The sequence below is a fragment of the Tiliqua scincoides genome, chromosome 4 (genome assembly GCF_035046505.1).
Source record: "Tiliqua scincoides isolate rTilSci1 chromosome 4, rTilSci1.hap2, whole genome shotgun sequence".
In the NCBI taxonomy this organism is placed as follows: domain Eukaryota; kingdom Metazoa; phylum Chordata; class Lepidosauria; order Squamata; family Scincidae; genus Tiliqua; species Tiliqua scincoides.
This window is the reverse complement of record NC_089824.1, coordinates 81,808,142-82,071,965: the sequence shown is the minus strand read 5'-3', so window position 1 is coordinate 82,071,965 and position 263,824 is coordinate 81,808,142. Positions and strand designations below refer to the sequence as shown.

The window sequence follows — 263,824 nt, the reverse complement described above, 5'->3', positions numbered from 1 at the left end:
GTGGCCCCAGGGTATGATCTGAAAACATATGACAAAGTAACTATGCTGCAACTAATCAGGGCAAGGTCTGATCAGTGTCTGGAGATTCTCTGGGAACCTTAGTATGCCACCTTAATACCTGGCCCACAGGTATACACATTTGGTCCCTGTTGTGTATATGCAATTTGAGTGGAAATGGCTAAAAAAAGCTCTGTGAAAGAAGGTGGGATGAAACTCTATAAATAACCAGACTTGAGAAAAGAGGCTTGGTCCTCATATTTTCACAAGGATTTATTGGCACTGGTGTGCTTCTTAAGAGGAACAGCAAATTACTTGGAGTGCTGAAAAAAATGTTATTTCCTTGGTTGTGTTAAGAGTTGTTAGCTGAAGGGAAAAACATCTGAAATGGTCCACAATAACTTGCTAGCTACTGCAGATTCCCTATGCCAGGGGTGTCCAAACATAATCTCTCTGCCACTGAGTTGGGGGCCAGGAAAAAGAAGAATTAATTTACATTTAAAATTTGAATAAATTTACATAAATGAATTTATTAGAGATGCAACTTATATGAATGAATGAAGGTCTTGCATTAGCTCAAGGCCTATAAAAGGCCTTGCACAAAGCAAGACCAGCCTTTCCTTCACTGCCACTGCTGCATCACAGACGTGAAACAGCAAGTAGTGGAGGAAGCCCTTATCCCACAGCTCAGGTGAGAGGTCAAACAGTTGTCCTCATGCTGAGAGCAGTTGCATCGGGCCAGCATGGGCTCCAGCAAGTCTCTGGAGGGGCCAGAGGTTCATTGGAGACTGGGGCTTCCCAAGGGCCTGATTGGGAGCCCCTGAGGTCCACAAGTGGCCCCTAGGCCAGGGTTTGGGCACCCCTGCCCTAAGCAGTTGAACAGTTGTTGGGGAAATTGGTGACAATCTGCCTTCTCTTTCATGCAAGAGATAAACTGTAAGCTGATTCCTAGAAGGATAAGGTGTGTTCATTTGCTAATATGGCACATATAACAATGTGTCACATTATATTAATATGAAACAAATCACTCTTTGTCGTGATAGTCTTGTTTGAAGCGTAATGTGATAAATACATATTTAGATTTATTTTTCTTTGTGTATTTCTTACTGGACGTTATATATTTGAAATAAAAAATTGTCCACAAAATATATTACCTAGTTAAATGTTTTTTTAATTGTCTCTTAAATGAATTTCTTAAGTAAATTTAGTGTAATGAAGGGGTGAACATGAAAGCAGACTCTTTTGCTTACCTTATAGCCTAGCTCTTTTGATTTCTCAACCTATCAAGCAGATCACTTTGCTCAAAAAGCAGAAAAGCATGATGTCAAATGACTATGCCACTGCCAATGGGGTAGATCTGAATAGAGCATGTTTTCCAATGTGCTCATTCCATTATGTTTTCAATACATCTTCCGACTGGGAAAGAGCCCTATGGTGTCCCTTCTGTGGGAAAGGCATGGAATAAACAGCACTGCCTTCCTCAAGGGATACAAAAGAGTGCTTTTGTCCACCCTCAGACCTAGTGATTCCCCTGGGGGCTGGGGATAAGAATAGGCCCTCAGTTTGGCTGTACTTGTCGTAAGAGGCGACTAAACAGCCACCGGGTAGATGGGACTCGTCAGCCTGGGAAGGCAGCTCATCTGAGAGAAGGAAAACTATGATCCCAAACCTCCACTGCCTTGTGGCTACATCCAGTTATGGAAAAGGCTTCAGGAGTCAACCTCGAGGCAAAATCCGGAGCCGGAGTCCCTGAGGCAGTTCATGGCTGAACACAGTCACGTTCTGGCAACTCCTGCAAGGCCACTGGAACCAACCGTATTGGCTTCTGCCTTTCCATTGGACCATTTCAGCGACATGGTGAGGGGGGATTTGCTGCACGGGTAACAGCCTATCCTCCATAGCTACTTTACCCAGGCTTCGCGCACTGGAGAGGACACTGTTCCAGAACCACCATTCAGAGCGTGACACCATAGTCTTCTGAGACTGAAGAATGCCAACAAGAAGAGAGACCTAGTGAACTTAAAGTGCAATCCTAACCCACTTTCCAGCACCGATGTAAGGGCAATGCAGCTCTGAGGTAAAAGAACAAACATTCCCTGACTTTGTGGAGGCCTCCAGGAGTGACACCCAACTGCAGGATGCAGCACATGCCTCATTGGCACACCTATGCCAGTGCTGGAAAGTTGGTTAGGATCTGGGCCTTAACTGAATTGTGTTCTAGGTGGAATAGTTTCTACATTGGTTTTGTGGCACTTTCATTATATAATTGTTTTTCAAATAATCTATTCTATCCCAAGTCCAAGATAGTACAGCAGGATAAAATGAATGTTAGGAAAATGTTTGTATTGACCACAAGATGTCACCCTTATGCTTCACATTTCCAAAGAAAACAACCCGTTAGTGGAGGTGGGGCAGAAGGAGCACTGAAAATTCAACCTTGTCACCTTATAGGGCCTGAGTGGAGCTTGTGCATGTATCAGAAAAAAAGGGGGGGGCACAGAAGGGGCAAAGTACACAAGGTGCGAGCTCTTTCCCATGCTTGGTTTCTGAAAGTGAAACATTTATATATTTAACATTCATTGACACTCCCATCCTACATATATTTTCTATTTTAAAAGCCTTATAGAACTTGATATAGTTAAAAGTTCTCCCCTCATAGCCTGTTAGTAACAGAGTTGAGCCCTGGAAAACTGCTGTTCTATGCTGTTGTCTGATGAATGATTTGGGAGTTGGACTTACACCTGGAAAATCCAGGTTCAAATCCCCATTCAGTTATAAAGCTTTCTGGGTTATCTTGGACCAGTCAGTATCTCTCAGCCTCACCTACCTCACAGGGTTGTTGTGAGGACAAATTGAAGGAAGGAACTATAAACACCAACCGGAGCTTCTTGGAGGAAGGGTGATATAAAGAAGGGTATGTGCAAAATGCTTTTCCTTCAAGTAACAAATCACAGGGATCTAATAATGGAAGGGGGACTCCTGCGCATATGAATTAGTTTTTGACGAACGGGTTTTTGCCCCATGCTTTTGCTCTGGTGCCATCCATAACGGGAGTTCTAGTTCATCTAGTACAACAGCAAAAGCATGTGCTTGGCTGTCCACCCAATCAAATATATAGATCGGTGGTTCTCACACATTTAGCACCAGGACCCACTTCTTAGAATGAGAATCTGTCAGGACCCACCGGAAGTGATGTCATGACCGGATGTGACATCATCAAGCAGAAAAATTTTAAGCAATCTTAGGCTGCAATCCTACCCACACTTACCCAGGAGTAAGTCCCATTGACTATCATTGTTAAAAGAATATACATAGTAGCTTGTTAAAAGCACAGGTCTGTAACATTTCCCCAAGTGCAGTCACATACCATGGTAGCATCAAGTCAAATATATTAAAAAGATAATATTGAAATGAATGGGGACCCAACTGAAATTAGCTTGCGACCCACCTAATGGGTCCTGACCCACAGTTTGAGAAACACTAGTATAGATAATTAACTGTAGTGTTAATTTCTGTCTTAATTGCACTGTCCAGTCCCATACAAACCAACAGATTCACGAAACTGACTAGATCACAAGTCAAACAACTTCAGAAGTCAGATCATGATGGGTCAGGAACAACAAATGTGTGTACCACTTCTATATTTTTCTCTACACCAGTCTGTGGCTGATCTTAGTATTGTGCTACCTTCTTCTTTTCTTAACTACAATCTCCATGGTCTACCAATGTGTTTTAAATGTATCAAGCTAAAGATTATTCTCAGGATCTCTCAACAGATAAGCATAACTTATCACTCAATGAGTTTCACTAAATTGCTGAACAGTTTTTTAAAACTCTGTATGATTACCTATTTTTATGTTCTAATCATTTCTTTATCAGTTGAGAAATTGATACTGAGTGATTCTGTACTCATCATTCTTGTATTTTTTTTTCTCTCTCAAAATTTTCTGTTTGATGTCATTAACCATGAGGCCCTTCCACACCAGTCATCGTTACCATGCCCAGAATTTCTTGCCAGGATGTGTAATGTATATAACATGATTTGAGGTCAGGCTTCACATATTACAAAATCCATGCAGGGAAAAAAAAATACCTCACACAATGCACATGTGGTGATCTATATTGTACAGAAATATGTTCTTTCCTCCCTCTCAGATTTCAGTGAAGAGTAAAGTTCATCTGTTATTAATACTTCTTGGCAAATTTCATCAAATGCAGAGCAGATTTAGATTTAGAGACCTTTATTGGCATTAACTCATGTTCCAACAAATGTCAATAAAGTAAAAAAAAGAAATGTGAAAAAGGAAAGAAAAAAGTGAAAAGAAATAATGAATTAAAAAATAAAGGTAAAATAAAATAAAATAAAGGTCACACGAATTTTAGGGTTAAAAAGAAATGCAGAGCAGATCCAAGCCTCCCTTGCACCCCAGAAGGCATGCCAAATGCGGTTCCCCCCCTTACCTGATGAACAGCTTGCATGTATTCCTCCCACTCAGAGAGACTGTAGACCACCAGTCCCCTCTTCTTTACACTTCCTTTTTTTCATTCTGTCTCCCTCTTCTTATAATATAATAATAATAATATACAGTATTTATATACCGCCTTTCTTGGTCTTTATTCAAGACTTTATTCAAGGCGGTTTACATAGGCAGGCTTATTAAATCCACGCAGGGATTTTTACAAATTGAAAGAAGGTTCTTTCTTTCAAGAACCACTACATTCAAGGTGTTACACTTCGATCTGGTTTGACATTCTGGCCTCCATCCTCCCACGCTCCGAGCAGATGGAACAGCTCAGCTGCAGCTTGCCAGCTGCTTCAAGGTCGCACGGTGCCGGTGGCCTCGAACTGGCGACCTTGTGGATGTTAATCTTCAGGCAAATGGAGGCTCTGCCCTCTAGACCAGACTTCCTGCCCTTCTTCTTCCAGTCCAGACCATGGAAGGAGGACTTCAGTCGACAGAAGGAGGTGGGCATCCCCACCAAAGCCAGCTTTAGGAGCTTCGGGGGCCCAACTGCAAACATTTTTTGCAGGGCCTCAGGTTCACAGCCAAAGTCTGTAGGATTTTAGAAATATAGGTGGGATGATTATTCATCTGTGGATCTGGCTCAACTTGAGTTCCCAGGACCCGCATTGAGCCAGACTTAGCCCAACCTAAGTCCTCTGATGGAGACTGGAGCTGTGCTCCAGATGCCTCCAGAGAGCTTTCTGAAGTCTGCAGAAGCTGCATGCACCCCCCCCCCCCATGGCCTCTGTGGGATTCTGAATGGTCTCTAGGGTTGAAAAGATGCATGTGGCCTCTGTGGACTTCAGAAAGCCTTCTGAAGGCAACAGGAACATAGCTCCAGTTGCCTTTGGAGTTTTTAAAGAGGTCAGTACCACAAATATCATTATCCACAGTTTTTGGTATCAGCAGAGGGTCCGAGAATTGATCTCTCATGGATACCAAGGCCCCACCTAAATAAATAAAATTTATTATAGGCTTTTAATCTCCATGGTAGAATGAATAGTAATCAAAATAGGGACTTAAAAAGTGCCTGTGAGTTAAAGGACCAAATGGATCTAAGCACATTTTAAGCCTTTTCTGCCCAACATTAAATATGCACAACAGGGATCAAATGTGTACACCTGTAGGTTGGGCAGAAAATTAATATAAAATTGCATACAAGACTCAAGTAGATTACCCTAGTGCAGGGACTCTTTAGGTGTGAGGCCCAATAGGGAGCAATTGGTCCAGCTGGCTTAAAGCAGGCCCTGGTCTCCACTAATCTGCTGCCAGAGGCCACTACATCAGTTGCCCTCATCAATGGGCAAGAACTGATCAAATGGGGAAACTAGTGAGAAGTGCTCCTCTCCTCTCTTCCCCAAACTGCAGAGTGGGACAGGCACTCTGTCAGCCACAATCTCCCCCCAAATAGACTCCTGTGGCACCTAAGAGGCTACCAGATGGACTGTAGCATTTGCTTTTGTGGACAGAGCCCCACTTCTTGGAGGCAAGATTGGAGGCATGTGACGCATGGCTCAGTTGGTAATTAGGCAGGCGTACGCACGTCCAAAATACACACACTCCCAGGTATGGGGCGTGCGTGCGTGTGTGTAAACAGCAGTGTAAGGGTCTTGAAATGCAAGAGGTTCAGATCCCAATCCTATGCATGTCTACTCAGGAATAAGTCCAATGATAGTCTATATAGCAGTGTTTCACAAACTGTGGGTCAGGACCCACTGGGTGGGTCGTGAGCCAATTTCAGGTGGGTCCCCATTCATTCAATATTTTATTTTTAGCATATTAGACTTGATGCTCCCATGGTATGTGACTGCATTTGGGAAAATGTTACAGGTCTATCCTTTGAACAGGCTACTATGTATAAGCTTTTAACAATGATAGTCAGTAGGGCTTACTCCTGGGTAAGTGTGGGAAGGATTTGCAGCCTAGGATTGTTAAACATCTTACTGCTTGATCACATCCAGTCATAACATCACTTTGGGTGGGTCCTGATAGATTCTCATTCTAAAAAGTGGGTCCTGGTGCTAAAAGTTTGAGAGCCACAGGTCTATAGGACTTATTCCCAGATAAGTGTGAGGATTGCAACCTCAGAGCCCAATCCTATGCACGTCTACTCAGAAGGAAATCCCATGATAATCAATGGAGCTTACTCCCAGGTAAGTGTAGCTAGGATTGCAGCCTCAGAGCCCAATCCTAGGCATGTCTACTCAGAAAGAAATCCCATTATAATCAATGGGGCTTACTTCCAAGTAAGTGTGGCTAGGATTGCAGCCTCAGAGCCCAATCCTAGGCATGTCTACTCAGAAAGAAATCCCATGATAATCAATGGAGCTTACTCCCAGGTAAGTGTAGCTAGGATTGCAGCCTCAGAGCCCAATCCTAGGCATGTCTACTCAGAAAGAAATCCCATTATAATCAATGGGGCTTACTTCCAAGTAAGTGTGGCTAGGATTGCAGCCTCAGAGCCCAATCCTAGGCATGTCTACTCAGAAAGAAATCCCATTATAATCAATGGGGCTTACTTCCATTGGCTTCCTTCCTTACTTCCTAAGTGTGGCTAGGATTGCAGCCTCAGAGCCCAATCCTATGCATGTCTACTCAGAAGAAAATCCCATTATAATCAATGAACCTTACTCCCAGGTAAGTGTGGCTAGGATTGCAGCCTCAGAGCGCAATCCTATGCATGTCTACTCAGAAGGAAATCCCGCTCTAAGCAGTGGGGCTTACTCCCAGGTAAGTGTGGCTAGGACTGTCTTTGTGGTTTCACGCGCGACCCACAGGTCTTCCGGAGAAGTGCGCTAGCCATGCCTCCCCCTTCGCCTGAGCGCGCAGCGATCGCGGGCCTGGCTGGGAGCTCTTGCGTGCTCTCGGCTCCCCGGCTAGCTCCGCCCAGGCCAACTTTTCGGCGAAGGAGGAAGCGAAGCGCCCGGCGCGCTCTGGGACCGTCGCGGGCCGTTCCGCCAGCCAGGCGAGCCAGGACTCCGGGGACCACCGGGAGGGGGGCGCAAGGCGGCATCCCCGCTCTGGGGGAGGAACAGGTAAAGGGGAACGGGGTCCTCCTCTCCCCATCGCTTGCTTTCGAGCTGCCCGAGGCTGGCTTTGGCTTTCTGGCCCCCGGGGCGAGTCCTTGCCCCGATCGCGGGACTGCTGGTGGGTCCGACCCTTGGAGACTGTTTCCGAGATGCTCTGTCCAGGGCTGGCTTGCTGGGCTGGGAGCGGCGGAGGGCAGCCGGGCGGGGAGGCGTCTGCGAAAACGAAACTAGCTTCCGCGTTGGCTCAGTCGGGAGTATTTGGGGAGATTCTTCCCCATTGCTGTAGCGGAGCCTGAGGAATGACGACGGGCGCCTCCCTTCCGCAGGCATCTGGAGGCTCCACATGTGGTCTTCGAAGGATGTCCAGGCTCAGGACTGGATCGCTGACCAGTTCTGGCCTTGATCTGACAGCTCTTTCGTCCTGCTCCGTGCCTGCCCATGCACACGTGAGATTAGAGAATCAAGGATGGATGGGTGTGTGTGACCCCATAAATTAGGCCCCAATCCAGTTTTCCAATGCCGGTGCAGCCGTGCCAATGGGGGGTGCACTGCATCCTTTGGTGGGGAGGCAGTCACAGAGGCCTCCTGAAGGCAAGGGAACATTTGTTCCCGTACCTTGGTTGTACCAGCTCTGGAAAGCTGGATAGGTTTGGACCCATAGGGGTAGAGTTACTGGATCTCCAAGGAGAACCAGTGTTGTTTACATACCATTTTTTAAACAAATAAGTTCACAAAGTGGTTTACAGAGAAAATCAGATGACTAAATGGCTCCCCCAGTGTTTCTCAGACTGTAAGTTGGGACCCACTAGGTGGGTCACGAGTCAGTTTCAGGTGGGTCGCATAGTACCTAGCTCAGCTGCCACACAGAGCTGAAAACACCGGGTACAGAGCTGCTGGGCAGGACAGACTCCTGGGGGTAGAGAGGCATGGATGGTGCTTGGCCCTGAATAGGTGAAAGCTGGGACGCTGGAAAGGGGGAGGGAGGGATGTGTGGTTGGAGAAGGATCCAAGACTGCGTTCTGCTTTGACTTCCAAATTGTGCAAAATAACAGCACAAGCGCACTGTGTAATAATAATAATAACTCGGTATTTATATACTGCCTTTCTGGTCATTGGATTACTCCTCTGACTTTATTCAAGGCAGTTTAAATAGGCAGGCATTTCTAAATCCCTCAAGGGGATTTTTACAATCCTCTTTCAAGAACCAACAACATATCTGAATGGATCTTCCTGGTTTGGTCTCACTTCTGGCCTCCAGGTCTCCCATGCAGGCTGACAAGTAGCTCCTTCTTGCTCACACCAAGAGCAGGTGGAATCACTCAGCTGGGCTTGTCAGCTGCTTCAAGGTCTTGCCATTCTCAGCCATTCAGGGAGCTGGCGGTGTCCTCGAACTGGCGACCTTCTGACGTTATCTTCAGGTTAATGGAGACTCTACCCTCTAGACCAGACCTCCTGCCCATTACACCTCCTGGTGTAATGAACCTTTGGCTGTTTGCAGCTTATTGATGGTGTCACTTCTGGCCATGACATCACTTCCAGTTTAATGACATCACTTCTGGTGGATCTCAACAGATTGACATTCTAAAAACTGGGTCCCAGGGCTGAAAAGTTTGAGAACCACTGCTCTATCCAAAGGGCTCACAATCTAAAAAGATGCAAAAGAAACACCAGCAAACAGCCACTAGAAGAGACATTGTGCTGGGGTGAAGAAGAACAGTTACTTTTCCTCTGCAAAATATAAGATGAGCACCATTTGAAAAAGTGCCTCTTTGCCCAGTTAGCAAAGACACAGAGAAGTAACCAACATATGAGCTGTGTAAAGCACTTTGTACATCAAAAAATGCCTCTAGAAATGATGAAAAAGTAATAGCAATGAAAATACCACTTATAATATTAACAGTACAGTACTAATATTATATTATTATTACTAATAAGAATATTTATAAACCGCCTTTCAACATCATCTCCATCAATAGCTACAGGTGTTTGGAAAATTGTATTATTTATTTTACTCAGAAGTCAGTCCACTGTGTTCAGTAAGGCTGTAAACTTACCTTACTCACAGGAACCAAACACCTCTATCAACAGCCATTGTCACTACACAATCAGTGCTTCACCTAGTGTGGCTTTTGTAATTTCATTAACACATTCTTGTCTTTATTTGTCATATTTCTATCTTTCCTTTGTACCTATAGGACCATCACAAGTAGCTTCCAATGATGGTACAATGCATCTAAATAATATAATCAACACATTGATACATAATGATAAAGTCAATAAAAACAAGAACATGTTGAACAAGATCACACATACACAGAGAGAGTGAGAGAGAGTTAAGCATTCCACAAGAAAATGGGAATTAAAACAGACTTATGGAGTTCTAAAACTTCCCTCTTCCAGAATAGTCTAATAGAATAGATTTTGAGATTCTATAATTTTTTTTAGACATTTGTGTTCAGCTCAAGGGGGAAGTGAAATTCTTCATATTGTTTGCTTCAATAAGTTCTTCAAAAGGGATTTGTGTGTGTGTGCGCGCGCGCGTGCGTGCATGAGAGAGAAGAGAATTTTTAAGCATAAGAACAAGGGGGAACGTATATCCAGCCCCTAACAGGAATACTTCTGTTCAAGATACAGGAATACTTTGGAGAGAGTTCCTCCTCTTTGGACAAATCTCCAGAGGAATTAGAATACATATTTTCATGCCTCAGTGCCATTTATATTTCTTTTGCACCAACCCTCTGCAGGAACCTACACAAACCTATATAAGATATGCTATATATCTTGCAATCCACTACCATAAGTTATGGCAGCACAAAAGGTGTACTGCTGTTGTGCGTTCAGAGCTGCTGGCGCAAACAGCGGGAGGCTCTGCACACCTGCCAGTGGATCTTGGATACCCACCAGAGTAGGTATGGTGGTGGTGGTTTAGGAGAGGATCTAGCTGGGGTTCAGGCTGGGTAGGGGGAATAGGGGGAAGATTTTGGCAGCACCAGCACATGTTGAGATACTAAGCCTTCTTCTCGGCCATGACCTGCCCTCTGATCCTCCTTCAGCTTAAACCAACAAAAGAGCTAGCATAGATCCAAGGAGACTCATTGACAGCCAGGTGGCCTATGGAGAGTTAAGTAAAAAGTATTTTTATTTACCTAGCACTGGGCAAATGGGGCAAATGCCCCGGACACTGAGCCCACGTGATACTGGGACTGCGCGGGAAGCCTTACTGAGGCTTCCGACACGATCAGAAACTATACTTCTGGTTTTCTGGAAGTACAGTTTAAGACCGTGGGGAAACTTCAGAAGCTTCCCTGATTGGTCTGAGTGTCGTGAGAGGGTCCGTCATGCTTGGTGAGTGTGTGGGGGGGAGTGACACCGTGCAGGGCGCTGTCATCATGGGGGGCTGCAGACCTTTAACCTGGGCATGGGGCAGGCTAAGTCAGTTACTGTCACCCCACCATTACCACCACCATCACCACCACCATAGGCGCTACTGGTGGGGGATAGGATTGGTCTGCTAAAGCACCTGGAAGCACATAACTTTCTTGTAATTCACAGCTGTATGCACTTCTGTGTATTAGCTAGTCCTCCAGATACGTAGAACCCATCATTTTGAGGTGGGCCTCTTTTGCTTCCAAATTCATAGGCACTCAATCATCTAAGTTGACAGGTATGGTGACAGGGTTGTCCATCTCTGCAGATCCTGAGGAGGTGACATTAGCAAAGAATTGTCATGGACTAATGCCAGGATCATATAGCTTGTTATCTAGAGGTCGTATTAAGATTATGATTGACTGGATTGGCTCCTCCTGCAGTGTTTCCACTCTTAGCTCTCCCTAAAGCAGGAATTCACAAATTGAGTGCCAAGACACATTAATATGCTGGGGAGAAAGGGTGGGGGGAAAGTCAGGTATCCACTCACAGATAAGGTTATGACTACAACAAAGAAACTGCATTATATGGACAGCACTGGAAAGCATTGATATGCAATGATGTCAGTGTTATGCTTTTGCTTCCTCAAATTAATTAAGGAGCACCTTTCTCACCATTTTTGTCCTGTGGGTCAGATGGATGTCTTCACCAGCAGTCAGGGGTGATAATGTTGCTGCTGTCTCCTTTTTTTCTTTTGTAGGCCTGTGAATCCTTTTGGGACAGGGAAACATCTTCTCATTCTTTCTGCTATGTAAAGAACATTGTGAGCTATGTGAGAACATTTTTTTGAGCTGTGCATATGAATTAGCTAGTTCTTGAAGCCATCTGAAGTGACCCTCCTTCAAGTGCGGCTCTGACTAAAGCTAGGTTGGTAGCGACAAGGGGTAGGACCTTTTCCCTAGTGGCACCAATTTTATGGATATCCCTTCTGGCTGAATTGAGAAATATACCCTCTCTGGCTGCCATTCAGTGGAGCCTAAAACTCCTTTCTTTTTTAGTTGACCTTCCCACCTTTGTTCTGCTTTGGATACTGCTGTTTTTAGATGATTTATTATTGTTTTTATTGTTAATTAATAATAGTAGTAGTAATAGTAGTGGTGGTGGTGGTAGTAATTGTTGTATTGCTGCTGCTGTATTTTATGCTTTTTTTGTATTGAGTATGTGTCTTATGACATGGTATATTGGCTTTTTAAAAAACATTTTTACCTTTGTAAGTCATTGTATTTTATTGAACATTGTAAGCCAACCTGGGCACCTCCTTGTTGGGCAGAAGGGTAAGATATGAATTGATTGGTTGCTTGAGCAAGCATGATTACGTTTCTCATTAATAATAACAGTAATAATGATAGATGGATATACAAAACTGCCTTACATTGACTCCAGCAAGCCCTTATAGTGTTGGGTACCTGCAAGACACCACTCTCACAATGACCTGAGATAGCCCATGAGATCTCCATGAGCCCATGAGAATCTGTATGGGTTAAATTACCAGGCCTGAGGAGTGATGTAATGCTGGGGGCGTACTGTCGTCCTCCAGACCAGAAACCGGTAGTGGACCTTGAAATGAGGAAGCAGATCAGGGAGGTGACAAGGAAGGACAGGGTTGTAATCATGGGGGACTTCAATTATCCTCATATTGACTGGGTCAATTTGTGTTCTGGTCATGAAAAGGAGACCGAATTCCTTGACATGCTAAATGACTGTGCCTTACAGCAGCTAGTCTTGGAGCCCACCAGAGGACAGGTGACTCTGGATTTAATATTGTTTGGTACTCAGGACCTGGTTAGAGATGTAAATGTTACTGAGCCACTGGGGAACAGTGATCATGCTGCGATTCGTTTCGACATGCACGTCGGGGGAAGAATACCGGGCAAATCTCTCACAAAAACCCTTGACTTCCGACAAGCGGACTTCCCTCAAATGAGGAGGGCTTGTTAGAAGGAGGTTGAAAGGGAAGGTAAAAAGAGTCCAGTCTCTACAGAGAGCATGGAAGTTGCACAAATCAAGAGTAATAGAGGCCCAGCGGAAGTGTATACCACAAAGGAAGTAGGGCTCGACTAAGTCCAGGAGGGTGCCTGCATGGCTAACCAGCCAAGTTAGAGAGGCCATAAAGGGCAAGGAAGCTTCCTTCTGTAAATGGAAGTCTTGCCCTAATGAGGAGAATAAAAAGGAACATCAACTGCGGCAAAAGAAATGTAAGAAGGTGATACATGAGGCCAAGAGAGTCTATGAGGAACACATGGCCAGCAGCATTAAGGGGAGTAATAAAAGCTTCTTCAAATATGTTAGAAGCAGGAAACCCGCCAGAGAAGCGGTTGGCCCTCTGGATGGTGAGGGAGGGAAAAGGGAAATAAAAGGAGACTTAGAGATGGCAGAGAAATTGAATGAGTTCTTTGTATCTGTCTTCACGGCAGAAGACCTCAGGCAGATACCGCTTCCCGAACGGCCCCTCCTGACCAAGAAATTAAGTCAGATAGAGGTTGAAAGAGAAGATGTTTCAGACCTCATTGATAAATTAAAGATCAATAAGTCACCGGGCCCTGATGGCATCCACCCTAGAATTATTAAGGAATTGAAGAATGAAGTTGCTGATCTCTTGACTAAAATATGCAACTTATCGCTCAAAATGGCCACAGTGCCAGAGGATTGGAGGATAGCAAATGTCACAACAATCTTTAAAAAGGGAAAGAGGGGGGACCCGGGAAACTATAGGCCGGTCAGCCTAACATCTATACTGGGTAAGATGGTGGAATGCTTCATCAAAGATAGAATCTCAAAACACATAGACGAACAGGCCTTGCTGAGGGAGAATCAGCATGGCTTCTGTAAGGGTAAGTCTTGCCTCACAAACCATTTAGAATTCTTTGAAAAGGTCAACAGGCATGTGGATGTGGGAGAACCCATGGACATTATATATCTGGACTTTCAGAAGGCATTCGACACGGTCCCTCACCAGAGGCTACTGAAAAAGCTCCACAGTCAGGGAGTTAGAGGGCAGGTCCTCTCCTGGATTGAGAACTGGTTGAAGACCAGGAAACAGAGAGTGGGTGTCAATGGGCAATTTTCACAATGGAGAGAGGTAAAAAGCGGTGTGCCCCAAGGATCTGTCCTGGAACAGGTACTCTTCAACCTCTTCATAAATGACCTGGAGACAGGGTTGAGCAGTGAGGTGGCTAAGTTTGCAGAGGACACCAAACTTTTCCGAGTGGTGAAGACCAGAAGTGATTGTGAGGAGCTCCAGAAGGATCTCTCCAAACTGGCAGAATGGGCAGCAAAATGACAGATGCGTTTCAATGTAAGTAAGTGTAAAGTCATGAACATTGGGGCAAAAAATCAAAACTTTAGATATAGGCTAATGGGTTCTGAGCTGTCTGTGACAGATCAGGAGAGAGATCTTGGGGTGGTGGTGGACAAGTCAATGAAAGTGTCGACCCAATGTGCGGCAGCAGTAAAGAAGGCCAATTCTATGCTTGGGATCATTAGAAAAGGTAGTGAGAACAAAACAGCTAATATTATAATCCTGTTGTACAAATCGATGGTAAGGCCACACCTGGACTATTGTGTCCAGTTCTGGTCGCCGCATCTCCAAAAGGATATAGTGGAAATGGAAACTATGCAAAAGAGGGCAACTAAGATGATTTCTGGGCTGGGACACCTTCCTTATGAGGAAAGGCTATGGCGTTTGGGCCTTTTCAGCCTAGAAAAGAGACGCCTGAGGGGGAACATGATTGAGACATACAAAATAATGCATGGGAAGGATAAAGTGGATAGAGAGATGCTCTTTATACTCTCACATAACACCAGAACCAGGGGACATCCACTCAAATTGAGTGTTGCGAGAGTTAGGACAGACAAAAGAAAATATTTCTTTACTCAGCGTGTGGTTGGTCTGTGGAACACCTTGCCACAGGATGTGGTGATGGCATCTGGCCTGGATACTTTTAAAAGGGGATTGGACAAATTTCTGGAGGAAAAATCCATTATGGGTTACAAACCATAATGTGTATGTGCAACCTCCTGATTTTAGAAATGGGCTATGTCAGATGCAAGGGAGGACACCAGGATGCAGGTCTCTTGTTATCAGATATGCTCCCTGGGGCATTTGGTGGGCCACTGTGAGATACAGGAAGCTGGACTAGATGGGCCTATGGCCTGATCCAGTGGGGCTGTTCTATATTCTTATGTTCTCCATGGTGACCTGGAGTCCTCCAGGTTGACTTGTCCTTTCCTTATGCAAGGGGTGCCTGCCAGATTATTCAGCCTAAGGGAACCTGCTTACTTCAGCCTTACTTCTGGCTGGGATGGGGAAGAGGGAAGAGTCTAGACTCCAATGCAGAAGTTGGCCTTGCTGTTTGAGATTGAAAGTGGCCACAGCCCCTTGAGGATAGTCTGAATGCTTCCTTTTCATTAAGAATAGGAAATTCCTGGTCATTCACATGGGACTTAAATGACATAGGAAACATGAAACGTGATTGGAGAGCCACTTTGCAGCAAGGGCCTCAAGCAAATGCAAAGTGTTCTCTAGCATGAGCTATGCTACATTCCAGATTCAAATGCTATGAGGGAAGGGGAAAGGCATTCCTAATGCCACTTGTGAACAATCTTCTTTCTGTTTCTAGTGCACTGCTTTGACCATTTCATACCATGGTAGCAGTGGACAATGAACCTTAACATCTTGCCATTTGTGTTCCTCTTACAGATCCAGGATTTTACCTTTATGAATTGCTGAACCACTGCAGGAACTGCAAACATGGCGCTGATTGACATCCAGATGAATTCAAAGGACTTTGTGCAAAAAGAGCAGCTAGATGCCGGTGGATTTGGAATGGTTTCCTTAGGATACCACAAGAGACATGGACTGGTGGTCTTAAAAACAGTATACACGGGGCCTCAACACACACAGTAAGTTGGGGAAAGGATGTTCCTTCACAGCCAGGAGAGGGCAGGCTAAAACTGCTCACCATCAAATTCCATGTGGTTTTCCTGATGGATTGGCTCCTCCCCCAAAGGTTCTAGATTTAGCTTCTCCTAAGGCTAATTCACGAGTGCCAAGACACATTAATATGCTGGGGAGAAAGGAAAAAGAAAACCTCGGGTTTCCACCTGCAGAGGAGGTGGCCTGCTTTTTCTCTCTGAATAACTCACCTTTCTGATCTTGGCACCTTCTGGCTTGATCCCATGCAGGGTGAAAGCATGAATAATTTTGCCTTGTCTCAGCACCAGGTGCAATCAGAGCCTTTGGTCACTCCCAGTAGAGGCATGGCAGCATAGCTGGCTCCAGGTTTTGAGGGAGCCCTAATCACAAAGCTATCTGGCGTCCTTCCTCCTGCATTAGTGAGCTGTGTTGGCAGTGAGCAGCAATAGCAGTGCTTCTCCTAGTTCTGAATACAAGTATTTGCTGCATAGCGTTCTGGTGAACAACCAACCACGTATATGATGGTGGTCTCGCCGAACTCACCGGCTAGCTTCCTTCCCAGCTCAAGCAACTAACTGGCACTTTATTTACTTTCCATGTGCGCTTTTGCTAGCTAGCTGCCTTCTTCCTGGTTTCCGGGTCTGGCAAGGCATTGTAGGGTGTTACAGGGCTTCCGCAAGGCATTCTGGGGCATGATCTGACTGCCATTAGTGGTTGTTTAGGCAATGACAGCTGCATCTAATGGGGGGTTTGCAGAACATATCCCTGTTGTTAAGCGGTGCATGCCTGTAGTTGGCAGCTATCATGTTCATTTCCCATAATGGCCCCAAACCTGCTGCACTCTGGGGCATTACGGTGGGAGGGAGAGGGGAAAAGCGCAGGTGCCTGGTACTGCGAAGAGCACTGGAGAAAAAAAATTTAATGGGCTCAGACTTCAACAGCTACCTGTGCCATCAGGCCCTCGTGGCAAAATTACTTATCGGTTCTCATTCTGCATACTCTAAAAGTAAATCTTTTTAGGTGTAAGAGTGAACTGAGCCTCTAAGAAAAAGGTGCCACAGTTGTCACAAATTTGGGAAATGAAAAAAAGAGAGAAAACCTCAAAACAGATGCAGAAAAAAAAACAGATTGTCAAACGCTATTGAAAGCGCAACGTCTTGGTGTATTACCTGCTTTGCAGATATAAACTATAAAGGTAAAGGTTCCCCCCAGCGTTAAGCCTAGTTGTTTCCGACTCTAGGGGTGGTACTCATCTCTGTTTCTAAGCCGAAGAGCCAGCGTTGTCCGTAGACAGTTTCCGTAGTCAAATGGCTGGCATGACTAAGCTCACAGAATGCCGTTACTGTCCCACCAAGGTGGTACCTTTTTACTTACTTGCATTTTTACATGCTTTCGAGCTGCTAGGTTGGCAGGAGCTAGGACAAGCAACGGGAGCTCACCCTGCTGCGCTGATTCGAACTGCCAACCTTGCAGTCAACAGGCCTGTCAACTCAGCGGTTTAACCCTCTGAGCCACCGCGTCCCACAAAAATAACCATTATACATACCCTTAAATCTGTGAGTTGAAATAAGTAATCATAGAAACTAAACAATATTAGTAATTATACAAGAATAAGCAAAGTTATGCCACAATAATTTATAATGAAGATTCAGAAAGACTTTTGTGGCAGAATTTTGCTTAAATATTATTATCATTTTGCAACCAATTTTTTTTCTGCGTCATTTTGGAGACTTTCTATTGTTTTCCTTCCTCCTGTTTGAATGTTGTCCTCGTTTTTGCTGCAGAAATTTGGGAAAAACTGAACTTAGATCAGCAGCCATGGTTAGCCTTCTACTATGCATGACAAATGAGTCTCACTGCATTCAGTGGAGCTTACCAAGGGCAGATGGGATTCCAATCTCTGAGTGGTATGGAAATGATGAATAAATAATTTGTAGTAACACAAGTAATGAATCAGCCAAAGCAAGCCAGCATTTCACCCAGTGCTACTGTTGCAACACCATTAAAAGATTATGCTGTGACTTGAGCTTGGCCAGTTCCAGCCATTGGCCTGGCCAATGGCTTTCAGTAAATAGTTCAAAGGAATAGCAGCACAATCCTATGCATTGCCACATAGAAGTGAGTCCCACTGTGTTAAGGGGCTTACACCCAGAAAAATGTGAAGACTATTGCAGCCTAAGGGCCCAAGGGTTGCCAGAATACACATTCCAGTGGTACAGTGTGTTTTATGGTGGTCATAAAATGCAGCTTGCTATTCTGTGCAGCCGGGGTGCCTTTGCAAGCAATGAGCAGTGGTGGCCACATAATAGTGGCCTCTGGAGAAGCCCTTGTGACAGTAAATTGGCATGGAGAAGGGTAGGGGTCAGGCAGAAGGAGGAGAGGAGGGGGAGGAACAAGACAGAGAGAAGGGTGGAGAGGGTTGTGTGTCGAGGCTGGGAAGTAGTGTTGGTGGTTGCAGGATCAGTGGTAGCAACTCTGCAGATATCTGATCTTCCTTCCCAAACCCGATCCCCTAACCTGAGTCCACATGGACTTGCACCAGCAAAATTGCTGTTGGATATCCACATAGACCCATCAGGGCAATGCAGGCTTGCTCTGGGCAAGGGAAAAAATGTTCCTTTATCTTGAAGAGGCCTGTGGGATGTAATGCGCATCCCGTTGGTGCTGCTCGGCTGCCCACTACTATTTCTGCCCATCTCCTTAGAAATTAATTATTGGGATCATAAAATGCCTGTGTTCCTCCCTTCTTGGCACCCATGCACAATGGGAATCCTGGAGTATTTGTTTTTCAGGTGTAACACGTCCCTTCTAGAAGAGGGCGAGATCATGTACAAACTCAATCATAACCGTGTGGTGAAGCTACTGGGTGTCATTTTGGAAGATGGGAACTACTCCTTGGTGATGGAATATGTGCGCAAGGGGAACCTGATGTCTGTACTCAAGGCAGTGAGTAAAGAGCATGATTGATTACCCACAGAGAAAACAGCTGGTAATTTTTGTATTGTGCCTAAAAATGGTCAAGTAATTAAAATGTTAATTTACCTCTTATTCTTGTTTTCATTGATGTCTTAGCATCACTGACCTTCCACATGCAGAGCCATTGACCTCCCATTGACCTTCCATATGCAGAGCAATTCCCACCTTCATGCCACATCCCCAGTCTGGATTGGGACTGCTTTTGAAGAAAAAACTGCCTTACAGCAGAGGTTCCCAAACTGGGGGTGATATGATGCCCCAGCCAGGGAACCTCTGTTGCTGCCCCCCTTAAGAGCCAGGGCGACAGTGACAGTGGTGACGGTGACATGATTGCCATGATCACGCTGCTGCCTGGGACAAAAGGTGTTTTTTTTTAAACTTACCTGAGGGTTGCTATGGCTCTCCAGAGGATTCGGTGACCTCACAACCCTCTCTGCAGGCCTCCCTATGCCTCCAAACTGCCGTAAGCAGCTAACAAAGGCAGCTTCTGGTTTCACGATTAAAACTAGAAGTGGTCTTTTTTGCTGTTTTCAATAGTTTGGAGGTGCAGGGAGGCCCCATTGGGGGTTGTGTGCTCTCCAGACCCTACGGAGAGCCATACCAACCCTCAAGTAAGTAAAAAATACCCTTTTATCCCCAGCAGCGGCTGTGTCGCCACCCCCTCCCCCAAAAGCATTCACAGCATCCCAAAACCTCCCTGAGAGTTTGGGAATTGCTGCCTTACAGAGTTGAAGTCATGGTGGAACAACCTAGTGGAGCATGTACTATGGCTCCATTCTAGTCCCTGTAAAGAACATTGGGCCTTGAACTGTCCCTGACTGATGCTCATCCTGTACAGAGCTGAATAAAGTGGTACTTTTCTTGCTTCCTTTTTTTAAACCAAGAAGAACATTTTCTTTCTACTTGCAACTCAATATGCACGGTAGACAGGGTTGGCCCATTGATGAGGCCAAATAAAGCTGTTGTCGCAGGCAGCAGATTTGTGGTAGGTGATCCCTTCTGTCTGCCTACTTGCTTCCATTCCTCCTCCTTCCACTCCCTGGATCAGAAAAGGAGGAGGGGCATAGAGAAGAAGGGGAAATATGGAGGGGACAAAAGTGCTGCCAACAGAGTGGTACCAGTAGAGGCAGCTATATCATCAGTTAAGGGGGTACAGCATTTGGCATGCCACCTCAGACATCAGGACGTTTTGGGCTAGCTCTAATAATAGATCAAGTAGCCTATTGTTTCTTTATTACAGACGCCTATTCCTTTGTCCGTGAAAGGGCGGTTTATCTTGGAGATCATTGAAGGAATGCTGTATTTAACAGAACAGGGCTTAGTTCACAAAGATCTAAAACCTGAAAATATCCTTGTAGATGAGGACTTCCATATCAAGGTATGGTACTGTTGATTTATGTTATTATATTTGTATTTCACTTTTCTGCCCTGGTAGAACTCAACCCAAGGTTCCCAAGCACTTTCCCAACAAGGTATTGACCTGACCCAAACCTGCTTAGCTTCAACAAGATAGCGGCATCATGAACCCTCAGGCCATGTCCTGTGAACCATTATCACAAATGGTCACAAATCTTAGCTTGGCCTATAAATGCATGATATATCAATCTTGTGCGCTAGTATAAGTTGAGAGATGGTCTTACAAAACAAGTTGCACCTGAATATCCTGCAGTGATCCTGTGATGAGGCCTCCTGAAAGTGGAAATATATTTCCTTGTGATAACAAGATCTACCATACTAATCATTTGATCTGGATACTGACAAATTAGAATTTCCCAATAGGAATGACTGAACTTTCCAGGATTGATGAGGAATAGATGTAAATGTGAGAGGAAAACAAGTACATTGTGATGTAAATTTCACATATGTATGTATAAAACAAAGGCACATGATGCCCAATCTACCTGGAGTCACAAAATTGGATTTTATGCTAAAATTTGTGGGGATTTTTTTGAGAGCCAGGATGGTGTACTGTAGTAGTTCAGGAGTTGGACTTAGACCTGGAAGAGCCAGGTTCAAATCCACGCTCAGTCTTGAAGTTTCTGAGTGACCTTGGGCCAGTCACTCTCTCCTAGGGCCCAATCCTATCCAATTTTCCAGCGCTGGTGCAGACATGCCAATGGGGCATGCACTGCATCCTGTGGTGGAAAGGCAGTCACAGAGGCTTCCTCAAGGTATGGGAACATTTGTTCTGCAACCATGGGGCTGCATTGCGACTGCACCGGTGCTGGAAAGTTGGATAGGATTGGGACCCCAGCTACTCCTACCTCACAGGGCTGTTGTGGGAATAAACATAGGGGAGAAACTATGTATACCACCCTGAGCTCCTTGGAAGAAGGGCGGTGTAAAAATGTGAAAAACAAAAATAAATAAAAGAGCAGCTGCAGCAAGAAGCATAAACCATGACCTCATTTGCCTCTGACATCTAAGAATGGAGTATTCAAGCATGAAATTTTTCCACCTGCCGTGTTGCAGTTCAGGAAAGATAGTAATGCATGTTTTTTCTGCATTTTTGAATTGGTGCACTGCATTGACTGTGGGGCCAGTCCTAACCAACTTTCCAACCATGCCAACAGGTGCACTGCATCCTGTGGTGATGGTGGAGGCCTCCTCAAGGTAAGGGAACATTTGTTGCCTTACTTCAGGACTGCATTGCGGCTGCTTTGGTGCTAGAAAGTTTAATAGGATTGGGCCCTCAATCAAGTTAAATATACTGTCAGATTCTGAAGTGCTCAGGTAAAGGGCAAAGAAGCCTCACGTTGTACAGAGCACTCCAAGTGTTGAGCCTTTGTGAAATATTCACCACCACCAAAGAGGCCAGCTGAAGCAGGCAGCAGGTTGATGTGGGATGTCCACTTCTGTCCATCTTCTTGCCTCCACTGCTCCTTCCCCTCCTTTTACAACCTGGATTGAGATTATCTAGCCCAGTGGTTGCCAAACTTGCAACTGTTCCACTGGGTCTCCACATGACTTCTACTGAAATCAGGGAACAGTGACGCTCTGGTTAGTCGCGTCTGCTGCCCGGCATCCCAGCAGGCTGTGCAACAGGACTTCCGGGCAGATGTGACTGCCCAGAGCGTCCCTGTCCCCCAATCTCAGTAGAAGTCATGTGGTGACCCAGCGGAACAGTAAGTGCCTGTCATGGGGTGGGTTACTCCAAACCCCAAATCCAGCCCCCTGGCCGGGATTTGAAAGGCCCTGGTCTAGCCCACTATTCTCTTCCACACTTTCTTTTCTGCTCTATCCCCCTTTCTTTCCCAATCCAGGGAGTAAGGGGCTGGCACATCACCAGGTAGAGGGGGCCACATTTGGCATGCTGCCTTGGTCTTGGATTGGCCCCGGTGCTAAGTATGCAGTCTGCAGGTCGTTCTCTCCTGGCTCCTGCTCATCTCTCACCTCTACTCCCACTCTAACTTCCAATCTGTCATGCAGATAGCAGATCTGGGCGTGGCCTGTTTCAAAAACTGGAGCAAGCTAACCAAAGAGGAGACTAGGCGGCAGAAGAAAATCAAGTACAATTCCAAGAGCAACGCAGGCACACTTTCCTACATGGCCCCGGAGCACTTGAAATGCATAAATACGATAGCTGTGGAAAAATCAGATGTGTACAGCTTTGGCATTGTATTGTGGGCCATCTTTGCCAACAAAGAGCCTTACGAGAGTAAGTGCTTTGGTATCTGTTTACTAAAATATTTTTGCTGCATAGTGTCATACCATTAAATCATGTTCCATTCCCACCGTGCTCGTCTCTCCCACCAGATGCTCTGAATGACACCCAAGTACAGTGCTGTGTCTTGCTTGGGAACCGGCCACTTCGAAGCGAAATTGAGGGAAGTTGCCCGGAAGAGATTATGGCTTTAATGGAACATTGCTGGAAGCAAGAGGCAGAAGACAGGCCAACTTTTGCAGGTAGGAAGAGGTTCTTTTGCAGAAACAAGTTCAGCCTTTTTTTAAGCTAGAGCAAGGTAAACTGTATAATAGGGGAAGGTAGCCTATCATCATGCAGAACATTCCAAGTGTTGAGGCTTTGGCTGGATCTAGACACATAGCGAAATGAAGGAGAGTGAGGTGGTAGAAGCAGGGCATATCAGACTGAGGTGTGGGATGCCATTTTTGGATGCTTTCCTGTGTAGAAAGTAGGTGGCAGTGAATATCTATCAATGAATATCTCTAGACCAGGGGTGTCCAAACTTTTTGGCAGGAGGGCCACATCATCTCTCTTACACTGTGTCGGGGGCCGAATTAATTTACATTTCAAATTTGAATAAATTTACATAAATTAATATATTAGAGATGGAACTTGTATGAATGAATGAAGGTCAAGGCCTATAAAAGTCCTTGCACAAAGCAAGCTTAGCCTTTCCTTTACTGCCACTGCTGCATCACAGACGTGAAACAGCAAGCAGTGGAGGGAACACTTGCCCCACAACTCATGCAAGAGGTCAAACAGTCATCTTCACACTGAGAACAGTTGCTTCAGGCCAGCATGGGCTCCAGCAAGTCTCCAGTGGGCCACATGCTCATTGGAGACTGGGGGATCCCCATGGGCCGGATTGTGAGTCCCTGAGGGCCACAAGTGGCCCCTAGGCCGGGGTTTGGGCACCCCTGCTCTAGACCAATTGATGGGAGAGGAAAATGGGGAGAGCATGGTCTGCCATGGGAGGGTGTGTGGGAAATCTGTCACTAACTGTTAGGTGCAGCACCTGTCTTGCTTCCACTGTGCTTCCTGCACTTGTCCTCTTCCACCACATTCCCATTCCTGTAACTCTATTATTTAAGAGTGTTCTGAAGATAGCAGAAGAACGCAGACACATCTGGCAACATCAGCAGCAGATAGCAGGGTCCCCCCATCGTGCACCGATGGTGCCGACATGGGCACATACCAGCACTTTTCCACCGTCCTGGAAGTCAGATGGGTGCTCTTTTCCCTTAGCACTGCTGAGGAAAAGAAGAGCAGTTGCCCATTCCCTCTTTCACATTACCAATGGCCAAGAACAGTGGCAACACTGAGGGAAGTAAACATCCACCTGCCCGCCAGAGATGCTGACAGAGCAAACTACTCTGTTGACATCAACTCCTGCTCCCCACAACCATCTACAAATGGACATTTTAGAGGAAGTCCATTTGTGGGTAGGGAACGCAGAAGAAGACAATGATGGAGCTACATACTTAATAAAGTGTTGCACTCCACTACTGCTCTATATAAAGTGGTACAGGAATAGTGCAGGAGTTGACTGGGGGCTTCAAGACTTTCAGGCAGTACCAGACCTGGCCAGTCTCTGCCGTCACCCATGACACCTGCTTTTCATCTGTTTTTACTAATTCTTTGATTGATTATAGAAATCCATTTGATGTACAAGCCGTTTTACCAGAAGCACTTTGAAGAATGTGTTGAAGCTGATGTGAAAAAGATAAAAGTAAGTTATCAAGCATAAATGGTCAAAATAAGACAAACATGCCTGCAAGCATACAAAATTATGACATCTTTATTCAGTGACTCTGTTCAGACATAACGGGGAACCAGAACTACAGTATATCATGACTCCACATGACATTTGAACCAAGCCAAAAGGCTGGGTTCCCTAAGCTGCATAGTCGTGAAAGTTAGTCTTTCATTTGATTTCATCAAATATTATTTTTTCCTGTGTAATAGGAAGTGTACCCTGAACCAAATGAACTTGTAAAAAGGATGGAGTCTCTCCAAGTAGATGCTGTGGCAGATCCAGCAAGTGGCACCCCAATAGGTAATCTGTTTAGTGGCTTAATAACTCACCCTTTTATGCTCCTTGTTCTGCAGGGTTGATTATTAGCATTTGAAAAATTTACATTTTCTTTTAATTAAAAGAATATTTGCACATGCAAATCCAAAAGACTCAAGACCACTGAATGATAAGATTACAATTTCAGTTTCTATTGCAAAGTCCATCAAATCAAAACTAGATCCTTAGGCCCAGTACATGTGATCAAACTGTGGTTTCATTGATCATAAACAAGCCTGCCCAGGCCTTAAAACTCATATCCTCTGTTCCCTCTCTTCTTCCTTCACATATGAGAGAAGATCAAAAACTTCTTCTTTAGCTTTTGAATTACCCACAGTTTTCTGTTATGTCCCTGTTTGGAGGGTTGTGGTTTATTTTCAAACTAGGATATCAAACCATAGTTTGATTCTTGCTTAATAAATCCCAGTTGAAACAAATCACCGCCTAAGTTCAGGTGCAATATTAACCTATGAATAGTTCAAAAGCAAATGTAGGAGATTTTAATCTTCTGCTTTTGTGTGAAAGAGAGATGAGAGAAGGAAGTGTGTGAATTTAGAGCTTGGTCAGACGCATTTGCAAAAATCTAGACAAGGGGTTCTCAAACTTCCCCCTCCCCCATTGCAACCCAACTGTTACTATGGCAGAGGGCACCACAACCCACTTTCTTCTCCAGCGTCAGGCCTCAGCAGGCCTCTGGAATCAACTGGAAGTCGCTTTCACTAACCCAGAAGCAAAAGTCACTTTCCAGCTGCTTCTGGAGAACTGCAGAGGCCTTCTGAGGCCCGGTGTGGCCTCCATTTGTGTCTGGAGGGCTCCGGTTTGGAGCCAACTGGAAACAAGGGTGAGTTGGGAGGGCCCAAGTCAGGACCCACCAGACATCAGGACATCAAGTGTGTTGTAACCCGCAATTTCAGAAACCCTGATCTAGACAATGGTTTATGACTGTCAAAATCAGGGCAGTGTGCATTGCATGATGCAAACAGGGAAATCAGTATTGAATACAAAACTCAATATCCTGATTATTTCAGTTGTGTTATCTGCACAGATTAACTTCAGAATGAATAGAAAGTATCTGATAAAGTTTTACGAGCCTGGAAGATGGATACAGAAGCTGAGAAAGAATTCCAGTGATAAGAAAGTAGGACTTCAGTGCCCCAGAATCATCTGAGGTTCCTTTTCTCTCCTCAACTATTCTTGGTCCTGATGGGCAGTCAGTCACTCTACCAAGAATGCTAAGAAGCCTCTTTGCTTGCTATGACTGGTAGCATCATTGTCAGTCACTCAGAGGTTCTGTGTGGTTACAACACTACCTCTGTTGCTGCATAGGCTTGGTGCACATGTAATACTATTGGGACCACGATTGACCTTGCACACTTCTGTCTCTTCATCCCTCCTTCTTCTCCTTGCCCACTCTGATTTCTTTCCTGAGTTTCTGTTTTATGGCAATGCAGTTTGCTGTTACATCCAAACTATGGTCTGAACAGGGTTTCCAGTTCTGGGTTACAGGCAAACTTCAGTTTGTGGAAACCACAGTTTGTTTGGTTTGGATACTTACTTACTTACTTTGGTAAACCTTTATTGGCATATAGAAAGTCCAATGATAATAATAAATATAACAAGGCAAAGAGATACAATGGTTTGGATATACTGTAATGGCAACCTGTGGCTTGCTGTGAACCAGGCAATCAAGGAATGACATTAGAGATGTGAAAGGAGGAGGGAGGGGAAACACCTGGGGCATGGCTCCACTGAGCAAACTATGCTTTTTGTTTGTTTTTAAATGAATTTGGTGTTCTGAGATGAAAGTTTTTGCAGGTGAAGCAATCCCAGGAAAACCTCATTTGAGGTAAACCAATTTACCTCAATCCCAGGAAAAACAGTTGTCTGCAGAATTTCTGTGAGTAATTTCTCCTGCTAAAAACAAAGGTGCAGGGCTGGTAAAAAGAAAGGAAGGTGGGTTTCTCGCGATTAATTTTGCATTAATATAGAGCCGGGAAGGAAAGTACTTTTCAGATCTCATTAAAAATCTCAATTCAACCTTTACAAAACAATCTGTCAATATGAGATAACTACCCTTGCTTCTACCCTGCAGATGTGCCTGGTTCCCTGCACAGCTCAGCCAACACCATGAATGAAGACTTGTTTGCAGCTTGTCCTGAAAATGGACCTGTTGAGAGCTGTGAAACTTCCTTCGAACCTCCGATGACCCTTGAGAGAAAGCTGAGGGATGAGCTGAACTATCACATTTATGGCAGCAGGATGGACAAACCAGAAAGCCGTCCAGTGTCCTACAGCGCTGAAATGCAAGAGGAAGAGCGGAGGCGAAAGGTCTCTTATGATCCGTTTGCAAAGGCACCTGCTGCCCGGAGAGTATCAGAGTCATATCAGAGAGCTGCCAATGCCAGATCCAATATCAGTCATGACAGCAGCAGTATGGCCCATCATAGTCCTCTACAGCAACAGACACCACTCGAGGCAACTCCAGAAACAGATTTGGAAAGGAAATTACAGTTGGATCCAAGTATATTATATGGGCCAGGACCTACTCATTTCAGAACATCAGCGAGTGTGGAGCTTGTCTATGGATCAAATTCAGCCAATTCCTTTAGTAAACCACCTGTGCCTGAATCTGGTGTGGATCATCAGTTTAAGCCACCCAGGCCTTATCATTACCTCAAAAGTCCAAGCACAGAAAGTGGTAAGTAAGCAGTCTAGGGAGTTTTTTTTCTCAAGAATAACTACACATGCTCTGTTTTTGCTACATGGCCAATGTCAATTGGCTATTGACAACTGTGGCAGTTACAGCTGTTACCTTACAGTTGAAGAGTGGCTGTAGCTCAGTGGTAGAGCACATGCTTTTCATGCAGGAGCATCTTCTGGTTCCATCTCAACATCTCCAGGTAGGGCTGAGAAAGATCTTACCTGAAAATATGGAGAGCTGCAGTCAGTCAGTGGAGATAGTACTGAGCTAGATAGACCAATGGGTTGACTTGGAAGGAAATAAAACTTTTTTGGGTGCCTATCTTAATCCTTCAACTCATTCTGCTAATCCTGGGTAGCTCACAAATTCATTGTTTGGTATGTGAGCCTTTAGACTAGTGCAGCAGTTCTCAGACTGTGGAACTGGGACCCATCAGTGAGTCATGACCCAATTTTTGGTGGTTTGTGAAACTGACAGGGCAGATTAGGCTATGTGCATCAAGGGTTCAACAAGCTGCTACTTGGGGGTAGGACAATACTGCTGCCAATCACCATTATAGCCACACTCTTTGACATTTATAAATCAGGCAGCAGCAGCTAGGCTTCTAAAATAAACGTATTTTTTAACACTGGAATAGTACATATACTGAAGAGAAAATCGTAGCATTATTGTCTGGATGGACAAGAAAGATGGACTGCATTAAGCCTCTTGATTCTAGTAACTAGTTAGTTTCAACTGCCCACTTGTCCCCACATATCTATGTCCATCATAGACTAAAATGGACTAAAATAAAGAATGAAAGTGATAGCAAATCCCTGCTTGATCTGTTGGAGGTGATTCTTACTTGTACAGGTGGGAGACTGTGTACGGGCCCAGTGCAGGATGCAACACAAGTTTTCTTTCCTAAGTAATTTGCTGAGAGGACCACTCAGAGCACTTTAGCCCTGTTCAGACATTTGCCTGCATGCACAGAGACAGGACTGCACCCATTCGTACCTGCTGCCCCATCTCCACTCTGTGTGAGCTCTTGGCATAATATCTGAAAGAACCTATAGACAAACTGTTTACACGTAACCCATTGGGAACCCTGCCTGTTTGAAAGTTCCCCATTCACGGAGGTAGGTGGAGCCTGCACACAGTTTGTACTCATGTGATGCTTTCAGACATTACATTGAGTGCATGTAGGGGATAGGGTCAGCAGCTGTTAGTGGGTGCAACCCTGCTCACTATTTTTTGCATGGTGCAGGCAGGTGTCTGAGTGGCAATGTCTAACTGAGGCAAATGTCTCACTGAGGGTGCAATCCTAACTGCTTATGTCAGTGCTTTCCAGCACTGACATAAGGGCAATGCAGCTCTGAGGTAAGGGAACAAACATTCCCTTACTTTGAGGAGGCCTCCATGAGTGACACCCAACTGCAGGATGCAGCACATGTTCCATTGGCACCGCTATGCCTCTACTAAGTACTAAGTACTCTACTTAGTACTAAGTGCTAAGGGGTTAGGATTGCGCCCTGTGCGTCAATCAGTTGTTTTAATGTGTGTTTTGCACTTTTAAAAGTCTTAAGGGTCCAAGAACTGTGACTGTGATGTAATTATGATACCATTTATGGTTTAGATCCTATGGACTCCACCCCTTTTCAGAAGGCAAATTTTGCACAACCTTCTTCTGCACTCCAGAGAAGTACAGGTAAAGAAAAACTGGCATTTTCTTCAGATGAGCAAAATGAATTATCTTAATACGAACAGGATGGGTCTATCCAGAGTCTTAAAGCAACCATATCATTTGATAGTTATGTAAGCCCCAAAGCCTACATCCATAACACAAAGAGTCTTATGACCTTCATGGTCCCCAAATATGGTGCTGAAGAATTGTTAGAGCATTGAAAGCTGTCATCCTAAAAAGAAACACAGTTGTGTGAATCTACCCTTAGAATATAAACTTGAGGAGCAGGAAGCATGCCTGCTTTAGTATATGGAGCATAATAACTTAAATGAAAAATACTCACCATATTAATGCAATACAAAAATAAGAAATTTCTTGTAATATTTTTACTTTAAATTTGAAAATTCAACACGCTGATGAATGAATTCTTCACTCACATTGTCTCCATTCTCAGTTTGTGTGTGGCTATTATTTGCTTTATTTAATATGTTTTTTTTCTTTTTAATGTTCTTGTGCACAGAAGAAACTGCACAGTACAACATATTTAACAGTAGTGGAATTCAAATAGGTTCCTTCAACCGAATGGAAATTAAAGATCAGACTATCCCAATAAGGAGTACACCAGCCAATCCTCACTATAACAATGCAGATTACGAAGAACTCTTTAGTAAGTAGAAAAGCAAATATTTTTATTTCTTAATAGGGTTATCATTGCTTGGAATATTCACATGTTGCTCCCGCAACTCTGTTCCGATCAGAGAGATTTAAGGCTGAATAGAATTGAAAATAATCTACCAAGATATTTCACATTTCCAAACATTTGTGGTAGAGTAAGCCACAGAAATGGATGTGAGTGCTACAAAATGCAGAATTGCTTGTCAGATTTTCATTGCAGATTCTGATCATGGATTCTCAACGCTTTCCAAGTATCATCTTTCATGGGTATGACTCTTGTGAGTACCACCGCTCCCACCAAAGATGGCAGCTGGGCCCAGGACTAATTGGCAGGTCCCATAGATGGGGCTTCACTCTGCTCCCTTCTTCCCCCAACTATGCCTCTTTTGAAGGGCTAGGAAAGTGCACAGCCACATTTTGTCCCCTGGTACACCACTGCCCTGGTACATTGCTACTTCCAACAAGGTTGGACCAGGAGGGGCAATGCTGTGTGGTCACCATGGCCATGGCAACAGGGCAAAGGACCATCTGCCATACTGTAAGTAGTGGTACTAGTAACAACTGGTTACCAGTTGTTAGTAACAGCTCCCCAGTTAGTTGAAAACAACTGCTCTAGAACAGAGCTCTGGAGACTTCTGCAACTAACAAGAAGGCCCTAGTGCTGCCTTCTAGGCCCTAGTGCTGCTTGCTAGAATCTGAAGGCTCAAGACTCTGTTTTTTGCCTTCACATGGTGAATGGGGCATTCCTGCCTTCTCCCACTTCTTGCACCTTACCAGAGGTGGAATGTGGATGACCAAAAGAGGGTCCATTTGTGATGTAAAAGCTGTTGAGTGAAATGAGCACATTGTCCGCCTGTCTCTCTAGAGCAGGCGCTCTCACATTTTTGCTGCTCAGAAATCTGAGCCTTGCTTCAGCAGGAAGCATTGTGTTGCCAACATTACTTCCCCCCGGTCTAAAAGTTAGGTGCAGCAAAATCATGAGATTCCCAAAATCAGCTTTGCCAGTCTGCAATAGCTTTGCCAGTCTGCTAATAATTAGAAAGAGAGAGCGGGTGGAAGAGAGGCAGGACTGGTGGAGTGAAGCTGGAGTGAACAGGGAGGCTCTTGATTCTATGCCGATCTTTGGGTCGCTGTAGAATCGAATAGCCCCATTGCAGGGCTACTCACTTTACTCAGGGAAAGGGGACGAAAGTCCCTTTCTCCCAAGGAGCTGCCTGCAGCTGCCTGAGTGTGCAGGATGCAGCGGCAGCCATTTTTGGTGCCGCTGCAGCCCTGCGCGCTGGACAGCTCAGGATCGTGCTACCCATGCTTAGTGCTTATCAGGATCCTGAAGTGCAGGAAGAAAGTTGTTCTCCTTTTATGCAGGTACGCTGAACCCTTTCATGATGCCTGAAGAGGGCTTTTGTCTTTTGGGAAAGCACTATATTTAAGAGTGATTATTTATCTTGCTACCTCTGACAAAGAGTTGTCATACTCAGAATGTATTAGGTATAATAAACCTAAAATTGGAATAGATTTGTAGATAAATTGCACTGTTTCCTCACATACGGCACCTTGTGAGGTTTGTCTTTTTTCTTTGACGACAAGAGATTATCCCCATCTATGCCATCCTGTACTCCTTGGAAAAAGAGCAACAGTACAGTGGGCCATCAGTATCTGTGGGGAATCAATTCCTGGACCTCCCGTGGATATCTACTTCTGCAGATGTGAAAAGCCCTCAAAGGACCTCCTGGATGTAGCAGGAAGTGCCTTCAGGTTGCACCTGGGAGGTGTTCTGATGTACAGGGAGGCCATGTGTAGCCTCTTCAGTCCTCAGAAGGCCTCCAAAAGGCACTTCCAGTTTTTGATCAAAACTGGAAGTGACTTTTGGAAGCCTCCAGGAGACCTTCTGAGGCGCAGGGAGGCTGTGCGTGGCCTCCCTGCACCTCAGAACAGCTTCTAGATATGACCAGAAGACCCTGCAGGTACCAAACATCAGGATGAGAAGGGCCAACTGTATATAAGTTGCTTCTGAGAACCGAGGAAGCATATTCTATCACTGACATCCTCTCAACACAATTGCTTGTTTTTTTCTGCCACCAGAGAGCACTACCGTCGTTTCTGATGTGCATCTGAACTGTGTGAGAGACAAACTGGCCAAACAGTGGAAACATTGTGCCCGTAAACTGGGCTTCTCTGACCCAGACCTGGATGAAATTGACCATGACTATGAACGAGATGGACTAAAAGAAAAAGTTTACCAAATGTTTCAGAGGTGGCTAATGAAGGAAGGCAGCAAAGGGGCAACTGTGGGAAAGCTGGCCTTAGCCCTCTATGCTTGCCAGAGGATAGACCTCCTTAACTGCTTTGTAAGAATAAACCAGGATTCTGAAATGGGTAGCAAATGAAAACTAGAACAGCAGGAGAATTCTGCTAACTTGGAAAGCGTTTTTACAGGGAACACGTGGAAGTCTGGTTTTACAATACGTTGATAGATGTCATAAATGTCTTGATGCTGCCAGAATGAAAGCCTGTGGTCCAAGCAGAAGAATGAAGATACAAAGATGGATTTTTGCTAACGACATTTTAATAGCTGCCATGCTCTCCAGAATAATGCTATGAACATTCTATAGCTGACATATATTTTTAGACTAAATTGTCAGATTTTTAATGCATTTGTATAATTTTAATTAAAAAGAACAAGATAAATAGACATCAGACTGGTCTCTTGGGGTCATTATAAGTAATGAAAGTGATCATTTCTTGACCACAGAAATGATAATGCATGTGTATTTCAACAAGTGCATCACCTTCTTTCAGATATATGCAGATAATTAGCAGAGAGAATAAACAAAACAAGGCATGGGTAGTGGGTGAAAATGGTTTTATTTTTTCATGGATTTTGGTGTTTTCCAAAGTTAGAAGTGCAGAAAGCAGTGTTGTTCCAAGGGCACATTTTTGTAAATTATAATTATAAATTATAATCGCTTTAAAAGTGTACTAGATAGGTGATATAGGTAGTATAGTATCAGCAGATTCAGCCACATGCATGTAGAGGTGTTAGACGATATGTAGAGTTGTTAGAGAATGGTTTTATCTTTTCACAGATTTGGGTTTTTAAAAATTTTTTTACAAAAATGAGAAGTGAAGAAAGTGGTGTTATGTGTTATTATTTTGTTATCTCCAAAAAAATAAAAACGACCTCTAGGCATGGAAAGAGTTCTGAATTGTCGTCATGTGCGTTAATGCAAATCATGTTTAGAGAGGGCTGATTGATAGGAAGAGGACTGATTGATTTTTAGAAACATCTTTCACACACTGTGTGTGACTGTTGTTCCCTTTCTCAGAATGTTATTTAATTAACAGTTTTTACACCACCTCCCCCCCACCCCCCCAATGGGCACTCAAAGCAGTTAACAATTCTTAGCATAGCTGGGTTTGGAGGAGTTCTGTTAAGAGTGCTTCGAGGCATGTGGTCATAGAGAAAGGAAATATAATACAGTACTTTATTTACAGCAACTCCATATTTGGATAGTGAAAGAAAGAGAGGTCCTACATGCTTGCTATCTAGCTGGAAGGGGATTCTGGGAAGAGGAGGGAGGGAGGAAGGAAGCCCGAGATTAGTCATCTGCATACCACAAAGAGCTATACTGAAAGAGGGGAAATCAAGTCCCTTCTGGCTAGCTTATTAGTTAAGTTGCCTCCTTCAAGCGTAGGGTGCTTGCATAAGTGTTGTTGCACACTTCTCCACTTCCACCACTCCTCAACAACTTCATTCAAGAGACACCTCATTCACATGTGCAGGTCCACAAGATTTGTCTTCTCTTGTAAAGCTTGCTGACAGCCTCTGGCTTGGTGAACGCAGCAGCAATACTTCATCTCAACAAGCCCTATTTCTTGCATGTCTCTCAACAGGTGGTAGTTAACGTCAATGTGTTTTGCATGCAAGTTGACCTTATGTAGCTTTAGTTGTCTTCCAAGTGTTGTGTGGTTCCTGGCTCAGCAATTCCTAAATCTGCCAGCAACAGATTTGAGCTTGACAGCAGTGACCAAAATTGTGTAAATCTCGGTATATATGAATAATACCATCATGTTACATATCATTGAAAAGGTAATTTAATGCAGAGTGCAATGAAACAAACTGCACTGAAATATCTGTATTCTATCAAAAGGTATGGCCAGTTAATCAGAAAATGAAAACACACCTGTCTTGTGGAACAAAAAGTGGATTTGCTTAACTCCAAACTGACCTATACGGCTGATTGTTCTGAGTGCCAATGAGATTATATTATGATACAGCATGGAACCAATAACTTTTTATTTACTTAATTAAATTTGATTTTATCGTGTGGGGGGGCTACAAAATCTTCTTTGACCCCGGGTAGCAGATAGATACCTTAGCTATGCCACTTGCTGGGGGGAGGCAGCAGAGCAAATGGGTGGTGAGCTGCTGCGGGGAGGAGGTGGGTTCCTCCCAATTGTCACTTTTTAAAAAGCCCGGGCGTGATGTCACTTCCGGTTGTGACATCACTTCCGGGGCAACATTTTGAGCTTGGCACCGAGTTACACAATCATTAACTACGCCACTGCACATAACTTCCTGACATGCTTGGGTGTCTGGTGCATAATCTGCTTCAATCAAGGAGAGCCCATTTGTTGCTAGCTTCCTGCTGGCCCAGCTGATGGTCCCACCTCCATAGTAAAACAGGAGGCCACTGGTGGACTTGTGATCTATCCTGTCTCCAGCCCAATCCGCAGCTGTATATTCCACTAACTGGGGTCTGCTGGTTGATGGCTTTAACTTTAGCTATGCAGTTCCTTTCTGCTATCTTGCCAATCTTTTCATTGCATTCCAGCCCTATTTGTTTGGCAAGCTGGTTTTTCTGCTCAGGATTCCTGCTGCTGCTCCTGTCTGGCCCTGTTATTTCCCCTTATGTACAGGAGTTTCCCAATAGACTCATGGTATTGTTTCTTACCTTGCAGAAGCTCACTGTTTTCATTCTGTTTAAGGTAGTTCATCTCCATTAGAGCTTCCTTTAGGCCCAAGTCCTCCATAAGTTCTAGAATCTTTTATTATTCAGCTTCTGTCAATGTATCTAGATCGTATACAATCTGTTTGTATAAGATCTATTGTATTTAGATTTGTTTGTATCTAGATTCTGATTTTTTGCAGATTTTCACAATTTTTTTTTTTGCAGATTTCACTTTTTCCCAAGGAAGAAAAGTGCAGAAAGTGATGTTATGTGTTTTTATTTCAAGAGCGTGTTTTTATAAATTATAAATTAGAATCACTTTAACAGTCTACTATATAGGTGATATAGTGTTAGCAGATGCAGCCACATTCATTACCCATGCATCCCCCAGCCCAGCCCATTATATATAGGTAATATAGTGTCAGCAGATGCAGCCACAGTCATTATCCATGCACCCCCCAGTCCAGCCCTTTATTTATATTTTACTTTTTTGCAGATTTCACAGTTTATTTTTTTGCAGATTTGGAGGGGGTTTTTGTGTTTTTATTACAAAAATAAGAAGTGCAGAAAGTAGTGTTATGTGTCTTATTTCGTTAACACCAAAAAAATCACACCTCTAGTAATAGATGTCACCCAGTTACTTAACTTCTATTTCCTTGTTTCTTCACTGCTACATTCTCTTCATAGCTCAGGATCAAATCTTCAACACATATCAAACTGTGAGTCTACCTTTGTACCTTGTGTAAGGATCAGCTTTTCTTTGTGTGATACCTTCTCCGATGAGCATTAAAATTACAGAACAATCCTATGCATATCTACTCAGAAGTCAGTCCTATTGTGTTAGGTGGGCTTACTCCCAGGAAAGTGTGGACAGAATTGCAGCCTTATGGCACAATGTACACCCATACTTGGGCCGGTGCAAGTCGTTGCACTGGCCCAAGAGTGTTGCAAAAGTGCCAAAAAGCACTTTTGCGCTATTTGGAACAGAGTTAGGCTGGCGCACAGACATGCGCTGGCCTTTCCGCACTGCTGCAGCCCCCAAAGGATGGAAGAGTTGCATCAGCTGAGCTTGGCTGGTGCAGGGTTCTGGGGGGGCTTGAGGAGGAGGCAGGAGGGAGGTGTTTTGGGGCAGGGGAGGGAGGGCAGGCGGGGAGCAGGGGGGCAGAATCCAGCAGTTATGCTGGATTCTAACCCCGGGTGGCCCAGGGGCAGTCCCGGGCTGCTCAGATTTATGCTACCTCTTGAAGTGGCGCAAATCCAAGTAGCCCCACTGGGGCTGCTGTGGTTATACCTTGGGTAAGGGGAAGAGATACCTCTTGCCCTGGGCTGAGCCGCTTTCAGCCCCAATCCTGCCTTGGATGCAGTACAGGCCTGCAGGCCTGCCTGCTCCAGGCAGTTTAGGATTGGGCTGTTAGTTTCTCATTCCATGCTCTTGCTGCTTGGTTCATCTGCATAAGAAGTACATGTTCTTTTGATGTGTGCCCACAAGTCAATTGTCACTCGATTCTCCAAATCCAGGAGGCTCTTCCATATAGATATCTTCCTTGATGTTACCATGTAGAGAGGCAACTTTGTCATCTAGGTGCTCAAAATACATTTGCTGCTGATACACTCAGGAGCATTCTTATTACTGCAGAGACAAAGGGTTCATCATAGTCTTTGCCAAATTTATCGGAGTATTCCTTGGCAACCAACCAGGCTCTGTATCAATGGATCTCCCCTTCCACATTGTGCTTGAAGGCCCACTGCAGTGGTTCCAAACCTGTGGTCCAACAGGTGGTCCATGAGGTCTCAGAAAAAAAAATATATATGATCGTCTTTGATCACGTCCAGTGTCTTGCCGACACTGGACCCCACAGACCACCAGAGAACAGACCAGAGGGCAGAGAACAGACTGCCCACAGCTGCAGCTGGCATTTCCAGCATTTCATTCAGCACTTCCAAATTTAATTGCATTTTTTGTGTGGTGGGTGGGTTGCATGTGGTTCACAATGATTCCAAGATTTGTTGCAGTGGTCCACGGGCTCCTAAAGGTTGGGAACCACAGGCCTACTAGCATCCCATAGTCTGCCTTCTGGGTAGTAGCTCTGTGAGTGTTGAGATCTTGCTTTGGTATAGACCCTCCATTTCCTCTTGTGCTGCTCTTTCCCATTTCTCTGCTTCTGCCACAAACATCTTTTTTTATTTTTTCCCATGTCAAGGCTTCGGTTACTTCTGCCATTCTTGCAAGGTTAGGAGAGTCATTTAGGTGGGATTCCCTTTGTAGACTGGATTGAGCATGACTGGCATCTCCTCACACCTTCCTTCTTATGTAGGTGTGTCTGCCAACACTGCAGTGTGTCCCTAATCACTGCAGATTCAATATGGAGTGCTCCTGGTTTGGGTCTCCTTCTTTCCCCCCAAGTCCCAACTTGGCCAATTGACCCAGAATGACATCATGGTCAAAAGAGTTTAATGCAGCTGAGAAGTCCAGTAGGGCTGACAGGGACATATTTCCCCTGTCCTGCCCTGGTGTGGGTCATCCACCAAGGCTGTTTCCAACCTGAAGCCAGTTTGAAAGGCATCCAGATAATCTGTTTCAACCAGGACCCTCTGGAGCTGGGATGCCACCACCCACTTGATCACTTAGACCCAATTTTTCTATATATAACAAGCAGAACATGCATGCGGGTATGCTTTACTTGTAAGAACAAATAATGGGGCAGTGCTCCAGACTAGTTTTACCACTAGACAAATGCCTAGGAGAGCACTAGAGAGCTGTGCTTTAGCAGAAGGGAAGGGCTTCTCTTTGACAAATATGTGCTTGAGTTACTCTCAAATGGTAAAGGAACTTTGGAACACCAAGTGTAAAAGAGAGATAAGAAAGGGTCGGGCAACGCACAAGAAATCCCAGCAGAAGCACGGAGTGAATTGATGAATCTAGTGTAAATAACAAGCACCTGATATTTCAGTAGCAGTATGTGTCAAGGCCAGTACTTACAGTACAATGCTATACATGTTCACTCAGAAATAAATCCCACTACATTCAAAGGGCCTTATTCCCTGGTAAGTGTGCATAGGACTGCAGCCTAAAAAGTGAATCATAAACCCAGCAAAGAACAGCTGAATGATAGATGTGAGAATGGAAAAGAGACCCCATAAGGGCAGAAAGCTGACCAAAACAGATGGATGGAACACCAGAATGCTGCATGGAGGACTGGAGTGCACAGCTGCTGAAGGATTGATTGTGAAGACAACATACTGTAATTTCATGACATTTGCCTGAATCAGTAACAGTGGTTCCTCTGCCATTCCTTGAGCCAAAGTGTTCCAGTTACTCCACAACATCCATTTAGCAACCTGTAAACCAGGAAGCCGCCCAGTTCAAATCACACCGCTGCTGTGACCTCAATAGGTGGTTGTAAGTCAATCACTCTCAGCTTTCATGCCCAAATCTATGGGGATCACAGTACTGGCCTATCTTACAGGATTGTAAAGGTTACTGAGATCATGTATGTGACGTGATGCTTCAAAACTCCTAAAGCACTATATCAGTGTTTCTCAACCAGTGGTACTCGTACCACTGGTGGTATTTGACATAGTGTCCAGTGGTATGTGCAGGATCTCCAGAGCCCTGCCACCTGGCAAAGAGACCAGCAACGCAACATGACAAGCAGCAACAGGAGCTTTGCTCAGAGGGCAGAGTTCCAGGATGCACTTTTTTGAGCATTTGAAAAAGCACTCCCATTTGCCCTGAACCTCTTACTGGTGTTTGTTGCATCATGCCTGGCCTCCCAATTCAGAAGTAACTGGTAACAACATCATCACCAGTTACTTCCAGTAGGTGGACCATGCAAAGTGGTACAGCGGGCAACAAACGTTGAGAAATGCTGTACTATTTTTTGACATTGCCAAAGACCGCATATAAGTATGCAGAGAAGAGAGCAGAGGGTACATACTTTGGCATCCCAGGCCCTAAATTGTTGTAAGCCAGGATGTGGCAGGAGGGGCCTTGATGTCCAGGCCTGGTATGAAATGTAATTAAAGGAACAGCAGCAGCACTGTATATGTATGCTGATGCAATCAGCTGCACCTGTTGTGAGGTGGGAGCCATGTGACTTGGGGAGATGTGTGCAGAGTCACGTAGGCTATGGTGGAGTGACGCAATGCACACCTGGACAGCCAATCAGAAAGGGTCACAAGACAGTCTTGTGATGATGAGGTCGCTCTATTCTGATTGGCTGGCCCCGGTATATATGGGGGCAAGAGCAGACACTAAATGTGGGTTTCTGCGTGTCTGTGCTGTTGGTTTGTTCTGTGACTTGGACTGCTTATCGTGACTGTGCCTCTCTGTATCCCTGACTTCTGGACCATTTGACTGACTACTCTGCCTGCTCCTTTTACCAATACATGCTTCTGCTACAAACAAGCCTGTGTCTGCTCCTCCGGCTCTGTTTGGGATCGCCTACTTCTTGCACTGTCTCCCCATGCTCCCGTGCCACTCTGCTATCGGGAAAGCAAGGGCTATTCTCCCCTGCTGCCCTGACAGTGTCCTTCCTCCTGTCGCCCACACTGCCTCTTCCTGCCCCTTGAAAAACAAGCTTGGTGCAGTCAAGCAGCTACTTCAAAGTGCAGCACACCGAGCAGAGATGGAATGAGATGGTGCTGGTGGATGACAGGATGGACAGAGAATGAAAGCATTTGCACGCCTCTGGGTGGGTTACACAGGCTCTGCTTATGCATGAATAGAAGGTGCATTCATATGGATGCATATAGTACATGTTCGGAGGGTGCACGTGTGCAAGAGTCCATGTTGTACCTGTCCATGCTCCCTTCAGCAGCTGTTTTGTTAAATGCACCCATTGTTCCTTCTCAAAACAATCTTCTGAGGTGCACTTCCTGGGGTGCCCACACACTCTGACAGCCCTTATACTACTAGGAAATGTGAAAGGAAATTCTCAGTAAATGTTTGTGTCATCTGCGACTTTTTCCATTAGTTAAGTCCTCACACATGAAAACTGGGAAGGAGAAAGAGCTTGCACACCGGTTTGGACTTGGGCAAGGGAAGGTGAGGCCCCTTTCTGCAGAGCTGGCCACCAAAGCTCATGCGGAATGAATCACATTCCTGCAATTTGCTCCATGAAGCTGCTTCTGTAGGTTGGGATCTTCATCATCAGTCAGTCAAACCATCCCCTCCCCCCCCAGGTCATCTGGAAGCTTCTTTTGCCACCTCCCAGTCTAGACAGAAATGCCTGGAGCTTTGACTATAACATCACTGGCCTGAGATCCAAAGAGAGTGCCATAAACACCTCCAAAATCCTGTCACACCTTGCACTTCTTGTGGATTTTAATTATAAGCCACTTTTGGTTCCAATCTTGGCTGAACATGTGAGACAAAAATAATTACAGCCCAATCCTAACTTGAAGCATGTCTCACTGAAGCTAATAGTGCTTAACCCAAGAAAAGGACTGCATTCTGCTTACCACATTGGATAACAAGATGTCTTCAGGAAACCCCAAAGCAGGACAATAAAAAAGAAGTCTGTCTCTAGCAACTGGTATTCAGGAGTATGAATAGCCTAAAAGGCTAATAATAACCACTGACAACTCTATCATCCATGAATTATCTAACTCTCCTTCCAAGTCATTTCAGTTAGTGGTGGTGAATTCGATAGAATGATAAATGATATGTAAATGAAGGAAAACATTCTTTTGTTCACCCTGGATCTACTTCCGGGATCTACTTCCGGGATCGCCCTGGATCTGACACGTTAAGTCATTTCTGCCCAAAGTTGCACATACGCAACAGGGATCAAATGTGTACACCTGTGTGCTGGGCAGAAAGGGATTAGAGGGCGAACAACATACCTCAATCTATTTTCTCCCCTCCTGAAGAAGAAGACTTGGGGAGGGGTCATCATCCCAACACTAGGTAATACTACCCCATTTGACTTCTATTGATTTTTGTTTTACATTATCTGGTGCACCACCTAAAACTAATCTCCAGTGCCAAGTGCAGATCCAAGTAACCCCCAGATGATCATTTTTCAGAAAAATGTAGAGAAAGACTTCCTGATTACTTTGTCCCAGTAATCCTCATGTTTTGCACCGAGCAGAGAATAAACTAATTAACAGCCCAATCCTATGCATGTCTACTCAGAAGTCCCATTATAATTAATAGGGCTGACTCCCAGGTAAGTGTGGATAGGATTGCTGCCTAAGGCCTAAGGCTAAGCCTAAGGCTACAATTCTATCCACACTTTCCTGGGAGTAAACCCAATTGACTATAATGAGTAGACTTCTGAGTAGACACGCATAGGATTGGGCTGTAAGTCAGCATCGGGGATTCCATCTGAAGAGTGTCACCAGCGGCAGATTTTAGGACTGTCCACCACAACAAATTCTGAGCCCAAGCCTACCCATGTCTACTCGGATGTAAGTTCTATTATAGTCAATGCAGCTTACTCCCAAGTAGGTGTGCACAGGATTACAGCCCCTGGGCCCAATCCTAGCCACACTTACCTGGGAGTAAGCCACATTGACTGCAATGGGACTTACTTCTGAGTAGACATGCATAGGATGGGGCTCTTTCTCTCTGACCCACCCCAGATGCTTTTCCTTAACATATAGCCTGGTGCAGAGCTCTGGATCCCGCGAAATCTGGTTCTCTCTTTCTCCTGCTTTCTTTAATTGGGTCCAAGGAGGCCTCCCGCTAGCTCGGAGCTGTCTTGCCCCCTACTGGATCACCGTGGCTGAGCCGCCGCCTGGCTGCAAGCCACCTGGTTGCGAAACAGGCGACTGGGCAGAGATGCGTCCTCAGCCCCAGCGGCTCCATCTAGAGCAGGGGTACCCAAACCCCGGCCTGGGGGCCCAATCAGGCCCTCGGGGAGCCTCCAGTCTCCAATGAGCCTCTAGCCCTTCAGAGACTTGCTGGAGTCCATGCTGGCCCAACGCAACCATTCTCAGCAAGAGGACGACTGTTTGACCTCTCACCTGAGCTGTGGGATGCGGGCTCCCTCCACTTCTTGCTGTTTCACGTCTGTGATGCAGCAGTGGCAGTGAAGGAAAGGCTGGTCTTGCCTTGTGCAAGGCTTTTTATAGACCTTGAGCTACTGCAACACCTTCATTCATTCATAAAAGTTCCATCTCTAATATATTCAATTATGCAAATTTATTCAAATTTTAAATGGTAAGTTAATTTTTTTCCCCCAGCCCCCAACACAGTGTCAGAGAGATGATGTGGCCCTCCTGCCAAAATGTTTGGACACCCCTTGTCTAGAGGTATAATTTTAGGTATAATTTTAGGTATAATTTTTGGACTGAAACAAAAAGGGTGGGAAGAGAACTGGAAACTGTAGGCCTCTAAGGTGGAGGAAAAACTGAAGAGGTGGAAAAAATGGAACTTGAACCCGTACCAGAGAGCGCGTTACATCAACGTGTATTGCTTTCCGATGGTGTCCAATTTGGCGGCGATCTATCCCCCGCCAAAACAGGTGGTGGACAAGGTTACCCATCAGGTTTTTGTTTTCTTGTGGGGCACTGCCTTCTTCCCTCTTGCCCGAGATGGCATATAAGAAAGTGAAAGAAGGACAACTAGGGGTTTGGGCCCTGGGACCTTTGTTCTTGGCGACCTTTGCCTCCTATAACTTTGGCAACTGGGCAAAATGGAGGCAGAGACTGCAGGAAGGGGGAGCCTTTGCATCTGTATGGGAACACTTGGGAAAAGATGACCTGGGGACAGAAATGGTTTCCAGAGTACATGAGGGAGGCGGTGACTCTGATGAAGGAGATGGGGCTCTAGGCCAAGCCGTATAAAACCAGCGGGCTGGAAGGGAAACAACTCAAGCGTTACGTGTATGAAACGATGGTACAGGAGTTTATCATGAGACCTCACCAAGAGAAACAGCAAAGTAAGACGTACCATGTACCTCTTGCAGGAGGAAGTGGCACACAATGCCTTTAGTGAGAAGAGAATCCCCTTTAGTTTATGGGAATTAAGGTGGGGGGCTTTCCATCAGGTCCTCAGGGTGGGAGCGGCAAACCCATGGTTGCAAGAAGATCAGAAGAGGTGCAAGAGGCTGACCTGTTTGGGGTCGGGACCCTCTAGATTGTTAGGCGCCCCGCCACTGATAGAAACGGTAGCCCATTTTGTCCAAGAGTGTATGCCAGCGAAGGAGTTCTGGAGGGGCATAGTGAGGGCCTTTAAGTGGCCCAAACTGGCCCAACAGGTCTGGGAGACTAGAATCTCTGGGAAGGAGCCGGCGGGAGGTATGAGGGGACCCAAGAGGACAAGTAATGCTGGACAATGGAGGTGAGGAGAAGATAGGTGGGAGGTGCCACGGTCTACGGTAAGATTGATAAATCTGTATGTCCTTTTTGCGCTGGGCATCCAAAGGGGCAAAGAAATAAAGGAGAAAAAGTCCACCAACAGGCAGGGATGGGTTCGCTTTGTGGTCTTCGCGGCTTACGAAAGGGTGAGAATCGTAGAGACAGGTGGAAAAAATGGTGGGAGTGATTAGATGGGGTGAATCCACCTATAACGTGATGTATCTGTCTTCTAGTTAAACAGTTGATGGAATGTGACTGTAGTTGAAAACGTAAAATGTGATTTCTTTCCTTTGCGTTATTTATTGTAGTACGAAACTTTTTAAATAAAAATCTATATCCCACCCCCCATCGAATCTGTATTTCCCAGCGGCTCCGTCCAGCGCTATGGGAGACGGAGAACAGCGCAGCGAGCGCGGCCAGGCCGAAGGCGGAGCCACAGCCGCAGCCAGGCGCCTGCAGACAGCAAAATGGCTCGAGCCGGGGGCGGAGGGGAGCTACTCCGGCGTCTCCTCTCGCAGCTCTACCACTCCGCACGGTGGGCTGCGCTCCGACCCCAGGGAGCCTCCGCCTTCTACAGGTAGATCCCTGCTCCGAGGGGGCGGCCAAGCGTGGCACGGCGGAGGGGAGGCGTCTGCAGTCGAGTGCAGCGTGGGGGGGGGGGGCGCCCGTGCGAAACATTAAAGGGGGCTGGGTGCGTGCCAGCCCAGGGGCTGCCTGTTCAGACGATCGGGGGAGGGGGGGAGTTGTGTAGGCAGTCAGGGGTCCTATGGGAATGCAGGAGCCAGGTTTGAATTTGGTTTTTAGTGGCAACACCCAACAGGCGTGCCAGTTTTCGTTTCCAAAAATGCGAGTACAGTACCTTGGGCAGAGTGCTTCTGAGCATGTGCAGAGTGCCTTTCCTAAACTGAAAGAAGGCCTTTTGGAAAGAATGTGGAGGGAAACCAGCTCATTTCTTGAAAACAAGCAGCTAAGGGCATGCCTCTGGGCGTGTGAGCAGTGCCCACTCCAAGTGCCCACCCCATTTTGTGTTTTAGAGACAAACAATGCAAAGTGAGAAAAGAACAGCAGCCTCACTGAACCTAACAACATATACAGTATAGCTCTTTTCTCTCCCACCCTGTTCTGCCCAGGAGAATGAAATTCTGGCTAAGAAACAACCCTAGTACAGTACCTAACTGTGCCATGCATAAAGTAGAAGACATCACCTTGTTTGTTGGTTTAAAAAAGCAGACTAAAGCTGAAATACAGTACTAGGTACACTTATTTGGGAGTAAGCCCCTGCCCCAAAGACAGTGGAACTTCTTCCAAGTAAATGTACTTAGGATTGCTCTGCAAGGCTGTGAGCTTGCCTAGTTTGGAGTTCCACTAAAATAAAAGACATCTTGCTGAGTCCCATTAACATTCCTTCCTGCACAGCGTGCTGTACTCCGACCTTCGAGATCCACTATCCTTTATTGATCCTTTCCTGTTCACATGGGTAAATATAGGATTGGGCTGCAATTAGTCTTTAACAGCCCAATCCTATCCAACTTTCCAGCACTGGAGCAGCCGTGCCAGTGGGGTGCACGCTGCACCCTGCAGTAGTGGGGCAGTCATGGAAGCCTCCTCAAGGAAAGGGAACATTTGTTTCCTTATTTGGGGGCTGCATTGCAGCTGCACTAGTGCTGGAAAGTTGGATAGGGTTGAACCCCAGGTCACAGCTGTCCACAAACAGGACTCTTGATTTTGCTAAATGACCAACCCATGAACTTTTATTGTACAATGTTTGCAAAATTCTAACATGGCAAAGGACACAAAATATGGCTAACAAAGTGCCTAAGTACTGTAAATTCTGCTTCACAGTTCAGCACTGACATAAATGAACTTTAGTTTATGTTGTCAAATCATTATTCTGCTCTGTGACAAACATGGTGCTGTGAATTCTGCAACAAAATACCACATGAGTTTTCCCAAACACTACATTCATGATGACTCCTCATGATGATTCCTACTGTCTGGGATTAGGTGGGTGGTGAACTAACAGTGTTCTTGGTTGTGGCACTTTGGATAGGGAATGCCTTCCCTGGAGAAATTCTCATGGCACCAACCTTAATGTATATCCCATTGGCCAGTGCTTCTATGGGTCATGACCAAGGCCAGGTGGATCACAAGTTGGGCCCACCTTTGCCTCTGTCTGGCTCCAAACTGAGCCAAACGGATGCAACCAGAGGCTGCTTCTGGGTTGTGACCTACCTCCAGATGCCACCCCTTCATCGCACTGGGACCAGGATGACCTCCAGAGGTTTCCTCAGGCCTCAGAACAACTCTGAAAATGACCTCCAGTGTCACTGCCAGTTTTGCAGACACAGCTTTTGGTTGCAATTGGAGCCATTCCTGAGGCCCATGGTGTGTCATAGCAGCAGCGTTGGAGATGGTTTGCTGGCCAGGTAATTTTAAGAACTGCAGCTATAGGCTATATCAGATGACAGGAGCACTTACAGCCCAGTTCTATGCCTGCTGTTGCCCGGTGGTACAGCAATGCTGAAACGGTTGCCACTGTAACCCGTGAGGCCAAGGAGGCATCCAGGGGTGTCCTCAGATAAGGGAACATCAGTTCCCTTACCCTTTTTCGTCCCCTCACAACCCCTATGGGCGCATTTGGAGACACGTGTAGGTGTCTGGTGTTTGAGGCCTGGATGGTGTGTAGGTATTTGAGGCTTGGAAGGGGAGATAGGATGTGGTGGCTTCTGCTGCTGTCTCTGCCCCCTCCTGGGCTGAACCGCTCCAGATCAACCTCCTCCCACCCAGAAATACCTCCTCCCTGCCACCCTCCCCACACCCCAGAACGCCATCCCACCGACGGGTCCCTGTAGTCAGACAATCGGTGTGGAGGCCCAGCACTGACTGTCACTGGCCTCCCCACCGGACTCCCCACCTTTCCCAGATGCTGTGATATGCCTTGCAGTACGTTTGTGACGGCCATTGCCAGGGCAGCATGTGGGAGATCAGTGTTGCCCTGCAGTAGGATTGGGCCCTTAATACTTCCCTCTGCCCGACCTACAGTACTTCTAGATTAGCTGATCCATGATTGTTTAATAAACCTTGGTTAGCCATTAACTCAGCAGTTGGCCAGCTTATGGTTTTCAAGGATGTGTGTGTGTGTGTGTGTGCGCGCGCTGAAAAAGGAACATATTCTGAACAGGGAATTGTGAAGAAGATGGCGAAAATATGTTGAGAGTGATATTGCAAGCTCAGCAGAATATATAGTTGTGTTTTTCTTCAATTAATCAAATATTTTGTAAGACCAAGTTTCAAATAGTCAAGGCAGCTAAGTAGGCTCAAAAGACAACGGTGGTCAGACCTGCTGTGCTGTGGAAGGGAGTGTGACTTCTCTCGCCAACACAACTCTGCTCTCCCTGCACTTTGGAGACAACCCAGGTTAACCCAGGGTTAACCCCAGACAAGCCTCTTTGGAGACAACCCAGACAAGCCTCTTTGGAGACAACCCAGGTTAACAGGGTCAGGCTCAGCCACACCTGAGGAAGGACAGCTTTTTTTGACATGAGGCTGCCTCTTCCTTTGTGCCTTGGGCAGCAGCAGGCACTTTGGTCAGTAGTGTAGCTGGAAGGGTCCAAACGGTAAGTACTGCAGGTTTTGCAACATGTAAGCAGCTCCTCCCACTTGCCTTCAGAGCCATTCCAGGCAGCGAGGTCAAGGCACAGGAGAGGCCATTTGGTTCAGCGAGCACATGCTCATTGTCGTCATTGCTCATAATGGCTCCAACAGCTAGTGGGAGGGGCTGTCTGCATGGTTGTGGTGCCTGCAGAACTTACCATTTTGCCCCCTCTAGCTGTGCTACTGACTTTGATGATTCTCCAAATGAAATATGTCTGTGGGATCAGAGGAATCAAATTTGTTTTTCTTTGCTGCGGTATGTCACAAATAAATGAATAAATAAATAAATAAATACAGATTGACATAATCATGTATGCAAATGTGTTATAATGCACACCCAAAGGGTAGCTATCACCTAATCCTGTAGCAGTGTCATTCAGGCACACAGGTCATCAGAGTTGTGAAAGGAAATGCAATGCAACAACAACAAAAAAATAAAAGTAGTCAATAGTTGAACAAATGAAGCACCTAAGATAGTCCTCACCTAGGGTGCTATTTGGTCATTTATATAAAAAATTATTTATAATCTCAAAACATGATTTTGTTCAGCTACTGCAGGAGCATCAAATTTCAGTGCATCATTTTCTTTAAGTTTCTACATGTATACAGTACCAAGATTAATCAGTGGTATTGCTTTATTAACAAACAAAATGTAATTGATCATTCTGAATGTGTACTATAGTGTAAATAGATGCCTGTGGGAGAAAAATTTGTCTCAAGTAGGCTGAAGCATTCAATTTAGCCCATGTTGTAATAATTGTGCTGCTGCTTTTCTGCTCTTTTGTGTTACGCTGTAGGCAATTTAATTTTGACCTAATAAAAAGTGGAGCTCAAACTGTCCAATTATATTGTTAAGACATTTAGTGAAAGGGAGACAGACCTGTTGGCAATCAAGGTATGAGAAGAATGAACTCTCGCCTGTGTTTTGTATAACAGCAGTGAACTTGCCAAAATGAAGCTACTGTTGTCGCTTTTTGAAAGAAGGCTTTAGGGCACAATCCTAACCAACTTTCCAGTTCCAAGGTAAGGGCAATGCAGCTCCGAGGTAAGGGAGCAAAGATTTCCTGACCCTGAGGAGGCCTCTTCGATTGCCCCCCAACTGTAGGACGCAGCACATGCCACAATGGTACAGCTATGTCAGTGCTAGAACGTTGGTTAGGATTTGGGCCTTAAGTCAATTTAGGAAGAACAGTCTGCTTTGCTTTAGCTTCTATGCCTTTATGTCATGTGCAATAAACTCAGAATCCAGCAGGCAAAGCTTTTCCACTGCATGGAATTACTGCAGTGTTCTGCAAGACTCCTTCAGCAAACATAAGCTCAGCACACTAATTCACATTTGCACTAAACTCTAATAATGCGTAATCGTTCCTAAAACACAAGGGTTTTTTTCCCCCTTAACTGCAGTTGAGTCAAATCAGAATTTTGACTTGCAGCCCAGTCCTAAGCTTCTCCGACACCTAGGGGTACAGTGGCACTGAAATGGCTGCTGCCATATCCTGTGGGGCCAGGGAAGCTGCCAGAGGTGTCTTCAGGAAAAGGGAACCTTGGTTCCTTTACCCCGTGTTGAGCCTGACTGACCCCAGTGGGTCTACTCTGACCTGTGCCAGTCCTTGAACTGGCATAGAACTGAGGAAACTGTTTTGGGCTCTGTGGCTCTGGAGAGTAAATAGGATCTGGCGGTAGCCTCTGCCACCATCGCCGCCCCTCCACCCAGGCTCGATCTGCCCATTGGTCCACCCCGTTGCCCACCTGCCCCTGCCGCTCAGCAGGGATGCTCACCACCAGGTGGACCTTCTGACACTGGCCTCTCTACTGGCAGTGGGTCTTCCCCACCAGCAATACCCAACACTGGCACTGTGAGCGCAGCACTGGAACTGGTCAGCACAGGATTGGGCTGTTAATCAAGATTTCAAACTTAAGTTTGAAACTTGTTTCAGATCTGGTTAAGAAGGAAACCTAATAAAGCTTTAAGACTGGTAGATGTAAATGTCGGGGGGAATTGCCACCTGAGAGGAAAAAGGAGGGAACATGTGATCTCATTGCTTGCTTTCTTAATTGTGGTTAGGAGATTGATCATCTCTATAGCTGAGGTTTCCAATAAGGTGGTGTGACTAAATATAACCACAAATCTGCCGAATGAAGAGCCAGGCACCCCATAATCACAAAGGCCATTTAGTGTAGCTTTATGTGCACAGTTCTCCCGTGCACTAGCATATCATTTCTTTGGATTGTAGCTGACATCTGCAACAAATAATTACAGTATATGTTTTATTAAGTGACAACCATAATTAAGCTAAAATGTTGAATGTTTATTGGGGGGATATTCCTTCTAGCACAGCAATAACCTCAGCTAAAGTTGAAGTGAATGGCATCCACCTGCATTATCAGCAAACAGGGAACGGCAACCATGTAGTCCTGCTACTTCCTGGCATGTTAGGTTTGGATCTTTTGTCTTATTTATAACTCATTCTTAGCTTTCTTTCATTGAACTAGAATGCATAAAAAAGCTACAAGTCTCTTATAATGTGGCTGCATTTTTAAGTAGCATTGTGGGGAGCACATTTTATTGGTTTCAGGAATGCTAATAGACTTTTATGTTTTGTCTATTTATTTAGGCTAAGGAAATAAACACTTTCCATACTATAGGCCCATTTTACAGATAATGCATGCTGAAAAATGGGTGCTGACATGATTATGGTCCTTGCTTCTTTAGGACAGAAATTAGTTTATAGCAGTGGTTCCCAAACTGTGAGCCGTGGCTCCCTGGTGAGCCACGGAAACCAGCCTGGGGAGTTGCAAAATCTTCACAAAAACCTGCCACCTCGTACAATGTATAGGATTGTAGCCCTAATGGAGGGCTGTAACCAATGACCTCCCATAGGTCAAGGAAGCAGCCAGTTGAAAAAGTTTGGGAGCCACTGGTTTACAAGATTATTCTGGAATAAACAAATGTTCCTATACCCAGAAGAGGCCTTTGGGACTGGCTCCTCTGCAGGATGCAGCATGCACACTGGTGGTGTGGCTGCATAATTGGGGAGTGGGATTTAGGTAAGAGTGGGCTGTAAATTATATACATGGCATTTCTGAACAGACTAGACCATTAATTGGCATTGTAATATCACCAGCGGTTGCTCTGGGCATGTATTTTATCATACTTTTTTCTATATGTATCTGGTGCATATTTTGCTCCGTGCATAATTTGCTCAGTGCTTTTTTTGTATATGTGGAACTTATACCAAGTTTGAAATGAATGCTTCCACACTTATACAAGTGCACATCCAAAATATGAGTTTCAAATAATTGGTCTTAACAAACTTAAAGGTAATACTAAAGTTAGCCACTACTTTTCAGGTTTGTGTTGTTTTTAAGTATGGTAACATAAATGACCGAAACACCTTTACATCCCTTTATAATAAATCACCATTGAAAGAAGGTTTGCTTGGCCGACCACATCGGGTAGAATTCCTATGGTACATGAGAGACTGTTTTCTTTATCTCTGCTGCTATTTACTCTGCTGGTGGGATTATCTTACTATCACTTTTTTAGGGAGTTGCCAGACCGATTTTGGGCCACAGCTGAAGTCTATGAATAAGCAGCTTTTCACAATCATAGCATGGGACCCGCGGGGATATGGAAAATCTATCCCCCCAGATCGAGATTTTCCTCCAGATTTTTTTGAAAGAGATGCAAAAGATGCTGTTGACTTGATGCAGGTAAATCTGTTCTATCTTCATAGTAATTTGTCCTTTGAAACACTATTCTGACAACTATTTACCTATTATTCCCAGCCGCTGACTTCCGCAGCAAAGCTCCATGATGGCACCCACCCCCGCAGCTATTGCCACCCTCCCGCACAGATATCTGCTCCCCCTACTCACCAGAGGCTTACAGAGCCTTGTACAACCTCTGTGAGGTTCCCCGGTGCTATAAACTATGCTTCCGGCAAACTGGAAGCACAGTTTCTGCCCTCCGTCAGGAGCTCAGAGAGGCTTCTGTGGGGTCCCAGCCGGTGCCTGGGGCTTTTGCCCCATCTCACCCTGTGGTAGGCACGCAACTGATTATTCCCTCTTAGATTTTTAGGCATTTGTTATGGAAATAAGAAATTAGCACTTCGTCACTAGGAATTTGTGGCTTGAAAACTGTCTGAGAATCATATAGTCTACTCACAGAGATCCACAACTTAAAATGTAAGGGGAGTAGTTTTAAAGAGATGCAAAGGGGGATTCTCCCCCCCCCCATTTCCAGCCATGCAGTCTTCTAGTATTGAAACCTGTCTAGGAGAAAATTGCTTAGAAGGAGAGACCGTGAAGACAAGAGGAGAGGCCCACAAGCTCCTTTTAAATTGCACCTGCACCTCCCACTTTACATGGAAATGAAGTCAGACCAGCATGCCACAGTATGTTTAGATTTATTATCTTGACCTAGATCTAAAGAATGCTGCAAGAATTACTGTTTTAAGCGGGGGGGGGGTCTTTGTGCCTGCCACTCTGGTAAATTCAATGGGCACAGTTTAGCTAAATTTGAAAAATATAGCTCAAGTTGTTGCTTCCTGTGGTGAAAAGCAGGTATTTTCATTCTGTTTCCCTATGCAAAACAAGGCACTGAAGTTTAAGAAGTTCTCTTTGCTGGGGTGGAGCGATGGTGGAATAACAGCACTTATTGCTGCTGCAAGATATCCAAATCTGATCCACAAAATGGTGGTTTGGGGAGCCAATTCCAGTGTTACAGAAGAGGACGTGAAGCTTTACAATGGTGTGTATAAGAAGAATGAAGTGTCATTCCTAGCTTGGTCTTTAGTTTTATTTTCTGAATAACTTTAATAAAAATGATTAAAGGAATGTGAGCCACACAATCACTGTTTAGTACACATCAGGAAAAATGTGCTTGTACTCAGTCATATTCTTTAAAACATGATAGTTTCCACAGAACCACAAGAAGTGTTTTGCTCATGAAACAGGACTTCCTGTCTTCTTCCTCCCCACTGTAGCCTTCAATACTTTCTGAAAATCCTGAAGGTTGGGGAATCTTAGGACATCTGTAGGACATGGTTTGGTGTGCTTTTACTAGAGGGCATAGTCAGTGTAAATTGCCCTCTGAATCATGAGGTCCTTTGAGCAGAGGTGTTTGCTCAAGCAAGGATCATTCAGGGCTAATCCATCCCACATAGACTATGGGAAAGAATGTTCAGTTTCTAAGTATGTAGCCAAAATACCAAGTATGAGTGCTAACTCCACTGACTTTGTCAAGCTTTGTGTCTAGCAATATTATGAATAATCCTAATTCTGTGCTTTTAGATAGAAGGACATTGCTTCAGTTCAGGGACAGGATAGGGCTAACACTGACAATATATGCCACCTCCTATGTTCTTATCATTAACAGAGGCCTTGGTCTGGTTGCCAAAGGTACATAGGGACAACCACTAGGAGAAAAAACCCTTTTGGTGGTGGCATCAAGCTTATGGAACTCTCTTTTGTCACAGGCCCATAAACTCCTTTCAGTGCATTTGAGCAGATGGGTTGGCATCATGGCCCAGGGATCCTGGGCCAAGAACCATGAGAGCACCATAATAGGTTCTATTGCTCCTGCTTCCAAGTAATATAAAATAATGTGCAAAGTATGGAATGCCTGTGTTATGGTTTGAAAATGTTCAGATAGGTGTTCTATAATACTGTTTCAAGTCATATAGGGAATTTTGGAACTATTGGAAAAGGTGTTAATGCTCCCATACAATTGCATTGTATGCAGCTATCCGTGATGTTTCTAAATGGAGTGAAAAAGCCAGAAAACCAATGGAGGAAATGTATGGACATGAATACTTCAGCAAAACCTGTGAGGCCTGGGTGGATGGAATCTCCCAATTTTTACACAAGCCAGATGGTAAGGAATCCTGCTGAGCAAAATGAGCAATGAGTTTGAGACTGTGTGTGCTTCTGTACCCAAACTTCTGTTACATCTCATTTCTTCTCTCCATCACTGTCATTTAAATAATATTTTCCTTATACACTTACATTTTCTCCTCATGGAATTGCCAGAGGATTTGTTTATTAGTTTAATACTAAATGTATGCAACTGCATCCATGCTGACATCCAGCACATTTGATGTAAGGTAGTGGTAAGCGCTATGACCTTAGAGAAAGGTCTGTGAATTAGTTGGTACCTGGGGTAAGAATATAACATCTGAGCTGCTGTGCTGGATCAGTCCAAATCTACATGTAGTCAAAGTGTTGCCTTCAGCACTGGGCAGCCAGATGCCCCTGTTGGTTCACAAGTAAGGCGTAACATTGGTAGAACTCCCCCCCCACCCCATTTGTTCTCTTTGCTCCTGTTTGCCCTAGTGAGGATGGAGTTAGGCATCAATAGATCTACACCCAAAGTGTAGCTAAGGTAGCTTATGAAAAGCTTTGCTAAAAAGCAGAATGAATTGGAAAAGGGAAAAAGCAATGCCTTGGGCTGCAATCCTATGCAGACTTTTTGGGTGCAAGCCAAACTTAACACAGTGGGGCTTACTTCTAAGTACACATGCATAAGATTGTGCTGTTAATTTTTTAAAAAGTTATAATCTTCACATCAGATTTGAATAACGCCTCAACTTTAGGACTCCTGTACCTGCCTTTTATAGCTGTGCAACTGAAGGTTGGCAGTCTAGTTTTTCTTGCCCCTTTAGCAGCTCTGTGGCATTCCACTCTGCTGAACTTCTCTCTTCTATGCAACTATAAAAGGAACCCAAGCCTTGATGTTGACAGGTGGATTGTCTTTGGTGTTTACAAGAGTGGCATGTTAGTGTTGGACAGACTGGGGAGAAACACCTGCTGTTCATTCTTGAAGCATCCTGGGTGGCCTTGGGTCTGGCATCCTCTCTCAACCTAACCTGTTCCACAGATTTATTGGAGGATGGTGAAGGGGGATAATTTCCACATGCAACACTTTGGGCCCACTGGAAGGAAGATGCAATGAGGTCCCAGGGTAAAGTGCTGGCTTTAAGCTTTAAAACCCTCAACAAAGGCTAAAATCCTATATACATTTTCCTAGGAGTAAGCCCCACTGAACACCGTGCAAGTTGCTTCTGAGTAGACATGCATAGGATTGTGCTGCAAGACAACTTAAGAACTGGCTTTTCCCATAGGATCCTGCCCAAGCATTAGGAATGGCATTGAAGACATCCTCCGTAGGGGATACTAGAGGCAGGGCTTCTTGGTGTTGCAACACCTGGATTTTGTAACACTCTCCCAGCAGCTCTCTGTCTAACTCCATCTTTGGTTGCCTTCCAGAGGCATGGTATGATAGGCAAACTATGATAGGCAGAGACTGTGGCTGGTTTTTGCTATATTTAAATATGTTTGCTAATGCTTTTAATACCTTTTATATTTTATTCTTGGTTTGTTGATGGAGATTGTTGTTAACTAGGTTGACTATTTTATATAGAAAAGCAGGGTATATGTATATTGAAATAATTATGACCATACTCCAACAAATATTGGACCATTTTTTGCCTGGCCCACAGGTGTACACATTTGGTCCCTGTTGGGCAGAAATGGCATATACACAGCTGAGGCTGTCTCTTTTATTGACTATGAATCAGCTTTTATTCAGTTCTTTTTCTTTTACAACAGACAGTAGGACCCAGCTGCATAAACATTTGCTCTGGACTGCAGCCTCTTTTGTGAGTTGACATTTGCCTTCATAAGAACGTAAGGGAAGCCCTACTGAATCAGGCCAAAGTCCAGTCCAGCATCCTGTTTCCCACAATGGCCCACCAGCTGTGGGCCTGGGAAGCCCACAAGCAGGAGATAAAAGCATATCTCACTCCCCTTATTGCTCCCTTGCAGCTGGTGTTCAGAAACATACAGCCACTAGATCTGGAGGTAGCACATAGTCATCGTGACTAGTAGCCATGGATAGACTTGTCGTCCGTGAATTTTGTCCAATCCCCCTTTTGTCCAATTCCCTCCCCCCCAATCTAAGCTACCTCAGTGAGGATCTATATCTCAGAAGGTGCTGGAAAAAGCACCCTGCTCCTTGCTTTTGAACTTTTACTAGGAATTTGGAGTGGGCCCTCCTCCTTCATTGCCTTCCTTCCTGGATCAGCTAATAAGAACGAACAACATTAAACTGAACTTGGTTTCTAGTTTCAAGTTCTGTATTTGTCATTCAAAGCCCTTTTTTTAGTACAGAGATGAGGAGAGTCACTGACAATGCACCAGTAATATTAAAATGTGGAAGAAAACAGTAGCCAAAAAGAAAATGTGGTTTAGCTACCCGTGTATCCCAACACAAATTGAGCCACCCCAACAAATGCAACTGTATCACCATTCTAGTTTTCTGAGATGTCCCTCACCCTTATTTAGCTCACATTGTCCTTAAGCATCATGTCTCTAAGCATCTCACTTACAATTCACATACAAATAAGATGTGACTAACCAGAATGAGCTACCCCAGTTATGTATAGCTGTTAAGAGACTGAACCCTACAAGCTACCCAAGCTTCATATTAAACTTTGGGCCTGGTGCACATTCCTGATTTCGTAACCATGGTTGGAAGACTGGGAGCATCCCATAGCTACCCTTTCCAGGATGAATACCTCTTCACTTTCATGGTTTGCTTTAACTCTGGTATAGCATTATGTATGCTAACCAGAGCTTGAAACTAAACATTTGAATAGGTCTGTGAACTCCAGTAATGAGGGGATCTGGTTTGTACTAATGCAGGCTTAACCAGATTATGAAACCAAACCACAGGAGATTCTTTATGGGAGGGACAGGGAACACAAACACAATGCACAAACCTGCAGCCTGCTTCTAGTCTCCTAACAATACTCATGAGATTAGGAACACTATACTTTGCACCAAGCAAAATGTCTCCAGGCATTCTGCTGAAGGCAATCCACCTGCTAATAAAAAACTGGAATTTGAACAGCTCTGAACCCCAGAACAGCCTTTAGGCTCCCCTCCCCAGATCTGCACACGTCTCAGTCATTGTGCTTTTAAGAAAGCAGGTTTGTTAAAAATTCTAGTTGTACATGAAATGTTTCTCCTTTCCAGTTTGCTGCTTCCACCTCAAATCCAGATTAATGTTTTCTACTTACAGTTGTCCTGCAAGTCAATCATTGCCAGTTGTAGTTAAAAGGCAATAATAGTTCAATCTAAATTTCCACATTGATGGAGCTGTTGATCCAACAACACAAAAAATGACTTCTGAACAGTAGGTTACTCAGTATACCAAGGACACAGAGGTTAAATCTCTTAAAAGAATACAGAATTGGCAGCAAAGCTAGGAAATTAACTTGGCAGGCATGAGGACTACATTTTCTCATTACGATCAGGAAGTTCTTTCAAAAACTCTTTGGCGTTAGTACCATTCTTGAACTTCCTAAATAAGTCTACGGTGGTTTTGAAATTTTGAGAAATTTGTTTGCCCAAAAACTTTGCATTACACTAATGGTTCATATAATAGTTAGTTGGCATCCTTCAGTCTCGGAAGACTATGGTATCGCGCTCTGAATAGTGGTTCCAGAACAGTGTCATCTCCAGTGCGCGAAGCCTGGGTAAGGTAGATGTTATATAGTGGGTCTCACGCATCAGTAGACTTGAATAAAAGTTCCATCATAGTTTATTCCTACTCCAAATGAGTTAAAATCACACACCCACATACACAAATACCCCAGATATATATACAACTCCAACAAGCCTACATCCCTCTTGATTGGACAGCCAATCACATATAACCTGTTGCTTTTCCCACAGGTGAGAATTTTGTATTGGCAACCTTCAGTCTCGAAAGACTATGGTATCGCGCTCTGAAAGGTGGTTCTGGCACAGCGTCTAGTGTGGCTGAAAAGGCCAATCCGGGAGTGACAATCCCTTCCACACCGGGAGCAAGTGCAGTCTGTCCCTGGTCTGTCTCGCTGGCTATGGGCCTTCCTTCTTTGCCTCTTAGCCTCAGACTGTTGGCAAAGTGTCTCTTCAAACTGGGAAAGGCCATGCTGCACAGCCTGCCTCCAAGCGGGCCGCTCAGAGGCCAGGGTTTCCCACTTGTTGAGGTCCATCCCTAAGGCCTTCAGATCCCTCTTGCAGATGTCCTTGTATCGCAGCTGTGGTCTACCTGTAGGGCGCTTTCCTTGCACGAGTTCTCCATAGAGGAGATCCTTTGAGAATACTCACATACATAACAGTAGATATGGAGGATAGACTGTTACCCATGCAGCAAATCCCCCATCTCCATGTTGCTGAAATGGTCCAATGGAAAGGCAGAAGCCAGTACGGTTGATTTCAGCAGTGTCGCAGGAGTTGCTAGAACGTGACTGTGTTCAGCCATGAACTGCCTCAGGGACTCCAGCTCTGGATTTTGCCTCAAGGTTGGCTCCTGAAGCCTTTTCCATAACTGGATGTAGCCACAAGGCAGTGGAGGTTTGGGATCAGAGTTTTCCTTCTCTCAGATGAGCTACCTTCCCAGGCTAATGAGTCCCATCTACCCGGTGGCTGTTTAGTTGCCTCTTACGACAAGTACAGCCAAACTGAGGGCCTATTCTTATCCCCAGCCCCCAAGGGATAATGTATAATAATATGATTTTTTAAAATCCCATCCAGTGATTAAAAAATCCAATCCAGATTTGCATTTTTAATCCTTCCTCACTGTAGTATAATGCATTGAAATCAATAACCCCTTGTCTTATGCAGGGGTTACAGTCAGACCGTAAAGCTAAAATCACGTACACTCAAAATTAATCTGAAAATCTTTCATTGACAAAATAGTATAATACTGTCTCTTTACAAATTACAAGACACAGGTGGGAACCAAGACTGACTGAGGGAACAGCAGCTTCATTCTCCAAACTCAGCTTTCTCTCAGGCATGTATTTAATAAGTGGAATTGCTTTCACTGTTTTTTTCTGATTGTTCGCCTAGCATGAATAGTTGAATTCATGCAAGTCAACTGCACCTAAAATGAGGGGCAACTATCTTTATCTTCTGCTTTTATTTAAAATTCATAAGAACCTATGTTGGTCCTTTATGGAAAAAAACCCCAAAGCAGAGTGATATCTTTATTAGGACCCACTAATAAACTAAAATATTGCCATCAAGCCCAACTTTGTCTCTTCGCTTAACAGTCAGACCAAACAGTGCTGGCATACTCAAGCTCTCTTTCCCTGTTAGTCCTAATAAAATTGTTGTCCTACTTTGGCTCTCTTCAGCCTAGAAAAGAGGTACGTCAGGGGGGACATGATTGAGACATACAAAATTATGCAGGGGATGGACAGAGTGGATAGAGAGATGCTCTTTACACTGTCACATAACACCAGAACCAGGGGACAGCCGCTAAAATAGAGTGTTGGGAGAGTTAGAACAGACAAAAGAAAATATTTCTTTACTCAGCATGTGGTTGGTCTGTGGAACTCCTTGCCACAGGATGTGGTGATGGCGTCTGGCCTGGGCGCCTTTAAAAGGGGACTGGACAAGTTTCTGGAGGAAAAATCCATTACGGGTTACAAGCCATGATGTGCATGTACAAGCTCCTGATTATAGAAATGGGCTATGTCAGAATGCCAGATGCAAGGGAGGGCACCAGGATGAGGTCTCTTGTTATCTGGTGTGCTCCCTGGGGCATTTGGTGGGCCGCTGTGAGATACAGGAAGCTGGACTAGATGGGCCTATGGCCTGATCCAGTGGGGCTGTTCTTATGTTCTTATGGCTGTAGATTCTTTCCATTTAAGATTGTCTTGTTTGCAGCTATTTGAATTTTCAGGCCTCTGTATTTTTACTACTTTCTTTGAAGCCAGTGGTCTCCAAACAGCAGCCATCTGTCTGGGCAAGGCACTTTCCTTTCCATGCCAATGCCTCCTTTCTTCTTGCCCAATCTTCCCAGCCTTGCACCAGGCAGCCGTTTCTGCTACTTGCCACCCCAGAAGGGTCTGTGCCTCCAGGTTCTCCAGGGGAAGTGGTTGCCCAGCGCAAGGCTGTGGGAAAATTGGGCCAGGATTTGGAGGCCCATTTTAAGCTAGTTGGTGAAGGCATTTTCAGCTTTAAAGGTTATGTGAGATGAATGGCAATATATATAGTGCAATATATACACTGGTTTTAAAAAAAAAAAAAATCTCTCCACTAAGGTTTTCACTGCATCCATATTTATAAAGGGTGTGGGCACATTTTATATCCCATATATAGAGTGGGGGAATTGGAGGGCAGGGGGAGAGAAAGAATTTGAATGCTCAAAACAGCTTACAACAATTGTAGTAAGCATCCTTGAAGGCAAAAGGAGAAGGAGACAGCAGAGGGTGAGATGGTTAGATAGTGTCATGGAGGCAATGAATATGAATTTGGGCATACTCCAGAAGTGGTAGACAGGGGGCCTGCCTGTGGTTCATGGGGGCACAAAGAGTTGGACACCACTTAACAATTGAAAAACAACAAAGTATCCTAGAAAGGGAGAGGAAACATTGGGCGGGTGTGAGCCATGAGTTTCTTCTTTAAATGAGTCTGCCAACTTGTAGACATGGCTATTTCAGAGAACAAGACTTTTTCCTGTTTGACAAAATACTCCCTTCCAACACAGCTTGCTTGTACCTCTGAATACCAAATGCTGACAGGAAGACTGCTTGCTCATAGATATTCTGAGGGGCTCCTGTTGGAAACAAGATGCTACTAAGACTTTCATGGGGTGCATTGGTCTAAAAAAATCTATGCTGTCCAAAGAGCTATTCTGTCAACCAACATTCTGACCAAACAATATTTAGAATATGGCTGTCTTTTCAGACAATGGACTGCCCTTGCCTTTTGACCACCCTTTTGGTTGCTAAGTGCCAACCAGTAACAATTCTTGCCTAATTTATCTTCCTTTTCTCTTCTAGGTAGTATCTGTCAGTCTTCACTACCTCATATTAAGTGCCCAACGTTAATAATACATGGTGAAAAAGACCCACTGGTGCCACGCTTTCACCCAGAATATCTTCACAAGCATATCATAGGCTCACAGTAAGTCCAGCACGTTTTTCCCCCCCTCTTTAAACACACACACTCACTCCCCACCACTCCCTTTTGGAATTCAAGTACATGCTCTGAAGAGATTAAGCACTCTGTGTGATCCATAAGCAGCCATCTTGTGAACTGTTTTTCACATAAAGCAATCATAGGAATGCTTCCACCTATTGATGGGTTTACAAATGCTCACAAGCAGGCATGTAAATTCTTTCTATTGTACAGTAGGAAAAAGGCAGTTCTATTTAGGGGGAATATAAGCTGCCTTATGGCAGCCAAGCATTATAAGCTGCCAAGCATTGAGCCATTAGTTTTCTACATTGACTGGCAGTAGCTATCCCAAGTTTCAACCAGGATTGCCAACACTGCACTGCCTATAGATGCCAGGCTATGTCACTGAATTAGAGAATCACTGCAGCAGCATCCATTCCTTTTCGGTTCCAGTTGCCACTACTTCTAGCAATTTGGAGTTGGCCGTATAGGATGAAACCTCTGAGTACCTTTTTCCTGTGTTGGGCACAAGCATCCAAGTTAATTTTGAAAACCTAAATGTTATGAATGTGAGCAAGTGCCATAGAGGCAAATTCTGCACTGCCCCATTTTAAATATTAAGGTTCTTACTTACCAAGTTGAGTGTTGGCATTGTATAGCATAGCCAATACATTATAATTTTCTTTGATGCTTTTTAAAATGGAATAGCCAAGCTGCTATTAGGACCAAAAATCACAATCCTGTGCAAGCTTACTAGAGAATACAAAGTCCTATTAAGATCAGCTCACTCCTATACTAGAGCTTTTTTATGCTGCTGAAGCATTATTCTTCAGTTACCAGGAAGGAAATTTAGAACTGTGGTTCCACAAAACAGTTTAATATCCAAGCAATACCCTTTGTCAAGGCCAGGATTCTTCCATAATATTTATGCACCTGTCAGTCCTGTTCAAAAGATCCCCACCACTGAAAATTAAGAGCTTTATCCTAGCATTTTCAGCACTAGACGATTAGGAGATTCTCCCACCCACTGTAGCAAGACTGCATTACAAAGAAAACAAGTAATTAGAGCTCTCCTACCTCCATGGTGAAAAAGCAGACTAAGAGGCAGTTCATCACTAATCCCAACCACACAGAACTAGTAACAATAAGACAGACTGAATCTGCAACGAGAGTGTTTGTTTAAAGACATGGTTGCCCTTAAGAGCCTCAGCAGCTCACTGGTGCTGCAGACTATTTTACTGCAAGCAAATTGGCTCTCTCTCACATGCACACACACAAAGACATTAATGCAACAGTATGGCAAGAACATCAGCCTAAATGAACAAAGGGTGGCAATGGCACACTTCCAGACGTGGAACCCTAGTGGAACAAACTGATTTCTGAGTAACCATGCAGAGGATTGCACTATTGCACATAAGCAGTTCTACATAAGCACACTTAGCCAGAGAAGTGTCACTGAACACAGCAAGACCAACTCCCAGATAAACATGCACAGGGCTGGGATATACCGCAGACACCCGCCTATAAGTCGATCTCACAGATAAGTCGAGGGCAGGTTTTGGGCCCCAAATCATGGCATTTTCTATGACCCTCGGATAAGTCAGGGGTTAAACTTGGGGGGGGGGTCTGACTATAATTTTGTCTGATTGTACCCGAGGCCAGATTCTGAAAAATAACCTTCCAGTAATTGTTACCTAAAAACTGTACAGTTTCTAATTTATTAAAAATACAATAAAAGATCATAAGATGCATTTTTGTTAACTTTTAAAATTCTGGTCTTCACAACATTTGTGTAAACACTGTCAGAGTAAGTGCCTGTAAACAACATACCAGTAGAACCATCAGTCAAATCCTTCTTTAAGGTGCCTGCTGTGTGAAGCCAGAGGCTCTACATATAACATGCAACATAAAACATGCAGTTGGGAGTGTGCAGTTCAGTTCACAGCAGGGAGACAAGCAACAAGGACTAAGCTGCACACAGTTGCAACCCTCTTTACTCGGAAGCAGACCCACTGCTTTCCATGGGTGTTATTCTTAAGTACTGGTGCACTGCAGCCTGGGACCTTGAGGGGAGGATCCCATCCTGGGCTTTAAAAACTAGACCCCTAAATGGGGGGGGGGGGTGAAATTCTTTGCAAATGACTTACCAGGAATGTTCTGAGCGGCAGGAAGAAAAGGAGGCATTTCCCTTCTTCTCCAAACTGGAAGGGAAACAAAGGGGCTTCTGGGAACTGTGGGGAGGCTTTGTGGGAGCATATGCTGCATTCCATAGCAGCAGCCATACAGACTACAGTTCCCAGAAATGCCTTCTCTTCCTGTCTGGAGAAGAGGCTAAAGTGGCTGCCTCTGAATACTGTAATTACTGGTAAAAATTCTCCTTTTTCTCCACGTACTTCCTGCTTTTCAGCCCATTTCCAGGCCCATTCCTTCACCAGACAGCTGTTGAGCTTCCATAAGCTTCCCAGAAGCTCCCAGAGGACTCTGCTCCACCCACTGCATTGACCCGGGTAGTCGACCCCAGATCGACCCAAGTCGACCCAGGATCTCAGGCTCCATTTTTTTAGGCATAAATTTTTCAACCTATAGGCGGGTATATGCGGTAAATCCATTTGCTTTTGAAAGGGATCAAAGACTGAGGATTGCAGCTCATGTCACTATGCATGGGGCTTCCTGCATTAACCAACTGCCTTTCTTGCCTGCCGTTTTGCAAAACGTCAAGGAATGTTCTTGTCCTTTTGCAAAAGATAACCTTGAAAAGTATTCATTTTAGCCTGCTCCATGACAACCGTTGCCATCCACTCCCTAGGAATAGCAACAAAGTACCTCAGACAGTGGAACAGAAGCCTTGATGGATTTTATTTCAGTTACAACAGAAATGTGTAGCCCATTGTATCATGTGAGAATGGTTTAATCATCAAGCTAACCTCAGATCACACTTGAGTAACAGTTTTGCGAGTGTGCAGGATACCCAACACCAGAAATTTATTCAGCACTTGTCTTTTCAGGTTGCATTTCATGCCCGAAGGAAAACACAATTTACATCTACGCTTTGCAGAGGAATTTAACAGAATGGTGGAAAAGTTTCTTTTATAGAATATAAAAAAGGCTTGTTCAGATACTAGCTTCTCTACTCTTCATAGTCATGAGATTGGAATGCCCATTAGTTTTACATGTTACTGGGAACTAGGTGGAGGGAGAAGAGCAATCTTTCTGTCTTTAATTTGTTTCCATGAGATATGCAACTTTCAAATGCTAGAAGTTTTGCTACTGTATAAAGCCCTTGTTTTTCACTTTGACTAAATCATTAAAATCTACCCTTGACTAATCAGGGATGTTGTGTTTAAGTAACTAGTTTAAAAGAATGTCAAAGCGACCAATTTCAATGTATACTGTGTGTCAAAATCTACCCTAAAGAAAACACAAGCCGGAAGCAGTTATTGAGAACACATGCCTTTATATAGAGTCAACATTAACACCACACAAAAGCCATCTGAATAAGTTTGATTTCATGACTGTTACAGAGATCCTTGATGAGTTTACACAATGCACAAAGAATGCCAAAACACACTGCCACGGAAAGCATGCTTCATCACAGCTATTGGGATCCATGCCTGCTCTATTAGCATTCTACTTTTAATCACTTCCCTCCCACCCCCATCAGTCTTAAGCTTTTTCATCCTCTTAGCAGGTTAGACTTAAGCTAGTACCAGTGTACATTCCTTTGTGGAATACTGGCAGCCATGACTGTGAACACAAATGTTTGAGATCTGACATCTTCCAGAAATATATTATAGCTACTGGACTAAAAGAAGCAAAGTTCCAAACAGCAAAGCCCAGTGGCATGGTTCCTTTCAGCAGATGAAATCCTAGGTCTAACTCTAAGAAGTCATCTGATTGAAGAGGTGCTCTTGGAAAAACCTGTAGGACAGGTTCTCATTTTGCAAGGTTGAAGTACCTGCATCAGTGGAGGAACCCACACCAGCAAATGCAAGTGTTCAGCATAAAAAGGTAATTAAAAACATAGGTTGCAAACACTTCTACACTGTGCATTGTCAGAACACACGATGAAGGAAAATAGCCAAAATTCACACACATCTGTGCAGTTTGAGCATAATCTATTTTTTTACATTTGCAAGAAAAGTGTTAAGGTGCAGGGGAGTTCTCTGGAAAACCCACCAAGGAGCGACAAAATGAGTTATTTTTGCCTTTGACAAAGGGCCAAAGCGACCACTTACCGCACTTGTTTATGGAGAAACAGACTTTTTACTCAGATAAACTATTAAATCACCTCTTCGACAAAGCTTTCAGGCCTGCAATACAGAATTACCGTGAACAAGCTTCTGTACCAGGAAGGTTGCAGGAACTGCAATTGCCTCCACAAAAAGCAGATGTATTCTTGGGATTAAATATTTTATTCATCGTTCAGCCCCTTCTATGCCACCAACTTATTATCTTAAGCACAGAGGCTCATTTCTGTTGCTCAGTTTTTATTATGACAATTTGTATTATGACAATTTATCTGTAAAGCTTCTTACTAAATTTTAAACTGTTTTCCCAATAAAGTATTTTTAAATATTTAAGAGTAGAGGTCATAAAACTGCCAACAGAGGCAACAGTGAAAAGCACCAAGTAAAACCAAAACATGCACCCATATAACTGATCTGCTCTCCCTAAACACTGGCCCAGTTGCACTAAACCTCCTTAAACTTAAGCCTCATCCTCCTCTCCTTCCTCTTCAAACTCCCCTTGCTCATCTGCAGTGGCATCTTGGTATTGCTGGTATTCAGAGACCAGGTCATTCATATTGCTCTCTGCTTCCGTGAACTCCATCTCATCCATGCCCTCACCAGTGTACCAGTGCAAGAAGGCCTTGCGCCGGAACATGGCCGTGAACTGCTCCGAGATTCTCTTGAACAACTCTTGGATGGCAGTGCTGTTGCCGATGAAGGTGGCGGACATTTTGAGGCCACGGGGAGGAATGTCACACACCGCCGTCTTCACATTGTTGGGGATCCATTCCACAAAGTAGCTGCTGTTTTTGTTCTGGACATTGAGCATCTGCTCATCCACTTCCTTCATGGACATTCTGCCCCGGAAAATGGCTGCCACCGTCAGATAGCGGCCATGGCGTGGGTCACAGGCCGCCATCATGTTTTTGGAATCAAACATCTGTTGGGTGAGCTCTGGCACTGTCAGGGCACGGTACTGCTGGCTGCCACGGCTTGTGAGGGGAGCAAATCCCGGCATGAAGAAGTGCAAGCGGGGAAAAGGCACCATGTTGACCGCCAGCTTGCGAAGGTCAGCATTCAGTTGCCCAGGGAAGCGGAGGCAGGTGGTCACCCCGCTCATGGTGGCAGAGACCAAATGGTTCAGATCTCCATAGGTCGGTGTTGTGAGTTTCAGTGTGCGGAAGCAGATGTCATACAAGGCCTCATTGTCAATACTGTATGTTTCATCTGTATTCTCCACCAGCTGGTGGACAGAGAGGGTGGCATTGTATGGCTCAACCACTGTGTCCGACACTTTGGGGGAAGGCATCACGCTGAATGTGTTCATGATCCTGTCTGGGTATTCCTCCCTAATCTTGCTGATGAGGAGGGTTCCCATGCCAGACCCAGTGCCACCACCCAAGGAATGGGTCAGCTGGAAGCCCTGCAAGCAGTCACAGCTCTCAGATTCCTTCCTTACCACATCCAGCACAGAGTCCACTAGCTCAGCTCCCTCTGTGTAGTGACCCTTGGCCCAGTTGTTCCCAGCACCACTCTGGCCTAGAGAAAAGCAAGGTACATATGATAAAATCAGTAAGATATAAAAAGGTTTCTCCCTCCCTGGGTAATGGCACTAAAATCGTTGCACTGGAACTATAGGCATGCCCCATACCTGTGAGCAATCCATTCCAAGGACTCTGCAGATACAGAAACTACGGATATAGGGAACCCTGTCTCTGCTCACCCCACGTGCCCATTAACATTATTTAAATGCTTACCCCAACAAAAGTGTTCTTGCTTTACAGGGTCTCTATAAGCATACAAGTTTATAGCAATGCACAGACTCCCTGCCTGAAGGCTTGAAAAGACTAGATTGAGGTTAACAGGAAGCAATTAACTTCCACTTCCTGTTAAGCTTGATCTAGTCTTTTCAAGCATTCAGGCTGCCAGTCGGGAATCTGTGCATCTCTGTAAGCTTGTGTGCTTATAACAACCCTGTAAAGCAAGAACATTTTTTATTGGGGTAAGCACTTAATGTTAATGGGCAGGTGGGCCCCTCTCCCCAGATCCACAGGTAACTGAATCTGTGCATACTGGATCCAGGGATATGGGGGCCCACCTGTACTGTCATGTGAGCCATGTCCCAACACACCTTACACATACTATACATCATTTTATCTGTCCTGTTAGCAAGTAAGGTGTTCCACCTCTACATACAATTATTGGATATAGTGCCAAGGACAAAGCAAAGCTGTTGTAGCCTTGAAACAATAGGTGGATTGAGCCAAGCAGCAATGCACATGGGGACAACCAAGATAATTGGGGTGGGGTGGGGGTCACAAAGCTGGCTCAGAGGAAATGCGATCTTTGTCTCTGATCCCTGAATACCTCTTTACTGTATGACATTTCTGCTCTCTGACAAGGGTTGAAAAACCTGGACTGCTCTTACTTCAGTGTCAATAGATGCTAACAGCCCATGTGACAAGGAAGCAACATTAATTTGACAGGATATAGAAAATGATCCCAATATAGTTGAATACAGCATAAAGAAAGGAGTGATGATTTGCTATATTTCATGCCAAGCAGCCAGATGACTAGGACATTTGGAATGGGTGGGTGTAGGTAGCAGCTGTGGGCAGTGTAGGGGGGGGATGTTCTGCAGCAGCTACTTACGATACATTTAACTCAAGGCAAGAACAAAGCTACCACAGTTTGAACAGCATTACATACCAAAGACAAAGTTGTCTGGTCTAAAGATCTGACCAAAAGGTCCAGACCTGACAGAGTCCATTGTACCAGGCTCCAAATCGACAAGGATGGCACGGGGAACATACTTGTTACCTGGAGGAAGAACAAAAGCCAGCCTTACAAACACAGCACTCTTGTTGAATCTCTGCCAACGACTATTCTTGGTTACTGCAACACCATTCATCAACAAAGTGTATTAAGTATCTTTTGATACAACAGGAAACTTTTACACCAGCTATCTCATGTCCAACAAAAATGAGATCTGTGAACAGATATTAATTGGCAACTGGAGCAAAACGAAATCAGATTTCTTAAACCAGCTTCAGAACACAGGCATCAGTCACGCTATAGCTTCTGCTGTTATCTTTGGATGGAAGAAAGAAACAGGCAACAATATTGATTTGATCCTTCCCCAGGCAGGGGTGAAGATGAGCTTCTCCTTATTCAAGTCCTCCTGCTGGAGCGAGGGGGAAGGGGCCCTCTTTGCCAAGGCTACCCAAAGCAGCCACTACAAAAGGAGGACAAGTGGACAGGAACAGCTGCTCTTTATGCAGCTTGAAATTGCAAGAGCAGGACCTGAGGCACAGGTGGGGCAGGCAGTCTTGAAGTTTGCTTGCCTCAGCAGAATTCTGACTCACCCAGATGAGTTATAGTGATGAGTGTGAACCAAAGGCCTCTCCTCTTGATAGAGGTAGCATTAGTGGTACAACCAACCAGTTCCAGGCCTAGTTTTCACAACTATGAGGAGAAAATAAGCTGCCTCTGGGCCGTACCACTGAATGCTCCTCTGTGCTAAGGAATTTCCTGCACGTAGCAAACTAGATATGATAGAGATCAGTTTAGTACAGTGATCTTCCTGCCAGGTTTCTACTGAATGAGTTTCCCTCCAAGACCACGCCATCATAAGAGCTCCTGCAGTCCAAAAGGTTATAGTTCAAAAAGCAGAGTTACCTCCTCAGTTGCTTTTTAAGAACTAGGCAGGATAGAACCAGGCAGGATTTTAGGGTACATCTAGGCAGGACAGTATCGGCAGCCAACCAAATGCAACACTGGTCATACCCATCAGAGGGCCCACCTAGGCAGCCTCTGAAACCCTAGTACCTAGTGACAGCAGTGGCCAAGGGATTGAGTGGGCCCATCATCAGCTCTTTGCTCTAGGACCCTGTCAGCCCCATTCTGGGCTCCAGATGTGTGAGCGGGGGCAGCAAGACGTGGCCATGAGCCAAACACTATAGCACTTGATGGTGGCAGTAACACTGACCACCACCTGGCCAGACAGAAGGTAGCAGCTGCACAGGGCAACAAGCTGAGCTTGACACTAGTGGCCAAAATTGTGAAAAAACTGGTACGTATGAATAAAACCATCATGTTATACATCATTAGAAAGGTAATTTAATGCAGAATGCATTGAAACAAACCTCTTTGGAATATTTGTATTCCATCAAAATTTATGGCCAATTAACCAGAAAATGAAAATACAACTGCCTTATGGAACAAAAAGTGGACAACTCAAAACTGAGTGGGTGGCAAGCTTCTGGAGCGCTGAGGCAGGTTTTCTGCCAATTTTCACATTTTTAAAAGCTCAGGTGTGACATCACTTCCAGGGCATATTTTTGAGCTCAGCACTGGGCTATACGATCATTAGCTATGCCACTGCAGTGGGGCACTAGCTCTTGGCACTCTTGCTGATGAGGGTGGTATCAGTTGATAAAGGCAGTTTAGGGGATAGTAAGAGGGAGAACAATGGGATGGTACTACCAAGAGCAACAGGATGGAGAGAATCTGAGTAGGCATGACACAAAGATGACATCAAGGAGAAGGCACAAATGGCAGGGGGAAGGAGGGGGAAAGAAAGCAAAAGACAAGGGGAAGAAGGCCAGGAAGGAGACAGCAAGGCAAGCAGCCTTCAGGAGGAAACTGGCCAAAGGGTCTCCACCACAGATGGACAGAAACCTATAGCCATCTAGAATAGTGATTTTCAACCTTTTTCATCTCGCGGCACACTGGCAAGGCACTAAAATGGTCAAGGCACACCATCAGCTCTTTGACAATTGACAAGGAACACTGTGCTGTCAATGGAGGCTCATATCCCCCAATGGTCCTATTGATAAATGACCCTCTCCCAAATTCCCGCGGCACACCTGGGAACCATTTGTGACACAACAGTGTGCCACGGCACAGTGGTTGAAAATGGCTGCTCTAGAAGAACTGGGATGGATCACAATTATCGCCTACAGAGCCAGCACTTGCTCTGTGCCACCAAAGTGGGTGGACCCAAGAGGGGATCCTGACTGGCTCCTGCAAAGGAAAGTGAACTGGGCACTTAAATACATGCACAAACCCCCACCCTGCTGGGAATGTAGAGCATCCATGTAGCCAGCAGTCACAAAAATAGTCCAGAAAAGGAAGCATAGAAGGTGAAGAAGCCTTTCAGAGCTGAGGCCCCACCCTGTTTTCTGTTGTACTGACGCCTCCATTTTCCAATTTTGAACTGCTAATAAAACACAAAGAAAGCACCACCCCTATTTCTGCATGCTCCATATGGCCTTGTGTCTCCACCATATCACACCATAATCTCTTGGAAGAAGAGCTGCCCCATGGTGTGGCAAGGAAGAATTCCCCATAGTTATATGCTCCCAGTAACTTAGCCCCAAGCACTGCATCTGCAGCATGTTCACCAAGTCATATACACCAGTTTATTACTGCTGGCTGGCTTGCAAAGGGGTGATCCACTAAAATGCAGAGTTGGAGGTAACAATTTGTACTTGTCAGGTTTGCTCTTTGGGGGCTTATAACACATGCACACATAAAACCAAGAACTGCCCACAGTAGAAATAGTTTCCAGGAGCAACTAACTCCAACCCAGTCTCTGGCTACCTTAACTGCATTCACCTGCAGTATTGTATACTGTGGACTAGGATAAAAGGCACATGTAAGATCAATACTATTTCCTTAATCCATGTAAGCTGGAATTAATGGGATGCTACACTGTCTGTTCCAAGCTAAAAAGCCCAAATATGGAGGAGGATTCCATGCATTTACTTTTCCAGTAGATAAGTGCACATTTACATCTATAAAAGCCTGGAAAAGGTGAGAAAACATTTACTGCACCAGTCTCACCAAAAAGAAAAAACCACAGTGACTTAGGGAAGAACACAGCTACAGGTACACTTGTATGGGAAGGTTCACTGTAACAAGTCTTGATAGGCTTATTTGCCTTTGGGCACAGAACTATGTCTAAATGAACTTAATCCAGAAGCAACAGTATCTACATATTCTAGTTAGGCAACAAAGAACTAGGTTAACCAAGAAGTTTTAAGTAGGGCATTTAGCCCATCAGTCACTTAAAGCGATTTCACTGATTTTAAAAGATGGCCTTCGTTACTATCAGGATTTTTTTTTTAATCTGCAATTTTTTCCCCTACACATACTGACAAAGACTGGATGGCCAGCCCCTCTTCAGAAGAGGATTCTGCCCACAGCATTCAAGAACACCTCTTCTACATGGGCCCTGATGCAATAGATGTGGATCATTAAAATGTGCTTGCTGTCCATAAGATAAAAAGCGCATATGATTTCTGTATTCATGTGCAATTCTATGACAATAAGCCAGCGAAGGTTTTATTAGTCCAGTGCCAGTATCTTTAAAGGAAACAAGTCATCTTCAGAAGCATAGGGTGTTAACATTACCAGCTGCTTCATTGTAGTAGACGTTGATTCTTTCCAGCTGCAGGTCGCTGTCTCCGTGGTAGCTGCCGGTGGGGTCAATGCCGTGCTCATCGCTGATGACCTCCCAGAACTGGAATGGGATTGTTGGAGAGCTATTAGCAACTGCCTTTCCAAAGCCAAGACAGCTGACCCCACATGCTGCTGCTGCTCCTGCCACGCCTAGCAGCCAGCCTTAGCTGCATTCAGCAGCCATGCTCCCTCCTTGCCACATGGGCCACCAGTGCAAGTTAATCCATCATTAAAATCGCATCCTACTAAAGCAAAAGAAGGCAAACAAGAGGCACCTCCTTATAAGCACTCAGCCCAACAGGTATTGTTAGTGTTACAGCAGAGGCAGTGGCCACAGGGCATCTGGGAACAACTGCAGGGGTCATTTGACAGAAGAATTAAAGCTATGCATACATGGCACACACATACACAGGGTTAAAGCCAAGAATTAAAGCCATGCATGTATAGCACACACATACACAGGGCGATTTTATTTTTAATAAGGGATTATTTGGCATAGTGATCTGTCCACCCACACACGCGCGCACACACACCCCCATCGTGCGTGCTTCTCAAGGCAGGGATACAGCCTCTGCAAAGGGGCGAGGCAACCACCGCCTGCCTTTATAGCTGGACTGCTGTCTCAGCCGGGAGGCGTGTGACGGGGTAGGGAGGAGGGAGAAGGGGGCGAAACCCACCACCGATCAGGGGGATGAAGGCTATTAAAAGGGAGCCACTCGCGTCGAGAAACGAGGCGCTTGATCTTTTCCACCAGAAGGGATTGTGAAAGGGGGGGGAGACGGGAGCCATCATGGGGAGGGAGAGATTCTCAGGTTTTGTTTCTCGAGCTCCACATTACAAGAATGGCTGCTGCTGCTGCAGCTGCCCCCCCCCGCCCTCCTCCAGCTCCACACCCAGGGGACGCCGACGATGCTCCTGGTCCCCACGCCCAGCGCCTCCATTGCAACCAAAGAGGCATCCCTCGCCTCCCCCCTTGGCGCCCCCCCAGTGTCCCCACCTTGGCTCCGATCTGGTTCCCGCACTGGCCGGCTTGGATGTGCACGATCTCACGCATGGCTGCGGCTCGACTCTGCTCCGGGCTCCCTCCCACTGACTGCCTTCAGACGGCAACCTGCCCTGCGCGCACCAGCAGCTGGAATCGCAAGGGCGCGGCTGCCCGCCCGCTCTTTTATGGGGAGATGCGCGGCTCCTCCCCCCGCCGTCCGCTCCCAGCCACTGGCAAGCCCGGCTGGCTGGCGAGGGCGGCGCCGGAGGAGCGCAGCGCTCATTGTCTCTTGCGCCGGGGGAAGGGGAAGGCAGGCAGCTCCTCCCTTCCCGCACACTTTCCCACGTGCAAAGGAGAAAGCGGGCGGTGGCAGCGCCAGGAATGGACTGGCCTCGTCTGCCAGGAAAGTCGTCGCCGTTCATGGCAGACGCTTCTGCATTTGAAGAGGCCGATCTTCCCAGGCCACCCCCGGCATCCTCTGTTCAGGGCGCGCTCCTCTCCTCTTCTGGTGGATGCGCCTGCAACAGAGACCATTTTGGTGCCTCCCCCCCCCCCCCCGACCAGCACTGGAAGGCCTTGCCCACTCAGATCACAAAGCAGCAGTAGCACTAGCTAAGCATCATCCGTAGACAGGCTCTGAGCCCAAGCCTAGGCATGTCTACTCAGAAGTAAATCCTATTGTAGTCAATGTGACTTACTCCCAGTTAAGTGTGGATAGGATTGCAACTGAACAGCCCTATCCACACTTTCCCGGGAGTAAGCCCCATTGACTGTAACGGAACTTACTTCTGAGTAGATATGCATAGGATTGGGCTGCTAGGGCCAATCTTTCCAGCACTGGTGCAACTGCAATGCAGTCACAGAGGCTATGTGATTGCCTCCCCGCCACAGGATGCAGCGCACACCCCATTGGCACGGCTGCGCGGGTACTAGGATTTGGCCTTCAGTCTCCAGATTAGCAATTTTCAACCATTTTCATCTCATCGAACACTGACCAAAATTGTCAAGGCACACCATCAGTTTTTTGGCAAAGGCACATTGTGCTGCTAGTAGGGAGCTCACATCCCCCAACTGCCCGACTAATAGTCCCTCCCCCAAACTCCCATGACACACCTGGGACCATTCATGGCACACCAATGTCCCACTGCACACTGGTTGAAAATTGCAGCTCTAGGTAGCCTCTTTTTATTCTGCTGCAAGCAGAGATCATATAAAACTTGTCTGAGGACACAAGAGGCCGTAACTATACAGCAGAGCATATACTTTGCGCGTTGGTTGGTACAATCCTTGGCAGAACAATATTGGGCAATGGTTGTACTTGGTATTGGTACAGGTCTTATTCATGTGTATTAAAACCAGCTGTAATCCTTATAACAAACGTCATGTGCTGGGTTAGGGCCCAGTCCAATTCAACTTTCCAGCACTGATGCAGCTGTGCCAACAGGGCATGTGCTGCATCCTGCATTGGGGGGGAAGCAGTCATGGAGGCCTTCAGGGAACATTTGTTCTCTTACCTTGGTGCTGTATTGAGGCTGCAATGGCGCTAGAAATTTGGACAGGACTGTGCCCTCAGTTGTGACCAATTCATCCAAAATGCCTAGCTGAAGATACTGAGGAGGGGTATTTAAAAGGTTTTGCAATGGTCATAGTCAAGGCCAACCCAGGACCTCAGCGCCTGAGGCAACATGCCAAATACTTGCTCCTGTGTACCCCTTACTGACATGCCAGCAGGCCCGTAGCCAGAATTCTAGAGGTGGGGGGGGCAACCATTTTTTCGGGGGGGGGGGGCAATTATGTCAGGTATCTATACTGGTGTGCAAAATGTGCAAAATAAGTATGGAGAAACATCAAAGACCCATATCTAACCCAAATTTCATTAGGAGGAAATATTTTGGGTTGTTTTTTTGTTGTTGCTTTTTTTGAAAAATGCATTCATTATCTATAAAGCAATCTAACAATGATCTGCATAGAATACATGTATCTCTGTATGCAATGTAAAATCTCTTTGTCTACATAGAAATAACATGCAACTTGTCCTTTCATTTTGGACACCAGTGCAATACACAGACTTGCAACACCACAAAAGTAAAACATATCACAGGTAGTATTTACTTGTATTGAAAGCCTTTCATTTGCTTAAAAGTAAATTTACTTTACCTAAAAGCAAGAGGAAAGATATTGAAGTAAAATATAGCAATACCATGGAACATTAGTTTTTTTACATTATTCATTACTTTTAAAAAGCAAGGTACAGAAGATTTGAAACTACCTAGTCGAGCTGAATTCTCCTATCTTTCTGCGAATTGAATCTTCTTAGAACCTTTTCCACACTTGGTTCTCTTTAGCTCAAAAGCTAGGTATACTAAATTAGCCATTCTTGAGTGAGACATTGATAGTCTTTGAGGTCTCTTAATTCGTGTAAGCACTGAGAAGGTCGATTCACAAACAGCTGTGCTACATGCAAAAGTTCTTACTGCCGCTAACATACTGTAACAGTCTTCAAAGGCACTCCGGTGTTTGTATATTTCACTGAAGAAATTTGGCTTTTCAATGTTGTTCTTCACAAGGAAATGTTTTACTACTCTCATTTCTTCTTTACTTGCCACAGGCAATTAAGCCTACCATTTTCATCATCTAAATTTTCTGCTGCAATTATTACCTGAAGAATCTCTTCATTGTCGTGGAATCTTCTTTTTATTTCGGCTAGCACTACATCCAGAATTTCAAAAAAAGTCAGAAGCATGCTTACTCTGGGTGTCACTACATGAGGCTCTGTTACCTGTTGTTTCAGACACCACATAATCATCAAGTAAGGAATTAAATTTCCTTTTCCTTGGCATTTTTACTTCTTCCTCTTTAGCCAGTTTTGATGTTTCCTGCAGAATTGATTTCAAAGCCTCACTGTTTCTTAAGTCTTCTAGTGAACTTTCTGTAGCTTGAATTAAGTTATAGGCCTGCTCCAAGGAAATGTCATGACTTTGGAGTCCCATCTACTGGAGAAAGAATTTCCAAAATATTTTTCATTACCACTAGACAAAATCTAAACTCTTGCTTCCGCATTATAAGATGGAGACCAGTGCTAAGAACCACATCTTCCCCAGCAAATCTTTTCCCATTATTTATTGATATTAGTTCAAGAGTTTCTGATATATGTTTGTATTCTTCAAAAATTGTCTTATACACCTGAAGATGTCCTAACCATCTCTGTTCCAGCAGATGAGAAAGAGCTTTGCCTTCATATTCAGCAGCTACTACCCCATGGGATAAAAAGTTGTATAATTCCACACATTGTCCAAAAAATTCCCTTACCATTGGCACAACTTCAACTGCTTTAACTACAACTAAATGCAGCCTATGGTTAAAACAATGGACTTATGGAATTTCTTCAGTTGTTTTTTTTTATTAATGCCTGGACACCACCTTTCTTGCCACTCATAACTGATGCTCCATCGTTACACTGGCTCAACAGATTGTTAGGATTTAAACCATACCTTTGGAACGTATCTAAAGTTGTGTTTGTAAAAGTCTCAGCATCCAAAGCAGTTGTCTCTATGGATAGCATGGATTCGTAAATTTCACCATCTTTAACGAATCTAGTAGCAATTGCTATATTTTCTCTGTGATTTTTGTCTTTTTTTCCATCCTCCAAGACAGAAAAAAATGGGACAGCTGCATTCTTTATGTCATTGGAAACTTCCTCTTGAATGAGATCAGTCATTACTTTAACTATTTCATTTTGAATTTCTGGGGTTTGGTAAGTGGTATTCTTTGGAATAATTTTATAAGATTCATCTAGTTTTGGGTCCCTTTTGAGGGTATATTTGAAAAAGTTTTTAAATAAACTTTCCTCCACCTGTTCTTCAATGTAATATATTCCCCTCATTGGAAGCTCATTAGCTACAAGAAACTGAATGATTTCAACAATGCTCGAAATGCAATACCTATGTTTTTTAAGCACATTGTTATTAATTAGAGTTGAAATAGATGTGTTTGAATCAGTTCTTAGGTTTCTTTCAGACCACATTAACATAGCCTGCACATGGGTCTCTTGCTTGCCAGACCCTTGCTTTCCTCTCCCCCCCAAAGAGAAAGGCCCTACCAGACCCAAACAGCAGAAATGGCCCATCCAAAATCTCCTGCCTGCTCACCCCCAGATGATGCCAGAGTCACTCAGCAGCAGCCTCCAGGGTCCTGCAAAGTGCCTGCACAGCCACTCAGCTCCCAGGAAGGTGATTGAAGGCACTGAGCACATTCCCTCCAGGCTTTTTCATGCCCACCTCTCTGGTGTCCTGTGACTATCAGCAGGTCGCTATGATTGGCCCCTAAGGTCAAGCATCAGCAGCCTGAGCTGATTGGATGAGTCTGCCTGCAGGGAGGGGCTGAGCTCTCAAGGAACAGGAGCTAAATTGGAGGACATTCAACCATATTTACATGACAAGTGTGGAAAAATGCCAGGGGGGCAAACTGCTGGCTCAGGGGGGCAACCCCCCCCTCCACCCCCCCTAGCTATGGCCCTGCATGCCAGCCTCTGCTCCTCCTCCCTCTCCCCAGACTAGAAAAGGAGGAGGGGAAGGGAGCAGATGAGTGATTGGCTGGTGTGAGGGGAGGAGGTGAAGTAGTGGATGGACACGAGCAGAAATGGGCAAATCCAGTGTGGCTTGACTAGAGTCAAGTCGCAAGTCTCCACAGCCTTTAACTTGACTTGAAAATGAGTCCTAATGGTCAGACTTTTCAAGTCACCCAGAACATTTTTGGGGACTTTAAAAGACCCAGGTTACAAGTCTTTTCTGTAAAAAATAGTCAGCCGCAGCTCTGCGGGAAAAAATGGAGCTGCTGCCAGGCTGTGTGTGTGTCATTCTCTTTATACACTTCCCTGATGTCCACATCCAATCCATCAATAAACAAAACCGATGCTGTTCTTCAAATGAAGGCAGATGTGCAGAATGCGTCCATCGGTTCCTTCCGTATGGTCCCCAGCTTCTACAAAACCCATCCCCCTTCACATCAAGGGTTCGGGTGGATAGTTCGGGGGACAAGAAGAAGTACATCCCTCCCCTGTGTTCTGGACATGTTTAGCACCCAGCTAGTTACTTCTGCAACTCTGCAACCCAATACCCTTAAACCCAAACAAAAAAAATACTAACCATTTCCCTCCACCCCCAGCCCTGGTCTCTGCCTCATGACTGAACATAATATACCTGCTGCTGGTTGCTGCTGCTCAAACAGATCTGAATACCGGCTTCCAGATCACTGTACAAGGTCTTTTGGGTGACATAGAAGAGACACAAGCAGAGTATGCAAGCAGCCCCCCCATGTCGTGTGTGGGCGACTCGAGTCATCCAAATCCATGGTGCTTTCTGAGTCAGTAGCCCCTCTTGAGTGTCTGCCCAAGTCGAGTCCTCACAAGTCAACGAAAAACATGTTTTCATGACTCTGACTCAAGTCACTTAACTCAAGTTCCCATTCCTGGAGGCGTGTGCCCCTCCCCCCCTGCCAATCTGCTACCTTCATGGATGAGCCAATCCTGGTCATACAGGTATGACTTGATTTATCATTTTTACTTTGTCTTATACATTATTATTGTTATTGTTGTTGTTATTGACATTTAGATACCACTTTTCAACAAAAAGTAGTTTATGAAGTAGCTAAATAAGTAAATGTTTCCCTGACCTATAAGATCTCACAGTCTTAAAAAGACACAAAATACCACCAGCAACAGCTACTAGAAAAGACACCATGCAGGACTGAAGAGAGACAGTTGTTCTCCCCTGCTAAGTACGAAGATATCACTTTTAAAGGTGCCTCTTTGCCCAGTTAGCAGGGTTATGCGGAGTAATATTTGCAGAGTTACACCTCGAAACATCCTGTGTTCAGAACTCTACAAAACATCTCATCCCCCCATTTACAAACCCTTCTCACAAACCCAATCAAAAAGACAACCAAATCAAATTTAGAGATAAATCAATCCGAGAGACAACTATCTCCCAAATAAAATGGAAATAGAAAAAGGGACTGGGGAGAAAGAGAGAGGGCAGTGATAGATTTGAGGTTTCAGGGCCTGGCTTGGCTTCTCTCATTATGTTCATTTACAAGTTTTATACAAGGCAGGAGGCCAGCACATGGGATGATCTCAGTCCTGGGCTGGTGAATAAGATGCTGCTGACTAACCTTGTCCAGTCTTTCATCCTCTGCTGCCCCCACCCCTTCTTCTCTGCCTACTGCTTGCCTCACTGGCATAACTGAGCCACATGTGTCATGTACTCACATAGGGCAGGTTTCACTTCATAGGCGGAATCCAGTGGCATGATTTGCTGCCGTCTGTCACCATTCCAAGACAGGAGGATAAATGGAATTAAGATATAAAGCATTACCAAGGATTTAATTTGGATTTGAGCTATTGCTGAGGATCCCCCTCTTGCATTCTAACATTTTAAAGCATACTCTACTAACAACTGAGAAATGATCTATATGGTAAATCAACTCATTTTGTTTTTTTGAGAAATCTACTTCCCCAAAATGAAAACAAGCAAATGCATCAACATGGTCCTCCACCAAAGGCTTCTAAAAGAAACTCCACAGTCAGGGAATTAGAGGGCAGGTCCTCTCATGGATTGAGAACTGGTCTAAGACCAGGAAACAGAGAGTGGGTGTCAATGGGCAATGTTCACAGTGGAGAGAGGTGAAAAGTGGTGTGCCCCAAGGATCTGTCCTGGTTCCGGTGCTTTTCAACTTCTTCGTAAATGACCTGGAGACAGAGTTGAGCAGTGAGGTGGCTAAGTTTGCAGATGACACCAAATTTTCCCGAGTGGTGAAAACCAGAAGTGACTGTGAGGAGCTCCAGAAGGATCTCTCCAGACTGGCAGAAAGCGCAGCAAAATGGCAGATGCGCTTCAATGTCAGTAAGTGTAAAGTCATGCACATTGGGGCAAAAAATCAAAACTTTAGATATAGGCTAATGGGTTCTGAGCTGTCTGTGACAGATCAGGAGAGAGATCTTGGGGTGGTGGTGGACAGCTCGATGAAAGTGTCGACCCAATGTGCGGGGGCAGTAAAGAAGGCCAATTCTATGCTTGGGATCATTAGAAAAGGTATTGAGAACAAAACGGCTAATATTATAATGCCATTGTACAAATCTATGGTAAGGCCACACCTGGAGTAGTGTCCAGTTCTGGTCGCCGCATCTCAAAAAAGACATAGCAGAAATTGAAAAGGTGCAAAAAAAGAGCGACTAAGATGATTACTGGGCTGGGGCACCTGTCTTATGAGGAAAGGCTATGGCATTTGGGCCTCTTCAGCCTAGAAAAGAGGCACCTGAGGGGGGACATGATTGAGACATACAAAATTATGCAGGGGATGGACAGAGTGGATAGAGAGATGCTCTTTACACTCTCACATAACACCAGAACCAGGGAACATCCACTAAAATTGAGTGTTGGGAGAATTAGACAAAAGAAAATATTTCTTTATTCAGTGTGTGGTTGGTCTGTGGAACTCCTTGCCACAGGATGTGGTGACAGCAGCTGGCCTGGACGCCTTTAAAAGGGAACTGCACATGTTTCTGGAGGAAAAATCCATTATGAGTTACAAGCCATGATGTGTATGTGCAACCTCCTGATTTTAGAAATGGGCTATGTCAGAATGTCAGGTGCAAGGGAGGGCACCAGTATGCAGGTCTCTTGTTATCTGGTGTGCTCCCTGGGGCATTTGGTGGGCTGCTGTGAGATACAGGAAGCTGGACTAGATGGGCCTATGGCCTGATCCAGTGGAGCTGTTCTTATGTTAAGTGTGGTGTGCTGAACATACAAAGGGCAATGAGATGCTTATGTGCCTCAGTAAGGGGGGGGGGGATTTGGTGGTTTACACATAACACCAAGGAGAGACATAAAAATACAAGCAGACCTGCAAGGTAGATTCCCTTGTGCAAAAGGTACTGTTGGGTGATCCCTCCAAGGAACATTTCATCTCCTGGCAATTTTAGCAAACAAAAAAGTCTAACAAATCATTAAGGGCAACAGCTCATTAAAGAGAACACTGAACACACACTTAAATAGTTTGTTTTTTAAGCACAGCCTTGGAAAAAAATTCCCGTGTGTGGTGGTGTTCTGGTGGGGGGGGGGGGTGTTGAGAGAAAAAGAATTGTAGGGCTGGGGTTTTCCTCTAGGGCAGGCAGTCCAACTGCTTGTAAGAGAGAACTTCAGTAAAGCAACTTTTGTCATGGTCAACCAGGATCATTTGGCACCTGGTGTGGCATGAAAAATGCTGCCCCTCCCTTACCTGGTGCCAGACCAGCCTCTTCCACCCATATGCCTTTTCTTTCTCCATTGTTTCTAAACGAAGAACAGAGCAGAAAAAGAAAGGTGGAGGCTCTTCAGGTCACCACTTTCCTCTCCTCCACACTTCTTTTTTCCCTGCAAGTCTAGGAGGGAGGAGAAGGGAAAGAAGTGAATAAGACAGAGGCAGGAGGCAGGCAGCGTTCACCAGTCCACCAGTTAAGCAACTGCTTCTGTTGGTTTTATGGCTGGGCCAGTCCTGACCTTGTATGGCTTACTGAGAGTAAGCCCCCTTGAACAAGATAGGACCTGAGTAGACCTGGATAGGATTGTGCCATATATCCCACACAAGCAAGTTACAGGGCAATGGCAAAATGTCCTGTTAACAATTGAGTTTTTATCACTATTATTCAGCTGCTGAAACTTCTTGATATTGGTTGGTGTGTCCTTGATATAGGTTTTATTTTGAATGTTTGAACTATTTCTTGTGTTGTTGACATTGATAAATTACCCTAAGTGTCTACCTACATAGGAAGAAGGGCAATGCACAGATCATTTCATAAATAAAATAAAAATAAAAATGCCTAGGTTCTCCCACCCAGGAGACAATCCATCTGAACCCTTAAAACAGCCATCAGTGCTGCTCTGGGGACATTTTGCAAGTGTTACAAAGAAGTACACCTTATAAATCCTTTCCAGCCTGGGGAGGGGGGGGGAAGCAGGGGCTTAGCAAGGACTGTAAAGTGGCTACTCATTTGTTGCAGTGATTTTGGCTTTGTTCCTTACAATGATGCTTTTGTCAGCTCACATTTTCTGAACATTCTGAACTTTTGTACCTTCGAGAATGTTCTTCTTCCCCCATATTACACAGACATTGCTCTGGTGACCACTACATGGGATGCAACTGGAACATTGCAGCTTCCTACTGTGTACTGCTCAGGACAGAAATGATGACAAGCAACATAGTTCTCCTTCTCTACAACTGTATGCCTTTCTATGATTTTTTTTTAAAGTACTGTACTACGATCCTTGGTAATCTTTTAGAGGCTAAGCACCCACTCACCCTAACTTCCTGTCTTGGGGAGAAGGGGAAAGTAAACATCAGTCAGATCACTCTTCAGCAATGCCTTCCTATTTTTAGGCAAGGAAGATGACTAAAAGCTCTTGGGATGTGCTCTCTCACTGAGGGGTAGTGCTGCCCTCTGCAACAGCTTTTGAAAGGTGATGTTTACTACACATGGGGCAGATGATTGTTGTCCATCAGGTTCAATGAGGAATAAATCGGTCATTTGCCACTACTATTCTTCTGCTGCATATACAAATGCAGGAGCCTCATTAGAATTTCCGAGTCTGCTCCTAAAATACAGTTTATTTGAGTGGAAGCTCTAGTCCTTCAGCTGGAACTGACTCCTCCACAAGGAGTAGATTGGTTCATCTACTTCTTCCCTTGAAATTGCTTCGATAAGCTATGATGATACTTATGCACTGCTTTTTAATTTAAAAAAAAAAAGTTCACAAAGCAAATTACAAAGACAAATCAGTAACTAAATGGCTCCCTGTCCCAAAAGAGCTCACAATAGTAGAACACCAGTGCTAGAAAAGACACTAACCTGGGCTGAAGAGGAACAGTTGCTCTCCCCCTGCTAAGAGGAGCACCACTAGGAAATATGCTCTCAAAACTGTAAGCAGCTTTTCTATTTTGTCACTCCAGATATTTTCCATACCATTTTGTATATTAATATTCCTGACTGTTCATGAAGGTACATATGTTCTGACAAACCCATTTCTGCCCAGCCCACAGGTGTACACATATGATCCCTGTTGCATCTATGAAATGACAGGCAGAAATGACTTAAGAAATTGTTATCACGGAAAATGTAACACTTCAAAAATTAGACATGTCCTCCTTTTGCAATCACAAAAATAGAGCGATGTCCTTCCCTATTTACTGCTTCAATGTAAAGGGAAAACAAGGCACAGTTGATATATGCATGCTTTTCAGACTGACACAATGAGTGAGATCACACGCTACACTAGTTCCACATGCCCACGGAGATGTTGACCTTGCATGTCTCGAATAGCTGGCCCCATGCCACAAAGCAAACCTCTTGAGGAAACAAGGTCAAAACTGGCTCCAGACATGCTCAGTTCAAGCAATATTTGTGTTCAAGTACAAACTAAAACATGAGAGAAAGTCTTCTTAAATGTATCTGGGAAGGGAGCACTAGCATCCATTATAAAACTTCCAAATCACTATCGAGCACAAAAATAAGTACTGCTGAAAAGCATTTCAGTCAATTGACTTAAATGCATTCATTGCTAACACAGAAAGCAAACTCAGCCAAATGAAGAATGTTTTAGCTTTTTAACATTTAGTACTCAATGATATGCTCTGGCCATCTGGTATCTGAAGTGGGGGGGGGGGGTAAGGAGAACATGAGCATGAGAAGCAAATGGTATTTTACTGTTAAAAGGCCATTTGGGGGAGACTTTCAGTAGGAAAAATGACACAGATGTAAGGGACAAATACACTTACAGACCAATCATAACTAAATTCCCGCACGGCAATGAAGTGGTGCTGGCATGGTCTGTGCTGCATCCTATGGGGTAATTTTGGCTGCTGGAGATCTTCTCAGAGTAAGGGGACATTTGTCCCCTTGGCCCAGGGTACGCCAAATGACAGTGGGTCAACTTGGAGCCATGCAAGCGATATTGCTGGCCCAAGTGAAAGTTGATTCAAGCACTGGTGCCACCTACCCTGCCCCCCTCCTGGGCCTGATCCAACCACCTACACCATCTTCTCCCAGTTCCACTGCCTCCCCACCATTTATCTGGTTCGGTCAACCTCCAGATGACCACTTGCATGAGTGGGAACGCTCGTCTTTTTATGACAGTGCATGCCATCAGAATGCATGTTCCGCTGATGCAGAGTTTTAGGATTGGACCATTATGTCTGTACTGCCTAGTCCAGTGTTTCTCAAACTGTGGGTCTGGACCCACTAGGTGGGTCACAAGCCAATTTCAGGTGGGTCCCCATTCATTTCAATGTGTATTTTTAATAGACTTGATGCAACCATGGTATGTGACTGCATTTGAGGAATAGTTACAAACCTGTACCTTAACAGGCAACTATCGTATGTATCTGCTTTGAACAAGATAGTCGATGGGCTTTCTTTTGGGTAAGTATAGATAGGATTGCGGCCTTTGGGATGTTTGGGGAACTTTTTTTAAAATCAGAACAGCAACAGCTTGGAAAGTGTTGGGGGTTTCTTCTTTATTTTAAATAAAAATTTTAAACTTTTATTATAAACATTTAATTTACTTAGGTAATTGATTTTATTGTTTGGGGGGTGTTAAAAACGTTCCTGCTTGATGATGTCACTTTAAGCCATGATGTCACTTGCAGGTTAATGACATTACTTCCAGTGAGGCCCGAAAGACTGTCATTTTAAAAAGTGGGTCGTGGCGCTAACAAGTTTGAGAACCACTGGCCTAAGTCATTTTAAATCATTGCTTTACATTGTTGCTACTTGTGAGCTGCTTTGTTCTATATCTATCTTATTTACTTGCTGTATTTTAAAACACTTTTCTATAAAAATGAAAGCTCTTCTAGAGTATGATATCTAGATTGTAAGCCCCTTGGGGCACAGACCTGTCCTCTCATTCTTTTGCAAAATGCTTTGTTCATGGATGGTGCATCATAATAGCAAATGCAAATCTATAGCTACATGACAATATATTTAATGCCACACATAACATTTGGACCAAACACAAATTGTGTTTTAAGATGAGTGAGGGGAAGTAGCACTTCATAAAAGAGGTAACAAGTTGAGAAGTTAGTGTCAAGAGTTGCTTGCACAGAGCCCTCCCATGGCTGCACATCAGTGCAATGGCATCTTCCTGGAATCAGGTGATGTTGTTATATCATCACCAACATCCAGTTCAACCAAGCGCCGCGTTGCTCAATGGGAACGCTATCCCATGAGCAAAATTTCTGATTCCTGTCTTTCTGGGAAACACAGCCATGGTCAAGCCAAATGTGGATTGGACACCTAGTGCAAGGGAGAGAAATTTAATCCTTGCTCCCACACCAATTCCTCTGCTTAAATCATATTCCCCAAAGCTGCTGCTGGCCCAGACTAGAAACTATGCAGGCATGAAGTATGCCCATAAAATGTTCCAGTCCACAGCTAACAGCAGCTGGAGGGGACAATTTGAATGGGGGCACAGAGAAAGGTTAAACCAACTCCTGCCACCCAGTTATTCCCCCAAGCTGTTTTTCAAAAGAGGTCAGGAGTTTAACTCACAAAACTGCCACAGCATGCTAGTTTGACCCCTCAAACACAGATGAGGATGGGGGGGGGGGAGAAGTTCACATCCAAGATTTAAATATGTTAAAGGTAAACTGAGCACTTGCAGTGCAAGTACAGAGGTTCCTTTGGTTCCCCCCCCCCTTTCAAAATTAAGAGTAAGGGAGGAAAAATTACTTTTCCCTTTTTACTAGCTGACCAACCTAACAGAAAATTGTTCTCTGTGGAAAGGGGAAATGGCAGGATGGCAATGTACTACTGTAGCCATGCCTCACTGACTGCTAGCTGCACAGGAGCAACAGCCCGAGAGAATTATTGCCTTCATTTCCTGCTTGGGAACATCCCAGAAGCATCTGGTGAGCCATTGCGGGAAATGAGAAGCTGGCTAGAAGGCCTTTGGTCTGACTTGGCCGGATACTTATGGCAGGAACTAGATTCTCTTTTCTTAACTTGGACACAACAGCCCAGCACAACATACCCACAGAAAGTGAAGATTCCAAATGCATCATGCTGCTATTACCACTTACCTCTCCCATCGAAAAGTTGATGCTTGAGGGGAAATACGACTGGGCAATTCAACCACTGAAAACCAGCTTCATTTGAACTATTTCATTATAAACGGATCAGGAAGATGACACCTTTCAAAACAGGTTGCTCATTAAGAATGTCTTTCTTTCAGACACCAATAATCCTAAAGGCCCTAAACCCTCAACAACAACTTTGTCCTTGCTAAGTTCATGTAGGAAAACTTGAATTCATTCAGCTCACCCTACAGGATAGCACCTTTGAGAATGAGCCTGTTAATCTGCATTAAGTATGTAATATCACAACTATTATCTTTGAACTGAGAGGAGTATATAGGACAGTGCAATTTTTAAAAAAATTACGTAGTTCGTATTCTATTTACTAGCTTGATGCCCAATAATATTTCAGAGAAAGAACTCACATTATCAGTCTGCAGGCCTTCTTCACCATAGCTGCAGTTCTGCTACGTAGTTTTTATTTGAGAAAGAAAACAATCCAGACACCAAAGTGAAACACAAATGCCTTTTATGTTTGAGTTCAGACATTTAGACAAGACTTTTCAGAACTCTTTTGCAACTACTGCAGCAAAGAGTAAAGTTACAAAACTGCTGACAGATGCAACAGTGAAAAGTACCAAGTATTACTGAAAAAGCATGCATTAGTACAGCTGAACAAATTCCACCCTGAATGCTTGCCCAGTTGCACTAAACCTCCTTAATCTTAAGCCTCATCCTCCTCTCCTTCCTCTTCAAACTCCCCTTGCTCATCTGCAGTGGCATCTTGATATTGCTGGTATTCAGAGACCAGGTCATTCATATTGCTCTCCGCTTCCGTGAACTCCATCTCATCCATGCCCTCACCAGTGTACCAGTGCAAGAAGGCCTTGCGCCGGAACATGGCCGTGAACTGCTCCGAGATTCTCTTGAACAACTCTTGGATGGCAGTGCTGTTGCCGATGAAGGTGGCGGACATTTTGAGGCCACGGGGAGGAATGTCACACACGGCCGTCTTCACGTTGTTGGGGATCCATTCCACAAAGTAGCTGCTGTTTTTGTTCTGGACATTGAGCATCTGCTCATCCACTTCCTTCATGGACATTCTGCCCCGGAAAATGGCTGCCACCGTCAGATAGCGGCCATGGCGTGGGTCACAGGCCGCCATCATGTTTTTGGAATCAAACATCTGTTGGGTGAGCTCTGGCACTGTCAGGGCACGGTACTGCTGGCTGCCACGGCTTGTGAGGGGAGCAAATCCCGGCATGAAGAAGTGCAAGCGGGGAAAAGGCACCATGTTGACCGCCAGCTTGCGAAGGTCAGCATTCAGTTGCCCAGGGAAGCGGAGGCAGGTGGTCACCCCGCTCATGGTGGCCGAGACCAAATGGTTCAGATCTCCATAGGTCGGTGTTGTGAGTTTCAGTGTGCGGAAACAGATGTCATACAAAGCCTCATTGTCAATACAATAGGTTTCATCTGTATTCTCCACCAGCTGGTGGACAGAGAGGGTGGCATTGTACGGCTCAACCACTGTGTCCGACACTTTGGGGGAAGGCATCACGCTGAATGTGTTCATGATCCTGTCTGGGTATTCCTCCCTAATCTTGCTGATGAGAAGGGTTCCCATGCCAGACCCAGTGCCACCACCCAAGGAATGGGTCAGCTGGAAGCCCTGCAAGCAGTCACAGCTCTCAGATTCCTTCCTTACCACATCCAGCACAGAGTCCACTAGCTCAGCTCCCTCTGTGTAGTGACCCTTGGCCCAGTTGTTCCCAGCACCACTCTGGCCTAGAGGAAGAAGCAGAATGAGAAGGGAAAAAATACTTCTAATTCAGTAATAGTTCACATAATGCAGTCAAACTCCAAAGGTGGGTTAGGATGGGGAACATTACTAGCTCTGGGTCTATCTGCAGGCAACCACGAATAGGAATACAAATGTTGGTGAAATGTCTACTATGAGAGCATTTGGGGATGTCACCATTTGTACATACCCTTACAAAGATACCGCAAACTTCTTCGGTGCATCCAGACAGAATGGGAACACTGCTGTTTATATGAAGAATGTACTTGAGGTTGAGATGAAACAGCTGTCAGGCAGATGGGTATCAATGTAGGCAATGCCAAGACACATGCAGGAGCCCATGCTTTAGTCAGCATGGAGACAGGAAGCATGTCACACATGCACTTTTGCCCATCACTTCCATCTGAAGCCATTCTCTGGGTGGTTTTGCAGGACAAAGATGCACCAGCTAGCCAAGCAAGGTGGTCTTCCTGTGTGATGTGGGTGGAGGTGGGGAAGATTCTAGAATGCCTGCGGCAATTATGAATAAGCAGCAGATGCATGGAGAGTTTGTACATCCAAGGGCTGTGGAGTCAATACCAACTTCTCCTCCGCCCCAAAATTGTTTCCAACTCCACAGTCCTGCTCAGTTAGATTCAGAGCTGTGGAGTTGGAAGGAATTTTGGGTGGAGTCAGAGTCAATACGGACTCCACAGCCCTGCAGAAGAAACAGAAAGCTCCCTTCACTCATTTCCCCTGGAATTACAGCTTCCCTGTATCTGCAAGATATGAAGTAAGAATTTACAGTAGCATCTCTTTTCCTTATCTTCCAAGTAAGTAATGGCAAAAGCCCTGAACAGGGAACAAGTTCCAACAATTCTAAGGACACCCATAAGCTAAGTCGTGAACATCTCTTGGATTCCAGTTAATAACATGATTAGGGCTATTTGCAAATTGCAGGGAACACAGGTGCCCAATAGCACTTACATATATCCCTGTGACTATACAAATTCCTAAGAGTCAACATGAAAACTGGACCTTCTAATCATGCAGAACACTACCAATGTGTGTAGTGCTACACATATGCCAGCTGTACATGCATACATATCAATAGTGTGTACATTACAGACACATTGCATGTGCACTAAACTAAATGCATGAATAGGACTTGTGGCATCCACATGCCTCCAAACTGAGGCAGGGAGAACAGTTCACATAGAGACCTGTGAGTTTTGGTTGATAGGGGTGTTTTCCCCGGGGCCTAATGACTTGCACAGGGAAAGGCCAAGGGAACGTCAAAAGCTGCAAGATATTTAAGTGACATTTTAAACAAAAAACCTCCAACAAAAGATTAAGATGAGGGATGAAGTTATTTGGTATGGGCGCCATCAAAACTGATCAGACTTTTTGCTGCAGCTCTGTCTTGAAAAAGTTGCTTCATTCTGAAGTCATGTCCTTAAATGCCTCATGTCTAGCAATAAATGTGAAATGTTTGCTAAATAACTTACAACTCGTTTTTACAGCCTCAAAACTGTAGAACTAGATTTTGCTAGTAAAAGAAAGGAATGGAGTTTTAAAGGGTATTCATCTTTACCAGATTACCTATTTTAGTGCTGATGTTTGCTTTGAATGTGTAAAAGAATGTCCATGTCTTGAAAAACTCTGGTATATGAGTAGGACGAAGAAATGTCGCTCTTTACTTGCACTATGTTCACTGTTTTGCAGGACCAACAAAATCAAATTGGTTAATCAATATTAGTCAAGATATCTTTAGTAGTATATACTTGCATAGAAACACATTCTGTGTTACAGTAAAGAGTTTATCAACCTTTCGGTCCATTTTCAGATATTTGACCCTGATTTTACTGTTGCTAAGGAATCAGTTAGTCCAAGACAATTATACATGGGAAAGATAGAGTGTCTAGAGAGATGCTCTTTTCCCTGTCACACAACACCAGAACCAGGGGACATCCATTAAAATTGAGTGTTGGGAGAGTTAGGACTGACAAAATAATATATTTCTTTACTCAGGGTATAGTTGGTCTGTGGAATTCCTTGCCATAGGATGTGGTGATGGCATCTGCCCTAGATGCATTTAAAAGGGGACTGGACAAATTTCTGGAGGAAAAATCCATCATGGGTTACAAGCCATGATGTGTATGTGCAACCTCCTGATTTTAGAAATGGGCTATGTCAGAATGCCAGATGCAAGGGACCAGGATGCAGGTCTCTTGTTGTCTTGTGTGCTCCCTGGGGCATTTGGTGAGCCACTATGAGATACAGGAAGCTGAACAAGATGGGCCCATGGCCTGATCCAGCAGGGCTGTTCTTATGTAGCATGGCTAAGGGGGATGGTTCTGAAGCCAGGGTTCCCACCATCCCAAGTCTAAGGCTGTATTCACTATTCCATGCTGTCAAGCTAGAATAACCCTATTCAGTGTCTTAGCATTTCAGTTGCAGAGACACCACATTCCAGCCCAAGAGTTATGCCAAGATACATACCAAAGACAAAGTTGTCAGGTCTAAAGATCTGACCAAAAGGGCCAGATCTGACAGAGTCCATTGTACCAGGCTCCAAGTCGACAAGGATTGCACGAGGCACAAACTTGTTACCTGTGGGAGCAACAAAAGCCAGCATCACAGACCTGCCGACAGCAGATTTTTATTTTTATTCTTTTTAAACAAGGCAGCTCCTGTGCTCTGGGCAACCTCATTACTATTCACTGGAGAGAGACAGCTACTCTCCAGACAGATGAAGGAGGGGGGAGGTGCAGATTTAAAGGGGACAGTCTCATGAAACAAGGACCTGAATTTTAAGTAGGCATTAAAGCTTTGCCAAGGATTTAAATAACCCTTTAAAGGGGCTGCCTTTTCAGTGGTTTGCCACACAGTGCTCTCAATGCCTGTACCATCTAGTGTGACTTTTTACAGAATGTTACCAGCTTGCCTCTCCTTTAAAAAAAAGTTACCAGTTGCTTCATTGTAGTAGACGTTGATTCTCTCCAGCTGCAGGTCGCTGTCTCCATGGTAGCTACCGGTGGGGTCAATGCCATGCTCATCGCTGATGACCTCCCAGAACTGGAATGGGATTGTTGGAGAGCTATTAGCAACTGCCTTTTGAATGCCATGACAGCTGACCACACATGCTGCATGCCTTTCTTAAATTCTACTTGTTCAGGAAAATTGCCTTTCTAGTGGAAAGCTGTTGTTGAAGACAGGCAGACACCTTAACAGTGCTGTCAACCTAGGTGGCTCACTCTCCCAACAGCAGCTGCAAGCACAAAGAAAGAGCCCAGCTGCAATTCAATAGTACAGAACAATAGGGGCACAGCCCAGGATGCATATTTTAAAATGCCAATTTGTGTTAAAAAATGTTTCGTATGCACTTGTTCATGCAGTGGGGGAAAGACAGCAGCAATCTTGCCTAGGTGTGGCCAGACGCATGCAGAACTGGGGAAAAGAGAAGGGGCACCACTTACAGAACATCTTCCACCCGGCAACCACTAATCCCCCAAACTGAATTAGAACCATTCTTTGGAGACTGCCATATCTGAAATGGCAGGAGAGTGCCACCTTTTCACCACCTGATTAGTGACATGACACTGCTAAGTGCCAAGAAGCCATCTATAGTCAGGTGCCCCCAACATTCTCTCAAAGGCTTTCAGAACTAGCTGAAGGCTTGACAATCCAGGGTGGGGCAGAGCTTGGGGGCATTGGCACCAACAGTATGCCCTGCAGTAGTGCAGGGCACATTTTCCATTCACCTAGGGTCAGGGGATGCCACAAAACAGCAAGCCTGCGTGTTGCCAACTCAGAACCCTTGGACTGCAATACCCAAGAGAGTTGCCTTACCTGACTGCAATCAAACTGGCCTTGAATGCTTCAAAGCCAAAGGCATGTTCCTGCCTCTTCTCCACCCCAAAGTTCACCCAATACAGCAAGCCCCCAACAGACCAGTTAAGCATAAATACAAAAATCGAGACCCACTTAACCGACTCCAGACAAAAAAAAACTTGAAATGCTACAAGACATTTACTTGGAAGTTAGTTGCTGTTAGTGAAGACTCAGCTCTGATCTGGATATCCATCAGCCTAAACACAGCCACTCCCCTGGTTTACATGGCTTGAAGGACAGCCATTTTGGACTAGCATACATAGGAGGGTGTGACTAAGAATTGAAAAGCTACCTACGTACTAACCTTACGCGATCTATTCTAAATAATTATTTAGAATATTACAATATCTCTAAATATTAAGATATTAATCAATATCTTTTAAAATATATTTCAATATTTCAAATAATAAAATAGGAAATGCCACTCCCTTCCCTTAAAGTGCATTTGGAGAATGCACTTTAAGGTTTGGTTTGGAGAATGACAGCCCGATCCTATGCATGTCTACTCAGAAGACAAAGTCCCATTATGGTTATTGGGTCTTACAAAGTCCCATTATGGATATTGGGTTATTGGGTAAGCATGGTTAGTACTGCAACCTGAGCCTGCTCTTGGGTTTGCTAGCAGGTGATGGTTAATTGACAGTACAGAAGCTGTTCTGCCAAAGGAAACGCCTTTTGCTAGATACTCACCTTGCAAAGCCCCCCCCCCCATACAAAGCCCCCCTTATAACGCTGTGTGGCTCCCACAGCCATCCCCACCCTTGCAAAGGGCCGATTAACAGAGGACGGGGTCTTTCCCTTATAGGACAGCCCTCTAGGGAAGGGGGAAGAGAAATGAAATAGTCTCTATCTAAAAGGGAATCTAATACTGCATTTACAGCCCAATCCTATGCATGTCTACTCAGAGGTCAGTCCCATTAGAGTTAATGGGGCTTACTCCCAGGAAAGTGTGGATAGGATTGGGCGGTAAGGCTGCAATCCTAGCCACACCTTCCTGAGAGTAAGCCCCATTGCGCAAAGAAGGACTTACTTCTGAGTAGACCTGGTTAGGATTGTGCCCTTAGGCTCGTGCAACACTGGGCGCTTGGATGCTGCCTCCCTTTGGCTCTGTGCCCTCGAGATGCGCTGCCAGCCCTCGCACGCCCTTTCCCCACCAGGCACCTGCAACAATAGGGGCGCCTCCTTCTGCACCCCCCTCCCCGGTACCTTGGCTCCGATCTGGTTCCCGCACTGGCCCGCCTGAATGTGCACGATCTCACGCATGGCTGCCGCTCTGCTCCAGGCTCACACCCACTGACTGGCCGCTGCTGATGCTGCCTTTGGCACGCCCGCACGCCAGGTCCCGGCCAGCAAGCTCCCTTCCCGACGACTGGCAACAGCGGGGGCGCCTCCGCGGCACCTGGCTTATAAAGGGGAGGCTCCAAGCCCCGCCCCGCCCCGCCGCCGCCGAAGCCGAGCCCCTTCCACGGACAGCCCGCTCCTCTCCACGGTGATGTAATGCGAGGAGAGGCTGGTGGGAAGGGGTGGTCAGGCTGGCGCCCCCCTTACCCGCCTGCAGGGCGAGCTCGGAGGGCGGGGGGCAGGAGCAGGACATCGAGCGAGGCAGATCGCTGCACGGGGCTGAGCTCGCTCCGAAGCCAGCGGTTCCCACCACGCCTCCCGCCAGCTGCTGTCCAGGGGCAGAGCGCACGGGGTGCCATCCTTTCCAACTAGCCTTGCTCTTCTGCCTTGAATCGCAACCTGGCGCTCTGAAGGCTGGGGGGGAGGGGTCCCCCCATCAAAGATGGAACCCTCTGACGTTCCTTTCAGACCCCACTGCTCACTGCACCTTGTGAATCCCCCCACTCATTTGAACCAACTATGATGTGGCCCGCCCACCCCCGCTTGCACGCTAGGAAAACAGTGCACCTGCTGAATCCCTGTGGCTGCAATTCCATCCACGCTTTCCTGGGAGTAAGCCCCATTGACTACAATGGGTCTTACTTCTGAGTAGACATGCCTAGGCCTGGGCTCTCAGGCTGCAATCCTAACCACACTTTCCCAGGAGTAAGCCCCATTGACTACAATGGGTCTTACTTCTGAGTAGACATGCCTAGGATTGGGCTGTATGTGTGTTAAAGTCAAAGGAAGGGCAGTGGGAATTTGGAAAGCAACCTAGGAAAAGACGTGGCCAGCCACACACACACACACACTGGGGAAAAGCATACAGGCTTTCAAGCCTTTCAAGAACGTCCTCCTTCAACGGTGACATCCCAACATCAGTTTGATTTTCTCCGGGGAGGGTGAGAGGTTTTTGTGCCTAATAGGAACTTGTAGCCACTCCTCCGGGTGCGATTCTGGTGTGTTCTCTCCAAGGGAGCCAGAGGCTGGTGGCGCCACCCCTGCAGGCGTGGCAGCCGGGGTATTTGCCCTCCTTAGGTACGCCACTGATTGCTAGAATGCGGTCCGAAGCCATCGTTTTCTCTCCCCCCCCCCTTCTCTAAGCCTTTCCATTTTTGTTTTACTGCTGGACCCCCTCGAGGAGCGAGTCCCTGGAGCTCTTTCATCCTCAACCAGAAGGCAATCCAGTGATAATCCGGGCGAGAAGGGGCAACCGATCCTTCCCCCCTCCCGTTTTCCCGGGGAGGGATTGGCTCTGTCCTTGCTGCTCCAGACAATTGGACACTTAGGACTCTGAGAGCCCAATCCTATGCCTGTCTACTCAGAAGTGAGTCCCATTGTAGCCAATAGGGCTTACTCTCAGGAAAGTGTGGTTAGGATTGGAGCCTGAAGCGCGCTTCTTCTGCCTCCAGAAGGGTAGCAAAGAAGAGCTTTGTTCTTGGCTCCCACCCGGAAGATTCTAATGAGACGGGGGAGGCAGAGAGGAAGAATCTGCTGCAGTGGGGGTCAGCACGGAGCCGCGCCCCCTGCATGGCCCGCCCCCTTTTGTTTCTGGAGCCGAGCAGCCGCCCCTTTGGCAAGCCGCAGACGCTGCAAGGTGGCACCGGGCTGGGGCGTGGCCCCTGCTGCAGTTCCTTTCTCTGCTGCTTCTTCCCACGTGCTGCTCTCCCCTGGCCAGCTCTGGCACGATCAGGTCTCCTCGAGCCTTAGTGCAGCCCCCCCCCGTCTGTGCAGGTTTACTCCGAAGTAGATCCAGCTGGGCTGGTTGGGGATGGTTTTTTCAGCTGGTGGCTTGGCCTAGAGCCCAGTCCTATGCATGTCTACTCAGAAGTAAGTCAGTGGGGCTTACTCCCAGGAAAGTGTGGCTAGGATTGTAGCCACCATATCTTTGCTGCAAACCCTTGGGTGAGGGAACAGCTCTCGCTGCGACCCGGATCAAACTGTATCTTGCGCCATCTCTAGGTCGGATTCACATTATTTGTGGTTTGGGGGGAATGCGGCTCACACAGCATGTGATCAGAATGATAGTTGAAGGTCATGGGGACGACTAGGGCTGCAATCCTAGCCACACTTGCATAGGAGTAAGCCCCATTGGTTGTAATGGCATTTACTTCTGAGTAGACATGTACAGGATTGGGCTCAAGGGAGAGGATGAAAGGACTGCAAGCCTTCCCACCTAGAGCCCATCTCTACTCAGAAGTAAATTCTATTATAGTCAGTGGGGTTTACTCCCAGGTAAGTGTGGATAGGATTGCAGCCACAATGTGGAAGCAATGACCCTGATGTTCAAGGGTGGCAGCTGAACGTTCTCACTCGTTGGATGCATTGTCTGAAGATTGTGATGGGGGAGGGATTCACCTTCGAGAAATCGGGGGGGGGGAGCTTTCCGAGTGTTCCGTTCACTGAAACGCACATTTGATCAGGGAGCTGTTTCAGGGTTCAAGCCAGCGGATCTCACACAAGTGAACCCCACTGTGTTGAGCGGGCCTTACTCCCAGGGAAGCGCACAGAGGATGAGCCTCAAACGTCCTTAGTTAAAACGAATTAAAGAGCAGAAAGGGCCTTATTTGGATCTTCTTTTCCGAGGCTGGGGGAGGGGCGTGCCTTTCTTTTAAAACCCATTTCTGCCCAGCCCACAGGTGTACACATCTGATCCCTGTTGCGTATATGCAACGTTGGGCAGAAATGGCTTTGAAAGAACTCCGCAGCCCGTTTCTAAGGCGGTTCAAAGCGTTTAGGTTGCAGTTCTGTACATGCAGAATTGAACTGAAACGAGACATCGTTCTGCTTGATGAGCTGCTCAGTCAGCTTTCCCCATTCCAGGCTGAGCTTTATCGCCGCAGCGGGGCCAACAGCTGCTTTCGAGCAATAGAAGAGGGCGTGAGTGACTCAGTGTTGGAGGCTCTTGTTGATGGTGACGGACGTCAGCCAGATCCTACTGTCTGATCATGGGGGGGGGAATGTAAGGGGAGCCTGAAGCCTGTCTTCAGTTGCAGTCTTTCTAGCGTGGAGGAGGGGAGGTGTGACCAGATGATGAGGCTTGAAATGAAGGCTCAGCTTCTTTTGACAACCCCCAGTGGAAGGGGGGGGGGGGAGAGATTCCAACCCTTTCTATCTCAAAGGCGAAGAGCTTAGCAAAGATTCCACAACAAATCTCCAGTTAGCAGCAGCCAAGTAGCAGGGAGTTCCCCAGGCTCTAGATCTGAGGTGGTGGTGTGTTTAGCACAGTCAAAAGAGGAGAAGCTGACAACACAACTTTTGTTTGCCTTCCCATTGCAGTTTCCTGTCTAGTTTTCTCTGTACCGAGACCCAGTTGAATGGAACCGACTCCCAAGTCAAAATATCTTGAATAGATGGGGTGGTTATATACTGATTTAAACTGTATCCTGTTTTTCTCTCTTACAAAAGGAGACTGAAGGCAGCTGACAATTAAAGATCAATAAGTCACCGGGCCCTGATGGCATACACCCAAGGGTTATTAAGGAATTGAAGAATGAAGTTGCAGATCTCTTGACTAAGGTATGCAACTTGTGCCTCAAAACGGCCATGGTACCAGAAGATTGGAGGATAGCAAATGTCACGCCTATTTTTAAAAAGGGAAAGAGGGGGGACCCGGGAAACTATAGGCCCGTCAGCCTAACATCTATACCGGGTAAGATGGTGGAATGCCTCATCAAAGATAGGATCTCAAAACACATAGACGAACAGGCCTTGCTGAGGGAGAGTCAGCATGGCTTCTGTAAGGGTAAGTCTTGCCTCACCAACCTTATAGAATTCTTTGAAAAGGTCAACAGGCATGTGGATGCGGGAGAACCCGTGGACATTATATATCTGGACTTTCAGAAGGCGTTTGACACGGTCCCTCACCAAAGGCTACTGAAAAAACTCCACAGTCAGGGAATTAGAGGACAGGTCCTCTCGTGGATTGAGAACTGGTTGGAGGCCAGGAAGCAGAGAGTGGGTGTCAATGGGCAATTTTCACAATGGAGAGAGGTGAAAAGCGGTGTGCCCCAAGGATCTGTCCTGGGACCGGTGCTTTTCAACCTCTTCATAAATGACCTGGAGACAGGGTTGAGCAGTGAAGTGGCTAAGTTTGCAGACGACACCAAACTTTTCCGAGTGGTAAAGACCAGAAGTGATTGTGAGGAGCTCCAGAAGGATCTCTCCAGACTGGCAGAATGGGCAGCAAAATGGCAGATGCGCTTCAATGTCAGTAAGTGTAAAGTCATGCACATTGGGGCAAAAAATCAAAACTTTAGATATAGGCTGATGGGTTCTGAGCTGTCTGTGACAGATCAGGAGAGAGATCTTGGGGTGGTGGTGGACAGGTCGATGAAAGTGTCGACACAATGTGCGGCAGCAGTGAAGAAGGCCAATTCTATGCTTGGGATCATTAGGAAGGGTATTGAGAACAAAACGGTTAGTATTATAATGCCGTTGTACAAATCTATGGTAAGGCCACACCTGGAGTATTGTGTCCAGTTCTGGTCGCCGCATCTCAAAAAAGACATAGTGGAAATGGAAAAGGTGCAAAAGAGAGCGACTAAGATGATTACGGGGCTGGGGCACCTTCCTTATGAGGAAAGGCTACGGCGTTTGGGCCTCTTCAGCCTAGAAAAGAGACGCTTGAGGGGGGACATGATTGAGACATACAAAATTATGCAGGGGATGGACAGAGTGGATAGGGAGATGCTCTTTACACTCTCACATAATACCAGAACCAGGGGACATCCACTAAAATTGAGTGTTGGGCGGGTTAGGACAGACAAAAGAAAATATTTCTTTACTCAGCGCGTGGTCGGTCTGTGGAATTCCTTGCCACAGGATGTGGTGCTGGCGTCTAGCCTAGACGCCTTTAAAAGGGGATTGGATGAGTTTCTGGAGGAAAAATCCATTATGGGGTACAAGCCATGATGTGTATGCGCAACCTCCTGATTTTAGGAATGGGTTAAGTCAGAATGCCAGATGTAGGGGAGAGCACCAGGATGAGGTCTCTTGTTATCTGGTGTGCTCCCTGGGGCATTTGGTGGGCCGCTGTGAGATACAGGAAGCTGGACTAGATGGGCCTATGGCCTGATCCAGTGGGGCTGTTCTTATGTTCTTATGTTCTTATGAGAAAACAATCCAATGGCAATCATAGAAATCTAATTGAAAATGCAAAGCATCACAATAAAAGCAGCCACCAATCACAGGTAATTATGAAAAGAAGGCCATCAGAAACAGAAAGTCTTAAAACCCTCCCACCTGAAGGCCAATACACGATGGAGATCCATAACTCTGGTGCCACTACAGAGAAGGCTCTTCCCCTTGTTGCTCCCAGCTCAGCTTCAGAAACAGAAGGTATATGTGACACAGAAACAGAAACCTCAGCCTCAGAAACTGATGGTATATGTGAGGGCCCCCCACATGCCCTAAGGAAGTAGGTTGTTTCTTGTGGAAGAAGGCAGTCCTTAAGATACCTCACCTGTAATTCACAAAGAGCTTTAAAGATCAAACCAGCACCTTGAATAGTGCTCAGAACCAATGAGCAGCCCAAGAGAGTTAAACTGCCTTGCCCTCATAAGCACAAGGGCTGCCCTGTTCTGTACCAATTGCAGGACTTCTAAGCTGTTTTTAAGGGCAGTCCCACACAGAGCACATTACAACATTAAGTCTCAATGTCATCAGTGCATGGAGAATTATGATCAGGTTTGAACAACTCAGGTATGGTTGCAGCTGGCATACAAGCCAAAAGTCCCCCTGTCCACCACTGCTTCCTGGACCTCCTGGAGCAGCAGTGAACCCAGGAGGATCCTCCAAGCTGAATTTACCCCATTCTAAATAAATATGACTAGGATCAGTCTGCCTATTGGTTATGGGGGCTGTAAAAGTGCAAGGTGACATTTTCTTGGGAGAAAGTCCCACTGAATGCAGGGGAACGGACCGTCAAGTAGACATTCATAATATTGAGTAATACCACGTGTGAAATGTTTAGCACAATCTTAGGCATGTTTTCTCAGCAGTATGTAGCACTGAGTTCAACGGGATTTATTTACAGGTAAGCGTGTATAGGACTGCCACCTTATAGTACAATCATCTGCACAAGTGTAGCTGGCACCCCCACTATGCAAGTGGGAGGTCTGAACAATGTAATATCCTATAGCCATTCAGCTGTGTGTGTTTCTGGGTTGGGGGAGTAAACATAGGATGCAACCTTGAGACCTGGTAGCAGAGAGGCCATTATTCCCACCCCCACCCCCTGCAAAGTCAGCTGAGATAAGTAACAACTAGGGTGGGAGAAGGGATTCCTATCTGTTAACATAGTAACAAGAATAATCCAATGCTTTTTACTGAACTTTTTAAGTGAGACAGAGTAACTGAAAGAGAAACATACAAGTAGAGTTGCCAACCAGCCCACCCCACCCCACCCCAGCAAGGCTCTTGTGCCTTTCCAGACAGCAAAATAGCAGGTCTCAGGAAGGTCTGGCTGCACCAATTATTCCACTGTTTTGCTATGGAGGTTTCAAAGATTCAGACACCTGTCTGAGACATCAATTAGCAGCTCCACAAAGGAGAAGCTGGAATTACATTTGTCTGCTGCTAGGCATGCTATGGGCTTCTCTTGTGGTCTGCAGGACTGGCCACGTGGAGAGTCCTGTGTCCTCCTGCCCCACTGGAAAACTGCCTGTGGGGAGCAAAGAGCTAGCAAGAAACAGACAACAACATCAATAGCACATAGTCTCTAGAATCTAGATCAATGTGCATACTCAAGTGTGTGTGTGTGTGTGTGTGTGTGTGTGTGTGTGTGTGTGTGTGTGTGTGTGTGTGTGTGTGTGTAAGAGGGGGTATGTCTGCTACCTGGGTGTTCATGCAGCAGTGTCTTGTTGGGTGGGGGTGTGTGTGAGTATACTGCCTAAGGCAGCGATTTTCAATCTTTTTCATCTCATGGCACACTGACAAGGCACTAAAATTGTCAAGGCACGCCATCAGTTTTTTCACCACTCTGATAGCAGGGGCTTGCATTTCTCAGTGGCCCTACTAACAAATGATCCTCCCCCAAACTCCCACAGCACACCTGCAGACCATCCATGGCACACCAGTGTGCCATGGCACACTGGTTGAAAATGGCTGTCCTAAGGCATTATCCTTTCCTCTCTTGTGGGGGGCTGCAGTATAATGCTTTTTATGCTTCATGTGGCAACACTGTTGCAAAAGAAAGGTATGGTTAGGCAACATAGTTTATAGCAAAGGCACATTTGACAGTATTGAGGTGAGGGGTGGACGTGGGGAGGATTCACAGCATCAACACATTACAGCATGAGATTCCTTCCCTTGCTTACTTGTGTAGGGTTCATTGTTCTTGCTCTCCATTGGACTGGATGTTCCACTTGGGTGTTTGTGTGTGTATGGAGACCTCCTGGGACAGACTACTACAATAAGAATTCTGAGAGGGCAAGTGTTAACAAAGAGATCTTGTCCTATATTTTGTGAGGGCAGCAGGCTGTTTGTGCAACTTCTCCATACTTCCCCTGAACCTGTTCTGCTGGCACACCTTTACGAAAGAGCCTTAAAGTGCTTTGTGACAGCACTTCTAGTCGGTGTGCTGGCAGGAAGGCTGAAGTCTTCTCACATGTGCCAGTGGAGAGAAGGACATCTGCTGGACCAGGTAAGACTGATACAGGGGCGGGAGGAGGGCAGGGAGGGGGCAGGTAGTGGGTGGATCGGGCCAAGGAGGGGGACTGAACCAGCAGCACCAGTGTGCACTGTATCCTATCCCCTTTCCTGGGCCCAATTTGCCTGCACAGATCAATTTGGACTTGTGCCAGTGATATCATTGGCACAGGCCTGAGTTGACCTATTGTGACTGTTGCAACTTACCCCATGGCAAGGGGACAAATGTCTCCATGCCCTGAGGAGACCTCCAGCAGCTAAAATTTCCCCAGAGGATACAGTGTAACCCACGCCAGATGGGTGTAATCCACACCAAATGCAGTAGGTTCACCCCCCTATATATACCATTGATAAAGTGACATTAAAAAGACATACAGAAGAAGACCTTTGGTTCTCTGAGGGACAATGGAGTCCCTTGCTTTAAAATACACTGGGGAGGAGGGCAATCAATTTTTCTAATATCTGTGAAATGTGAGGAAAATGTTATTTATCAGAGGAAACAACCTCTGTATATGATGTGAAGAGAACCTATCATGTTGAACAGCAATATTCCCAATGAAACACCCCATATCACTGTTCTCAATGAGACGTACTATTGGACTATTGCTGAGTCTTATTCTGCGTTCGAAACAGAGATGGCTTCTCTAATGCACAGTATAGTTAATATCCTGTTCCTTGTTGGGAAATACATAATATGTTGTTTCCCTTTCCCCATGTTGTTAACTTCTGCAGAGGTTCTCCCTCTCCACCACCCTCCATTGCAACTCTGCCCCCCTCCCGGAGGCTCAGTCTGACCACACAGTCAATGAAATTCCACCTTCAGCAGTTTCCTAGGCAACCAGCCTAGCCGGAGAAACATGCTGTGTTAAAAAAGGATTCCACGCACGCAGCTGCACCCTGTAACATTTTCCGTTTCAACAATAATATCTCATTGCTTAAAAGCCCAGAAATGCAGGGAACAGCATCTGTGTGAAGACAATGGAACTGCACCAGTGCCGATTCTGTAGCTACCGTGCCAAAAAACCCAAACGGATTCACTCCTTGAGCGTCTCCTGAGAAAAGATCCACAGACCACATGCATTCTGCTCTGCTTGCCTTGCCATTCATTTGCCTTGTCTACCATTTTCAAGTAGGGCATGGGGAGGGGTTGCCACTCCAGTGGGAAAGCACATGCTCTGCATATACAAGATCCCAGGTTCATTTCTCAGCATCTTTTCTGCCTGGGAACAATCAGTCCTTGCTGAGTTGCTCAGTCAAGATAATAACACCGGACTAGATCAATGGTACACGTACAGCCTCAAGCTGTATGGTAAGCTAATGGTAAGGCCGTATTTGATCAGTGTCTTCTGGGTGGGTCAAAATTGCCAGGCTTGACTCTTGGCCTCAGTGTTGACAACTGCAATACTAACAGACTGTAATGCTAAGAGTCCTAAACATCCAACTTACTAGGGAGGAAGTCTTAAGGAATGTATTGGGGTTTAATGATGTATCAACATGCAGGGGACCACAATGTTTGTATTCCTAAGCGCTCAAGGTCCTTCCTTTATCTTATCTCTCTAACCCAGGGGTGCCCAAACCCCGGCCCTAGGGCCACTTGTGGCCCTCGAGGACTCCCAATGCAGCTCTCAGGGAGCCCCCAGTCCCCAATGAGCCTCTGGCCCTCCGAAGATTTGTTGGAGCCACACACCAGGCAGCTCAGGGGCTAGGAGAGGGTGAAATGGAGGCAGTATTCTAACTCCCGTCCCTAGGCTGGGTAGCCCTACATGGGACTCCTGGATCTGCATCTGGTGCAGATCTCAGAAGCCCCATAGGGACAGCTGGGGCTTTACTTGGGACAAGGAAAAATGTGTCCCCTTACCCCAAGGAGACCTCCTAGGCCACACTGGATGCAGCACAGGTTGTGTGGCTGCACCAGCACAGTTTAGCATTGGGCTACCTGGTTCTTTCAGAGAAGAGAACAATGGAGACTAACACTTCTAGATTCAACCATCAGAACAGAATGAGATTACTAGCAGCAGTCTCCCTTCTGGTCTGTGAAAAAGGGTGCTGAGGGCTCCCACATCTAGTGCTGCTCCTGCCTCACACATGCACTGCCTAAAGATGATAACCTCTGTCACTTCGGATGGTAGTGATAATCTGTTAGTTGGAAAGAAGGGGAAGCAAGTACTGAGCTGAGAGCAGCCCCCCTTCCCATTTCCTGACCACATAACAGGTGATTGGCATAATGGAGACAACACATGATAATCTGTTGACCAAGTGGGCTCTGCCAGTGTAACAGCAAATGTGTTGCCTCCTGTCATGTTCCTGAGTCTCTGGGTTGAAGACAAAAGTGTTTATGCAATAAAACCTATTTCCAAGAATACTCTTGTAGTAATTCAGTAGCAATAAGGCAGATAATGTCTGAATGCAGAACTGTTCTAAGTTCCCCACATCCAGCAAAGAAAGCTAGGTTGCTCCTCATCTAGATTTTCTTTCAATCAACTAAAATCTAATTCATATTATCTATTAAAATCTACTTTTACTTCTCTATTCCCCACTTCTGAGTCATGAAATGTTTCAGGGTCAGAGCTACAGGGCTTGGTTCCCTTTGGATGAGAGAACAGTGCTTTATTTAGCAAGTGTCCAAGACTGCAGGAGAAACAAATAGATACTACCAGAGTGGATATCCAGATAGAGACGTGTATTTCCCACATGGCTGCACCCCAGTTCCACCTCTCCAGCCATAAAATCTTTTATTTCTCTTTAGTCATTCAAACTGTTTCTTGTTTTTTCTCTTCTGTTTCCAGTCAGGTATAAAGATCACATTCTTCAAGTTCCGATGGGTATCACGTTCCAGGAACTTGATGCTTCCAGTATTGCTGGTCCTAGGTTGCTGGGGACCCTGCAGTAAAGCCCTGCACTGGGACCCCCATGGTACCTCCCCTCATGTACCTGATGGTATCTTGGCTGCTACTACTATCACCAGTTTGGAAAGGGCAGAGACTGGTCTTGCCAGATGGACCCTTTGATGGGCACAGGCTCTTGTCCAGTGCCCAACATGGGCTTATCCCTGATGCCACTCCTTCTCCCAGCTATCAGAAGACCACCTTCCACCATTAGATTACAGGGTGCCCAAACCCCGGCCCAGGGGCCACTTGTGGCCCTCAAGGGCTCCCAATCCGGCCCGCGGGGAGCCCCCAGTCTCCAATGAGCCTCTGGCCCTCCAGAGACTTACTGGAATCCATGCTGGCCAATGCAACTGCTCTCAGCGTGAGGATGACTGTTCAACCTCTCACCTGAGCTGTGGGACGAGGGCTCCCTCTACTACTTGCTATTTCACGTCTGTGATGCAGCAGTGGAAGCAAAGGAAAGGCCGGCCTTGCTTTGTGCAAGGCCTTTATAGGCCTCAAGCTACTGCAAAACCTTCATTCATTCATATAAGTTGCATCTCTAAAATATTCATTTATGTAAATTTATTCAAATTTTAAATGTAATTTAATTCTTTTTTTCCCCTGCGCCCCCCCCCCACACACAGTGTCAGAAAGATTATGTGGCCCTCCTGCCAAAATGTTTGGACACCCCTGCATTACACTGATGAAACATCAAACAGCCATTGATAATGCACTTAAGTGAGGTGAACTATCAACCAACTTGAGTGGGCGCCCATCAAGCCATCGGGTCATACCTTGTTCCTGAGTGATTCCCCCTCCTCCTTGGAACAATTCACACATGCAAGTTCTGCTTGATTTCTCCATGCAGATGTATTTGACCATAGGAAGGTGCTACACAGATCTTTGCAATTCCTATTATCTCATCTAGAGAGTGGCTGATATTGCAGGAATGAAATGGGTCATTTCCAAGTATTGCTTACATTACATTCACATTATTATTTCTCTAAGTGGATTTTCAACATTCACATTCTCCCTTTAAATTCAGCACACTTTGTCCTTAGGACTAGAGTGAGAGCTGAATCAGCAATTCACAGGTATTGACACAGAAGACCTCATTAACATTTACAACAGCCAGACACTCCAGAAAGGAATGAGGGAGTTCCTCCATCTAGTGGGCAGATGAAACACTTTGCCTCTAGGTCTCTTATCAAACACTTTCACCTGGGATGCTTCATAGCAACAATGGATTTTTCTTAGCTAAAAAAAATAGAAGGTCTTGAAAGTTATGCCAGTAACTAGGCAGCTATCAGCACACATCACCCGCATTGACTTTTTTTGGTGGCCCTTTCAGACACACAAGCAAGCCTTTGCCAACCCTATCATGGCAGCAGGAGGGCTAAGAATAGCATTTTCTGAGACACACACACACACACGTCCACTGACACCATAAAGATTTTCAGTCTTTTTTGTCTCATGGCACACTGACAAGGTACTAAAATTGTCAAGGCACACCATACTGTTGGTGGGTAGCTCACATCCCCCAATGGCCCTACTAATAAATGACCCTCCTCCAAATTCCTGTGGCACACCAGTATGCCACACAGCACAATGGTTAAAAATGGCTTCCCTAAACAGCAGAACTGTGTTCTCCAATAATGTGAAAGACATGAATCTATTTTGGAGTTCTTGTAAATAGGGTTACCAGATAAAAACAGGGACAGCGTGCTTCTACCTTTAACCACTGTATAGAAGAGGGAATTTGGGCAGGTGCAGTTCAACATGGAAGGTTTAAAAAGCTGCACCTGCCCAAATTCCCTCTTCTATGCAATGCTTAAAAGTAGAGGCACTCCATCCCCCTTTGTATCTGATAGCCAGGACTGTATTAATCCATGGCTGGACCCCTAGGCTTTCAAGTAATTTGGGCCCCCTCTGCCACTTCAGTGTTGCACTCAGCTGACAGCCTGACCCTGGTATGGTAGTTACTAGACCACAGTACATAGCTGCATATCTATTTTGAGGGACTCCTGATGAATTATGTTTGCATATAGCTGCACAAAAAAGAATCTTAGGGATTCTATAACATTCCACAAGTAAGTGGAGATGTTTAAAACAATAAACATTTCATAGAAATTGATTAAAATAGGTGAAAGAGTATATATGAACTGCAACAAAGCATCTCCCACCTTTGAGTACTCTTGCCTGAATATTGGAGTAGAGATTCAGACAAAAAAGGAACCAGTAAGCAATATCCCCTGGGGGCTGGGGCTAAGAATAGGCCCTCAGTTTGGCTGTACTTGTCGTAAGAGGCGACTAAACAGCCACCGGGTAGTAAGAGGCGACTAAACAGCCACCGGGTAGATGGGACTCGTCAGCCTGGGAAGGCAGCTCATCTGAGAGAAGGAAAACTCTGATCCCAAACCTCCACTGCCTTGTGGCTACATCCAGTTATGGAAAAGGCTTCAGGAGTCAACCTCGAGGCAAAATCCAGAGCCGGAGTCCCTGAGGCAGTTCATGGCTGAGCACAGTCACGTTCTGGCAACTCCTGCGACGCCGCTGGAACCAACCGTATTGGCCTCTGCCTTTCCATTGGACCATTTCAGCGACGTGGAGAGGGGGGATTTGCTGCATCGGTAACAGCCTATCCTTCATACCTACTTTACCCAGGCTTCGCGCACTGGAGAGGACACTCTGTTCCAGAACCACCATTCAGAGCGTGACACCATAGTCTTCCGAGACTGAAGGATGCCAACAAGCAATATGGCATTAAAGCAGTGGTTCCCAAACTTCTTAGCACCAGTACCCACTTTCTATCGGGACCCACCTAGGTTCACGAGTCTTTTAAAAAAAGATCTAGAAATATTTTTCTTTCTAATAGCCAGAAAGACCACAAACATTTTATCTCCCTACATTTACACATGTTGCAAACTGCAGGAGCTCAGCTCTTTGCAGGGTAATTAGAAGCTACAGTATCTGATCTTTGAATAGCCTCAGAACTTGAGGCATCTGATCTTGAGTTATCTGATCTTTCTATCACTTTTTAGTGACCCACCAAAAATCAGGTTGCAACCCACCAGTGGGTTCTGACCCACTGTTTAGGAAGTATTGTGTTAAAGTTGTGTGTGTGTGTGTGCTTATGAGAGTATATATGGATAAATATATATGTACATCTATTGTTACGGTGTGGAGTGCAAAATGCCTTTAATCATTGAAGCCCTAGGCTACAGGTAACAGTGCCGCAGTGAAAAAGGAAAAAAAAAATGATGGGCCCCTAGGTTTCAGCCTAGTCAGCCTTATGAACAGGCCAGAACAGAGGGGGGCCAGTTGGCATGGGCCTACAGTTTTGAAGGGCCTACTCTAAGAGAGAAGGGGCATCTTAGGTCTAAATATTAAAATTTGAAAGATTAATACAGATAAAAATAAAAATAAATAAATGCAGATAACTGAAACCAACTCTGTGCTAAATTTCAGTGACAATTCATGGAAAACAAGGAAGTAGACAAAAATTTTGATGAGATGTTTGGCTGATTCTGCCTTTGATGATGTTTATGAATTGCAAAGTTGGACAATCAGAAAGTCCTTAGGGGGTGGAGATTCCCACAGTATTAAGATGAGTAGATGAGTTTAATACTGGTTAACCACTTGTTGAAATATAATATTTAGAAATAATAGACAACCCAGTTTCCCATCTGGTCCTGGGGTCTATATCCAGCGCTACACGCCCCTGCTTATGAATAATAGGACCTTGCTAGTAACCCTACTCAGGGCCCAATCCTATCCAATTTTCCTGGGTGAGTGCAGCCATGCCAGTGGGGTGTGTGCTGCATCCTTTGGTGGGGAGGCAGTCACAGAGGCCTTCTCAATGTTAGTGAACATTTGTTCCCTTACCTCCAGGCTGCATTGTGGCTGCACCAGTACTGGAAAGTTGGATAGGATTGGGCCCTCAGGCTGCAAAGCTATGCACACTTTCCTGGGAGTAACTCAGTGGGACTTTCTTCTGAGTAGACATGCATAGGATTGGGCTGTTATAAAGGCTTGCAAGAAGTTCCCCCATAGCTGGGAGCAGATAGAGCGGCTAGTGACAATCACAAGTAAAACCTACTGCTGAAAAACCGGGTAGGGGGGGGGGCGGGCGGGAAGCAGGCTTGTGACCTGCAGCAGATGACAAAGGGCAGGAAATGCCCGGGATCAGATAAGCAGCCTCTTGAAATACTGGCTGGCAAGCAGCATTGTGTAACTGATGTCTCTGTTTTTGCAGCGCATGATGCACCTCCTCTGACTTCACGGATCGGAACAGGTCTTTGCAGGAGCGCCTCTGACAGTGACTCACAACCCATCTACTCAGAAGTAAGTCCCATCAGAGTCAATGGGGCTTACTCCCAGGAAAGCATGCATAGGGGTCAAGGGGGTGAGACTGGGAAGCACACCCTGGACCTCTCCCACCCTCCATTGTCTCAGGCAGTGCATAGGCGGGGAGTGCAATGCAATGCAGGGCGGGGAGGGAGGAAGAGGAGGAGGGAGCATTGCCGGGCCTGCAGTCCCGCCTCTTGCAAACTGAAAGCGAAAAGCCTCTGCGCACGCCTGCCGCGCTCGGGGATCGTTTGCTCTCGGCTGCCCTGCGCTTGGAGGGGAGGCCCGCTGGCTGAAGGCCGGCCATGGAGCTGCCTCCGCAGCAGCAGGACGCCGGCGCCGGAGAGCGCATCTCCTTGCACAACTTCTGCGGGTGCCTGGCGGAGCAGCTGGTGCACTTCCACAGCATGCGCCTGCGCGACTCGCTCTTCCTGTGGGTCGGAGGGGACGGCCCCCAGCTGCGCAACCTGGCCGTGGCCATGTGCACCCCGCGCGTGAGTGCCCGCAGCAGCAGCGCCTCCTTTGGTACCGCGAGGTACCTGCTGCCTGAGTCAGCCTGCCTGCTGCTGAGCCCCTCCCCTGGGGTGCTGCCAGCCTCTGCTTCTTAGGGCTGCCAAGAACAGTCTCTGCAGATCGGGGCCAATTTGAGCTACAAAGGGAGCGTGGTGCCCCCCAGGCTTGTCCTTTTAGCCAGGAGTAAGCCCCTTGGAGTTTCAATGGCCACTGAACATTCCTGTCACCCTTCAGTGTGTTGCTGAGGCCATTTGGAAGGAACCAGTGAATGTCAGTGGCCCCCCTCTCCCAGCATGGCTAGTCACAGATCCTTCTGGCCATCTGTCTTGCCTCACTTCCTTGTTTGGTGTTCCTGAGTCTGTTTGGTGAACTGCCTCTAGGGCAGCCATTCTCAACCACTGTGCACACTGGTATGCCGCGAATGGTCTACAGGTGTGCTGCAGGAGTTTGGGGGAGGGTCATTTATGAGTAGGGCATTGAGGGATGTGAGCACCCCACCAACAGCATGGTGTGCCTTGTCAATTGTCAAAAAACCGATGGTGCATCTTGACAATTTTAGTACCTTGTCAGTGTGCCCTGAGATTAAAAAGGTTGAAAATCACTGCTCTAGGGGCTCTGGGGCTGTGCCCTTTCAGATGATCCAGAGGCTTTTGTGGCTAGTGTCTAACATAAATTTGTGTGCTAAGTGCTTTACAGAACACAAATGTGATGTTCCTTGCCCAGAAGGGATATTGTGGCAATCATCACATTTTATGTCAGTCTAACTAGACTCAGTGGAACTAACTCTGGGAAAAGTGTACAATGCTTACTGGTGGATGGCAAGTGACTTTGTGTGGTTGAGAAATGGACACACCCTCACCATGCAGATAATAGTTCTTTAAGCGGAAAAGAGATTCTGTGCAACTGGGAATCTGCATCTGTGCAGTGGAAGGGAGGGGGACATCTCTGTTCTTCCACATGTCTCAGCTGGTCCTATGGTGATGGCTGTTCTATTTTTTTCTTACTAGATTTATTCTTCTTGAACCCATTCCCCATCCAAAGCCCTAACCAAGTCCAGTACTAGTGTAGTTAAGCCATTTCTGCCCAACATTTCATATACACAACGGGGAATCAAATATGCACACCTGTGGGCTTGTCTGAAATAGGTTAAGTAATGCTGCAGTATATGACTCTCTCAAACCATTCATTGAATCTATGCTAAGTAGGAATTCCCTGATTTGATCCCTGGCATGTTTAACTTTGTAGTAAAAATTACCTATACTCAGCATTCAGTGCAGGAGAGCCTGTATTGTTCAGTATGCTAGGGACAGCAGAAATTAGCTGCTGAGGCTCACTTTCTGCATTCCATGCCGCTCATATATAATTTTAGGGGGAATCTTTGCTCATCAAATCTTACCTTTATTTCCAGGACTCCATTCCAGCATCTACCTTACTCTTTGGCGACACCTCTGACAGCACCTCAAATTCTTTAGCCCAAAGATTAGGTAGGTTCCATTAGGTGTATATGTTGCTGTGTGTGTGTGTTTTAAACCCAGATAAAAACAACCTGACAATTGGGTCTTCTTTAATTATGGGCCCTTAGAGCACTGTGTGAATAGTATGCCTTGGACTTACCCATTCCCATTCTCCTTGCCTGTATGCACCTGCTTCTCTTAGTTTTGATTAACCATGTTGGGCTTTTATCTCATTACCTATTTATTTAAAAACATTTGTATCCCCCCTTCCACTTTGCATTCAAGGTGCCCAGGATGGCTTATGGTACAGTATTTAAAACAATACGTTCAATCACTGCTGTACATCAACTCTTTAACTTCTGCCATGTCTTTCCTAGAAAGTGATGGATTGTTTTTGTTTTATGTTATAGCCAGCAAGACTAAAAAACAGATTTTTGTCAGCTATAATATTCAGAATACAGACAGCAGCTTCATACTACTCGTCGAAAACCGAATCAAGGAAGAAATGGCAGCTTTTCCTGAAAAGTTTTAGCTTGGTATCACTGTAAGCAGACGTGTGTTTTTTCTTTAAAAAAAAAAAAAGGATGGATGTTGTGCTTTGTCTTTCATTGAGTGACATATTTTGGAGATCAAGAGGCATTCAGTTCATTTTAACTTATTTGACACTGTCCAACACGCTGTACAACCGGTTTAGTATCATGGAACCTGGAAAAACCATGCTTGGCCAAGATTGCCACCTATTGGATGTGCTCTATACTGCAATTACAGAACTTTTGTCTTTCTCTGTACACCACTTACACCTGCTTTCTCACAACCAGGAAATGAGGCAAACCTGTTACAGGATTGTACCACTTCAGACTGCAAATGGAGTGTAGGATGAATTACAGCTCCTCTATCCAAAAAGAGTCCTTTCCTGCCCACAGAAAATCACATGACAGCCTAGACTAGATGCTGACACGCCAGTTCCCTATGAAGGATTTTTAAAAAATTATTTTAAATAAAATATAATTTAATCATATGAGCCTCCTCTGTAGTCTGAAATTGTACAGTTTGCAAACATGTTTACATCTGCCTAGTCTGAAAACTAGGCCTGAGATTTTCAATCCTGAACTTTTCCTCTTCTATGTAAAAAAAATGATCTGCAAGAGCAAGAGTGTGCAGACCAATCCAATGCTAGAGCCCAGTGGAGTCAACAGCAGTTCTCCTTGCTCTGTTTCTTTTTGTCAGGGGTTGAGCCCTTGTCCAACCCCTGCCTTACCTGGGTGCAGGCCAGGGGCAGAACTGCCTGGTCACAGAGCCACCACTGTCTCTCCAGCTGACCAGGCAAGATGCAGGGCAGCTGGGTGGGAGAGACTGCCCCCCCCCCCCAGAGCTCACCTGACCAGAGCAGTGAGCAGGGCTGGGTCACCATTAACCACCAAAGAGGAGGGAAGCAGGCTAGGGTCAGGGCCCCTTTAAGTCTAGAGAGGGAGGAAGGGGAGGAGCTGAGGGTGTGGCTAGGGAGGATAAAAGCAGGGAAGGCAGGAGGGTGGAGATGTAGCCCCAGCCCAAAGACCAAGGGCCTTAGGTCCTGCCTCCAGGGAGGAGGACAAGGGTGTCATGAACCCCCTCCCCCTGGCTTGGTCTGAGGCTTCCCCTGCAAGGAACCCCAGGGAGGTGGACACCCCACCCAGGGGTCCCAAGAGGCCATCTAGCTGACCCTTGGCACCCCACCGGGTGACCCCCAGAGACCTCCCCTTTTGGAGCACCCCTCCCACTTTTTAAAGTACAACTTTCCAATTATTAGATAATTAGAAATGGGTGAAGGGAGTTGCTGTAGGCTTGCTCCAAGAATAGCACTAATAATTTTTAGTGTATTGTAGAACAGCCTGACCCTCTATGGTTTTTTGATAGGTGTGAAGCCAGCCTAGGTTGTAAGAATAAATCTTCAGCATTATTCAGTGGTGTGTTTGGCAAGATACCTTTTTAAAATGAATGCAATAGTTGCAATCTATCCAGAAGGCCTTTGGCTGAAGGCCCACTGGAATGAATGGGAGCAGTACAAGAGCACTATTATTCACACCAGTATGACTTGTGTGGAAAAAATCTGCAGTGTGCCATGTGTTTCCCATTTCTCACATTTTGTTTTTCTATCACAGCTGATAAACTGCACAGTGATTTCTGCATTTCTATTTTGCATTTCTTTGTCTGGAAGGGATTGAAGTTGCTTCTAGGCTATGGTTTGTTTTCTCAGTTAATCGTGACCAAGGATGTTGAGTCAACGGTCCACTGAAATCAGTGGGTCTTAGTCATCACTTCACTCCCTTAATCAAGACTACAAGCCCTTAATTCTGCAATGGATGGTGAATTAACCTTTCAGTTTTTCCTGGGTATCTAGTGACACAAGTGCATTCTATAGGTACATAAGCAGATGTGCACTGTGACATCAGAAACATCCTGCAATGGGACATGCCCATTTTTTTTGGTATTTGCTCACCTATCCTGGCCTGCTTTAGCTCCATCATATTTAGCCTCTATATTAACAACAATTCCATTCCACATAAGAAAACTCTCTTTTTTTGTTTCCTTTCCCCCGATTTACTTGGTTTTCCAGAATATAATTAAAGGTAGTCCCCTACTTAAACCATTTCTGCCCAACGTTGCATATACGCAACAGGGATCAACTGTGCACACCTGTGGGCTGGGCAGAAATGGGTTAAATACAGGTTAGATTCCAGAAGTCTGTACTTAAGTTGAAACATTATTTAATGTATTATGTGACAAACAAAATTGTGAAATTTCTGTAGTGGTTGAAAAACGGTGTAGAAATATCTTGACAGGGCACAGCAAAGCTTTGGTTTGCTGCCAGTTCAGCAGTGCAAAGTGAAAATGGAACACAAAGTACAACCAGGTAAAGGAGCAGGAGGGGTGTGTGTGTGTGTGTTAATGGATGGCAGAGCAAAGCTGAGATGCTTTTGCAACCTTGATCACAAACGGAAGCCTAGTACAGGAAGTTAGATTGTATGTACATCTTTATGTCAAACTGAGCCCAAGGACAAAAGGCAGCGGCAAAAAATTGTGTACTTTGCCTCTGCGTGGAGATAACTGGAGGAGGGGTTTACAATCATGGCAGTGGCATTCTACAGGGACCTGAAGTGTCTTGTTTCAGCACAGACATGAACTGACAGCATATTTCTGGTGCGATGTGGTCTTGTGTAGTGGGCCTAAAGAAGCTGGGCAAGTGTCAATTCACGCACAGTTGCAACAGTGTGCCACAGGCAAGAAAGACATGCAAGGAACTGGGTGCTAATGGGGCAATGTCTTTTTATTTCTGTACATTTACATACAAAGTTGTTCAGTAGGTACAACAGATGTAACATCATGCAGACATTTAGCTTTTTTTGTTTGTTTTTAAAGACTGTTCTTCAGTAGCTGATTTTTTTTTTAAGCTTGTGCTATGGAGAAGCACCAAACTACTCACCATACAGTAACAACGATTAGTCAAGAAAACTTCATCAGAAACCGAGGGAAGGGGAGGGAACTCTCAACCACTACAGACATAGCACACTACTCCTTTCCAAAAAACGTTTTTACACAATACATTTAAAAATGAGGTTTTGTTTATTCCTTTATTTTTTAATTAAGTGCAGAAGATTCACCACACTTAATCAGTGTCTTTCTGTCCCAGCTACAGATGCAACTTGATAAGACATTCACAGTTCATTTTTAATGGCACTTCTGAATTTGGTGATTTTTTTTTTCTTTTGGGTTTTTTGTCTCATTTTTTGGAACCAGCAACATAAAAGAAATACATCAATTAAAAAAAAAATAGCCAGCAACTAAGAAGAAATGCACCATCACCAAAAATCGGAGCTGATTCCTGCAAGCATCAATACATTTTTACCCCATCTTCATAGTATTTTCGAAACAGAAATGGTTACAGAACACTTAAGAAAAAAGTTCAATCCCAATTTGTCATGATGTAAAAAAAACTAAGAAAATATTTTTCATTCTAAATTAAAAATGAACTAGATAAGCAAATTGGCTTATCTTGGCTCATAGAAAACATTATTCTTTACCAAGGCTGTCCTTTCAGATGAACTTGAGGGCTTGTTTACAATGTTATACTTTTCCAGGATTGACAACCATCTCAGAACCCCCAATTGCAATTATTGGTTGTTTTGGTTCTTCAGCTCCACTCTTGGATTTTTATGGAGGCTGCCATATGTTATGTGACATCTGTCTCAGAGTTATCGAGTAGTGACCAAGACCTCGGGCTCATTCCCACTTCCCCAACTTGTGGCAGCCATTGTTTTCAATCAGCCTGTGCTCAGTTGGTCTTGAAACTGAACTACCTTAATCGAAATTGGCTTCTGACACACATTTAGGGTGGACTCCACCCTGGCCAAGGTTAAGCACAGGGCACGAGCTTGCACACAACTCTCTCGCCATAGCCTGCTATGGCTAAAGGGAGGCACAGATGGCTGTAAACTGTGACTGCCATGGGGTGGAGGCAGTAGTGAGAATGACCATCATTGCCCCACTAAAGAACAACCACTGATCATTTGGGGAGGGGGGATTGGCACTGAATATCTGGTCAATGCCAGTACCAAACTGTTCTTAAACAGAAAAAAGTGAATGCTATTGAAGGGATGAGTTATCCAAACTGGAGAGCAGGCAATACTTTTTCACAGAGCTGAAGGAGACATTGCAGAAGATTGCTGCCTGCAGTATTCGCTTATATCTTTTGTCCCATTGTCATCTCGGGTCAAACTCCTGAAATCCACAGAGCCTGTTTTGTCAGTGAAAATAGGGCATTTCAGAGAGCTTTCTTGTACTGCCAGCTAGTCGTTGCTTTTCTGCATGTAGTCACCTGTAGAACTGCAATATTCCTTTCCTACCATGGCAGATACAGATACACCATGGCATTATGGTGGATGTGTGTGCTTTTCAGAGACAGTAGCCTGACCCTTTCCCCTTATCCCTCTTTTTGCTGTTATATTCTGTTGAATTTGGGCATACATCTCTCAAAAAAAAGATGCAAAAGTAGCCCTGACAACAGCCCAGACTTGGGATCACTGCACTGCTGTACCGCTGATCTCAAAAAAGTCAAGTTTTCTCCATTAAGAAATGTGACAGTTTAAGGCTGGGGGAAATATGGGATGGACAATGGATAGATGGCAATGTCATGAGAACCCATGTAAAGAATGAGTAATCAGAAGGTTTCTAGACAGGTCCAAGGATGAATGTCTAGAAACGTCCAAGGATGAATGTGAACATTCATGACAATGTGAACATGTGACAATGCTGCTATCACAGCACTTACACACTCTGAAATAAATCAAGTGTTTGACTCCACTCCCAGTTTTACTCGTACATTTATGGAGCCTTAGAATAATAAACCTCGCAGAGTGTGGTACCAGCAAGTCCTGTGTGTTATTCTGATAGCAAGCTAGCTGAACTTGCAGTCACCACACTCCATGTGCTTGTCGGTTGCGTACCACAGCCTACTAGGTTCCAGTTACACCTGTGAGCTGCCTGGAGATGTGAACACAGAAGTTTCCAATCAAACAGCTGGCAAGCTGCGATACATGGCTGACAGACCACCAAACACCTAGGGGACAAAAGTCTGACAGGCCTGAGGCATTATAATTATTATTTATTTGATTTGTAGTCCACCATTCTCCCTGAAGGGCACCCAAGGTAGAGTTCAAACTTGGTCTGCCTGGGAGTACAAGTATTGGTACTTGGCAGGCCTCAGTATATTGTGGTGGTTCAGGAGTTGTGCTGGATCGCACATTCAGTAGTGTTCTCCTGCAGAGTGGGTAATGTAATGCCTGTTTCATCCCTTTACTGAAAGCCGTCTTGAATCAGGAATACAACAAGAGGTATTAGACAAGTACTGAGGTAATTTGTTTTTAATAGCCTCAGCAAAAGGACTATTGGGATGGAGAACGACTGATGTTTTTGAACCAAACAACCCATAAGACACACTGAGCATTAATTATCAAGTACTAAATTTCAAAAGTCACTATTTCAGACAATAATTAAAAAAAAATAAAGATAAATTTTATAAAAATTATGTTTTAAAAAAATCACCAAATGCTCCTATCACCTTACATGGTTCTATAAATATGTTGGAACAAATCTCTCTCTCTCTCTCTCTTTTTTTTTTTTTGCTAATTTTGTAGTTTAGGAGCATTGCACCAGAACAGGAGACCAGAAAGCACGGCAGGTGACACAAATGAGCACAACATGGACTTTCATCAGTGTTAAAATGCAATTAGCTCCATAGGCTGGCGAGTGGTCAACATGACTTGTTCTAAGAATATATGCACAGAGAAGGGGAATTAAAAAGCTGTTCCGTAACACACGGATTGCAAAAGTGCTGTGTATTAGCTTGGAGCCTGCGCATGACCTTAACCAATTCTTCTCTCTCTCTCTCTCGAATGCTTTTCTAGGCCCCACTTCATTTAGAAATAAATAAAATTCATACTTCATAGATTTCACTAGAAACCCACCGTTCCTGATATTTAGCTTGTATCAAGCATTATATAAAAGGCAAAAGGCATCACATAAATTTGGCACATGAATACTGCACAATTCAAAAGGCCTTGTTTTTCCAATGTGAGTGGAAGGTTGTAGTCATCTGGACACAAAGAAGAATGGCAGAGAGAGGTGGCCATTTTGATGTCAGGTGGAAAGCCTGACAGGTTACTGGAGAGTGGAAGAAGGATTGAGCTAGCACTTTTTTCAGCAAGTCCCGCTGTAGTGAACACAGCTGTGACACTTCGGGGGGGGGGGGGGGAAACTGTGTATATTTTTATCACTGAACAATCCAGTGTAATGTTTTTTTTTAATCCTTAACGGGGCTTGAGAAAGATTCCCCCAAGCATCTCATTCGCTGTATGGAAATCAGCAGCTTCACAACAGTGTTACTCTTCTCAAGTACATAAACTCTTCTGAAGGCCATTTTGCCCCCTAGCAAGTGGCCAGCATTGAAGGCTGTGCTATTTGCCATATATAGGCTAGCTGCCTTAATGGCTTTGTGCAGATCATAGGAATGCAAGAAGCAACCTGACAGAGGAAGTAAGAAGGAATACAGATAAGTCAAGTCAATAGACAATATATAGAGCATAGAAGGGACACGGCAGGAAGGAAAGCACATAGCCTTTTCCTTTGCCTACTAATGCAAGATGCACATCAAACAGAGTGACAGTCAAATGGGATGGCTCTACACATCACCACATATTTGACTGCTGTGTTCATTTAAATGGTTGCACCACTGGGCAATCACAAATGCATGGTCTGAGTGGAGGGGTAGGGAGTGGGGCAATTCACTATATGCAAAAGACCCATATGAAAGAGTTCAGAAGTTTCTCGTATTAAGCTGGCTCTGTGTGACTCTTGCAAAAGAATCGAAGTTTAAAGAAGCCAATGCTTGCGTAAAGATGGTTTAAATAGCCAGCACAAGGGATTGCTGGTCTCTGGGGAAGAGGAAAGAAGAGCAAAAAGGATTTGTTCCTTGCTTCATTAACACTTCATTAACCCAAACACATTTTAGGCTGAAGCAAGTGCCACTGGGAGTCAGTGGAAGTGACTTTCAAGTGCATTCAGGATCAGGGGGTAAAGTGTCCATTTCAGTCAAATGATCTTCTGGGAAAAATGGGGGGAAATGATAAATCCTACAAAAGCACTTGGGATTTTATTTTGGTGCACTTATGGTAGCCATTTCCTAAAAAATGTTCATGCTGGAAATGGCTGACAATTGCAAACTTGTCCATAAGAAACAGTTTTACAATTGCTCACTAATCTCATAGGGGCATCAATCTGTGGCTTCCACTTGAACATCCAAAGAGCCCATTCATGTGCTTCTTCCCAGTCTCCCTCCTCTTCTCCCTCTAATCTAAGCATTTACTTATTCTGCCAGTTCATTTACATCTTATCACTCCAACATCCACCCATCCAACAGTCTTGAGGGTAGCAAGGGCACAAAGTAGAGCCAACATTGGGATAGTCAGAGTTCCAGCTGAATTGCTTCTGGAACATTTTCATGTTCCAAACCCTTCATTTCCACCTCCCAACTTGAAAATATTTGTCTAGAAAACACTACCTAATAGTTGCTAGAACTCTTTTTAGGTTAAAACCAGTCTTGGTAAAGCCTGAAAGCTTACTGCTGAGTAACATGGTTGACAATCTTTTTTTTCTGTTATTATTAATAAACACTTGCAATTAATTCTCAATAAAGAGACACATTCCTTATTTAATCCACATGACTGCTCTCAACTGGAAACATTTTGCTTGTATTCGTAGTGGTTTGTCTTCGGTTTTGAACTGCAAGTCATATGTAGACTCCTCTACCTTAAAATTTAGAAAACCGCTTTTAAAAAATACACATGGGCTTACTAGCCAAACTCTATTTCTGCTGCCTTGAATGCAGTTACAATTGTGTCAGAGCTTTGTATGCACACTTATACAGTAGATAAACCTGGGGTGAGGTGGTGGGGAGGACTGGATAATCTGGAGAGCCAAAACAATTTGTTGAAGCTAAAAGTGTCAGTAGTCAAAGAATTCATTGTTGCAGCAAGAGAGGCCTCGTTCCTCCGACAAACACAAAGAGACGGTAAAAACAAAACAAAGAGCATGATTTCTGTCTTGGAATGGCTGCACTTCTTGAGAACAACATGGCTTCATGTTTGTGGTCAACGAGAGGAACAGGGAATAAAGTGCTTCTTGGAAAAAAAATCATCAAAATAAATAAAAACGTTTCATGACAGGAAAAAAAAGTTTTGATGGGTGGTGATTTCCAGTCAGTTTGCTTTGAAGATACATTTTCCCCCATAACCATTTCCAAAGCAAATTTCACCCCAATCAACGATTCTGACTAGAAGTGGCCTTAGCAGCAGTCCAATTCCCCTGTGTATCCATCCCTTCTTGCACTGCTGTGTAAACCATATGTGGAAAGTGCTTCCACGCCCAATGCTCGTCCTACATAGCCTTCATCCCATTGGCAGTGACATTCTCACCCACCCCATCGTTCACAGCTGCTGAATCGTGGAGGCCAGAGTAATCCTTGAGTTCAGAGTTCGTCAACAGCAGAGGCTGCTCACCCTTCTTGTGTGGCAGGAGGGGCTGCCTGGTGTAATGTTCTCCATCTGGAATATTCTCTGGCAGGTTCTGGTTTTTGCTCTCTGGCAAGAGGAGGATGCAGATGATGCAGATGAGTGTACAGCAGGCGAAGATCACATGGTGAAGAAAGTAGCCTTTCTGGTTATGAAGCTCCATGATGGGTGCTGTCAACATACCAAAGCCAGCGCTGGCCTGGACAAGTCCAAGTCCGCCGCCCCTGTGGAAAAAAGCACATTCTTACCACTAACTGAGGTGGATCACCAGTGTGTATGAGCTCCATTTGGTTAATATTATCTATTTAATTTCATCACCACACTCCAAGGAGCTCAGGCCTGTGTACACTGTTTCCTGCTCCTGTATCTTGGAGAAGCCTGTGACTTGGGGGTTTTACCCTAAAAATGAAAAGACTCAAATGGACCTGAGTCAAAATGACTTGAAAAATGGTTCTGGATGAGTCAGAACGGCCACCATTATGACTTGTGGACAATGCAAGTTAAGGGGGGGGGGGTGGAGACTTGGAACTCGACTAGTCTCAGTACTGTGGCTCCAGCACATCCTTGCTAGTCACTACATGGCACTGATTTTCCATATTATAGTGCAATCCTATATATTTTCCTATGTATGCTCAGAAGTAAGCGCCATTGTGTTAAATAGGGCATACTTGCAGGTAACTGTGTATAGGGTTGAAGGCTCTTTCATTCTGGAATATGAATAATATCCACACATGGTACAGTCCTCAACACAACACAACACAATCCACACATGGTACAGTCCACAACACAACAGTCCTCAACACAACAATATAGACTACCTTTCATTTGACAAAAACAACAAAAACACACACACACACACAACTTAGTTTACAACTATCCTGATTCAGAATTCAGCTGAACATTTGAAGCTTGTTTACTTATCCAGTGAAATTTGTACCAATCACTATTACACATGACCAAGACAACAGGCTCATTAATGAGTCTTGCTATCATGGGTGAGATCTTTTCTATGTAGCTTAGGTAGTGCGAGTACTTAGGTGTGTGAAATTCTCTGTTGTTATCACTAGGGAGCAGGCTTTCCTCAAATTTATAAAATGAAGCCATACAACTATTTTAAAACAGCAAGGAGCTACAAATGTTGAGAAAGGCATTCTACATATACTACTTCAAAATATAAATTGTGCCTCTCTCTATATTCCTATTTCTCCTCCTCACAGGTATTCAGCCACCATTCAGTCATAAGTTGTTGGTTGGCAACCTTCAGTCTTGAAAGACTATGGTATAAGCCTACAGCACCCGGTATTCCCAAGCGGTCTCCCATCCAAGTACTAACCAGGCCTGACCCTGCTTAGCTTCCAAGATCAGACGAGATTGGGCATGTGCAGGGTAACAAGTAGAGGTATTTGTTTCAGGTAAACAGGATAGGTTTACAGCTTACTGTTTACTGAACGCTTTTGAGTAAGGTAAATAACACCATTTTCAAACACCTCTGGTCATGAGGGTTGCTACCCAATCAAAGAAATCTTCATCAACTAGTCCTATGAGTTTACTGATTTAATCTGAATAAATTTTTATATGAAATGAAAACCACATTTCTGGATTAAAAAACAGCAAACCAGGCTCACTTTGTTTTCTGAAAATGCAAGTACCTTTCTGTCCACCAGAAGCATTGTGCCCTGTGTGTGTGAGAGAAAGGGATGCCCCTTTCTAAGATGTCATTTGCACTACCCTCCCATCTTTGTAAATACTTGTTTTAAAAATAATTTAACATGTTTCAAAGGACTCTGCCCACTTAATCCAAGAGCTGATGTGGTCATAGTAGCCAAGGAACTAACTACAAAATATTGACCTACCTTCTAGGGCAGTTTTGTTTCTCTTGTTCTATGTACTGGTATGTGAAGTACTTTAAAACTCTAAAGCCCTGTATAGATGTTATGTCTAATTATTACTGTTGTTATTGTTAATTAGGGCACTTTTGAATTTATCCAAATAGTTCTAATTCATTTATCTGATCAATTGACTAAATATTGCAGCCATCTCAATTAAAAACATTAACAGCCCAATCTTATGTGGTATTGCCACTGATGGAATGCAGTTTACGGTGCCACAAATAGTGGGGGGGGGGCATGTGTGGAGGCAGGGAGAAGAAGGCCCATCAAACTCATCAAGATGGTGGAGTGGGAGTAAAGGGGAGGAGGGTTGGCAGAATTGGGTGAACAAGTGGAATATGTGTTAGAGGTGGGAGGGGTGGCACATGGTGCGGGCAACTTGTGCCAGATGCTATCCTCTCCAGAGTGAGCCAACGCACCCCCTTTGTCTCTTCTGACTTGCACTTGCACATATTGATGGTCATGGGCTTACAAGGGGGTAATTGAAAATATTTTCTTTCCCCTCCCAAGCAGCCCAATCAGCCCCCCATCACAGCACGTAGCACAGCCAATATTATTGTTGTTCTTTCTATAGTGCCATCAGTGCATATGTAGAGTGCATTGAGTGAAACAGATACCTGCTTCAAAGGCCTTACTGTCTAGAAAGTGACACCAGGGAAACAACAGAGGGAGGAACAGAGGGGTAAATTGGAGAAGCACATGTGATTCTTTCAGCTTTACGTATTTTTACAAAGTCTTTTGGTTTTACTCTAAGTTACAGGAGGGATTGTGGACTAAATAATAATAACTCGGTAGTTATATACCGCCTTTCTGGTCATCAGATTACTCCTCTGAGTATCCGCCTTTATTTAATCCACCTTTATTCAAGGCAGTTTACATAGGTAGGCGTTTCTAAATCCCTCAAGGGGATTTTTACAATCATAGAGGTTGTCTCTTTCAAGAACCAACAACATTTCAGATGGATCTTCCTGGTTTGGTCTCACTTCTGGCCTCCAGTTCTCCCACACAGGCAGACAAGCAGCTCCATCTCTCACATGGAGGGCAGCCAAGACGCTTCTTCTCGCACCAAGAGTAGGTGGAATCACTCAACTGGGCTTGTCAGCTGCTTCAAGGTCTCGCCATTCTCAGCCGTTCAGGGAACTGCCAGTGTCCTCGAACTGGTGACCTTCTGATGTTATCTCCGGGCTAACGGAGGCTCTACCCTCTAGACCAGACCTCCTGCCCAAAGTGTGGTGCAAAAAAATTTCATTTGCTAGCCTCATAAGACTGTTAGTATGGGCTACTAGCTTCACTGCAAATCAATTAAGACAGTAACTGGTACAGGTTGTAGCAGCACTAACACAGATGGATGTGCCAATGCTCCATGAATAGGGTCCATTCCAGTTCCTCAGTCACTGTAGCATTTGGATCCATGAAAAATGAATGATGAGTTCATATAGCTTCCATCCCTTAGCCATCAGTTCATGGTGAAGTGCACCATGCCCCGAAATCCAGTGGTTGATTTTCTGATAAATTCTTCCTTCAGTACTTATTTTTAGAAAAAGTGAATTTTTTCTCAAGGGTCTCTTGGCTCACTCATAAGTCCCTCTATTTTTTAATGGAACTCTGAATGTCACTTATCAAGTCATTTTCTGCTAATGTTCATAGAACCATTTCTTAGGAGGCATGTGAAAGGTGAGTCAAAATGCTTTGTTATTCCTGGGATTTGCCAATTCTCCTTAAACTTCCTTCAGCAGTTCTGATTCACCCCTTGAATAGGTAAGAGGCCAAAGTGAATTCAGGGGTTATTACTACCCTTTTTGTTTGTTGCCTTTTGTTCACCACTGCTAATCTTCTGCAAGTAGACAGTGGGAGGGGCGGTGCCCCAAAGTATGACATAAATGATACCTTCTTCCCCTTTTCCCAGATTAACTTGTTCTATGCATTTTCTTATCCTGTTTAGAATTACACATACACACAGTTGTTATGTCAATGAGTTTACTGCAGGGGGGAATTATATGTTTCATTTAAGGAATTAGAATTATTCCATGTTGCCTGAGCACCTGGCAGCAAAGGATTCACCAGAACAAAGTGATCAGCATACTCAAGATCTCAACAACTAATGTTCTAGCACAGAGTCCCCACTCTACCGTCCTCACGCTACACTCGGGAAACAAAATGGCACTGTGCGCTGAAGGCTGAAGATGTCCATCACCATCTGGCAAGTTTGCCTGGGCACAGTCCAAAGAGGAGGCTTAATGGACAGTACTGAGAAGTAGCAACAGTGGTAGATATTTTTCCACTCCTTCGGGGTCAAGTGAGGTGAGCCCTCGGTAAGAGCCTGATCTAGTCGACCTCTCGCACTAGCTCTGTTGCGGACCAGTGGATTTCAAAGTGTGAGGGAGACAAGTTCTCTTTAAGATCAGTATCCTTTAAGGACAGCCATGACTTCTCAAAATATGCAGCCTGACTGAAGTCTGAAGTCTTGTGCAGATTTTATCAAATCAAGGCAACATGTAGTTGGGGAGGCAATAAGAATATAATGGCAATCTCTGCTCTCTGTTGCAAAGTTTCATCATCCCGCCCCCTGTACAGTGTGGGTCTGGAAAGACAAATGCTGTATGTGGGGAGAGATCCTCCCTGTGATCAGGGATACTGATCAAAGTTCCTAATTCCAGTGAGGATCTTCCCCAGATTGAAGAATTTGTTGCTGCTGGCCAGTTAGCCTCATCACCTCCCTGCAGTCCCTCCCTGATCCTGATATCCCTCCCTGATACTGCAGTCAGGAAAGTGAGGTGCTGATTGGAGTACTGTGGTACCAGTGAACTGCCTTTTGTGAAAATAAAGAACTGCAGAATGTCTCCTCTCCAAAAAGGCAAGCTTTTCATGTTTGTACCTTATTACTGTTGGTGTGATTTCTGCACAGAAGAACACACTTAGACTTCCAACTGCATGTGATGAAAACATCCCTACGATGGAAAACGCAGTAGAGAATTTGTCCTTGACGCTGTCACTCATACCTGGAAGACACAAACAGAAACCTTTGTCTCTATGCCACTAATATTAACTCAACAGAGGCTTGTTTTTGAAACTCTTAACAAATACATTACATTCCTTCTTCACACACTTTTAATTGCCCTTTTGTACAGAATGGCTAACAGGACACTAAAAAGGACTGATATTTTCCCACCATTTAAAATCGTGCTTGTGAGTGAAGGTGATTCATATCTGTCAACGGAAGTTCCCAACGTTCCACTGCACTCTGGTGTGACCAGGATGTGATTATGCAAGTGATGAGGTGGAGCTATTCAGGTCACAGCAGTCTGGATTCTTAGCCAGAGGGCAAAGAACAGGTTTAGTCCTTTCTTCAATGACTTCCTCAAGTGCAACTCCACTTCCTCGTAGATGAATGCTTTCCTTCACTTCTACGGGGAAAAGTGCTATACTTGAGGACACTGGTTGTCTGACGGTTGTAAAGGACACTGGTTGTAATGAGAGGAAAGCTTGTCCGACATCCTTAGTGCCAGATGGTCTCTAGGGTTCCCTCATGGCACACACAATGATAAACCAATGAACAGGGCAGGTGTAATGTCTGAACACCCCTCCTTGGACAACTCCAAAGCACTGCTGTAGACAAGGAGGAACAGCAGCAAGTCATTCTAAAATAGCATTCATGCCCCAATGAGAATAGTCAGTCAGAAAAAATATGGTGATTTGACATCTCCTCTTTGTCTTTTCAAGTTGGAAAATTCTCCCAGCACTGTCACTAAGGAATTTCTCGTGAACAGCATCTAACTTGACAATACAAGAGTCTTACTCATCGGGTACAGACAGAAGGTGATATATTTGTGATTCTTGGATACGAGCACAGAAGGGTAATAATTTTTAAAACACCCCAGACTTTTATCTTAGAATAACTCTGTTCATATTATATTCGGTTTTTCATACCCAGGATCAGCATAAGAAGAACAATACTACAGTACACAGTTGTGTTGGTGGCTGGTTCACACAAGTATGGTGACTTGAGGGCTGTGGTGTCAGCTTGTGGCTTATGCAAGAGAAGACAAAACTTTGACATCATGTTACATCTCTTCAAAACAGAACGTGTTCCAATGGAGCCTATTCACACATTCAGCTGCGGGTTACCAGGTGAAGGGAAATCTAGTAAGGCAGAGTTTCTCAAACTGTGGGTCGGGACCCACTCGGTGGGTCACGAGCCAATTTCAGGTGGGTCCCCATTCATTTCAGTATTTTATTTTTAATATATTAGACTTGATGCGACCATGGTACATGGCTGCATCTAGGGAAATGTTACAGTTTTCTACTTTTAACAGGTTATTATGCATATGCTTTTAACCATGATAGTAAATGGGACTTACTCCTGGTTAAGTGTGGGTAGGATTGTTAAAAATTTACCTGCTTGATGATATCACTTCCAGTCATGACATCACTTCCCAGTGGTAAACATCTGAGAACCACTGTAGTAAGGTATATGTTTGTGTTTATGCCAATAAAGGTCTTACTGAACTGAACTATATGTTTGTGTGAACTAGCCTCAAGTGGAAAATTCCAGACAACTGCTCCACATACACCCAACACCAAATAAGGGCCCAATTCAATGGGCCTCCACCACCAGCACTGAATGTCATGAACGTGCTGTAATGCACATTTATGGCACTCTGTGAGGAAGGAGTCCTGGCGCTGGGCCCGGGAGGAAGATCCTATCCTCCATGCCAGGTTAAAAAGCCCAACATGGAAGTCTTCTCATCTGTGCGGCAAAATAGTTGGTGCAAACTTGAGAAACCCCACTGTGGGGCCTGGGGCTTTCCTCAGGAGAAGGGGATTAAAGTCTCCTTCCCCTGAGGAGACTTCTGGTGGCTTCAGTGGGGCCGCTGGATAGAGCAGCTACCATTTTGGTGCTGCTCCACCTAGCGTTCTTACAGGTTATTCAGGCTTTATTTCAAACAGTTTCAATACCCAGAGTTAGAGAAAATGGAAGATAGAGAAGGGTGGACGTGACGGGGGGAGGAAGGAAGCACACGAACCTGTGGCCTGCTCCCAATCTTGCCACCTATGGAGAGAAGTAATAGGAAAACCATGTGGCTTGTTAAAAATCTGTACCTGAGTCTGGAAGTTGACTGTATTTCCCAATAACTTGATTCAGGACCATAAAAACATGAGAGAAAGAAAATGAACATGTAAGAAAGTATAGCGAGAAATGCAGCAATTCAACACCAATTATTTAAAAAAAATAACTTTCAATAACACAACAAAACGGTCCCCTTTACCCTCCTGATACATTTCCCTGTTCACTGCTACAGTGGAGTGAACGCATTTTCTCTCACCAAACTGCCTGACAGGGCATGCAATTTTCTGCCCTATTCCCAATGGAAGGATAGAATTCTAATGAGACGATGACAATAAAACACACACTGGTGAAGCATTCTAGACCTAGAATTAGTGCAGATACTAAACAAAGGCCTTTATGCTGGTAATGAAGGGAGAACAGTCATGATTAGCCGCAATACCCAGGGGCCAAAGCCAGGATGAGTTTGTTAGAAAGCACAACCCTGAGATTTTTTAATCCTTGCATTGATCTTTGCCAAAACTGAGAGAGCAGACTGAAAAATGATTCACAAGCTGCTTACGAACAATGCATTAAAAAAAAAATTATCCTCCATATGAACAATGACCTGGACAGCCATTCTTACACAGACCCTGCACTTAGGAACCCTGATTAGTATAAAACATTTTTACTTGACAAAGTTTCAGAAATTCCCACTTGAAGAAGAATGGCCTATTGTAAGTTTCAGAACTTGTACCTTGTGATTGTCATAAAGTGGGTTCCTCTTCCCATTTTTTTCTCATCAGTTTTTTCCCACACATTTGTGTACATTCAAGGTATATATAAAAGCAGACCTAACACTTTAAGAGGTGCTTTCTGGGAGATGTTTTCTGCTTCCACCTGTATTTTGCAAAGTAAATATGTCATGTGTCACTCTTAAATATTTTAACACAGATATGCATTGCAGAGACTTTGTCTTGACACAGCTCCATGCAGCATGTAGCCATCCTGGAATCCTTGGGCCATTCAGGGAATCATGTGATCAGACTTCACTTTAAATAGGCATCAAGACATGGAGAGAACTGCCTTGAGATACAGCTGGTCCCAGGGCTGGCCCAAGATCTCCTGAAACCTGAGGTGGCATGTCAAATGCTTCCCTTCCCCAATCCAATGTTGTACCAGTCTCTCCTCCTCCCACTCTCCAATGTATTTGCTCAGCACTCTCTTCCTCTTTATATTTCCGCTTCCAATCTAGGGAGTGGAAGGAGAAGGAGAAGCAGTGGAGGCAAGCTAGTGGACAGAGATGGGCACCGCCACCAAAATGCTGACTGAAGCAACAGTTTCAGTTGGCTTCATGAATGGACTGACCCTGACTGATCCACCATAAGTGGACCAGAATTGCTATACATTCCATGGAATTGTGGCAATGCAGAAACTCCCTGAAATCTATACCTGCAATAAAATCTTTAAGAGTGACACATGACATGTTTATCTCACACAAACCAGATGAAGGATTAAAACATCTCCCGGAAAGGACTCCTTACAGTCTTGGGTTTGCTTTTAAATATTCATGGAATGAAAGCATCTTTGAACTTTTGGAAAAAGGGGTAGAAGGCACCACTGGACTAAAAGCAGAGAGGAAAGCAGAATCAGGACTGGATTAAAGTTGTCCTTGGTGGGTTTTTGATTTATTGCATCCTAGGCATATATCCCCAACACCTGCTCTTTGTGGCTAGGTTCAAATTAACACAGCTGTCACCCCACAACAGCTGATTGGTGATACCTCCACAAAAAGCAGCAGGACTCCTGGGACACAGAAGTGTTCTCTTTGTATCACGGAAGGAAGTCAAACATCAGCCCCAATTCTCTTCTCTATGCAACTCTGCACTTCACTGAATTGGCCAAGCCAGAGTGTGCAGACTTGTGCTAAAACATAAATAAACCTTATAGAGTCAAACTCTGAAGATTCCCCCCCCCCCATTATTATCGGTATAGCATTGTCTAGACTGAGTGACATATGCTATATGCAAGGAGAAATTTTCCCTGTGATCAGATTATAAGTTCTGAATCAAGGGGAACCCGTCACAAGAAGCTTGGCAGTAGCTCATCAATATTGACAGGTGGCCCAATTGTAGTCTGTAATTTTTCTCAGAATGGCTGCTAAGCCCTGGTCTTTGCCACTGAGAAGGTTTGCACAGAATGCAAGCAGAGAAAATGGGAGAATACTAAGAGGAACCATTAGTTTTGTCATCACAGCACCCAGTCTGTACAACATCTGCTCCTCTGAGAGGTGGATTTTCCATCCTTCTGTTGTAAAACCTAGTGCCAATTACTGCATAACTCCTTCCTATCATTTAGATAATTTCTTCAGTGGGACCAGCTATTCTGTCAGGGTTCTGGGACTGATGGGGAAATTCTACGTGCAATGAGGGAACAGGAAAGTCACATGGCAATCAGAGATATAAGTCGAAGTGGAGAGGTGGACAATTAGCTAAACTGAAGTGGCCATGATGTGGACAAAGTAATGTGCAAACTGATCATAAGAAAGAAAAGAATAAAGGGTTAAGATTTATAAATATTTTTTTAAAAAATCATCAGGACTTTATTCTCTTTGAATAAGACCAAAACTGATATTTTTTTCTGGTTCTCTGCAACAGCTGTTTACTACTCAGAGCAGGAAGCAGCAGCTGTTTTGAAGCTTTGTGCAAATCCGAAAGACAGCGCTCTGTGAAGGGCTCACAAGTTAAGACAGTTCAAGGTCCTCACTCACAGTTGAGAAGGCCGAGTTGTAAAAGTGATGCCAAGGCGGTGAGAATCATGAAGAGCAGTAGCCCTCCTCGTCGTCCAAGGAATCCAACCACTGGGCACATGGCCAGACAGGATGCCAGAGTAATCCCTGCCATGGTGTAGTAGTCCGCATAGAAATTGTTGGTGAGTGACTTCTTAACTTCATGACCCATCATGCTCTTGGCAAAGCAATGGTGAATCCCATATCCAGTCAGCCTGTGGGAGGCACACAAATGCACCGTTACTGAGTAGCCAGGTATGCAAGGAGATATAATCCAAGGTTAGAAGACAGGAAAAATGTCACCTAGTCTAGCCACAGGTGACTCACCCTTATGAAAGAGAAATAAAAGTCTGGATTGGACACCAGTGTCTTTCTCCCACTTGTTCCAGATGTCAGGGATAGATTCTAGGACATTCTTCATATAACCATATCCCTGTGCCAGGCCACTTGTAATGAGTGACTCTCACCGCTCTGTTGTAAGGTCTAGTAACTTGCTACGTGGTTTATCCCAACTACATGAGAGCTTCCACGCAAGTAACAAATGCCTTCAAGAACAGTGTAGTGCTGGTAAAGAGATTTTTCATGTAATGTAAAGGATTCCTGTGGTAAATAATGCTGGGGAAAGGACTCACACCACGCTCAGGCACTTTGCCCCAAGAAATGCAACAGGGTCAAATCTGATACAACATTGAGTGTGCATTCATCTAGTTTGTGGATTATTTCACTATGACCAACCATGCAGCAAGGAACTGAACTGGACTGAGATCACACCATGGATATAGTGGCATTTAACCCTGATCTCTCTACACTGTTTTCCTGCCATAAATCTGTCCCAAAGCTGCCATGAAATCCCAAAGGTGCCACTATAGCAAGTGGTACACATGGAGTTAAATAACTGCTACATCAAAGGTAAAAAAATGGTACAACGAAGACAGCCTCAGTCATGGGCATTCTTCCTCTCCCCAAATAAACAAGTGCCCAGGCTTTTAAAATGACACACTAAAAAGTCATTTATTGCTATAAATATTTAGAAATGATGACAGAGCATACGGTTAGTTTTATGGCCTATCTACTAGTGATGATGCACTGTCCCATGGAAATTTTAATTTGTTATTTTATAGAAGGTGAAGTATTTCTTTGCTTTCCTTCCAAAAGCATCTGTTTCATGGAAGAACTTAAAATGGAATAAGTTACTTTATCATAGTTTACAGGTGACAAGGAGTTTTGGCAAATGTGAATGCTTATAGTCAAAGAGAACATTTTCCCACAGAAGTATCCACTTTGACAGAAGCATTTTATACTCCCTCCCTGTACAAAAGCAAGCACATTGTACAGAGGAGTGCCCCCAAGTTCTGCACTGTGCCCAGCTGGCTTTACAGTATCACTTATTAAATACTTTCAAGGAGGTTTAATACATGGTGCTTGCTAGCAAGGTCAAGTTATCAGACAACATGTCTGGAAAAAGCCTTGGAGCAGAACAAAATTATGCCTGTGATGCTTGTAAGAAGAACTTTTTTCTTGCTGCACCTTTTTTCATTATGCAGAGGCAAGGGGAGGGATAATCTGCAGGGGGAGGGGAGCTGCTGGGTTTATTTAAGCAGTACCTTCAAAACCACTTTGCCACAACCACATCTGTAATTCCACTGCAAGCATGGAGTTGGAATCCCAGTTGGGAAAAAGCAGCTGTGTGATTGGGGAGCAAGGGAGAGCTGAAAGGGAAAAGTGGAAGGTACAGAAGGGTTAAAGCACCCTTCTGCCTGTCTGCCACAAGTGACTCTTTTACAGTGAAGAGGTGGGTGCAGAGTCTCCCTGCTCATACTGTGAGTGCAACATTAGCTTCCACTCTGAGTTTGATACAGGGCAACTAGTCCACTTCGGAGGATGGAGAGCAGTCAGATTTCCTATTTACTTACAGAACTTGCATTTAACTAATTGGGTTCCCAATGCTGACAGACGTGCATTCCAATCCTAATTTGAGCTGGAACAGGCAGGCCAAGTGGCCTGTGCTATATCCAGTGCAGGTTAGGCCCTGATTTTGGCACAACTCGGGGTAAGGGTATATTTATCCCCTTACCCGAAGTAATGCCCCAGCCACCCCATGGAACTACTTCGATCTGCGCAAATCAAATTGCTGGTGCAAATCTGAGAGGCCCTGAGGGCTGGGGCCAGGGGTTAGGATATGGTCTACATTCCATTCACCACCCTCTTAGGCCCAGTCAGCATACTGACCCACTTTCCCTCACCCCAAATGCCCCTGATCCACCCTCCCACACCCTCTTCAACCCCCTGTTCCAGTCATCCTTGGATGGCACAAATTTACTCCTGCTGGGCCAAAATCTGGCATGTGAAGGCCAGCGCACATCCTTGCACTGACCTCCTTGACTCCAGAGTAGTTGCGAACATGCTTTATGGCACATTTTTGACACTCCCAGGCTACCAGCATTGCGCTCTAAACCTTCTCCAGTTTCTCATTGTTGGCTATGGATAGCAATACTTAACACACTGGATAGAAGCAACAGCTATACTTACGAATTTATACACAGTACAACAATGTTTTTCCACAAGTTCCTGGTTCCAACCACTTTAACAATGCAGACCTTCTTTGGCCTTCTAGCAAGTTCTTTCTCCAGTTCTGAAATTAAAAAAACAACATTTCCCTTCTGAAAAAGAAACTTATTTGAGAAACCAGAACAGGTAAACAGGTAACATGGATGTTCTAATCTAAACAGAGTCAAGGACTTCTCTGTCCCTTCTTCCAAGGTTCTGTAACACAATGAACTCTGTCCCAAACATAAAGACTCCTAAGGTCTGTTTGCTGTGCAATATAAGAGTTCAATATACCTTCCTTAATCTTGAATCCTTGTATTTCCACTTAATTACATCCTGTTAACCTTCAAGTCTCCCTGGCCACATTCCTTTAGAGCTGGAGATTAGATGTTTCATCTCCTTTCAGTATAGCTACATTGTTTTAGAAATTCATGTGGGTATTGGGAATTTAGCAATGGGCATGGAACTAAGAGCAGCACAGGTTTGCAAACAGTTATTTGGTGAGCAGAACTGCCTTCAAAAAATCATGCAGCAGAGAGTTGGTTGGTTGGCTGGTTCCTTCTTCCTAGATTTCAGTATGGGAAACATCACTAGCCTTGCAGGTTAAACCCACCTGCCCATGCATGTTAAACTAGGATCCTGTTTTTACACAACTGTTGTATGAGATTGCTTAAAACTAACAGTAGTTTTGAAGATGCCCATATGAGTGTCTCTGTTTCTTGCTTATGGAGCAGACAACTCTCCAGGAGCAAGGGAGCACTGAATGGCAAATCGACTATGGCCCTGAATACTTTTTGATAGCTTGGGAGTTTCAGATCCACTGTTTGAAAAGAGGAGGACACAGATGGACATAAGGGCATAGCTCTGTTTGAAGGTGCATGAACTCCAATATCGCCACCAAGATGAAAAGCGCACCCAAAATGCATAAAGAAGGAACATTCATCCCAGGAGATATAGCTAGGACATCACCAGAAGTAGTGCAGCCCTTGCCCCTTCTAGAGACTGCTGAAGGTAAAAACTAGCACAGCCTGATGGGCACTAAGTTATCTACTCAGAACCTAGCAAGATAGGGAGATAAAAAGTTTTATTGATTTTTTTTTACATTTTTGTAATTCCATAACATTACATTCTACTAACTGTCCCAGCATGCCCTTGTATCACTGTGCTCTGCACAGTTCTAATTAATTCACAAGGGCTTTCACCATTTCCATCTAAAGACTGAAGCAAACTACAGGCTGGGTTTAACACCATGTTGTCTCCAAGAAACTCACTTTTCCCATTTATTATTATTTCTTTCTTCCCCAACTATCATCCTGTAGGAAAGCTCTGTGTAAGGTGAAAGCTGGAATGGCTGCACTGTAAATTTTACTAGCCCTGATAAAGATATTGCTTTGTGCCCTTACACATTTTGTACCCTGATCTTTGTGACATTTGGAAACATGAGCTTTCCTTGAGCTCTGAAGTGGCCAAATTCCACCAAACACACCCTGCAAACACAGGACATTCCATGTGTCATTTACCCTTGAAGCAACATGAAAAGTCCAAAAGGAAAAAAAAATGTTTCACTTGTTTCCTTGCACACTTTATTACAGGTTTCCTGTACACCGCAGGCATCATTATTTGTCCTGCCAAACACTCATATACACTGGAGAGAGGGTAAACAGAGGCGCGTATTCTAAAGCAAGCAAATGTACTGAAGCCCAGAGCATGAAACAATGGCAGACACGGTGAAAAATAAAAATAGTTAGGAATTTCTATTTATTTCTATTTATGTCACCTTTGCTTGTACAGTGCAGCTCTCTATCACAAATGTGCATTCCCTAATTGGCTAGTGTAGCTCACCATTTTTCCTTCTGCTGCTTCTTAAAGCAGGGCACTTTTACATAAAAGTTGAATGGGGGAATAGGCTTGGCCTTAGGGCAAATCCCTTGCAGTCAAGACAAAAATGACTTTCTTGAGATTTCATTGGCGACAGCAAGGGCAGTATATCTCCAAGTGCCAGAAGGTACAGACTAAGAAACACGGGAGTGCTGTTGCCCATTTGGAGCTTTCCAAAGATGCTTGGCTGACTGCTGATGAGGCCAGAAAGATGGCCAGCATGGTCTTTTAGTCTGGTGTAGCAGGACTCATTTCAAGGTACATATAAAGTATATTCATTCTGCACAGCCCTGAACCTCTCTGCCTTCCTATCTTCTCTCATCCTTTGAGATGATCTTAGCGGGATCTCTCTGCAGATGATTTCCCCAAAGATGGTATCTCTGCCTGACTGGGCCACCTGGGTTTTGCTGATCTCATCAGCCTTCTCTGTGCTACCTCGCTCAGCCCCGAGTCCACATCTCTCCTTTTCAGTGCTCCGTCAATCTGGCCTTCTCAGGTAAATGAGTGACCTGCAAGTTAGCTGAGTGCAGCTCACCTCCCACCTACTCCCTGCCGTTCCCATGACCCCCCAGACCTTCATGCCAGCTGAGCTCGGCCAACACAACTCATTTGTCTCTAGGGCCCACATCGACACATGGAGGCTGGCACATGACTGTGCACCAGCCTAACTCCTCTTATGACTGTGTGAAAGCACTTTACGGCTCTTTTGCGACAACAATGGGCCAGTGCAAGGAACTTGCGTCGGCCCATCTGCCCCTCAGGACTGTGCCCTCATTTCTTTATCTGTACTCAGCCATGCTGTTGCCTATCCCATCCCAACTATCTTTCTTTTTAAAGTTAGTATACACTTCATTAGCTTTTCTGAAGATTGCTCTGATTCTGATACTGTTCAGTAAGTATTTCCAGTCAGCATCCAGAATGTTGAGAGTGTTTTGCCAGATCAGGTTTTTGTGTGGAGATAAGAACGAACTGACATTGTAAGATCCAACAAGCAAAGAATTTCTATAATGCATCTGTTACTATACACAAACAACAACATGGGTAAGGTGAGTTTCCATGGATGGAAGATTGTCTGAGACTCAGATAACTGCAACGCAAGAGGCATTTCAGGGAACGCAGGTGATAGGGATCTTAAGAGAGGTTACCAAAAGGGAGGCACAGAAGCAAGGTTGTTTTAAAAGTTGACTCTTCCAAACCTTCTGGTGTGTCCAGGACATCAGTATATTAGGCAATTCAGCCACACAGAATGTTGAGATACAAGGGCAGAGGTTTCTATGCGCTTTTACACCTTGTGAGCCAAGCCACAAGATCAGCAACCTCACATGATTTTCTAGAGCTGTGTACACACACACAGCTTCCACCACCCTCATGCATTAGCATGTCAAAAAGGCTTCTGCCTAGCATTAACCCCAACATACTACCAGTAGGTTTAAAATGAATAAACAGATAAATTTGCATTAATTTCTCTTTGTATATGCAGGAAGTTTTGCTCTGTTTTGAAATAGGGAGTATTCAAATATTTGCTTCCCACTGGAATGCCTTCTGAAGTTGTGCCGCCTGTCAACAGATGTGGCAAGTAAGGCCGTTGATCAGGAAGCCTGGCTGAGACTGTGTCAAGCTTTTCTGGAACTTCTGCCTGCTGTAGCCTGGAGGAAATGTGTTTTTGCATTACCTCCAGCCTGACTGCTTGCCTCATTTCCCATCTGGAACTCACTGACAGCAAAGAGATTAGAGTTCTGGAACGGGTCGCTCTTTTCCTCACTTCCTGGCAGAGCTGTGGGGAACCACCTGTGGCCTGTGACAGAAAGCCAAACAGGTAAATGACACTTGACAGATCAACCAGGGGCTAGCTTTCAGGAAAGTGAAGCAATGTTGCCCTACTAGACTTACAGCACACTCCTAGGCATCTCTACTCAGAAGCAAGCCCTACTGAGTTCAACGGGATTTACTCCCAGGTAACAGTGAACAGGATTACAGTTTGTCAGCCCAATCTCACAAGCATGCTATGTGAGCTAGTGAACCACGGCGGAGGGGTAGTATGCCCTAGGTACCAGCCTTGGAGGGCTGACACCACAAGTGACCAAAATAGCTAAAATTGGGTTTTTTAGGAATAATATGAACATGTTATATACCATTCATTGTGGAATTTACAGCAGAATGCAATGAAAAAAGCAGAGCAAAAGGTATGGCCAAAAAAAAAAAAAACAGAAAACAAAAATGCATGGAGCCTTATCACGTGTTTACTCAAGAGTAGGCAAACTTGCCTTAGTCAATCGGAAAGAGCAGGCTGAGAGGAACCCAACAACACCAGAATGGTCCTGATCCAATGAATGCAGCCTCCCAAAATCACCCGAGAAGGAAATCCCCACCTTCCAAGCTGAGCCCTATGGAAAGCAAAACTAAGCCATATGGTCATGTTTGTTCATGAGTAAGCAAATGTGCCTTGGCTCATGATCAGGTCAGGCAAACAGAAATGTGAGGCCACCAGAATGGTCCTGATCTGATGAAAGTGGAGCTATCAAAGGCTCCAGAAGGCAGCCCCCCCCCCCTAAAAAGAATAAAACAGGATTGAGCTGGTAAGGTGAATCTTTCTATTTCAGATTTGTAAGGATAGGTGGTTCCTGATAGTGATTTGCTTGAAATATACGAAACTGAACTGGGCACTGCGTAGAGCTGAAAATCTTACTGATTTGTGAGTTGGGGGGGGGGGCGCTGTTATTACAGGCAGGTTACAGAGAAAAATCCACTTGATGGAACAGGGTTGGCTTTCCCTTATTTAATTATTTGTTTTTCTTTAATTCACTTGTAATTTTAATTTGCTTGATTATGTAACTTCCAGCCATGACATTACTTCTGGTGAGTCCTGGACAGATTGTCATTCTAAAAAGTAGATCCTGGTGCTGAAAGTTTGAGAACCACTGCCTTAACTCAAAACAGACCAATGAGACAACCTCAGGGGGTGGGGTGACACCCTAATGACCAAAATTGTGGAAATTGTGGCTTTTAGGAATAATACTATCATGCTATATACCATCTGATGCAGAATTTAATCCTTTGCTTGCAGGGCAATATTCACTGCATTTATCTTCTGGCCATTATTATTATTCATTTCATGTCATGACTATTACTATCTCTCAGTCTCACCTACCTCACAGGGTTGTTGTGAGGACAAAATAAGGGGAGGAACCATGCACCACCCTTAGCTCCTTAGAGGAAGGGAGGTATAAAGATGTAAAAAATTAATTATGTCGTATGGGGGATGACAAAAATGTCAAATGGGCGCTGGGCGTCAAATGACCTAGCTATGCCACTGGGGTACCCATCCCTTGCAAGGCACAAGGCATCCATGTTTAATCTATACTGACTACCTGGTAATGCTTAGTTTGCAAGCTGAGGCCACCCTTACCTTATTTCCTTTCTCCAAGCATATCCATTTTGGACCTCTCAACAATATTAATGACTAGCAAAATGCCTGTCATAGCAATGGGTGGGATATATATGACTAGTGTGAACGCCTGTGGGAACAGGGAGAAATGTGCACACACCTTTCACACTCCACACCCCCATGGAATCCCTATCAATGAGTCTATCAAGCATTAGGCCAGGAAGGTATGTTTTTCCATTGAGTGTTCCCAGCTGCAATACTAAACTTTTTTTTCCCTAGTAGTGAATTCATTAACACAAGATAAAGTAATGGGGTACCACTGGGAACACCACTGGACACCACTGGACTGGGGACTCTAACAAAAACCCTTGACTTCTGACAGGCGGACTTCCCTCAAATGAGGAGGCTGGTTAGAAGGAGGTTGAAAGGGAGGGTAAAAAGAGTCCAATCTCTCCAGAGTGCATGGAGGCTGCTTAAAACAACAGTAATAGAGGCCCAGCAGAGGTGTATACCGCAAAGAAAGAAGGGTTCCACTAAATCCAGGAGGGTGCCCGCATGGCTAACCAGCCAAGTTAGAGAGGCTGTGAAGGGCAAGGAAGCTTCCTTCCGTAAATGGAAGTCTTGCCCTAATGAGGAGAATAAAAAGGAACATAAACTGTGGCAAAAGAAATGTAAGAAGGTGATATGGGAGGCCAAGCGAGACTATGAGGAACGCATGGCCAGCAACATTAAGGGGAATAATAAAAGCTTCTTCAAGTATGTTAGAAGCAGGAAACCTGCCAGAGAAGCGGTTGGCCCTCTGGATGGTGAGGGAGGGAAAGGGGAGATAAAAGGAGACTTAGAGATGGCAGAGAAATTAAATGAGTTCTTTGCATCTGTCTTCACGGCAGAAGACCTCGGGCAGATACTGCTGCCCGAATGGCCCCTCCTAACCGAGGAGTTAAGTCAGATAGAGGTTAAAAGAGAAGATGTTTCAGACCTCATTGATAAATTAAAGATCAATAAGTCACCGGGCCCTGATGGCATCCACCCAAGGGTTATTAAGGAATTGAAGAATGAAGTTGCAGATCTCTTGACTAAGGTATGCAACTTGTCCCTCAAAACGGCCACGGTGCCAGAAGATTGGAGGATAGCAAATGTCACGCCTATTTTTAAAAAGGGAAAGAGGGGGGACCCGGGAAACTATAGGCCGGTCAGCCTAACATCCATACCGGGTAAGATGGTGGAATGCCTCATCAAAGATAGGATCTCAAAACACATAGACGAACAGGCCTTGCTGAGGGAGAGTCAGCATGGCTTCTGTAAGGGTAAGTCTTGCCTCACGAACCTTATAGAATTCTTTGAAAAGGTCAACAGGCATGTGAATTTGGGAGAACCCGTGGACATTATATATCTGGACTTTCAGAAGGCGTTTGACACGGTCCCTCACCAAAGGCTACTGAAAAAACTCCACAGTCAGGGAATTAGAGGACAGGTCCTGTCGTGGATTGAGAACTGGTTGGAGGCCAGGAAGCAGAGAGTGGGTGTCAATGGGCAATTTTCACAATGGAGAGAGGTGAAAAGCGGTGTGCCCCAAGGATCTGTCCTGGGACCGGTGCTTTTCAACCTCTTCATAAATGACCTGGAGACAGGGTTGAGCAGTGAAGCGGCTAAGTTTGCAGATGACACCAAACTTTTCCGAGTGGTAAAGACCAGAAGTGATTGTGTGGAGCTCCAGAAGGATCTCTCCAGACTGGCAGAATGGGCAGCAAAATGGCAGATGCGCTTCAATGTCAGTAAGTGTAAAGTCATGCACATTGGGGCAAAAAATCAAAACTTTAGATATAGGCTGATGGGTTCTGAGCTGTCTGTGACAGATCAGGAGAGAGATCTTGGGGTGGTGGTAGACAGGTCGATGAAAGTGTCGACCCAATGTGCGGCGGCAGTGAAGAAGGCCAATTCTATGCTTGGGATCATTAGGAAGGGTATTGAGAACAAAACGGCTAGTATTATAATGCCATTGTACAAATCTATGGTAAGGCCACACCTGGAGTATTGTGTCCAGTTCTGGTCGCCGCATCTCAAAAAAGACATAGTGGAAATGGAAAAGGTGCAAAAGAGAGTGACTAAGATGATTACGGGGCTGGGCCACCTTCCTTATGAGGAAAGGCTACGGCGTTTGGGCCTCTTCAGCCTAGAAAAGAGACGCTTGAGGGGGGACATGATTGAGACATACAAAATTATGCAGGGAATGGACAGAGTGGATAGGGAGATGCTCTTTACACTCTCACATAATACCAGAACCAGGGGACATCCACTAAAATTGAGTGTTGGGCGGGTTAGGACAGACAAAAGAAAATATTTCTTTACTCAGCGTGTGGTCGGTCTGTGGAACTCCTTGCCACAGGATGTGGTGCTGGCGTCTAGCCTAGACGCCTTTAAAAGGGGATTGGACAAGTTTCTGGAGGAAAAATCCATTATGGGTTACAAGCCATGATGTGTATGCACAACCTCCTGATTTTAGGAATGGGTTAAGTCAGAATGCCAGATGTAGGGGAGGGCACCAGGATGAGGACTCTTGTTATCTGGTGTGCTCCCTGGGGCATTTGGTGGGCCGCTGTGAGATACAGGAAGCTGGACTAGATGGGCCTATGGCCTGATCCAGTGGGGCTGTTCTTATGTTCTTATGTTGGGACTAAACCTTGTCCCTGATCCTGGAGGCCCTGACCACAGAGAGATCAAACCTATCTTGCTCCTATTTGCATAACCCCATTCTGCTTTTTTGGTCATACTGTGATGGAATGCTGAAACCTGGTTTTTATATACATAGAGCACTCTTATTGGTATTCCTCATGGTAGACTGGAGGGACAGTGGGGTCACAGCAGCATTAATGGATTCACCTGCATGAGAGTTTGGAGTCAGCAGGCCAGGAATCCAAGAAGTCCCTGAATGCATTCGACATCTTAATTTGAACAGCCATCAGACTGTGGGGTGCAAGTCTCCAACCAAAAAATGTTATTTTTCCTGAGCTGGTAGAATACATTGCTGTGACTTGCTTGACATTTCTGTGACCAGTAAAGGCTAGGTGCATATTCAAAATAGTCCAGATTCTCAGGATTTTAAGCAAACACTTATAGACCCAGAGAATTACGCAAATGCATGAGATATGTTTCCTCCTCTGGAGCAAAACAGGTCAGAGGAGGGGCAGTACTTGAATAGGGGATCACCTGCAAATCTCATACATACATGTCGTGTTGAGCTCTTCAGAAGGAAGTGCAGGATAATATTTAATCAAAGCAAAATGCAACAAATCTGTGCTCTAAGGGAATACTGTAAATGTGTTACCCAACTCTGCCATCAGTCTAATGGCTTAGTTGCATCACGTAAGTTTATCATAGCATATCATAAACTCACATAATCCCTTTAAGCAAGATGAATTGTGGATAAGTTCTTACTGATTCTTATTAAAAGTCAGCCCATGGTATTTTGGTTGCAAGGTGACTTCCGCATACACCAAGATAGCAACGTACTTCATACGTGGCATTCCATCACCAATCTATTCCATGGTGGTGTAGAAAACATGTAGCGAGCTGCAATGGGGGCAAGCAGGAAAGGATGCACACCTCACCATGACTACGTCACTATGGCTAAACTGTGATGCAGCTGAAGTCAACCCACATTTCATCACAACTAAGAGGGCAGTATGAATTGGATCTATGCTTCACAGTGTGCCAAGTACAGCTTGGGATGGGGTGGGTTGGCTGCTTTTTAGGAGTTACAAGGTCCATGTTTCTCTTTTGAATTGAATGATATTTGATTTATGAAAATGCATTTTCACCTTTCAGGGAAAACCCAATACTGATTTACTGAACTTGCTTTTAAAATTCTACCATTAAAAAAAAACAAAACCCAAAAGAAGTCATTATCTCAGGGCAATCAATTGCTAACATTATGTTTTCATTTTGCATGTTGAGGTATAATAACTTTTAACGCAGTTTAACGTGCCTGCCTTCCTTAGGGTCAATCCAGTATTTTTTTCATTCATTCCAGAAATTGAGTTACCTTGGAACGAGGCAGTATACGCCCCTTATTTAGAAATGATACCTTATCTCTGAAGCAAAACATTGTATCTTTGTATTTATTGTGCAAACAGTCCAAAGGCAAATTGCAGACAACCATGCATTTCCGATAAAATCATGAAAAGGTAGCCATAAGCTGGAAAAAAAAAAACTGATTATCTTCCCCAAAGCAAAGAAAGCTGCAGAATGCCATTTTTGTACCAGCAATGATTTGAGTTCTAACATGAAAACAACTCATACACCTGTATTTTCACAGCATATCACAAACACTCACCAGGCATCACTCCTTTGATATCACACTCTGTGTTTGTTCTGTTCCTGTGAGTTAAGTGAAGGATGAGCTTCTTTGCAGCCTCAAACTGTTGTGTGGCCATCAGCCACCGAAGAGATTCTGGGAAAATACTTCAAAAATGAAGGACATATTAGTGGAGACTTCCAAAGATCTGCCAGCAGGAACTAAAGTATGTATAACTACTGTGGTCTCAGATAGCAAAGGAACAAAGATGATATGTATGCTTTCTGCATGAATCAGGTGTTCTCAGAGAAGCTTACAATACTGCATTTCAAGTCAAGGAACCAGTATTTGAACTTTAGTAAATGTATTATTATTATTATTATTATTATTATTATTTAGATGTAAGATGTTTTTTTAACATGGACTTTTTTTGGTATTATTGAAATGGAAGAATGTACATGAAAGATAGTGCAACAGAAAAATTGAGAATCCCTGGGGATTTTTCGGGGGGGGGGGGAGAGAAATATTGATGAAAAGAATGCTCATCTTCAGACCAGCTCAGGGCATATCTACACTACAGACAAACTGATACTAGGTATCCCCTATCCCCAGGGAATCTTGGGAACTACAGTTTTGTGAAAAGGGCTAGAGCAGTGTTTCTCAACCAGTGGTACGGATACTACCAATGGTACTTGAGGTGGTGTCTGGTGGTAACCCCTGGACATCTGCTGCCTGGCAGTGAGACCAGGAAAGTGACACAACAGAGATAGGAGAATTGGCTTGGTGGGTAGAACTCCAAAGTATGCATTACCGCACTTGAAAAAAGCCCTCCCGTCCATCCTGAGCCTTCTACTGGTGTTTGTTGTGTCACATTTGGCCTCCCAACCCAGAAGTAACTGGTGGTGATGTCAGCACCAGTTACTTGCAGTGGTACTTCAAACAGGTGAACCATGTGAAAGTGGTAAGATGGACGACAAACATTGAGAAACATTGGTCTAGAGATCGCTAACAAAAAATTCTCAGCATCACACCTTCACGAAACTACCATTTCTTGGATTCTTCTGGGGACGTTACAACAATAAATGTATATAAAACTAATATATGTTTGCAGGTTTGCCTAAAGCAGTGGTTCTCACAGTGGCAGGTCACGACCCACCATGGGAACCAGAAGTGAGCCATTCCCCTTTAAGGGGAGTGGCCCAGGAATGGGTGCACCAATGACACTGCAGTAATCATTGCTCCATGGGGACCCAGGGGGCTGCAAACATACCTGGAGGGTTGTGCAGCCTCCTGGAGGATCCTGGAGTTTCACAAAGAGGGCTGTGAGCCTTCAGGACCCTCCGGGAGGCTGTATAACCCCCCAGGTATGTTTACATCCCCTTGGGTCCCTGTGGCGCCACAACTGCTGCAGCACTATCCAGGCACACACCCCTTTTCCTGCCCCACTCCCACCACCACTTACAGAGTTCCCAACTCCCTTGGAGGAGATTGGGAACCACTGGCCTAAATTGTATTTCAAAAATCTCCCCATTTATTTCCAGCGCTAAATCTCCATAGCTGAGAAGAAATTCATGTGGTTTGCAGTGGGGTGGCCAAATATCCATACCCAGGTGTCCAAGGATCCACCCTGACTTAACCAACCTTTTGGAATTTCATCACTGATTTAGTGGAGTGGTCGTATGATTGGGGGAAACTGCTGTACACATAACCTCATGAGTTCTAGCACCGTCCCAAATATTCACTGAAAAGGGAAGTAAGAAATACCTTCTTTCTGCTTTCAGATCAGCAGCATCAAGAGGTGAAACTAGAAACCAAATAGAGTGCTGACTTGGCATAAACAATAGGAAAAATTGAATGAAGATATAGCACACAATGGGAGAAAGATAAGGGAACTGGCAACTGCCTGAACAGAACAGGAATGAGTTTTGAATATACTAGAGCAGGGGTGTCAAACTCATTTCATACGGAGGGCCACACAGCATACATGAAGCCTGCTGAGGGCCGGAAGTGATGTCATTAGTCAAGAAGTGATGTCATTAAACAGGTCATAACCAAAAATAAACACTTTTTTCTCACTTAGGAACTCATTAGCTTCAAATAACAAAAGAGAATATATACAAATCTTGATCATATTGCAAGATATGGGAGAGCTCAATTCTCATGTGGGCTGCCTTTTAGGAGTAACAACTTAGCACTACTCAGCTGCTGAAAGCCAGAGTGCCGTATGAAAAGCTTCCACGGGCCGCATCCAGTCCCTGGGACTTATGTTTGACACCCCTGTGCTAGAGTTTGCAATGATGCATGATCGCTGGGTAATTCCATTTTAAAAAATAGCTAGCTTATACCAGCCAAAAATTACCTTGTATTTGTTCTCATTCCTTTTCCTGGGAACACAGAGTGACTTCGAGCATAATCCTAACCAACTTTCCAGCACTGACATAGACGCAATGCAGCCCCAAGGTTGCATGCCCTTACCTTGAGGAGGCCCCCTTGACTGCCTTCCCACTGCAGGATGCAGTGCACACCACATTGGCACAGCTATGCCAGTGCTGGAAAGTTGGTTAGGATTGCGCCCTTTCTTACAGTCTTAACTGACAGGACATAATAACCGTAGCTTTCAGGTGCCATTTGCAATGCTACCAAGAGTACCACATCTCTAAGGGCAAAAAATGTTGGTTCCCAAAAAGAAAGACTGATGGGAGAGGGGATAATCAGAAGACTGATAAATATGGGTGAAGGGGGGGGGGAGGACAGTCTCCACGTACCACATTAGAGTTGAAGGGAAATAAAATCTCAATGGGCGATTGGCAAATTAGCAAAAAAACATTGTGTTAAGATTTTTCTCTCTCAAAAAGATATAAATGCATGTCAATGCAGGTTTCCCAGCTCTTTCTAACAAATGTGCTAGCCGTTAACTAGCTGCATATATGAATTCTTTTAAGTACACACACCCTCATTCTAAAGCAAATATCTGTGTTCCCTACACAACAAAGCTTTATACTAGTTTTATACTAATTCAGTTTTATACGAGTTCAGTTGTCATGAATCTGTGGACTGTAGTTGGTAAGGCTGCTGAGATGCCCCTATCAGTGATCCCTCTAGCTCCCTAGCTCACCCCACCACTATGCTCGTCACCACCACTACTAATGCTGCTATCGTTAGGCCAACGAGGCAGTGGCCTAGGGTGCAGACCTCAGAAGAGCACAGTACTGATCTTTGAGGCCACAGGCTGTGAGGGCTGGAAGGATCATGGTCGTGCAAGTAGTTAGCCCTGACTAGGGTGCAAAATAGCCTGGCACCAGCACTGCCCCTCACAGAACTACAGTTCCCATGTTCTCTGAGAGAGAGAATGACCAATAAGTTGAAGACTAGAATTGAAAGCAGTGGCAGCACCAGCTTTTGGGGAGTCCTGAGGCTAAAGCCCTACAGCAGTGATTCTCACACATTTAGCACCGGGACCCACTTTTTAGAATGAGAATCTGTCAGGACCCACCTGAAGTGATGTCATGATCGGAAGTGACATCATCAAGTAGGAAAATTTTTAACAATCCTAGGCTGCAATTCTACTCACACCTACCCAGGAGTAAGTCCCATTGACTATCATTGTTAAAGCATATACATAGTAGCCTGTTAAAAGTACAGATCTGTAACATTCCCCCAAATGCAGTCAAATAACATGGTAGCATCAAGCCTAACAGATTAAAAATAAAATATTGAAATGAATGGGGACCCACCTGAAATTGGCTCGCAACCCACCTAGTGGTTCCCAGAAACACTGCCCTACAGGAATTCCTAATGGAACAGCGACTGCAACATGGTGACCAGGAACTAGGCCACAGATCAGGGCTCTTCAAACCCCAGCCTGCGAGCCGGAACCACCCTTCCCCCCCATGGGTGGTGCTTACTGTTCTGCATCCCTGTGCCCAGATCAGCTTGAAAGAAATGCAGCGCCATGGCAGAACGGTAAGCGCCACTCCGGATGGGGACGGCTTTTTCAGGACACAGCCGTTTCCAGTTTGGGGACCACTGCTGTAGGCAGATGGGAGTCTGTCATGCCACCACCCACAGCTAGAGGGGAACTCACGTGCTGCCCAGTTCTCAGCTTTACTGGCTGAATAGGATGTTTGGGGACGTTTACCCAGTTGGGAGCAGAAATTAGTATTGGGTTATCCTTCTTCCTGCAGCACTGTTTAAATGATTTCTGGGTACCCCAGTCTCTGACATAGCATAAAGGCACAGGAAATGGAGAAAGAAGGAGATAGTCCACTGTTGCTACAGCTTCCCCCCAGTTCACCACTGAACCCCTGAATGGTGATGTGAAGCAGTAGTAACAGCAGATTGACTGTTCCTCTCCCAAGATACATTTACATGGATGTGGACCCTTGGGTATACATGGGCCCTCCCAGCACACGTCCCTGGAGCCCCACCTCTGCAGTCATGCCCGGGTGTAGATAGTTATGCTCTAGTGGAAAAGAAAGTTACAGTCTAGATGTCAGTCTAAAACTGGGATCAGTGAGCTATATTATGCGGGTTTAGCATTTTACTTTGACACTCGTATCAGCATTGTATCTTTATGATTCCCAATTCAAGAAAGAAAAAAGAAAGCTTGTGTTTCAGGCAGAGCACCTTGGGGGCCAAACTAAATATTATCATGGCAAACATATGGTTCCCATCCAATGTTTGCAGAGATAAAGAGAAATAAAGAGAAATGCAGGAACACTGGAGGGCAATCAGTATGCATGTGAGATAAAACCTCTGTTGTTCCTGATGATTCTCCCTGAAAATACCTCCCCTGCCAGTATGTTTTCCCCCCAGTACGTCTAACTTTCTGACCTGATTTTGAAGCTCGGCTGGAAAACAAACAAAAAACAAAAAGAATGGAGGGAGGTTTGCGGGGGAGGCCTAGCAGATGAGAGGAAGGTTAAATGCCTTTTCCCTGACCACTGACTCTCCCCACATTAGCAGTACAAGGAAAACATAATGTTGGGAGCTCTGTGCTTCCACTGTAACATCCAGTTTGGCCCAAAGTGCTCAGGCATACTAGTCAGCACTTTTGAAAAGCACAACTAGCAGATACTTACAACCAGTACAGTAACATCAGCAGGAAAGGACAGATGATGACTGCTTGAAGAATCTGCCAGTCTTTGCAGAGGGCAGCCAAGCCTGGCATTAGGAATTGCCCCGCCATTGCTACAAAGCTTGCCACCATTGTTATCATGAAGCGATGATCAGGAGGGCAGAGTTCTATCCCTGGAAAGTTAAAAGATGAAAATCACCATTATAAGTTTAGGCAGAATAATCTAATAGGAAATATTCTACACATCTGAGTTATAGTTTGAATGAATGCTTCACTCTGCCCCTTACTCAGTGTTTGCAGAATGAGAGCAAGAGACAGATGTCAGTAATCTACTGTAAGTAATTTCTTGTCTTGGCCACAGGCTTCTTGGACAAGGAGCAATAGATACAATTTTTTTAAAAGGTTATACAAGTTGAGTATGCTTGATCCGGAATGCTTGGGACTGGAAGTGTTCCAGATTTGTATGCATACTGGAATATTTGCAAAGGGGAAATGAGATATTTTGGGGATGAGACCCAAGTTTACACGTGAAATTTATTTATGTTTCTTATACAGTGATATATGAAACATAAATGAATTTTCACAGATATCAAAATGTGGTGGTTAATTAAATCTGCAGGGTGGTGTGTGTGTGCACCGGCAACTGGAAGTGGCTCTCTGAAGCATCTGGGAGGCCTTCTGAGGTGCGGGGAGGTCGCACATGACCTCCTGGATGCGCCTCCTGGATGCTTCAGAGAGCCACTTCCAGTTTTCTCAAAAAAGTGCCTCGTCAAAGTGTCCAGGAAGTGTTCTAAGGCATGGGGAGGCCACATGCAACCTTTCCATGCCTCAGAAGACCTCCCAGATGCAACCAATTGCGTCCAGGAGTTCCTTGAGACCCTCCAGATGTGGGCTTGGCATCTACATTGAGTCAAATCTGCAGTTGCCAAATCCACAGATAATGAGGGCTCACTGTATACCTTGTACACATCCCCTGAAGGTAATTCTACACAATATTTTCAATAATTTTGTGCATGAAACACACAGTTGGTATACATTGAATCATGATTCTCATTCAGTTATGAGATCACATTATGTCATGTTGGCGCTCAAAGAAGTTCTGGATTTCAGCATTCTGGTGTTTGGAATTCCACAAACGGGTAATCAACCCATACCATTAGAATATATAGTTCATAAGCAAAAGGTAAAAAATATATCATCCATATATCATCAATAAAAAGAAATCAAGAAAGAAAACACAATGACATTCTCACTTAACTTTATGACAATCTACTGCCTGCATTTCTAGGTAAGACTGACATGGTTTTGCTGTCACAAAAGCAAACAGAAGCAGGAAAGACCAAACAACCTTGTATTTAGCTTGAAGGACTAGCATAGTTTTCAAAGAGAATTTTGTTCAATTCTATGCTTTCAAAAAGGTTTCTTTGTGTATTGGGACATAAAATACCAAGGCAGGTTTTTGCTTAGACCCTAACAACTTCTGAATTTCTACTAATCTAACAGAAACATTCTTTGAGAAACTTGTAAGGTAGGAAAGGCAGCAGCCCCAGACTCTTCCTTGGAACTATCTATGCCCTAATGCTAGAGGCAGCAGTAGAAGAGTAACTACCATACAAAATGGAGTACCCCTGATCCCTTCCTCCATATCTCTGGTTTCGGAAAGAAGTATTTTTTTTTAACTCTTCCCCCCACCCCATCTCATTGATGTGAATTGCTCCTGATATGGAACTCTATTTTCTGTTCAATTTTGCTGCTACTGCCACTCTTCCAAATCATTAATGGTGCTTTTATCCATTTTTGTATAGGGAAGAGAGTGCATCACTGTTGGGAGTACAGTTCTTTGCTTGTTAGAAACATTTTGTCCAAGGAAAATATTTCAGAGCAATCGGACCAGATTTCCAGAATAACTAAGAGTCAGATGCTCAGTCAAGACTGGTTTTTGTTCACAAAGCAAGTTACATTGTAAAGCATGTTATCTCAGAGGACTATGAACACCATTGTCTTGTTTCACAGACAGCAATTCAGTCATGCACAATACAGCTGGAGCTTGGTTCATTAATTGTTTTCTGAACAAAGCAGAACTATTTATACATAATTGTAGGAAGTTAGAGTTAGAAGGGGCCTTGGAGATCATTTAATCTACCCTCCTTCTTAGTGTAGGCATATCAAACTAGTTTTTCCATATAACAGACTTTAGGATTCTCCTCAAGGACTGATTCATATGTTATGTAAAACCATCAAACTTGTATATGCTCCCATGTTCATCATGAGCCTTTGACTGGCAAGCTCTCCCCTTGCCTTTGCACCCGAGGGAAGGGGGTTTTCTTAGAAAAGTTATTGATAAGGTTTGCCCATTTTTTAAAGGTCTTGTTTTGCCTTCATTTCAAGTGACTGACCAAATTTCAAGTAGTCCTGCCATCAATTTTCAGAAATATCTATTTGAGGGAAAGAGCCCACCTAGAGTCAGCAAAAAGTTACAACTATAGCTGGAAAAAAAAATCAAATCCCTAATAAAGAAAGTGGTTTTGAAAACATATATATTGCAAAGTAGTGTTACTTTATCTGTGGTGCCCACTCTCAACATTAAAACAACTAGGTAGGATAAGGAGGGGCTATAGCAGTAACTAGTTTCAACCTCCATATTTAATAGATGAAATAATGGAAACTGATGTGATTAATTGCTCATGACTGCAAAAATAAGGTCTTTGATGTTCTCCTCATTTTGCCCCACTGACACAGTGAGTGGTTGAATGATCCATAATTTGCCAGGTTAAAAGGTGGCAACTTCATTAACACCAACACTATAAAACAAGGTTGCAAACATGTGGCTGTGCACAGATACAGAATGAGGCAGTTGCTATGGCGGTTATCACTCAGACTCTGTTGCTTCCACTTCTCAGTATTGCATGCATACAAAGAGCACGACTGTGATTCAGTTTAGTTCACTTTATCCCTGGCTGTGTTTAGGAAAAGAATGCACTTGTGTGGTTGTCTCTGCTACCAGCATGGGCCAAAAAGGAAGCATGGCATTGTCCAGTCTGCTTAGTACAGACGGATATATAAACAGGCTTGTGGAAAAGATTACTCACGCATGCCACAATGTACAACCCACCAGTTTATCTAAAACAAAGAACTGCAAAGGAGACAGAAGAAATCCTACTCCCTGACCAAACACACCAACCAAACCTTTTAGTGGCTGCATACTGTATACATACATCAGCTACAGACCAAACATTATTGTGTAAGTGACATAAAATTGGTTTCACTCCTAGTGCCCTATGACAACACAGGAGAAATGAGATTCACATATGCAGTCAGATCTGACCACAGGGCCTGCTGTGCTAACAATGCAATAGTGGTAGTGTTTTATGAAGGAAGCATTTTTAAAAATCACTAATACAGGTTTCCTTGGCACAGGTTTCGGCAAATCTCAGAAATGATAGATTAAAGATGAATAAGTTCTAGCCTGCTTTGTATCATGAACACTAACAAATAGTAAGTTGATGGCATATGCTCACATCTAATCTCAACATCATGAAGTTCCAATTTCCTCCCCATCCACTTTTCAGCTGCCATAACATCTCCCTGATATACCTGAACATCTTTAACAAAAAAAGAAGGGTTTGGGGGCCCCCAAACATTTACCTTCCACATGCATATTTGCTGTCCCTCTTGCCAGGTAGGTGACCTTATTTATTTTTTTTAAAGCTTTTGCAGCTGAAAATCATGTAACAGTCATGCTAGTGAGAACCATGCTTCCTCCCCTCACTCTTCATCACAATGCTATAGTTAATCTGTTAGGTACATCACAAAGACATTCCAAAGCTAGAGGAGGAAGCACTGCTTTCACTCTGAATGGGTGCCAGAGAGGAAAAGGATGGTGGGTTCTTGAGCTATGGCTAGGACTGTTACTATCAGTAAAGTGGTCTTTGTTAAGAGGAGCCAGAGGTGCAGAGAAGGTTGGGTAGTCTTGGAGAAACCTGAACTGCCACTACTTTCTGCGATTCTCTTTCAGCCTGGGTTCCCTTCTTCACCGGTCCATTTTAAACAAATGATTTCTTGCAACTCCCATGTCACATTAGCAATTAAGACCCATAACTACATAACAGAAAAGAAACAAAGATCACTGAATTGTTTGTCACAAAATTAACTAGATAACATTCAAGTCTCTAAAAGACAAAGCAAGGTAATTATAATAAAAAGTGCTTCAAAATAGACTAATGTATCAACACAAGTATTAATTTCTCACTGCAATTTCCCCTTGAATGCTCTATGTTCCATTTCTAGCCTCTCTTGCATTCTTACAACAGTGCCTCTTATTTTTAGCAAGAAGCAAGGGGAAAAAAAAACCACCAAGTAAATTATCTAAGACACCTTAATCATATCCTTCTGGAACTGCCTTGTTTTAAGAGGAAATGTTACAAGGCACCTACTTTGCAAAACTCTAAAGGTGGCACTATCTATTTACGCAAGAAAAGTAAGTGTGTGTGTGTGTGTGTGTGTGTGTGCGCGCGCGCGTGTGTAAAAGTCCTTAGATATGGAGGTCACACTAACTCTGAAATTTGTACTGCAATTTTTGGTTTCCTTAACAATAAGTGCCACTTCCAATCAGTCCTTGGTGGATTTCATCACTGTCACCTTTTGCTCCAGTGAACTGCACAAGAAAGAAAAGAGAAAGAGACACATGTGCCTGCAGCCAGCTGGCATGTTTTTACCATCATCACCAGCCTGTTTCAGGTCTGTTAAGCATTTCCAAGCTAGGTAGGAAATCAGATCACAAACACAGACAGTTGCACACTCAGTGGTGGGATTTCTAAGCTACCCTCCCAAAATAGCCTACGGGTTAAAAAAAATTTTCAATCTATTTTCATTTACCTAAATAAAGATTCATTTTCAAATTCTAAGCAACAATCATGAAGTCTAGATCCTATCCCTTTAGGTGGTTAACTCCGACTACAGAAGCCATAGTGATTATATTTTCATTTAGTTGAAAAATATTTCCATCATTTTTGGGTTCAAACATTTGCTTTTTCAGTAGTAAGCAAATGCACATGCTGGCATCAAGAAGACTTAACCCTACCTTAAGAAACAGTGATAAACATGGTTGGTGTTTACATGGGTATGTTCTAGAGCAGGGGTCTCCAAACCCAGGCCCGGGGGCCAGATGCAGCCTGCGGACAGCTTCTGTCCGGCCCTCGGCCAGCCTCTGATCCCGAGAGCCTCTGGCCCACTTGACCAAACACAAACAGAGTTGTGCTTGTGGGGTGGGAAAATGGGGGGTCCATTTAAGCGTGTGTGCTTTATTTCTTGGGCTTTGTTGGTGCTTGGAGAAATCCTGGACATTTGAGCCCATTCATTCATTCATTTCAGTCATTAATCTAAGTTCCATCTCTAATGTATTTATTTAAATTTTATATTTAATTTTTTTTCCTGCCCTTGACACCGCACCAGATATTTGATGTGGCCCTTCAGACAAAAAGTTTAGAGACCCATGTTCTAGAGCATGAGTTTAAACATAAGGGCCGTGGGCTGGATATGGCACCAGGAAGCTTTTCATCTGATAATGGGGCTCTCCCACCACCACTACTACTATCAGCTGCTTTCAGTAGCTGAGCTGCAGTGACACCTTGGGAGAAGCGGTGCTGCTGAAAGCGCAAGCCCACATGATAATTGGGCTGTCCCATAGCTTGAAAATATGAACAAGATTTGTATATTTTGCCTTCTCTCATTTGCAGATAATTAATCTCTAGGTGAGAAAAAAGTACTTATTTCTGACCATCATCTTAATTATGTCAATTAAGCAATTCCTGCTTAATGACATCACTTCCGGCCCGTTAATACTATCTGACCTGCTGTATGAAACAGATTTGGCACCCCTGTTCTAGAGCAGGGCTGTCCAAATTTTTTGGCAGGAGGGCCACATCATCTCTCTGACACTATGTCAGGGGCCTGGAAAAAAAGAATTTACATTTGAATAAATTTACATAAATGAATATATTAGAGATGGAACTTATATGAATTAATGAATGACGGTCTTGCAATAGCTCAGGGCCTATAAATGGCCTTCCACAAAGCAAAGCTGGCTTTTCCTTTGCTGCCACTGCTGCATCACAGACGTGAAGCAGCAAGTAGTGGAGGGAGCCCCTGGCCTGCAGCTCATGAGAGAGGTCAAACAGTTGGCCATCACACTGAGAGCAGTTGTGTCGGTCCAGCACAGGCTCTAGCAGTCTCTGGAGGGCCAGAGGCTCATTGGAAACGGGGGACTCCCTGTGGGCCGGATTGGGAGTCTCCGAGAGACGCAAGTGGTCCCCAGGCCGGGGTTTGGGCACCCCTGTTCTAGAGCATACCTGATTCAACATCTCACAGATCGAAGTAAAGATGATTCTATGCTTGGAACATCCCTGTGTGTGTGTGTGTGTGTGTGTGTGTGTGTGTGTGTGTGTGTGTGTGTGTGTGTGTGTGTGTGTGTGTGTGTGTGTGTGTGTGTGTGTGTGTGTGTGTGTGTGGTTTAATTTGAGCATGGTAAACTGGCCATGAAAACTGATATCATTTTCTAGTGTAAACTTGAAACAATCAAAAATAAAGTGCTGAACAGCTCTAAACGCTACTGTTTGAAAGAAGCTCACATGCAGTGAAATCTTCTGTACAACTCAATGGGACTTGCTGTCATGTACGCGTGTATTTTGCAACCTAAAGCTGCAATTCTATATAGACTTACTGGGAGTAGGCCCCACTGACATCCGTGGGGCTTACTTTTGAGTAGACATGCATGACATTGCAATTTTGTCCATTCGGCAAGAATGGAAAGTTTTAAAATATTCAGTGCTGTGTTCTGTTTTCTGAGAAAGAAACTGAAAGCTCTATTGATTGCAGGCTAACTTTATGGCTTGATGCACTAGCAAGAAATACCCGGGATGAGGCATATGACCGATGCCAGCACTGCTCACCTATCAAGACATAAGAACTGCTAAGGCAGATACATTCCAGTGCAATGGAGGTGAACAAGCAGCAGATGTATTAATAAACGTTTAGCAACCTTGAGTCAAAAACGAGCGCACATTTGACCGCCTCTCATGTGCCGTGGTTTCTGAGAAGGTCCCTGAGTGTGTCAGAATAGGCGTGTCCTAAAAGATAAGGAGCCTTGAACACAGGGATCCTGACAGCATAAATATTGCCTGGCATGGGCATTCACCTTTGTTCTGCCACTGTCAGTTTGCATCAACGCTAAGAGACACCTGCAAGCGCAGACTAAAATACCACAGCTATGTAAAGTTCACACTGAAGTCTTTACACTACATGGGTGAAAGCCTCACAGCCCTGTAAAATAAATTGGTACAAAGGTGTCAGGCTTTGTTGGGATCTGCAGGAAAGGTTTGATTTGCTGACAACTGGACAAGGGTGGTGGCAGCACCTGAACGATGACTAAAGGATGAGTCACACACCGTGTATAATGGCTATAGAAAGGCAATTAAAATATAATAAAATGAATACATGATTCAGGAAGCAATTGCTTTTCCTCACTACTGAGTTACTTATTCCAGAAACATCATGGTAGCAAGGCTAGAGACATAGCACCTCTGTTGAGGACTCTCTGGCTACATTTCTCAGGATTTTCTCGCCCATGGCCTCTTGGCCACAGGCCTTGGTCACACACTGATCTTTGCCATTTCGTGGTTGCAACATCAGAGTCAACAGCAACCTCACGGGATAGCTTGTATGAGTTTGAATGGATCATCACTGATTAAACATTACAGAAAGAACTTTCAAACACAAAGTGATAATTCAGACCAAAAGCAAAACCAGAAACTGTGGCTTGGAGTTTGAGAACAAGCAGCATTTGTGATCGCTCCTCTCCTCCTGCTATGTGCAAGGGAAAGAGATCCATTTCATTCAAATGCTGGCTTAGAATTCTAATTTGAAGGCAAACTATGGGGCAATTCCAGCAGATCAAAGGGAAGATTCGTTGGAGGATTCCCTCCAACCCCAAACTGCAGGACCTAATTCAGGCACAGTTGAGATGTTGTTTACTCAAATCAGTTATCCCAAGACACCAGCTCTTTCACTTACTTCAGTCTCTCATTTGTTTATGCATTCATAGTGTTGATCAAGAGAGAGCTGAAAGCAATAGGAGTAATCAGAACAATTAGGGACTCTGAGGTTGGCTTTGTTTTGTCTCCATATAAGCAGCTGTGGAAACAGCAGTAGAGTCATTTCTCAGAGATGCAGAGTAGGTGCAGTTGAAATTGGAATACTGTACCAAGTAGTCATGTACAGACACCATTTACCTATAGACTGAACACACAGGATGGGGGGAAATGGGACTTTTCCTATTGGCCATGCTCTTAGTACCCACATGTTCAGCATTCAAGTGTAAGGGGCTGCACAAATGTAGGGCTTATTCAAGCAACTGGGCATCTTGATTGCCCAGGGTTCACAAGGGTATGAAGGAGCCCTATGCACATAAGTTGTACAAGTATGGATTTCCTTTCATACAAGTCCTGAATGTGCAGATAACAGAGGTATGGCCAGTATACACATTGGCACTGGGGATATGCAAGCAGACATTGTCCTGCTTCCTCCCACACTTTCAGTATGTGTACGTGGGGGGGGGGGGAATATCAGTATAGAACTCAAGACTTGCAAGATGCTTAGGAAAGGGCATGATGAAAATAAAGAGAATGCACTCCTGCTTTGTTTACTGTTTTCTTAGCAGTGGCACAAAAAAGTCCACTAAGAAGCACCACCAAGAAGACAAGCATGGTTCAGCTGAATAGGACAACATGCTTCCCACTATCACTCATCTTTCCCTGAAATGTGCAACCACATTTGGGTGAGTGTTAGGTATGTTCACAACAGGTAAATGTTAGGAATGTTCAAACTAGAGCACACTATACATTTACACAGGGTTATGGGAAATGCTTTGATGGGAGAACTACATAGTTAGATAAATTACTGACAAGAGGGCAGGCCTGGGTTATGAGGTTCAATCCGTATCACACACAAACAAAAGGCGTGGAGTGCTGTCAAAAGGGAGAAGATAAAGATGATGGAGAGAAAATGGTAGCAAAACAGAGAAACATATTCAGTAGCAACTTCTGAAGCAAACTCTAAAGGCATCTGCAGATAGTTAACTTTCTGTCCCTTAAATCCAAAGTGACAAGGTCTCATATAACAAGACAACCCCCCACACGCATACTCTGTCACCCATCTCCTACTCCCTTTCCCCACACATACTTTTCTTGGACTGTCTCCACCACGCCCTATTACATTCAGAGCAAGGTGTACAGAATGTGTGGGTGTTGCCTCCTTGAGGTATTTGCCTTCAGGGAGTACAAAGAACAGTGGACAAATGTTTTTTTCATTTAAGGGACCATTTCTTATTTCAGTCTATGGCTCTATGCAATGTCTTAGCCCCATCAACTCCTATGGTTGTATTTAGACAAGTTGATACAAGAACAAGTCACGGTGAACCCTGAGCTCACATCTGCCATCTCCACTCCATTACTCATGAGAAGTGGAGATTAGTTTACTGCAAATCATAGCTTTCTGTTTCTGTTCTGTTGCACGTAAATGTAGTAAACTCTGATTTGTGCAGTAAACTCTGATTTGGTTTTTCCTCAAACCAAAAATCTAAATCATTATTTAACCCTGGTTTCCAAAACCTGGTTTGAAGACAAATGGCTTTACAAACCATATTTTACTGTGTTCATCAGAAGCATCTAATCTTGTATCCTCATGAACAATGGAAAGGATGAAAGGGAGAAGGGAACACACAAGTTCAAAGTTCACCGAAGTTCATTTTCTTAACAATCTATTGACTATTGCATCCTATCCTATTCATGTTTACACAGAAGTAAGCCCTACTGAGTATAATGGAACTTATTTCGAATTTGATTTCACGTGTACAATCATACCAGAATAACCCCTTAAAAAAGAAAGGAAACCTTGATACAAGGAGTCTAATTTTAAGCACCTAGGTTGGTGTAAAATCTGTGTTTGCATCAAGAATAGAGGAATTTACTGCAGAAAAAACTTAACGTCTCCACAAATAGAGATGTGATGTTCCATGCATATGAATAAAATACAACAAGAAACAAAGCCATCTGGTTCACCATTTAGTTTGCCTTTCTATCTATTTCAAAGTCAGTTTGGTTTTGGTGCCTTGTCCATCTGTGCAGGATTCCTCTGTCATCTAAAAGAAAAGCTCCTAAGAAAAACCTGTAGCTACTTAACATTAATCAAGTTTCTCATACTGTGGGACAGGATTCCAAGCAGCATGAAATACCTGGATGGGGAGAGAGTTAAGGGTGGGGTAGGGGGAGATCTCGTGGTAGACAGAATATCTCTTTCCACTTCCCCACCAGATAAGTAGAGTAAATACTCCCTTATTAAGCTCCCATCACTGCCCCCATCAACTCACCCTGTTCTGGAATGAAGAACGCTCCATAAAAGAAGTCATTAGGGGACTGGATAGGATCCTGGAGGACAGGTCTAGCCATGGTTTTTAGCAGGGATGGGCAAATTGAGTCGAGTCATGAGCCCCCCCCCCTTGCTTGACTCCAGCAAGTCAACTTGAAAACAAGTCATAACGGGGACACTTTCCAAGTTGCCTTTTTGCAACTCTAAAAGACTTGAGTCTCGAGTCATTCCCTTTAAAAAGCCGCCATGAAAAAAATGGGGCTGCCGCCAAGGGTGTGTGTGTGTGTGTGTGTGTGTCGGAGTTCAATTTAAACACTCCCTTGATGTCCCCGTCCATCTGTAAACAAGACGGGAGGGGATGGGGCAGACTGCGTGGAAGTGGGGACAGAAGTGGCAAGAGGGAGGAGGGTCACAGGCAGCAGCTGCAAAGCATACCAGGGCCACCCAATCCTTTGCAGCTCTAGTCAGAAGTAGTACCATTTGCGCCAGTCATTCAGTGAGGCTCCCTCCTCCCAAGTAACAACGGAGCCTTGTGTTGGAAAGCGTGATTGCTACGAACTGCCCCCCCCCGTTTCCCTGCCTCTTTTCCCTCCCTGGGCTTCTCTAGCCAATCGAAAGGCAAGAACCCCCTTGGGCTCCTCCTCCTGCCTATCTCAGTCAAAGAAAATATCAAACCTCCCATCGTTAGTCCAATGATCATCGAAGAAAAAGAGAGCCCGCTCCTGCTGCCCCCCTCCTGCTCAGAAGCAAAAGCAAGCATTAACCCTTCCCTCCTCCTGGCTCGAACTTCCCTACTGCACACCAGGTCTGAATGATGGCCCCACAAGGTTTTTCACACCATAAAAACAGTAAGCAAGCACATCCAGACACAAACATACTCAAGCCTGCACGCATGGGGACAAGTGCCGAGTCAAGGTGCCCTTCTGAGTCTTCCATGCGTGTGACTCGAGTGTAAGCAAAAAACGCTGATTTTTGTGACTTGAACTCAAAAGACCTGAGTCGAGTTCCCATCCCTGATTTCCAGTCATGATATGTGCCTCCGAATTGCATGGGAGCAATGGTGGAGAGAAGTATGCCTTATCTCCTCTTTGTGGTTGGCTTCCCAGAGGCAGCTGGTGGGACAGGGTGAGAAACATGGTGATGGGCCTTTGGTCTGAAGTAGCAGGGTTTTTCTTATATTTTATTTTTCTCTAATGGTGTAACCCTATGCATAATTTTAGGAGGGAGCCAGATATGTCTCATTCTGTGCGTGAATTCTCCGTGTGATAATGCAATAGAACAGAAGGTTGTTGCTGGGTTGGGGGCTGAAGGTAGGTTTTTGGGGGTTTGTTTATTTTTTTAAATCGTTCTATAGCAGTGATTCTAAAACCTACTATTCTGAGCCTCCTCAATCAAAAATAACAATGGAAACAGAATACAAATCTTGAAATGGAACTAGCGTAAACAAAGCAGCAGTTCAGCTTATAGAAGTTGATCTTGTCCCAGCCTGAGTGCAGGACAACTCAAAGAGGAAGGAAAACTCCAGCAGCTGCAAATTCTTTCAGAAGGGTAGCAGGACATCCACAATCCAAGTCTCACCCTGGTCACAAGTCTCACCAACTCAGCAGTTGGTCTTAAGGAAGTCCACTCCTTAAGGAATTTCTCACTCCAAACCCAAATTACCCAAATGAATACTGACTTACCTTACAGGGTTTTAGAAGGATTACTGAGCTAATGTGAAGTACACAAAACACCCTAAAGCACTATATAAATGGCAAGTTTTGTTATTATTTATTATTCTGTATTTTTCCAATTAATTTGAATCTAGCATCTCTAAGTTGGAGAAATGCTCATATCTCAGCAAGTGGGTTAATTGCAGAAGAAAAATGTTAACACATTTGCAAACTACAATTCCCAGGATTCCTTGGGGAAAGCCATGCTTACTTTATTTGCTTCAACCAGTTTTAGAACAAACCAGTTCGCCAAGTTCTTACATAATGGAAAACTTGTATGAGAGGGAAATGTGAAGCACACAAGTCTGAGTTTGCAATGGCTTGTTCACTATCATCTAAACCAGGGCTGTAAAACTCGTTTCATATAGTGGACTGAATAACACCCACAGTGCCTGCTAAGGGCCAAAAGTGGCATCATTAAGTAGGAAGTGATGTCATTAAGCAGATGGCCAGAGATATGCACTTTGTTCTTAGGTAGGAACTCATTAGTTGCAAACGACAGAAGAGAAAGATGCAAAACTTGATCATATTTTCAAGATATGGGAGAGCACAATTATCATTCAGACCACCCTTTCAACCACGCTGCTTCTACGGAAGCATCACATCTCAGGTATTCTGCATAGCGATGCCTCTGCTGAAGTGAAGCTGCTGAAAGGGTGGACCACATGAGAGTTGGCCTCTCCCAGGACTTTGGCAACCTTTCTCTCTCACACTCCTTTTGGTCTGCCCTTTCCCTCCCCCCTTTGCTCCTTACCTTTTGTCTCTCCCTCCCAGAGCCTCGGACAGAGAGCCAGCTGCTGCGAGGGCAGTGTTGGAAGAGCTAAATTATCATGTGGGCCAGGTATGGCCCATGGGCCTTACATCTGACACTCCTGATCTAACCTAACCATTGCTACTACAGAAAAATTGTACAGAATTGTGAACAATTCAAAGAGGCAAAGATTTTACTATGGTTTCTATTTAAGAAAAGTGTGCCAAAAAAAATGGGTTGATGTAATCTGCGCAGATATTAGTAATTCAATTATCACAAGATGGTGTAAGCCTTTTTTTTTTTTTGCATTTTGGTGACCATCTTGGATTTGGTCTCTTAGTGGCAAATTTCTATACCTTTGCAAAATGACCCCAGCTCAAGCCTTTTTTCATGCTTTTCTAATGCAGAAGCCACAACCATACCTTCCCTGTTAACAGGTCTGTATACTTTTATCTTCCTAAGAGATGATCTTTTGAACAGGACCATTAGAGACTTCATTTATGTGAGGGAAACTAAATGAACAGGTGGTTCTTGAACTAAGATAAAATTATATTGTAAAAAAAGAGAATGCTATTGAAGTGAAGGCATAATGAGAAGATAATATGCATGCAGTATTTTATATGGCATTTCTACATACTTTGTCATTTTTGACTGTAACTAAAATGTTATTTAATTTGTTAATGTGTTTTTCCATTCAGTGCCCACCTGTAAAGGTTTATAGTACATATCATAGCTGAAGGAAAAATATGCATGAAAGAACTATATAAATTTTCCCAAGATGTGAATTTTGATAAAACATGCAAATGGATTTAGACTGAATCCTTCTCCAACATGCCTTGTTATTCCACAGTCATTTTGACTGCAGTCTCCCTGAGATGGGAGCTGTCAGTTTACTCTCCTTCCACACCATCTGCTATAATTATGCTTAACCTGCTCAAGACCCCTCTCTCTTGACTAATTCTGTACACATGGTGAATCATAATAGGAACGAGAAGCTCAGCTTACAGCCAGCGCTCAGATTCCTGGCAGCAGCAGCTGGAAATGCAGAATTAAGCACAATCAAACTGTATCAATGAACAACACGGTTAGGCTTTCTTTTGAAAAAGTGTCCACTGCTATGCAGTGGACTGGGATTATTAATGAAACCAGGTTCTTCCCAGCTCCATTCCTTGAAAGAGAAGAGCAAATAGATCTGGAACTTACTTCCGAACAAACATATTTGGATCAAAACCAACAGCATCGTACAGCAATGAAAGCATAGGACAAAGTTACATTTTTATTCTTATCGCAAGATATTGTATACTAAAACATAGTTATTCTAGTATAGAACTCAGTATGCACACACATGCACACAGAGTGCTCCAAGTACAAAAAGTGCACCTATGTATAAATTGCAACTTTCTCCTTCAAATATAATAAGAACCCTGCTGGATCAGGTCAAAGATTATAGTAATCAAATTCAGCATTCTGCACTTCACAACAGTCAAGTAGATGCCCCTGGGAAGCCCACAAGTAGGGCGTGAAAGCAATCACTCTTTCTTGCAGTTACTCCTCCAGCAACTGGTATTCAGGGACAAGGCAGCTCCACATAGCCACCATGGCCAATATCAGTGATAAACCTTTCCATACATTTGTGTAATTCCTTTTAAAAGCCATCTAAGCTGGTGGCTCACCACATCCCGTGGCAGCCAATTCCATAAACTGAAGAAGGGCTTTCTCCTGTGTGTTCTGAATCTCTTGACAGTCAATTGCATGCAGTGATCCTGAATTCTGCTATAATGAGAAAACATTTAGTTTTTCTTCTCCAAATTGACCCAGGGTGGCTTATAAGAAAAACAACGAATACAAAACAACAATAAAATATAACTAAAACAGCAACCAACCAGCAAAAAAATCAGCATGTTATGCCAATCAAAATGCAGTCTCAATATGTTAATGTCACCCAGCTCCAAAGGCCTTCTTGATTAGCCCCATCTTTGCCAAGCACCTGAAGGCATATAGGGCTGCTACCTGTCTGACCTGCAAAGGAAGCTGTTCCACAAGATGATCTACTTCTTGTGGATGACCACATAGCTTCTGACAGCCCAGGATCCTGAAATGGGATCCCAGATTATGGTGGTCCCTTCAATTATGCTTGTCCCCAGCACTTTAAAGGCTAAAACCTGCACTTTGAATTGAGCCCAGAAGCATGAAAGTTTTTCTCTGCCCACTTTCATCATGCCATGTAAAATATAATAAACCTCTATCATTTCATACTTCCTTTCTTTAATGATACATGCACCCTACAACCCTGAGTCAAAACCCACGTATTTTGTAATTAAGCATTTCAGCCTGATTAAATCTTAAGAAGCAGTTCAATGTCTTCAAGATGGGCTTGACTTTGGATTAAAGTTTGTGTGCATGTATGTTTGATATACAAGTACTGTCACAGGGCTGTGCAGATGCAGCAGGAGACTACCCCCCAAAAAGTTTTTAATCTAACTCCTGCCCTTTTCGAATGTACTGGATTATTCGCCTCCACTGTTGTTAGCCAGTGAATTAAACTAACTTTAAAATACCTGATCCTTTCACTAACCCAGGGCTCAACAAATCTGCTTTGAATTTAGAAACCAGTCCAAAAATGGAGGAACCCTCTGCTTACCACCCCGTTTCACACAGGCAATCCCCTGCCACAAGCTAAAGAGAACCAAAATGGAAGGACAAAGAGAAGTGAAAGTATTTAAGATTACGCAAAATGAACAGCACTACTGCTAGCCTCCAGGAGCAAAGATATACCTCCATTTATTATTTGGAAGCCTAAAAAAATCACACTGTTGGGATTCATCTGAGCCTATCACAGCATTAGCAGCCCAATCCTGCGCTCCTGTGGTGCGTGGCTGCAGTGGCACCGAAAATGCATCCTGCATACCCACGGCAGCCATAGGCGGCACCTAAGGAGAAGGGGACTTTTGTCCCCTTCTCCCAGGTAAGGGAAGTATAATGGGGCTACTCGATTCACCACCAACCGAAAGGTCAGCGGTAAGGGAAGAGCATTTGTGTAGGGCACCGAGCCCCACACAAACGCTCTGGATTGGTAGAGTTCCCGCTCCCTCCCCTGGCACCTCCTCCTCACCTTCTTCCTGTCTCCCTGGAAGGATGCCTCCCCGTACCCCCGCTTACCTTACCGCGGCTCAGTAGTTCATGTGACTGCTGAGTGGCGGAGGCCAGGCACCTGCCCGGTACTAGCCCAACGCTGGGTTAGCACAGATGCTTGCCTGGTGGTGAGCCTCGCAAACGTGCTTTACGGCATGTTTGTGAGAGTGCGCGGCGATGTCGGTGCATCGAGCCCAGGACTGAACTCTAAGCCATTTCTGCCCAGCATTGCATATATGTAATAGGGATCAAATGGGTACACTTGTGGGCTGGGCAGAAATGGGTTAATCCAATTTGTCTGAGTTTTATTTAACTAAGCAGCTCTCCCTGCGAGAGGGAATCCTAAGCCACAAGGTGCCACTGCCCAAGAAAAACCTAAGACACTACATTCAATTTATATATAGAGATCCAACTTGAAGTTGCTTTTCTGATGCTGGAGGAGAAATCTGGCATGGGGAGGGGAGGATGAGGGCGAAGGCCAAGTAGAAAGGGGGTAGCAGCTAGATTTCCACCTTTCAGACCTCAGAGTGCACTTTAGCCTGAATCTACCATTTTGTCCACAGTACAAACAGGCTTCATTCAGTTTGCAGTCTCTGCTGGGAATCCTGAATGTTCTCCATCTAGTAAGCCCTACCTTCACCAGCACAGTGAGTCATAGCCAAATGATGCCAGCTAAACACATATTTGAAAAGCAACAACCACCTCACATTGACAGACTAGCAAAACATGCTCATAAATGCCTTCAGCTGGATAGAAAATTATAAGTGTTTAATACTGTCGTACCTCTGCCCAGAAGGGCAGCGCCAGTTCAGTAGACAGGTGTGTAGGTTCTGTCCAGTGCCGCTGAGGCCAAATAAGCAGACACTGAAAGGTGGAAGGCTTTGAAGGTTCTTTGTTGTTCAACAGACATGTCTGTGACCCTTGAGAGTTTGCACACTCAGATTCAAAGGCAATTCTTTGGGCTTTTGATGCCCCTTTTATACATTTCAGTTGTCATTCAAAACACAGTCCCCCCAAAAAAGGGTGTTAACCTTCCCTGGTAATGTTCTACTGACCTTCTTATGCCCTCGGCTCCCCGCCCCTCTTCACTGTCCTTTTCATGCACCTGCCCTCACTTTCTTAAAGGGAAGTAGTCTGGTTTCGATCTGCCTGTTGAACAAGTCCTGCTATTTCTGTTTTTAGCTATGATGATACTATTGTTTGCGGTTTTCTGTTAGCTGTTAGCAAAGGGTCAGCAAAAGGGTCTGTTAATAATAGAATTTGCAAGGCAGCAAATCTGGAGCAAAATTAGCAAGGCAGCCTTCGTACTTTAAGTTCATACTTTGCCTGTCTTTATTCTGCACCCCCTCCCTCTGTCCTGTATTGATGGCTGTTACAGGTTGCTTTTAGGACACAAGGGGTCCAAGACAGGTAAATAGGCATCAGTTTCATCCAAAGTATAGATCTTGATAAGCCTCCTTGGAGGGGAGAGGGGGTAAAACACTCTTTCCGAAAACTCTGCACGTCTTGCATTTCATTTCAGCTGTTCTTCAGAAGTGGTGACCACTCCTTTGTGTTCTCAAACCACCCTGCATTACTTTATAAAAGCTGATGGCAGGATCAAAGGTCAGAAATGTTTGTGTCCAGAATGTTGAATCAACCAGTCCTCTTAACAGCAAAGGAAAGATTCCTTCTCTTAAACAAGCATTAATAATGTGTTAGCTGTATGACACCTATCTCCTTCAACAAGCATGGATCAAGCAGGCACAGATATTGTAGCTTCAAAGTACCAGAATTATATTTATTTAGATGCCTTATCAAAAGTAAGTATTTGAAATTCCAGAAGTCAGTCAGAACAATAGCAGTGCTGATCCATCCATAATCAATCTCAATCTCATTCTGAAAACTCACCTGGTTCAGATTTAACATTCACATAGACTCTGTTCATGTGATGGAGGATGAAGGGCAAGAGAGAGCCCACAGATTGCCCAGCATTCTTAATCAAAGGGGGGAAGTCTCAAATATTGTATGAATAGGACTTTGGAAGTGCATCAATGTGGGGGAATGCCACCTGATCACATGGACAACATACGTGCAAATATTAAGTATGAATAGAGCTTGAGTCCCTCACTACTACATGTATTACCAGCAGTGTACATGTACAAAGATATATCACATTTGGTACAAGGTCATTTGTTATATCTGGGCATAGGAGATGGCAGGTTCTGAGTTTGAGTTGTCTCTTATCACCTTTCCAAGCCTTGAATGCCTTCACCATTCTAGAAAGAAGACAAGATATACAAGAGATACAGATACAAGAGTATTTGGCACCTAGCTCAGAGAGCAATCAGATCAGCTGATCTCTGACTCTTGTCAATAGTAAAGAACCAACCAGTATGTATTTCTGGGAAGAGTTGGTTAGAAGTTGGAAGAAGTCAGAGATACAAGACCTCTTCATGTTCTATTAGTCCTGGTTGCCGAATTTTAGTTATTGTCTTCAGACATTAAGCTAGATGCTACTGTCCTCTTTCCTAGTCTTAGTCTTTGCTAAAGATCAGCTGCAAACCTTTTCTTCTTTCATTGTATTGAAATGGAATCACCTGCCAATTTAATCCTCAACTCCGCTGTACTCCATGAGTGAGAAGATACCTTTGCCTATTCTGGCTAGGGTCATAAACTATAAAGGTGGACAAGATAAGATTGGTCTCCGCAAGAGGTGCTCTTGAAATTGTACTGTGTCAAGGGTCCAAATCTGACAGGAGTCTTGGTCTATTGCAAATTTAGCTTAACCCATTTTTGCCCAATCCACAGGTGTACACATTTGGTCCCTGTTGTGTATATGCAATGTTGGGCAGAAATGGCTCAATCCATGTTGGTACCAACAATCCACACATCTTATTCCTTTATATGCAGGTGTACTAAAGAGCATTAGCAAAGCTACAGTATAGTACCATTATGTCCATGAGAATTTATTTATTACCCTTTTCAGGCTGAACACTTCTGTGCACACTAACCTTGAAGTAAGCTCCAACAGATACAATGGTACTTCCAAACAAACTTGTATAAGATTGTACTGTTGGCCTCTCTGCCTCAACTCCACATTTCATTTTATAGTTTTCTTCTGTGTACAGGAAGTTTATATCTACAATGCATTTTACAAGATTACAAGCACATATGGGGAGAAGAGAAAACGGAAAACACTAACAGACAAAGAAACTGCAGACAGCTGAGATTGGTTGGATTAAGGAAGACGCATTAAATGGATGCTGGCACCAAGAAAGTCCGGGCATTGCCATTGCAAACAAAACCTAAATAGATACAACAAATTAACAACATTTAAACACTGCTTAGATAATTGAAATTGCTGGACAACAATACAACTAGATTGTATTGCAGGCTTCAGATCTCTCAGCACTTTGTCCATTTATTAATATTGGATGAAGAACTACTTATGCAGCATAAGGGCATACATTGAGACTCAAAAATCAATTGCATTCTACTAGAGCTGAACTGAATATTCTCCAGTGAATATTTCTGGTGCAAAAGGGAGGCACCTGGGAGGCCAAACTGTTCCCTGAAATCCCCTATCTATATCTATCTATCTATCTATATAATTTTACACCTATTTTCTAATATCCATAGCCCTTTCAGCTGCTGTGTCATTACATGCTTTTTATTTTTTTTAATTTTCCTTTTAAGAGCCTGTTCCTGTTCTCCAGTTATATGTTCTCCAGTTATATGTGATCCTAGTCAACTGGGGATCACATCTAGTTGATGGGATGATGTTACAATGCCACCTAGCCAAATCTGGTTACATGACTGCAACATCACACCTTTGGTGACCAAAACCATTAAGTCAATGAAATCTCGTTACATGATGACAACACAAAGTCAATTCAGAGTAAGGACAAGAAGTATTCTCCTCACTTTGATAGGCTGCTGCAAACACTTTTATCCTTATTAGCAAACTTCCCCAAAAGTAAGGCTTGCAAGGGAATAAAAACCTTCATGAAGCACCCCTGCTGTTTCAACTCAAATGGCTCTATACAGCGGCAAAGAAAGAGGCAAGAAAATACAAGCACAAATCAATTAAATGTTTGTTCTTCAGGCCCTTGGCTGCTATCCAGTTTGCTTTAGTGACGGTGCTAGTCTCCACCTTTAAGAAAAGTTGGGAAACAGAAGTGTAGGAAACTTTGTTCCTCTGTTTACACAATTAAACTTTGTATTTATTCATTCATTTTAGTTCAATAGGCACTGCCATGCTGGACTCAGAGCAATGAGAAAAAATAGAAAATTAAATAACCGATTCTATTGCAAAACAAAATTTGTTATAATTTCCTCCTTTACACAGAAGCAACAATGTTTTAAATGGGATACGATTTGTATTATGATGTTTAGACACCGGGCACATTTCTATGTTATTCATGCCAAGTGACCTACAGTGTGATTGTTTAGCTGTTGTCCATAGGGGAGGAGGAAATGACACCCTTCCTCATAACTTAACAAAACAACACAACAAGGATGGCAGTTACTACATTAGAGGAAAGAATCATCTTTCAACAACAAGAAGTGGAAAGATTTTTTAAAAAATCCTGCTTTGTCATTTGGGATTGAAACAAGACAGATTAGTCAACTCAATCTATTCTTCAGTCATTAAACAATGATTTATCCTTGTTTCATCATTATTTTGCCACTGGCCATTAGAATGTGACTGAAAACAACTGATCTATGACAAGACATTCAGTTTACAGATGCAATAAACAGCAGAAGGAGCTAATATCAACAACTGACGTTCATCATAAAAATTACTGTAAGTTTAAAATTCCATAATCCCAAATAAAAATGTACTAATCAGGGCATTGGTATTGGAAGCCAGAAGATCAAATGTAATATCTATTAGCAGAATGGAGGATTAAAGGAATCCCAAAGACAGCAAACTGACTTTTGTTAAGAACTTTACTGGAACAAAGAAAGAATTGCAGCCCTGTTAGACACAGGCAGAAACAAGTTGACAAGAAGCAGCCAAAAAGAAGTCTCATAAAAGTAGGAGAGAGTAACCTACAAGCCTATAACAAGATGGTTTACAGCCTCTCTACTGGTGTTGGTCAGCATTTACATCCTTTCTGTTTTTATATACAGTGGCTATACTCACTTGCTGCCTCTCTTCCAACAATATCAGTAACTGACAAAACATACCACTACCTTGTTAGCATCAAACCATAGATACAACTTCCTCAAATCAAATTTCACCCAGGTTTTTCTGCCACTGCAGCATATAAACCATACTCTCCCACAGAATGTCTGCTTGGTGTCTATACTCTTATCAACAAGGCATCGTGTGGAAGATTGACTGAGTTTAAGATGGTTTCATTGTTGATTACACAGGCCTACAAAATTGAGGGTGAGAAAGGTTTTTCCCAAACTTTATGGTGGTTTGATATGAATTTGGGGTGCCGATTCAAAAAATGGCATCCATTTTGCCCTATCGTGTAGTTTTGGAAATATAGTATAGCCTCATTAGTGAATGGTTCAAGCAGCTTCCTCATGAGGAAGCTGCTTGAACCATTCAGTAAAGAGGCTATGCCGTGTCTCTAATTTTCTCAGATGGCAGAGTTTCCCAGTTTGCTAATTAAATACAGCAGTCTGAACTTCCAAAATTTCCTCATGTGAGAGTGCAATAAGGCAAATGAGGGGATCATCTGCAAAGACTCCTGCAGAGTTCAAGCTTCAAATGCATCTCACGCAACAATGGCATTTGGGTTATACCACTGAAAAAGAAGAGTAATATTAGCAAGCAGCTGACATCATCTATGTGGAGAATGGGCTGACCTGAACTGAACTCGTTCAAAATGATGAGCTAATTAAAGTTTTGCGGTCTTTTCCAGTAACTGGAGATCATTTTTAGATCATTACAGGCTAACATGGGGAGCTCCAGATATGCTGTTCTATGCGCATGTTTCTAATATTCTGAAACGTAATGCAACTCGGGCAGCAATCCTATGTACACTTACAAGAGAGCAAGTCCCACTGAAGTCAGAAGGACTTACTTCTGAGTAAACATGCATAGGATTGTGGTGTTTGTTGTGGTATTTTGACCTTTTCCAAAAGTTGACTTCTAGCAAACAGCAATTTTGCTTTTTAAAAAAACAAACTTCTAAGTCAAGGTTGTCCAACTAGTTTCGTACAGAGGGCCAAACAGCACTCATGGTGCCTGATGAGGGCTGAAAGAGATGAGATTAAGCAGATGATGACCACAAATAAGTACTTTGTTCTCATGTAGGAAGTCATTAGCTGCAAATGACAGAAGAGAAAATATGCAAATCCTGATCATATTATCAAGATATGGAAGAGCCCAATTATCAAGTTGAGAGAGCCTAATTATTGTGTGGCTGCCCTTTCAGCAGCACTGTTTTTGATGAAGCATTACTTTGCAGTTCAGCAGCTGAGGGGTACCCTGAGAAACGCCTCAGCAGAAGTGGTACTGAAAGGGCAGCCTGTGTGATAAGTGGGCTCTCCCAGAGCCTCGGTGGTATCACCCTCCCTCACCCCTCTTGGTCTGCTCTTTCCCTCACAGCATTCCTTGCCTTCTGAGGCCTTCTTCCATCTCTCCCTCTCAGAGCCTTGGCAGAACCAGTGCTGCTGAAAGAGCAGTGCTGGGATAAGCCCAGTCATCACGGATGGATAAAGATCTTCTGCAGCTTCTTCTTACATTATGCTGCCAGATGACTGTAGATGGATTTGCCAGGGAGAAGCTTATGAAAGAAAAACATAAGCTTTAAAAATCATTTTTTTAAAAAAGTTTCTTGCTTTAAAACTTTACTTGCAAACTTTGAGAAGCTAAAAAATGGGATGTAAATATTGTAAACCATAAACGTGTATTACGAATTAAGGATTTCACGATTTTGAATCTGAAGGCAGAATGAGACCTTGCAAGTGACATGGAGCTGCCCACACTTTAGAGCACGTGCCTCTGCCACTGTGGCCTTTGTTCTAAGACAATGCATGAGGTGATGCCATTGTGCTATATATTCCTCTGCCCCTCCATCAATGGCCAATGATCCGAGGTGACGGCAAGCAAGCACTCAGGGCAACAACATTATATCCTGACTGGCATTATACTAGAAAGACACTCCATGACTCTTGTTTGTCCAGGTTCCATACATGAATTATTTTTTAATTCAGTACACACAAGCTACAGCCAAAAATGCCAAATGTGACTGTGGAAAATGCAAAAAAAAAACTGTGAAAAAAGTCTATTATGAGGAAAGACTTGTCAGGGAGCTAATACTGGCTACTGCTGAGTATATACACTGTGGGAAAAGTCACTTTGTCCTGCATAATGTAAGAAATGGCCCTGAGTCACATTTGCACATGTGTGCATTTATTCAAGAGGTGCAAACAGACTGGAAGCAATCATACTTTCCTGGTTCTTTGCAGCCACCATAAAATTTTCTTCATTGGATGAAGCCGTGTTGCTTTTGCTGTCCTCCGCTGCTACCTTAGGCCTTGGGCTATATCACTTTGATGAGGAAGAAAGGAGTGCAAGTGGATGAACTTTCAAGAAGTACACACTTCTCTCAAGCAATTAATTAGCAACATACTTCAAATAAGCAGTCACCAACCTAGTTTGATCTCAAGAATACAAGAGATAAAGGTACAAAATAAAAGAGCTGGCACCGAGGAAATAACTCAGAGGTGGCATCAGGCTGGTGCAACCTAAAAGGCTTGATAGTTCTAAGAAATACACAAAACTCCTATTATGAGTGAATGGGGGAAGTGGAGCCAGCACCACATGTGTTCCTTCATTATGAATGCCATCCTCATTTCTAATATTTATCTGCAATGAGTATATTCCATGCCACAGGGATAAATGTCAAAACCAAGGCACATGAGACAAACAGTTCTGATACTGCCCATGAGGCCAAGGCTTCCTAGTCAGCATCAATGCTCTCTTTTTCTCCCCCTAAAATCAATTTTAAACTATTCAAATGACTGAGTTGGTGCACCAGTTATCTTCAGACTCTGGTGGCACCACCAACGAGACACTAAGGCACTAGTGATAAGATACCCAGCAATAAAGCTGATAAAGCCCACCACTGCAAACCATGATTTGGAGAGAGGTGATCAGTCTATACCAATTCTTGCTCACTTCTTCCGTACACAACACATTAAGCAATCCCTTTCTGTTGAATTTTCCTGGTTCTGAGGAGTCTCTCTTTTCCCCTAACCTGCTACCATTCGTTATATTGTCCCACTGCTGCTTGTTTATCCGGACCCTCCACAGAGTTGTAATAGCCTCACAGCATTAACAAGTTGTTTCATAATTCAGGGCCACCCTGCTCTGAAAACCAGAGAGCAGGACTATGCTGTTGCTGTTCCAGTCTGACAGTGCCTCAAATTCAGACACAACAGCTGTTACATGAGCCAGAGTGCATAAACAGCACTCAGGAATTATAAAAGCTCTGGGGAACTACTGGTTGGTCCTAAAGCAGAGGAGGGAATATGCTGAAGGAGGGCCTAGAGACACACAGGGAGACAATCCACCCAAGTGCAAAACAGAGCTCAAAAAGACTTGCTGACATCCTGCTGGAGAGCAATTCCCTAACTGTAGTGCCAGGGAGCTGAAGAGTGCCTTGACAAGTTGACACTGTATTGAATGCATCCACTTCTTCATGTCCCTGATAGTGGAGAGGTTCCCAGTGGAACTCTCCCACCTTTGACCAATATATTGGTAGTGATATCATCATGAACGATTGCACAAGGATCCACAGCAAAGCATAGGTGTAATCCCTGCTACAGCTTAAAGGCACAACAGAAGAAGTATTATCATCACTCAAAAAGCAGAACCCCTTGCCTGAGCTGCAGCAGAAAGGCTGCCTCTGCCCTGTTGGGGAATAACAACACTGAGTAGTGGTTATCAGTTGAGTATTTAGTTCTTTAAAATTGAAATTCTATGTGGTCCCTTTAATGGTCTTTTTAAAGGGTGTGTTCCCTTGCTGATTCCTCCTTATGTATATATAGCTTCTTGTTTGCTGACGTTGGTAGAACAGGAGAGTGTATTTTAATCTCTGTTTTTAACTATTGTTTTATTATACTTGCATGCATCCAGGGGCAGCTTTTTAGGGCTCCTGGTCTTCTAGTTTTAAGAACCTTGATGTGAGAAATGTTTGTATAAGTCTGCATCAGATTGTAAGTAAACTGCCTTTGGTCTTAACTTTTGGATCTGAGTTTTTGTGCCTTGGTTTGCAAGCAGCCTGGGTAGAAGACTTTAAAAGTTTTTGCCTGAACCAACATCAGATTCAGACTCAGACAACTTTATTAGGCATTATTAAGCATACAAAAAAAAAACATACAGAAGTGCACAAACATAACATAGCAAACTACAAATAACCAAACACTTCAGAGAGTAGGGACACGCTTCAGATTAGTCGCCACGATTTGTGAGATAAATTTAGCTATCTGAGAGACAATGTCAAAATCAGTAGAGGTTAATAAAAATTGCAATCTAGCAAAATCCTCAGCAAGGGCGTTAAGGTGAAATTGAAGGGCCAGACATTTCCTTCTGGCCTCATTGTGAAGCGGACAATGAAGAAGAAAGTGGTCTAACATTTCTACAGCCCGCTGAGGACAGGGACAAATTCTTTCCTGAAAAGGAATGCTATTAAATCTACCCCCAAAGAACAGAAGATGGAATAGAATTACAACGGGCCATAGAAAAGGCCCTTCACCTGAACCAACATGCCCATAGCTCTGAGAGCCCATGAGAAAATTTGCAGTTATCTTTTCAAATGAAATCTGCTCACAACTTTAATTCAACAAATAACTCTGATATCAGATACTAAAGACACAAAGACAAAAGGCACTAACACTGGTGCTGGATGCTACGCAGTGTGAGCTGAAGTGTGATGCAGTAGAACTTCCCTGTGCTGTCCTCAGGACAGTGTCAGATCTCATCCCCTCTTTTCAAAACCTCCTTGCGCCTCCAAATTGGATGGCATATGTCCGAGGAGACCCACTGGAGATCAGGCAGCTTACCAGGAGGTAAGCGTAAAATGTTTTCACTCACCATCTGCAAGCTATCCGATTGCCCCTACTCCACCATAGGGTGCAATAGTAGTGTAGCTAGGGGGGTGCAGGGGGTAGCAGGTACCCAGGCTACAGGGTGGGTGGGGGCAACAACTTGCAGGCAACAGCACCTGTGTGCAACAATTGGGCTGCTGCCGGCAGCCCTGCCAGTGCCAGGCACTCCGGAGGGAGAGGGGTGAAACTGCATGTTGCTCCTCCCTACAGCCGAGATGGAAGGTAGTCTAACTCATGGCTTCCGGCAGAGCTCAAGAACCACAGGTCTCGGCAGGCACAAGGAGCTGGCCCTCTCCCACTCCCACAGCTGAGATGCTGGCAGGGACCAGACCTCCTCAGAGTCTTCCTTTCATGCACCTGCCAGCCCTCATTCCCTCCGTGATTTCCTCCACCTGTCCTGCTCAACATGCTGCTCCCTAAAGCCCTATTTGGCTTAAATGGCAAGAGAGGCGTGTGAGGAGTGGAGCAGAATGCTTTTTTTGTGTTTAGAGAGGGAGGAAGAAGTGTGTTGGTGAGGGGGGGGCTGTTGGATGCTGATCAGGACACTGTGTGTGTGTGTGTGTGTGTGTGTGTGAGTGAGTGAGTGAGTGAGAGAGAGAGAGAGAGAGAGAGATGGAGCCTCCGATAGGCAGGCATAGCCCCCAGAAACCCTTGCTGAGCCAGCCTGGACTGAGGAGGGGTTTCCCCTTGTGCAGCGGGACCAGTAGCTCACCACTCCCCTGCCCTGCATAGCCTACTCTCCTCTCCTCCTCACAGTCCTCTCTCTACTTGCCTGCCCCCTTATCCTCCTCTCTCCTCCTGGCAAGGCTGCAGCAGCCCAATTGTCTCCAAAATCTAAGCCTGTAGGGCTTGCTCCTGAGTAGACATGCAGGAGATTGGGCTCTGAGGCTGCATCCCTATCCACACTCTCCTGGGAGTAAGCCCCATTGACTATAATGGGCTTGCTTCCAAGCAGACAGGCAGAGAATTGGGCTCCAAGGCTGCAATCCTCTCCCCACTTTCCTGGGAGTAAGCCCCATTGACTAGACTGGGCTTGCTTCCAAGTAGGCAGGCAGAGGATTGGGCTCCAAGGCTGCAATCCTCTCCCCATTTTCCTGGGAGTAAGCCCCATTGACTAGACTGGGCTTGCTTCCAAGTAGACAGGCAGAGAATTGGGCTCTGAGCTGGCTGACTGTGATAGGTTACCTGCGCATGTGCAGGAACCTGAAGAGGGTAGAAAGCAAGGCACAGCAACCTGGGAGGCAAGTTGTAGCAGGAGCACTGAGCAGCAGGTGGTTTGGCCTCATCATTTATTCACATAATTCCTCAATTCCACTTCCTCAAGGTCAGCTGCTGGCTCTTATGATTGTCTCCAGTCTCCTCCTGCACATCTCAAACTGTGTAAGGCTGCAATCCTACCTTACTTCACTTACCAGGGAGTAAGCCCCATTGAACACAATGGGACTTACTTTTGAGTAGACATGAATAGACTGCGCTGTAAAAGTGCAACCAGTACTTTCAACAAGTGTTTGTTATTTTAAAATATTAGCTAACATTTCTCACTCACTTTAAAAAATAAAAAGACCCAATGTAATTAATTAAATTTGATGTCATTGCAGCAGAATTTAATTTTTGCAGAATTACAGGGCTACAGAATTTTGTTTTTGCACTGGGCAGCAACTTGGTTAGCTACGCCACTGGGGTGCAGTATGCTTATTTTTGGCACAGCTGCATCAGCGCCAGTGGGGGAAGATAGGATTGGCCAGTTACTCTGTTAATTTCATTTCCATGTTTAAGGACTCAAAGACAACACGAGTCACTTTAATGGGAATTAGTTATGGCATCAAAATAAAGTCCTCCCACAATGTGATGCCCCAAATGCATAACACTGATAGATCTGAAGCAACTAAAATTTCTCAGTGTTGGAAAACACACAGAAAATGGAACAATCTTCATTAGCCAAGCATAAGCTTGCATGAAGACATCTGGGGGCCAAAGAAGACAGGCAGCAAACTTCTCTTCCCCTTGGTATAGATGGAATTGTAGCAGTTCAATCACTTTTTACTTAGGCTGGCAAACTCTATGTTGTCCAGTTCAGGGAGAAATAGCAAGGTCATCACCACTCACTTTAAACGGAAAGGGCACAACAGCTGTCAATGGGTAAGAGAAGAGGGAATGTAGAAGCAAAATAAGAAGGTTCTCCTTTTTGCCCTGCCCCCTCCCTCATGCAAGCTCTTTTGCAGCTTTCCACTTCTAGAAATAATATTCTGCATTTCCATAGCACTTCAGAGTTCAAATATCTGTGTTCCTAAACTGTTTGGGTGCAGATGTGCACAGTAACTAATTCATGTGCCAGTAGTTTCCACCATCTCAGAACATACATGCACCAATGCAGAATTTGCTGTGTGGCATTACTTGTAAGGGAGTGACCCCAATCCCACTTGTGGTTGATACTGGGTTAGCAAACACTGGTGCAGCTACACAGTGCTCACACATCTTACATAGGAAACTAGTTTATACTGAGTTAGACCACTGGTCCATTTAGCTTTATATTGTTTACATATATCTATCTATATCTATATCTATATCTATATCTATATCTATATCTATATCTATATCTATATAAAAGAGATGGCTAGGGCATAGGAAAAGCTAAAGTGAATACCAGCTCTCAATAACAATCTTACAAAAGGTAATAGATCAATCATGGCAAAAAATAAAATAAAAAAAATAGGCTGCCTTCATGCAAATAGGTCTGCTTTGCCTTGTCAGATTGTCATCAGACATCCATTTCTTTTTTAATGGATCAGAACATCAAAAACCAATTCAAATATTCATCATTTGAGTGTCTGTCTCTCTTTTTATAAAACACCCACATAACCAGTTCCCAAGGAAATAGGGGTAAACATGAGAGAAAACACAGAGCACACATCCTGAAGGGAACTGCCAGGTTCTCTGTTTATTTTCAGTCTATTTTCAATTAGATCCTCCTTCCGTTTGGAGCATCTTCATCTTTAGGCTGTGATGCTGCCAGACGAGATGGCAAACGTGATGGTGCGGCCACCATTGGGAGAAGCAGTTTTCAGCTTGCCCTTGGACTGATAAGGTGTGCTGCACTGCTCTGCCAACCCTCTACAAGAGAGGGGCAGAAAAGAGGAGCAGAGTGTCCAGACTGTGGTAAAGATTATTCTTCCAGATTATGCACCCCCTTACAACTGCCAGTTGGCACATATCACAATGCACATAAATGGCCCCCTAGACTGCTTTCTAGCGTGGCCAAACTAGGACATTATCTCCTGTTGACCAATGAGCCTATCCCACAGCAGGTGTATGTATGAGTAAGTATAAAAGAAGCCTTTGGGAAACTTGCACCACTGACTTTTCTTGTTTGTACCTCTGCAAATTAAATGGGACACTGAACCTGATGGGTCATAATCTGGGAAAAGTAATATTCCGGTGTTGCAGTGCTGGATACATAGAAGGGCTTTTAAAACTGCAATTCTACACACACTTACATGGGGGAACAAAGCCCACTGAACTGTGGGGTTTACCTTTGAGTAGACAAGCTCAGAATTGTGGGGTAAAGAACATTCCTTCCTGCAATTTATGGAAAGAGAAGAGGAAATATATTTCTATTTTCTTTTGGAGCTAATTGATTTAGGCCAGTGATTGTCAAACTGGGACAACCGATGCCCCAGTCTGAGATCCTGGTCACTGCCCCCTTAAGGGACAGGTAAGGGGGAATGGAATGCTGTGATGGCAAACTGGAAGTGGGTCATGATTATTATTTTGACTGTCTCCGCAAGTTGGGGAGCCCTGTGGAGGCTGGCACGAGACTCCCCGCACCCCCAGGAGCCTCCTGTAAGCTATGGTAAGTGGAAGCAAGTCCCTGCACCCCACCAAGTGTGATCATGGCAATCTCATCACTCCATCCCCCCTCCCCTGCAAGAATTTACAGCAGGGCTCAAACTCCCAGAGAGTTTGAAAACTGCTGATTTAGGCTGCAATCCTATACACACTTACCGGATAGTAAGTCCCATTGATCACAGTGGGACTCACTGCTAAGTAAACACGTCAAAGATTGCACTGTTTAGTAAACAGATCTCACAGCACAATCCTACCAAACTTCCCATGCGACAATGCAGTACTGCCACTGCAGTGTCCACTGCATTCTGCAGGGAGGTTTCAGCATCTAGAGACCTTGGGGAAAGGGAACATTTGTTACCATTCCCCAGAAAAGCCTCCACCACTCCCATGAGTCAACTTGAACCTGCAGCAGCAATATTGCAGGTGCAAGTCTGTGTGGACCTGTGAAGACAGATCAGGCCTAAGAATGGTCTGCTGCCGTCCCCGTCCCCATCCCCTTTCCAGGGCCAATTCATCATCCTCTCCACCCCATTGCCTCCCATTCCACCCTTCCCCACCTGCCTCCCTTCCACCCCCTATATGGAGAAGTGGGTGTTCCTGGCCACTGGCTACAGGCTGAGACTAATTATTCACATGGGTTCCTTTCCAAGCACTCAAGTGGATGGCAAAAAAAACCCCGAACTATAGCAAATCAATTTAAAAAATACAGTTTCTTTGCTCCAGTGATTTAAAAACAGACTTGCTGACCTTTGTGATGTTAAGATAGTCATTAAGATGACAATCCAACAATCACTCTCTCAAGGTGCTTAGAAATGCTTCACTCTGACCCCTCCATTCACCAATGCAAATTATCTTTCTTTCACTTGCTCAGGGGGAAGGGAGGGGTCCGCTGGAGAGAGAAGGGTTGATGGATTGTCAGCCAGCTGCCCTCTCTCTCTCATTATTGTTGTTAAAAGACTATTGTTAAAGGACTGTTCAGTTTTTTAAACTAATTTTACAGGGGTGCATTTTTCCCCTTCTCTAGGAATCAGCACATTCCTTCTCATTTGCAGTGTTGAGTCAAATCTGTGTATAAAAAATCCATGTATAAATAGGCTGGACCTGTACTTTCAGTGGCAATCAGGCTGCACTCTCGAACACTGTCATGCTTGTGACAGCTCCAAAGCACATGATTTTTATTTTATTTACAGAATTTATATCCCACCTTTCCCCCATACTAAAGTAGATTCAAGGCAGCTGACAACATAAAACCAATACAATTCCATTAGAGCAATACTAAAAACATAAAGCATAAAAATGATTGAAACAAAACGAACAAGGGAACAACCCGGATCACACAACTATTAAAATCCATCTCATTATGCTACCAGAACATGTATTCCAGTGATGCAACAGCCAGATATGGTTTGGCCATAAATTAATGATTGGAAGAATTTGACTTTAAAAAAAAAAATACTGTTGTAGATCTCTTATTGAAAAACTGTGTAATCAAATGAACTGTGAATTCATAGATACGCTGATTTGATTTTTGCATGAGTATTAGTCAGAAACAATATTGATGAATTTTGTGGACTGTGCTAATTCTAGGAAGATAAAGAATAATCAGTTAATTACAACTATTACCACAGTACCCCATGGGGAATTGTAGAAAAAAGATAAACAATGCTGCATATGAAAATGTCAGTCAGGTTTCCCCCAGGGTAGCCAGTTAAAGGGCAATGTAAGAAGACATATGAATACAATAAAGATTTAGAAAAAAGACAAAGATGATATATTGACTTTTAGCAGATGCAGAGGAAGTTCTTAATAGAGCAGAGTGGCAATTTATGAAGCAATTTTAACAGTTATGTGTGTTTGGTGGGTGTAAGGGAAGAAAAAAAGCTGACCAAGATATAACACCTCAGCAGATAGCTCACAGCCCCTCTCTATGCTTCTCTCCCTTTATTGAGCAGACTGGCGGAAGCAAAGGATCACTGGATAAATCAGCAATCCTCCTCAGGATGTGAGACACCCCAAATTTCTAAAGGTCAAAAATTAGATGGAAAAACAGATGGAAACCAGGGGCTTTCACCACAGTGGGATAAGCAATATCTGGACCAGGCTTGGTAAATACAAGAAGTTAATATAGATATATATCTATGAGAATGGATTGTGAAGACTAAATTAGATATGATGAAGTGTGTGCAAGGGACTTTTATGATAAGAAAGTTGATTGAAGAGATGGGAGATAATGTGTTAAATCATGTGTTAGCACTAGTGTGTTAATACTGGGGCAACGTTTGACATCTTCCTTTCTGTACCATAAAAACTTTGAAATTGCAAAGAGGGTATCTGATTTCTCAAACAGGGAAAATGCAAACTGTGTTAGGTAGCAATCCTAACCACACTTTCCTGAAAGTAAGCCCTATTGAACAAAATAGGACTTCTGAGTAGACCAGGTTAGGATTGTGCCCTTAGTTATGTAACTATATGCTGAGAAGGTTGAATATCGAGTTTTAATGGGTGGAAACAAAAAATTACAGCCCTAGATTGGTTTCAATATATTTAGCGACCAGGTTGATGAGTAACAACAGTATGGCAAGAAAGACGACTGAATTGGAAACAGGCATACAGGATCCTGGGTTAGAATGACATACATGTTTATATGTTGTTACCCATGTGAACATTTGATTAAATTAAGCAGAAAAACAGGCCCATCTTTGCAGTCTTCAGTACAATGCACCTCAGTTCTAAGAAAGAAGTCAAACATTAAACTATATTCTTGCTTTTTAGAATATTATTGCTCATAGAATATTATAGATTTAGACTAGAATAATGTTATAGATTATTATTTGAAGGACACTCTAAATGTTTAGTTATTTTTATATCTTCTCATAAGGGTAATTGATTATATTTACTTGAAACTTGTGCAGTGAAATTTGAAACTTGTGCAGTGTTGTGCTCTGATGTTAAATCCCAGATTCAATTGCTCTCTTGCCTGTGAAGCTCACTGGATGAGACTTGATCTATTCACCAGCTCTCAGCCTAACTAACCTTGTTACATTGTTGTGAGTTAGTGCATTGTTTCTCAAATTTAGAAACAAATTATACATTTGCATCAAGTTATACTCCATACCTTGCAAGGTTCACTAATGTCCTGGTAAATCACCAGGTGGATATATGGAAAGTAGAAGACATATTTACAGTGCAATTTTACATATGTCAATCAGATGTCAGCCCCACTTAGTTCTGTAGTATAGTCAAGTACAGAGAAGGGAGGCATGCAGGCTCTAAATTGCCTGTCCCTGCCTACTTGGGTGCTTCACAAGCAACAACAAAGTAGGAAGAAGCAATTTGGAGCCACAGCAGTTTCTCTCCCTCCTCCTTCCACCAGCCGCACTGGAGGAAGAAGGTTGTCACTTTTGCAATTCTCTTCTAGTTTGCTTCTAGCAATCTGCACATCCAGTGGAGGGGCAGGCTGGAGAGGGCAGCAGAGAAATGGGAGGGAAGTGGGTCCTTTCACCATTCCTCCAAGGATGCTGCTTCACATTAACATTTCAGGTGGCCTCATGGTCAGGCCACACCCTGCTTCTCAAGATGTTTCTGTTCTGCATCAGGCAAGACTGGAATAATCAAATTTACCAAACTAATCTTCCTCTTCTGGCAGGTCTACCTCCACGTTTGCTGCGAATATGGAAGTATTGGTGGACATGAACGGCTTGACCTCTACTATGTCACCCCAATGTCTTGAGGCATGTCACTGACACCAACTTGAAAAAGATACAATTTCAGGTATATATGATCACATTTCACAGCTAAGGAAACTGGGGTTAAGAAAGGTTAGTCACATCCGTTTTAAATTTCCTCACCCATCAATCCATTCATCTGCACTTGGGATAAAGAAGCTCTGAGACTTGCCCAAGGTAATAAGGGACTATCAACAGCAATGGAAAATATACAAACAAATCTCATCTACCAGGTATTTTGGAAAATACATCTTCTGACCTCCAGTGAACATTATCCAAGGACATACACAACTCTCCACCATGAATTCTAAGACGACATGAACTGCTATGAGGGGATAACCAGGCCACATTGGTAGGGTTGGTAAGCAAAATAATGTAATGTAAATACTGAGATTTATTTTTTGCACCACAAAAGCAAACTTGCTTCTCTAACCATGGAGACTTAAGCTGCAATCCTATATACACTTCACTGGGAATATAGCCAAAAACACACTTACAGTGACTAAAGCCATGGTAGACAATGGGACTTACTTTTGAGTAGACATACCTAGCAGTGCACTGTCCCAATCATATCAGGGCTTTATGCTGATGAAGCTTGTGACCCACCAGCATAAAGCTGGACCTTCCATCGCATGAGCCACTCCAACAGGGGTGCAGAAGCTGGGTTGCGGAACCTCTGCTGGAGCAGGAATGTCAGCAGAGGGGGTAGTTCAGGGGAGGATCAGGGCAGGGGCTGATTTTAGCAACAGGAGCATCTGCACAATTTTATGCCCCTTGGCCTTGCCAGATTTATGCAAGCAAAATAGACTCATGGACCTGAATAGGCCCATTGGAATAATAATAATAATAATAATACAGGTATTTATATACCGCCTTTCTTGGTCTTTATTCAAGACTTTATTCAAGGCGGTTTACATAGGCAGGCTTATTTAAATCCCCATAGGGATTTTTACAATTGAAAGAAGGCTCTATCTTTCAATTGCCACAACAATTCAGATGTTTTGTTCTGATCTGGCCTCCATCCTCCTACGCTCAGAGCAGATGGAATAGCTAGGCTTCAGTTTGTCAGCTGCTTCAAGGTCGCACGGTGCCGCTTGCCTCGAACTGGCGACCTTGTGGATGTTATCTTCAGGCAAATGGAGGCTCTACCCTCTAGACCAGACCTCCTGCCCTCTAGACCAGGAGATGCAGGAAGTAGGTAAGTAAAAAATGTCCTTACTTATGTCTCTACCAGGGGCCCAGCCCATGCAGAAGCTGTTTTAGTTGCATCTTGTAGGCAAGTCCGGGATAGAATTGGACTTCCTTGAACTCAGTAGGGGCCCGTTAAAGCATGAGTTTACATGCTTATGATTGCACAGCCAGAAAAAAGACTTGCCAAAACTGAGGGACAGCAATACAAAGGCGATCTCATAAAAACATAGGAGGCTACCTTTTGTTATAGGCCTGTGTATCCCAAGGGCACAATCCAGCCCCGGATTTACGCAGGATACCAACCCCCATTCCCAAGCAGTGTGGAGTGGCCCAAACTGCTGTGCACTCGAACTTATGCCACCTCCAGTCCGAGGAGACGCACTGGGTCTGCAGTGGCTTACCTGGGGGTAAGGGGTAGAGTTTCCCCTTACCTCTGGTTGAGCCACTTTGGGCACCTATCTTGCCCTGGACACAACGCAGGCCTCCTGGCCTGCCTGTTCCAGTGCAAGATAGGATTGCGCTGTGCATCTGTTAACAGTGACAGGCAGCAGATCTCCAAGGTCTCTTTCTGGGCTCTGTTATTGAATTAGAGACACTAGAATGGAATCTGGATGGGACTTTCTGCATGTGAATTATGCTTTGTCACTGTGACAGCTCCTCTCCAAGGAAAAAGGAAAAGAGAAACAAAGATGGCAAGGAACAACAAGCACAAAAGGCCTAGCTATGCTACAGAATTAGATTTATAAAAAAGCCTGAGCTACAGTACATGATCTTTAGCAATGAGAGAGAGAGAGAGAGAGAGAGAGAGAGAGAGAGATTTGTAACAGAGACATCTCAGCACCTCATCAATGTACAATTCCCCAAATTCATTGAACTGTCACTAGGACCCTTTTCTACTGAAAAGCTGTGCTGCAGATTATGCGCTAGTGAAGACCCCAAGCACCCTGACTAGGAATTTCAGATCTGGTGCTGAGTGAAAAAGAGCCACAGCTGGCTGCTTACTAGCCTTCCTCCTGAGCCCAACACTCATCTGGGAGGCTTGTGAAAGCAGCAGCTGAACCTGCAGCTTCGAAGTCTGACGTTTGTGTTCCCGAATAAGGATTTCTATAGACTCAAACTGTAAATATTAGCTCTGTGCTTAGCTCTAATTACACTTCAGCGAAGGTCAGATGGGGTTTTGTATTTACTGGCCCTTAAATCCCAAGGTTTTTCATGCCAAAGCTAGACCTGCCTCCCTCACATCTCTAGGCTGGTTCATACAGGCCAGTTGCCTCTACTCGATCCCTGCCAATTGCTGCTGGGTTCATGTATAGGGTCATGAATAATGATGTATATCATGTATAAACAGGCATTTCATGGATATTCATGCTACAGTGTTCATTGTTGGAAAAGCACATTTTGCAGCTTTTCCAGTTATGCAAATTACTGTGTCCATGGAACACTGGCACAAAGTTCATGTTGATAAATCAAAGTGGGAATAGTCAGGACAGAAGACCATATATTTGAGTGAACCAGCTCCATGAGTTACACTTTTTTCTGTTACTCTGTTAAAGCAACTGTCTATATTTTAACATGCGTGTGTGCGTGCATGCATGTGTCTTCAGATCTGCTGTCCATGTTGTATATATATACTCTCATTTCCAAATGGCTTGGGAGTCATGCAAAGTAAGTAGTTGCATAGCCAGCCAGTGGCGTAGCTAATGATCGCATAGCCAGGTGCCAAGCTCAAAATGTTGCCCCGGAAGTGGTGTCACACCCGGGCTTTTTAAAAAGTGAAAACTGGAACCCACCTGCTCCCCCCAGCAGCTCACCACCCACTTATTCTGTTGCCTCTCCCCCATCAGTGGCATAGCAAAGGCATCTATCTGCTGCCTGGGGTCAAAGAAGACGTTGTAGCTTGCCCTCCATGACAAAAATCAAATTTAATTAAGTAAATAAATAAAAAGTTATTGGTTCCATGCTGTATCAGAATAACATCTCATTGGCACTCAGAACTATCAGTCTCACAGGTCGGTTTTGAGTTAAGCAAATCTACTTTTTGTTCCATAAGGCAATTGTGTTTTCATTTTCTGGTTAATTGGCCATAACTTTTGATAGAATACAAATATTCCAATGCAGTTTGTTGCATTGCATTCTGCATTAAATTACCTTTCCAATGATATATAACATGATGGTATTATTCATACATACCAAGATTTTCACAATTTTGTTCAGTAGTGTCAAGCTCAGCTTGTTGCCCCCCTAAAGCTTGATGCCCAGTGCAACTGCTATCCCCTGCACCGCCTCAGCTATGCCACTATAGCCAGCCATTCAGATAAAAACAAGTGCTATTTAAAATGATTAGCACAGGTTATACATTCAATTCATTGTGGAGAACTGGAACTCAAGAAGCAGAAAGTAGGTTTACAAATACAATTTTTGAAAAGATGGTAATCTTGCTGCTTCCAGGCTCCTACAGAAGCTTCCTTTTGTCCATAAAACTTTTGTTACAGGGAACACTGGTTGAAGGCTCTAAGAGGGATGATCTAGTGCTTCCTGGGGCATTAAGACTTATTGTACACTGCTCAGTTCCAAGTTCCTAATCTTAGGAATGGACAGGATATTCAGCATGGAAATGAGACATTCTTGTGAATTCACTGCTTCCTTCAGAAAGATGTCGTTTTGGATTTGTAATTAATCATTTCTTCTGTCCCATTCAGGGAAACCATCTCAGCAGAAACTAATTGTTTTGTGCGTATTGTCCTGCAAGGAATATTACTCAGACTATGAAAACACATATTTATAGTAGACTGATATACAGTACTTATGCTTGTTCCTAAAAGCCATCAATAGTTCTTTTCAATCTTTAGTAGCCTTAAGGATCAGGTCATTATGTCCTTAGAGAGCAGACATTCTCCACTGAGAATTTGTTGTGTTCTATTCATAAGTCTGGTTTCTCCTAAGCCCAATTGCGCCAGAGGTAGCTGGAAACTATTGAGTAGAATGAGAAGCATGCTTGGTTTATTTGGATCCACGTGTCACAAATGTGGCATACACCAATTGGTTCTGAGAACTGGTAAACAGGAGTGAAGAGTTTCCCTTCCCCTTTTCACTACTGGGCGTTGAGAAAACCTCATGGGGATGGGGATAACCAGGGTTGGACTATTTATTGCAGAAGTCTTCCACTGACTGAGGAATTTGTAACCAGGACACCACACAGCTTTTGTTTGGTAGAAGGTCCTAGGAGGAGGGTCTGCAGATTACTGGTAGGAATGCAATCTAGGAAATGCATATGGCAATGTAGCCAATCTAGTATAAATCTAGTATAAATTGGTAGCAAGTAAAATCAGAAACAAGACGTATAGGAGTGATTTGGTTGGTATACTGACCAACTAATCACATGGGGAGGAGAGCGGGTACACACCTCTGCCTTGGTTTACTATTCCATTAGGATTTAATCCAGCGGTTTTCAACCGCTGTGCTGCGGTACAGTGGTGTGCCGCGAGGCTGCGGGATCAGAAGAGGGAAGCGGCAGCAGCATGCTCACCTGCTGGAGAAGCAGCTGCTTTGAGCCTCATGTGGCAGGCAGCACAAGGAAGGGAGCAGCCAGTGAAGGGGCTGGTGGTGGCTTTTTTTGCATCCCACACAGCAGCTGAGGAGTCCACTTAGAGCTTGCTCCTGCTACTGCGCACGATTCAGGCTGCAACCTTACCCTCACTTTCCTGGGAGTACGCCCCATTGGCTATTATGGAGCTTACTTCTGAGTAGACATGCATAGGGTTGGGCAGAAGGTGGTTGTTGCCTGCATGCATGCTGATTGGGCAACCAGAGAAGACTGGAGGAACCAGGAGGTGGGAGCTGCTGAGTGAGTGAGAAGAGGAAGCCAGAAGCGGGCAAGTGGGTGAGTCTGCTGAGGCCCCGAACCTAAGGACTGGCTGGCTGCACTTTGGGGCTTTTAGAGGAAGGGTGCTGGGCCACAATCCTATCCACACTTTCCTGGGAGTAAGCCCCATTGACTATAATGGGGCTTACTTCTGAGTAGGCATGCATAGGATTAGGTTTGTGGTTGCACACTTTTTTTTCAAATACACAAGCAGGCAGTTGGTACCTCTCTCTCCTCTTCTCAACATTTTTCAATGTTTTCAATTACTTCAAAACGTTTTTTCCTCCTTTTCAGAAACCACATATACTTCCCTTTCCTAGCTTCTTGTGAATTTTTTTGTCATGTAATGATTTAATTGTATTAATTGTAGATTAATTGTAATGTAGTAATTTAATGTAAGTAAAAAACTGTAGCGTGCCTTGTCAGTGTGCCATGAGCTGAAAAAGGTTGAAAATGGCTGATTTAATCACACACAGGACAGTTCATCCAAAATGCCCTTCAAAGTATACTTACTCTACACGTGATTAAGCAAAGGCAGGGCAGTACCTGGGGGTGAGGCAGATGTACATGTCCATACTTCTCCTGCACATTATAGGAGCCTTATCTGCAATTTGTGAGATGCACACAACTGTTTCCCTCTGGTTCTTGTCCTATATATATCCCAATGGATCATATTCAGCACTTAAGAGGTTGATGGACCTGGCACTGTGACAGTTACTATTTATCCCAGATGCCACATTATTTGGATTTGTTTTCTGTCAGCACTTCAAATAATGGTCTTTTACACAGTCATTTTTTAATATATAATTCTTAGCATGATGAATAAAAACTATATCAAATGATACAATTGTCCCACCAATACAATCTCAATATGTGATTATCTTCACTATCCTAACACCGGACAAAAGATGTACATGGGTCCCATCACTCAATGATCAAGCAAGTGCTTTTATCCTAATAAGCTTGGGAGTTACATTCACACAGGCCATGCCTCCTCAGTGGGCTCACCTCATCTGGAGAGCTTTCATAACATTTTTAAATATAGGGGGAAGTGTCAGTTGTCTTAGAGAAGATAAGCCATCTTCTCTGCTCTACCACAGAAAGACATTGGCAATCCGCAGCTCTCCTCTGTTGAGTGCTTCTGAGGCACATGAAATTCAGAGTGTTGCACAAACGGCCTGTCAGTGACTTCTTCCTACATCAAAGCTCAAGGGATTTAGCAGAGGGCAGAAATCAATTGTGCAAACCAAATGCAGGTCTGAAAACACTGACCTTGTCTCTAGATAGAAAGGCAGCACTGTAGGAGCTTAAATGTTTATTCCACACTAGCTAAATGTCTGTCAGGCCAGGAGAGGAGGGAGGGATAAAGACTTCTGATCTCTTCCCCAATCCACAAACCTACTCCCCAAGAACCTAAGAGGAGACCTGCAGGATCAGACCAAAAGTCCACCAAGTCTAGCATGCTCTTTCCCACTGTCGACAGACCGGTGCCTCTGGGAAACTCACAAACAGGATAGGAAGGTAATACCCTCTCTAGCTGTTGTTATACAGTGGCTGGTATTCAGAGATATACTGCATCTGTACTTGGATGTACTTGGATGTGATACAAGGACATCTGCAAGAGGGATCTGAAGGCCTTAGGAGTGGACCTCAACAAGTGGGAAACCCTGGCCTCTGAGCAGCCCGCTTGGAGGCAGTCTGTGCAGCATGGCCTTTCCCAGTTTGAAGAGACACTTGGCCAACAGACTGAGGCAAAGAGGCAAAGAAGGAAGGCCCATAGCCAGGGAGACAGACCAGGGACAGACTGCACTTGCTCCCAGTGTGGAAGGGATTGTCACTCCCGAATTGGCCTTTTCAGCCACACTAGACGCTGTTCCAGAACCACCATTCAGAGTGCGATACCATAGTCTTTCGAGACTGAAGGTTGCCGACATATACTTGAATGTAATATATAGTACCGAGTCATATAGTTGTGTGAATCTGTCCCACATGCAGAAAGTTGTGTGAATCTGTCCCACAGGCTGCACATAAGAACAGCCCCACTGGATCAGGCCATAGGTCCATCCAGTCCAGCTTCCTGTATCTCACAGCCGCCCACCAAATGCCCCAGGGAACACCAGATAACAAGAGAACTCATCCTGGTGCCCTCCCTTGCATCTGGCCTTCTGACATAGCCCATTTCTAAAATCAGAAGGTTGCGCATACACATCATGGCTTGTACCCCGTAATGGATTTTTCCTCCAGAAACTTGTCCAATCCCCTTTTAAAGGCGTCCAGGCCAGATGCAGTCACCACATCCTGTGGCAAGGAGCTTCACAGACCAACCACACGCTGAGTAAAGAAATATTTTCTCTTGTCTGTTCTAACTCTCCCAACACTCAATTTTAGTGGATGTCCCCTGGTTCTGGTGTTATGTGAGAGTGTAAAGAGCATCTCCCTATCCACTCTGTCCATCCCCTGCACAATTTTGTATGTCTCAATCATGTCCCCTCTCAGGCGTCTATTTTCTAGGCCAGGGGTGTCCAAAGTTTTTGGCAGGAGGGCCACATCGTCTCTCTGACACTGTGTCAGGGGCCGGGGGAGGGGGAAGTATTAATTTACATTTAAAATTTGAATAAATTTACGTAGGTTTACATAAATGAATACATTAAAGATGAACTTATATGAATGAATGAAGGTCTTGCAATAGCTCAAGGCCTATAAAAGGCCTTGCACAAAGCAAGGCTGGCCTTTCCTTTGCTGCTGCTACTGCATCACAGACGTGAAACAGTCTGAAGGGATGAAACCCTCATCCCACAGCTCATGCGAGAGATCAAACAGTCACCCTCACGCTGGAAGCAGTTGTGTCGGGCCAGTGTGGGCTCCAACAAATCTTCAGAGGGCCAGAGGCTCATTGGAGACTTGGGGCTCCCTGAGGGCCACATTGAGGGGCCTTGAGGGCCGCAAGTGGCCCCAGGGCCGGGGTTTGGGCACCCCTGTTCTAGGCTGAAGAGGCCCAAACGCCATAGCCTTTCCTCATAAGGAAGGTGCCCCAGCCCCGTAATCATCTTAGTCACTCTCTTTTGCACCTTTTCCATTTCCACTATGTCTTTTTTGAGATGCGGCGACCAGAACAGGACGCAATACTCCAGGTGTGGCCTTACCATAGATTTGTACAATGGCATTATAATACTAGCCGTTTTGTTCTCAATACCTTTCCTAATGATCCCAAGCATAGAATTGGCCTTCTTAACTGCCGCCGCACATTGGGTCGACACTTTCATCGACGTGTCCACCACCACCCCAAGATCTCTCTCCTGATCTGTCACAGACAGCTCAGAACCCATTAGCCTATATCTAAAGTTTTGATTTTTTGCCCCAATGTGCATGACCTTACACTTACTGACACTCAAGCGCATCTGCCATTTTGTTGCCCATTCTGCCAGTCTGGAGAGATCCTTCTGGAGCTCCTCACAATCACTTCTGGTCTTCACCACTCGGAAAAGTTTGGTGTCGTCTCCAAACTTTGCAACCTCACTGCTCAACCCTGTCTCCAGGTCATTTATGAAGAGGTTGAAAAGTACCGGTCCCAGGACAGATCCTTGGGGCACACCGCTTTTCACCTCTCTCCATTGTGAAAATTGCCCATTGACACCCACTCTCTGCTTCCTGGCCTCCAACCAGTTCTCAATCCATGAGAGGACCTGTCCTCTAATTCCCTGACTGTGGAGTTTTTTCAGTAGCCTTTAGTGAGGGGCCGTGTCGAACGCCTTCTGAAAGTCCAAATATATAATGTCCGTGGGTTCTCCCGCATCCACATGCCTGTTGACCTTTTCAAAGAATTCTATAAGGTTTGTGAGGCAAGACTTACCCTTACAGAAGCCATGCTGATTCTCCCTCAGCAAGGCCTGTTCATCTATGTGTTTTGAGATACTATCTTTGAAGAGGCATCATCATCCTATCTTTGATGTGGCACACATCCCTGGGAGTAAGCACCATTGACCACAATGGAACATACATCTAGGTAGACCTGCATAGGACTGTGCTCTTAGTCATCACTATATTCTGAGTGAGAGAAACAGGATAGGCAATGTCTCTGAACCAGGAAGCTCCTAAGTAACTAATTAGAGTTGGCTGCCACCCCCACACATCAGCTGGAGTAGTTTGCTCAGTAAACTACTCAGCATAATGGGGAAGCTTCTACCGCAACTGAAATAGAGGTCTCTTGTTCGGCATTCTTCCTTCAAGCCCATTTCTAAGAACAGAGAGAGAAGCTTCCTTGCACTGATAAGCAGAGGCCGATATTTCACTACAACAAAACTATTTTCAGAGCCCAGTTGCCTGCTTATTCCAGTCTATGCTTCCTAATTTTGCAAGGTAATTTTTAGGTCAGCCACCCATGAAATTACTGAACACTCTGCAATTGTGTGCAAATCTGCGCCCTTGCTTAAAGGCTGCCATGCACTGAGGTTAAAGTCATTATCGAGATGGAACACAGCCTCTTAACTGGATAGGTGTTAAAACTGACAGTAACATCTCCCTGAAAAATGAAAAATTCTTTCCACTCGCATAGTTTTCTATTACTTCACCTTCTCACTAACAACTACCGCTACCCTTAGGTTATCCTATTATTTAAAAACCTGCAAAGGAAATGGAAGAAAGCCCATTCTCTTGTAGGAAGCCAATTTAAGTTCTAAAAATTTAAGTTCTGAAGACTTCCTATAATAAACCTTGTCCTGCTATTGCAAGTCCTGTCCTTAAGCCCCAAGTGTGTGGAAATTGGTTGCTGTTAATGGTGGATATGCATCCTACATATGCTTGGAGTAACTCTCAATGAGAACCTCACTCAGAGAGCCTTTCCCTAAAGGAAGTCCTGCCCAGGGAACTGCACTTGACTGACAGTTCTAAGGTCCTATGAGGCAGCTCCCTAGTGTTCACTAGCTTCCTGGGTGTTATTAGAATCCAAAAATGGCCACAGGATGACAAGACTCTCTGAATACATTTTTGCTGAAGATACTCAAGCCCTTTTTTTTTCTTGACAAGAGCTGGTTTGTGCAACCATACCTGGTTTACACAACCAAACTGGAGGCCACCATACTCCACCATGTACCAATACATCTCAAGAGACGGAAGTGGCAGCTCAGGGGCGAGCCTTCCCTGTAATGGAACCACTATTATCAAATTTCCTTCTAGGTGAATTACGAACTACTCCCTCTCTCATGGCTTTTTGGCAAGGGCTCAAAACATACCTGTTTCGTCTGGCATTTGGCTGATGGGTGGATGTGTGCCCTTTGCACCTCTACAATAGTGCTGGGGCTTGACTACTTCCCTGGATTATTTCATGTCCCGTTCTCCCCCCCAATGGTTTGACAGTGTGTGTTGGGTTTTTGCTTTGTTTTTATGTTTTAGTGTTTAATGTTCAAACTAATGTTATGTTTTGTTTTGATGTTTTCTATTTATTGTTGTGATACGTTGAACATTTATTATAGAGTTCTGTAAACCGACTTGGGCATTTGCTTTGACATGGGAAAGACGGGATAAAAATTTTTCAGATAAATAAAAAAATACATACAACTTAAGGCTTTGCCTAAACTGAGCGGACTGCAAATTACAGATGCTAGCTGTGCTCCTCTATCACTTTCAATATATATAAAACTACAAGGACAAGATCCAAACAGTACAATACTGTCAACGTTTATGACCCATACCATGGCCTATTCGATTTAATCTGAGGATTTTCTGTCTATTTGCGTTAAATATATTCAAATATTATTTTCTCTCCACTCTCATGACTGTTAGGCATCTACGGAATGAAGCATGTTCAGCAACCATATGACTAATAGTCTGGGGGAGGCGCCAAGGAAAATGTATTTACAGCAGCAGAGACAGCTTGGCGAAATTTACAGAGCCAGTTTAGACAGCGACTGACCCTAATTCTGACAAGAGGGTATTCATCAACATTCAAAAAGCCAGTAGGGACCCTATAAGAACATAAGAAAAGTCCTGCTGGATCAGGTCAAGCACCCAACTAGACCAGCATTCTGCTTCCCACTTTGGATCATCAGCTGCCTCTGCAAAGCCCACAAGAAGAAGCTAAAGTTTCCTTCCCACCATTGGTCCTCTGCAACTGGTATTCAGAGATAAGTTGCTGCTGACCCCAGAGGCGTCAAATAGCCATTGTGATTAGTAGACCTTTCTTCTATGAATTTGGCCAATCCCCTTTTAATGCCAACCATTATGCAACAAATTCCACAGATTAGCTGGGTGCTATGTGAAGAAGTGCATGCACTGTCCATCCTGAATCTCCCAGCAATCAGTTTCATTGGATGACTACAAGCTCTACTATTGAAAGAGAGAAAACCTTCTCTTTTTCCACATCACACACAGCTCTGTCTCAATCATGTCTCTCCTTTAACTCTCTTTTTGCCAGGCTAAAAAGCCCTCAGAGCTGTAACCTTTCCTCATAAGAACAGTGCTCCAATCCTGTGTCCTCTTTTGCACTTTTTCCAGTTCTACAACATCCTTCTTGAGAAACAGCAACCAGAACAGTAGACATTATTCCACATGTGGCTGCACCACAGATCTCAAAGCCCTAAACCCTCCCCACCCCATGCCACACAGCATCCACCATATAGCAATGCAAAATAAATCCAAAGGCAGTGAAGGTTAGTTTAGTAGACAGGGAAGATGCTGTCATTGTGTTTGTGTCATTTCTATGGTCTGCGGTGTGCTAGCATAGTAAATATTTCTAGTATTAACAGGAACTAATGTCTTCCAACTCTGCCATCCTCTGAAACTTGTAGGAAGAGAGAAGTTGAACAGATGGGAAAAGATCTAACCCAAGAAAAAGCCCTGTGGGTCCTTGCTTAGTATTTCCTCTCATTCTCATACACATTCATTAAGGAACAATTCATCTGAAACCCAATTACACACATCTGTAGCCAGATATACTGTGGCCTATGCAGACAAGAAATTGCCAGAGAGACAGAAAATACATGTAGGTAGTCTAATATGCTTAAAATTAATTTAGTACACAATCCTAACCCCTTATGTCTGTGCTTTCCAGTACTGACTCCAAGGTAAGGGAAGCTCCAAGGTAAGGGAAGAAACATTCCACTACTTTGAGGCCTCCGTGAGTGACACCCAACTGCAGGATGCAGCACATGTCCCATTGGCACCACTATGCCAGTGCTGGAAAGCACTGACATAAGGGGTTAGGATTGCACCCTTAATTGCATGACTTTTTAGAGAATAATTGGGACAATAAAGCCTGGATGCTTTTTCTTATAAAAGGGCTAGAGACTCTAAAAAACAGAAAACAAGGGGACTTAAATATTTTTAGAGAAGGCTTCCTTTTTTAGATAAGGACCTGGAATATCCCTAAAGGATACAAGCTCCACAGCCAACCACTATCCAGGTCTACAGCCCGAACTGTAGTGTGGATGAGATTTAAGACATGTCTCATATAGTATTCTCATTCAGAAGCTGGAATTGGTAGAGGTTTTTTGGGGATTGTGCAGACCTGGGCTTATTGCCACGTAACGTGTGAAATGGCTCTCAGGGTCTTCATTCAAAGATCAATAAAGGGACACTATTTTTGTTTGTATCCAAGTATATAGCATTTAACCAGTCCACTGTGAATTTTCAAATGCAGCTATTTTAGAAGTGACTGAAGCATTATGGTTAGTTTCAGTTTGAGTTAGTGTATGCTTAGAAATAATCTCTTGGACCTAAATTCCACTAAACTGAAGGAGACCCATTCCCAGGCAAGTATGCATGAGATTGCAGGCTAGATGTCACAGAGACCCCATATCATCTTGCACACGTACGGTTTCATTTTTCACTGTTCAGTTAACTAGGGTCTACCGGATTCCAGTGTCATTTGACTGATAACCTCAGATTAAAAAATGATATGTAATGGTGTTTGAATGAGCATTCAATGTATCATTGAACAAGTATGAAGAGATACACATGCAGATATTTTAACTTTATACCCCTTTGGGGAGCCGGTCATGATCCCCACACTCTAGAAGGATAAAAACAACAAACAAAAAACACATGCAAATTCCAGCTACAGGTGAGACTAATTATTTATGTGGGTTCCATTCCAAGCACTTTTGGATGGCAAAAAAAAAACAAAAAAAACAACACACTATAGCAAATCAATTTAAAAAAAGAAGTTTCTTTGCTCTGGTGATTTAAAAACAGCCTTGCTGACCATTATGATGTAAGATAAGAGTCATTAAGAAGACAATCCATCAATCACTCATCATCCAAGGGCTTACAAAGGTGCTTCACTCAGCCCCTCCCTTCACCAATGCAAAATGATCACCTTTCTTTCACATGCTCAAGGGGAAGGGAGGGGTCCACTGGAGAGAGAAGGATTGATGAATTGTCAGCCAGCTGCCAGCCTCTCTCTCTCATTAAGGAGGCTATTGTTAAACGACTGTTCCGTTTTTTAAACTGATTTTAAAGGGATGCATTTTCCCCTTCTTCAGGGATCAGCACATTCCTTCTCATTTGCAGGAGGCCATTAGTGGAGTCAAATCCGTGTATTAAAAATCCATGTATAAATAGGCTGGACCTGTATATTGAGTTGGACCCAAAGTGCTTTGGCATGAGTGAAAGGTATTTTGGTTTCTGCAAGATGCCTCTGCTTTCTGCTGGTTCCCCCCCCCCTCCTTTTTGCAGACCCCTACACTGCATCCTACACTGTTCCAGTCTTCCAACCCTCAAGAGTAACTTTTAGGGGACCCAGTGGACTGCAGTGGAGAGAAAGGGACAGGAAAGCTTCACTGTACAATGAAGGATCCATGCCAATAAGTTTTTGTATAGTGGGCCAACTTAAACAAATCAATAGCTTAAGTAGCATTTTAAAAGAATGGTATGAGACAAATTCACAGAAGATGTATCCTGGAAGATCACCCCTTGATCAGACTTTGGTGCTGCAATTCCTTGTCGAGAAACATCTGGCCACTAGGGGCTCTAGACTTTTTGCAGCCTTTGTTGATTTTAAGGCTGCTTTTGACCTAATCCCTAGATCAAGGCTATGGGATAAGTTTGCAGCTTCATCTATTGATCGTCGGTTATTGTTGCTTATGGTTAGCTTATATAGCAACTCGGGCATAAGGATTAGGTGTTCATCTAGAGGTCATTTAACGAAACCAATTTTTGTTAATAAAGGGGTCAGACAGGGCTGTGTTCTTGCCCCCCTTTTATTTAATTTTTATATAAATTCACTGATTACCTCCTTTGATGATCTGGCTTTACATCCTCCAAAGCTTGCTGATCGTCACGTCCCTGTTCTGGCATATGCTGACGATGTACTTATATTATCGAGAACACAGGTTGGCATGAGGAGGGCCCTTCGCCATTTAGCCCTGATTAGCTCACAGGAGAAATTGATCATTAATTCTGATAAAACAAAGGTGTTGGTTTTTGCCAGACACTATAAGGCCCATCGATGGCTCCTAAATGGGAAACCCATCGAGCAGGTTAAATTAATAAAATACCTGGGGGTGATTTTTCACTATCAAGGTGGCCGTTTGGCCCATAAAAACTATGTCGGTCAATCAGCACAGAAAACATCTGGTGCCATTTATCGTTTTTATTCATCCAAAGGCGCCAAATTTCTCCCTGCGGCTCTAAGGCTGCATAATGCTAAAACTAGGGCTCAATTGCTTTATGGTTCTGAGATCGCCCCATATTTAAACACCAGGTCTTTAGAGGTGATCCAGACCAAATTTTTGCGTCAACTGATGTATGTCCCCCGATGTGTGCCGAATACCATGGTTAGGCTGGAATCTGGTACCCCAAGTATAGAGATGTCGATGTGGCTAAATGCCTTGCATTATTTCTTGAAGATTCTCTCAAGACAGTGTAATTTTACTCATTTGATCTTTTTGGATCCCTTTATAGGCTCCTGGGAAAAGAGGTGCCTGGATTACTTTAATTTTTGCAATCTTTCCCCTGAGCCTTTAACAATGATGAGCCTGGGAGACGCAAAAGAAATTTTGCGTCAGAGGTTGGTGGATCTTGAAATGAGATCTGCGAGAGCCAGACTTTCTACATATGTTTTTCTTGGAGATCAAGCTCTTATGCTTTCTCCTGCCAGTTATTTTTATAACATCGTTATTCCAAAATTCAGAATTGCTTTTACTCAAGCCAGGTGCAATGCACTCCTATCAGCAGTTCTTTTGGGGCGTTACACAAAGCGTCCTTATTCAGAGAGACTGTGCCCCTGCCATAATAATGTGGTGGAGACAACTGCCCACATTATTCTGCAATGTCCAAATTATGATGATTTGCGATATAAATTTATTTCCCCGGTTTTTGGCGCTGTAACGGGAATGCAGGTGGAGGAGCAGCTTGCCTTTCTGCTGTCTGATGTAAATCCTGATATATCGCTCAGGGTGGCCCATTTCTGTCATGCTGCACAGTTGATAAGAAAGAAAATTGAGAGTATAAATTGATGATTTTATGATTTTATATATGCGTAAAGGGATGTTGGTTTTAATTTTGTGTATTTTGTTGTGTTGTTTTGTGACTAGCTGGTCGGATGACCGTTAATAAAGTATCTATCTATCTAAAGAAGATGTATCTCACCACGGATAGTTGCCCTGACAAGTCAATAAAGCTTCTAAGCAATACCACAGATTTACTGGATGATGGGACAAACCATCATAAGCGGTCTTCTGAGCTTCTCAAAACACCTGGCTAGCCATGATGGGGAGACAGAATGCCGGATAACATGGCCTCTGGGTCTGACCCAATCAGCCAATCTTCTCATACAGATCCCCAAAACAATACACTGGATCACTCCTACTTCAGTACATCAGCTGCACAGACCAGTTTGACTAGTATTTCCAGTGTCGTGACTCAAGAATGCACTGAATAATTAAATGTATGCACAGTTAGCAGTTAATGCTTTTTTTTCACACCAAAATATATTAATAATAATAATAAACTTTATTTATATCCCACCCTTAAGAACATAAGAACAGCCCCACTGGATCAGGCCATAGGCCCATCTAGTCCAGCTTCCTGTATCTCACAGTGGCCCACCAAATGCCCCAGGGAGCACACCAGATAACAAGAGACCTCATCCTGGTGCCCTCCCTTGCATCTGGCATTCTGACTTAACCCATTTCCAAAATCAGGAGGTTGCTCATACTCATCATTGCTTGTAACCCATAATGGATTTTTCCTCCAGAAACTTGTCCAATCCCCTTTTAAAGGCGTCTAGGCTAGACACCAGCACCACATCCTGTGGCAAGGAGTTCCACAGACCAACCACACGCTGAGTAAAGAAATATTTTCTTTCGTCTGTCCTAACCCGCCCAACGCTCAATTTTAGTGGATGTCCCCTGGTTCTGGTATTATGTGAGAGTGTAAAGAGCATCTCCCTATCCACTCTGTCCATTCCCTGCATAATTTTGTATGTCTCAATCATGTCCCCCCTCAAGCGTCTCTTTTCTAGGCTGAAGAGGCCCAAACGCCGTAGCCTTTCCTCATAAGGAAGGTGCCCCAGCCCCGTAATCATCTTAGTCGCTCTCTTTTTGCACCTTTTCCATTTCCACTATGTCTTTTTTGAGATGCAGCGACCAGAACTGGACACAATACTCCAGGTGTGGCCTTACCATAGATTTGTACAATGGCATTATAATACTAGCCGTTTTGTTCTCAATACCTTTCCTAATGATCCCAAGCATAGAATTGGCCTTCTTCACTGCCGCCGCACATTGGGTTGACACTTTCATCAACCTGTCCACCACCACCCCAAGATCTCTCTCCTGATCTGTCACAGACAGCTCAGAACCCATCAGCCTATATCTAAAGTTTTGATTTTTTGCCCCAATGTGCATGACCTTACACTTACTGACACTGAAGCGCATCTGCCATTTTGCTGCCCATTCTGCCAGTCTGGAGAGATCCTTCTGGAGCTCCTCACAATCACTTCTGGTCTTTACCACTCGGAAAAGTTTGGTGTTGTCTGCAAACTTAGCCACTTCACTGCTCAACCCTGTCTCCAGGTCATTTATGAAGAGGTTGAAAAGCACCGGTCCCAGGATAGATCCTTGGGGCACACCGCTTTTCACCTCTCTCCATTGTGAAAATTGCCCATTGACACCCACTCTCTGCTTCCTGGCCTCCAACCAGTTCTCAATCCACTAGAGGACCTGTCCTCTAATTCCCTGACTGTGGAGTTTTTTCAGTAGCCTTTGGTGAGGGACCGTGTCAAACGCCTTCTGAAAGTCCAGATATATAATGTCCACGGGTTCTCCCGCATCCACATGCCTGTTGACCTTTTCAAAGAATTCTATAAGGTTCGTGAGGCAAGACTTACCCTTACAGAAGCCATGCTGACTCTCCCTCAGCAAGGCCTGTTCGTCTATGTGTTTTGAGATCCTATCTTTGATGAGGCATTCCACCATCTTACCCGGTATGGATGTTAGGCTGACCGGCCTATAGTTTCCCGGGTCCCCCCTCTTTCCCTTTTTAAAAATAGGCGTGACATTTGCTATCCTCCAATCTTCTGGCACCGTGGCCGTTTTGAGGGACAATTTGCATACCTTAGTCAAGAGATCTGCAACTTCATTCTTCAATTCCTTGATAACCCTTGGGTGGATGCCATCAGGGCCCGGTGACTTATTGATCTTTAATTTATCAATGAGGTCTGAAACATCTTCTCTTTTAACCTCTATCTGACTTAACTCCTCGGTTAGGAGGGGCCGATCGGGCAGTGGTATCTGCCCGAGGTCTTCTGCCGTGAAGACAGATGCAAAGAACTCATTTAATTTCTCTGCCATCTCTAAGTCTCCTTTTATCTCCCCTTTCCCTCCCTCACCATCCAGAGGGCCAACCGCTTCTCTGGCGGGTTTCCTGCTTCTAACATATTTGAAGAAGCTTTTATTATTCCCCTTAATGTTGCTGGCCATGCGTTCCTCATAGTCTCTCTTGGCCTCCCATATCACCTTCTTACATTTCTTTTGCCACAGTTTATGTTCCTTTTTATTCTCCTCATTAGGGCAAGACTTCCATTTACGGAAGGAAGCTTCCTTGCCCTTCACAGCCTCTCTAACTTGGCTGGTTAGCCATGCGGGCACCCTCCTGGATTTAGTGGAACCCTTCTTTCTTTGCGGTATACACCTCTCCCCAAAGGGACCCAGGGCGGCTTACAACATGTTAAAAACAGATTAAAAACATAATTTAACAACAAATAAAAATGTATTAAAACACATTAACAGATACCATAAAAACAGTAGTCAGATAAAAAGTCAGATAAAAAGAGCAAAACGCAGCAAATCATAGAGGAATCAGGCCTGTAAAAATACTAAAAGATATATTACATTACAAATCAAGGCACTTTTAAAGGAAGTGCCTAGGATGTATTACGTCGGCAATACTCACTCAGTGCGTACAATGAAAGGATTATTCCAGCCAGGCAAAATCCTTCAAAAAACCTGAGTGTGCTGAACATCGTCACATTCACGGAAAGGGCCACAGTCAGTCCAAATATCAAAATGAAAAGGACAGAGAAGAGCAGCACTGGCCGACGACCAACCCTACAAAAAAATAAAAGGGAAACAAAGCCATATGTGTATTATTCTATGCTCAATATAATATTTTGCAAGTTAGAATTCCCATCAGCTTTTGAATCCATTTTTTAAATGTACTCTCAAGACATTCACATTTTTATAGTAGCTTCACCTCTGCTCTGTCTCAATTCTTAGATCACAAAAAAGACACAACTACAGAGAAAACAACAAGAAATGCTCTCCAAAGAAGCTACTGTATACCTGGCTCTTAAACAGTCTGCTGTGCAAGGGAGGGGCTTAATCTCAGCTGGAGCTGATGACAATTAGTTGACAGATTGCAGCCATTATCCAGATAAGATCAAAGTCCCAACATCTAATCTAGTCTCAAGTACCTAACATGTTTAATAAACCGTAGTTCTAGACTCTGCTGGTTGCCAAGCAACAGTAAGATTTCCTGCATGCTCATCTTTGTTCACGCTATTTAAATGTAAGGAAGACAAGCTTTGGTTGAAGGAAGGAAGAAATCAGGAAAGGTCAATTTTGCGTAATCACTATTTTTTAACCTTTAGAGATGGGGGGGATTTCAAGCTAACTTTTTGATTGTGCAAAGATTACAGTGATGTCTCTCTCTTTCTCCACAGAAGCATACTCACCAATGCTGCAACCCTACCTAAGAGTAAGCACCACTGAAGATCAAAGGACTTACTTCTGAATAAACATGCACAGAATTGGATTGCACAAAGAATAGAATGTGCATCAGAACGTGCATATATTTGAACCCGCATTGCTTTTCAATGGGATACACATACAAACGTGTATCTCTCACACAGCTAATCACATATTAAAAGTACAACTAAAATTTGAGCAGTGTGTAAGAATTAAGTTACTAAATTAAGGGCGCAATCCTAACCCCTTACGCCAGTGCTTTCCAGTGTTTAGGGATTGTGCACTAAGCTACTTAAGAATTGTTCCATGAAGCCTTTTGTAGAACTTCTCGGGTCCCCATTCTCTACTGAAACTAAACTTAAGTTCAGCCAAGTGAAAAAACTACATTTTCTTCCTCTGCTCACCCCCGGCCTTCATTTCCATCTCCATTCTCTGCTGTCTCTCTTGTGCTAATATATAAAGGGTGAGCCTCTCAGGGCAGGAACCTGACCTCTCATTCTGTATGTCCCATGCACATGGATGGTACTAAACAATAAATAAGTTACTCTTCTCCAAAAGTATGATTTGCTGAAAAAGTAAATGAAAATCTTCTGTTTTTTATTATTAGAAGTAGCAACATTTTCCACCTGGTTTTCGGATCTATACTGTATATCATTTGTCAAACTTCTGTTTTCTTATAGATGGTGGATCCCTAGAGTAAAATGGAGTGAGAATTCATGTGCTTATGAGAGTGTAACTGCCCAATCTGCCCAACTGAGGAAAGGCTACGGCGTTTGGGCCTCTTCAGCCTAGAAAAGAGGCACCTGAGGGGGGACATGATCGAGACATACAAAATTATGCAGGGGATGGACAGACTGGATAGAGAGATGCTCTTTATACTCTCACATAACACCAGAACCAGGGGACATCCACTAAAATTGAGTATTGGGAGAGTTAGGACAAAAGGAAATATTTCTTTACTCAGCACGTGGTTGGTCTGTGGAACTCCTTGCCACAGGATGCGGTGATGGCGTCTGGCCTGGACGCCTTTAAAAGGGGATTGGACAAGTTTCTGGAGGAAAAATCCATTACGGGTTACAAGCCATGATGTGCATGTGCAACCTCCTGATTTTAGAAATGGGCTATGTCAGAATGCCAGATGCAAGGGAGGGCACCAGAATGAGGTCTCTTGTTATCTGGTGTGCTCCCTGAGGCATTTGGTGGGCCGCTGTGAGATACAGGAAGCTGGACTAGATGGGCCTATGGCCTGATCCAGTAGGGCTGTTCTTATGTTCTTAACTACAATTCCCAGGAAGCCTTGCAGGTCTCTTGTTATCAGGTGTGCTCCCTGGGGCATTTGGTGGGCCGCTGTGATATACAGGAAGCTGGACTAGATGGGCCTATGGCCTGATCCAATGGGGCAGTTCTTATGTTCTAATCATATCCCCTACCATTACCAAGAATGCAGCCATGCTGACAGAGCATGTGCTGCATGCTATAGTGTGGAAGGGGATCCGGTAAGTAAAAAATATTTTCTACTTATCTCTGCAGAGGCCTCCTGGTGGCCTATGGGTCTCCTCAGAACCATAGCAGCTATATAGCTGGAATAATCCTGAGCAAAGAAAAGAGGCAGGGAGGGTTGGGAAAGAGGGGATAGGATGCTAACATATGCTGGTGATGCTGAGATCCATCCCTCCCCTTCCCGGCCCACAACCTGTGCCTACCACCAACTTACTGGCACCAGTTGAGCCCCTGGGAGTTATTGCAGCACACATCGTGCCTGTCACCATTTGCAGCAGTGAGAGGAAGCACACAATATTGGTCTAGCTTTCATGTGCTTCCTCCCACATAAGGGGCCATGCGCTGCCAGAACAGGAGTTCAAGAAGTGCAAGGCCTAGATAGGACAATAGTTGGCATCCTTCAGTCTCGGGAAAGAACAGCATTTCAAGTAAGCTTTCATTTTTCCCACTCTGTCTACCTACCTCCATTTAAAAACAAAAAATAACTCTCTTTATGTTACATCTTGGCAGAGAGCATGGCTAGGCATTTCTGTCTCCACTGCAAAGCCATTACAGCTTAATAAAAATGGGCTGATGGCCAACTCTAGTGCAAGAAGCCCAACTTAAGCAATCTGTTATCTCCAATGTCTTCTTTAAAAATTTAGAATTACTTCATTCTGCACAACAACATAATCCATTAATGACAAGTCATCTGTAAAATATTTTTGCCATCATGATACAAGCACTGAAGAGGAATGCTATGAGAGAGGCAAGAGCCAAACCACTGAAGAAAAAGAAGAAGAAATTTATTTGTAATTAGTAATTTAATGACACTTTTAGGTTGAGAAATTTATCCCCTTTAATCTGGGTATGAACTCTCACTTACCAGTCAGCTATACATCCTGTTATTAGGTAGCCAAAGATTAACCCTACAAGCAGAGAGAATTTTGCAATGTGGACTTTCCAGGCAGACTCGCAAACAAGGTTCCACTAGAAAAAGAATGAGAGAAAGATATTCAAGATGTGCATCCTTATTCTCATATAATTCGCATGAAACACAACTACATACAGTCACAGCTAAAGCCTTCCACAGTTATATTAAACTGACGGTTACTGGGTATCAATATGTTGACTCTCATACAAGGCTCATAATTTAAGTGTCTTGGTGGACCAGACCATGAACGATCCAGCCTGGCATTCTGCTCTCAAATGCCTGTGGCAGCACACAAACACAGTATAACATTTATTGTTCACATTTACACATTGTCTTTATTTACACATTTACTTAGTGCAAGGAGCTCAGAGCACTCCAAGTGCCTCTTCCTTTTATCCTTACAACAAGCTAGTGAAGTATGATAGGCTAAGGGAGAGTAACTTGCCCAAGGTCACTCAGACAACTGTCACAGCTGAAAAGAGATTAGATCCCAGATCATCCAGTCCAAGTCCAACACATTGACCACAGCACTACACCAACTCTCAATGATAGTCACCCATGTTGCTTGTTCCCAGCATCTGGTTTCAGAACTATGCTGTTTCTGTACAGGGAGGCTACCATGGGCAGTATGTTCAATAAATGTATCATTCATTCATTCAAATCTAGTGACTATTGCCATGTCTTGTGGTATGAAATTCCACAGGTTTGTACTTCCTTTTGCCTGTCTTGAAATTATTACTAAGCAAGGTCATTGTTTGATCCTGAGTTCTAGAATTACCATTAAAAAAAAATCTTCTCTACATTCTTTCTCCCAGATACTACAATTTCGAAACCTCCTTATAGGTGTGTCTCTTAACTTTGTACATATTTGCCATAACCCAGTCATCTTTAATAAAAGAAGAAGAAAAAAAGAGCACCGAACTCATTAGCTTTTTCCTGTAACAAAAGTTTCCCTTGCTTTGGAAATTTGAGTTGCTCTTAAACAGCTACAAATATACCAAATAAGTGTTCAAGACAGCTTCCAAGAGCAGTGGTTTTCAAACTTTTTAGCACCAGGAGTCCAGGACCCACTTTAGAATGACAGTCTGTTGGGACGCACTGGAAGTGATGTCATTAACATAGAAGTGATGTCATGGCCAGAAGTGACATCATCAATTTAGGTTTCAAACCTAAGTTGTAATCAGCCAATAGTCCCATTACACAGCATGCCCGTGCTGTTATTTTGTATAGCTCGGAAATCAAACATTCTAGCTCAGAAGACAAAACAGAAAGGAGACTTGAATCCTTCTCCAAGCACACAGTCCTTCCCCCTTTCCTGCATCCCATCTTCCCATCACTTCAGGGCAAAGCACCATGCCTCTCTCTAGCAAGAGCCTGCCCTGTCCAGCAGTTCTGTACCCTGTACTCTCAATGGCAGCTGAGTAAGGTGCTATGTGACCCATCTGAAATTAGCTCATTACCAACCTAGTGGGTCCTGAACTACACTTTGAGAAACACTGTCCTAGAGAATTCTTTTTGTTCTGTAGAGTGGATATCAGTTCAAAAGAGACATACCACCCAGTAAGTATGAAAATATGAGTTTGGGAAGTTTGCACACTTCTCCTTTATTACAAGCTGATCCAATACATTGCATCACCTTTCTAGATTCATGTCACGTGGTCAACAGGGTGAATCCTGAAGAGACATTTGGACTAGACCTGTCAACCCATTAAGGAAATAAGGAATCTTTGTGGTGAAATAAAAATTAGAGTATCTCAACAGAAGCAACAGTTTGAGGACTATTTAACTGAAGATTTAACACAGACTAATCACTCACTGTAAAGTAGCTTAATTGCATCAATCCTGTTACTACTGAAAGTCCTTTCAGAGTGGGCAATTAAGTCTAAAAAGTTGCAAGTTTTAACCTGAAGGAAAAGAGCTGATTGATTCATCATATTTTGTTATCAACTAATACCTGTACTTTGCCTAAGAAATAAGCCAACTCCTGCTTCCCATTCTTCTATAAAATGGGGGAAGTCAGAGTTAGGACTGACCTAAGGGAGGCAGCATTAAAATGCACAAGCAATGAAGGAAAGTAATATTTGAGACCATCCTATATAAAGCATCTTCAGCATACCATCTTGCTATTCCAGAAAGGTTTCCAACTGATGCAGGATAATAAGAAAGCATGAGTGAAATTTTGTCCCATTAAGCCAAACATGCTCAACAAGCTGTTAAGAGAACTTTTGCAAGAGAGAGAACAAGCAGAAGGGAATATAAAACATGGCACCAGAGTGTCTGATTCTCGACCGCCTTCATATAGCTGGGGATAATGTTTCCCAGGCTTACACACCAGCTGGAAAGCATGTGGAACTCACAGTCCATATCACAAGGCAGCAAGGCTAAACCACATTAACAGGATTCCCCCAGATTTCTCCACAAAGCCTCTTTTCATGATAGAAACTTGGTCTCACCACCGCTTTTTGCATAAGGAAATTTGTAAACATCCTCTGTATATACAGTTAAGCTACATAAAAAAATATGAGTTTTCCTATAGGCTAAGCCAAACACTATGTAAAATTTAAACTTCTACCAGTCTGTTGACTTATACAACATAAGGAAAAAGACATCTGTTGTATGAATATGTTTTTGTCCTGCAGTACCGCAGCACCAACACATAGACACTCTTGCAACACCACCCAATTACCAGCAGTAAAAAAGTGTGACTACAGTTACAGTGGTTAAGTTCTGAGTTTCTGGAGGCAAGCAGATTTACAGATGAATTAGTTTTACTTGCCATGTGTTACTTTACAATTTTCAAAAACCCGAGTCCATAGCTGTTATGTGAGATATGGGATCTTTGCCTGCAAGTGTTGAAAGAAACTATTCAGTGTTCTATTTAAGCATTTTTATTGTGCCTGATTTTATCAAAATTTTAGGCCATTATTATCTTTAACTGGAGTTTTCAAAATAACTTTAAAATCACTTACAGCCCAATATTATCCACATGCTCCACTGCTGCAACTAGCATTCTGGTGACGGAGAGCACTTTATGGCACCCACGTGCCATTCTAGCCATGCACTTCTGGGCCACTGCCACCACAGACAGTAGGGAGAACCCTGCATGCAGTGGCAGTGAGGAAAGGCCCTGCTGACATTGGTAAGTTAGCAGAGTGGGCGGAACAGTACAGGGGGGTGGGATGTTCAGGGGGAGGGATGGGGGCATGTTGAAGGTAACCTGACCCAAACAACTTGCATCAGATGCTATCCCCTTCAGAACCTGCCAACACACTCCCCCTTTGTCTCCTCAGACTGACATCCCTTAGAAAGCTGGTACAGATCCAAGGAGATCCATTGGCAATCACCACAGTATGATTGGTGATTGCCTTTAAAAGGGAAATGGACAGATTTCTGGAGGAGAACTCCATCACAGGCTACAAGCCAATTAGCTGGTCACTCATTATGAGGGCTGGGTAGGAATTTTTTTCTGTCATCCGAATTGGTCGTGGATGGCAGTTTTTTCGCCTACCCTAGACTGGCGAGGGAGGGAAGGTATATTCAGTAGATTTCAGGCATTAAAAATTGGTCACTGTGTTTAATAAAGTAACATAAGTTCAACTCAAATACAATCTGGTGTCTTGGCTGGGGGGCTGTGAGGGTAAATAGAATGCTAGATGCAGGGAGGTGGCAGCAAGATGCAAGTATCTTGGGGTCTTGTGTGTGCTCCCTGAGGCATCTAGTGGACTGCTGTGAGATACAGGAAGCTGGACTAGATGGGCCCTGGGCCTGATCCAGAAGAGCAGGGCTCTTCTTATGTTCTTATGAGGGCCTCATGGAGGAATAAGGAAAAATATTTTCCCTTCCTTCTCCCAAGCCTCCTAACTGCCCACCACCACCACAGCATGCAGCACGGATTGTTTTGGTGAGGCTGCATGCTACGGTGGGGAAATCAATAGGATTAGGTTGTTAATAATTCCAGCTTCTCTCTTATTCCCAATCTCTCCCTCCACTTGTAAGGTACTCCCTGCCATCCATACCTTTTAGCACTACAAAACAAAACTCTTGCCAGCCAACCCTTCCCCCCTTCCACACACAAAATCTCAGACAGGATAGCAATTATTATGAAACTATGGAAACATAAGACAATCACTAGGCGGCAATCATTTTTGAAATTATCTAAACAGTGGATCTAAAACCAGAACTTGACAAACCTGAACAAAAATGGTATACATCATTTTTCAGAGCCACTGCAAGAGCTGGACTGTGGCAGATCTCTACAAAGAGCTGATTCTACAGTGAAAAGCACTAAAGAGAAGGTCCGATTTCCCAAAGTCTTTACTTCATCCACCAATGGAACTTTCAGCAAGATCCCTCCCGATATTTTAAGAGGCAGGAGGGCTCATTTTGAGATTGGCATTCCTTATATAGTTCAAGCACCTAAGCCCTTCTGGTGGGTTGTGTCAAATGACTGTGTCAGCACTTTGCAAGCGATACTATCAGATTTGTATTACAGCAGCAGTAGATCAGCACCTGAGACCCAAATGCAGAGGGTCCCAAAGTGAGCACTGCGATGCCCAGGGCATCATGAGGCACTCAGCGAGGTGTCACCAGACGCCTATCACCTGGCAATGAGACTGTGACATGAGCCTCCAAACAGTGGCAGGGGGCTTAGCATGGTGGGCAGAGCTGCAGCACGTGAAAACCATGTGCTGGGAAAAGTTCTCCCATCCACCTTGCCCCTCTTACTGCTATTTTGAAGCCTGCATTTGGTCTCGGAACCAGGAAGTAAATGGCGGTGATGTCATTGCACAACATGTTTAGCATCAGTGCAACTTACTTCCTGAGGGCTTCGAAGCAGCATCGCAGGACCTACCTACCCACTGCCATACTGACTGGGTAAACATGGAAGTTTGGGCTTACCTGTGAATTCCCCTTCTCATCACTTCCCGAATGGCTCAGTCTTAGCATACTGACTAGGTAAAGAAGGACCTTTGCCAGGGGAAAAGCAACTATCTCGAGAGACCTCAACAACTGCCACCCATAGGACACAGCCAAAGCCATTTTGGCACTGCTGCATCGGGGGGGGGGGGGGTGAAGAATGGATAAGATTGAGAATCTTTCCTTCTTTACACATATCCCAATCAAAGTCACTAAAATGAGAATTAGTTTCTTGAAAGCAATTGGAAGATTATCATTAAGCCTACTTACCCATCCTCTCAGTTCCTTTGGCATAGGCAGTACGTGATTGCCTTTAGACATGCAAACACTGTCCCATTCTCAGTCAGGGCTGGCCCAAGACCAAGACAGCATACCAAATGCTGCCCCCTTACCTGATGATGTACCAGTTTCTGCTCCTTCCACTCTCCAAGGTTCTAGCTAAGAACTCTTCCTCTTTTCACATTTCCTCTGTTCCCTTCCTCTTTTTCCAATCCAGGGAGTGTAAGAAAGAGAAACAGCGGAGGCAGGTAGACATGGGTACTCTGCACCAATGTGCTGGCTGAGGTGACCTTTTCAGTTGGGCTCATGGATGGGCCAGCTCTGCTCAGACTAGTTATTATCACTCTCAAATGCCTGTGGGAAGTCTGTGTTAACTCCTACATTAACTAACTTCTAGGACAGTGGCCCAGCTAAATTGGTGCCTGTAATAGAGTGAAATGCATGCAAACACATTGTACTCTTAGAGTAAAGCTGTTTCCCTCTCTATCTCCATTGTGGTTAGACACAGAGGAGAAAGGAATGCTGCAGCCCCAGGCCATGTATTGATTTCATGGTTTCTTGGTAATTGATTTATTCTACTGCTTTTGATCTTGTGGTCTGATTCTCAACTATAATTCTATTCTAAATATGGTGCTTAAGTTCTGCCTTAAATGGAGAGGGGACACACACCAGAAAACAGAATCACACTGGCAGCTCTTCAGTACATCCAATCCTAACACATTCTATAAAATCATCCAGTGCGTAATCTATACACCTTCAATTAAAATTAAATTATTTTTAACAAAAAGGAGCTAGAAGTTCTACAAATTACTATATTTTTTAAATCTAACAGTCAGTAGTTAACAGCAACATTAAGGGCCCAATCCTATCCAACTTTCCAGTGCAAATGGAAATCGCAGTGCAGCCCAAGCGAACAAGGGCGTAACCCTAACCATGTGTTAGTCCGGCGCAAGTCTCTTGCTGTAAATGTGTCACAAAGCACATTTGCACCTCCTTCTGTGTCAGCTGGGCCAGCGCAGGGACACGAGCCAGCCCACAGAGGCTGCATTCAGCCTCCGTGCCAACCTGGGGAGGGAAGCTTGCGTCGACCAAGTTTGGCCACCGCAGGGGACTGGGGAGGGTGGGGAGGAGGTGGGAGAGAAGCACTCCTGGACAGGGGAAGGCAGGCGGAGGGTGTTCCAGGGGGTAGGTGGGTGGTGAGCTGGAGGAGGGGCTGGGGCCCGGCAGTTATGCCAGATCCCAACCCCATTCCCTGAGCAGCGCAGAGTAGCTCCAAGCTGCTCCATTCTCCTCATTCTTGTGTCACCTTCTATGGTGGTGAAGGTCCAAGGAGACCCACTGGGGCTGTGGTGGCTTACCTAGGGTAAGGGGAAGAGTTTCCCCTTGCATCTGGCTGAGCCACTTCTGACCCCAATCTTGTGCTGGATACAGTGCAGGCCTCCCGCCTGTTCCAGCACAAGATAGGATTGCGCTGAACATGTTCCCTTAACTCCATGACTGCCTGACCACTGACGAATACAGTGGATGCCTCATTGGCATGGCTGCATCAGTGCTGGAATGTTGGTTAGGATTTGGCTGTAAGAGAACTGGTCTGACTGCAAACCTGAAAGACTTCAGTGGGGCCATACAAGTTGCAACACCAGTCAGCTGAACCAAAGGCCAGTCCCAGTAACCCAAGCCCTATAAAGCCTGAGCCTCAGAGCTAGCTCCTCAGTCTGCTGGTTTTGTTACCTCTAACTACATAGCTGCTTCTGGTCCCTTTTCCTAGAACATGACCTTCTCTGTTTTGGATCATGACCCAGCTTCCAACCCCTGGGTGTCTAGCTAGCTCTCCCTGGGTCTCAATAGCCTGGGACAGAAAATTTGCCTCAATTGTGTACAAATCAGGGATCAGAGAGCAATGTTTCAGGATAAATTCTCCACCTATGTACTATTCACCCTGCTGTAGTACTACTTCTCCCAGGCGAGTTCAACTTCAGGTATTAGTACCTGAGCAAGGAGAAAGATGCCCAAGGACGGACTGAAGGGACATAAGTCATGGATAGGGGGGAGGTTTAGTATCCTTTATCTCTAAGAACTGGGACTCCCAATGGTGACTGGAGGAAACTCAGGTGTCCGATCTGTCTGAATTATGTCAAGTCTGTTCCTTTGGAGGGTATCACAGAATGCCTAAAAATTCTGTGCCAGCAGAAAAGCTGTTGTGTCTCCCTCTGGAAGCAATAGGAATCTAATCTTTTTGTATAATGTTCTATTTGCCTTTTTACTGTATACTTTTTAAAGCCTCTAAAATAGAGGCCCACAACTCAATCTGGGTGACATTTGGCATGAATGATGCCTTGGGTAAGTAATAAAATAACTGAAAAGATTGTGGGTCCAATCCTATCCAATTTTCCAGCACTGATGCAGTCATGTCAAAGTGAGTGGGCTGCTGTACTGATACTGATCTTTCTAGAACACCTGACAGAGTAAACAGTGACGGGATAGGGGGAAAGCAAGCAAGCACACACACACAAAACAGAGTTGCAAGCACACACAAAAGGTAGTCTTGACTCAAATCTTTTCATTTTTAGGGTTAAACCCCCTATTCACGAGTCATTTCTGAGTTCAAAGACATATGTAACTTGAGTCAGTACAAGCCAAGAGTCATCTGTATCTCGACCCATCTCTGTTTAATGCCTCCCAGTTCTTTACACTTTTTCACACAGATCAAATTCACAGCCTTACCAGCTGATATGCTGCAACAGAAATCCCCTCAGGTAGCCCAGTTCATACAATACAACAATTTGTGAACAAATAAAGGACAGAGTGATGAGCCCACACACTGGCTCCCTCTCCTGCCCTGCTAATGTCAAAGAAAACTGTGGTAAAAAAAAATTAAAATTAAAAAAGTGGTTTTGAATTAAGCTGGGCACCCACGATGGGAGGATGAAACACAAGGAGAAAACCTGTTACTCCTTCCTTGTTCATTCACCATTCAACAAACAACCATTTGCTGGATTGTCTGAAACGGACCAAAAACTCATACGTACACCATCATTAAAAAAGAGTGTGAAAAATCACATATATTTCCTAACAGTGCCAGGTGCCATCGCCACCACTACACAGCACATTGCTCATTTTCCCCTAGGCTACTACACTGAATAATATTTTAAAATGCAAAGCTATGCAGCAAGCCTGTTCCCCCCTCTTTTTTTACAAAACAGGTTTGTGACCAGATGCTGTCTTATGTTTGAAATTTTCAAAGCATGCACCACTACCTACATATGACAATGACATAAGAACATAAGAACAGCCCCACTGGATCAGGCCATAGGCCCATCTAGTCCAGCTTCCTGTATCTCACAGCGGCCCACCAAATGCCCCAGGGAGCACACTAGATAACAAGATACCTTATCCTGGTGCCCTCACTTGCATCTGGCATTCTGACATAACCAATTTCTAAAATCAGGAGGTTGCGCATACACATCATTGCTTGTACCCCATAATGGATTTTTCCTCCAGAAACTTGTCCAGTCCCCTTTTAAAGGCGTCTAGGCTAGACGCCAGCACCACATCCTGTGGCAAGGAGTTCCACAGACCAACCACACGCTGAGTAAAGAAATATTTTCTTTTGTCTGTCCTAACCCGCCCAACACTCAATTTTAGTGGATGTCCCCTGGTTCTGGTATTATGTGAGAGTGTAAAGAGCATCTCCCTATCCACTTTGTCCATCCCCTGCATAATTTTGTATGTCTCAATCATGTCCCCCCTCAGGTGTCTCTTTTCTAGGCTGAAGAGGCCCAAACGCCGTAGCCTTTCCTCATAAGGAAGGTGCCCCAGCCCCGTAATCATCTTAGTCGCTCTCTTTTCCACCTTTTCCATTTCCACTATGTCTTTTTTGAGATGCGGCGACCAGAACTGGACACAATACTCCAGGTGCGGCCTTACCATAGATTTGTACAACGGCATTATAATACTAGCCGTTTTGTTCTCAATACCCTTCCTAATGATCCCAAGCATAGAATTGGCCTTCTTCACTGCCGCCGCACATTGGGTCGATACTTTCATCAACCTGTCCACCACCACCCCAAGATCACTCTCCTGATCTGTCACAGACAGCTCAGAACCCTTTGAAAAAGACATTTGAAAAAGACCCTTTGAAAAAGATATTTGAAAAAGACAAATATCTTTTTCTCCACTAATTATTTTTTTGTTATGCCTAGATGATCCTCAACTGAAACAAAGCTTAATTACACTCAATTGCAGTTGTTCAGATTCACCCTAAGCTACTCTTGCCTTTCCATTTCCTTCAAATTGCTCTACCTGACCCTTTAAGTCTGTAGACTTGGATGAGGAATCTACTAGTCTTTAGCTTGCCAGTCCCACTGGATCCCAGTCCAGCTTGGAGTTTACAGGCAGCTGGCTCCTAAAGGCTGCAGTTATGACTCATCCATCGCAATTTATTCAGAAGCTCTCTCTGTCTCAAGCGTAAGGCCTCCTTAGCATGCATATTTCCATATCTCCCTAACTTTGAAACTTAAGGCCTGCAACTCACATTTGACAAAATCCACCTGCACAGGGTGATCATGATTCAGGCTATGAAGTAACTGTAAACAAGGCTAAGTTATTATAAACCTATGACTGACTTTATCAAGACTCCATTGTGAAAAACTGTATTTAAGCTGTGTATTCTGGTAGTTCCTGGAAATGCATGTCCTTTCTGTAAAGCAAGGGCTGCAAACTCTAACACTCCCTTGGCCAGGGCATCCACTATGCAGTTAACAACGGATACTGAGCTGAAATCACACATCATACCCTACCCAGGATTCTGTTTCTAATAAGCCCATTTCCAGTATCTCAGGGCTGAACTCTGACATGCGGTACTAGAAGCTAGGTTTCAAGGTTATGGAATGGTGAAGCTGTGTGTTTCACGTTCATTAAAGGACCTAGAGTAGCGATTTTCAACCAGTGTGCCATGGCACACTGGTGTGCCATGAAAGGTCCACAGGTGTGCAGTGGGAGTTTGGAGCATAGCAGTTGAAAGTTACTGAAAACTCTTTCTGGTTCTGTGGCTTCCTCCACAGAGCTGGCATAGGAAGAGGGACAGACAATCTGTTACTACAGACAGTTGCCCTAGAAACAGAGCCAGAGAACCCGGAAGAGTCTTCCAGAAACTGGAAGTAATGTCACAAGAGACAAAGACCATAGAGGTCAGTGTGCCGCGAGACAAAAAATGTTGAAAATTGCTGACCCAGAGGGACTACTTCAATAGTACTGATAACACTTCCAGTCCCATCACAAAACCAGCACTGTGGAACTTTTGATGCCTTTCCCAGACTTAAAGACTCAGCAGAGTGGCCATGATAGCATCCTAGTGTTCTTTGCTTACATGACCAGGGGATCGGTGGCGGAGGGGAAAGAGAAGCAATGAGAAACAGGTGGAAAAAGAGGAGAGATGAAGATCGCAACATCTATTCATTTGGTTTCCTTCTGTCCCTGCTTGACCACTTCACTGCATTTTCTGTTCTCTTAATGGTGCCATGACTCAATATAGTTGTATTGGGCAAATCCTGAAAACCCAAACCTGGATCTGTATGAGCATAAGGGATTCAATAATATTGCATGCACAGAACCCATTCAAAAATACTTCATATTCATAAAATCCAGCGAGGCAATATGCACAAAGCAGACACCAGAGCATCATGGAAGTGCTTAAGAGCCCAGGTCTAAAGAAGTGGGAACAGATATTCAGCTATCACAGAATGCTATTAAAAAAAGACATTGAATCCTTTAAAAGGCATGGATTTCAGCAGGCTTTTGTCGTGATCAGATAGCTTTTTAGACTCTGAGAAGAAATATGTGCAAAAGCAGGGATGCCATTATAGCAACAACATTTAATTACTTGATTTCCCCTCCCTCCAAAATGTCTATTCCTGGACATTTTAAACATAGTTTGTTCATTTGACAATTTTGCTAGTGGATATAAACAGGCACAGCAGAAATTTCAAGTCATTTGCCATTTCAATTTACTTGTTTACTTAGTGCAGCAGAGAAATGTGCAGACTAATTTAATGAGTTAACCTGCCCCTTTGACATTCTGTCAGCCCTAATAATATTACTTGTTGTTAGAGTTCATAACATTACATTTGATGGAATTTCCTCCTGGCCACAAGGTCCAGCATAAACTCCACGCAGACCATTTAAACCAGATTTTGAGAGCCGAACGCACACTGGGGTGGCACACGTTTCCTCAGTTGGGCCTTAGCACACATACCAGGCTTGACCATTTGCAATATAGTACAGTTCCCAGTTCCATTTTTTAAAAAAATGGTTTTGCTCCTGTATTTGGCAATATAAGGAAGTGACAACAGAAAGCAGGAACATGGCAGGTTCCAGCCTTCTCATCAGAAGCAAAAAGGCTGAGTTGCTATGATACCCGCTACCCTGCCCAGTAAGCATCCCTATAGAGCTGTAAAGTTCTATCCACACAGCTGATTAGCCTGCTCTGCCTATAGTCAGAGCTTCAGACCCCCCCCCTCCCAAAATCTACTGCCACAGTTAAAGTGACACACTCATATTTAATGTGGGGAGAGCAACTGTTCCTCTTCTAGTGGCTGTTGCTGGTGTCTTCTGCATCTTTTTCTTTTTTTAAAAAAGATTGTGAGGCCTCTGGGAACCATCTATTTTAATACATAAACCACTTTGTGAACTATTTTTTGTTGGAAAGAGGTATACAAATATTCTTAATAATTCTTATAATAAAGTACATGTGAAGCCCTGGCCCACATGACTGGTGTTTGCCTGCAACCACAAACGCTGATTACAAGGAAAATCTTCCCCATTACTATTACCCCAGAATGTTTCAGAGGTAGCAATCATAAGGAAGATCTCTTCTTGTGATCAGTATTTGTTGCTGCACCCAAACACCAATCACAGAGGGTGGAGGGCTTCACACATCACTGGTGGGGGCAGGGTGTGCCACTGCAATCAGCCAGTCCCTTCCTATACACCCTCCCCACTCATACAGGAATACATGAAAAAATTATATGTGAAGAAGGTCCTAGGTGGGATGCGGGGAGTTTGCTACAATCGGTGAGTGCTCTGCTCTGCAATAGTAGCACTCAGTCTTTAAAGAAGAATTGACAATAAAGCATAAATGTTCCTAAATGGCAATGGGTGTGTTTTATCTCTGTCACTAGCAATCTCTCAGATACTACCCAGGGATGACCCAACAGTGGAGGCAAGGGAAGAAGCTGTTCAGGCAGTAGATGGCAGGGGCACCCACCTTTGTCACTCACTTGTCTCCACTGATCCTCCTTCCTCATCCTCACACAAGAAGAGCCCTGCCGGAGCAGGCTAAAGGTCCATCCAGTACAACCTCCTGTATCTCACAGTGACCTACCAGATGTCTTAGGGAGCACACAAGACAACAAGATACCTGTATACTCTCTTGCATCTGGTATTCTGAGGTAGCCTACTTCTCATGGCTTGTAATCTGTGATGGACTTTTCATCCATAAATCTGTCCAATCCCCTTTTAAAGGCATCTAGACCACATCATCATCATCCACTCCAAGGATAAGAAATGGAAAAAAGGACAGAAAAGAAGTGTGGAGAGGAGAGCAGTGAGATAGTGTTGCAGGAGCAGAAGCTAACATACAATAGTAAAGAGGCAGCATTTGGCCCTGACTGGACCACTGTGTCCTCAACAACTGTGTCCTAATCAAACAAGTCCCAGCATTGGGCATTTGCATCCTTTTTTGTATGTCCCAAACATCTGTGCTCCAATACAGGTGGTGTGCCACTTAATGACAGGGATACATTCCCCAGTCAGGTTAGGTTATATGCAGTTAGGTTGTTAAGTGAACATTCAGCCCAATCTAGTGCCTTTGTTGTATAGATACTCCCTGCCAGACACTAGCTGGCAGCACGGGCTACTGGAGATAGATTGCCTCTTCTTTACATTAAATGCCTCTTTTTTGTGTTAACACACACTCTGCTGCAGGCTATGGGAGACCTGACTGTCTCATTAAGAGCCTCTTTGTTGTGCTTTGGTATATATACACGTGGTCCATCCTGGAAAGTCATTAAGCAGTGCACACCTGTTTATATATATTTATATTAGATGTACTTTTTATTTTTAAAGAGCAAAGGTAGTATTAGGGTTAGGCAAGTCTGGGATAAGAAGCTTAGAATATACAACATGGGGTTTGTGGCCCAGTTATAGTGGGAAGCAAATGACCAGTACACAAAAGAAACCAGATGCAAATGTCCTGGGACCAAGACACAATTGTCCAGGATGCAAATACCCTAGTATACAACTCACAGTCCTCAGAATCACCATTAGATGCACAAGCTGAGAGAGAGGGTAAAATTTTCCCATCAACAAAATGTAACTCTCTTGAATTCTGGAAAAGAGATAATATCCAAAACAGAAATACTACAATGAAAGAGACCAGCATTCCTCAACATTTGTCCCCTGCCCTACCACTTTGCTTGGTTCATCTATTGGAAGTACTACCGGAAATAACTGGTGATAATGCCATCACCAGTCATTTCTGGGTTGACAGGTCAGATATGATGTGACAAACACTAGTAAGAGGCTCAGGGTGGATAGAAGGGATTTTTCGAGCATGCGAAAAAGCATGCTTTGGAGCTCTACCCACCAAGCCTCCTACCACTGTTTGTTGCATCACATCACTGTTCTTGCTGCTGGGAAGTAGGTGACCGAGGATCCCACAAGTAACACCAGACACCACCTCAAGTATCACCGGTGTTACCTGTACCACTAGTTGAGAAACAATGAAGTAGACTATCTGGATCATCTGTGAGTAATTGGTATCCATTTTTTACATACAGCATAAAAAAGCTCAACCTATTGTTTTGAAAGGTCATAACTAAGTAATCAGACATAAGTATAAAGGATATGCTGAAGACAAAGGAACTGCATTGCTTCAGCATTTTCTAAATTTAGTTCCTCTTTAGGAGTGTTTTACAAGATATAAATGGCTGTCTTTCCTCAAAACCTTCATACAGAGCACAAACCATAATGTAAAAGGCTACTTTAAAAGGAGCTAATTGCAGTACGGCAATCCAACAAACCTGAAATACTAATGCACTACATGTAAAATCTGACCCCATTAAGAAAAAAAAAATATGACTAATCACAGAATTACAACAAAATTAAATGTAACCATCTGTTAACAATTTAGAAACCAAGTCATGCGAGTATGTGATCGGATGAAATATTTTTATCCTGATAAACAATGATAGTTAACACTATCCCTTTAAAGAGACTGCATAAGGAGTGCAGCAATGGAACTCGCTTCTGTTTAAAAAAAACAAAAAACAACGCAAGCTGCTCTGCTATCCCATCCTCTCATTCCTTACCGGCACAATCCCTTTAACCAGCTGGCACCAAACCTTGGCCCGCAGCCTGGATCCAGCAACTGGACAATTCCTTTCCCGTTGTACGTGGCCCTTACTGTTTTGTGCGACTGCTTCTTATCATGCAAGTCAATCTTATCAAAGCCCTGCTGGGCAGCCACTTCCACTGCACATCACCCCAGCAGGCCCAGCAGTGCCCAATTTTGTAGTGGAAGCGGTTACCTGGAGCGACTTTCTGATGAGATCAGCTAGCAAGATAAAGAGCAGTCATGTGAAACAGTAAGCGCAGCATGTCACAGAGAAGACTTTCTAGTAATGCAGTGGTCCCGCAGTTTGAAGACCACTGCTTTAAACTTAAGGGACTGCATAAGGAAGAAGCAAGGGGAAGTATCCATTTACCTAGTTCCTTCCTTACCATTTCTTTCGGTAAAACTGAAAGTATGGTGTTGTCAAGAGGGTTACATGGAGAGGGCGGTGATGTAAGTAGCTGCATTTTTTTTTCCTCAGTTGGGGCAGCATAAGGCAAGCTCAGGCAGCAGCATTGGTTTGTCTGTCCTTGGACCACACCTATCAGCCCAGCAGCCACCTTCATTTCTCCTTCAGTTCTTCCCTGTCACTCTGCCACTCTATAGTTTGAAACAGAGTGTGGTGGAAGAAAACAGGCAGAAGTACCAACTCACTTCTGGGTCTCCAGGCTTCCTTGTTCCACTTTGCCATGGTATTTTAAAAGACAGTCGAAGAGCAAGGAGGAAGCAGGTACGCTGTGGGAAGGGGGCATAGACCTATAGTTGTGATGGAGATGATCCTGATCAGGATAAAGGACCACTGTCATTGTCTTCTCCTATTCTCCTTGCTCACAGTAGAGTGGCTGAGCAACAGCTGGGTAGGCTAAGGCCATCATCATCTCATTAGAAGTGGGGGGTTTGTGCATGCCCCCTTGTGCAGTAGCAGCAGTAGCAAAGGGGTGGAACATTATGGATGGAGAGTGGTTTCAGGAAGCATTTCCTCTTGGGCTGGCCTGCCCACTTTGTCTGAACCAAGAAGGGTCATGAATTCGCAGCAACCCTGATGAGTTCTGAAGCAAAGGCATATTTCTTCTAGCAAAGGCGCAGTTTACCAAGCAGACAAACGCAGGTGGGAAGACAGGAAGTTTGAAAAACACTGCATTAAAGTAGTGTTACTTGAACATATACTTGACATTTAATAAATCACGCAAGCACATGTGTCCAAGATACAGCTGTAAATTTGTTTAAATCTTAGGACTTTGGTTCAATTGTGGATTGGGCTGCTGGAATGTGTGCTATGAAGAGCATGACACATATTTTAACTCACAGCAATGAGCAATTGGTCCTTTAAGAGTTAGTGCTGAATCTCCAAGTACTCTTGAGATAAAATGAACCTTGATTTATTTTTTCCACTGTCAGTTTGATTTAAATGAGTTAAAAATCAAAATGTCAGGAGTGCCTTAGTGGGAAGTTCATGTCTTCAGAGCTATATATTTCATTGCAATTTAATAATAACCATTTGCCAGTTCAATGTAACAATGGGGAGTGTTTAAGTGTGTATGTGTTTAGGCCTATTTTTTAATGTGTAGAGTATGGACCTCTTATTATTCTCCTGTCCATTTGCCATTCCTTAAATTTAAACTTATCCTGCTTTGGGGTGAATTAATTCCGATTATACAGTCATAGATACATCAAAATGACTGTTAATAGCAAAGTGCCAAAGAGTGTCAGTTGGATTCACCTGACAGAGTTACTAGTTAGGCCTCTGTGAATGTAGTTGCTCCCTGTATTTATATGGTAAAAGACACTCAAAAGGTCACAAGGTCAATATTTGATCATTTCAGATTGGTTAATGTCTGAACATACTGTCTAATTTAATTGGTTAATAGTCAATCAGCTTTAGGTATGGGTGGTGGCAAAGCTGTTGGGTTAAGAGATTAAAACCTAACACTATATAACAGTGGTTCCCAAACTTTTTAGCACCAGGACCCACTTTTTTAAAGGATGCTCTATTGGGACCCACCTAGGTTTACCAAACTTTTTAAATAAGGATATCTGGAAAAAAATTTATTTATTTAAAGTAGTAATAACCAGAAAAAGACCCTCAAACACTTATCTTTCTATAGTTACACATGCTTGCAAACTGTAGGAGCTGAGCTCTTTGCAGGATAATTAGCAGCTACAGTATCTGACTTTTGAATAGTCCCAATCCTTTAGGCAGTTATCTGATCTTTCCATCAACCTTTGGTGACTCACCAAAAATCAGGTCGCGACCCACCAGTGGGTTCTGACCCACAGTTTGGGAACCACTGCTATATAAAGTTATGCACAGCCTGTTTAGGAGGGCTTCTTGCATATGTTTCGATGCCATGTGGAGCTTGTATTGGGGAGTACATGCTTCAGTAAACCTGCTGAAGATCTTGCTGTTGTTGTCTTTCTCACAGACCGAGGGAGGGGGACTTTGATTCCCCTGGGAACAATTCTGAATTCTTATTTCACCCCAAAACATCTGAGGAGGGGGGACAAAATAGAAGAGGAATTCTTTCACATCCTGAATGGCAAGCATGACAGGGTGACTCAAAGGTGACAGGGAAAACTACAGTATGTGAACTGATATTGTGTGCACTGACCAAAGGACTAAATGGCAATGCACCATTCTCAGCGCAAGACCTACTTTTCAAAATGGTGGTGGACAACTGTTTCTATATTCCCAACATAGCATCTCTCCAGCAGCTGGTGCCTCCCTTGTATTTCTTCTTAGATAGTGACCACTCTGGGAAAGGGAACCATTGTTTTCAGTGTTCTGCTACATAAACCACTTTAATAACTTTTTTGCTGGAAAGCAGTATGCAAATATTCTAAACAGCAACAGATACACAGTGGGTCTCAATCTTGTAAAAAATATCCTGGTAAATTGGATTTAGGTTCACTAGACTTAAGAAGCTGAACAACCTGTTTTGTTAACTTTTTCTCTCCAATTACGTTTTCTGTGCAGTTCTATTTCTCACTTAATTAAGAAATAATAACTTCTTTTTCCTCTACATGGTGGAAAGATGTAAAATTCTAACCAATGATCTTTTAAAACTTCCTGTACAAGCCAGCCAGAGCTAATTAATGCACAGTGGGGATTTCAGAGTTTTGTCCACAGAAGACATATATCATTAAAAACACCCAGTACCTTAAATGCCCCATCAACACTATACAGCTGCCAAGAATAAATACTGAAGAATTAGATTAAATTAAATTCTAAATGCAATCAGATGTCTCTTTAAAGAAAAATACCATCAGATAAATCTAGAGCAAGAGATTTACTGAAGGAGCAAGTTACAGACCATGAGTTATGACTGAACTCAGGACCTGCGATTAAACAGACCCACTGACAGTTTGAAATGGCAACATCTGCTCTTTTTCAGTGCTTTAATGCAAGTTGCATAAAATACCATGTTCTGTATTAACATTGTTCAGTGATTGCAGGTCACAGTTGAATTTGAAGGTGGGTCCAATCAACACAGATTGTGATTTGAATGACAGGGCTCAACCTTAGCACATGGGTGAGTAATAAAGGAGACAGTACTCTCACCACTGAGCTAGAATTATAAGCCACTTATTTAGAATTAGGATGGAAGGATCTGGGCCGCTGTGAGATACAGGAAGCTGGACTAGATGGGCCTATGGCCTGATCCAGTGGGGCTGTTCTTATGTTCTTATGTTCTTATGAAGCAGCGTTTCTAGACCAGACAAAGCAGCTTGTAAAAAGGCTCATATTTTGGCATGCCACTTTCATCAGACAGCCAATCCATGAAACTAGCGGTGAAACTAGTGAAACTAGTGGTGAAACTAGCGGTGACAGGTGTGGAGGAAGGTAAATTGGAACTGGAAAGGGGGCAGGTTCAGTGGCATTGGCATCTGCTGAATCCAAACATCTGATTTGGGTCCGTGCAACTTATACCAGCGATTTCACTGGTGCAGGACTGAATAGACCTATCCAGGCCTCTGAGGTTTACCTCCAGGGTGAACAAATGTTCCCTTAACCAAGAGGAAACCTGCAGAACTGCCCCTCCACAGAATGCAGCACATGCTCCAGTGGCATGGCTGCATTAGTGGGGTAGGAAGGGATAGGATTGGGCCATTAGAATGCTACAGGTGATTGAAAAGGAATACTGCACATATCTTGGGATTCATCTGCTGTACCTGTCCACCAATATTTATCTGAGGTGCTTTTAGTGTCATTGAGGATCCCATTTGCAAGTAAGGAAAAGTTCTTCCTCATGCTGATGCAACACAAAGACCGAACAACATTTAAAAGCTTCTTTTGGTACGAGAAAACCCCACTAAACTAATCCCTGAAGACATGAAAATGCTGTACAAGCCCAAGACTTTGGTATGGATTTTTTGGTTGAACATTAAGGGCCCAATCCTATTCATATTTTCAGTGCCAATGCAGCCTCACTGCAAACTTGAGATAAGGCAACAAATGTTCCTTTACCTTGAGGAGGCCTCCATGACTGCCCCCATCACCAAAGGATACGGCGCATGCCCACTGACGCAGCTGCATCAGCGCCAGAAAGTTGGATAGGATTGGGCCCCAATAGTTCCCATGTCAAATGGCAGCACTAGTAAGAGATCTTCCACAGTCTGCATGTTCTTAACCAGTTCAAATGCAAAACTGTAAAAGTGATCTTTATTGAACCAACTTCTGTTGGCGCAGGAGTACACAGCCTTAGCCTCAAGTTACACCAACTGATAGCAACGACAGATGAATAGCGTGCTGCTGAACTTTCCTCACTGTAATGTAACAGAAGAGGCTCCATGTAACTATTGCATGGCTGAGAAATGGTTCTGTGTACATTTCAGAGATTGATGTTGTTCATCAGCTTTCCCACCCCCTCCGATATGCTCTTTCTAATGACCCTGGGTCAAGGGGAGAATGTCTTTATTATAATTTCTTTTTGTCTCACCCATCCTCCTTGGAGCACTATACTTGGGGCTATCCCATGCTATCATTAAAATCCCTTTGATGTCAGTGGCGTTCCTTGCTATTGTGCTGCCCAGAGATACTCCTCCAGGGGTGCCGCCTCCACCTGGAGGTGCCTCCCCCCAGGCATTCTGGGGCCTCACATGGGGCAGCCTTCAGATCAGCAAGCTGATACTATCAGTGACTGACTGCATGCCGTGGAGAGGGTGCTGCGGGGGGAATGGATGGGGGAACAGTAGCACCACCACAAGCCTGGCACCCAGGGAATTTGCATCCTTTGCTCCCCCAGTACACCACTCATTTGATGTAGGTTAGGTTGAGAGACTGCTCCAAGATTATTCAGTGAGCTTCATGACAGAGCAGGGATTTAAATTTAAGTCTGCCAAGTCCATCACTCTACACCAGGGATGCCCAAACCCCGGCCCTGGGGCCACATGCGGCCCTCGAGGCCTCTCAATGCGGCCCTCAAGGAGCCCCCAGTCTCCAATGAGCCTCTGGCCCTCCGGAGATTTGCTGAAGCCCACACTGGCCCGACACAACTGCTCTCGGCATGAGACCTCTTGTGTGAGCTGTGGGATGAGGGCTTCCTCCACTGCTTGCTATTTCACGTCTGTGATGCAGCAGCGGCAGCAAGGGAAAGGCCAGCCTTGCTTTGTGCAAGGCCTTTTATAGGCCTTGAGCTATTGCAAGACCTTCATTCATTCATACAAGTTCATCTTTAATATAATCATTTATGTAAACTTATGTAAATTCAAATTTTAAATGTAAATTAATTCTTTTTTCCCTGCCCCCCCGACACAGTGTCAGAGAGATGATGTGGCCCTCCTGCCAAAAACTTTGGACACCCCTGCTCTACACAGCCAAAATGGGGGAAGAGAAGTGAGCATTAGGGGACAGCACTAGACAGGACAGGGTATGAATCTCTCCAAGCTCATTCGCTCAACAAGTCACTTAAGCTGTGACTTCAAGATGAGATTCCCTCAGCCCTTACAATGTAAGCAGTCACAGAAAGAACTGGTCTCAGAAAACACACTTCTTTTGAGGCCAATATCCCAACTGACATTTCCACTAGGACCCACCAAAACTCCCTGTAAGATGTCCATGCCACTGCATGGATCCCCTTGCTTGCTGCCTGGTGGGGCAAAGTATCTTCCAGCATTCAGTAATGACGTCAGAAGTCGGCAATCTCAGAGCTGGACAGAGATCAGGTTTGAGCTGTGTGGCCACGCAGCTTAGCAGGAACAATGTCCCCCACTTGTTAAGAATGTTTAGCATCAATCCCCAGCTGTACTACTACTCTATGGGTTAATGCTGCAAAGAGGAATGGGAAAATTCATGTCTGGAGAAGAGAGGAGAAGGGAGCATGAGCCCAGAGTCTGTTCTCAATCTTTTAACCACAGTTAAAAGACCAGGCATATTGCATTTGTGGACTAATATGGGCACTACTGTGGTTGTGAAGTGCTCAAGATGTCTTGCTTAGCATATCTTTACTAACTTTTATCTTAAAGTAAAGCATGATGATGATGGATCCCCCACACGCATGAAAGAAAATGAAATAATTCTTCCATAAATCGCCACAAGCAAGCATAGGTGGCAAGATCAAGCAAGTATGTAGTCACTTGATTATTACATGGCTAGCTAACACCATAATTCATCCAAACACACAGTTCCCAGGAGGAATGAGTTTTGCTGAGCTTTGGGTTTTGGGACTAAGGGAACTACAATCATGATGTAACAGTTTCATTTTACATTACAGTTGTTTACTAGAGTAATGTTGGAAAGGCAGTAGGTACAAAATTGTCCTTCAGTCTATCATTAGGGTAAATGATTGTTCCAAGTCATTGGCAAAGACAAAATGTGAGCTCGTATGTGCACTAATTAGAAAATCTGGAAACTATGCAGCTGATAACTGTAGGTTACTCACCTGAGAGTCCTTTTCACGCACAAAGGGACTGAGGGCCCAATCCTATCTAACTGTCCAGCACTGATGCAGCCACAATGAAGCTCCTTACCTTGAGGAGGCTTTTGTAAGTGCCCCACCCCACCATAGGGTACAGCTGTCCCAATGGGGCACGTGCTGTATCAGTGCTGAATAGATGGATAGGACTGGGCCATGAGGCTGCAATCCTATGCATAGTTACATGGGGGTTCCACTTAACACAACAAGACTTGCTAACTACACATGCACAGGATCATGCTATATGTGCATTTTTTGTGCACAGAATGATTCACCCATTTTCACATACCTGTGCAAGTGATAGATGATAGTTTTTTAGAGAGTTGGAAAGTTCAAAACAGGGGTCAGTATTTGTGGTGTTTCCCACTTTCACCCTCCGTAAACAAATTTTTGTATTGTTTTTAAAAACCTACAAAACCCAGTGGTGTTCCTGGGGAGGGGGGCACAATGAAGTTCTGCACCCTACAAGTTTCCCCTTCTCCCCATCACTGGAGCCATTCTTGGAAGCAAAAGCAATGCTCCGCCCCCTATCAATGTTGTACTGACAAATCCCCACCTCCTGTCCTAATAAGCAGGCTTTCTCTGCAGCAACCAACTGCACATAGGGAAGAGTTTCTCCTTTCGATTAGAAATGTTTCTGAACAATAGAGGTGTGTTTCCAGGCTACCTAATGCATACAAAAGTTAGCCCTACTTTTGTATATTTCTGGTATCACCATCATTCAAGGGTGATCAGACTCCAACATACCCACTGGACATGAGTGTTATGTGAAAAATCCCCCATTTTTGCCTTTTAGCTTTGATTTTCTCTTTTTATACCTGGTTATGCTCTATTATGGACTCTAATATCATGAAAGTTAAACTATTCTCCCAGCATACAGGCCACATTTCCAGGGCTCTGATCAAACCACAAGCTCATTGCTACACACCAGCCGCCGCCGCCCCCCCCCTCACATTCTGGGAGGAATTCTTGTGTCTTAATTAAATCACCATTTAAGCATCTCCTACAATACTGTATGCAAACTTGAAATGCCTTCCATGTAGTTGTAGTTGGCAGCCTTCAGTCTCGAAAGACTATGGTATCGCGCTCTGAAAGGTGGTTCTGGAACAGCGTCTAGTGTGGCTGAAAAGGCCGATTTGGGAGTGACAATCCCTTCCACACTGGGAGCAAGTGCAGTCTGTCCCTGGCCTGTCTCCCTGGCTATGAGCCTTCTTTCTTTGCCTCTTTGCCTCAGTCTGTTGGCCAAGTGTCTCTTCAAACTGGGAAAGGCCATGTTGCACAGCCTGCCTCCAAGCGGGCCGCTCAGAGGCCAGGGTTTCCCACTTGTTGAGGTCCACTCCTAAGGCCTTCAGATCCCTCTTGCAGATGTCCTTGTATCGCAGCTGTGGTCTACCTGTAGGGAGCTTTCCTTGCATGAGTACTCCATAGAGGAGATCCTTTGGGATCCGGCCATCATCCATTCTCACGACATGACCAAGCCAACGCAGGCGTCTCTGTTTCAGCAGTGCATACATGCTAGGGATTCCAGCACGTTCCAGGACTGTGTTGTTTGGAACTTTGTCCTGCCAGGTGATGCCGAGAATGTGTCGGAGGCAGCGCATGTGGAAAGCATTCAGTTTCCTCTCCTGTTGTGAGTGAAGAGTCCATGACTCGCTGCAGTACAGAAGTGTACTCAGGAAGCAAGCTCTGTAGACCTGGATCTTGGTATGCGGAACATGCCTTCCATGAACTCCCTGTATTTAGTGTTGAAATGTCTGTTCCTGATTCATTGTATTGTACCTACATCCTGTATTATTTCCACACAATCTTTGTTAAGTTCCCCTTTTTAGGAAGCCAGTCATCGACCTCCCCCCCCCCCCAATTGACATTTGCTGATAACTGCTACCTTCATCCTGATCCCCATTCAGACTTCAGGGATTCTTGTACATATGAAAGCAGTACTCCAAGCACGCAGCATTTAGTTAAGCACCCAGTCATCATGCAGCAATCAAGCTACCTTGCAGTTCAATACATAGGCACTATTTCCCAGCCCTTATAACAGAGGTCTTCCACTCTCTCTCTCCCTCCAACAGGCTTGTGTCCTCCTCTACCCACAAGTTCTTCTGGAAAACTACTGTTCTACATAGCCCAGGTATTCTGCACTGGAAACCCTTTTCTATCCCCTCCCACTCCTTCCCATTCTCTTTGTGTTTAGAGGCTAAGGGCTGGGGTAGAAAGGCAGGGACCCCTAAAATCCTTCCCTACAACCCCCTTCCTTTTTCTGATTTCTTCAGATGCACCAAATGCACTTCACATGCAACCACCATGATAGCTAGATACACTGTATTAAATTATTAGGAGGACCAAGAAACATACCCCTATCATTTCGTCATGTGCATTATTTTTACCTTTGTTCTTTTGTAATAAAATCATAATCTTTTACTGGAAGTTCTCAACTCAACTCAACAATCCTTTATTAGGCATAGAACTGGAAGTTATCTTTCTCTCAGTCTCCTCTTTAAGCAAAAGGGAATTTCTCGGCATTATGCTGTTATCCAGCCCGAGTTCCTAATGTTCCAATTGGACTGTGTGAATAATTCCCCTAAACAAGAACAGCCCTTTTTGGTAACATGAGTGGATATCAAAAAAACCTCAGCCAGAGCCAACAGCTGCCGAAGAAGATCTCATAAGATCTCATATGCTTCTCATATGGTCCTGTTGTTAAGACAATGGGAAGGACAGATCTGGGCCATTCACAGGAAGAATGGAAGCAGCAACAGAGCACGCACACCATGTTGTGCAAGGGTTAAAACACTCAGTCAAAGCTCCAATGAGGAGACTATGGGCTGCCAGTTGAGAGTTTCATGGGGTATTGACAAGGTGAAGGTGAGAAGCCAGTCAAGTAGAGGAAAGGGTTCAAGGAAAAGCCAGTCAAACCCTCTTATTGATCAGTCTGAAGTACAAGGAGAAAGGGTGGTGGGGATCTTCACTGATTCTTTCATTGGTCAATGAAACCCAACCTGCATCCATGCCACCTGACTGACACATTGCAGACACATTGTGAACACACCCACAGTAAAAGAAAAAACTGTGCTGGTACATGGCAAGCATTTCAAGGCAGTATATTTACCTGATTTAACATAATCATTGGTGTGATAAATGAACAAAGACACTGACACTTATTAGCAAAATATAAGCATGCAAAACAAGTGGTTTGACAGCAAGTTAAATGATGAACACCAAAAGCAACACCACTGCTGGAGGAGACAGATTTATCCAATAATAGCGTAAGTGGCAAAGAGAGAGATCCAAGATGATTTCACATGAAGTTCTTTCTACATGGAGATCATCTCGTGTAGAAAAAACAATCAGGTACAGAATCACTTGTGAAACATGTGCAACATGTGAAACATGATGCAACAGATATATAGCCAGTGCCACAAAATTTAGGTAGTCTTCCTATACACATTTCCCAATTCATCAAACATTAACAAAGTTAAGCCATTCCTGCCCACATATGCAACAGGGACCAAATGTGTACACCTGTGGGCCAGGCAAAAATGGGTTAATGTTTTGTCCATTAATGAAGCTATCCTGAGGGAAAATTCATGTGTTTCTCATCTCTGCAATTGGAAGGGCAGCAAAACCTGAGATCTGACCAAGATCTAAGGCAAAACTCTTGAGATCTGCCATGCTCAAGAGCAGGGGTGCCCAAACCCCGGCCCGGGGGCCACTTGTGGCCCTCAGGGGCTCCCAATCTGGCCCTCAGGGAGTCCCTAGTCTCCAATGAACCTCTGGCCCTCCGGAGACTTGCTGGAGCACGTGCTGGCCCGACGCAACTACTCTCAGCATAACGACTGTTTGACTTCTCACTTGAGTTGTGGGATGAGGGCTCTCTCCACTACTTGCTGTTTCACATCTGTGATGCTGCAGTGGCAGCAAAGGAAAGGCTGGCCTTGCTTTGTGCAAAGCCTTTTATAGACCTTGAGCTACTGCAAGACCTTCATTCATTCATATAAGTTCCATCTCTAATAAATTAATTTATGTAAATTTATTCAAAATTGAAATGTAAATTAATTCTTTTTTTTTCCCCTGGCCCCTGACACAGTGTCAGAGAGATGATGTGGCCCTCCGGCCAAAATGTTTGGACACCCCTGCTCAAGAGTATCTTAGATTTTTATTTATTTATTTTTCACATTTTTATACCGTCCTTCCTCTAAAGAGCTCAGGGCGGGGTACACAGCTGCTCCCTTCCTTTTGTCCTCACAACAACCCTGTGAGATAGGTGAGACTGAGAGAAAGTGACTGGCCCAAGGTCACCCAGGAAGCTTCATAACTGAGGGGGGATTTTGAACCTGGATCTTCAAATCCCTACACCATCCTGGCTTTGAAGACACTTGTTGCCCTTCTTCCTTGGCAAGCAGCCAGAAACCTACTATGACTCCTGCCTGAGATACTAGGCCCTAACTTGATACTCCACTATCAAATCATTCAGCAAGACAAGACTGGACAAACTCCCATCCTAGCTCCCTTTAAGATGCGACTTAAACCTGGGTTTCCCTCATCTCCTACAATTTAAAGGGATAGAGAAAGAAAGAACTGGACTCAGACAAGACACTTCTGAGGCCAATTTCCCAACTGATATTTTCACAGGTCTCCACCAATATTTCCAAAATTTGCTTGCTGCATGGTGGGGCAGGCTTCTTCCATACTATAATGTGCCCTGCAGGTCTCATTTGGAAAAAGCTAAATCTAGGATCCAATTAGTAAGACACCAAGTTTCCCTCCAGGCTAAAGAGCCACAAACTGAACACATCAACTCAGGATAAGTTCACAGAGCCAGTTAACCTCTACATATTTTAAGTTCATCATTGACATCACACCTCCCGTTGACAAATACTCCAGTTACATAACTGGAGAAGGTTATAACAGGGGGTGGCCAAACTTGCTTAACATAAGAGCAAGTTTATGTGATAAACTTCAGATGTTTGAGATACGCAAGAGAGATGTTTGAGAACTGCAATATTTAAGAAACATTTAAATTCTTAAAGATATTTACTTTTCATAAACATTAAAATTATGTTTTAATCCCATAGACTCTCAGTTTATACCTGATAAATAATTATAAAGCTTGAAAATTTCTTATTTACCTTTCATATTGTGATACAAAAAGGAGCTCAGCCAACATATTTCTGAGAGCTGCACATGACATTTCAGGTGGCCTCATGTGGTTCATGAACTATGGTTTGGATACCACTAGTCTATAAATGTTTTTAAAGAATCTTGTGGACCTAAAAGACATTTATTGCTTCATAAACTTTCATGGCCACTTCATCAGATGAATCATCATGCATGAAAGCTTAGGTTGAAATAAATTTGTAAGTTGTTATGGTTCCACAATGTAGTGTTGTTTTTGTGGCTACAGACCAATACCACTAATCCACTGGAAGTATCTATAATAGCTCACTCCCTATTGAAGGATGACACACATAAGCAATATTTACAGCTGCTAGTTGAGAAACACCCACTGGAATCCACACCTGCAGGAATCCTGAAACATACATTCAGGAAACAGATAAGCTTTTAGCAATGTGCAATATAGGCAGAGCAGGTAGGTCCACCAGAAGATTGGCATTTCCTGACCCCTTGCATTAAGATTCCAAACTGGACCACACAGAGTTGAAAATGGGCCATTAAAGCAGAGGCTGCTATATTCCTACCAGAACCATGCAAAGGCCTTCAAGACAATAAAGAGGAAGCTACTTCCTCTCCACAAAGTACAGTTGAGAGCATTCCTGAGATATCCTTGCATGACATCACTGACACAGACATTCTTGTAAGGAAAAAGGGAGATGATACTCCTAAACCAGTGGTTCCCAAACTGTGATCCATGGCTTACAGGGGGGGGGGGGGAAGCTACAGAAACAAGCCAGGAGAGCCGCAGAACCCTCATGAAAAACCCACTGCCCTGTACAATATATAAGATTGTAGATATAATGGAGAGCCACGGCCAATGGCTCAGTAGGTCAAGGGAGCCGCCAGTCAAAAATGTCTTGGAACCCCTGTACTATACTGTTTAGGTATGCATAATGTACACAAAAACACACACACTCTCCAGAATAAAAAGAATTAGCAAATATAGCTTAATTTGTTCATTTGAACCCCTTTGTTTGGAATCCACTTGGAAGAAGCAACTCTTGACTTTCAAATCATCTTTCAGCACCCATGGAGCCCCTAATCCTAAATGCAAGAAAAGGAGTTGTGGCATGAGAAAGCCGCCCACGTATGGTCAGATGTATTCTGAGGCATTCCAGAACCAGCATCAACAAAAGGGTCAAAACCACCACACTGATGCTACCCAAACACTTCCCTTCTCTGTCCACACAAGGAATGCAATGTTCAGAAGTCCCCTCAGGCAGATGCAACGCACAACCGCATGAAAAGCCCACATGTACCATTGCAGGTATGTGTGCGTGCATATATACATATATGCGCACGCACACCTGTGGAGGTTTTGAAGGCATCTCGCACTGTTCATCGACCAAATGTGATCCTTTCCATATGGATTGCTTGTTACCATGTGGAAGAGGTTTCTGATGGTCCTACTATAGAAGTTACTCCTCAGACCTTGTACCAAAAACCAGTTCAGGACCTGAGCCTTGGCACAAATTAGGCCCTGCACCACTGGGGGAAAACCAAAATTAGGTGACCTCTCCTTTGGAGATCTACAACTAAAACTGGAATGTCCGACGCATCCCACAACCACCGTAGAGTACAACGCTTTGTGTGCAAAAAGTCCATGGTTTGAGCCCTAGTTAAAGGATCTCAAATGGCAGGGATAGCAAAGGCCACTGAGAGCCACAGTGGCACTGTAGGTGAGATGGGCCAACACAGGTGAAGTGGGCCAACAGTCTACCTCAAGGTAAGGCAGATCTACACATGCACATACAGTAGGTACTCAGAGCCCTCCTTACCTTGCTCACTACATTCTGTTCAAGGCCACCAGTGATCTTGTAGTGCCACTGCCTACACTGGCAGTCACTGGCATTCTTTGTCTCTGGAGTGGGCAGTTCTGGGGCTGCCAGCATCCCTCTGCTATAGACGGCTGTGGTGTTGTGGGTGTAGATGGGGCCGGTCCCGGGGCCTCTGGCAGGCAGGTGAGGGTGCCCCGCTGTCCAGTTGCCCTGCGGCCCATCAGTGCCTTGGCACCAGTAGTCCAAGAGAAAGTTGTCCGAGAACTGACTGAACCCGATGAAGAGGGCCGGGATCCAGGTGAGCAGAATGAGGGTCTTCTGGTGCCGGCCGCCCAGACCCCCGAGGAGGGGCACGACGGAGCCATCGTAATCCAAAAGCAGGGGGCTGCAGGACCCGGAGGGAGGCGGAGGCGGAGGAAGAGGCAGGCTCTGGATCTCCGCCGCCAGACCCCCTGCAGGGGGTGCGGCTGTCGCTGCAGCCGCAGGGTCCGCCTCTCCTGCAGGCACGGAGCCGTTCTCCTCGGGCAGCTGCCGGCCTCCGCCACCCTCCTCTCGTCGCCGGTCTATCGCCATCCGGCAGGAGGAGGAGGAGGCAGCCGGACAGCCTCACATAGAGGGGGCTGGGGGTGGCGGCGGCGCGATCCCGGCTCTTGCAAGCCTGGCGCGACCCAGCCGGCTGTCGGGGGGCTCGGAGGAGGCTTTCCCTGCGGAACTCTCCACCGACGCACACATATGGAGACGCCTGGAGACGGGGGTCTCTGTGTGGGCGCCGCGCGGGCGGGGGTCTCTCGCCCCGAGCCTCAAGGCGCGCCCATCCTCCGCCCTCTTTTCTCCCCACCCCCCAAAACCTTCCTGCGGCTTCTCCTCGCACAGCGCCCGGGCGCAGCGCTTGTCGGAGGCGATCGGTGTTCCAAAGGGTCCCTTTGTGGTCAGTCACCGGCTCAGGCGCGCGCTCGAGGAATCCGGCCGCCAGCAGCAGCTCCTGCCCGGGGTCTCGCGACTGCCCGCATCAGGGTGGGCCGGGGGGCGAGCTCTCCTCGCCGGGGCAGGAGCCGCATTCGCTGCGCCCAGGCGAGGCTGGCTCCAGTGCGCGCTCGCCGTCTCCGAGCTCCTGCCTCGCCTCGCCTCGCCTCGCCTGCGAGTGGAGAGCGCCCGGGCTCTCCGCAAGGGGAGGCTTCCCAATCGGGAAGGGGGTGGGGTGGGAAGGCTCCTCCGCTGCGCCTCTCCTGCCTTCTCCCGCTGTTTCTCCAGAGCCTCAGCTCTGCTCTCAACCTGCAAGCCCGGCCCCCTGACCCATCGCCCGCCTCCCTCTCCTCCTCTCCCGGAGGTAAAGGTAACAACGCCGGCCGCAGCACCTGCCCCGCCTCCACCTCCTCCTGCTCTTGCGGCCGCACTGAAACTCCGCGCCCGCCTGCTCCCCCTACAGGGAACAGCCAGAAACGCCCTCGAGGACGAGCTGCAGGAGGCTTCCCAACAAAGGAGACCCCGCCAGAGGACAGGGACCTCGGCTGGCCTTCCGAGGAGACGTCCCACGAGGAAGTCGTGCAGCCACACCCGGACAGCCCGGAGGTGTCCACGCGTGTGTGCTCAGAAGGCAGCCCCTCTGAGATCAGTGGGGCTTCCTCTCAGGGAAGGCAAGAGAGAAGTGATTTTCAACCTTTTCCATCTCAGGGCACACTGACAAGGCACTAAAATAGTCAAGGCACACCATCAGGTTTCTGACAATTGACAAGGCACACCATGCTGCCAGTGGGGGGGGGGGCTCACATCTCCCATTGGCCCTACTAATAAATGACCCTCCCCCAAATTCCTGTGGCACACCTGTGGACCAGGCACAGTGTGCCATGGCACAGTGGTTGAAAATAGCTGCAAAAGAGGATAGAGGTAGCCTGACGTCTCAGCTACCACTTTCCAAGGTCACATTCTGCACCCTTATCTCTCTGTACGTGTGAACCCACTGTGTGGTTCACTGTTCATAGGATTGCTGCTTCAGCCAGGTGTAGGACCAACTGAAATATCAGGCAGTTGTGAGCAAGCATTCCTGTTATCCAGAACTCTTCTGCAAGTCAGATGTAGAACAGAGCTGGTGGTGAGGAGAGAGGCATGACTGGGCATGATGGAAAAAAACCCCTAAGTTTGCAGTTTGTTTAAAGAGTGTTGGAGGCTTTGTACAGATTTAACGAGATGATCCTCTGCTAGGTGCAAGACTGGTTTTACTTTGCACCAAGGGCTTCCAGAACAAAGAAACAAAAACAATCCCCTCCCACCAAAGTTTTGCAAATCTAACATCTAGCTGCTAGATTTTAGCAGGTATAGGTGTGCCCCAGTATCCGCTGGGATTCTGTTCCAGACTCCCCTGTGGATACATGAAACTGTGGATACTGGAGACACCTTTTAAAAGAAGGGAAAGTTTTTAAAATCTTGGTAAAACAAGATTTTTAAAAAATATTCCCCTATCTTTTTAAGAGGTGTCCCTGGTATCCAAGGTATCCAAAGATAACAGAAACTGTGGATACTGGATCCATGGATACTGGGGCATGCCTATACTCAGATCTGTCAACCCCGCTGATTTCCATTGTGGTGACAAGGGGGACCTTGCAAGGCAGAGAGATTATGGTAGCCTACTGTACTCCATACCACATACATCCCATCCCATCAATGAGCAATATTTTCTGCTTCTGCTGGGGTAAATATTTTAAATAAAATGGATGCTAAGGAGTATCAGTGCCCTTCTGGCTATCTTTGCCTGGCACCTTACACCTAAACGCTTGCACCAGCATCTCTTTCCACAATGCCAACATGATGGTACTGTAGTACCAATATAATAAGGTGAGTGCTGCTGTGTTGGTATCTAAAGCATTTTTCTGTGAGTTGGAGAATTGGGCTGTAGATTGGATTTAAGCCATTTCTGCCCAGCATTGCATAGACAAAACAGGGACCAAATGTGTACACCTATGGCAGGGCAAATATTGGTTAAAGAAAAACTCATTGGAAACAGCATTGCACTGATGTGGTTTCTGTCATATTTTCAAGATGCAGTTCTGTTCACACTTACTTGAGAGTAAGTCCCACTGAGATTTGTAGGGTTTGGCTCAACATACCTCTAGTTTTAGGAGAATATCTCAGAGTATCTCACCGCCATAGAACAGGGATGTCAAACCTAAGGCCCAGGGGCCAGATGCAGCCTGCTTTTTATCAGGCCCTCAGGCTCTCAGCTGCTGAACAGTGCTGAGGTGTTACTGCTGAAAGGGCAACCCACATGAAAACTGGGCTCTCCCATATCTTGAAATATGATCAAGATTTGAATATTTTCTCTTTGTCATTTGCAGCTAATGAGTTCCTATGTTAGAAAAAGTGCTTATTTTTGGTTATGACCTGTTTAAAGACATTACTTCCGGCCCTCAGCAGACATCATGAATGCTATTTGGCCCTTGCTATGAAATGAGTTTGACACCCCTGCCATAGAATATGGGAGTATGCCTTATTTTAAAACATGATCTGGGAGCCATAGAACCAAAAGCAGTGTGCTGCTAGCCCTCTCCTCACCCATCCTTCAGCAGCCCAGAGATTTTTGGGAAAGCCAGGAATCCCAGAAGGGAAAAACAATTGCCAGTGATGTAAACTGCAATCCCATGTATGCCAACCTGGAAGTAAACTCCATTGACCTTAATGGGATTTACTTCCCAATAATCCTGCATAGGATTATGCTGCACACATCCTTTTGCAGCTGGTCTTTGAAAAACCAACCAAGTGGCTGCACCTCCCCCACCTCCAGCCCAGCGTTAATTAGCAAAACTGGTTTTGCCAGTTTTTCATAGGTTGACTGATCTCCTATCTCTTGCAGGGCAGTGCCAATCCTAGGTCTGTGCTATAAAAGATACCCCTTCACCCATTGTGGAAATGACCCCACATATTAAAGCAGATCTTGCAGTACTTCACAGGTGAAAATATGCCATGCCTCCTTGGAATACTCTGGTCACAGCAGGGATCACTTCCTCAGCCACCCTCAACCTTGCATATTGCTGCAGGCTCTTCTTTAGCTGCTGTACATGAAATTGACAATTACACTTTTTAAAGAAGGCTGTTGAATCTCACAATGTAATGCAACCTGAACAAGCTTAACACCATCTGGTTAGAAGGAGGTTGAAAGGGAAGGTAAAAAGAGTCCATTCTCTCCAGAGTGCATGGAGGCTGCTTAAAACAACAGTAATAGAGGCCCAGCAGAGGTGTATACCGCAAAGAAAGAAGGGTTCCACTAAATCCAGGAGGGTGCCCGCATGGCTAACCAGCCAAGTTAGAGAGGCTGTGAAGGGCAAGGAAGCTTCCTTCCGTAAATGGAAGTCTTGCCCTAATGAGAAGAATAAAAAGGAACATAAACTGTAGCAAAAGAAATGTAAGAAGGTGATACGGGAGGCCAAGCAAGACTATGAGGAACGCATGGCCAGCAACATTAAGGGGAATAATAAAAGCTTCTTCAAATATGTTAGAAGCAGGAAACCCGCCAGAAAAGCGGTTGGCCATCTGGATGGTGAGGGAGGGAAAGGGGAGATAAAAGGAGACTTAGAGATGGCAGAGAAATTAAATGAGTTCCTTGCATCTGTCTTCACGGCAGAAGACCTCAGGCAGATACCGCTGCCCGAACGGCCCCTCCTAATCGAGGAGTTAAGTCAGATAGAGGTTAAAAGAGAAGATGTTTCAGACCTCATTGATAAATTAAAGATCAATAAGTCACCGGGCCCTGATGGCATCCACCCAAGAGTTATTAAGGAATTAAAGAATGAAGTTGCTGATATCTTGACTAAGATATGGAACTTGTCCCTCAAAACGGCCACGGTGCCAGAAGATTGGAGGATAGCAAATGTCACGCCTATCTTTAAAAAGGGAAAGAGGGGGGACCCGGGAAACTATAGGCCGGTCAGCCTAACATCTATACCGGGTAAGATGGTGGAATGCCTCATCAAAGATAGGATCTCAAAACACATAGATGAATAGACCTTGCTGAGGGACAATCAGCATGGCTTCTGTAAGGGTAAGTCTTGCCTCACAAACCTTATAGAATTCTTTGAAAAGGTCAACAGGCACGTGGATGTGGTAGAACCCATGGACATTATATATCTGGACTTTCAGAAGGCGTTCGACACGGTCCCTCACCAAAGGCTACTGAAAAAACTCCACAGTCAGGGAATTAGAGGACAGGTCCTCTCATGGATTGGAAACTGGTTGAAGGCCAGGAAACAGAGAGTGGGTGTCAATGGGCAATTTTCACAATGGAGAGAAGTGAAAAGCGGTGTGCCCCAAGGATCTGTCCTGGGACCGGTGCTTTTTCAACCTCTTCATAAATGATCTGGAGACAGGGTTGAGCAGTGAGGTTGCAAAGTTTGTGGATGACACCAAACTTTTCCGAGTGGTGAAGACCAGAAGTGATTGTGAGGAGCTCCAGAAGGATCTCTCCAGACTGGCCGAATGGGCAGCAAAATGGCAGATGCGCTTCAATGTCAGTAAGTGTAAAGTCATGCACATTGGGGCAAAAAATCAAAACTTTAGATATAGGCTGATGGGTTCTGTGCTGTCTGTGACAGATCAGGAGAGAGATCTTGGGGTGGTGGTGGACAGGTCGATGAAAGTGTCGACCTAATGTGTGGCGGCAGTGAAGAAGGCCAATTCTATGCTTGGGATCATTAGGAAGGGTATTGAGAACAAAACGGCTAATATTATAATGCTATTGTACAAATCTATAGTAAGGCCACACCTGGAGTATTGTGTCCAGTTTTGGTCGACGCATCTCAAAAAAGACATAGTGGAAATGGAAAAGGTGGAAAAGAGAGCGACTAAGATGATCACGGGGCTGGGGCACCTTCCTTATGAGGAAAGGCTACGGCGTTTGGGCCTCTTCAGCCTAGCAAAAAGACACCTGAGGGGGGACATGATTGAGACATACAAAATTATGCAGGGGATGGACAGAGTGGATAGGGAGATGCTCTTTACACTCTCACATAACACCAGAACCAGGGGACATCCACTAAAATTGAATGTTGGGAGAGTTAGAACAGAGAAAAGAAAATATTTCTTTACTCAGCGTGTGGTTGGTCTGTGGAACTCCTTGCCACAGGATGTGGTGATGGCATCTAGCCTAGACGCCTTTAAAAGGGGATTGGACAAGTTTCTGGAGGAAAAATCCATTACGGGGTACAAGCCATGATGTGCATGTACAACCTCCTGATTATAGAAATGGGTTATGTCAGAATGCCAATGCAAGGGAGGGCACCAGGATGAGGTCTCTTGTTATCGGGTGTGCTCCCTGGGGCATTTGGTGGGCCGCTGTGAGATACAGGAAGCTGGACTAGATGGGCCTATGGCCTGATCCAGTGGGGCTGTTCTTATGTTCTTATGCTGTGCTTACTTTTCTGGTTTGTTGGTTGTATTTAATACAATGTAATACAATACAATAAATACAATATTTAAAACTGGTTAAAGCTTCACTTTCTAAATTGCTTGGAGTCTGGCAATTATTAAAAAGGACACAAAAAGGACAAACTTGAACTTCGCAAATGGGTGCCCTTGGGAGTCGCCTTTTATGCCCTTCGCGGAGAAAGGCGGAGTATAAATCAAATAAATAAATAAAATAAAATGTCAAAGGCAGTTCAAGATTTTAAAAAGAAGCAAATTTGTGTGTGCAGGAAGGACAGTGCTGGCCACTCTGAGACAAAGCCCTGTACTAGATGCCCCTGCCTATTCCCTAATGGTGCATTTGGGATTTACCACTCCTGTTGGCATTGAGGGCTAAGTAACCCCTCTGATGAGTGTGGGCCCTCAGCCACTGCTCAGCTTGAATGACCTTGGATACCACCCCAATGAAAGACACAGTAATGACTGATATAATGGATCCTGCATGCCCACTCGTCAGAGGTCACTTTGTAACCTACAGCTGCCTGCAATCCTTTCCTTACAGTGACAGCTCCAAGCGGGAGTCATGGTATTTAGGAAAGGCTCACCATATCAATCATCTCAGTGATTGGCCCTATGAAGACTTTAGTATGTGGTTCAGGCACATTATGCTGCTCTACAGTGGAAGCTAAGCAGGTCCACCTGCTGCCATGTGAGCTGCCTGGAAGCATGACAGCTGCACTGAGCTCTTTGGAGGAAAAGAGGGGCACAAGTGATTCATAACAGGCATAGATTTAGGAACACTGACAACTCCACTAAATTCCATTATGATCAATTTAAGCCCAAAGCAGCATTTGTTGTTGTTTCATGCAATACATTTAAAATGTAAACAACCAAAGATGGCAATACTAGAATCAATACAAGCCAACAATATTGAATGTCCTGTTTTCTTTTACAGAAAATTAGTAGCCCATAACAGTCAGTATCACGACCACATGATTAAGATCCAGTGCTGAGAAATATACAAATAGGCAGTGAACAATGTAGTAAAACCATAGCTCAACCTTAAAGGAACACCATGTAGATACTTTAGATGATATACTGTACAAACCAGAAGTGTGACGCAGGTAACAATGACCCTCTCTATGACTCAGCAGTCCCAATCATACTGCACATCTCACAGGTCATGGTGAAGAATGGGATGGAAACAGAGTCAACACTCCTGAAAATGACTAGAACTGTGTCTGATGTAATCAGTACAGTGGTTGTGACAAAAGTCAAATCTATTCCCAATTAATGTAAATCTGCAGTGGCCAATATTCGTGTAGGGATTGCAGTTTCTATTTTAAACAGCAGTGTTTAGCTCAGATCCTTGGATGAAGACTGATTTCTTGATGTTGGTTTCTAACCAAGTGCTCCAGTTTAACTGGTTACTGGATTGGGTAACATTTTATAAAAGCATTGAGTAATGTAGCATGGACAGTTGTGAGGAAGCCTGTCAGGAAACCTCAGAATTTATTCTAGAATGGATGAATCAAAGAAAAGTGAAAAAGTTGCAAGGTTTAACTCAGGCTGCAATCCATGCACTTACTTAGGGTGTAAGCCCCACTGAACACAGTGGGACTTCTAAATTAACTTGAAAAGGTTCTCCTTCTAAGACTGACATGAGTGTAAAGCTTTCTTATATTGTTACTAACTGTGTAACACTCTGTTTGGCAGATTAGATCACGGGTGTCAAACATAAGGCCTGGGTGCCGAAGTTTTTTATCTGGCCCTCAGCTACTGAGTAGTGCTGAGGTGTTACTGCTATAAGGACAGCCCACATGAAAATTGGGCTCTCCCATAACTTGAAATATGATCAAGATTTGTGTATTTTCTCTTCTGTCATTTGTAGCTAATGAGTTTCTAAGTGAAAAAAGTGTTTATTTTTTTTTTAATGACCTGATTAATGACATCATTTCCTGCCTACTGACATCACTTCCGGCCCTCAGCAGGCACCATGAATGCTGTTCGGCCCTTGGTATGAAATGAGTTTGACAGCCCTGGATTAGATCATGGAACATAATATAGATGCTTGTGACCTAGCACTGCCACTGCAATTGGTCACATTTCTTTTAAATACCTTTCCTTTTGCCAAGGACAAATAACTCTCCAGAATCTTCTGCAAGTCTCTGTTACCACTTGATGGAGAACAAAACTTTGCAGAATCTTACATAAGAAAATGAGGAAATAGAGAAAAGACCGTGGCTGCTGCTACAATGTGGGTCGCCCTGACATTAGGCTCCATGCCTTCTGCAGTTAGTTCCCAAATCACAATAATACTCATTTGCCATCTTCATGTTTCTTATTAGGATGTGTGCAGCAAGTGAATAGGTTAGATAAGGAAAAGCAATGTTGTTAGTGCCTGTCAAATCAAAGACACAATGGAAGTTGTGCTTGCAGAAAAGGGGGGGAAAAGTTTGCAGGTTGTGCAGAAATTAGGGGATATTCAATAGGTAAAGCTTTTCCCAGCCTGTTATGTAAGTAAGTTATGCAGGATCGAAATCCTGCATAACTGATCGGCCCAGACTTATGGCTGGCCAATTGGGTGATGGATCAAAATCCTACCACCTGATTGGCCCTCTAGTTAAAGTTTCAATTGCACCAATCACGGGAAGTCTGGGCAGAGTTAAAGGCTATAAAAAACCAGGGGTTTGCCTTGTTTTTTGCTAGGTTCTGTTCTGAAGATGGAATAAGCATATTGAGCTGTTATCACTATGCCTTCCTTGATTCTCATGGACCCACTATATAACACAGCCTTCAGCTGCAATGTAGACACAGAAGCTTACCAAGAAAACACAAAAGTTCTGTAATGCACAAACAGATGTATAAAAGTGTCGCAGCTCTCTCTTCTTCGGTTCATGACAATCACAAGACGTTAGAAGCAGGTCGGTTTTGAGTCTTCACTGCATCTTCAAACTGGGAGAAGCTCAGACTGTTGAATATCAGGTAGTGGTGAACTTGATGGGGGCAACTTGATGGGGGCAAGTGGTGAACTTGATGGGGGCAAGTGGTAGCTTGATGGGGGCAAGAAAGGGGGCAACCTGTCTGCTTTCATTCATTGTATCCTCACACCACATTTCAGAGAAACCTGTGCCAGAAACCTGTGAAAAGCATTGAAACAATAGCTACTATCTCAGGCATAAACCGGTTTTGCCTACAAGCTGGTATGCAAACTCATGGATGCAATTAAATTAGGAAGTTTACTCAGGCTGTCTGACAAGAGCAAATATCCCAGTTTAGCTTCTGTTATAATACTTTACTGTACATACAATTACCTTAATGGATTATAATGTGTGCAAGGATTCCAATCTAATACTGTGGTTATGCCTACAGTTTCTGTCATTTGACCTGGCCCTTATCCTGTATCTTTAACCCAGAAATGAAAAATGTAAACCTTTTCCTGGCACGGAGGAATCAAAAGAAACCAACTTTTCAGGTTTCTGGGTGTCATGCTGCTGTTGACAGAACAAGAGCAGGGCCAGGAAAAGTGCAACCCTATCCTTTTAACTGCACCTGCTTCTTTGTAATGATGCAACATGTTATTTAACCCTGTTTAATTAAAGCCTGTGGTCACAACCCATCACACAGTTAAGCATGCAGAGGGCCAAAACAGGCAAGTTGCAAGAGGCCTGTGATTGGATCTTCATTTTGATACTCTAATTTTTAATCTAAAAGCAGCCATGGGGGCTTCAGTTTTGATTGGAACAGCAGAGCTGACAGAGACAGATTCAACCTTTCCTCTCATGTCACTTCTCCAGTCTAAATTCTTCCAGCTGCTACTTACCCCACTAGTTGTTGTTGCAACCTCATTTTGACCCTCAATTTTCATTGAAATCTGTGGGATTTAATTATGGGTAATTGTCTGCCAGATTGTGGCATGACAGGGTGGGGGTGTCTGTTTAAAGATACTGCAAGTCCAGGGTTTTGTGTTTTTTTAAATTCTTTTGTCAGCAGATGTGGCTCTCATCCTACAAGCATCATTCTAGCCCCAGTGAACTTGCTGCAAAGGCTATTTGAGAGATTTGCCAAGCTTTGCAGATGCAATTTCTAAAAGTCAATTATTCCCTCCTGGAGAGCCCAATTTTCAAAGGCAGGCTGGCTGCTATCCTGTGATAAGCAGGAAGCCCAAAATAAACTAGGACCCTAACCCATGACACTAAGGAAATTGAATCAGGTTAATTTTGGCTTCAAACAAACAAACAAACAAACAAACATAAAAATCCCATGTTGGCCACCTGCTGTAGTGCTAACAAGCTCCCATTTTCTCTCTCCTGTTGTTCATTCATGTATGTTCGTCTCAATTTATAAGTACAGCTCCTTGAGCAGCATCTCAGCAGCTTATGACAAGCAGAATTTCAGCAGATGATGTATTTGCTGTCATAGGATCAGTATCTTGTCCCATCAGAATTTCTGCTTGTTATTCAGCTTTTAAAGGTGCAGGAGCCTTGCTTGCATCTGCTTGCTTGCAACCTTAGCCTGAGTTGCCAACTGACCAGGAAAAAAGTGTCTAACCTGTTTCTGTGCTTTTTAGCAGGAACACAGAAATCAGGAGGTGATGCTTATCAGAGCTGACCATTATCAACAGTTAATTTCTACAGATCACAGTTGCAATTAAAGGGATTGCTACAACCGACTGGCTGAAAAGTTAGCAACCCTGGCTGTGGTGAGCTGACAGCTTATCTTTGAGTACAGCTGTCCCTGCTATTGCTTTTTAACTGACTACCTAAAGGTCACTGCATATCAACTGGCTATGCTTCCTTATTTCAGTAAGCACTCTGACTTTGCAGTATTTCCAGTTCTTGCCTTCTGGAATTGGTACCGTTTCACAGATTGGTGCCCTTACCAAGCTGCAGAACTAGCAGAAACCAATGGGCAAAGCTTTTTCCTGGCAGAGGAATATAGCGATGAAAAAAAAAAAGCATCACCCTTTTATTTCTGCCACTGTTAAAAACCTTCTGAATTTAGCAGCTTGAGAAGTCATACTAGGATCGTGAGCTCCTTCTGCAATTCTAGCTGGAGATAGATCCCCCCATTCCAAACTCCCTTTCACTTCCCCTGTGTCACTGCACATTATCAAACATTCCACAAATGTTAGCAACTTCTACTTTTAAGTCCCCTGAGACTACTGCAAAAATCAAGTGTTTCTCTTTTTAAAAAGATATGCATTTCATTTTTTTTTAAATCCTCAGATATTTTTCAATTTGTAGGAAGATGGAAAGGCATCTCAAGTCTTCGATGAATGAGAAAGCTCTGCAGTCTAACCTCTTTTATGACAGTCAGAAACATACTGCTCTATTTTTCTGGTGGTCCAAATTATTCTGCCTTTGAATGGTTAGTGCTACCCAGCAACCCAGGAGAGGAGCACCTTCTGATTGGCTGCAGCCCGAAGAACTCTGCTTTGTGCTTGTGTGTGCACAAGCCGAGCCTCAGCTCAGAATTCTAATCGGTATGAGAAGAGAACTGCAACACTCATTCACTTCCCTTACAACCTTCCTAAATCACCCATCAAGCATGGCTAGCTTCCACTGAGCCCCACTGTGCAGAAAGCAGCGAACGTGCCATGCACATAATTTCTTACCTGTGTTGTGCCCTGAATGCATTATGAGCCACTACCACCTCTTCCTGTGGCAGTTTTGAAGCTGTGCACAGCAGTTCAGTGTATATTAAGACACTGCTCTTTCACACTGCAGTTAAGTATGCCAACATTATGGGACTGGGATTCCCAGGACAGCTGATAAACTGTAATGAAACACAACAGAAGAGATGGTTTCCGGGCTCGCTGTCTGCAGGCTTGGCTATACTTGGCCTCTAGCCCAGAAGGATGAAAAACTTTGTACAAATCAAAAGGCCCATTGCCTGGCCCAAGTGTCAGCAACTAAGAGCCCTGTTGGGTGCCATTTGGCCCCCTGATTGCCAACCCCAAAAGTACAGTGGATGAGTTGCAGCTGTGCCAGTGGAATATAGCAGATGGTCCCTTTTGGAATGAAGGCTTCTACCCTCTTCTTAGAGTGGCCCACCAACAACATCAGTTGCTAACCTCATTTTAAGCTGGGCCAGAGGAATCCACAATGCCACAGACCGAGAAACAGATGCCCCAATAAAGCTGCCAGCTATTTTTCTGGCAGGGCTCCCATGCCTTTAACACTGCAATGACAGGCAAAAATAGAATACAGTGAAACTTTCCCCATCCATTTCAACTCCAAGAAAAGCTTCAGCTGCTACATTTCTCCCACACAAGCAGCTGTTAAAGGCACAGGAGGAGATCCACCACAGAACAGTTGGCAATTCTATACTGAGCATGTGGATATTCCCCACAATGTGATTTCTGCAGGGGGGGGGGGGGAGAGGTCACAAACACAGTGAAAGTGTACTAACACTTCTGGTTCCCAACTGAATGTGTGGGAAAGCTAATACAAAATAAGAAGATAGAGGACACCATAGGTATTTGCTCTAGGGAAGTGTGAGGCAGGTTACAGGGGAGTTTGGGTAACATTAAAGGCTTGCAAGTTGTCAATTATTTTTCATGTATATTTAATATAATTGGGCGTAACTGTTGGGATATTCTGCTTCAGGAACCCAAATGCCTTGAGCTTTCTGGGATCATCTTTCCTATTTTGTTCTATGCTTCACCCTGCCTATGGCAGCATTCAGCTGGAACCTGGACATGAGGCCGTCCGTGTATAATGTGGTTGTCATTTTTTCTGTCTCAGTGCACAGGAATGGTTAGCTCATTTTCTCTGGTGCTGTACCATTTTTACCAGGTGATGCCCTGATGGACAAGGAGCAGTCCTGGCTCTCTTACTTCCATAGTAATTAGTGGATTAACCTAGTTGAAGAATGAGGTACAAATAACTGTGCTGTGGCCTGCTGACCTAGGAAGGTCTATACAGTGAGAAGATCTCTCAGGACATCTACTCTACTGACAAGACAGAGCTGAATCATCCCCAAGAGATGCTCTTGTTGTCACTCCTTAACAACATCTTGGGCAGCAATTTTCAACCTTTTTCATCTCACGGCACGTTGACAAGGCACTAAAATTGTCAAGGCACACCATCTGTTTTTTACCATTGACAAGGCACACTATGCTGCTGGTAGGGGCTCAAATCCCTCAATTGCCCTATTAATAAATGACCCTCCCCAAAGTCCCACAGCACACCTGTGGACCATCTGCAGCACACCAGTGTGTCATGGCACAGTGGTTGAAAATAGCTCCTCTAGGGGGAAAAACTCCTTGGTGGTATGTTCCATTGCTTGATTATTCCTGAAATTTCACTACATTTTGTCTACTGCAGCAGAAGCAAGTTCCTCTCTCTGTCTTAACCATGGTGGGTTAGTAACAATGGAAGTGAAGGCAGGAAAGCTCATGAAAAACTCTACTAAGGAAGCAAGGTTTGAGGAGGAAATTAAAACAAGAAATAGCATTATTCTCTCTCTCTCTCTCTCTCTCTGCAAGCCTGTAAAGTTTACAACTCAATGCAGTGATTGCCACATTTTTAAGACTCCCGTACTTTTATTGGTGCATATGTGACAGAGTTTTGACCGTTGTGGCTTGTCACGCAACCTTGCAGGGTGAGGAAAACCACAATAGAAGGGTTTGTATCCTCTTTCAAACCACCAACTGGTACCGTAACTATATCCTAAAACTTTCATAGCAGTGTTAGCTCCAGCTAAAGGCTCTGCAGGCTAGATTGGAGGGAGCTGGGTAATGCAATTTCTCACTGGGATCATTTCTCTGGAGTGGGGTGGGTTGCTTAGCAACCATCCTAGCCAACCATGCTATCAAGCATGTGCAGAGTATGTTCACAGCTAGAACAGTTAAATGTTCTTGCATTCTAACTAAGGGCCCAATAGTATCTGGTTTTTCTGCACTGACGTAGCTGTGCCAACAAGGTGTGTGCTGCATCCTGCAGAACGAGGGCAGTCACAAAGGCCTCTTCAAGGTAAGAGAATGTTTATTCCCTTATCTCAGGGCCGCATTGTGACTGCATCAGTGCTAGAAAGTTGGAAAGGATTGGGCCCTAAGTGGAGGAACATTTGAAGATACCTTGCACTAAGCCAGAGTCCAATCTTGAGCTCCCATGGTGTGCGGCTGTGGCGGCACCAAAAGCAGCTGCCGACACATCCTGCACTCCCGTGGCAGCTGTGGGCGGCACCTCAAGAGAAGGGGACTTGAGGACCCGCAATGGGGCTACTCGATTCACTGCTGACCAAAAGGTTGGCAGTGAGGGAAGAGCCTTTGTGTCAGGCGATGAGCCCCACATGAAGTCTCAGGATCTGGTGGAGCAGAGCTCCACTGGTTCTGCCTCCCTGCTCCCTTCCCCTGGCACACCTCCCTCTGCCTCCTCCCCGCCCACCACTCACCTCCTTCCCGTCTCCCCCTACACCTCCGCTTACCTTACTGCGGCTCCACGGTTCATGTGACTGCCAAGTGGCGGGGCTCGGGTGCCCACCCACACTAACCCAGCACTGGGAGGCACTGGGCTACCACCAGAACTCGCCTGGCAGTAAGCCTTGCAAACATGCTGTAATGCGCACTGAGCCCAGGATTGGGCTTCCAGTCCATTCAGATCAGTATTTTCTGTGCTACCCAAGAGCAACTTATTCCCAGCTGTTCCTAGAGATACCCAGGATTGAACCTCGGCTCTTTTATTGATGAAGGAGGTACTCTATCACTGATCTATTGAACCATCTCTGAGTAGGTGGATTTCTCCTATCATTATGAAAATCCAACATTTCCAGGAAGGAAAAATACAAAGTTCACTTTGCTGGGTTAAAATAGTAGGTACAGTGTATATGTGCAGCTTATGTGAGTGGGTGGAACTCAGCAAACAGTGAAAGCAAACCAAGGAAATATTCCATAGCAAGGAAGCTTATGCTACCTCTAAGGTAGGCTGAGGTGGCAGAACATAAGAAAAGCCCTGCTGGATCAGGCCAAGGGCCCATCTAGTCCAGCTTCCTGTATCTCACGGTGGCCCACCAAATGCCCCAGGGAGCAAACAAGACAACAGACACAACCTGCATCCTGGTGCCCTCCCCTGCATCTGGCAATCAGAGGCACCTGCCTCTAAAACCAAGAGGTTGTACATACCTACTATGACTTGTAACCCATAATGAACTTTTCCTCCAGAAATTTGTCCAATCCTCTCTTAAAGGCATCCAGGCAAGATGTCATCACTACTTCCTGTGGCAAAGAGTTCCACAAACTAATTACACACTGGGTAATTCTGGGTAATTTCTTCTGTCTGTCCTAACTCTCCCAACACTCAGCTTTCATGGATGTCCCCTGGTTCTGGTGTTATGTGAGAGGGAAAAGAAAGTCTATCTACTCTGTCCATCCCCTGCATGATTTTGGATGTCTCAATCATGTCCCCCCTCAGGTGCCTCTTTTCTAGACTGAATTGGCCCAAACGCTGTAGCCTTTCCTCATAGGGAAGGTACCTTAGCCCAGTAATCATTCTGGTTGCTCTCTTTTGCACCTTTTCCATTTCCACTATGTCCTTTTTGAGATATGGCAACCAGAACTGGATGCAGTACTCCAGGTGTACATCAATTTGTACAATGGCATTACAATATTAGCTGTCTTATTCTCAATACCTTTCCTAATGATCCAAAGCATGAAACTAGCCCTCTTCATTGCTGCTGCACATTGGGTCAACACTTTCATCGACCTGTCCACCACCACCCCAAGCTCTTCCTCCTGATCTGTCTCAGACAACTCAGAACCCATTAGCCTATATGTAAAGTTTTGATTCTTTGCCCCAAAGTGCATGACTTTACACTTACTTACACTGAAACTCATCTGCCATTTTGCTTGCCCATTTTGCTATAAAGCAGCAGCAAACACAGGTATTGGCAGTGAGAGGAGGAAATAAGTGAGTGCCTACTGTTGGGCCTGGGCAATACAGTGTTTTACACCTGTGTAGGATACTAATATATCATGATCTACTACTTACATGTGATTAGGAGCAACCAGAGCCATCTGAATTGGGGCAGATCAACTTGCCCTTGCTAGTATTCACCACTGTTAAAAATACCTTGTGCATGCATTAGTGCACATGTACCCCATTTCTGCTGTTGTGCCACTGTTGCTGCCTTCTTGTTCACCAGGTGAGACAGAGCTAGCATCATTACTTTAAGTAAAGATTCAGTTGGCATCCTTCAGTCTCAGAAGACTATGTTATCGTGCTCTGAATGGTGGTGCTGGAACAGAGTGTCCTCTCCAGTGCGCAAAGCCTGGGTAAAGTAGGTATGGGGGATAGGCTGTTACCCATGCAGCAATTCCCCCCTCTCCACGTCGCTGAAATGGTCCAATGGAAAGGCAGAAGCCAATACTGTTGGTTCCAGCGATGTCGCAGGAGTTGCCAGAACGTGACTGTGTTCAGCCATGAAGTGCCTCAGGGACTCCGGCTCTGGATTTTGCCTCGAGGTTGACTCCTGAAGCCTTTTCCATAACTGGATGTAGCCACAAGGCAGTGCAGGTTTGGGATCAGAGTTTTCCTTCTCTCAGATGAGCTGCCTTCCCAGGCTGACGAGTCCCATCTACCCGGTGGCTGTTTCGTCGCCTCTTACGACAAGTACAGCCAAACTGAGGGCCTATTCTTAGCCCCCAGCCCCCAGGGGTTGTAACAAGATTGGCTGAGAGTCATTAGCATGGTCCACGTATCTCGTTTATGTCAAACAGGACTGGGTGGAACAAAAGAAAGAAGGTGGTACTGGGCGGGGGGGGGGGAAGGTAAGGGGGGCTGGTTCCATCTCATCTTAACTTTCCTTTCCCACCCAGCTGCTTTCCTAAACAGCTAGGTGGGTGAGGAGACAGAGAAGGCAGGGGCAGCAACAACATAAGGTTTGTTTTCTTTTTCTAGTGAGGCTTTCCAGTGAGTGGGAAGAGAGTCAGAGAGCGAGCTGAAGTGGTCCTGCTTGTGATGGGCCAGAAAGGCATGGTGGGGAAAGGTAAGAAGCAGTAGGGGACTCCATGTCAGTTTGTTTCCATCTCCAACTTGCTGTTCAAATCAGCCACCTCAGTCAGCCTCATGCCTGGACCAGTCCTGGATATAACTGCAGCTTCTCTGGGCCTTTTTCCACAAGCAGGAATGCAGGTTATAAATATTTTTATTAATGAAAATGATGCTACAATTAATATGAATGTTTCTTTCAGGTAGATGTAATGTATGAAATGTGTGAAAAAGCCTTTGATTCATTGTGTGAACTGGGAGAATGGTGTGATGTGTTTATATAGGGGTCCTATGTACAGAAGCTCCCTTACTGCAAGGGTTGCATGTCCCAATGAACAAGCAGCTGGGCAGCCCAATCCTACACCCGTAGGACAGGTATATGCACAGTCGCAAATGTGCCGTAAAGCACGTTGCAGCCACACAGAAGCCAGTGCCATCAGTGGAGAGGCCTTCACCAACACTGGTGCTACACCTGCCAACTAGGGTAAGCAAACCACTGGAAGGTGGGGGGAGGGTGGAACAAGGGTAGGGGGTGTTTTGGGGAGGAGGGTCCCCGGGTGGGCAGGGATGGCAGAGGAGGCCTCTGCCCTGTCTGGAATCTGACCACTCTACATAGGGCTGGTCAAATCTGCATCAGCAATTGAGCTGGTATAGATCCTAGTAGACCCATAGGGGCTGCTGAAGCCTGACAAAGAGTAAGGGACAAAGGGACCCTGACAAAGTGTTGTTCTGTTAACCTGAAGAGACCTCTGGCTGCCGTAGGATACAGTGGTGGCCATTTCAACTCCACTGTACTGCGAGGCTGGCAGTCTAGATAGGACTGAGTTGTTAATCTTATCTAATATAGTCAGAGGAGAAATGAAAATCATAGAGGGTTCTCTCCTTGGGGGGAGGGGAGTGTTGACTGCTATCCATTCTTTCTGTCACTCTTCAGTAGCCAGCAGATGAGATCCTCAGTGTCTGAAAGGAAAAAACCAAGGGATGCCTTTGAACAGAATGTTAGCATTTTCAGAAACTTACAATAGTTTCTCAGGCAGGGCATCTCACAGTTTTAATTCAAAGAGTTATTTCAAGGCAGATTCTACAAATGAGGAATAGTTATGAGTGATTTCCAAAACCAACCACAGGCCCAGGTGACAAAGCTTCCCTCCCTCTGCTTTCCACAGTTACAAAAATGTAACTGTTTCAATGTAATTGTTTTCCTCAGTTACAAAATGTATTGACAACAAGATCCTATCTGTGATGCTCTTCCCTGAGAAGGCCATTGAGGGCAATCCTAGGAAAGATCAAAAGCATAAGAACTACCTATCTTCAAAATGATGAAAACAGGCCCACATTTTCTGATCACATTTTCTGATTTTCTGATCTAAAGTATAACATAACATTGTGCAAATCAAGTGATCTTGTCTAGATGTGGAAAGATTTCAGGTTCATGGCATAGACTTCTTTTTTTTTTTTAATTCAGAGATGCCTGCGTTGGCTCGGTCATGTTGTGTGAATGGATGATGGCCAGTTCCCAAAGGATCTCCTCTACGGAGAACTCATGCAAGGAAAGCACCCTACAGGTAGACCACAGCTGCGATACAAGGACATCTGCAAGAGGGATCTGAAGGCCTTAGGAGTGGACCTCAACAAGTGGGAAACCCTGGCCTCTGAGCGGCCCGCTTGGAGGCAGGCTGTGCAGCATGAAGAGACACTTGGCCAACAGACTGAGGCAAAGAGGCAAAGAAGGAAGGCCCATAGCCAGGGAGACAGATCAGGGACAGACTGCACTTGCTCCCAGTGTGGAAGGGATTGTCACTCCCAAATTGGCCTTTTTAGCCACACTAGACGCTGTTTCAGAACCACCATTCAGAGCGCGATACCATAGTCTTTCGAGACTGAAGGTTGCCAACAGTAAATTCAGAGCTTTGCCAGCTGGAGCTTGGTAAAAAAATTGCTGCTAGGGGGCAGGTGAAGCCAGATGCAAAACAGTGGATATGGGTGTAAGGTATTTGCTGAAAACTTAATAACCCAGTGGATGGGCACACACACAAGGCTGGCTTCATAACTTGGCATTCTATTGAGTAGCATATGCAGTATGTAAAGCTAGTAGATACAAATGGAACAGCAGATTCAATATAACCATCTACTAAGTGAAAAAAACACCAGATGATTCATCCAGACACAATCGATATAAGTAACAAGGGCGCAATCCTAACCCCTGATGTCAGTGCTTTCCAGCACTGACATAAGGGCAATGCAGCTCTGAGGAACAAACATTCCCTTACTTTGAGGAAGCCTCTGTGAGTGACACCCAACTGCAGGATGCAACACATGTCCCATTAGCACCGCTATGCCAGTGCTGGAAAGCACTGACGTAAGGGTTGCGCCCAAAGGGGGTGGAAAAAATTGCTTACTGCACTCCTTGAGCTCATACACAGGGAAGACCTGCATCTCTTCATTTGGTTTGCTACAGATTAGTTGTCATCCTATCATGATCAGAAACTGGCTCTTAATTCAAAAGCTCCATGCTGCCATTTTAGCATTAACAGAAATCCCTTTTAAATTTGCACTTTTCCATCTTTCAAATATCAAGACACTTCCTGTAAAATGTGTACTCCTTCTCTGGTAGGTTATTAGTAGAGTTTTTCTGTTTTGATCACAGATATAAATTTAATTATGCATCTTGTGTGCACATGAGTGTGAGAAACCTTTCTTTCAAATTATTGCCATATCGGCAATGCTCAGTTCTGAAAGTGGCTTGTGCTTTTAAAATGAAGCCCACTGCTAAGAACAAGAACCGCAAAAGGGATGGTGGCAAAGTAAAATTTATATATTTTTTGGCAGAGTAGTAGCAGCTGTGAGGGGCAAAAACCTATTGGTGTGTAATGAAACAGCAAAGCAGTTTCTAAGAGGGAGGGGAGGAAGGGAAGATATCTTCAGACATTTTGCACTTGGAATGGATGGACTTTGCCACAAAGGATTCAAAGCAATGAGCCAACCCACAGTAAAGGGGAACCGGGCTATTGAAATGACATCAAACATTTTGGCTTTCAAGAGCTCTGTTCTGTGTGGACTCTTGGAAACCTGATGATGGCTTTCCAAGTTGAAATGGGTCTAAAAATAACAGTACTGCACTATCATTGCTTTCTTATACAACTCAAATGTATTCATTTTAAATTTAATTGGGCAGAGATGGAGTCTGCTATGACTAGACGTGTTTGCAAACGGTGTGATTTATTTTATTCAGAAGTATGCCCATTGTGTTCAGTAAGACTTAGGCTGTACTCCTGTCTTACTCACTGGAAACTAACTATTACAGAAATGAAATTAGGAAAGCAGACACACTCACCTCCCCCCAAGAAGGAAGAAGGGGACTAATATTCTTGTGCAGCTGAAATGTTTCCATTTGTTGGGCATATCACATTTTGTACAGCCTGAACCACAACTCAACTGAAGGACTGCAGTAGCCAAGTTTCAATAAATATATCTTATTCCTGGGTGGCCCATTTCCTGGCAAACGGCTATGCAATCTCCTAATAAATTCATTTTCCAGATTTCAAGGCTGCATTCACAGAGTCTAGATAGGTGTGCAGTCTGCTGGTGGGACTTTAACAAATGCCACTGGAAAAGCCAGGGCAAATATATTCGTGCAAGTCAGAATATCCAAGCAGTTCTGGTGGTGATTTTGTGAAGTTCTGTATAGAGTATTACTTGTCACCCTCAGGCATCTCTTTAATACTTGTGAATAATGCAAGATCATGGGTGCAAAACCCTCCACATTTTTCTGTTTTGAGATGTTAAGCCCTGAATTACTGTGCAGAGGAAAAGAGAAGTTACTAGGCTGGGGCAGACGTGTCAGTGCACCAGTGTGACATTTCGTGGCCTATTTCACTGCTCTGACATCTGTGAGCTGACCAAGAGCTAAGAATAGCTGCTATCATTAGATGTCCCATCACAGTTTTTATGCCAGCCCTCATGCTCAAACACACATGCTCAAATACTGTAGAGTAGACATATGCAGAGAAAGAAGCCCACTGGAATCTACCTTAATTCAAAGCCAGTGCTTATTCATTCTCTGTGCTGGAGCTGTTACTGTATGGAAAAAGGATATGCTTCTTCTGTTCCATGATTTTTAAAAAGCCGAACTTGTCTTATTGTCAGCTGTGGAGAATTTTAAAAGATCAAGAAGGGAATCTTCTGGTTTCATAGGGAGCTGCCAGAAAATTGCATAACAGGGGACCCTGTTTGCATGGGGCCCTATTCTACAGCTTCCTTTGCACAAAACAGCTCTGCCCTTTTGAACTGTACAGTACTGTACTGTTCAAAATACACAGTGAGGCAGGCAGTCAAGATTAGCACCTGCATTTACCAAGTAATGCTGTAAACATGATTGTTAAAGCAAGCATACCAGTGTTTGGGGATTATGATATTTAAATGGCACAAGGAAAGAGCAATCTGAGAAAGTAATATAGATGGGGGATGTGGATGAAGTAAACAATAGCAGGCTGCTAAAGTGTTCCAAGCAACTGGCTGGAATAATATATGACTCAAGACACAAAATACAAGGAACGCACAAAAATAACCAACTCAGCTGTAAGCACAGAGTATTATAGCCACGATAATTGGGCCCGGGGAGCTACAGACAATGAGGACGCACACTGAGTTTGAAAAAATATGCCGTCTACCCAGTTCATTGTACTATGAATACTGTCCATTGCAAAGTGCAGCATTATCAAATCCACCACATGGTTGCTGGGGAAAGATGTTCACTAATAATAATGGTGACCTTTGGACAACTGTGATTGACCAGAATGATGTTGGCATTAAAATGCAAACAATTCAAAAGGGGAACTGGGGAGGAACAACCTTCATCTGGGAGACCAAGTAGCTCTCAGATAAAAGTTTTTTTCTTTGGGGGGGAGGTACGGTCGGTATCTTTTCCAGCTACACCATAAACCCAACAGAGTTGGAGGGTATGGCCAACTGTTTTGCAGGTCAATATGGTGCCGAGTCTATTCCAACAAGGTTTATATACAATGTTTCGATCCCAATCCTATCTGACTTTCTGCTCTTTCATCTGCAATGTGAAGAATCATGAGGTCTAATTTTTTATGACGAAAGCTGTGTGAGGATGAGGAAATCTAAAACTTGCCCCCAATTTACCTCCTGTGCTCCACCTCTATAAGAGTTTTTCCTCCAGCCGAACTTGGAAGTGAATGGGGTAGACACATAACTTGACGAACATAGCTGCCTGTGGAGAAGTCATGTAAGTTCAAACAGCAACACAACCACCCAGAGGAAATCTAGAGGCATTTTGTTGGCAATGACAGGTTACCCAACTGCAGGAGAAGTCAGGAACACGTTCCCTTCTCGTGCTGAGTCAGTAAGGGTCCTAAACTTGAGGAAAAGACAAATTGCTAACAATGAGCCTAATCGTCTGGTTCTGCTGATGCTGTGAACTTAGTCCAGAACTGTGGCACACAAAAAGATATACTATACACTTTTGGGAGATAAATATCCCATCAATATTTCTCTCTGAGAAGACACTGGGTAAAAAAAGATATCTAATAATAGGCACCAGAGTCAGCAAAGCAGAAAATGGCAATGCTGACAGAGCAAGTGTCTAATGACAGAGATGAATACACAGGTAACAGAATCAACTGTTGTTGTGACACCAGGAAACCTCTGCCTCAGCAGTTCTGAGCTTGGATCCCACAGAGCAGCAGGAGGTTACAAAGAGGTGGCTTCAGGTTCAGTGTGGGAAGTATCATGGATTAAATTTAATCTGGCATGCACCTGGTTGAGCATCATAAACCCACTGTATTTATTGCACTGCCAACACCTGCCTGTTGTGTGGCAGAGAGAGAGCAGAAGCAGAGACTCAGGCAGGCTGTACTATCCCACATGTCTGGATTTCAGCAACTGGATGTGTTGAAACAATGCTCTCTTGTCCTTGACATGAGAGCTATCAAGTCTTTAAGACTGGCGACAGCTCAGTATATCCTGAGGGAAACCAGACCAACCACAATAGAAGTGGAGTTGAACTTTAGCAGTGGTTAAGTGCATGTGATCAAGTAAATGGTCAAGGCAAGTTATGAAGTGGAGGGTCAACCATGGAAACCACTTTCTGCTACAAAAAATAAAAAACATTGGCCGGTCTGGACCAACCCCAAACACAGCACCAGCTTTGCTTCCCCAAATGACGTTTTGCTTCATCTTTTATCTTTTCAGCTATGAAAAGAGGCCACAGCAAGGAAGGAATAAGTACATCTTGCTAGGAAGAACTCTTGCACCGTTTGTTGTCAGGGCCCTCTATATCAGTGATTTTCAATCTTTTTCATCTCATGGCACACTGACAAGGTACTAAAATTGTCAAGGCACACCATCAGTTTCTTGACAATTGACAAGGCACACCATGCTGTTGGTTGGGGGTTCACATCCCCCAATGGCCCTACTAATAAATGATCCTCCCCAAACTCCCACGGCACACCTGCAGACCATTCATGGCACACCAGTGTGCCACGGCACAGTTGAAAATGGCTGCTCTATACTTTTAATGACAGTAACTCTCTGTTTTGGACTTCTTTGCTGGGTGATGAGGGAGAAGTCAAGTTCCTGTTCATTTAAAAAGGTCAGATCAGGAAGTCACACAGTATTTCAGGTCTAGCACAGGTGCAAATAAACACTAAAATGGCATATGAACACATCTTGAAAATATGCAAGAACAGATTCTCTCTCTCTCTCTCTCTCTCTCTCTCTCTCTCTCTCTCTCTCTCTCTCTTATATTTAGCAGGGGAAGAATAACTTTACCCCAGCATGGCATATTTTCCAGTGGCTGTTGCTGATGTCTCTGGCATTTTTTTTTTTTTTGCAGCCCTTTGCTAGCCATTTTTTTATAGCAAGTCCTTTGGGGATAGGGAACCATTTATTGATCTATTTTGCTTTGTGAGCTACTCTAGATGAAAAGCAGTACATAAACATTTTTAACAACAACAAATTTCTCAGCAGTCATCTGCATCTTTCCCCCTGTGGTTGCGAATACAGTTGGAAGGGCATTTTGAGGGGCCAAAGGGAAAGGATTAAGCAGCCCCTTCTCACATTCTCCCAATCAGGATGGCTCCACAGATGGGGCTTGTGGGATACATGCCAGGAATGCACATGTATGCAAAGGCCCACACCCAGGCCCAGTCAACCCCTGAGACAGTGGGAGTCCAATCCTGCTGCTGCTGATCTCTCCCACTACCAGGTAAGCCAGGGCCTATGGGGACACTTAGCCAGTGATTATGGGGGAGCAATGGCAGCAACAGACTTCTTCCCCAGTACCATTTTTCAATTCTTAAATATCCAGTTCTCAACACTGCCTGAGAAATTGATAAGTAGCACTGGGGGAAGGGGAGGCAAAGGATGGTCTTCTGTAAGCCTTCTCATTGGGTGCCCAGCCAGGGAAGCCAACTGGGGAAGAGGCAACAGATGGGCAAGAGCCCTCCTTCATTGCCAATACTATGGTCGTGGGAGCCGCATGAAGGACGCACATCCACCTGCTGCTGGTTCCCAAGCACAATGAGGGAGCAGCTAATGCTCAGATGTGATTTCCAAACATGGGAGGTGAGTGTCATTGAGGCCCTTTCAGGATTTTTGTCCTAGGGCTCCCCATAAGCTGGAATAGCTACTTCTCTCATCCACAGTCTTCAAATCGCTTTGCATTAAGACAAAAACCCCGGGGGGGGGCAGTAGGGGAGACAAATGGTGCAACTGTATGCCATGTGCAATTTGATTACAGTCTATATGCTTCTGTTCACTCCAGTTTGTAAAAGTCACAAAGTCAGGAAGCTGGTTGTGGTGGATTGCAGGCATGCGCATGGAGGTTGAATGACTTCTTCACAGTGACCTGGAGGAAGAGCATGACCAAGACACTAAGATGCTCTCAGTTGAACCAGACTTCAGCTCAAGTAATCACGACCTCACATGCCTTCTGCAGCATCAACAGTGTTCATTTTCCCCCCACTCTTTTCTGCTTTGGGCTCCTTCACTATCTGCACAGAGAGCAACAAAGCAGTCTGTTCCCAAACTTCGGAGGAGTGAAAGGTAAGGACACCACTGTGATACAAAAGGAAGCTTTGTGTGCAGATACCGAAGAGCTGGCACAGACATCCCCATCACTTTGCAGTGGCAAGCTAGGCTGGAATTACACGTCTCTAATTCTTTGCCATACATTTCAGTTATGCAGTCTGAAGGAAAAAAACTTAAAAATTTTGCTGGCTTGTATTTGGACATACAGTGCATTTTTGGATGGAAGTCCCTTAAGCTCAAGCAAAGTGGATATTCTAGAGTCTCTAATTGCTTAGTGAAGAAATAACGGAATATTTTTCTCCCTAGGGTGCACAGTGCATAATGAAGATTAATAAACTACTGAGGAAGAGGGCTTTTTCTCCATCACTCCCTTATATTATTTTGATATATTTTGCATACTCTGGTTAACAGCTGGTCAATCTATGAGGTTGATCCAGGCCGCAATCCTATGCACACTTTCCTGGGAGTAAGTCCCACTGAACACAGAGTAGAGACATGCATAAGCTTGTGCCCTGAAACAGTCACCCCTGCAGCAGATTGGCAGTGACTACCCATCTTAGTCCATTCACTGACCTTCACTGTTACTCCTCTTCTTACTCCTTGGGTGTAAGCAGGCAGGGCAGCTGTGGTGCATTTGCATGGATAATGACGGGCAGTTATGTCTCACCTGTGGGGTGGGGGCCCCCACACCACACATGCCTGGTGTGGAGGACAGAACAATGGTGAGCTAACTAAAGCAACAATGGAGCCTATTCATAGTGAGTTCAATGCTTCCTGACTAGGTGAAAAATTCCATCCCCTTTTAACGCAACAACCAAAAGGGATGATGACAAAATGTTTGTGAAAATCATACATATACACATACAGGTGGGACCTCGATGTCCACTGATTTGACTTACCACTGTTACCAAGGTCCACCTTTAAATGCCTTGTAACAAGGGGGAAAAGCACCAAAATCCAATTTCCTAATTTCGCGCTGTTAAATAATTATAATTTCCTTCCATTAGATTCCATTATTCACCCCATCTAGTGACTCAGTGCGGTATAGCGTATGCGGTATACCAATGCATTTTGAGGGGACAACAGAGGACCAAGAAACCTGGAAGTGGGTCTTTAAAGCTATTTTTTCACTGATTTGGTATTCACTGATTTTTTTTTTTTACCCACTGGGGGTTCCGGAATGACCTGTGCTAGCAAAATGCCTATCATGTGTTTGTTTCTGTAGTCTGCACAAAGGACATCATTGGGAAGTTGGCTAAATCACTCCCTAGAGTTTTGGGCAGGGAGAATGTTTTTCTTCATTCCAGCTCCAATTGTGTCCTAAATTGAAGCCTATTGCACAGAATTTTTTGTTGTGTACGTAGTAAGCAGGAGCCATTGAGAATGGAGCCAGCCCCTATCAACCTAGTTGCATCCCTTCCTCTGCATAGCTGCATCTTGGTTTTCATTTCTTGGACAAACTAGAGAGCATGATGGGGTCTTGAGAACTGGCTTTTAATTATGAAGTTATATATGAACCTTTGTTCTTTGCAGAAATCGAAGCCACAGGTTGCTTAGAATGAGAGAGAAATAAAAGGATAGGAATAACTCTCTCTTTATTACTATAGGGAATTCTGTCAGATAATCTGACTAGTGGCATCTCCATCATTGCTGAAATTTTGAAGAAATCCATCACATTTTTAACCTTGTGTGCTCAGAAAGATAAAAATTGCATTTGCTTGCTTTCTTATTTCTTGAAGCTGCATAGGAATGCTTTGAAAGTTATGAGGCACATCCGTATGCCAGACATCTAAAGAAATTTTGGTCTAGAAGCTGTCGTATTTGCTGACACCACAGGACTTACTGAGGACCAGGCTGTAAATGAAAATATCTCCTTAAATAAGTACATCTTACCTGACTCTTTTCCAAAGACTACAAACGGGAGCGGGGGAGAGGGAATGAATACGCTTATAACTAGAGTTGTAGCATTGACACAATTTATTTATAAAGTATGAAAATGAAATGGAATAAGTCAAACTGGAATTATTAATCTCAGAGATATTTGATCATCACTGTAGTTCGATCCAATTGAGGTGTATGAAGAAGCAATTACAGGTGTGCATCACTTAACAATGAGGATATGTTCTCCAATCCCCATTGTTATGCAAGTAGGTCATTAAGTGAACATTCAGTCCAATCTATTGCCTTTGTTGTGTAAACAGACACTCCCTGTCAGACACTAGCTGGCTGCACAGGCTACTGGAGATAGATTGTCTCTTTGCATTAAAAGCCTCTCTGTTGTGTAAACAGACATTCTGCTGCAGGCTATGGGAGACGCAATTGCCTCATTAAGAGCACCTTTATTGTGCTTTGACCACAGTCATATACGTGGTCCATCATTAAGCGAATGGTTGTTAAGTGGCGCATACCTGTAATTTTTGTTTGGTTGCATCAATGCAGTTGCTAACTTCTGACTTTAGCAGAGGGTGCCTTCAAATATGAAGCAACCAACCACATATAGTACGGCTTCACATTAGAGGACTGTACCATATCAGCTAAGGTATGTTTGAATTACCTCTGATTTAAGGCTCAGCAATTCCAGTCCTTCAGGGTTGCTCCAGAATCAGCCTGAATAACTGGCCTGGCAGATGAGGACCACTGAAAAATTAATGGAGGCACACACAACACTGTTAAAGATAATGGAGATTTTTGCTATGCATCAATGTTAAAGGTGCAATGCAACACAAATTTGCAAAATGTACATTGTGTCTCGCTCAGCCAATGAAAGGATAGACAGATAGCATGCAGCTGGAGGACTCAAAATTGTAGATGTATGGTGGCAGTGAATGATTTTCAGTTATTTCTTGCCACTCTGATAACATCTCAGGCAGAACAGACACCCCAAAGGATGGTGGTGAGTGGGTCTTGAACTACCTCTAAAAGCTGATATAAAAGCAGCATGATGAGAAAGGTGAAAGCTATGACAGCTGTTATTACAGGCAAAATAAAACAGCATCACTAGGTCCTATTCAAACCAATTGATTTTGGTATTTAAGGCCAAACTACATGAACCATTAAATGCGTCACAAGCTCCATTGTGTTTCAGCTTGCTTTGATAAATAGCAACCAAATCCAGACAGTAGTGGTGGTTGACTTTAACCCTTTCCCCTTTAACCCACAATTCTGTTTTGGTTTTCCCCTTCCAGTTGCAATTTGCCGAGGGGAAAACACTTCCTTTGGTACAAGTGAGCATTACTATGAGTTTAGTATGAAGTCATTAATTTATGGCACATTGCTCAACCATATCTTGTAAAAACTGTCCTTCCTCATTGCCTTTGCACACTCCCACTTACTACTCTGTAAAGCATTGCGTACAATGATGGAGCTGAATAGCGTTATGATAATAGCAGTTCCCCCCTCCCCCACCACAGCATGTAGCATGTGCTCTGTCGACAGAACTGCATTCTGACTGGAGATAGAATGGGGTGGTCAGCCTGTTAACACATAAAGAATGGAGTCTAACATGCTAAAAGAACCCTCATACAGTACAAAGTATTTGAGACATACTGTGTCAGTAGAATGAACACTCTATATGTTCAGAAATACCAGATTAATAATGTTTGAGAAGCTGCACAATATTCATTTGGGGCTGAACAATATTGATCAATAGTAACACAAGTCTCCCTAAAATCACTACTTTGGCACTTTTTAATTTGGTGCAGATAGAAATCCTTCTCTATAAATCAGCTGAAGTTACACAAACAGGGATCAATCCTCATAAAACTAAAAACCAACTCTTCTCGTCCACCTGATTCCAAAAGGATGCTAAGGTATAGTTCATTCCTAAAATGGTAACGTTAATACACCAAAAATAAGGGGAGAAATCAAAATGCATGTTTCTTTGATTAAGAAACTATTTACATGGTTTTCCCCAGTTTCTCAGAAATAGGAAAATTCTTGCCCAGAGATGGGCAAGTTCAGTGTGGCTTGACTCGAGTTGAGTCGCCGAGTTAACACCACCCCGTGACTTGACTTGAAAATGAGTCATAATGGGAGCACTGATGTCTCTGCCCATCTGTAAACAGGGCGGGAGGGGTAGGGGGGACTGTGAGAGGGCGGGGACAGAAGCGGCAAGAGGAAGGAGGGTCATGCGCAGCAGCTGGGAGGCTTATCAGGACAACCCAATCCTTTGCAGACCTACTCAGAAATAGTCCCACTTAAGCCAGTCATTCAGTGAGGTTTCCCCCTCCCCACCAGCCATGGCAGAAAGGGTGATCACTATGAACTGCCTCCCCCTCCTTTGACACATCCTTTTCTCTCTCCAGTCAATCATATAGCAAGAACCCAGTTGGGCTGCTCTCCCTCAGCTAATTAAAATACCAGACAACCCATCCTTTGTTCAATGATCATTGGTTCCTTCCTTCCTAACACAGATGAGCAAAAGAGCTTTCATCTGTCTCCCCCCTCCTGCTCAGATGCATTAACCCCTTCCTGCCTCCTGGCTGGAACCTCCCCGCTGCTTACCTCATCGGAATGCTGGCCACATGAGGTTTTTTACGCCACAAAAACAGTAAGCAAGCACAGCTAGACACAGACATACTCAAGTCAGCATGCGTGGGGATGAGTGTCAAGTCAGGGGGACCCTGACTCGAGTCTTTTTCAGATTCTTCCATGCGGGAGACTCATGAGACAATGAGTTACCCAAAATCATGCACTTTCGTGACTTGAGTCCCAGTCAAGGACTCAAGCTCCATCCCTGATTCCTTTGGCCAGAGCATGAATGACAAAGAGGTTGACATAATGAGTATAAATGTGCACATGATTCACCTTCTCCCAATTTATGTTCTAGTCGAAAGGGAAATGTCAGAGAGAAGGTGAACAGCAGTCAAGCTGAAAGGCACATGTACAAGGTGATGAGAAAAAATAATTAACAGCCCAATCCTAACCTGCCCTGGAGCAGGCAGGCCAGCAGGCCTACCGTGCATCCAAAGCAGGAATGAGGCTAGTTGCAGCTTAGTCCAGGGCAAGGAGAATTGCTTCCCCTTACCACGAGTAAGCACAGATCTGAGCAGCCCAGACCTGTCCCAAGCTGCCCGGGAATGGGGATAGGATCAGGCACAAGTGCCTAATCCTAGCCCTGCCCCTGCTTACCTGCCACCTGCCCATGGGCTCACCTGGAGCCCACCCTCCATCATCTTGAAACATCCCCCTCTCACCCTCCCCACGACCCCACTGACCCCTGCGCTGGCCTGTCTTGGCTGGCGCAGTCTTGCCTTTTATGCTGGCCAAGTGGGGCTTGTGGTGCAACAGTGCTTTACGGCACTTTTGTGACACCGGTGGGCTGGCGCAAGGGACTTATGCCTGCCCATTCCCTTTTTAGGGTGTGCCTTAAATTTCTCACAGGGCACAATCCTAAGCAGGTCTACTCAGAAGTAAGCCCTATTGTGTTCAATGGAACTTACTCAGAGGAAAGTGAGGTAAGGATTGGAGCCATATTTTATATGGTTTTTACTTGATTCTTATTGAGTAGCGCTTCATGTATTTTAAACAGAAATGTGTATAACAGTATTAATTAATGAATATAATACCAAATCCACTATAAAAATGAGTGACCCATGAAAATATGCGTTGATGATCTTCACGGGCAGCTGGAAGTCATTTGACACAAACCAGGGAACGCATTTAGTGGACCTCAATCCCATGAAATCAATGGGACTTCCTTACAGCTCAGTCTTATTTGCAGGAGAGTACTACCATTTAACAGTACAATTTTATTCTGTTTATTTCACTGGGATGTGCAGCAGCTCATATCTGTTCATATTTACTTAGAAGTAAATAGGCTCATTATAACCTGGACATTGATGGAAGAAAATGGGAATTAATAGTCTATTAGGTTGCCTTTTATTTGCAGTCACCTTGGAATATACTTTCAGTTGTGCCCTGCAGCAGAATGGGAAGAGATTTTCCCTCTGTGAAAAGTGTGAGAAGAGGTACGTTTTATTATTTTGACCGAGATTTGATTGATTATTGATTTGGCTGAGAGAAAACTGATTTGGAATTTGGAGACAAGATTGATGCTGCAGTAGACTTAATGGTTCCAGCCTGTGCACTTTGCTTCTTGTCCCCATAGGACTTTCTAATGCTATGCATTTGTAAATAAACTGATTATAACAAAGACACCTTTATTCTTTCCTACAAAGGCAACTGTCCCACCTTAGGCTGTCCAAAAGTTTCTCTTGGGAAAAGGGAGCAAAGAAAACAATGGTTTGAAAGTCCAACATTCAGTTGTCCTGAATGTGGGAGAGCTACACAGGTGTGTTTAGCTTGATCTGAGTCCCTTAAGTTTGCTCCAGCCTCACCTTGTCACATCACCTTTGCTTGAAGTCAAGCAGTGAGAGCGATGCAGCCAGTACAAAAATACAACGCATTCGTTCAAGCTGACAGTGCAAACAAACCAATACAGAAACAGCATTACTGTTGCATTTTCTTGGTTGTAAATACAGATTTAAGCCATCTGCCAGCATGAATGAATCAATTTGTCTCTATCATGTTATGTTTTGATTTAAGGTGTCATATTTATCACCCCACAAGGCAACTGTGTAGTGGTGCATGGCGTGTTCTTTTGACTGGACCAGAAGATAGGGGAGCTTGCAGGGATGTTTATGAAAGAACAAAAACAAAAACTGCCAAGAATGAAGGCTGAAACTCTATACACACTTTCCTAGGAGTAAGACGCATTGAATACAATGAGACTTACTTCTGAGTAGAGATGCATAGGCTTGTGCTGGAAATCCTGTAAGCCAGAGGTTTTCAGACTGGGGCGTCGCAACGCTCCAGCCTGAAGACCCTGGCCTCTGCCCCCTTAAGGGGCAGGGGGGAGGCAGCAATGTGATCCCCAGGATTGCGCCACTCGGGGGGCTGCAGAGACTGGGATGCACTCACCAGTCCCTGCAGCATCGTTCTGGGGGTGCGGGGAGCCCTGCGTGAGCACCTGCAGGGCTCCCCAGTTGGTTCGAAGTGAGAGCTCTGCTTTCACTGAAACAGCTGGGGTGTCCTGCAGGCGCTCGCGCAGGGCTCCCCACACCCCTAGGATGCCGCTGCAGGGACTGGTGAGTGTATCCCAGTTCCTACAGCCCCCCCCCCCAGGGGCGCAATCCTGGGGATCGTGTGGCTGCCTTCCCCCTGCCCCCACAGCCTCCCCCCGCCCCTGCAAGGACTTCCTGCACTTTTCAAACTCCTGGAGAGTTTGAAAACCATGACTGTAAGCAACAGAGCAGTGGTTCCCCAACATTTTCAACTGGTGGCTCCTTTGACCTACTGGGCCATTAGCTGCAGTTCCCCATTAGGGCTACAATCCTATACATTGTATAGGGCAGCTGGTTTTTTGTGAGGATTTCATGGCTCCCCAGGGTGCCACAGCTCATAGTTTGGAAACGACTGCAATACAGGCTCTCTCTCCTCCCACCCCTCTCACACACATATACACAGATTGAGTAATATTGAATATTAAAAGATTACATCACAGGTTACAAGCCATGATGAATATACCTCCTGATTTGAGAAGTAGGCTATATCTGAATGCCAGATGCAAGAAGGGATGCAGGTCTCTTGTCTTGTCTAAGGCATCTGGTGGGCCACTGTGAGACACAGGAAGCTGAACCAGACAGGCCTTTGATTAATTCAGCAGGGCTCTTCTTATGTTCTGATGATACATTTGAAACAGAATGATTGAAAAGTTTTTCAAAAGGTTCTTTCCAGATCTAGAAAGAAGAAAAACTTGGCTTTGCAGCTATTCTGAAACAGTGACTCACAGCCTTCATGAGTGTGACTTCGGCTTAACAGCTGTTTATTGAGCAGGATGATAAAGATCTTACACAAACCTAATGTGAAAGCTCTTTGAATGTGTGCTCTTCAGGTCAGTGCTGGGGAAAAACAGAGCCATGCCATTGTTATGAAAAATTTCACATTTTTGTAATGGTTTGTGATGTCAGAAAGCTACCCCTCCCCTATTGACTTTCATGGATCAGGGAAGAAGGGACAGATATGTGTGTGCGTGCGTGCGTGCGTGCGTGCGTGTGTGTGTGTGTGTGTGTGTTTGAGAGAGAGAGACAGAGGAAACAGGGACTGCTCCATTTCTTCAACTTCATAATATGATGGCTGCAATATTAGATGATGTTTTGGTTGTGGGTGTTAGTCAAAAAAAGTCCTGTACATTGATAAAGCAAACAAATAAGTACTGTCATCTTGCTCCCCAGACAGGAGATTTTGGTGGCTCTCTTTATCATTAACAGAGGAAGAGCAAGAGTCCCTTTTTCTCCCAGCATAGCATCTCCCCCAGTGGCTGTGGCCCTTGTCTCCCTTGCATTTCTTTTTAAAGTGTGAGCTCCTCTGAGACCATCATCTAAGACCATCTTTTCATCCAGTGCTTTGGGAATTTGTTGTTGTTGTGATATAACTGTTCTTTAAAAATTTTGCATTAGGGACAAAAACAGAGCGTTCTTGTTTTTGCTGTCACAGAGGAATATGGCTACCCCTCTGGAAGTTGTTTCAGGGGAAAGAGGTTACACATTCAGCTGCCTGGTAATCCAGTGTTCAGAAATCAAAAGATGGGAAACCAAATCATGAACAGCATCAGTGCGGAAGTGTTTTCTTCCCTACACTAGAACAATAATAAACAACTGAGACTTATCATGCAGGGAAGAGTCACCAGGGAAAGTTCAAATCTTTCTTCAGGATTGTAAGCTGTGCACAAATAAACATCAGACTCACCACGGCTGTGTGTCAGCTCAAGGGCTTTTTAGAATCTGGCAACGCCCTAAGTTTCACTGAATGTGTCAGACAAAGTATAGGTTGCAAAGAAGGCCATTTCTGAACACAAATGTCCCCTGAAGGAGAAAGTGCCAATTTGAAACATACTTTGAGAGTTGGTGTGATGTAGCAGCTAAGAAACTGACCCACCAGCACAAGGGCATTCCTTGTTCAAATGTTGCCTCCGCCATACATTCACTAGTTCACCTTAGGCATGACTCTCAGCCACAGGCTGAAACATGACGATAAAAGATAATGCCCTACCTTACAGAATTGTTGCAGGGAATAAAGTGAGTGTATGTAAACTGCTTTGAAAAATCTCAAGGGCTATGGAAATTGTGATGTGAGTGGAAGTATTTGGATTGAAGCCCATTTACTTCAATATAAAAGAGTCCAATGCTATCTTTCCCCCCTCCATTGGTGCAGTCATGCCAAAAAGGAGCTTGCTGCATCCAGTAGAGGGGATGGATCTGGAGACTTTGGAGGGGAAAGGGGAATTATTTCCAGAAAAGGGCTCCTGCTCTGTACCTGGCATATGTCTGAGGGCAGGGAAGCTTGAAAAAGAGGGGAGAGAACATAAGAACATAAGAACAGCCCCACTGGATCAGGCCATAGGCCCATCTAGTCCAGCTTCCTGTATCTCACAGTGGCCCACCAAATGCCCCAGGGAGCACACCACATAACAAGAGACCTCATCCTGGTGCCCTCCCCTACTTCTGGCATTCTGACTTAACCCATTTCTAAAATCAGGAGGTTGCGCATACACATCATGGCTTGTACCCCATAATGGATTTTTCCTCCAGAAACTTGTCCAATCCCCTTTTAAAGGCGTCTAGGCTAGACGCCAGCACCACATCCTGTGGCAAGGAATTCCACAGACCGACCACACGCTGAGTAAAGAAATATTTTCTTTTGTCTGTCCTAACCCGCCCAACACTCAATTTGAGTGGATGTCCCCTGGTTCTGGTATTATGTGAGAGTGTAAAGAGCATCTCCCTATCCACTCTGTCCATTCCCTGCATAATTTTGTATGTCTCAATCATGTCCCCCCTCAAGCGTCTCTTTTCTAGGCTGAAGAGGCCCAAACGCCATAGCCTTTCCTCATAAGGAAGGTGCCCCAGCCCCGTGATCATCTTAGTCGCTCTCTTTTGCACCTTTTCCATTTCCACTATGTCTTTTTTGAGATGCGGCGACCAGAAATTGACACAATACTCCAGGTGTGGCCTTACCATCGATTTGTACAATGGCATTATAATACTAGCCGTTTTGTTCTCAATACCCTTCCTAATGATCCCAATTAGATCCAGCTTGTTCCATTGCGGCTGGAACCCCCTCCTGCAGCCCCTGCAGCATTGTTCCATAGAGAGGATCCAGCTTGTTCCATTGCGGCTGGATCCCCCTCCTGCAGCCCCTCGTTCCTCCCCTTGCTGCCTAGTTTTGACCCCTCCCCACACACCACATCCCCACTACTGCTTTATCTTCTCCAGCTGGTGCAGTGGCATCCATCAGCAGAGGTGGAGTGCTGCCGCGTCCCTCCTGCAGCAGTGCTTGGAAAATGGCTGCCGACAGAGCACTGGGTGCTCCATTGGCACCCATTTTACAACAGCAGAACTTCATTCCACTATCGTAAATGCTTCTGGGTGGCAGCCCAATTCACAATAGGATTAGGCTGAAAC

The 263,824-nt window shown here is 44.4% G+C and overlaps 6 protein-coding genes and 1 pseudogene across 8 annotated transcripts; 3 read left to right on the top strand and 4 right to left on the bottom strand.

The window, feature by feature from the left end:
* Positions 1 to 7,414: 7,414 nt before the first annotated feature.
* On the top strand, positions 7,415 to 32,776 carry RIPK1 (receptor interacting serine/threonine kinase 1). 2 transcript variants are annotated; one of them, XM_066624157.1, is made up of 13 exons: positions 7,415 to 7,537; positions 11,658 to 11,824; positions 15,657 to 15,859; positions 18,665 to 18,818; positions 20,089 to 20,226; positions 22,278 to 22,506; positions 22,605 to 22,754; positions 24,186 to 24,262; positions 24,499 to 24,589; positions 26,697 to 27,302; positions 28,921 to 28,992; positions 29,489 to 29,635; positions 31,726 to 32,776. In XM_066624157.1, the coding sequence occupies exons 3-13, from the start codon at positions 15,708 to 15,710 to the stop codon at positions 32,028 to 32,030; spliced, it is 2,121 nt and encodes a 706-aa protein (XP_066480254.1). In that variant the 5' UTR covers positions 7,415 to 7,537; positions 11,658 to 11,824; positions 15,657 to 15,707; the 3' UTR covers positions 32,031 to 32,776. The 2 variants fall into 2 exon arrangements, with proteins under 2 accessions (XP_066480254.1, XP_066480255.1); XM_066624158.1 differs by lacking the exon at positions 11,658 to 11,824.
* Positions 32,777 to 43,342: 10,566 nt separating this feature from the next.
* On the top strand, positions 43,343 to 62,844 carry BPHL (biphenyl hydrolase like). The gene is made up of 7 exons (XM_066623053.1): positions 43,343 to 43,479; positions 48,890 to 48,993; positions 50,104 to 50,270; positions 51,156 to 51,309; positions 52,303 to 52,434; positions 59,399 to 59,522; positions 62,522 to 62,844. Exons 1-7 carry the CDS (start codon positions 43,370 to 43,372, stop codon positions 62,607 to 62,609), a joined length of 879 nt encoding a protein of 292 aa, XP_066479150.1. The 5' UTR covers positions 43,343 to 43,369; the 3' UTR covers positions 62,610 to 62,844.
* A 57-nt stretch (positions 62,845 to 62,901) lies between these two features.
* TUBB2A (tubulin beta 2A class IIa) lies at positions 62,902 to 71,339 on the bottom strand. The gene is made up of 4 exons (XM_066623052.1): positions 71,208 to 71,339; positions 70,163 to 70,271; positions 66,455 to 66,565; positions 62,902 to 65,284 (listed from the first exon to the last, which is right to left on the bottom strand). Exons 1-4 carry the CDS (start codon positions 71,262 to 71,264, stop codon positions 64,224 to 64,226), a joined length of 1,338 nt encoding a protein of 445 aa, XP_066479149.1. The 5' UTR covers positions 71,265 to 71,339; the 3' UTR covers positions 62,902 to 64,223.
* A 13,550-nt stretch (positions 71,340 to 84,889) lies between these two features.
* LOC136647330 (tubulin beta-2 chain) lies at positions 84,890 to 91,290 on the bottom strand. The gene is made up of 4 exons (XM_066622794.1): positions 91,174 to 91,290; positions 89,043 to 89,151; positions 88,576 to 88,686; positions 84,890 to 86,081 (listed from the first exon to the last, which is right to left on the bottom strand). The coding sequence occupies exons 1-4, from the start codon at positions 91,228 to 91,230 to the stop codon at positions 85,021 to 85,023; spliced, it is 1,338 nt and encodes a 445-aa protein (XP_066478891.1). The 5' UTR covers positions 91,231 to 91,290; the 3' UTR covers positions 84,890 to 85,020.
* A 15,148-nt stretch (positions 91,291 to 106,438) lies between these two features.
* PSMG4 (proteasome assembly chaperone 4) lies at positions 106,439 to 109,197 on the top strand. Its single transcript, XM_066625691.1, has 3 exons — positions 106,439 to 106,708; positions 108,136 to 108,211; positions 108,592 to 109,197. The coding sequence occupies exons 1-3, from the start codon at positions 106,520 to 106,522 to the stop codon at positions 108,711 to 108,713; spliced, it is 387 nt and encodes a 128-aa protein (XP_066481788.1). The 5' UTR covers positions 106,439 to 106,519; the 3' UTR covers positions 108,714 to 109,197.
* A 5,771-nt stretch (positions 109,198 to 114,968) lies between these two features.
* SLC22A23 (solute carrier family 22 member 23) lies at positions 114,969 to 228,773 on the bottom strand. 2 transcript variants are annotated; one of them, XM_066623922.1, is made up of 11 exons: positions 227,929 to 228,773; positions 199,430 to 199,533; positions 196,271 to 196,425; positions 144,189 to 144,357; positions 139,147 to 139,274; positions 133,101 to 133,223; positions 129,533 to 129,635; positions 126,986 to 127,218; positions 124,272 to 124,304; positions 122,047 to 122,170; positions 114,969 to 117,506 (listed from the first exon to the last, which is right to left on the bottom strand). In XM_066623922.1, exons 1-11 carry the CDS (start codon positions 228,499 to 228,501, stop codon positions 117,149 to 117,151), a joined length of 2,103 nt encoding a protein of 700 aa, XP_066480019.1. In that variant the 5' UTR covers positions 228,502 to 228,773; the 3' UTR covers positions 114,969 to 117,148. The 2 variants fall into 2 exon arrangements, with proteins under 2 accessions (XP_066480019.1, XP_066480020.1); XM_066623923.1 differs by lacking the exon at positions 133,101 to 133,223.
* Positions 118,567 to 118,681, bottom strand: LOC136650848 (5S ribosomal RNA; annotated as a pseudogene).
* Positions 228,774 to 263,824: the final 35,051 nt, after the last annotated feature.

Bases quoted from the DNA above. Each gene is read 5' to 3' on its own strand.
- RIPK1 (XM_066624158.1), top strand. From the start codon at position 15,708: ATGGCGCTGATTGACATCCAGATGAATTCAAAGGACTTTGTGCAAAAA. The intron at 15,860-18,664 runs GTAAGTTGGGGA...TTTGTTTTTCAG, and splicing joins ACGGGGCCTCAACACACACA to GTGTAACACGTCCCTTCTAG. The intron at 22,507-22,604 runs GTAAGTGCTTTG...CTCTCCCACCAG, and splicing joins CAACAAAGAGCCTTACGAGA to ATGCTCTGAATGACACCCAA.
- TUBB2A (XM_066623052.1), bottom strand. From the start codon at position 71,264: ATGCGTGAGATCGTGCACATCCAAGCCGGCCAGTGCGGGAACCAGATC. The intron at 70,272-71,207 runs GTGGGGACACTG...ATCCCATTCCAG, and splicing joins GGAACCAGATCGGAGCCAAG to TTCTGGGAGGTCATCAGCGA. The intron at 66,566-70,162 runs GTAATGTTAACA...TTCTTCCTCCAG, and splicing joins CTACTACAATGAAGCAGCTG to GTAACAAGTATGTTCCCCGT.
- LOC136647330 (XM_066622794.1), bottom strand. From the start codon at position 91,230: ATGCGTGAGATCGTGCACATTCAGGCGGGCCAGTGCGGGAACCAGATC. The intron at 89,152-91,173 runs GTACCGGGGAGG...ATCCCATTCCAG, and splicing joins GGAACCAGATCGGAGCCAAG to TTCTGGGAGGTCATCAGCGA. The intron at 88,687-89,042 runs GTAACTTTTTTT...TTGCTCCCACAG, and splicing joins CTACTACAATGAAGCAACTG to GTAACAAGTTTGTGCCTCGT.
- PSMG4 (XM_066625691.1), top strand. From the start codon at position 106,520: ATGGAGCTGCCTCCGCAGCAGCAGGACGCCGGCGCCGGAGAGCGCATC. The intron at 106,709-108,135 runs GTGAGTGCCCGC...CTTTATTTCCAG, and splicing joins TGGCCATGTGCACCCCGCGC to GACTCCATTCCAGCATCTAC. The intron at 108,212-108,591 runs GTAGGTTCCATT...TTTATGTTATAG, and splicing joins TTCTTTAGCCCAAAGATTAG to CCAGCAAGACTAAAAAACAG.
- SLC22A23 (XM_066623922.1), bottom strand. From the start codon at position 228,501: ATGGCGATAGACCGGCGACGAGAGGAGGGTGGCGGAGGCCGGCAGCTG. The intron at 196,426-199,429 runs GTAAGTGAGAGT...ATTTTTTTGTAG, and splicing joins ACAGGATGTATAGCTGACTG to GGTTGGTCGTCGGCCAGTGC. The intron at 117,507-122,046 runs GTACAAACATGA...TTTTTTCCACAG, and splicing joins ATCACACCAACAGTAATAAG to GGGCGGCGGACTTGGACTTG.
- BPHL (XM_066623053.1), top strand. From the start codon at position 43,370: ATGGCTCGAGCCGGGGGCGGAGGGGAGCTACTCCGGCGTCTCCTCTCG. The intron at 48,994-50,103 runs GTTTGGATCTTT...TCACTTTTTTAG, and splicing joins GCTACTTCCTGGCATGTTAG to GGAGTTGCCAGACCGATTTT. The intron at 51,310-52,302 runs GTGTGTATAAGA...CATTGTATGCAG, and splicing joins GGACGTGAAGCTTTACAATG to CTATCCGTGATGTTTCTAAA.